Below are 288,358 nucleotides of genomic sequence, written 5' to 3'. Positions count from 1 at the left end.
AGAAAAAAAAAGGAAAGGGAGCTTCCGAGATTGTCTTCGTGCCGATTAGCCTGAGCTTGGTTTGGATGAACTGTAATCTGATTATTGAGATTTATCACAGAAGATAACTGATACGAACTGCACGATTAAAAGGAAATATATATAGATTGCTCCTTCACATAAAAGGTGTGTATTTGAAATTTGAGAATTAATGATATTTATCGATATATTGCGTAGTTGTTAATCAGAAGGGAACTTCCGAAAGACTGGATACGAACCTGTATTTAATAATCCAAGAGCTCCATTGCTTCTTCGGAAGGTTAAACTTCATCAAAGCCAAATATCCGCTTGATATGAGGTTTCCCGACTGATTATACAACGCTCCCAAAATTACGAGGCATTTTATTTGTACAGATTAGCAGACTGCCGCAAAGCACGAGCCTGCAGAGAAGAAGAATCATCGCCTGATTTCATTCTAACAAGTAAAATTTCAGAATCATTTTGAGTGACTGAGCTATGACTGTGTTTCCTATCATTAATGATTGATTGCTCGAACGAATTGAGAGCTACATAATTACGTAGATAGGAGGAAAAATTACAACAAGCAAGGAATCCTAAATCGAAAAAGAGTTTCTCTCTAAAATCTAACTATTCATTAAGCAGAAAGAGAGGATTATGTAGAGCAAAGGGTCCTTCGGGGCATTATGAAGAATCTTTAGATTACTTGAAACAGATTCTACTGAATGACTATTTTGTATGATATGCTGACCAAAGACAGATATGTTGCATGCCACCCATGAAGTATGTTCATGGAATCTAATGTGTAAGCCCTGGCCTGTCTATCCACTATAAATGTTGTCAAATTTCTCACCGGTTAGTTTGTAGACCCTGAAGTTTGCATACTCATTGTAATAGTTATCAGTGGTGAGTATAAGTTTGCAAAGTATTCTTAGTTGTGAGAGCTATAGTTAATTCTGTATTCTTAAATAACATATTTATTTTATCAGATATGCTACCTAAGTACATAGTTTTATTAATTTTGTAGTTTTTGTTAACATTAGCTGGAACCGAATTCTGATATGATATTTGTAACTTACTGAAAAATCAAACAACATCGTCAGCTTTATAACCATTGCCTTCAGCTATCTGCTTAAGAATATTAACCACTTTCTTTATTATTTCATGTTCTAATGGCAATTTCAAAATTCAGTGAATCAAAGTCTCAAAGAATTTTCTCCTATATTTCAGAGGATGGCATGAATTGGCATTAATAGCCGGCCGAAATGGCCGTGCGGTTAAAGGCGCTGCAGTCTGGAACCGCAAGACCGCTACGGTCGCAGGTTCGAATCCTGCCTCGGGCATGGGTGTTTGTGATGTCCTTAGGTTAGTTAGGTTTAACTAGTTCTAAGTTCTAGGGGACTAATGACCTCAGCAGTTGAGTCCCATAGTGCTCAGAGCCATTTGAACCATTTTTTTGGCATTAATAACCACGTCAGTTGTAGTGGGCTTCCTGCAAATTGCAAATTTTTCTTTGGTAATCACAATATCTAGGAAATTCATAAGCCTTTGGATTTCGTATTCAACTGTAGACAAAAGTTTTAATGCATATTCTTTAATATTGTTGTTACGGAATCGATTTCATTTCTAGATACATTATATAATGTATGAGTATCATCGACATACCTTTCCCAATAATTTATATTCCTAGAAATGTCTGGATTATTTTTAAAGAACTGTGTTTTTAGGTAATTTACGAATATGTCTGCAACTGTGCCTGCTAAGGAATTCCCTATTTAAAGCCATATCGCTGAAAATATATTCTTCCATTAGATGAAAATGAATTGAAGGCAGTGAGGTCTCAAGTAGTTCTATAAACTCATAAATTTCTCATTGATTCATCATATTACGCCTAATCAAACTAGTTTTTAAGATACCAATAGCTTTGACAACTCATATATTATTATAAAGATTACTTATGTCAAGCAGTGCAAACCTAGAACCACCTGGAATAGTAAAATTGTATATTTGTTCTACTAATTCAGATGTATTGTTGATGGTATAATTTTTTTCAAAAACATAAAAACTTTATAGATAATCGTTACAGAAACTGATAAGGAGTAAGTGGTCTAATGACCAGAACAGTCATCAAAAGTGGTCACCAGCAAATAAATAAACATTTTTATGTGGTTGCAATTGTTTTATTATAAAACAGTTTCAAAAAATGTAATAATTGCTGACTTTACAATAGAAACAAAGTAAACATGCTTCAAAAAATTTTATGTCTGAGTTCAAACAGGAATAGATATACCTTTTACCCATCAGTAATACCAGTTATTTAGTAATTTAATAATTGTGTAATGTCATTCTTTTTAGATTTCGTTAATTTTAATGGATGTACTTGTCATTTTTCATCAAAGGAATAAATATTATTAAATATACTAATCATAGACTCGATTTTTGAAATATCGTCAATAGAAACAGAAAACGAAATGTTAGGTCTTTTTTCTTCTAGCTATATAAAAGTTTTTATAATTACTTATTGTATCTCGATCTTTTACATAACTGTCTGTCTACTGGATTTAATGCTGAATCTATGAACCACAGAAAACATTGTTGACTGTTATTTTTCATATCAATACAAAATTTTTCTTTAATTTTTTTGGTGATTCAATGCAAGATGAAGCTCTTAATGGAACATACCTACTAATTGAAAACGTTATTCCAATTATTTTATTTAATGCCCATACTGAGCCATGTGTCTGAAAATTAGACATATATGTAAAAATGCTTTTTCCCTTCCTTTAGTATTTTAAATGTGTTTAGTGCCTAGTAATCTAGGGTTTAATGCTCAAAGTCCATAACTTTAATGTTGGTCTACCTGCTGCACTCACAATAAAATAAGACATTTATTTTCAAGCTATTATATATTTTTAAATTTTATTTCACTACCTTCAGAATTTTTGGTTTCAACACATTTAAGAAGTGATTAAGATCAACTGAGTTAATAAAATTTTCGAAATGTATGGTTTATAATCTTTTTTAAATGCTTAATCAACCAAACAGTGATTAGGTGCTTTTCTATTTTTTTGTTTTCTTAAATACATATTAGTAGAAAAAGGATGTTTTGTAATTGTTTAGCTTTATCATTTTTAAAAACTTCATCACTATTTTCAATATTAGAATAACGTAATTACTTCCAGTTTTTTGTTTTGATTCTTCTCTGATTGATGATGTGTGTAATTATAAAATGAATGAGATTAACTTTTCTTAATTTATAATATCACCCCAAATTATTTCTTTTACAATAGTCACAAAGTTAGTGATAATTAGAACATTTAACCACACTGAAATTGTTTAAATGCTCACTCATTTATAAGTAAAAATTAATAAAATTTCAAAATAATAAACAATATAAGATTTAGAAGTTTAAAATAGAAATGAAAAAAATTATATTTAAAAATTATAAAACCAGTTTATATAAGTTGTGAATATTTGAATACTATATATAGGGCAGTAATTTATAAGATAAAATATTTATTAGTTTTTTAAATGAAAAAATAATTTAATTTTTTTTATATAGGTTGTGAATTTTGAATACTAGTTTTGGGAGCCAATTCATATGTTAAAATTTATTAGATTCGTGTATGAGTTCTTATTTTTTTACCAGGTTTATATTTTTAGAGTTCATATTTTGTAAAAATAATTTATTTGGTTTATATTATTAGAGTTTATATTTTTAAAACTTTTTTTGTATGTGAGATAATTCAGTTGAAAATTTATATTTAAATGATTTTCAATCATTTTCATATTTGGTTAACTTGAGAATTCAACTGGTTTTCTTCAGTTACGTTTTTTATGGGATTCGGTAATCTTTTTAGCAGTAGATGACATTTGGAGCTGCCCCATTTATCATTAACTGTTAGGTTTTAACTGATTAATATAATATGTTTCGCAATTACCCCAAATATGATTTACTCTACTAGGTGTAATGTAGCGCTCAGTGTGCAAGGAAGGTAGGCTCGTTTCCACGTGAAAAGAAGACGATAGAGGCTAGATGGATCATAGCACAAAAACGAAACGGAAGAAAATACTATGACCATCTTTGGGTTTCTGTGGTTGCCGCTCATACACTGCCAGAACACGCCCATGAAGTATGGGAGAATAATCTGCAATCCACACTTATTTCAGATGTAAGTGATTAGCGAAACGAGTGTCGCTGGTTATGTGTTGCTCAAGCTATAACAATCGAGTAGGTCAGTCATTTAAACTCAAAAGAAAAATCACTGATGCGAAAATCAGAGATGTATGACAGACATTAAAGTGTAATTGTGGGGATCAGAAGTTGGGGTGGTAGGAAAATATTTGTAGGAAACCTGGCGATGGCCAAAATGAAAGGGTTTTCTTCTGAGTGTTCCTCAAACACATATTTACTGATCATCAGTACGTTGATTCATCCTTCTAAACATTGGTCATCTACTTTGTTGACTGACTGAAAAGTTACTTATAGCACACGGTAAACCAGGTTGAAACTAAGTATGGAATACTGTGGCAAGGGAGGAGCAATACGTCGTTGTTTTTGGATGGAAACGATGACATTGATTCGGTACTGTTGCAGCAACTCAGTCCAGGGTAACCTGGGCTGGCCTCTCCTTGACAGAAGGAGGAAGCACATAATCGAGTTGTTAACATTGCACTAGGGTAAGATATACAAAGGGGCAATCAAAAACAACTGCAGTGACGTGGAGTTATGGGTATCCACTGGGCTTTCACCAGTAGCACAGTAGCATAAGGAACCATATTACTAAGAGTTCTTTGTAGTCTACCCTGTTCAGGAACAAACAAATATTCCCTCGCATGACAACCAGCAAATGCTTTCTCACTAAAACTAGCCATTTTCTCAATATCAAGAGCGGTTTTTACTCAGTGACGTTGTGGTAAGTTGATATGCGCTGAATGATGCCTCTAGTGCAGTGTTGTGATGTTATTAACAGGATCAATCATCAAATACTTTGCTTGTCACAGTTAGCTACTGCCAGTTCTTATGAAAAAACTACTCTACCTCATCCGTGATTAGAATTGTTGCTGTAATTCACATCAGAGGCCAATGTAGCTAATTGCATCAGGGAGCTTGTGTTCCATTTCAAATCCAACAACCAAACAAGATATGCACTTCCCCAAGCGGAAATATTAAATTATTATTTGGAAATAAACAAATAAGAATGATACATTCTACTTCCCTTTATCAACATAAAGTATGTTCGCTAGTATTGAGCAGAATCTGGCTGCATTAAGGCAGTTCCTTTCATTAATTATCAGTTTACACAAAACGCACTTATGTCTGTAGCCAAGCTCAGAGAGAAGGTAAACTCTCACTCTTTACAAAACAAAATTCATAAAATTTCATACACCCAAAAGCAAAAATAGAAAGGTAGAGCTTAGTAGCCTTACGTTAAACACAGTGAGCATTATTAGTACCTAGAGCAACAACGGATGTAGTCATCTCTTTCCATTATTAATTCTGATGTAATTTCTTCCTATCTTTTATTTCTCAAACTCTCAAACTCACGATAATATTGCAGCAGACTATCACTGAAGTACAGTGGAGTAACCTCCTGCCAATCTACAACTGAATAGCTGCTGGAAAAGACATAAGGATTGCTAATAATGTTAGTACAGCGACCCATTGTCCGAGTGCTGTTATAATTCTCTGTCCCCTATATACAAGGACCTGCCGCTACAGTCTGGAACCGCGTGACCGCTACGGTCGCAGATTCGAATCCTGCCTCAGGCATGGATGTGTGTGATGTCCTTAGGTTAGTTTGGTTTAAGTAGTTCTAAGTTCTAGGGGACTGATGACCTCAGCAGTTAAGTCCCATAGTGCTCAGAGCCATTTTTGAACCCTATATACAGGAGTCAAGCAGCAACAACATTAGGGAATTTAACAGATTAATACCTATTTAAGAGTCGCAAGTCACATCCTACCTAACAGAAACGTGGAACATATATCGTACGAAATTTTTTATGAAAGTAGTGAGTGCTATCTGACTTGAAAACCGGATTTTTAGACAAAAAAACTGTATGCACTAGCTTGCAAAGACCACTAGCGCACTACTGCTGTTCACTTCCACGTGTAATTTAGATGCTAGTAGGTCAATGCGCTTGAACATGGGCGTAGAACCAGCAGACAGTGACTGGTGTGCCGTTATGGAGATTGAGAATATGATGAAGGGTGTTAAAAGTGCCGTGTACAGAGTCGGAATGGGATGAGGTACGTCATCCAATGCCATAAATCTATGCTCAAATGAACACCAAGTATAACGCATCTCGGTTCTCCCCCAGACATTTACTATCCTGGTCTGACTCTATTGATCACATCAATTTACAATGATGCAGCACTCAGTATGAAATCTAGAGACATATCCATTTATTTACAACACTCTACTACTATGAACCTATTTGGACTAAGGTTAGTGCTGTCACACATGTCAGAGAGATTAGACCGTTGGCTACCAAGTATTCAAGCTATACACAATGACTTTGTGAACTGTCTTAATGTACATATTATACATTTGAATGATTTAGAACAGCATTTCAGTTCATCTATCGACCCTGTGAAAAAGTCGGCTACTGTTGCTACAATACGTAAGGAATCCATCCTCACTACATTTCCAGATGGAATACCTGAGCTTTTTGACGCACTCATCAGATTGAGGGAAACACGAACAGAATTTAATACATGCAAGAAATAGTTATTCAGGAAATACTTTACTGCTGTGGAAAATGAGCCAGTGAATTTTGCTGTGAAATTATTTAAAAGAACGGAATCACATCATAAAGAACTGAAATGTATCTGTCATTCATACACATCTGTGTCCAACAGAATTGAATAAATGAATTTGTTACCATACATCTTTGTTGTTGTTATTTAAAAAACATCTATCCCTATTGCACTGTGTGTATAAAAGATGTGTTAGACACACACATGGCATTAGTCTTGAACAAGGGAGCAGAGGAGCAGAGCGATACAGTTTAAAATAGAGGATAACAGTGTAGAATACTGGTATACCAGTTGAGACATGATATACTAGGACAGTTCCCATGACATGAGAATCCAAGTTTTGGAATACTGGTCCCATACAGGAAAAAATGCTATAGTAGTTCATGTGACAATATAAAAAAAGAGCAATTAATATATATCTGCCACAGAGTGTCTCCATAGAGATCCATAGTTCAGAGTGCAAGTCCCACAGATTCACAACAATTGCTTGCTTAAAGTTACTTGTCAAAGGCACACATACCTTCTCCCATTGGCCCATATGCAAATGGAATAAAGAAATGGACCAACTAGAAGTGATATAAAATATTCTCCACAATGTGTTGTATGCAGGTATACTATCCATTAACAATATAGTGGAGCAAGAGAGTATCAAAGTCCTTAACATCACATACAATACATGTATGAAACTAACATCACCACTCCGATTTCTGATGAATTGTACTGGTATTTGTACAAGAAAATGTGCTATCGTGCTAAAATAGTTCCTACATATGTGAGTTGCTTTGGCTCAGTTGCTATAGTACCATACTAGCATTTGCAGTAGTAGATTCAATAGATTCAAACACTAGGCGCCATGTTGAACTCAGATGGCAGTAGGTTCCCAGCTATTTGTAGGATTCTCGGTCAGCTGTACCACAGCAACCCACACACCCTTTTTATTGAGGGCAGTATGACCTTTTTTTACTAACATCGGTTTTCGCTGTAGAAATACATTTGATGTGACGGGAATTTGCTATGATGCACATGGGATGTTTAACACTATCCATCCTTCCTATAAACAGAATGTGATCCAATGACCGAGCTGGAACTGTATTTTTAAATGATTACTCTCATAGTTTTTTAAAAGTATTTTACGTTGCACATAGGACATTTAAGATTTCCAGCAGATTTCTATCCACTACTCATGTGCAGTGTCCAGGCTTACTACTCATCACGAACAAAGGCTCTGCTATGAACTTCTAAGAAATGTTGGTCTTATCTGACATTGCGACATAGTAAACCACTAAGCAGGATGACCAGAATTTTCCATGACATCATCCTGCAGCTACAAACCTGCATGGTTCTAAGTTTACAGTCCACAACATATTCGATAATGTCTGAATTCGAGATGGCTGAGCATGGAGAAATATTCCCAGACTTCGAGTTTCCACTATATCAATGACTGGTGCCGCTATGTCAGCATGCAGACACGCTCCCTGATGCAGTGCCCGAAATATCTGAGCAGGACATTGAATTGTTTCCATTCCTCTACTTGCCCATGTATACAACATCTGTGCCACTTGTCGAGCCTCAGCCAAAGTGTTGCAGAATGCTGTTGTTTTAATACTACTTATTAGTTGAGCGCCGATGGATCGAAGCTTGCTAATGTTGGTTTAGCGCCTGACATAGACTTCGAAGTTGTAGGGGAAATAGAGACTGTACAGAGAGGTACAAAAGCGTACTTCATTGACATCTAGTGAGATCAACTATGCAGCAAACTGAAATACATCGAGGGTTGCATGACAACTGAGAAAAGTCGATCCTTCGAGACACAATACCTTTGCCAGTAAAAGTATATCCATCGTTGAGATGTCTGGGGTGTGATATGAAATTAGCATCTCAAAATCCAACCCAAAGTGTATATTTATAGCGTCCAAGTGTCATGAACCTGTGTGGTCTGTACAGTGAGATATTATTCACCACAGAAAGACTCAGTCTATGGTGAATAGCAATTTTTAATGTCAGCCATTTTCATCTTATATGGCTTGATCGTGGGTCCTTAAATGCTTTCCTGCAGTTTTTACCTGTTGTTCCTAGTGCCATCTCTGTCGTCCCCACGTAGGAGACATGGTTTTCAGCCCTGACACATTTTGCCAGATACTTTAGAGCAGAACAAGCAGACATAACGAATCGCAAACATGTATATGTGCCGATCAAGTGAACCACACACACACATCTATTCACCAACTCACCGGAAATCCACATTCCTGGCAGTGACTGTGTCACAGACTCTTCCCACTTCTGTTGGAATGCGATAGGAAGATACTTGATAATGATCATATGTTGGAAATAACCGTGAGAAGCCATGCCAGGAAATAGAACTCATAGGCTTTTCAGGTTTAATGGTATAGGGGTGAATGTACGCCAGAAATAGCATGCTGCGTCTAAATGGTTAGCATGTCACATGTAAATAGCAAGCTAGAAAAAGTTGTAACAGCTGAACTGTTAAATTCCACCTCATGTAAAATGTGATAGCAGGAAAGCATCTAAAGATGTGAAATCAAACCATATAGGTTGGAAATGGCTGACATTAAAAATTGTTGTTCTGATGGAGCAGCTGTCTGTAATATCACTGCAGCTACTAGTTCTTACAATTCTTTTGCCTATAGTTTATGCTTCTTTTCATAGAATTTCAAACATCTGTTCACCAACTCATCAGAATTCTTTCTTCCGGGCAGTGACTAAGTCACAGATTCTTCACGTTTCTGCCATGTGTAAACTCAGCTTGTATGGAATTTCTGTTTATATGAGTAATACCTGCAGCTTAGGTATAGAAGACATACACACATCTATACCAACATCCAGTTCCTTCTATTCATCACGTGCTTCATGTTTCAGTACATGCTTGACACTATCATCGAATAGTGGTTTAGCATACCTTCACTGTAGACGGAGTCTTGCTGTGGTGAGCAATACTGCATTGTACAGACCACACAGGTTCTTGACACTAGGATGCTATAAATACTCACTTTGCGTCGGGTCTTGTGATGTTAATTTCATCATATCACACCCCAGACATGCCAACGATGGATATGCTATTACTGCCGAAAATATTGATGTCTTGAGGGACTGGGTTTTTCTCAGTTGTCATGCAGCCCTCGATGTGTTTCAGCTTGCTGCACAGATGATTCCACTCCATACCACTGAGGTGCGCCTTTATCTCGCGTTGGACAGTCTTTATTTCCCCTACAACTTCGAAGTCTATGTCAGGTACGAGCTAATAAGTAGTCTTAAAACAACAGAACTCTGTAACAGCTTGTTGATGCTTGATGAGTGGTCCAGGCGTTGGACATAGAGAGAACTCAAGGTGTGGAAACAATTCTGTCTCCTGCTCTGCTATAACAGGCGCTGCATCAGACAGCTTGTTTGCATGCTGACTTTGTGGTGAAGGCGATGGATATAGTCTTAACTGAAAGTCCAGATACATTTTTTCCGTGCTGACCTGATTTCTGCTTCTGCTTCTGCTTCTGCTCAAGTATATTTGATTGGCAGCATCATGGAGCATGCCTACAAGCTGGTTTGATATCTCCTGTTTCTGATGCTCCTCAAATGTATCAGTCACTGCACCCTCTACATCAGAGAGCTATTGAATTGAGGAAGAAATAAAAGAAGACTACAAAAAACACATGAATCGTTTATTTATGAAAGGGCTCATGTCAATTTCTTTTTTCAAATACGAGTTTATCATGAAAATTGATTGTGCCAACATCCACGCATCGCTTACTTATGAAAGATCTCTTCTTGCACCAATACTTTTCAGGATACAGGCATTGCAAATCTGCCTCTACTTATGAAACGGCTCATGAGCCCTTTCTTAAGTAAAGCATGGTTGGCAGCAGTGGTCTGGTAACCAGTTGTTTCTGTTCACTAGTCTGTGTAGATTACAGTTCTATTCCTCTCTCTTTATTGTGATTGTTATGGTTGTAGGTTAGTTTCAAGTGATTTCTTTAAACTAAAATTAATTTAAGAATTGTTAAGAAGATTTCGTGTGCCCTAAAAAAATGTCAGGGAGTGATAATGATGACGTGGAATGCAATAAACGTAAAAGAGGAGTTCGCAAGATCAAGAATTACGAAGTAAATCGTATAAAAAAGGCAAGAATCCGTGTTGATGAGTATATTAATTACAAAGGGAATTTTTCTCGAGCACGGAAAACAGGGACACCATACTCGTAAGTTGATTTATTTATTTTGAAATACCTTAGATCTAGACAGTTCTGTAAGTTTGTGTTGTAGGTTATGCTTCAATTTATTGCGTTTTGTTGTTCTATGTGAGCCCTAACTTAGCCTATATCTTCAAGTCTTACATTTTTAACCTGATTTTAAAAGAAATGGGACCAACGTATTCTGCATTTTGTAGATCCAGAATGAAATGTTTCAACAAGTTTTCTGAGCAGGACCAAGTTGACATTCTTAGAAGAGGCGGCGGCTTTGCAAGCAAAGATGAACAAGACTTATTTTATCAATCATTAATAGAAGCCCATCCAGTGAAAAGTAGAAGGTCTAGCTTGAAACCTAACCCCAGAGATGACAAAGAGGAGGAGTTTATTAAGCCTACGTATTCTGTTGAAAATGTGAGCTCGTTTTCATTTCATATTATGGCTGGTGAACAACGAGTGAAATTTTGCAAAAAAGCGTTTCTGTGTTTGTGTGCCATAGGGTATAAATAAGTTAGAAGACTGAAAAAGCTAATTTTAAAAGGTGAGTCGCCAAGAGGTTTGAGAGGACAACAGAAGAACCGTAAGACAACAAGATTATACTGACTAAATCAAAGACCACATTAAGTCATTCCTCCTAAAAACTAGTCACTACTCGTCGAAAGAAATACAATATTTGGATGCAAGGCTTAACATAAAGAAAATGTATAACATGTTTTTAGAAAAATATCATGGTCATGATGTAAAATATAGTTTTTATTATAAGGTATTCAATGAACATTTTAACTACCGGTTTGGAAGGCCCCAAATTGACACTTGCTGTGAGTTTGAGATGCTTAATACGAGAATCAAAAACCTTAAGCTGTTGGACAGTTACTCATGCACAAAAGGCAGAATAACAAATTTTATACTTCATTACGTGAAACAAAACAATACTGCGCAGAACATGCAGCTGTGAGTTTATCTATTTTGTATCCTCAACAGCAGCACAGACACAGCATCCTTGTACGACCAATAGGTTGCAGGAAAGGGCAGCAATGAAGTTTGCTCTTTTATAATGAAGTATATCAATTATATATATATATATATATATATATATATATATATATATATATATATATATATATATATATATATATATATATATATATATAATATATTTTGATGAATTATGCCTGTACAGGTCAAAACAAAAATCACGCAATGATTCAGTTCCTACTTTCTCTTGTACACAGTGGAAGATTCAAAAAGATTGTGTACAGTCTGCCTATAAGGGGCCACTCTTATCTTCCCTGTGACAGAGTCTTTGGCCTTGTCAAAAGAATATTAAGGAAATGTGACCGACATTACACAATAAAAGAAGTATGTGAAATGATATTAACATGTACAGTACAGGGAAAGTTTAGTGTTGATTTGATAGAAACAGAAAATACTTTAGATTTTCAAAAATGGTGGCCTCAGTTCTGTAAAAAATATACTGTTTGTGAAGAAATCATATCTGAAAAGAAGGGAAAAAGAGAATATTTTACTATTTCTAACTACCATGAATTCGCATTCCAGCAATAAAGTAAAGGGAAAGAAACAGTATCAGCTTTTATTAGTGGAATCCTCTACAACACATTCAAACTACCTATCCCAACACAATCATGCATTTCTCTACCCACACACAAAGCATACACTGAAGGCATACCTATTCCTAAAAAGAAAATGGATGATATAAAGAAGTTTGTTCAGTTCGTCCCTGAGGCACATGGTTTCTTTTATGATGAGGTGACTCAGTGGCCTACAGTTGAAAAAGAACTGTTAAATTTAATGATATGAGACTTTAATGTTAATTTGTGTTTGTTAAAAACTCAATCTCATGTATCTGTTGTAGCCAATCTATGTTGTGTATACAATGTTTAGTGTAAAATAATTAGTCTTCATAAAGTCTCAATGAATCATTGAATTTTTTTTTACTTTTGTCTCTATGAATGGGTTTTTGTCAGCCCTTTGTTTATGAAAGGCCTTTTGTCAACAACTTTGATAGGCACTATCATGCAACATAAACAACATAGTTGTTTTAATCATCATTATTAGTGGTTAGTAGAATCAAAATAACTAGAATTAAAAATCTGTTGTACTTAGTAATATTAGGAAAACCAACAGTTTTTTTTAATTTCCCAACAGTTTACTTTTCGTGACAAGAGCCCTTCCACAAATAACCGATTCACATACATACACACATGCATAGACACAAACATAATGAATAATAAACAATGGGAGAGGGGAAAGGCTTAATACTTACAATCCAGTGTGCAGGTCAATTTCTTCTGCCTGGAAATGGTAGACGTCTGATCACACTTCATGACGATGCAGATGATCATCCTTTCACTACTGAGTGCAGAGCACAAGTCACTGATTTACCTGATGATTAGTAATCCTAGGCTGAGGATGAGCGGTAACGGAACATATTAAAGGCTTTACTTTAATGAAGTATGCGATATCCTCCAAATTCAACCAGTTTAACGAGTATTTATGATTATAGAAAAGTTATTGTGTATGTTAACAATGGTTGCACAACATGTCTCCATAAACAGTCAACCCATTAAATTATACTGAGTAACTGATCCACACAAAAGTTAATATCACTGATACAGCAAATGTCATCATGTAAAAACACTAAGTTTATCTTAAGTAATTAATATGAAGTACGAAAAATAGTGGCCAACTTAGGTATTTTGGATCTCCTTAAATAAAAATCACCCAGTGAAACCTATTTGTTCACTAGGAGCGTTTTCACTCAGTATTCACGTAATCAATCCTATTTTAGACGAAAACCAATGTAATTCATAATAATTCATGTTACTTACTTATTTATGCAAATTAGAGAAGTCAATTGACAAACTTCTAAAAAACGGCCTTTTTGTAACAAAGAATTATTCTGTCAAGTCAACAAATCGGTTTGTCATTTTAATAACATGTTAAATTATGTCACTTGATGCAAATTAAAAACTTATCTGCGCAAATTATGATAACAGATGTACATGTGACTTGTAAACTATATCTCTTTTTAGTAGTTCTTTGACAATGTTATAAATACAAGCAGCAAGAAGGGTCGGGGGCGCAGTCGGAACATCACTTTGGTAAAGTATGTTTGTGTGTTATGGTTTGAGGTGGATAAACAATGCAAAGAACATGTAAAGGAAGTACTACTTTGTGTTGTGTCATGGTCTTTGGTGGACAGTGGAATTAAGATGGCCACCAGAGTAATAAATATTTGAAGTTTACATATTTGTTGGTTTCGCTCGTTCTTCATCATCAAAAGCACATAAAAAACACGGGACCTCATGTTTTTAACCCTAGACATCCAGATTTAGAGCCAGCATCAGCATCAAGACACAGCAGCGATCCAGCAAGCAGCAGAGATTACCACAATGCATTTTAATGGTGCCAACCTAACATCAAGTGCTAACAAGCTCCGTAAATTGGAGTGAAATAGTGCGATTATAGTAATTAGGAATATCTACGACTAGGCGACCATTACACACTACAGTGCCATGGGGATTGGAACAACTATTTTGGACTGTATTCTTGACACCAGGCCAGTCATCACTTATTCTGATGTCATCGGAGAATCATGGATCTCCTTGTTAGATTCGAAACTTAGAGACATGTAGGTTAGTAACTGTAAGGTGACGTCCTTGAAACAGTATTATTCTGCCCAGTAGCGTATTCTGTTGAACATCAGACTTATATAATATCTAAGAGATTCCTATCAGAGACTTCATTCTTGTTGAGCAATAAGCCAGGACACTACTGGTAAGGAGTGACTAGAAATTTGCAGGAAACCTTAGATGTCCTACATAAAACGTAAACCATTTATAATTTATGTGCAGGATCACTTAAAAACACAGTGCCAGCCTTGACATTGAATCACATTATGTTTATAGGAAGGATGGTCGGAGCTTAACCTTTCTTCGACATCAATATCAAATTTACATCACACCAAGGCGTGACCATTGCGAAGACCGGTGTTAGTTACAAAGTTATACTGATGCCCATCACAAGAGTGTGTGGGAAACTATGGTACAGTTATCTGAGAATTCTACAGTTAGTTGGGAACCTATTGCAAACTGAATTCACTGTGGGGTCTACTGCTTCAGACTACTACGACTACTACTAATAAAAATGGTAGTATGGCACTATACCAGCTGAGCTCAAGTGATCCACTCGTCTGTATGAAATATTATAGAACATTTTCCTGTACAAGCTCTCTTACAAATCATCAGAAATGAGGGATTCCGTGCAGTGTTAAAGACTTTCATGGTGTCTTGCTCCAATATATTCTTCACGAGTAGTAAGTCTGCATTCAACACATTCTGGAGAATACCTTATGTCACTGGTAGTTGGTCCCTTCTTCTATTCCACTTGCATATGGTGCAGTGGGAGATGAATATGTATCAGTGACAGGTAACTTTAAGCATTCAGTTGTAGTGAACCTGTAGGACTTGCACTATGCAATATGCAATATGGGTCGTTATGGAGAGACTGTCTATTGTGAACTATCTAAAATGATCTTCGATTGTCCTGTCAAGTATTTGTTGGAACAATAAGTTAGCTTTCCTAACTTCTGGTCGATGTTAAATATGTAGTGTACTGTGGTCTGGTGATTGTTTTTCGTGTTGAAATGTTATAGATAAGAAGGGAACAGGCTGTTACTCTCGTGACGCGTCGTTTTTTCGTCACATACACCCACCATGGTTGAAAACCATTTTGTAGGGGATGATGTGAGCATACCACAATTTCCAAAATGTAATCAGACATGAATTTCGTAAACAGTTGCTATTATATACCTTTGGGAACCTGTAAATGGGTTGTGCCAGGTAGAATCAATGTTGCATTTGGTGTCCAAAGTAGTTGTTTCACCCTACTGAAGTTTCCAACCGTAGGGTGTGGAACTTGCTAGCTGGATGTATGTTTAAAGACTATTGGATGACGTTAAACCACCATCAGTATTTTCGCATTGTGTGTTTTCTGCACTCCCACCTTGTGTGCATACGTTCTGACGCAGTGCAATTTTTGAACTGGTAAGCCATTTTTTCCTGCTGTACTGCTCGTCAGATATGTGCACGGATTGTCCAGCATGGAAGTTCTGGTGGTTTCGGGTCTGCAGTAGAAATGCAAATAACTTCACATGATAATTGAATGGGTAGTACTACTATGTATCAGAACTTCTGCGACTTTGAAGTCATAGTAGAAACGTAAAATTTCCTGTGTGAATTATCATAGAGTTGTTTCATGCAGACAAAGGTCTATATCGGTAGCGTTAGTCGGCTGTTCGGTCTTGGAAAATGTCTTATGCCTTTTCTTGAAACAGATTAATAACATTTTTTCCTTCCCTTTCAACTTCTCAAGAGCTTATTTTACCCTAGTATCACAAAAATATGACACTGCAAAGAGGTGGAAAAACACAGTAAAATTCAGTGTTGAGTTCCGTGATGTTATAACATGAGCAAAATATGGAATATTTAACAGGAATAGTTAATGAATTGGTGAGTTCCTATTAAACAGCAAGTTGTTCTTAACGGTGGGGGCTAACTCTGTTGGATAGCGTAACGATTCGTCTACATCGATAGCAAAGACGAGGGGGGATCGAAAAGTTTCTAACATGACAAATTAAGAATGAGAGAAATTTCGTAATACCAATTTATTTTCAATATAATACCCGTGTACACTAATACAATTGCGGACACGCTCAGATAATTTCTGCAGAGCATTCAAATAAACGATCTTTGATTTCGAGTCCAACCAAGCGTTCACAGAATCAGTCACTGCATTATCATTATCAAATCGTCGTCATTTGAGGTATTTTTTTATGTTTGGGAAAGAAAAAAGTCTGATGGAATCAAATCTGGATCTGGAGAATATGGTTGATGACGTAACAATTCGAACCCGCAGCCACGCAGAGTTTCCAGTGTTGCGAGGGCGTTGTATGTCGGTGTGTTATCCTGATGCAAAAGATCTCAGCACGCCAATTTTCCGCGGCTTTTTTTCTTTACCTCTTCTCTCAAACGGCGCAGGAGGGTACAATAGTATGATCCACTGATAGGGAGGGTACAATAGTATGATCCACTGATAGTTACGCCCCTTTGCAAGTAATCCACAATAATTACCCCTTCTACATCCCAGAAGACCGATGCCATCACCTTACCGGATGACTTTTGCACCTGGAATTCTTTTGGGGATGAAGGATGTGTCCATTGTTGTGACAGTAGTTTTGTCTCAGGATCAAAGTGTTGAACCCACGTTTCGTCCACTGTCACATACCTTGCAAGAAAGCCGTCTTCACCCGCTTCAAATTGGTGGTCGATTTCTTCACAACACTGCACATGCTCCCGTCTCTGATCTACATTCAAGCCTTTCGGAACCCACCAAGATGAAACTTTCCTCATTCCCAAAATATCCACAACAATATCATGATCACGCCCATGGGAGTATCCAAATGTGGTTTCAATGTGCTGCAACGTTGTTCGACGATCTCTCAAAATCGTATCATGAATTGCTGTTCATTAGCGGCAACGGTGACAGGCCTTGACAGTGAGATGGGTTTGGGGATGGAGTTAATCCATAACTCATGGATGACGTTATCAGCGACATACTTTGGTGCTTCAATGCCCCTTACATACCTACTAATATTTTCCTAAATAATCTGAACAAACGCAATTATTTTCACATAAAAAAGGAAAACACTCCCTAATGTTCTGCAGTATTATATTTATATGGTCACCAACCCGTTTTCGTCTCCTCAGGCCATATTTATGTGTCAACTGAATGTCACAAACACAAAGAAATATGAAGAGCGACTTACACAGATATTATTTGTGCAAAAGTTTCAAAAATGTTAGTGTTTGCGTACGAAAACATTACAATAAGAAAAAAGAACATTTATAAAACAACACCAGTCCTGTGCAATGGGCAACAACAATCACTCAGTAGTTACAAGACCTGTTGCAGAACTGCATATATTGGAAATATTTCAGACATTATTATTAAAAAGTTAAAGTCTCACAACTGCGGACCAGCACGTTATAATACCAATAACATATCACAATTTTAATTCAGTAGTAAAGACAAATTGCAACCATTTGCACAAAGTGGCGTATGTAAAATCACTTGCAAGCAGTGTACAGAGTTTATATTGGTCAGTCACGCAGAGCTGTGGCAATTAAAGCAATGTGAACTTGAGAGAAGCTGGCGATTGAGAAAGAAACATTCGATCTTTTCTGATTATCTTTTGGCGGAAAACCATTCATCTGATGTAGAATGTGAAGTTTTACATTCTGTCAAGAAAATCAGAAAGATGACCCAGCTGTAAATATTGGAAATCAACAAACGCAAGACACAGAATGCTAGCCTAGTATTAAATGATCAGACTCAATTTCCATTTTCTCCTTTATTAATTAAATTTTCATAACAAATACTAGATTCAGGCTGTAAATTCATGATATTTCTCATTATTTATTAAATGTGCCTCCATATATAAACTTTCTTTAAACATTTTCAGTTAATGTATTTATTGTAATGTTTTCCTATATAAACACTGTCATTTTTGTATCTTTTGTTCAAACGATATCTGTGGAAGTCGCAATTCATGTTTATCTGTGCCTGTAACATACATTTGTCAACTGAAGATGGCCTGAGAAGTTGAAAGCTGGTTCGTGACCAAATAAATATAACTTTGCAGAGCGCCAGGAAATGTTTTATTTCTATTATTATTATTATTATTATTATTATTATTATTATTATTATTATTATTATTATTATGTTCTGAAGGCCTTGGGAGAGCCAGTTCTGACAAAACTCTGCCATCTGGTAAGCAAGATGTATGAGACAGGTGAAATACCCTCAGACTTCAAGAAGAATATAATAATTCCAATCCCAAAGAAAGCAGGTGTTGATCGATGTGAAAATTACCGAACTATCATTTTAATAAGTCACAGCTGCAAAATACTAACGTGAATTCTTTACAGACGAATAAAGAAACTGGTAGAAGCCGACCTCGGGGAATATCAGTTTGGATTCCGTAGAAATGTTGGAACACGTGAGGCAATACTGACCTTACAACTTATCTTAGAAGAAAGAGTAAGGAAAGGCAAACCTACATTTCTAGCATTTGTAGACTTAGAGAAAGCTTTTGACAGTGTTGACTGGAATACTCTCTTGCAAATTCCAAAGGTGGCAGGGGTAAAATACAGGGAGCGAAAGGCTATTTACAATTTGTACAGAAAGCAGATGGCAGTTATAAGAGTCGAGGGGCATGAAAGGGAAGCAGTGGTTGGGAAGGGAGTGAGACAGGGTTGTAGCCTATCCCCAATGTTATTCAATCTGTATATTGAGCAAGCAGTGAAGGAAACAAGAGAAAAATTCGGAGTGGTATTAAAATCCATGGAGAAGAAATAAAAACTTTGAGGTTCGCCGATGACATTGTAATTCTGTCAGAGACAGCAAAGGACCTGGAAGAGCAGTTGAACGGGATGGACAGTGTTGTGAAAGGACGGTATAAGATGAACATCAACAAAAGCAAAACAAGGATAATGGAATGTAGTCGAATTAAATCGGGTGATGCTGAGGGAATTAGATTAGGAAATGAGACACTTAAAATAGTAAAGGAGTTTTGCTATTTGGGGACCAAAATAACTGATGATGGTCGAAGTAGAGAGGATATAAAATGTAGACTGGCAATGGCAAGGAAAGCGTTTCTGAAATAGAGAAATGTGTTAACATCGAGTGTAGATTTGTGTCAGGAAGTCGTTTCTGAAAGTATTTGTATGGAGTGTAGCCACGTATGGAAGTGAAAATGGGCATAATTAGTTTGGACAAGAGGAGAATAGAAGCTTTCGAAATGTGGTGCTACAGAAGAATGCTGAAGATTAGATGGGTAGATCACATAACTAACGAGGAGGTATTGAATAGAAATGGGGAGAAGAGGAGTTTGTGGCACAACTTGACTAGAAGAAGGGATCGGTTGGTACGACATGTTCTGAGGCATCAAGGGATCACCAATTTACTACTCGAGGGCAACGTGGAGGGTAAAAATCGTAGAGGGAGACCAAGAGATGAATACACTAAAAAGATTCAGAAGGTTGTAGGTTGCAGTAGGTACTGGGAGATGAAGAAGCTTGCAGAGGATAGAGTAGCATGGAGAGCTGCATCAAACCAGTCTCAGGACTGAAAACCACAAGAACAACAACAATATGTCCTGCCAAATACCAATGGAAAATTCACACGATATTAGTTGTTTCAGTGCTTGTACTTCAGTTACTTGTAATTATTCTTAAGTGACATTGTTATTTAGGGCGACTGTCTACCTATTCAGTTAATGAAACGTACCAACTTGGCAACGTAATGTAATTTGTCGAAGCCTTAGTGTGTCCAACATGTCATCGCTTAGCTGTGTTGTAGATTGACTGAAAATGAACAATTAACTGTACAGTGATACATAGTGCCAAACTTGCTACACATCAGTGAAATTAATGCGAAAGCTCAGCACACTGTCTTCCTGGATGAGTCGTATTCAACCAGCTCATTATATTAGATTCGCTGAGTGTCACTGAGAGTTGCATGAAAAGATAAAATTGGTGGACATTCTACCAAAAAGTAATTGATATATTTTGCACGTATGCAGGCAACTGAGCGAGGCTCATATAGAATGTAAGAGTTCTTGTGAAATTAACTACTGGCAAGCATTTAAGAGACATTCCATAACATTTGAACGACTAATCTGTTTTACTTATATTCAGCGTATCACAAAATGTTATTCTTTTTCCACGTGCACTGTGTAGCTGTTAAATTCAAAATCATTTAAACTAAGTGGTAAACATGAAGCAAAACTTGCAAAAACCTGTCTTCCTTAGTACAGAGCATTGTTAAATACAAACTACGTCATTCATAACTTTACAGCTGCTATTCTACATGGATATGCAAGTCAAACTTAAGTACCTGGCAGAGGGTTCATCGAAGCACCGTAACAATAATTCTCTATTGTTTCACTTTCGAACAGCGCGCGAAAAAAACGAATTCCTATATTTTTGTGTGAGAACGCTGATTTCCCTTATTTTATTATGATGATAGTTTCTCCCTATGTAGGTCGGCGACAGCAAAATGTTTCCGCATTTGGAGGATAATGTAGGTGATTGAAACTTCATGAGAGGATTCCGCCGCAACGAAAAACGCCGTTGTTTTAATGTTGTCCTCCCAAACCCTGTAGCATGTCCGCGACACTCTCTCCCGTATTTCGCGTTTGACCCAGTAGCTAATGTACCTGTATACCTAATAGTACCTTCACAGTTTTTCCTCGACTACCTGGTACAAATTGACACAGTTGTAACAGCTTCTACTGCTCAGTAGATCGCCACTTCACTCCTTTTCTCCTTTAAAACACGTCTCTGGTTACTAATGTTTAACGTCAAAGCTTATTCCACACCTCGGCGCACTTATATGTGATAAAATAGCGCAAACTGCTTCTTCCGTAATTTAGAGGGGCAGCATGCATCTCTATTGCAATTAAATCAATCCACTTGATATATATTCATATTTACAATACAAAACAAAGAAGACTGGTATTTCAAACTTCCTCATACCTACGCATACATTATTCCTCACACCTCTTTATTCTGTTCTAAATCTGACAGTAGATTGTCTTTTCTGTTTACAGAAAAAACTTGGTCCCTAGACCTTAGGGCATATGGGCACCTGTTTCTTAAGGTGTAGTGAGGACATGCAGACACGGGCTTGTCCTTCTTTTTCTTTGCTTTCTTTGCAGTAACACCTTTGTTTGGATCAGAGCCAGGCAGTACAGCTGGCAATGGTACAGCTGGACTCTGGTATACCTTAAGCTGGTCAAAACGTACTATCACAGTACGATAAGGATCTCCACATTGACAGCGAGGTCACCTGTAGAACAGGGTGTCTTTTCTGTTTACAGAAAAAACTTGGTCCCTAGACCTTAGGGCATATGGGCACCTGTTTCTTAAGGTGTAGTGAGAACACGCAGACAGTGGCTTGTCCTTCTTTTTCTTTGCTTTCTTTGCAATAACACCTGAGGAGTTAATATTTTGGTTCTTTCCTTTTTTACTACTGAGTTTCGGAGCAGCACAAGATCTCTCTGGGTTTATACTGCAGAAGTGTAGCACTTTATCACAATGCTGCAACTGTCTTTCAGTAGTTTTGGCAATATTCAGCTTAACCTGTTTGCAAGTTAGTTAAGAAGGCGGGCCAGTCATTTTACTTCACTCATGTCTACTCAAGGTAGGAGTTTATCAAGTTCAAACGGGGAGTTCATGGGTCTTCTATAGCCTGCCCCATAGTGTGTATACCCGACTGACTCGTGCATTAGTTATTATACTTAGAAATGACATATATATCCCATGCTGCAAGAATTTTCCCCATGTAATAAGATAGCACTAGAACGAATGTCTTATGCACCCATTCGAGGCAGTCGTTAGCCTGCGTATGAAAACGTGTTGTGCACCATTTATTGATTCTTAACAGTTTATATGCTTGTACAAAGAGACACGAAGTTCGATCCTTGGGCATTAGGACTTCCGAATAGAAGAACCAAGTGACTGAGAAAGGCTCAAGCGACTGTTTCAGTGATCATGTACTACTGAGAAAGAGCTTTTAGCCCTTATGTTTGGAGTTAATTATTTTAAATGCTACCTACCTGGCCTCTGGTTTACTGTGGTCACTGACCACTCCGCCCTTAAGTCAGTGTGCATTGAAGTTAGCAGAGTATAATTACATAGTACATCACAAGCCAGCTCATCTCCACGACTGTTTCAGTGGTCATGTCTGTGAGTGGTACTATGGGTAGGGGAAATAAAAGTGGCCCGGACGAGTGGATACAATTGGACGTGAATGTATGCATATAACCACAACTCGTTACTTCCAATAGAATGGAGCAATTGCCCATACAGCCAGCCTAACCTCGGAGGACATTTACACAGTATTTGCGCTGACGGAGTTGTTAGCAGAGGTCTGCTTGGTTGCGGTCCTAGCTGGCCATCCCTGGTCACTTGATCTGTTAAGTGTGCAGTTGCTTTGAGTTGGGAGCCCTCAAGCCTAGGGTTTATTGCAAGTACCCTCCATAGTCCTCAAGAACTGCAGTAGACAATTTCCTATGAGACTGTATCAGTTTCAACAGTACAACTTCGATCCGCCTTCAGCAGCTTGCTGACCAAGGCCTAAAAGTGCCAAGAGATGAATGGTGGTCACTTTCAACATCTGCTATAGTCGGGTTAGTACTGTATTTCCATTCCTCTGTTGTGTTTCTTTGTACCCTGGGACTCTGTTCTCCATGCCACTTTTATTTTAACGACCTTGTAGAATTAAGTACCGAGAGAAGTAATCAAGAATAGACAAGATATAATTATTATTTTTGATACTTTGTGGAAAAGGGCCGACAACATCTAATGTGGTGGTCTGGAATGGTTTTATAGCTTATTGGAGTGTCTGTAAAGGGATTTTTTCCTTAGAAGGGGTGCTCTCTGTGCTCAGCGCAAACAGTTTGGAATATTTGGTTCAGTGGCCATGTTTAAAACTCTGATATTTCTGTCTGCCCAAGTTTGGAATATATTTCCATACACCCATTTATTTGCCTTTCCACGGAAAGCAAGAGGCTATTTTAGCATTTGTGGCATGTCGTCCGTTATGGCAGGCTTGGAGACTTTCATGACATTTTATCATAATGCACTGCTGTAATTCCTTAGGTATTACTACTCTGTTACCAAAGGGAGTCTTGTGATACGCAATACTATCTTCAGTGACAAACCATGGGACGGATGCATACTGGTGACACTCTACATCTCTTTCTTATGCTTCTTTTGGCTCCTCTCTTGAAACATCATCTGTCTGAACAATTTTGACTTTATGGCTTAACATATCTACATTCTGACAGAGATGAGCTGGCTTGTGATGTACTATACAATTGCACTCTGCTAACTTCAATGCCCACCGAGTTAAGAGCAGCGTGGTCAGTGGCTACAGTGAACTCCCGACCATGTAGGTAGCATTTAAAATAATTAACTCCAAACGTATGGACTAAAAGTTCTTTCTCAGTACTACAATAATTCAGCTCAGCCGAATTCCTCTGACTAGAGGTGTAACCTATAGGTCTTTCCTCACCTTTGTATTCCTGAGAAACAATCGTGCCCATGGCGTAATCAGATGCATCCATGGAACGAATAAATGGTTTTTCGAAATTTGGAAGGTTAACAGAGATGAACTCGTTAAAACGTCGTTAATTTTTCTCAGAGCTATCTCACACTCCTCTGTCCAGTCAAATTCAACACCCTTCTCAAACAACTTCGTGGAATCTCTTTAATGGTGCTGGGTGTGTGCAGTTGGACTGATATGGGATCCCTGACACGTCTAATTACGACTCTGACAGGTGACACGTATGTAAGCATCACAAACTTCACAAAATGGGTATAAAAATTTGCTAAACTCATAAACGATTACAACTCTTTAACGTTTGTGAGTACTGGAAAATTGGCTACAGCTTCTGTCAGCCTAGGGTCCGGCTGAACCCTGTCTGCACTAATACACTGAAGAGCCAAACAAACTGGTACACCTGCCTAATATTGTGTTGTGCCCCTGCGAGCACAAAGAAGTGCCACAACATGACGTGGCATGGCCTCGACTAATGTCTGAAGTGGTGCTGGAGAGAACTAACACCATGAATTCTGCAGGGCTGTCCATAAATCAGTGAGAGTACAAGGGGTTGGAGATCTCTTCTGAACAGCACCGTGCAAGGCACGGCATAATGTTCATGTCTGGGGAGTTTCGTGGTCAGTGGTAGTGTTTAAACTCAGAAGACTGTTCCTCGAGCGTCTCTGTAGCAATATTGGATGTGTGGGGTGTCACATTTTCCTGCTGGAGTTGCCCAAGTCCGTCGGAATGCACAATGGACATGAATGGATGCAGGTACTCAATCAGACAGGAGGCTTACATACGTTTCACCTGTCAGAGGCGTATCTAGACGTGTCAGGGATCCCATATCAGTCCAACTGCACACACCCAGCACCATTAAAGAGCCTCCACAAGCTTGAACAGTCCCCTGCTGACATGTAGGGTCCATGGATTCATGATTGGCATGATCAGTGAGCGTGACACAGCAAGCCATTTCAAAATGTCTCAAGGCTATGGGCATGATTCAGAAAGAAGGAACTTGGGTCCCGTGTGAGCTGAAACCAAGAGACGTTGAACGGCGTTTATGTGTTTGTGAACAGTTGCATCAGAGGCAAAATGGAAGGGATTTCTGCAGCGCATTGTGACTCTGGACAAAAAATGGGTTCATTACGATAACCCTAAACACAAAAATTCATGGGGATGTCCCGGCCATGCTTCCACACCGATAGCCGTACACGTCTATCCGCTCGATACAATTTGAAACGAGACTTGTCTGGCCAGGCAACATGTTTCCAGTCACCAACAGTCCAATGTCAGTGTAGCCAGGCCCAGGCGAGGCCTAAAGATTTGTGTCTTCCAGTCATCAAGGGTACACGAGTGGGCCTTCGGCTCCGGAAGCCCATGTCAATGATGTTTTGTTGAATGGTTCACATGCTGATACTTGTTGGTGGCCCAGCATTGAAATCTGCAGCAATTTGCGGAAGGGTTTCACTTCTGTCACATTGAACGAGTCTCTTAAGTCGTCGTTGGTCCCGTTCTTTCAGGATCTGTTTTCCGGACCCAGCGATGTGGGAGATTTGATGTTTTACCGGATTCCTGATATTCACGGTACACTCGTGAAATGGTCGTACGGGAAAATCCACACTTCATCACTTCGTTGGAGATGCTATAACCCATCGCTTGTGCGCCGGCTATAACACCACGTTCAACTTTACTTAAATCTTGATAACCTACCATTGTAGCAGCAGTAACCTATCTAATAACTGCGCCAGACACTTGTTGACTTTAATAGGCGTTAATGAGCCCACCGCCCTATTCTGCCTGTCTTTGGCCAGACACTTGTTGACTTTAATAGGCGTTAATGACCCCACCGCCCTATTCTGCCTGTCTTTGGCGCTTCAGTGTAATATGTCCCATGTACTTGACATGTGACATAGCAAATGAACACTTCTTTATCTTCAAACTTAGATGTGCACTTTTCAACCTGGACAGCACACTCCTTATTCTCTCTGTGTGTCCCCCAGTTGTTCTAGAAAAAATTGTTATATCGTCCAGATACACAAGACACATAGTAGGCTTCAAATCTCTCAATAATACGACAGCGAACCTTTGAAAAGTGGCAGGCGCATTCCTTAGACCAAAAGGTATATGGAGAAACTCATATAATCCAGAAAGAACAACAAAGGCGGTTTTGGACCGATCTTGTGGTGCAATCGGAATTTGGTGTTACAGAGAGTGCCTCTCGAGGGTGGTAAACTACTTACAGTTCCCTAATCTGTCCAATGTTACATCGATATGGGGCAGAGGTTAGTTGTCAGGAGTGGTGATTCTGTTTACCTCTCATACTGACACATAGACGACAAGATTTTTCTCCATTTAATGATTTCTTTGGGATCACAACAATGGGTGACGACCATGGGCTTGCAGAGGGTTGAGTTAACCCTGCAACCCACTGCTCTTGAACAGTTTCTTCAACCACAACTTGTAATTGAAATGGTAGTCTATGTGGTTTCTGAGCGATCCGTCTAGCACATCTCGCGGGGATTTTGTGCTGTACGAGGTCAGTTGCTGACAAATGCTGCTGTTTCTTGAATAGCAATCCATATTCCAAAATATCCTGATCTGATTTAGGCAAATGTGGCAGCTTTTATCATAACTGATTCCTTAACAAAGGCATAATTGCTTGAACCTTTCTCACGCTCTGGCAAGCTCTTTTCCTACTTTGCTTAAACTGTTTTCAGATTGAACTTCTGTTTCTACAACCTCTTCTCCACCTGGCAATATCGTTCCACATGGAATCTCGATATCTTGTTGACCGAAATTGTCAACACAAACTGGTACTCTAAACTTCCTTCCCAAAACTTCTGGTTTACTTATGTTTCTCTTAACATGGATTTGCTACCGGACGAGAACGTCGTTCTGGCCGAGCATATCGACCAGAAAGTCTGATCTCAGCAACATTCGAGTTTTCACATCAATCCAGAAAACTTTTCACATACCTCCGCTGATTCTGACAGAGGTGGTAGTTTTTAACGGCCATATACTTAGTTATATCGGATCTTGTGGAAGAGGTGTCATACCTCAAGTTACTTGTGATTGAGGTGCGTGCTTCTTGCCAAAACAGTGGGTTGTTTCACTGAAATGAACATTTTGTACCTTGTCATCTATTACCAACTAAATATGCTGCAGGAAGTAATTCCCTAAAATGACATCAAAATCTCGTCAGCGTTTCTTCACTACTTGCATCTAAAACTTTTTTTTCCGTCGATTTGCAGAATGACAAAACAAGTTCCCGCAGTATTATATCTGCTCTCCTAAGCCACTTATATTTACCGCTGTGGCATACGTGCACACTTGTCGCGTTGGAACACAAATAAAACACTAATTTGAGCTCCTGTATCTACTAACATACAGTCTTACCCCTAAGCTTACCTTCTAATACTAAATTCTACTACTAATACTAAATTCTACTACTTCCTTCTTAACTGGGTTCATAGTTCTGACTGGGGGCGAGGGTGCGTGGCAGGGCCCGCCTCTCGCTCTTTTCCTCATTGTGTATTGTTCCACTGGAATCTCCATTTCTTCTATCACTTTGTGCAGCAATCCTCTGTGGAAAACTTCGTCTATTGTGCTGTGGACACCTGTCGCTTGAATGCTGTATCAGTCACCAACAGTGCAATGTCAGTGTAGCCAGGCCCAGGCGAGGCCTAAAGATTTGTGTCTTCCAGTCATCAAGGGTACACGAGTGGGCCTTCGGCTCCGGAAGCCCATGTCAATGATGTTTTGTTGAATGGTTCACATGCTGATACTTGTTGGTGGCCCAGCATTGAAATCTGCAGCAATTTGCGGAAGGGTTTCACTTCTGTCACATTGAACGAGTCTCTTAAGTCGTCGTTGGTCCCGTTCTTTCAGGATCTGTTTTCCGGACCCAGCGATGTGGGAGATTTGATGTTTTACCGGATTCCTGATATTCACGGTACACTCGTGAAATGGTCGTACGGGAAAATCCACACTTCATCGCTTCGTTGGAGATGCTATAACCCATCGCTTGTGCGCCGGCTATAACACCACGTTCAAATTTACTTAAATCTTGATAACCTACCATTGTAGCAGCAGTAACTTATCTAATAACTGCGCCAGACACTTGTTGACTTTAATAGGCGTTAATGAGCCCACCGCCCTATTCTGCCTGTCTTTGGCCAGACACTTGTTGACTTTAATAGGCGTTAATGACCCCACCGCCCTATTCTGCCTGTCTTTGGCGCTTCAGTGTAATATGTCCCATGTACTTGACATGTGACATAGCAAATGAACACTTCTTTATCTTCAAACTTAGATGTGCACTTTTCAACCTGGACAGCACACTCCTTATTCTCTCTGTGTGTCCCCCAGTTGTTCTAGAAAAAATTGTTATATCGTCCAGATACACAAGACACATAGTAGGCTTCAAATCTCTCAATAATACGACAGCGAACCTTTGAAAAGTGGCAGGCGCATTCCTTAGACCAAAAGGTATATGGAGAAACTCATATAATCCAGAAAGAACAACAAAGGCGGTTTTGGACCGATCTTGTGGTGCAATCGGAATTTGGTGTTACAGAGAGTGCCTCTCGAGGGTGGTAAACTACTTACAGTTCCCTAATCTGTCCAATGTTACATCGATATGGGGCAGAGGTTAGTTGTCAGGAGTGGTGATTCTGTTTACCTCTCATACTGACACATAGACGACAAGATTTTTCTCCATTTAATGATTTCTTTGGGATCACAACAATGGGTGACGACCATGGGCTTGCAGAGGGTTGAGTTAACCCTGCAACCCACTGCTCTTGAACAGTTTCTTCAACCACAACTTGTAATTGAAATGGTAGTCTATGTGGTTTCTGAGCGATCCGTCTAGCACATCTCGCGGGGATTTTGTGCTGTACGAGGTCAGTTGCTGACAAATGCTGCTGTTTCTTGAATAGCAATCCATATTCCAAAATATCCTGATCTGATTTAGGCAAATGTGGCAGCTTTTATCATAACTGATTCCTTAACAAAGGCATAATTGCATGAACCTTTCTCACGCTCTGGCAAGCTCTTTTCCTACTTTGCTTAAACTGTTTTCAGATTGAACTTCTGTTTCTACAACCTCTTCTCCACCTGGCAATATCGTTCCACATGGAATCTCGATATCTTGTTGACCGAAATTGTCAACACAAACTGGTACTCTAAACTTCCTTCCCAAAACTTCTGGTTTACTTATGTTTCTCTTAACATGGATTTGCTACCGGACGAGAACGTCGTTCTGGCCGAGCATATCGACCAGAAAGTCTGATCTCAGCAACATTCGAGTTTTCACATCAATCCAGAAAACTTTTCACATACCTCCGCTGATTCTGACAGAGGTGGTAGTTTTTAACGGCCATATACTTAGTTATATCGGATCTTGTGGAAGAGGTGTCATACCTCAAGTTACTTGTGATTGAGGTGCGTGCTTCTTGCCAAAACAGTGGGTTGTTTCACTGAAATGAACATTTTGTACCTTGTCATCTATTACCAACTAAAAATGCTGCAGGAAGTAATTCCCTAAAATGACATCAAAATCTCGTCAGCGTTTCTTCACTACTTGCATCTAAAACTTTTTTTTCCGTCGATTTGCAGAATGACAAAACAAGTTCCCGCAGTATTATATCTGCTCTCCTAAGCCACTTATATTTACCGCTGTGGCATACGTGCACACTTGTCGCGTTGGAACACAAATAAAACACTAATTTGAGCTCCTGTATCTACTAACATACAGTCTTACCCCTAAGCTTACCTTCTAATACTAAATTCTACTACTAATACTAAATTCTACTACTTCCTTCTTAACTGGGTTCATAGTTCTGACTGGGGGCGAGGGTGCGTGGCAGGGCCCGCCTCTCGCTCTTTTCCTCATTGTGTATTGTTCCACTGGAATCTCCATTTCTTCTATCACTTTGTGCAGCAATCCTCTGTGGAAAACTTCGTCTATTGTGCTGTGGACACCTGTCGCTTGAATGCTGTATCATGCGGCGTTTTGTGCACCAAGGAGCGCGACAACACTTTGGAGTGTGGTTTGGCTTTTCACACCACTGACAATTGTTATCATTGACAAAAACATGTCTCATTTCATAAGTGTGTGCAGGAGTCGAAACAAACTGTCCTGTTTCTTTGCATATTAACACTAGTCGAACTGCCACATGCAAAGAGATGGGAGAAGCTACTTTTACCTCATTCCAGATTTGTGGGTTAAATTCTTGTTGAATACACCAATAGCTCTGGTTTGTACCTCTTTGGTAAGCACATAATTACGGGTTTGATCCATTCATAAGGCATAAGTGCGGCAAAATACCTTTCTGATGCGATCAGTGAACACTTTGAAATGCTCTCCGTTCGTCTGTCGCTAGTCCGCAGCTCGTGGTTGTGCGGTAGCGTTCGCGCTTTCCACGCCCGGGTTCCCGGGTTCGATTCCCGGCGGGGTCAGGGATTTTCTCTACCTCGTGATGACTGGGTGTTGTGTGCTGTCCTTATGTTAGTTAGATTTAAGTAGTTCTAAGTTCTAGGGGACTGATGACCGTAGATGTTAAGTCCCATAGTGCTCAGAGCCATTTGAACCATTTTTTTCTTCTGTCGATAACCGATCACGGTAATAACTGTCACTTCATTTGTCGGAGTAGCGCTCCACTAACCCCTTCGCCAGGACATCGATAATGACTGCAACACGCAACACATCAACTGACTCCACATACGTGAGTGCATAGCTCGAAAGTTTTAATTTTGTTACGTTCAAGAGGGAGCAGTCAGGCCAAGAAAACGTTCAACCTTCATCACAGGCATTTTGGAGAAACATGATGGCATTTTCACCTGGTTTACCAGAAAATGAATGTACAAAAGTAACTGGTAACATTAGGCATATACATGGTGGATTCACTGCAGGGGTTTTGGAGGAGTTTGCACTTGCTTGTTGATGCCACCGGGTTTCACAGTGGAGCTAACGTAAAGCTTCATCAGCCTGTCTCTCTAACTCTAATTTATCAAGTTCCATTTGATTCAGCTGCACCCCTAGGAGCGTGAGACGATCTACCTCATCATCTGAAATAGCAGCCAGCATTGCTCGCCCTTCTGGCAAAGTACACGAATGCATATTAGGCATGGTAACAGTATTAAGGCCGAGATTTCCGTAAATCAATAACGTTACAAAAGAGGCGTCACGACAATGACCTACGCTCGATTAAGCAGCAACGATTTCCCACAGCAGAAGCTCGCAGCACAGCGCATTCAAGCGCAAACACTCGATACTCTCAGTAACAGTAATGGAGAAACAGTTTCCATCACCTTCTTACAGCTCTGTGCCTGAACGCATTGTACTACAGTCCTCATCAAAGACACCTGAGTCGTCCATATCATCTTCACTACCTAGAGCATCGACAATGTCTCCGAAATTCTTCATTAGATAAACTACAGCGCGCCATTTCTCTTACACAGAGAACCAGTAATGTGCTCTATCCGCAGGCGAAAACAGTGACTCATAACGTACGAAATACCGCAAAAACAAAGCGCATTTTCACGTCATCTATCCGTGCAACTAATAAACAACAGTATAAACATCGTATATCGATAGTCAGATGTGTGAAAAGAACGTGCAGCGCTTATTAATCAACAAACTACGCATAACCGTGGACCCTAGTGCGCTTGGCTCTGAGAGAGTTAAAGAGCTCTGAAAATATAGGTGTCCTGTTATTATCTGAGCACTACATAACAACAGGGTCAGAAAACTTATACAGAAAAGATTACATTCGTGTACCTCAGTCATATAGAACTAATATGAGGAAAGGAGTAGTTGTAACATGTAGTAGAAAGAACAAAAGTTCAAAAACCCTGAAACAAGTATCTTTTGTAGTTATCAGCATACATAAATTTGTGCTTGAGAACTAACAGTGAATCACAGCTCACTTTTAACTCCAAGTATCTGTAGATCACGCAAGGAAATTTTGAAAGTTTACGAGACACATGGATTCCCTTATGTGCTATCTGTCACACAGCAGTAACCAAATAATTCTCTGTTCTACATCTACATCTACATGGTTACTCTGCAATTCACACTTAAGTGCCTGGCAGAGTGTTCATCGAGCAATTTTCATACAACTTCTCTACCATTCCACTCCCGAAAGGCGCGTGGGAAAAAGGAACACCTAAATCTTTCCGTTCGAGCTCTGATTTCTCTTATTTTGTTATGGTGGGCATCAACAAAATATTTTCGCATTCGGAAGAGAAAGTTGGTGATTGAAATATCGTAAATAGATCTCACCGCAAAGAAAGCCGCCTTTGTTTAAGTAACTGCCACCCCAACTCGCGTATCATATCAGTGACACTCTCACCCCTATTGCGCGATAACACGAAACGAGCTGCCCTTTTTTGCACTTTTCCGATGTCCGTCAATCCTACCTCGTAAGGATCCCACACCGCACAGCAATATTCCAGCAGAGGACGGACAAGTGTAATGTAGACTGTCTCTTTAGTGGGTTTATCGCATCTTAGTTTTCTGCCAACAAAGCACAGTCTTTGTTTCGCCTTCTCCACAATATTATCTACGTGGTCTTTCCAGTGTAAGTTTCTCGTAATTGTAATTACTAGGTATTTAGTCGAATTGACAGTTCTTAGATTTTTGCGATTTATCATATACCAAAAATTTATCGGATTTCTTTTAGTACCCATGTGGATGACCTCGCACTTTTCTTTGTTTAGTGCCAATTGCCACTTTTCGCACCTCACAGAAACTCTCTCTAGATCATTTTGTAATTGGAATTGATCGTCTGATGATTTTACTAGACGGTAAATTACAGCCTAAGGGGGCTGCTCAGATTATCATCTAGATCATTTATGTAAATCAGCAACAGCAGAGGGCCTATGACGCTACCTTGCGGAACGCCAGATATCACTTCTGTTCTAGTCGATGATTTACCGTCTGTCACTACGAACTGTGACCTCTCTGAGAGGAAATCACGAATCCAGTTACACAACTGAGACGACACTCCATATGCACGCAATTTGATTAATAGTCGCTTGTGAGGAACGGTATCAAAAGCCTTCTGAAAATCTAGGAATATGGAATCAATCGGAGATCCCTTGTCGACCGCACCCATTACTTCATGGGAATAAAGAGGTAGCTGTGTTGCACAAGAACGACATTTTCTAAATTCGTGTTGCTTATGTATCAATAAGTCATTTGCTTCAAGGTGATTCATAATGTTCAAGTACAGTATATGCTCCAAAATCCTACTGCAAATTGAGGTCAGTGATATAGGTCTGTAATTCAATGGGTTACTCCTATTTCCTTTTTTGAATATTGGTATGATCTGTGCTACTTTCCAGTCTTTAGGAACAGACCTTTCGTCAAGTGAGCAATTGTATATGATTGCTAAGAAAGGCGCTATTGTGTCTGCATACTCTGAAAGGAACCTGATTGGTATACCATCTGGAACAGAAGACTTGCCTTGATTTGAGTTGTTTCGCAACACCGAAGATATCTACTTTTATGTCACTCATGCTAACAGCTGTTCTGGTTTCGAAATCTGGAATATTTACTTCGTCTTCTTTCGTGAAGGAATTACGGAAAAATGTATTTAGTAACTCCGCTTTTGTGGCACCATCATCGGCAACATTTCCATCGATAGCCGGCCGGAGTGGCCGAGCCGTTCTAGGCGCTACAGTCCGGAACCGGGCGACCCCTACGGTCGCAGGTTCGAATACTGCCTCGGGCATGGATTTGTGTGATGTTCTTAGGTTAGTTAGATTTAAGTAGTTCTAAGTTCAAGGGGGCTGATGACCTCAGAAGTTAAGTCCTATAGTGCTCAGAGCCATTTTAACCATTTTTCCATCGATATCGCGCAGTGAGGGTATTGACTGTTTTTTTTTCCACTGGTGTACTTTACATATGACCAGAATCTCTTTGGGGTTTCTACCATATTTTGAGACAATGTTTCATTGTAGAACCTATTAAAAGCATCTCACATTGACGTCCGCACTAAATTTCGAGCTTCCGTGAAACTTAGCCAGTCTTGGGGATTTTGCGTTCTTCTGAATTTGGCATGCTTTTTTCGTTGCCACTGCAACAGTCTTCTGACATGTTTTCTGCACCATGGTGGATCAGTCGCGTCTCTTATTAACTTATGCGGTCTGAATCTATTGCTGTCAGTACTGCACCTTTGGATTTGAGCCATATCTGGTCTACACTTACATAATTAGCTTGGAAGGAATGGAGACTCTCTCTTAGGAAGGCATCAAGCGAATTTTTATCTGCTGTTTTAAATAGATATATTTTGCTTTTATTTTTAGTGGTTTTGGTTGATATGGTTTTGAGCCTCGCTACAATGACCTAGTGTTCACTAATCCCTGTATCCGTCATGACGCTCTCTATTAGATCAGCATTATTTGTGGCTAAGAGGTCAAGTGTGTTTTCACAACCATTTACAATTAGTGTGGGCTCATGAACTAATTGTTCAAAGTAGTTCTCAGAGAAAGCATTTAGTACAATTTCGGAAGATGTTTTCTGTCTACCACCGGCTTTGAGCTTGTATTTTCGCCAACAAATCGAGGGTAGATTGAAGTCTCCACCAATTATAACTGTATGAGTGGGGTACGTATTTGTAATGAGATTCAAGTTTTCTTTGAACCGTTCAGCTATTATATCATCTGAGTCGGGTGCTTGGTAGAAGGAGCCAATTATTATTTTGGTACGGCTGTTGAGTATAACCCCTACCCATAGTAATTTGCAGGAACTATGTATTTCAACTTTACTACAAGATAAACTACTACCAACAGACACAAACACACCACCACCTACTTTATTTAATCTATCATTTCTGAACACGGTTTGCGCCTCTGTGAATATTTCGGCAGAATTTATTTCCGCCTTTAGCCAGCTTGCCGTTCCTATAACGATTTCAGCTTCAGTCCTTTCTATCAGCGCTTGAAGCTCTGGTACTTTCCCAACACAGCTATGACAATTTACAACTACAATACCGACTGTTGCTTGGTCGATTCTCGTCGTTTCTTTGCCCTGCATCCTTTGAGACAGGAGCCCATTCTGATCTTTCCCGAGACTGTATAACCTAAAAAACCGCCTATTCCACGCCACACAGCCCCTGCTACCCGTGTAGCCACCTCCTGTGTGTAGTGGACACCTGACCTACTTAGGGGAACCCAAAACCCCACCACCCTATGGCGCAAGTCTGATTTCAATGTAGATTTTCTAAACGATTCTGATAGTAAAAATGATCTGGAAACTTTATTTGAATCCTTCTGTAATTCAATTTCCAACATGCATAGATAAAGTCAGTAGGGCCCTCAACTGATTAGTTCTGTGCTGCACTGTATAATCAGCAACATATGCTCTGTCTGATGATGATAAACTTTCAGGACAAATAAGGTAACGCCTCACTGAGCACATATATCTCAGTAAGAATAATCAATGACTTCATGACAAACATTTTTAACCGTCTAGTGGGAGCGGGTATGGGGTGCAATTTTTACATGTGTAAACAATAGTTGTCTTTATTTTACCAAGGTAAACATGTGTGAGTAAAATCACAGATCAGTCTTAGTTTAATTAAACAATGATAAAATAAACTTGCATTATATGAGCTAAATCATGGTTTAGTTAAACAAGAATAAAATAAACCTTTAATTATAGCACTCTACTGCCGCATACATGTGTCACCCCACAGTAATGATGCACTCAAAGAATTAAAACGCACAATTGGATTAGATCCCTGCCACCGCATATTTTATTACTAATTATCTCGTAGATAACTGCCTGATTGTGGGATTGTGCAGCTAGCTCGGAATCTTGGCGTTTGCTTGCATAGATCGTAAATTAATCACTAGAGGGATTAAAGTATCTTCAAAAGGAAAAGGAAAATGTATCTGTTGGCAAGAACCAGTAAAGATCCTGACGTAGTTGCTCCCTACAAAAACTACTAAAAATTACTAAGAAAAGTTATTAAAAATCAAGGAACATGGACATTGTATCAGAAATTAATAATTCAGACAATAGACTTAAGTTTACATGGAATGTAGTGAAATGAATGACAGGACAACCAGTCACAGAACAGGGTAACACCACTACTGATTTACATGGAAGAGCTATAAATGATCAGTCACAGATGGCATGTATGTTTCATTATAATTTCATGAATTCTGTAGAAAATATGGGACAAACAGACTGAAAGAAAAATCAAAGCAGTGCTTTGGAAAAGTAAATCAGATGATATTCAGTCATATGAATGTCTCACCTATTTCTCCTTCTGAAATTGAGGAAATTATATATTAGCTCAAAAATCAAAGCCCATCTGGATTTCAAGGTCTTTCCATCACAGCACTAAAGACTAACTCTAGACTTGTCTGAACAGGCCTCGAAGGCCCAACACTACTAAGCCAGTGCTATGTCATCCTCAACGTAAAGGCATCTTTGGATGCAGATATGGAGGTGCATGTGGTCAGCATAATACTCTCCTGGCTGTTGTCATTTTACGAGAGCAGAGCCGCTACTCTTCTGTCAAGTAGCTCCTCTATTTGCTTCACAAAGGCTGGGTGCATCTCGTTTGCCAACAGCGCTCAGCAGACCTGGATGATCATCCATCCAATTGCTAGCCAAGCACAACAGTGCTTAATTTCGGTGATCTGATGGAAACGGATGCTACCTCTGGTGCTAGGGCAGTGGTGCACTAGACTTAGCCCATATAATAAGTGCTGATTTATCTTAAATATGTAATGTATCACTAACTCAGAGCATTTTCCCAGAGAGATTGAAATATGGCATTGTTAAACTTCTCTATGAGAAAGGTGATAGGAGAAATATCAATAACTACTCACACATATTCCAAAATATTTAAAAAGGTGATGTATTCTAGAACGGTTTGCACTTAAGAAACAATAGTATCCCCCATAAACAACAGTCTGGATTTCAAAAAAGGTGTTCAAGTGGGAATGCCATTTAGACATTCAATCGACAAATTTTACTAGTATTAATTAACAAACAAGCAATGACAATGATGATGTTCGATTTGTGGGGCGCTCAACTGTGCGGTCATCAGTGCTCGTACAAAGTCCCAATTTTTACACATTCCAATCTAGCCACTGTCGCGAATGATGATGAATATGATGAAATGATGAGGACAACACAAACACGAAGTCCCTGGGCAGAGAAAATCCCCAACCTGGCCAGCAAAAAAGCAATGATTAATAGTTTCTATGATCTGTCTAAGGCACTTGACTGTGTGAATCACAATACTCTTGTAGACAAACTAAGGTTTTACGATACTGATGGCATAGCCAATCAATGGCTCAAGCCACATCTAATCAAAAGAATACAGAAAGTTGGCTTAATAATTCGCCAGTGTTAGCAGGGGATATTCTTCTAATTGGGGAGAGTTTGCTTATGGAGATCCAGAAAGCTCAATCTTATGACAACTATTGTGTCTTTTATATATAAACGATCTTCTGTCTAATATACAACAAGCAGAATTAGTTATTTTTGCACATGACACTAGTATTGTAATCCATCCAAACCAAAATACAGCAATACAATAAATGGTATATAATGATTTTAACCCCCTCCATGAACCATGGACCTTGCTGTTGGTGGGAAGGCTTGCGTGCCTCAGCGATACAGATAGCCGTACCGTAGGTGCAACCACAACGGAGGGGTATCTGTTGAGAGGCCAGACAAACGTGTGGTTCCTGAAGAGGGGCAGCAGCCTTTTCAGTAGTTGCAAGGGAAACAGTCTGGATGATTGACTGATCTGGCCTTGTAACAATAACCAAAACAGCCTTGCTGTGCTGGTACTGCGAACGGCTGAAAGCAAGGGGAAACTACAGCCGTAATTTTTCCCGAGGGCATGCAGCTTTACTGTATGATTAAATGATGATGGCGTCCTCTTGGGTAAAATATTCTGGAGGTAGAATAGTCCCCCATTCAGATCTCCGGGCAGGGACTACTCAAGAGGATGTCGTTATCAGGAGAAAGAAAACTGGCGTTCTACGGATCGGAACTTGGAATGTCAGATCCCTTAATCGGGCAGGTAGGTTAGAAAATTTAAAAAGGGAAATGGATAGGTTAAAGTTAGATATAGTGGGAATTAGTGAAGTTCGGTGGCAGGAGGAACAAGACTTCTGGTCAGGTGACTACAGGGTTATAAACACAAAATCAAATAAGGGTAATGCAGGAGTAGGTTTAATAATGAATAGGAAAATAGGAATGCGGGTAAGCTACTACAAACAGCATAGTGAACGCATTATTGTGGCCAAGATAGATACGAAGCCCACACCTACTACAGTAGTACAAGTTTATATGCCAACTAGCTCTGCAGATGACGAAGAAATTGAAGAAATGTATGATGAAATAAAAGAAATTATTCAGGTAGTGAAGGGAGGCGAAAATTTAATAATCATGGGTGACTGGAATTCGAGTGTAGGAAAAGGGAGAGAAGGAAACATAGTAGGTGAATATGGATTGGGACTAAGAAATGAAAGAGGAAGCCGCCTGGTAGAATTTTGCACAGAGCATAACTTAATCATAGCTAACACTTGGTTTAAGAATCATGAAAGAAGATTGTATACATGGAAGAACCCTGGAGTTACTAAAAGGTATCAGATAGATTATATAATGGTAAGACAGAGATTTAGGAACCAGGTTTTAAATTGTAAGACATTTCCAGGGGCAGATGTGGACTCTGACCACAATCTATTGGTTATGACCTGTAGATTAAAACTGAAGAAACTGCAAAAAGGTGGGAATTTAATGAGATGGGACCTGGATAAATTGAGAGAACCAGAGGTTGTACAGAGTTTCAGGGAGAGCATAAGGGAACAATTGACAGGAATGGGGGAAATAAATACAGTAGAAGAAGAATGGGTAGCTTTGAGGGATGAAGTAGTGAAGGCAGCAGAGGATCAAGTAGGTAAAAAGACGAGGTCTAGTAGAAATCCTTGGGTAACGGAGGAAATATTGAATTTAATTGATGAAAGGAGAAAATATAAAAATGCAGTAAATGAAGTAGGCAAAAAGGAATACAAACGTCTCAAAAATGACATCGACAGGAAGTGCAAAATGACTAAGCAGGGATGGCTAGAGGACAAATGTAAGGATGTAGAGGCTTATCTCACTAGGGGTAAGATAGATACTGCCTACAGGAAAATTAAAGAGACCTTTGGAGAGAAGAGAACCACTTGTATGAATATCAAGAGCTCAGATGGAAACCCAGTTCTAAGAAAGGAAGGGAAAGCAGAAAGATGGAAGGAGTATATAGAGGGTCTATACAAGGGCGATGTACTTGAGGACAATATTATGGAAATGGAAGAGGATGTAGATGAAGATGAAATGGGAGATACGATACTGCGTGAAGAGTTTGACAGAGCACTGAAAGACCTGAGACGAAACAAGGCCCCCGGAGTAGACAACATTCCATTGGAACTACTGACGGCCTTGGGAGAGCCAGTCCTGACAAAACTCTACCATCTGGTGAGCAAGATGTATGAAACAGGCGAAATACCCTCAGACTTCAAGAAGAATATAATAACTCCAATCCCAAAGAAAGCAGGTGTTGACAGATGTGAAAATTACCGAACTATCAGTTTAATAAGTCACAGCTGCAAAATACTAACACGAATTCTTTACAGACGAATGCAAAAACTAATAGAAGCCAACCTCCGGGAAGATCAATTTGGATTCCGTAGAAACACTGGAACACGTGAGGCAATACTGACCTTACGACTTATCTTAGAAGAAAGATTAAGGAAAGGCAAACCTACGTTTCTAGCATTTGTAGACTTAGAGAAAGCTTTTGACAATGTTGACTGGAATACTCTCTTTCAAATTCTAAAGCTGGCAGGGATAAATTACAGGGAGCGAAAGGCTATTTACAATTTGTACAGAAACCAGATGGCAGTTATAAGAGTCGAGGGACATGAAAGGGAAGCAGTGGTTGGAAAGGGAGTAAGACAGGGTTGTGGCCTCTCCCTGATGTTATTCAATCTGTATATAGAGCAAGCAGTAAAAGAAAAATTCGGAGTAGGTATTAAAATCCATGGAGAAGAAATAAAAACTTTGAGGTTCGCTGATGACATTGTAATTCTGTCAGAGACAGCAAAGGACTTGGAAGAGCAGTTGAATGGAATGGACAGTGTCTTGAAAGGAGGATATAAGATGAACATCAACAAAAGCAAAACGAGGATAATGGAATGTAGTCGAATTAAGTCGGGTGATGCTGAGGGAATTAGACTAGGAAATGAGACACTTAAAGTAGTAAAGGAGTTTTGCTATTTGGGGAGCAAAATAACTGATGATGGTCGAAGTAGAGAGGATATAAAATGTAGACTGGCAATGGCAAGGAAAGCGTTTCTGAAGAAGAGAAATTTGTTAACATCGAGTATAGATTTAAGTGTCAGGAAGTCATTTCTGAAAATATTTGTATGGAGTGTAGCCATGTATGGAAGTGAAACATGGACGATAAATAGTTTGGACAAGAAGAGAATAGAAGCTTTCGAAATGTGGTGCTACAGAAGAATACTGAAGATTAGATGGGTAGATCACATAACTAATGAGGAGGTATTGAATAGAAATGGGGAGAAGAGGAGTTTGTGGCACAACTTGACTAGAAGAAGGGATCGGTTGGTACGACATGTTCTGAGGCATCAAGGGATCACCAATTTACTACTCGAGGGCAACGTGGAGGGTAAAAATCGTAGAGGGAGACCAAGAGATGAATACACTAAGCAGATTCAGAAGGATGTAGGTTGCAGTAGGTACTTGGAGATGAAGAAGCTTGCACAGGATAGAGTAGCATGGAGAGCTGCATCAAACCAGTCTCAGGACTGAAGACCACAACAACAACAACAATGATTTTAAAAGTATTGTTGAGTGGTTTTCTGCGAATGGTCACACCCTTAATTTTAAAAAGACGCAATATATTCAGTTCTTCTCATCTAGACTTATTGCACGAATGATAAATATAGCATGTGGTGAGGAAATAATAACTGGAGTGGTAACTTGAAAAGTTTTAGGAGTTCATATTGATCTGAATTTTAACTGAAAAAACACTTTTGAGAACTCATAAAACATCTTAGTTCAGGCACATTTGCACTTTGAAACATTGCAAATCTTGAGGAGAGTCAAATCAGGAAGTTGACATTCTTTGCATATTCTCATTCAATAATGTTATCTGGAGTAATGTTCTTGGATAAGTAATATTGAAGAATGTCTTAACTGCTCAACAACGCCCTGTCAGAATACTATCTGGTGATCAGTCATGATCATCTTCTACACAACTGTTTAGGAAGTTGGTCATTCTGACTGCTGCATCACAGTGCATTTACACCCTCATGAGGTTTGTTTAAATAATCCACAGCAGCTCAAAAGGAACTATGATGTCCACACTTGCAACAACAGAAGAAAGAATGATGTTCATTATCCAACATTAAAGCTATATTTAGCATGAAAAGGGTTGCACATTGCTACTGCCAAAATATATGATCAAATATATAAAATATCTGACAGATAGGAAAGTTAAATTTCAGAACAAGCTAAAAAGGAACTCACTGACAACACCTTCTGTTCTGTAGAAGAATTTCTGTTCTTGTAATATGTAAAAGATGGTGGGTAAACAGTACTAATTCATCTTTGTATTTTAAAAAAAAACACTTTAAATAGTAGGCATGCAGCCATATTTAATGCGAAGATGTAACTTATAATTACATATCATTACGATTAAAGCCAATTCACACTGGCCATCAAGGCACCGTCACGTCAGGGTATAATCACACTGCCCATCACACCACAACACGTCAGTTCAATTCAGGTCATGAAATCTCAGCTCGTATGATTATCCTCAAATGCTTTTTTGCTGGAATTGCGGTCTTTGCAAGATGATTTTTGATTTTTTTACACATGAAGTGCACATACACAACGTGGTAGCTAATATAAGTGGATGCTGAAGCCCAAATTTGTATGAAAATGACATTCATCAGACTCAGATGGTTTGCAGCTTGCAGGGATAGCTTGTATATTAGAGAAGGAAATCAGAGGCGTGAAAGAAGAAAAAACAGAGTGTTGGTTCGAAAAATGTTATTATGGGGTATAGGAGGGAATTTCCACAGACTGTAGGAGCTCGAGGAAGAGGCCTCTGCATTTTATAAATATTTTAGAAAGTCAAAGTTCCAATTTTTTCATTCGTTATGTCATATTGTACACATAATTGTTAAAAGGAACACAGTGTTACGAGCTGCCATCACATCCCATGATAAATTAGCTTAAGATTAAATTCTGTTTCCAGTCCAGTGCAAATATTTGTGCAGTAGTCATATCTCTCAGTATCTTTTCCTTCAAGATTTGTGGATTTTCTTTAGATCTTTGGTTTTCGATAGTTCAAGTGCCTTATTTGTATTGCTACTGGAACCACATAAATATTGACCACTGATGCTAGCAAAACTGTTTCGCATGCAATCCAGAGAGCTACTTAACAATAAGTAAGCCTACCACAAACACAAATTTAAACAAATATTTCTAATATATTACTTGATGAATACTTCACAAAAAAGCATTTTGCCACTTTCCAGTGTCTGAAGGTTTCAGTCCATTTCTATATCAAACATTACCATTGTGTGACAACATGCAAATATATTTCACTTACTGATCAACCTGATTCTATCCAAGTAGTTTTTTCACTTCAAGTTGCAGCCATGTTTCAGTCAATTTCATTATAAAATATTAATTATAGTACAGGATGTATAAAAATCCACTTTATAAATGTAATAGAGCGCATGTAGTTCACTATGCTCATATTGTACAAATCAGACTGGTGCCTCAGTTAATCTTTTATTATTCAGTATTTAGAAAACGAATAACAAAATGAAACAACTTTCGACATATAACAAAAATAAAGACTAACAAAGACTTAGAATAAGATCTGATGCCAACTATGGTTCAAATGGCTCTGAGCACTATGGGACTTAACTGCTGAGGTCATCAGTCCCCTAGTACTTAGAACTACTTAAACCTAACTAACCTAAGGACATCACACACATCCATGCCCGAGGTAGGATTCGAACCTGTGACTGTAGCAGTCGTGCAGCAGTTTCAAATCTAACATGACAGTCTACTTAAAGAAGACAGTTTTTGATCAGTGTGTCCTACCAGTTTTAACATATGGGTGTGAAACTTGGACTTTAAATGAATTTTTCAAAAGGAAACTTAGAACTGCTCAGAGAGCTATGGAAAGATCAATGTAAGGTCTCACTAAGAAAGATCGACAGAAAAATGAAGACAGGAGTAAAAGATATAGAAGAGGTTAAGACTCTAAAATGGCAGTGGGCAGGACATATTGCATGAACAAAGGATGGAAGATGGACAACATTAATTTTAGAGTGGAGTCCCAGAGAAAAACAAAGACCACCAGGTAAACCACCTGATCGCTGGGATAAGGAACTCAGGAAACTTGCGGGCTTCAACTGGCAGAAGGCAGCAGCGGACAGAAAACTTAAAGAGGCTACATCTTGTGTAGATTGAATTAGCTGAACAATAAATGCCGAGCAGAGAAAATCTTAAGAAAATGGCAATAAAACACCACATTTTGTAATTACTGCCTCAGAAAGAATACCCAAGCTGGTATAAAAACACATAAACTAATAACCATTGATATAGCAGATCCAAACGATCTGTCAATATATCAATCATAATCTTCCTCAGTAATGCGCAAATAATTCATCATTAACTGACATTAACAAGAAACTAGCAGACAGGACACAAAATTAGTCACTCCTCATATCAGTATTAATCTCGTAAGCCTGAGAAAAGGTTTTAATGAAACCTTTGAAATGTAACAATTTTCAACGTGGACAACTCTTAATTAATGTCAATGCATTAGAAAGACTCTGTTAGGAAACTCACTGTATCAAGCATGCAGTGAATCAGTCTTACCCAAATAATCTTCATTACAACAAACACTTTGAAATGTGCCACCTTCAAGAATTCATAACAGGGAAATAACATAGGTGCATTAAAATGATTCTGTCAGATACTCGTCACCTTGAGTACTCCATGAATTGGACTTTGCAGAACAAGCATACACTAAAACAGTACCCTAAGAATTAAAAGACAAAATATATCTTCTCTTACTCTCTGTGTGGAGACAAGATGCCAAGTTTCTCTCACAATCACAACTTGTCCACACCAGATATTTCTCGTGGAAGCTACACTACAACTGACATGTCTTACTTTTCCGCTATAATGTGCACCCACTCGTAAAAGTTTGGAGGGTGATAGAGTGCCCCACCAAATAAGCTACATCAACTCAGCTAGGGCTAATGCATGTCTTCCAGTACAACCATCATATCCAATTCTTGGAGCTGTTCTGCCATACCACCAGGACTGATAAACAGCTTGGGCAAACGATTCCAGAGACCAGCAGTACAGGCACACTTCACAGCCCAGAGTCTGCTCAAGTTCACCATGACATCATTAACTGTCCAGCCCTGTTCAGACTGTCATACCCCACTCCGCCCATCACTGTGCCCTCTAGCACGCACCAGCGCCATGTGACCTCATCACACAATCAAGTGGAACAGACGACAACTCCATCCCTACAGAAGGGGGAAAATAGTAAATAGATGGCACCAGTGCTGACATGGAACACCAGACATGTAAGTTCCTGAATATATGAATTACCTTATTTTTGTTGTTCTTAAATGGTAATACCAAGACATATCCAATTTCCTTGTAAAAGTGGCCTATGAATTAATAAAGCTGCTACCACTACTACTAGTACTACAAATATTACTACTCTAACTAGGTAGAGGTCTTTGTCTCATGACACCTTTGTCAAAGTTATTCGACTGGATTTTCCCAGTAGATATTTACCTAAGCGAAGGAGAATTTAAAAAATTAGAAAGTAGGACTGCATTCTGTGCAGACTATATAAGTTACAACTAACAAGGAGAGGTCACCACTTTTTGAAACCACGTATATGGTTGTGTAGATTATGGTCCCATGTATCACACCATGCAGTCACAGTCATATAAAAATAATTATGGCACTCATTTTTACAGAAATGTAAATAAAACATGTGATGGGACTCATGCCCACTACTATCACCATACTGTCCAAGTAACTTTTAACACTACGTAACAGTGGGATTTCAAGGATCAACCTTGTTATTGCAGGTTTAGTCACCTAGTGGACCACAGGAAATTATGTTGTGTTGATTGTTCGCAAACAAAGACCAAACAGAGTAAATGATTACAGGTTGTGATATAGTACTACCTAGATGTAGAACTCTGAGATCAGAGCATGGGACTTAGTCGTGCCTGCAGATTCTTGTCTCTTACAAGTCCGGCCTGATGTAGTTAGGCAAAAAGAATTTCCACTGGTCTGTACATGAAATAGAATTCCTTTCTTATTTCTGGCTTTGAACTTCATATCAATAAGCGGTGTAATGGGCTCGTGTAAGAGTAGAATCGAAAAGAATTTAATTTTGTTTTCCCGTGACATTTCTTGGCAGCCACGTTGTAGCTACGCAAGAAACGAAATACGAGTAACTTTGGCCGTCATGTTCAGAGAGCTGGAGTTTGACATCCATATAGTATAGAGATCAGTGTGTAATACCTTGGACCGTAACGTACACAACTGTATATGATGTTTGAAAAAGTCAGTCTCACCCTTCGAGGCCAATGATGAGCCAGGGGCCACTTGGTCACTCATTAAGAGTCACCGTACAACAATCACCTCGCGGTGGCTACTACTCAACCACGATATTTTTGCACTTGGCCGTTATCAGAAACACGCGGTGACGTTACAGTAAACAACTACAGTTGTGTCGAAGAGCCGGCCTGGGTGGCCGAGCGGTTCTAGGCGCTACAGTCTGGAACCGCGCCACCGCTACGGACGCTGGTTCGAATCCTGCCTCGGGCATGGATGTGTGTGATGTCCTTAGGTTACTTAGGTTTAAGTAGTTCTACGTTCTAGGGGACTGATGACCTCAGAAGTTAAGTCCCATAGTGCTCAGAGCCATTTGAACCATTTTTTGTGTCGAAGGCAAACGTGTCGCACAGTCAATGCTTACAGGTCAGTATACTACAAACGCCGATTACGCTCTGGCCCACAACAAACAGATCGAAGCACCCACACTCCCACGCGCAATAATATGGTGATCGGCTAATACATTGTGCAGAGTTCTGTATTAGACCACTGATGTTAGTGGTGTCCCGACACAAAACATGTGCAGGCTGATGTAGACCGACTCCTACCGACTTCCGGCGATACAGAAATAAGTAGCCCTTGTTCATCTTTTTATGGACAGAAAACCTTTATAAGTAAGCATGCTTATCAACAGTTCCCGTCTCAATAACGTGTAATTGTCGCAAGAGTTAAGTTTATTAAATGTTGTCATATATTAACCATTGTAAATAAAAACGTTTGCAAATGTCAGCATTTGGTCACATGTTATTCGTATTAATCGAAAAATATTTGCGTTTTACTAAAATCTAACGAAAAGCGTTTCCACTTCGTTCTGTTCCGTACGGTGTACAAATAAATTTTAATTGGAGTTATAGCAGAACTTCGTTCGAAGCTTTTTGCGTTGTATGGTTAAAAAATATTATATAAATTTAGTTTTGAAACTTCTTACTGATACCGCAATTTTAGTCACATATTTCCTGTAAACAGGACACACTTATATTGATACATGTTGAATTCCTACAATAATATGGGACGTTGGATTGTGTCTGAACAACAAAATGTTCGGGAACAGAAGTCTCAAGCAGGGGACTACGTTCATATATTACGGGAATCCATTCTGCGTCTAGAGTGACAAATATTTCTTCATAGTATGTACATAACCCTGTATTTCAACTTGTTTTGGAAACACTCTGTTGTGCAAGACCTTTCCTGACGTCGTTGTGTAACAGTTACAACGCAAATGAACAGAAAACTCGCACTCTACCGCTCATTTCTTATTCATACTTACGTAGTTAAAAATAAAGTATGTTTCCATTTATAAACAGAAAAATGGATGGATGAATATGCTGTAATTGCAGTGTTAAGCGTGGAGATTGCTATCTTCTGGTTGCTGTTTGGGATTAAGTACGATGAAATACATGTCAATTTTGACCATAGACTACTATTCAGCTGTAATAAATATGATGCGTAATGGGTACACTATGGGAATAAAAAACAAGATTCGACTGTAGCAAAGGTGCCAAAAGAAGGCTGCCAACACATAATTTTACGAAATCTTTGTAGCATACGTATCTTTGCCTAAATGCAAGTGAGATTGTGTCATGTGTATGGTGTTACTGGTGCGGTGGAAAACGTATTAGTGGTTGTGGGTGGTTGGGTGTGTGAAATGTGGGAAGTTCGATGAAACATGAGAGACAAAAACGCGTAGAACGGTGTCCGATGATCTAGGAAAGTGGTTTCAAAATGGCCACAAACACAAATGCAACAGCAGAACAAAGCGAAGTTACGATGACAAAGTCGCCGCACAATCGCCAAGAACAGACACCAAATTTTGAGCCACTTGATAAATCATCGAGTAACACTTTGAAGGTACCTGTATTGTGTCTGTAAAAAAGAGTGTATATACGTTTTTCCTTGTGTATTCCTAATTGTAGTGCCACCTCAGGGATCTCAATTGCTGGAATCATGTAAATAAAAATTTAATAACTAACACTTAAATCGGTTAAATATTTTCGTATATCATACTACCTCCTCAGCTGCATTTTTCCAGAAAAGCGGATTTTTGTTTCAGATCTAGACAAAAGTGAACTGTTGATGTGGTCGTGTGTTTAAACGGATTTTTTTTTTTTTTTTTTTTTTTTTTAATCAGTTTGTTCTTGACAAATTATTCTCATGGTCGCCTGTAGGAACGTATATAAAAAGAGAATACTCACAGGGTTAAATATGTGTGAGAAGTACACACAAAGCCACAGTTGTTGACATGTTAATTCTGAACTGTTTGTAATGAGCACATGATAAACATGTTATTAAGTAAGAACTTCCATTATTATTTTATTTACTCATGAGGATGTAGATAGCTTTTAGGCTACATAAGGCGTATTCCTCTGTTGTATAGATACAATAATCCATATCTGTTGAAATACAGTTATTGTTGACCAGTACATAACTGCATATTTACATATTGGTACACGGAAAGACACTTTTCATTCAACATATGGAAGCTACAAGGCAAAATTTACTGTTAAGATTAATGATGGTTACTACTCGTACAAGCATTTACGAGTTACAATCGTTTATAGCTAGATTGAAACATCAGTTCCATTACTATTCAGTTATTCAACAGCAGTGTAGAATGGTTTTTCTTTTCAGTCAGTGTTCTATAACCTTTCGGATTTTTAAAGTTGTCCGCTGCCTCACCTCCCTCTGGTAATTTCTTAATGAGTTAATGCTGACAGTTTTATTAGAATGTGTTCCATATGGATGAACTGTAGTAATGCAGTAAGCATCCATTTTTAATCCCAGAAGTGAAATTAGGCCTTCTAAATTTCATCACAATGTTGATCCAGACTTGGTGTATGCACTTCGAAAATTTTTTATTCATCTGTGTAACAGTTACATTTTGCCCCTCACTCCCTCGGGCTTCTGCAATTTTAGCAGTTGAGGTATACATACATATTATACAAAAAGATTATATTAGATGTTCTTTTCATTCCAATTGATCTATAGTGTGGAGATCATCCAGGATATGGAACATGTCAAAAGAACAAGAATACACAAGAAATATTTACAAACAAATTTCAGCACACTACTATACCTTTCAGAACTCTCAGGTGATGGAAGTGGCATGACAGAAAAAAATATTCATTTATGAGATAATAAACACTTAATAGAAGAATCATTTTACAACATTTATTTACAGTTGATTATTGACCATGAAAAGTGCATTAAATTTGAAGTACATTTTGCTATGGTATTGGTCAATCTGATCCACAACCTTTTTCATCTTCACATCCATTGGCTATGCTAACTTGCAACTAATTTGTCATCATTCCCTTTTGCTCTCTGCCAATTATGTGTTCCTTCTTATCATTATTATTCTTTTCCCCTCAGTGAAATGTTAATGCTATGTTATCCAACATATAACCTTCTGTTTACTGAGAAAGTGCTATATATAAAATGCTGTGCACAACACCTGTTGTATATATGTAGAATCTGTTCATTGTAGTAATCATCATCTCAGTACTTTAACACTAGTTGGTGTCAAAATATTAGTTAATACACTTCCCAACTTTGATCAGATTTTCTTGATTGATACACAAGGACTTGGAAATGTAAGATTATAGAAACAGTTGCATAAAACATTTTTCACACAGATGTGTAGATTCAAAGTAAATATTGTATTTGTTAAAAAAGGAAAAAGGCTTGTTATTAAGACGGCCCAGTTAAAGGTTTTATGTGCAGTGTACTACTTAACATTTAAATTTCCAGTTTAGTTGACGCTGCGAACAATCGAAAAGGATTTGTGTGTAATAAGGAAAATATGGAATCCTTATTCGTAATTTTCTAAATTATTCCAATGTTGTCATTAATTTTTGTCGGTAAACATCTCCGCCTTTCCACTATATAGCTCCATTCACCCATCACAACCAAAGATATAGAAATGTCCACGTAGAATAAAAAAAGTCTCATTATATTTCACCTTATTAAGTCATTGGTTATTTCATTTTTATCCATTAGCCAAACATCATGTGTGTTATTTTGATGAATTGTGTCATATCAAGTGTACATAATCCATCAAGACTCTGCCATTCAGGCAACTTTTGTGTGTCATACTTATGTATCTTATTGATACCAGTGATTCTATTATATAGTTTTGCTTTAAAAATCTTGAGATTAAAGCTCATTTTTACCAGTGTTTGCTTTCAAATATGTTTTCCAGAAATGATTGTGGCTTGAGCAAACACAGTTTTCTTGTTTTTAACCCATATGTGTTTCAATGAAGTATCAGCATCATCAGTGGTTTCATTTTATTTTCCGTCAAATAATGAGTAAAAATGTGTGTGATACAGTTCTAGTATTATGGTTATTATGTTCATAGCTTTTTAACAAAATACATACTTTAATAATACATATTGATGTTCCTGAAGCTATCTATCTGCAGTACAGCAGATAATTTTTTTACAATTTATCATCTGCAGCTAATTTTCATTGTAGGCATAACATACTGTTCAATAGACATAATATGCTGTAAAGATATCCTAATTAATTGCGGATGAAAAATTGTTCAGTCAGTATAGCTTTAAATTGACAGTTCACCTGTGTGCAATATGGGGAAGTGGTTAAATCACTGAACATTAATTTCAAAGGACAAGAATTCAAAGTCCCATCCAGCCAACCATTTTTATTTACGTATTTTTTCTCTCTCCTGTAGTCATTCATTTGCCTTGCCTAAAAGACCTTCAACCTCATGCAAAAAAGGTAATTGCAGTTCTTTTTGCTGATGATGGTGATAACTAAATAAGTGTTACTGCAAAGGCATAGTGAGGGTGGGGGGATGTTTTCTACAATAATTGGGATATTTCAAGAGGCCTGAACATATTGTGAGTAGAATGTTGTGCCCTAAGCAGGGATGGCTAGAGGACAAATGTAAGGATGTAGAGGCTTGTCTCACTAGGGGTAAGATAGATACTGCCTACAGGAAAATTAAAGAGACCTTTGGAGAGAAGAGAACCACTTGTATGAATATCAAGAGCTCAGATGGCAACCCAGTTCTAAGCAAAGAAGGGAAGGCAGAAAGGTGGAAGGAGTATATAGAGGGTTTATACAAGGGCGATGTACTTGAGGACGGTATTATGGAAATGGAAGAGGATGTAGATGAAGATGAAATGGGAGATAAGATACTGTGTGAAGAGTTTGACAGAGCACTGAAAGACCTGAGTCGAAACAAGGCCCCGGGAGTAGACAACATTCCATTAGAACTACTGATGGCCTTGGGAGAGCCAGTCCTGACAAAACTCTACCATCTGGTGAGCAAGATGTATGAGACAGGCGAAATACCCACAGACTTCAAGAAGAATATAATAATTCCAATACCAAAGAAAGCAGGTGTTGACAGATGTGAAAATTACCGAACTATCAGTTTAATAAGTCACAGCTGCAAAATACTAATGCGAATTCTTTACAGACGAATGGAAAAACTGGTAGAAGCGGACCTCGGGGAAGATCAGTTTGGATTCCGTAGAAATGTTGGAACACGTGAGGCAATACTAACCTTACGACTTATCTTAGAAGAAAGATTAAGAAAAGGCAAACCTACTTTTCTAGCATTTGTAGACTTAGAGAAAGCTTTTGACAACGTTAACTGGAATACTCTCTTTCAAATTCTGAAGGTGGCAGGGGTAAAATACAGGGAGCGAAAGGCTATTTACAATTTGTACAGAAACCAGATGGCAGTTATAAGAGTCGAGGGGCATGAAAGGGAAGCAGTGGTTGGGAAAGGAGTGAGACAGGGTTGTAGCCTCTCCCTGATGTTATTCAATCTGTATATTGAGCAAGCAGTAAAGGAAACAAAAGAAAAATTCGGAGTAGGTATTAAAATTCATGGAGAAGAAGTAAAAACTTTGAGGTTCGCCGATGACATTGTAATTCTGTCAGAGACAGCAAAGGACTTGGAAGAGCAGTTGAACGGAATGGACAGTGTCTTGAAAGGAGGATATAAGATGAACATCAACAAAAGCAAAACGAGGATAATGGAATGTAGTCAAATTAAATCGGGTGATGCTGAGGGGATTAGATTAGGAAATGAGACACTTAAAGTAGTAAAGGAGTTTTGCTATTTAGGGAGTAAAATAAATGATGATGGTCGAAGTAGAGAGGATATAAAATGTAGACTGGCAATGGCAAGGAAAGCGTTTCTGAAGAAGAGAAATTTGTTAACATCGAGTATAGATTTAAGTGTCAGGAAGTCGTTTCTGAAAGTATTTGTGTGGAGTGTAGCCATGTATGGAAGTGAAACATGGACTATAACCAGTTTGGACAAGAAGAGAACAGAAGCTTTCGAAATGTGGTGCTACAGAAGAATGCTGAAGATAAGGTGGGTAGATCACGTAACTAATGAGGAGGTATTGAATAGGATTGGGGAGAAGAGAAGTTTGTGGCACAACTTGACTAGAAGAAGGGATCGGTTGGTAGGACATGTTTTGAGGCATCAAGGGATCACAAATTTAGCATTGGAGGGCAGTGTGGAGGGTAAAAATCGTAGAGGGTGACCAGGAGATCAATACACTAAGCAGATTCAGAAGGATGTAGGTTGCAGTAGGTACTGGGAGATGATGAAGCTTGCACAGGATAGAGTAGCATGGAGAGCTGCATCAAACCAGTCTCAGGACTAAAGACAACAACAACAACAACAAGATACAGTGGATAACAACCACTCTGTGCCTGTACAGGGGAAGAAAAAAAGGTTTTCTTAAAAGACTGGTGTTTAGCTGCAGGCTCGGTTATCGTTTCATGTTAGTGTCTAGTTTGGTAAGTGGAAGAGGGGTTGATTACTTGTTTTATTGGAATCTGTGGTGTGGTGAACTGTTGGTGGACTGAAAACTGGTTAATCACAGTGTAAGAAGTAAATGCTGTTGGGATGCTTAAGTGTAATTTTACATTTCTTAGCTGGCTTTGAAACAACTGGAGGTATTCGGAAAAGTTCAGAGCAATGTCACCTATGAGAAACTAGGGATGGTCATTACCTTTTATACTGTCTAGAACACAGCTTAACTGTTGTAAAACTTGTAAACAGCTACACACAGATGCCCATGATGTGTATGATTTTATAGCTTGAACTGTAGTGTCAAAGATATTGGAGGGAGACTTGCTTTGTGCTTGGGCAAACTATGTTGAGCCATATTTTTGTTTTGTAAAAAATCTTGATTGATGTAGAGTCATAAAGCTAACACATTTTCCTCTGGAAAGCGATTTGAATGTGAAACAACACTACTTGGCAGATGGTTCATTGAGCCATATTTTAACTATTTCTCTACCATTCCACTCATGAATAGCACATGGGAAAAAACAAACTTAATTGTATCAGTGAGAGCTCTTATTTCCATTATTTTATTACAACAGAAATTTCTCCTTATGTAAATTGGAGTCGGCAAAATATTATTGCATTTGCAGGAGAAATTTCATGAGTCATTCGTTGTGAAAAGGTCCTGCCACACCGAAAAATGCCCTTCTTTTAATAATTACCACCCCGACTTGTATTTCATATCCACGACACTCTCTTCCTTTTGTTTTTGCTATGATGCAAAACAAGCTGCCCTTTGAACTTTTTTGAGTCCTCTGAGACTCCAGTCTGTTGAGGATGACATACCATGGAGCAGTACTTCAGAAGAGCACCATCTCTAATGACTTTGTTGTTGATGGGATGTTAAACCCTGATCTTCCTTCCTTCCCTACTTCCAGTAGGGGATGAGAATGTGTGATGTAGGCAAGTCTTTAGTTTGCTTTCCCCCACAACATTTTCTGTGTGATCTTTCAAATACAAGTTGTTCGTAATTATCTCTAGGTATTCAGTTCAATTGACAGCCTTTAAATTTGAACGATTTATCATGTGTGATAAATGTAACAGATTCCTTTTAATACTCGTGTGTTTCACCTCACCCTTTTCCTTTCTTTAGAGTCAGCTGCCACCTTTCTTCACCATGCAAATATCTTGTCTAGATCATTTTGCAATTGGGTTTGACCTTCTGATGACCTTACTAGAGGGTAAACAGCATCATCATGTGTGAACAATGTAAGAGTGCTGTTCAGATTGTCTCCAGAATCATTTATTTATTTTAGGAAGAGTAGGAGAGCCTCTAACACTGTCTTGGAAATGCCAGTTATGACTTCTGTTTTACTTGACTTCTCTTGTACTTGATGACATCCTATCAGTTACTGGGAACTGTGATCTGACAGGATGAATTCAGTTGCACAACTGTGGTGATACACCATTAGGCATCCAATTTGATTAGATGCTACTAGCAAAGAGCAGTGTCAAAAGCCTTCTGGAAATCTAAAAACGTGTAATCAATTTGAAGTCCCCTATCAGTAGTGCTCATTACTTTGTATGAATAAAGAGGTAGTTGTGTTTCGCAAGAATGTTGTTTTCGTAATCTGTGCTGACAATGTCAATAGATCATTTTCTTCGGCCTTTTAGATGACTCACTACAGAAGTGCACAATTCAGTGTATAACTAGAGTGGCTATTGAAGTGTAGCTCTTGTTATAAATTCAATTAATTGACTTCATTATAGTGCTTTGGGTGTTTGGTAGTCACTTCTGCAGAGAATGTAGTAGAGCCTTAGGAGGTATTGATATTACTGCAGTACATTAATATTTTTATAGTTTGTAATGGAATGTTTTCATTTTGGTATCGTAAATGAAAGCACAACACCAGTTATGGTAATATCCATCTTAATCTAGTTGAAAACAAATGTTTCATATTGGTTGTATTGGAAACAATATACAGAGTGTGTTCAACTGACAGATGCAGTGGTGGTACTGCACCTTTCTCTACTAGTTTTCTGCTGTTTCTCTTCACCATTGTTTTGTTCTCAGTCTGTAGATTGGTTAGTAGGGGTCTCAATTTTAATTTCTCTCTGTGTGCGTCTTTTATGTTTCTTCACTTTGCAATATGTTATTAATTTAAGTCTTGTATTATGTGCTTTATCTGCTACAGCATTTGCCTTCTTGGGATTGTCTTGCTTTTTTCTATTATCTAACCTTTTAACTGGCAGTCACCATTGTATGTAATTTATTTCAGTCTGTATATTTACACACTTTGTTGAGGTATCATTGTCATTTAAATTCACTGATTTAGCCCCACTTTCTCTGCACAATTTGAAGTATTTTAATTTTGTATCAGCAGTTAATCATGGTAGTTACATTGTGATAGTCTCCATAGTTCTTGTTACTGTTGCTTCGGAGATCATGATTTCGTTTCTTGGTGTCCCCCCCCTTTTTTTTTGTTATAATGGTTAAGTGGAAAGGGAAAGAGATATATTTAAGCCCCAGAAGCTTGCTGCAAAATGGCACAAACAAAATTGTTTCTCATTTTGTCAAATGCAGATGAATAAAAACAGTCAGCTTTCATCCTTTCCGCTCCATCACCACGCGGCATTTGACGTTGCGGATGCTGTTTTGCACTCCAATGTTGAATCTGACTGTACTATGCATCAGTGCTGATAGTACTCCCCTCCAAGGAAGCCTACATTAACTCGGTGTCACTCTCTAGCAGTTGTATTGAGAAAAAAGTTGTAGTTATTAGGTTCGAGTTAGTAGGTGTGAAATGGCTAGTTCCTCATGCACAGTAATGTCTGAGGAAGAGATTTTAGAGAAATTATCTTAGTCAAAACAAGAATGACAATGTCTTTGATGATGGTAATATTCAATGAAACAGTCTGAGTGAAATGACAATGGAAATGGTCTACACTGGAAACTTCCAAAAGTATCGCACAGTGAAAAGTTTTGGAGTGTAGTGCATGTGTAAATATATTTGAATCAAAGTGCACTTTTTGTATTAATGTATACCCTAATTGGTGGCCAGTGGCCTCATTGTTTCCACAAAGAAACTCTCACAATTCTCTGTGGTGCATGCGCCACCAGGGTGGCTGCAATTTAAATAAGAGTGCCCGGAGACACCCTTTGTCTGCATTATGAAGTGCAAAGCAGAGTCTTGAGTCTTCAAATATCTCACAAGGTTATCTGTTGGAAGCTGAAAGGAAGATGTGGTCTTGTTTGTTAGTTAGCTTCCCCACGTAAACTTACTGCTTCCACTCCTAAATTTACGTGACATACCATAGTATCTTGTTTTGGTCGTGCATTAAATATGTTGTCTTTAAAACTCACATGGAAAATTAAGAGGATTTTCTGGCAAGAATGATAACTTGCAATATGCTTATAATGATTCCTGGAGTGACGAGATGTGACAACGTATTTCAGTGATGTAGTTGCAGTGAAACTGCCATGTCATTTTTAGTAACTATTGTAAGCATAATTTTTATTCTTTCAGGCCATATTTATTATGAAATTTTAAAGTTTCACTTTGTGGAATAAGGCATTCGACTGAGCCATTTTTTTGACCATCCTCTATATTTTCTGTCATTTCCTTTTATTTGTTGATTGACAAGAGATATAAAAGCTGGCAGATGCACAAACTTGTAGAAACTGGTACTACTACTTCAGCAAAAGAGGATTCATATTTTGAAAGTGTGGCTTTCCAGTCTCGTTGTGCTATTTGTGTTTTATTTTTATAACTGCATGAATTGAACTAGTGTTTAAGAATTAAAAATGTATGTTACAATCATGGTGTTATAGAATGAGATTTTCACTCTGCAGCGGAGTGTGCACTGATATGAAACTTCCTGGCAGATTAAAACTGTGTGCTGTACCGAGACTCGAACTTGGGACCTTTGCCTTTCGCGGGGAAGTGCTCTACCATCTGAGCTACCCAAGCACGATTCACGCCATGTCCTCACAGCTTTACGTCTGCCAGTTCCTCTTCTTCTACCTTCCAAACTTTACAGAAGCTCTCCTGCGAACCTTGCAAAACTAGCACTCCTGAAAGAAAAGATATTGCGGAAACATGGCTTAGCCTGGGGGATGGTTCCAGAATGAGATTTTCATTGTGCAGCGGAGTGTGCACTGATATGAATCGTATATCAGCACACACTTCGCTGCAGAGTGAAAATCTCATTCTGGAAATATCACCCAGGCTGTGGCTAAGCCATGTTTCCGCAATATCCTTTCTTTCAGGAGTGCTAGTTCTGCAAGGTTCGCAGGAGAGCTTCTGTGAAGTTTGGAAGGTAGGAGACTAGGTAGCCTACTGGCAGAAGTAAAGCTGTGAGGACAAGGCGTGAGTTGTGCTTGGGTAGCTCAGATGGTAGAGCACTTGCCCGCAAAAGGCAAAGGTACTGAGTTCGAGTCTCGGTCCGGCACGCAGTTTTAATCTGCCAGGAAGTTTCATGGTGTTGTATGTAAGGCTCAGTCTGTAGTAAATGGAGGTGATAAACACGCTTAGTCTCCGGAAGCATTGTATTGTAAACTACTGTGGCTGTCTAGAAATGAAATCTTGCCCTTGGGACTTACGTGAAGAGCTTGTGTGAGAGCCTAAATTAACTAAAATACAACTGAAATATAACACATTTGGTGCAGAAGTGAAATAGGGACAAACAGCGATGACAGCTGTCGGCAGATGTAAAGGTAGTGTAGGGCAGAATGCAGTTGATAATACTGCACTTGTGTAGTGCAGTTGCAGATAAAAATCTCTGAGCTAATGAGTAATTAGTTTCATGTGTTAAAATATCACCTATTGAGAACAGCATTGTTACCAGATTATACTGCTAGTCTTTTTTAACACATTTTTTAGGTCGCTCTCTTGCCCTTCTATCTGTTCAGTACAAATTTTGCAATTGCTTTTGAGCTAATTTCCCAATGAGCTAGATACTTGACATTTCAAAGATAGCTCTGAACTGATGACAGTGCAATAATGTGAGGGTGAGAACCACCTACCTTTTATAGGGTGAAAATAGGGTGACAAGGAACCATAACGGAGTTCCTGTAGGATGGCTGTGCTTAGCAGATTGCGCCACAACCCCTACAGACATACTGTGCATAAATTCCCTGCTGCAGAGTCTATGACAGTTCATTCAATCTATTGATGCAGCTGTATATCGCAGTGCAATTTCTAGCAAACTGGGAGCACATATGACTTAGAACCTGGAAAAAATTACTGTGACAGCAAGCCCCCTCCCTGCATCCCCCCCCCCCCCCCCCCCCCCACACACACACACACACAAAACATGCAGCCCTATGAGTTTGTGAGAATGTGAAAACCTGCAACAGTATCAACCAAACTTGGTGTACACCTGACTTATTTTACTACTATTTTTATTAACTCACTCTCATGTCTGTCAGTTGGGTAGAAATTTTGCTATTGGTTTTAAATTAACTTCCCAGTGAGTTGGACACTTGTAACTTTCAACATATTTCAGACTGGGATGACAATGCAATATTAAAGCAATTTTCTTGTGTGGTGTGTGGTGGAGGGTACATTGCATATTGCTGCCATTCTCCCTTTTTCCTGTCCCAGTTGTGAATGGTTTGCAGGATATAAACAGTTGCTGGAAGCCTACAATGTGAACTTGGACCATTCTAATTTTTATCTTCAGTCTTTTCACAAGATAGATATGAGAGGAAGGAGTATATTGGTAAAATAAGGTGAAGAGAAACTGAAATAAACCTGAAATTTACCAAGTCTTTGTTGTAATTTCATCAAGATGTTGGAAATTGATTGAAAAATTTTACATGGAAAAAATGGAAATAATTATTTATTTAAAATGTAATTTTTAATATGTTTTATATTGTATTAAATGGTATAAAATAATTTTCCGTAAAAAATTAACACTCACAAATTGTCAGAACTAACTGTAAGGGTTAGGATTCTGTATGAGACTACGCAAAATTATTTTATACCATTTAATCTGCTATAAAACATGTCATATTAAAAATTAATTTTTATTTAAATAATTATCTATTAGATCTATTTGTTAACTTTAGCCATTGAGATGAAAAGTTTGAACTTCCAGAAGAGGCTATTTTTGTTTCCTTTAAGATTCAGTAATTATTTGCATTTTGGGATCAGGTGAAGTCTGTGACGCCTGCTTGCATTATTTACTCTAGCAGAGTAACTAAAAGTGCATTCTCTCTGTGCTGCCCTTTTTGATGATGATCACTAGGGATCATTGTCTCTGTGATGGATGACATTTCATAGCTTTCGGATACCTGCTACAGTTTTATTGGTAATGCTTCCAGACTTGAAACATGTACATTTTTAAGAAATGAATTTGATAATTTTGGGTGCCATAGCTGATACTTCAAAGGCAAAAGTCATTGGTCTAGTCTTGCTAGTGAATGGGTAGGTTGCAATATTTTGAGACATTAATAGATCCTGAAGTTGTTTGCCCTATGAAAAGCCAAAGATTACAGTCAAGAGTGCACAAACTTAGTTTACCGGTACAAAATTGCTGCCCAGATAATATTTTAAACAGACCTTACGCCGTCAGCAGCACAGTCATTGATGTTTTAAGGAGAGATTGAAAGCAACATACAGAAATCACAGTGGTCATCATAAATGAATCCATCTGGCAGGGGGTAGAACATTTCATTTTAATGGAATAAGAACGAAGCTGAACTGAGGTGTTACACCATGGTGTAAAATGGTGGTGGATGTGATGTGCTGAGAGATTGATGGTGACATTGAGTGTCTTGCAGTGATACCCTTTGTAACTTTGCTGTTTCTGTCTGCCCCACATGACCATCTTCATTGCTGTCTGGAGGTAATGTAGAATAATCAACCTGTTCTACATCTACATCTACATTCATACTCCGCAAGCCACCCAACGGTGTGTGGCGGAGGGCACTTAACGTGCCACTGGCATTACCTCCCTTTCCTGTTCCAGTCGCGTATGGTTCGCGGGAAGAACGACTGTCTGAAAGCCTCCGTGCGCGCTCTAATCTCTCTAATTTTACATTCGTGATCTCCTCGGGAGGTATAAGTAGGGGGAAGCAATATACTCGATACCTCATCCAGAAACGCACCCTCTCGAAACCTGGCGAGCAAGCTACACCGCGATGCAGAGCGCCTCTCTTGCAGAGTCTGCCACTTGAGTTTATTAAACATCTCCGTAACGCTATCACGGTTACCAAATAACCCTGTGACGAAACGCGCCGCTCTTCTTTGGATCTTCTCTATCTCCTCCGTCAACCCGATCTGGTACGGATCCCACACTGATGAGCAATACTCAAGTATAGGTCGAACGAGTGTTTTGTAAGCCACCTCCTTTGTTGCTGGACTACATTTTCTAAGCACTCTCCCAATGAATCTCAACCTGGTACCCGCCTTACCAACAATTAATTTTATATGATCATTCCACTTCAAATCGTTCCGCACGCATACTCCCAGATATTTTACAGAAGTAACTGCTACCAGTGTTTGTTCCGCTATCATATAATCATACAATAAAGGATCCTTCTTTCTATGTATTCGCAATACATTACATTTGTCTATGTTAAGGGACAGTTGCCACTCCCTGCACCAAGTGCCTATCCGCTGCAGATCTTCCTGCATTTCGCTACAATTTTCTAATGCTGCAACTTCTCTGTATACTACAGCATCATCCGCGAAAAGCCGCATGGAACTTCCGACACTATCTACTAGGTCATTTATATATATTGTGAAAAGCAATGGTCCCATAACACTCCCCTGTGGCACGCCAGAGGTTACCTTAACGTCTGTAGACGTCTCTCCATTGATAACAACATGCTGTGTTCTGTTTGCTAAAAAATCTTCAATCCAGCCACACAGCTGGTCTGATATTCCGTAGGCTCTTACTTTGTTTATCAGGCGACAGTGCGGAACTGTATCGAACGCCTTCCGGAAGTCAAGAAAAATAGCATCTACCTGGGAGCCTGTATCTAATATTTTCTGGGTCTCATGAACAAATAACGCGAGTTGGGTCTCACACGATCGCTGTTTCCGGAATCCATGTTGATTCCTACATAGTAGATTGTGGGTTTCCAAAAACGACATGATACTCGAGCAAAAAACATGTTCTAAAATTCTACAACAGATCGACGTCAGAGATATAGGTCTATAGTTTTGCGCATCTGCTCGACGACCCTTCTTGAAGACTGGGACTACCTGTGCTCTTTTCCAATCATTTGGAACCCTCCGTTCCTCTAGAGACTTGCGGTACACGGCTGTTAGAAGGGGGGGAAAGTTCTTTCGCGTACTCTGTGTAGAATCGAATTGGTATCCCGTCAGGTCCAGTGGACTTTCCTCTGTTGAGTGATTCCAGTTGCTTTTATATTCCTTGGACACTTATTTCGATGTCAGCCATTTTTTCGTTTGTGCGAGGATTTAGAGAAGGAACTGCAGTGCGGTCTTCCTCTGTGAAACAGCTTTGGAAAAAGGTGTTTAGTATTTCAGCTTTACGCGTGTCATCCTCTGTTTCAATGCCATCATCATCCCGGAGTGTCTGGATATGCTGTTTCGAGCCACTTACTGATTTAACGTAAGACCAGAACTTCCTAGGATTTTCTGTCAAGTCTGTACATAGAATTTTACTTTCGAATTCACTGAACGCTTCTCGCATAGCCCTCCTTACGCTAACTTTGACATCGCTTAGCTTCTGTTTGTCTGAGAGGTTTTGGCTGCGTTTAAACTTGGAGTGAAGCTCTCTTTGCTTTCGCAGTAGTTTCCTAACTTTGTTGTTGTACCACGGTGGGTTTTTCCCGTCCCTCACAGTTTTACTCGGCACGTACCTGTCTAAAACGCATTTTACGATTGCCTTGAACTTTTTCCATAAACACTCAACATTGTCAGTGTCGGAACAGAAATTTTCGTTTTGATCTGTTAGGTGGTCTGAAATCTGCCTTCTATTACTAGAGATAACCAAAAAATTGTTCAAATGACTCTGAGCACTATGCCACTTAACTTCTCAGGTCATCAGTCACCTAGAACTTAGAACTAATTAAACCTAACTAACCTAAGGACATCACACACATCCATGCGCAAGGCAGGATTCGAACCTGCAACCGTAGCAGTCGCTCGGCTCCAGACTGTAGTGCCTAGAATCGCACGACCACTCCGGCCAGCCAAGATAACAAATCTCCTTGTTAACTAGTGCTGTGCCAATGCTGTATTGAGCATTTGTCTTTCCCATCAAGTGTAATAATTCCTATTGATTCATTGAAGAGAAAGTCTGTCTGTTGCCGTCTTGGGTTGAATTTTTTCTTTCAGTATCATATTGTAATTATATAGATTGCTTGTAGAGTTGTTGTCCTAACCATAATTTGTTGCTTTTCCTTTTTGCGAAGAAAATAATTTAGTCATTTAGTATTCTGCTGTGCAATAGACAGTTGGGGTAGGGACATGGGTACAATTACCTATTCTAAAAATGGTCTGCAAATAGTAATTTAAAATTCATCTAATTAGAAATAGATGTCTGTCCTTTTTATGACAAACAAGGAACAGGTGCAAAAAATTTATGTGAGGGGCCATTCCATACCAAGAAGTCCAGGAAAAAAAAATTGCTTTTTTGTCCTTCCTCGAAAAATTTTGTATTTACTGGGTGAATTCCCTAATGTTTAGTGAACACACAAAAATTTTTAAATTATTTTTTGTTTGTCATTTAGAAATGGTGGCCAGTTTTGTTTCAAGCCTAAAGCAATTTTTTGCATTTGCAAGCAGCTGCAGTTTTTTGAGTTATTCAGTAATTGGTTTGCCGTAGGCTTTTCAAATAAAAAGAATTTAATTGAACACACTCTGGCCTACAAATTAAAACCATTATCACCTAACTGAATGTATTTCTTATATTTTTAATAGCTCAAGTCCATCTAATCTAATCATTGTCTGGAAATTTAAAAAAAAAATCATTTTTTTTTTACCACCAGTTTTCAAAGGAATAGTAAATTGTGAGCCTCAGTATTTTTTGTGCTTTTATGCTGTATAGTATAGTTCCTTTTTATAGAGTACCAATGATGATAAGCTTATACTTAAAAAATACACATTTTAAAAAACAGATTTTTGAAGTTGTCATTTTTTTCTGCAGTATCTTTGTTAGAGGACCTAATAAAAACCTGAGAATTGCAGACGTAATAAACATTTATGATATCAAACATCAGTATAAATTTCAACTCTCAAATACAACTAGAAGTTATGAAAAAAAAATTTCAAATGTGAGTCAGAAATACATTTAACATTCGTGATATTAAGGCTGATGGAAAAAGTCAATTACATAATTTAAACACATTAAATTAAAGGAAGAAATGATTATTTGCCGAAAGTTTCAGCAGGCTAGGACACAGCATCTGCAAGTTTGTACTGTAATGGTGATCTAGATAAAGAATTTTGTGTCTCACCAGGAACTATATAAGAAAAGTTAGTCATTGTGCCATATCCTAGGTGTGTTGCTTGCTATTAAATTAAAGAAAAAACCAAAGTGAAGAAAAAAAAAGCTTATGCCATGAATGCAATAATTGAGAAAGTGGCAACTCTTGTGAGAATGAATTTGGAAGTTTCATTTCAAAAGGAAATTTGCACTAAACTAGATAAGAGTTCTACAAATGCACCACCTGAACGTGATGATTTGCTATGTGGCAGAAACTAAATGCCGTATTTCAAATAAAGAGGACAAAATGAAGATTATCTATTGCTAAGTTCTTGAAGTCAAGCAAAAGTTAATGATGAATTTAATGTGTCAGAATGTTTGGTTAAACTAACAAGACAGTCAGTAAAAGAATGACTCATTTTACCGGCATTACAAAGAAAAGTTCATCTAATTTGATAGCCGAAAACACAGTTGTAAAAGTTATTAGGTTTTATGAAGATGACAACAGCCGTTTGATGCCGTGCAGAAAAGATTTGTGAAAGGAAAGAGTAGTAAATTTCAAAGAAAAAAGTTTAATATTGTGTTAATTAAATTAAATGTTCACTGAATTTGAGAGGGAAATCCTGGACATTAAAATTGGAAGGTCAGTATTTTGTGGGTTGAGACCAAAATAGTGTACTATTGCAGGGGCATCTGGCACCCATAACACATGCGTTTGTTTGTATCACCTGAGTGCAAAGTTAATGATAAATGAGGCCAATCTGAGACTTGACCATAAAGATCTTAAGCTTTACTTGACATGTTTGAAGAATTGGAAGAAGATGAGTAGATGCCTGACAATATAGAATACAGTGGGTGACCCAAGACAGAACAGAAATGGTGACAGTCATAAAACCATGAGAAGAGTTTTTTTGAAGTGTTGGTAGCTAACCTTGAAAATCTGTAAATTCATCAAGTTATTGCCAGAGCTCAAAGTAAATTTATGAAAGATCTTGGCAATTGATGGATGCTTAGTTCCAGTCGACTTCTGTGAAAAGTATTCCTTTGTTGTTCAAGACATAGTTCAGGGTTACCACTGGGTAAACAAATAGGCCACAGTTCATCCATCTGTGTTCTGCTATAAAGATCGAGATAAACCAGAGTCACAGTTTTTGTGTCATAAGTGGCCACTTTGAACAGAACACAACACTACACTACAGCAGAACACACTTTTCAACTGCAGTTAACAAACTACATAAAACTGCACCCCCCTTTCATGAAAAAACTGACCTACTGCTCTGATGGTGCTGCAAACCAGTGAAATAAAATAAACCATACCATCTCCTTTCACAAAAAAACATTTTGGACTTGGTGTAGAATGGCACTTTTTCACATCATGGCATGGGAAGGTGGTGTGTGATGGCGTCGGGGGCACAACAAAGCGAGCTGTCGCAAGTAGTTGTCTGCGATAGACCTATGGAAACAGGTAAAAGGTATTACCTATGTTTTTCTAAAATGTGAGAAAATACAAGAACTCTACAGCAATGTCTTGGAGGGAAGGCTCAACACTCGTCACAAGAGTAAAGGCACTTCATCTTTTCATTGTTGTATACCCCAGTCTCACAACTTGCTCAAATTGTAATTTCATATCAACATGCCAATAGTGTGTCTCCTCAGTGTGGAAAACTAGTACCACTGACACCTTTGTCTTTACATTGTGGCTTGTGTTTATAAAGAACAGTTTTGGATTGCCGAATTTGATAGAGTTGGTTGTGAAAACCATGATGTGCATGTTACATTTTACCACCCACCAGGACCAAAGATATTGCTTAAAAATTTGAGAAGGATCAACTTTGGGTTGAAGCTCTCTCTCTCTCTCTCTCTCTCTCTCTCTCTCTCTCTCTCTCTCTCTTTCTCCCCCTCCCCCCTGGAATTAACAACTGTGACTGGGCTAAATTTTAACCTAACGTCCAAATTAAGTGAAGAAATTTCTCAGATGTTCAATGAACAACATAGTAAATACAAATAAGATGAGAACAATATAATGTAATTAGTTGGCTCATTTTCAGTATAAAAATAACAAATAATCATAGATATGTTTAAATTAGGTAATTGATATACTTTATACCATTAGCCTATATATTGTGGATGCTAAAAAACTTTTTTTAATCATATCAGTAATTTTTCATAACTTCCAAGTGAATCTCAAAATTGAAATTTGTACTGAAGTTTGCTATTGTAAAGGTTTTTTAAGTGTGTAATTTCCATATTTTTGTCTGGACCCCTGACAAAGATATTGCAGACCAAAAAAGGAAAAAATTAAAACATCCATTTTTTAAAATTGCGTATTTTCAAAGTGTAAGCTTCTCAGCATTGATATTTTATAGAAAGTAACTGTGCTATATAGTATAATAGCACAAAAATATTGAGGCTGAGAAATTTTTCTTTATTTGGAAAACTAGTATCAAAAATTGAATTTTTTTCATTTGTGACCATTAACTTTGAGCTACTAAAAATGTTAAGAAATGCATTCAGCTAGGTGGTTTTAATTTGTAGGCCACAGTTGCTGAACTAAATGCTTTTTATTTGAAAGTCCCAGGGCAACCCATTACTGAATAATTGAAGGAAAAAGAAAAAGAAACCCTCAAGTGGTATGATGTGACCCTCAGTTGTAATACTCTCTTTAATATGACACAGATTACAGCACATACTATCCCATTCTTTTATGTTCTTTATTGTTCCCTATGCCTTGTAATCTCCCTTGTTTTCTGTTCCTTTCATTCTGTACTTACTGCATTCCCATGATGATACTGTTTACATTGCCATGTTCTGACAATTACTTGCCCCTTTTATTTCTTTATTTTCTGTGCTTGATTCCCAATCTCACCACTCACCCAGCTCTTTACTCATATTAATCTAAACTTTATCATTATTATCTACAATTTTATACAGTAGAAACTTGTCATCATGCCATTGAAATATGCTTCATTCTACGTACGTGAGGTTTATGGACAGTTTTATACTGTTATAACGTTCAAGATTTGTAACTACTCAAGATTGTCCTGATCTATTACTGCCATCTGTGCTTCTAAGTCTTGTTAATAAAGTGCATAAAATATGTGAAATTTGATCTGAGCTTGGTGCTTACAGGTTTTTCCCCTTCCCTCGGGCTATCAGGGAGTGGAATGGAAGGGATGAGATGTAGTAAAAGTACCAGACTCTTTCTTCCACACATTTCACTGTGAGTTGTGGAGTATTACTGTAGTTGTAGTGTGACCTAAGTTTCTCATGATCTTATTGTGGGAAAAATTCAATTGTACCTTGACAGAATTCAGGTCTTAGCACTATAAGCAAAGGGTGTGTTAGTTATAATTCTTATTACCAGAAGATTTCTTCACTTAAGAGGTTGTGCGCTCAAGTTAAAATATTTGGACATAACTTATCAACCTGAGAGACACATCATGTAGAATTACTGATAACAAAGATGGACACTAGGTAATGGACATATGATTGTAATGATAATACATTTGTAAATATAAAAAACTTTAGGAAAATAATTATTGTACTTACAACAGTCCAGTTTAACGTAGGTTAAATGCTGAAGTCTGTATGTAAACAAGGTACAGTAGAGTCCCGTTAATCCAAACTAATTGGGACCGGACCTTGTTCGGATTACCGATTTGTTCATATTAGCCGGAATTATGGTAACGAGTATCTAGAATGAAGTATACCAAGCATATAAGTAGGTACATCATTGTAACAAATGGGAACAAGTGTGGGAACAATGGCTCACTCTCACTCCCTGCCCTTGTTGTTGTGCATTGTTGAGATCTTTGTAGTACCTGAGGTCAGTGCACTGCCAGTTGACTCGCAAAGCACTTGGTTATGTTAATTATCGATCGCTGGCACTCATAGTTGTATTGTATTCGTTCAGGTGTAGTGGTGTACGTATTTTCGTCATGAGTAAGCAGAAACATACAACGTTTACTCTCAAAGAAAAACTTAATGCTTTGAAGTGGATAGACAATGGTGAGAATGTATCTAAACTGTCAACGGAACTGGGTGTTGTTAAAGCAACCATTTGTGATTGGAAGAAGAACCGAGTGAAACAGTTCCAGTACGATAAAGTGGATGAAGCTCTTTTCCTTTGGTTTATGCAGGATAGAGAAAGGGGAAATGGTGATGAGTCTTTTAGTGAAAGTACGGGTTGGTTGTACAGATTCAAAAAACGTCATGGAATCAGTCAGCTAACAATTACTGGAGAGAAGCTTTCTTCTGACCATGATGCAATGAAGGAATACTTGAGTGAGTGTGAAAAAATGATAAGAGAGGGAAATTATTCTGCCCAACAAATTTATAATGCTGACGAGACTCGCCTTAATTTTAGGGCATTGCCCAAAAAATAGCCTGGCATCAAAAGCAAAAAACTATGCTCCTAGTTTCAAAATGTACAAGGATCGTGTGGCTTTATTAGCGTGCAGCAACACTGCTGGTAATCACAAGCTGCCTTTAATGCTGATCGGCAAATCTGCTAGGTCCAGAGCTTTTAAAAACTGCAACATGAAGTCCTTGCAGGTATATTATCGCAACCAGAAAAAAGCATGGATGGATGGTACGCTGTTCAAAGAATGGTTCCATGGCCAGTTTGTTCCCTTTGTTGGACAGTTTTCTAAGGAAAATCATTTGTCTCCCCGTGAAATCCTTTTGATTGATAACGCATCATCTCACACCAGCACTGAGGAATTATGTGATGGAGAAAATATGGCAAAATTTTTGCCACCGAATGTTACACCACTTCTACAGCTGATGGACCAGGGTGTATTGCAAACATTAAAACTGATTTACAGAAAAAAATTTTTAAGACTGCTGATCCAAGATGATAGCATTCCTTTAGTGGACATAATAAAAAAGACCAATGTGAAGGATGTTGTTTATTGGGCCATTGAGGCATGGCAGAATATTTCAGAAAATACTCTGAGAAAATTGCGGAGAAAACTGTGGATATCTGTTGAATTTCAGGACATCCTAGTTGAAAATGAAGAGGAAAATCTACTACAAATGATACAAACAATCCCTGGATGTGAAGAAGCTAGTGAAGGAGACATAAATGAGTGGATGGCAGTGGATGGGGTATGTGTGGAGAACATTACTGACACTGATTTAGTAGCTGCTGTGATTCAAGACCCGGAGGAAGTGGACTGCTATGACGGAAGTGACACTGAGTGTGAAAGCTACACACAGTGACGCAACAGAAGCCCTTGACCTCATGCTACATTATTTGGAGCAACAGCCTACTGCTACACCTGCTGATTTGATGTTTGAGACGATGGTGCAACTATGCGTCATATAACAGACTGTCTTCATTATGCCAAAAAACAATGACTGAGTTTTTGTCATCTAAAAAGTAGGGATAAAATGTCCGCTGTATTTTAGTAAGTTTGACAGCTTTTCTTGCATTGTTATGCATTGTTTAAACCTAATGTTTTCTTGCCAATTTTTATAATATTGGTTTACTGCATTGTGTAAATTAAAATAGTGTGTATATACAGCAGTTTACTGCACAGTTTTCCATTCTTAGATTAACATTTTTCATGTTCGGATTAACCAAACGTTCGCATTAGTGGGACTCTGCTGTATTTGTCTTCTACCATTCAATTAGTTTGGAATGGCTATCAAATTTTATTGACCTTTACATAACCCATGTGAAGATACAAATACACTGTGCAATACAATTAAAGGGTCACATTTTTGAAACCCTGTAATTCTCTCCCATTGTGACAGAGAAGTTTGAATTTTACCTCATAGGTGCTAGGTGCTTACAACCTTCCTCAGTAATGGTGCAGAAGTGGGTGGTGCCTTGCGACATCACCTTTCATCGATGCTTCAGACAGCATGTTGTCAACATGTGGGAAGAAAGAAAAGTTCAGAGCTCAGAAGTTAAAGTGATGTGTACTGTGGGTGTGTCACCCAGTGGGAAATTAGTCACACCTCCTCTTACCCACATTTCACCCCCTTCTTTTAAATGCCTCTGTGATGGTGATCAGAACCATGATGCCCAGCATAGAAATCACATGATTTTCTAATGGGTGGTTGCGGAAAACTTTTCAGGCGCACCACTGCTCAGAATCAACACGAAGAGACCCCAGGAGTTGGCATAAGCGGTGTGAGTGAAACCACCACTACCCTTAGGGCAGTGATTCTCATACATTTCTTGGCTGAAAACATCAGTCCACAGTGTGGTGAGCGACAGGACGATGTTTTTGACAACTTTTGACACTGCTCACATCCCCTGGACAATTCACACCTCTCTAACAAGGTGAATTGCTCAGAGGGTGCCAACAGTGTTGAACTTTGTCAAGATCATTGTCCTGTTGCTCATCACACTTTGAACTGTAGTTTCTGACTGTGAACTGTATGGGAATCAACACCTCTGCGGAAGTGGTGGTTTCTTTGACACCCTATATGCTTCGTCTTGAGGCTTTTCTTTTTGTTTCTGAGTGTCCACCTCTGCGGAAGTGGTGGTTTCTTTGACACCCTATATGCTTCGTCTTGAGGCTTTTCTTTTTGTTTCTGAGTGTCAGTGTGTTTATAAGAAATCTGTGTGATTTCAATGCTGGGTGTCGCTGTTCTGACCTCTATTGCAGAGGCTTCGAAAGAAGGCATGAAATATGGGTAAGGGGGTGTGATGACCTTACCATGTGTGTGACATCCTCAGTGACATTGGACAGAAGCGTGGTGAAATTTGGTGCCAACGTGACATCATTCAGCCACCTTGCTCATCATATGCACTTCTGAGCTGTGGCCTTTTTTTTTTTTTTTTTTTTTTTTTTTCGCGTGTGTTGACACCTTCACTGAGTGCAAAAGTTATGTTGCAGAGCCTTATAGAGAGAGATTTTAGGCACCTTTGAGCTATATTTCAAAACTTCTTTGTCATGATTTGGAGACAATTACAAGAGTTCAAAAAAGTGACCCTTTAAACGTGTTGCAAGGTGTAAATTGAAGAAAGCAAATGTTGTGCTTCGAAAACAATGCAATAAGATGAACCAATGAGGGGGTTCCAGGGGTGTTGTATGTATGTCAGATGTTAAATCTTATTGAACAAATATCAAGAACAAAATGGTGATAGCCGGGATGAATTATTAATTTGATGACACTTTACCTTCAGCCAAAGGATCATGATGTAAGGAAATTTAAAGTCTTGAATAGCACAAGAATAAGAAACCGGAGGAGGAGAACAGCAAATTTCATTTTACTTTCTTTTTTGTGCTACAGGACATTATGAAATACTTTTAATTTAGCAGTTATGAGAATGACTCTTACAAAGATGTTTTGTAGTCTGCTAGATAATCAGCATCTCACTTCAGAGAATATTTAATGACAAAACTTGAACACATTGGAATAAAGTATTTCACCTGTGTTAACTCTGTGATAGCAACCTGTGGTTGCATTTCATTTAAGAGAACAGAATTTGACGACACTGACATGCATTAGCTGAGAATTTAGTGCAAAGTTTGAAAGAAAGTGGCAGATGGTGCATGCAGTTGTACAAACGGCTATCCATAATCTCTTTATTTCCACAAGAGTTGTATAATAGTAACTTCAAAAATTCCTGAAAAAGGCATTGGCTACTGCTCGGATCTAAGACGACATAAAACCAGTTGATTCCAGTTGCACTGTCTGTGATGGAATTGGGTAACCTGCATATGTGAATCTGTAACAATAATGAGTGCTGTGGGATGATTCACTTCCTTGTGAGAACAAAGGATCTTTGCAAGTTAGAGAACATAAAAAAGTGCAATTTGAAGTTAAGAAATATGTCCAACTGTCCTTTACTTAGCAAATGAAAAGGCACTAAAAAGACTCTTATTCCCAGGCAATCTGTATCTTCCAAAGACTCATTTTGGAGTCATCCACTCCAGTTGAAGTGTGATCATATGCTGGAGAGATTAGGTGAGGTTACAGATACACAGCCAGAGCACTTAATATATGTTGGTACAGGTTTACTGTGTTAAGCACTGATCATTTGTATTCACTGACATGACATTTTATTAGCCGCTCAACTTCATTGAAAAGACCAGCCTGGAGGGAAGTGACACTGGAGGGAAGTGCACTTCTTTCTTGAGGTTCTACTTGTGGGTAGCATATGGAAGGTGTTCAAAGTGTTCAGCCTGAGTCCAGTTACATTCATTACATAATTTGAGGAGTGATAAACAGAATCTTTCAAACATTTCAGGTTTATGTTTAATTTCTTGATATGTAGTTAATTCCCCTTTTCTATTAGTTGAATTTCCCTTTGTGTTAACATTGACATAGATCAACACAAAGAAAATTTGTACAGACTTTCACAGCACTGAACCACTATTTCGAATTGTGGAGGTAGATGCTGTGAGAAACAGCTGGCCTCAGTTTTCATCCTGCCTGTGTCGGTTAACACTTCCCAGACTGCATCCCCAAGGAAGTGGACAAATATGTCCCAGAATGTACTAAATTCAGTTTCAAAAATTCTTACAATCATTGATATACAATTTACCCTGATTTGCCTGTCACTTTAAGTGAATGTTAGTGTAGTTCCTCTAACAAAGTCATGTCCAAATAAGCCCCTTGTTGTCAGCTATATTTTTGTTCTTATGCGTACTAAACAAATAAGAGTATGTGTTATGAATTCATAGGCCTTTTTAGCAAAATAATTAGTGATACTCTTCTCGAGTTTGGAGCCAGATTTTCAAGTCAAGGTGACACAATATTTTGACAATCGAACTACCTGTCACCTACAGGTGAGACGCTACATTGTCAACTTGGCATAAAGACCTGGCTGCAGATCCGAGAAGAGTATCATGAAAGTATGTATATTTTGGGAACAGCATTGCTGTTAACGTTGACATAATATTTTATATAAAATATTCGTTTGCAAGTATTTTATTTCTTGTTGCACATAGATTATTATTCATGGTACTTCAAGTTTTGTGACATTGTTTCATAAAGATCTTAATTTTTGTTGCTGTTCACACACTTCGAACAATATGGAGAATTTTCTTGTAGAATCATAATTTCCAACCAATATAAATTTTCTTTCCTAAAATTCACATAGTGTTAATGTGTTCAGCTATGGCTGTATTAGAGATCCATACTATTTGCTCAATAGATAAAATACAGTGCATTTTAGTTACAACGGAGGTAAATTTTGAAGTTTGGGACTGGAATAGTTTGTGTGGAAAATGAATGTAATGTGGTTAATAATCATTTTGAACAAACTAGTATATCAAATTAAGTTTATATGTTTCTGTACCCAACACAGACCTATTAAGAAGTAGTGAATTCCCTGTGCTGCCAGTATTCTTCACTACTTCATGTACATCTGCATCTATATCTATACTCCACAAGCCACCTTATGGTGCATCGTGGAGGGCGCCTTCTACCAGTACCATTCATTTACTTTACTGTTCCCCTCGCAAATAGAGGTAAGAAAAAAAAGACACTTTATATGCCTCTGTACGAGTCGTAATTTCTCTTATCTTACCTTCATATGCCTTAAGTGAAATGTACGTTACTGGCAGTAGAATCCTTCTGCAGACAGCTTCAAATACCGGTTCTCTAAACTTTCTCAATAGAGAACCTTGCCTTTCTTCCAGGGATTTCTATTTGAGTTCCTGAAGCATGTTCGTGAACCTACTGGTAACAAATCTAGCCATCTGCCTGTGAATTGCTTCAATGTCTTCCTTCAGTCTGACTTTGTGTGGATCCCGAACACTTCAGCAGTACTCAAGAATGAATCGATTAGTGTTCTATAGTCAACCTCCTTTACAGATGAACCCCACTTTCCTAAAATTCTCCCTGGAAACTGAAGTTGAGCCTCGCCTTCACTCCCTACAGTCCTTAACATGATCTTTCCATTTCATATCGCATTGCAACATAATGCCTAGATATTTAACTGATGTGACTGTGTCAAGCAGCACACTACTAGTGTTGTATTTGAACATAATGGCTTTGTTTTTCCTACTCATCTACATTAACTTACATTTTTCTATATTTAGAGCTAGCTGCCAATTATCTCACCAACTAGAAATTTTGTGTATGTCTTCTCGTATCTTCCCACAGTCACTCAATGGTGACATCTTCCCATGCACCACAGCATCATCAACAAATAGCTGCAGTTTGCTGCTCACCCTATTCGCAAGATCATTCATGTATGTAGAAAATAACAACTGTCTTGTTACACTTCGCTGGGGCATTCCTGATGATACACTTGTCTCTGACGAACACTCACTATCAAGAGCAATGTGCTGGACTCTGTTATTTAAGAAGTTTGAACGCCACTTACATATCTGGGAACCTATTCTGATTGCCCATACCTTCAGTAACAGTCTGCGGTGGGAGGACCATGACAAATGCTTTTCAGAAATCTAGCATTATGAAATATCTGCAAAGCTCAAAAGTGTAGTACAGGGACCAGCTAGTAGTTGAAATGTATATATGAAACCTTGGATACAAGTTGTACAGAAACAATTAGTATTTCTTGTACTGATAATTGTAAAAAGTAGTAGTGTGTTTTCTATTCCTGATTTAAGATGGAATGTGTTTTGTTCCTGATTTACATTATGAAGTTTGACAGTAACTGTATCACAGGCGGTAAATAGGTAAACTCTGTATTTAATTTCATTGCTTATTGTTCATCATTTCACAGTAATGAGAAATTAATGCAATTCTTAATTTTGATGTGCTATGGTGCATTTTATTTCATTTCTGTAAGCATGCCAGTTAATATCATAGATCTGTTGGAATAATTAGTTGCAGGAAGTGTTATTTATTCTCTCTTTCCTTTGGTAATGCTTGTTATTCTCATTTGGTTAGGGAAATATTTGCAGCTAACATTGATTTGTCCATGTTAATGGTGGTTTGGTAGAGTGGCTGTAGATTAAATTACTTCTCACAGCACAACAGCCGGACTCTAAGCATAAATAATGCTGTATAAAAAGTGGCTGGCTGCTGTATTTCTTGAAGTAATTTGTGGTTATTGTTGGCCCAGTTTTCTAACACTTCAAACAGTTACATAAATAATTTCACTGGGTGCCTATGCTTGTAGGAACATTGTGAACAACAAAAATTCAGATATAATTTGTAACACTGCAGGGAAATCTGAATGTAGTAATGGAAGATTTATATCCACACGAGTTTCAAGCAATAAGGGAAAGTGAACTGTAGCCACCTTCAAAGTTTTGTACAGAACATGGAATCAAGTTTTCATCTTCATTTACGAAGCAGTGTCCTGGTGTGTTCCTCATTCACAAAATGACTGCCAGATTGATAGTCTTTATTCACATCATTCACAGTTATGCTTTTCTGATCTATATAGCTTACCTCAATCACTTTGAATAAGGTTTTCTATGATTTCATTAAATTACTTCAGAAAAATTCAAAAACAGTTTCTTCTATGGTAGTGAAGGTTATTTCTGCCATTTTCCCCCCTCAGTTTGTCTCTTACTGTGTAAGTATTAGTTGGTTGTTAAAACATGTGAAAACAAGTCACTGTGATGCCAATTAGATCTTCTCAGCGTAATGTAAATTATATATTATATTTTGTAAATTTTGTTACTGAAAATTAAAGTACATTGCTTTTCCAAAGTTAGATGTAGTATGTGTGCTACGAATAATGTTGTGCATTGCATAGTTCAGCTTGCACCAGTTTGCCTCTGATGAGCTGGCTAAATATGCCTGTGTCAGAGTTCAGTGAGCTGAATAATGAACTCACTACTGCTCTTGTTTACCAGCTGACTAGTTGAGCAGAGCATGGGTTCAGTGAGCAGTTAAGTGTCTCCAGCAAGCAAGATACACATCGAGGGTTGTGCATTTACTAGTTCCTCTGACATTAGCTAACTTCCATTTAGTACTGAGATTGGTAGTTGTCCATTTTCCTTATAAATCTGCCAAGAACTTGTGCATCCCCACATCAGCAGTTTTAATGTACGACTATATCTTTTCTCAGACTTATTCTCTATTAGATTTCCTGCTGAGAACCTAACATACTTGTAGGATGTCAGTTATGGCTTTTCTCACTTTGTTCCTTTTATTTTACACCATATATTTCAGTTATCAGTCTCCACATCTGGGTTTGACATCCACCTTTCCAAAATTCTTTTACAGAATGTGCAGTCCCTGATGGAAAGCTCACCCAGTACACTTGTGGCAGTAAGTTACATGTTCCATAGAAAATTGAATAATAATTAATTACGTGTTCCATAGATCATTTGAATGATTCTTTTATCGAAATGATGCGGAACAAATTAGTTTATGGAATATGTATACATGAGTAGTGTTAACATTAATGAACATACAATTTTTTAGTTCTCCTTGTGCCATTACACTTAGTCCATGTGAGGGTCATCAGGTACCCATACAGTGGTTGCCCCTGACAATGTAGGGATCGTACTGTGGGTGCCCAAGCTGTCACTTCCCCAGGAATGTTGAGGAGTGGATGCCTGTCTTCTTGGGGGCACCATGCCACTGGGCACTGGCCATCACACCAAGTGCCCTTTGCTCTGGCTAAATGGCACTTTGTTTGGAGTAGGCAGCATCATAGCAAGTATTTGAAATCATAGAATAACCAAAGCTATCAGGTGATGGCCATCAGGCTCTGATAATCTCTTCAGACTGACTGGAATTCAGTGTAGGGTAGATCATTGCAACCCTAGAAACCTACTCTCCTTGGCCATGCCATAAAACAAAACCATATGACTTGCAGACACTACTCCTGTCAGTTCCTGGTGTGTACGTGAACAGTGTCCTTTTCTATGTCAATTTTCTTTGTAGATAACATTGCAGATCGACTTGGTAATGTACCTGTTACCATAACATTCCAAAGAACCTAAACATGGTATAGTGATTAATTATTCACCGGGATCTAATGCTGTACATGGAAGAAGAGCTGTGAAAACACGTGGAGAGGCAATGGATCCATTTTGTATGTCATGTACATCGAGGACTGCTTCGCTGCAAAGTAGACACTGGCATATTTATCCTCGCTTTTGAGCAGAATTAACTTCCAGAGGAAGTCAAAATATGATTTACTGCTGTCATCCGAAGTCATATTTCGCACTTTAAATGCTAGTGCTTGTGTGTATGTCTTCCCAGTGTACACATGACCTTATTTGTGAAGACTGTGGCCAGTCACTTCACAAAAATGTCACATGTGGTACCACCTGTCCGTGTCAGTTGCGGCAGTGACCATCCTTCCTGTTCCCTGAAGAGTGCTGCAGTAATCAAGAAATGCTAGATCCAGAATTACCTCCCATAATTTGGAATTCAAAAAAATATTATCATTTCTATGCAGTCTCAGCTTCAGCCACTACTGTGACAAGGTCATTGGTAGTACCTGCCAACGTATTTACTCCCTACTTCTTGACCTCTATTAGTCACCAAAATAAACTTGACTGTGGGGGCAATCAGTTGCCCTCTCTAGTGGCACCTGCAGCACCATCTTTGGTAACCACTCCCAGCATCTGGCTGGAAAAGCAGCATACTCCTCCAGTGTTAATTGCGACTTGGCTCCTTCTGAAATCCCTCTCCCCGGACATCCGCAGACCAGCAACCCGACACCAACCAGTGGCTGAGGGAGCCATGTGCTGTGTGTCCCAGGGCTGCCCAGTGTTCTTCTGTTCCTACACCCAAAGTGCATAAGTCCTCACAAGATTCTCGACTGGCAAAAGTTGTGAAGAGGAAAAAGAAGAAATCTTGGGAGAAGTCTACTCTGGTTGACCTCCAGCGGCGGCAGATCCTCTTTGTACATCATCACACTCCAAACTAATGTTCGTTGTTGTTGTTCACCCACACCAGTGACACAGTGTTCCTGGGGCTTGACCTGTTCTTCTGTCCCCTTTACACCTAAGTGTTACACCCACAATGCAGTGATCTAATATACTTGCAGTACATACTACTGTTACCTACCAGAACAACTACTAATTTCTTCTTGTTCTGTGATCTATGTTGCTCTCCAACAAACACTTCACTGATGATGATTCTTCAACCCTTCGAGGTTACCGAGCATTCCCAAGGTAGCATCTGGAGGGTTTTGCACATTTGTTCACACAGATGCTGTCAGTGAGTGGATTCCCCTCCATACCACATTGAAAGCAAGAGCAGTGTGATGCAAACAACACAAGTTATGACCGTTTGTAATGTTTATTTACCTCAAGGCAGGGCAGTTTCTTACTTTGAGATTACCACCTTAATCGAACAACTCTCCCTCCCTTTCACCTACATGGGGATTACAGTGCACTGTGGGGAAGGGCCACCTCATCTGGTAGGGACCTTCTGGCTGACCAGCTTCTTTCCAATCCTGATCTGTCTCTCCACAATGACTGTACTCATACCCACTTTAGTACCACTTGTGGCACCTTTTCGACTATCGATCTCACAGTTTCTTCTCTCAATGCCGTGGCTTCGCTACAGTGTTCACTGTATGTCGATCTCCGTGACTGTGGCCACTTTCCGGTGATCCTGTCACTTCCTTGTCACTGCGTAATGGTCCACCTAATATGTTGGGCTCTTCAAAGAACCTCTGAAGTCACCTTCACCTCCTCTGTCAGATAGTATTGATGAGGTTGTGGGAGACTACTCCAATCTCCAGTGTGATCGCTTGCACTGCTAGAACTCCTGTCTCCCTTTCTGCAGGTCCGCTCTGCTATCTGCTCGTGTCATGATGGGCCAGGGACATTGCAACAGCTATTCATGATTGTCAAAGGGCCCTGCAATGTCCCATGTGACATCCTTCACAGCCGCACATCATCACTTTTAGGCAGCTCCATGCTAAAGCTTACCATCTAATTAACTGCAGTAAGAAGAAATGTTGGGAGTGTTAAATCTCCTTCTTAGGAACATATGCCTCTCCGTACCAAGTATGGGCCAAGCACCATAGTCTACTGGGCTGCCAGAGATGAATTGTCCCAGACCTCCTCCTTCATGTTGGTATATCTACAGATGGGTCAGTTCTTGCCAAATGCCTTGTGAACAACTTTGTGAATTCATTGGTGTCCTGTTCTTACCAGGCAACCTTTGAAATGCATAAAGACAAGTTGAAGACATCCTCCCATCCTTTACCTCTGTCAATCCAAATTATAAAGGGTGATTCTTATTAATGCCTAAAAACCCCCAAAGTGATGTAAAGGATACTGAAATAATTTAATATAAGGCACATGGGAATGTGCCTTATATTTCCCAACAAATGTTGGGAAATATCTCAAAAGTGCATGACAAATGTTGAATGTGTGATGTCACCAGATGACGTACCTTGCCACAAGTGCAGCAAGTGGGGAGTGGGGGTGTCAATCCTATCCTCATTGGTAGGGTCTGCACTACACATTGCTCTGCTAGGGTACTCTATTTTCGTAAATGTAAACTGATTCATTACAATGTTGTATTACCACTGCCATGAGCTCCACTGTATCACATTGGGTAATGCAAGAATGCAAACAGAATACACTAGCGGATTGATGTGTAGCATTGTCCCCAACCAGAAAGGGTAGGATCGCCAAGACCAACCACTGCACAAATGGTGAGGTACGTCATCTGGTGAAAGCACGTGTTCAAAATTTTCCATCCGCTTTTGGGGTATTTCCTGACATTTATGGCTGCATATGTTTTATATAAAATTACTTGTCTCAGCATCATCTACAGCTTGTCAGGAGTTTTTAAACATTAATGAGAATCATCCTGTATAATCAGCCATTCATTGACAGAGAAACTGCTTCAGTCTCTTGACTCGTCACACAATATGGTTCCAGGCCCTGATTCAATTCATAATCAGATGAGCTAACATCTGAATTTTACTCAAAGTCACTATCTTCTCTGAGTCCTGAACTATATTTGACTAGAAACTATTTTGCTTCTGTAGTGGTTAGATAGTATCATCTTTTCAATCCGTAAACCAGACACAAAACCAAACGTCCATTGACGTCTACTGACTGCAACATGCTCTGCAAACTGCTTGAGATGATGGTAACCCAATGATTTATTTTGAGTTCTAAAACCATGGGGCCTTCTGTCCCCCTATCATTGTGATATCTGGAAGGTATGAGCTACAGGGGTCCATCTTGTTAGGTGGGAAACAGCATTCCAGCAGACTTTTTCTAAATGCCAACACCTCATTGTAGTCTTCTCAGTCTACATAAGGCATATGACACCATTTGGCACCATGACGTTTTACTCAACCTCCGTGACTTGGGCTTTCAAGACTATCTCCAGATTTTTATTTTGCAGTTTTTATCTCACTGGTTGTTTTGGGTTAGAGTTGGTCAATCACCCAGCTCACGGTCAATCACCCAGCTCACCATTTCTCCAAGAAAACGGTGGCCCAGAGGGCTCCATGCTGAGTGTTACTCTTCCTCCTTGCCATCTATAAGTTAGTGACCTGTCAGAGCACTGGTCACCCACATGCTGTATGTCAACTTCTGCCTTTGGTATAGCTCCCAGTCTGTAGTTGTGGCTGAAAGCCAGCTTCAAGGTGCCATCTGAAGGGTATTTGCTTGAACCCTTTCCCATGGCTTCCGGTTCTATTGTGCAGAAACAATACCATGCATTTCTGTTGTTGTATCACTGTCCAGTCTGACCTTGGTGAAACGATCACAAATTATTATGCAAATGAACAGAAAAAAAGAGATTTTTTTTCCTTTGTAACTCTAATATATACACAAATCAATTTGGACAGGACTCCAATTAATGTCAAGATGTTTTTACAGTTACCTATGTGTATCTGGTGTGATGCCCATGAAAGATTAATGTAATAGTATTCACAACACCTAAAGTTTACAATGAAAATGAAGAAATACAGCTCCACTAATAAACTTAAAGCTCATCCTCTCCTTGCATAAAAATCCAACTCGTCTGGCCCTTTATATGCTTACCCTCATCTGAAACCACTGTTATGAGGACTATATTTCCTTTTTAGGCATCCATAATGAATTCAGTATTTCTTGAGTCCACCTAAACACAACATAAAATGAAAAGCACCTAGTCCATGTGGAGTACAGCAAGTGAAATAGTTCATCATTAGAGCATCAATTAAAGGAACTTTATGTATTTGCAGCTACATTGTCCTGAGTCTGCTGTAATTAAGTATTTAATACTGTCCGAGGAGAACTGGACAAAAAGCATCAAGCTATTTAGAACCCTACACATCTGGAACAAAACAATGATTTATTCAAATGAAAACGATGTCATGTTTTAGTTCTTAATAATGCTTGAAATGTAGAATGTTTGTGCCACATCAGTTTCAGGATTATATTTCCACAACACTTTTAATGTATGCTGCTGTTAATCATCTAAGGAAATTCCCACAGTAACCTACAGAACAGTTTAGGGTTTTGATACCACTGCTTTCAATAAGGGGTAACAGTTCATCTACGCTTGCTTTCCACAAGTCATCATACAGAATGTGGCTGACAACTTCTGCAGTGCTGTCAGCCCCCTGCTCCTCCTTTTTTCCCCCATCAGCAAATGATGCAAAACCAGTATGAAACTAAGTGTAGGCATTCTACATGGAAAGTGCACTACTTCATTCTGGAGCCTAAAGAAAGTGTGTGTTTGCTTCTGTTATTTAATTTGCTTGAGACAATAATCACTGGCACAATACTAGAAAGCAGCACTTCAGCAAGTTTCATTTCTGTATTATAATTTTTCTTTTTTTACGAAGTCTAAACAAACTGCTGTTTCCTGTGTGTTAAGTGCTATCCATAGTCCAGTTACATATAGTGGGATTTTTCGCTTCTACTGACAGTACTTCATAACAAATCTCACTCTGCCTTGTTTTGGAATGCATTTATTCCAGTACTTCAAAAATTATTTAAATAGGCCTATATCAATCAATTATTACTGATGTAATTTCAATTAAAAATAATATAATTAACACACACAGAGTTGCTGAGATGCTAGAGATAGGAGCCAAAATTGTGGTTTGCAGACTACAAGCCATCAGTGTGGGAGAGTGATGTTGTAGATTGGAAAACTATTTTGATTCACCTTCTGCACAAAAAAAGATAAGTCAAATCCAAAAAATTATGGACACTTGTCTCATCTGCACATTGCTTACAAAGTAGTTTTTTGTGCCCTCATTCCGAGTTAGAACGACAGACACAATAGAAGATAGTTGAACACTGGGCAGGTTTTCCACGGGGTTTGGCCTTGTGTAGAACATGTGTGAAACCTAAAGATGATACTACAGGACTGCAGTCAGTTAGGGATGTTGTCACGTATGTCATTTTTTAAAAAGCCCTGACCTGAGTGACTGTACTATACTGTTTAATATACTGCATGAAAGTGGTGTTGGTAAAAAAAAAAACCTAACTAACTTAATGCAACAGGCTTTAACAAACACAATCTTTTAAACTAAAATTAACGTGCAAGATCTCTGAAACACTTGAAATAAAAACAGGCATAAGATGCAAAGTCAGCACACAAAATATTTTGGTGAAATTATCGAGAACATTTTCAGAGACAAAATAAGCAATATAACTCATCCAAAAAATTGTGTGAAGTTTACACAACCATCTGGAATAGTTAAAACAAGAAATCTCATCCCACCAATGCCAAAGTACATCACTACTAAACAATTTGTCTCCCAGAAGCACTGTATGCAGTGGACATAATGATCAGCTGTGAATGTAAATGTCACTGAGAAGATGGAATAACAGATATTGTGAAAAACATTCAGACGCATCATACATGATGGTATCTGGATGCACAAAAGTACAGCAGAATTGTATTCCCTGATGGAACTCTTTCAAGTGCACTTGTAAGCAGCCGTTCTCCATGTCACTAGCCAACAGACCAGTCATACAAAACCCTGAAACTACTAACAAACCAGAAACTATGTTGCAACAAAGCAGCAAAAGATCCCGTAAGCAGTGCATTAAAATAGTTCTGTGCCGTTATAGTCATGGGAAAGAAAACTTCAAACTATTATAAACCTGAAAGTGTGGGTAGAAAACCACCAGACTTTTCCACACTTGTGTTGTCAGACATGTCTGAAGTGTAGAAGTAATGGAGTATGAAGTCGGGTAGAGGGAAGCTGCGAGTACCTCCTTTAAAGAGATTGAGAAAAGTTTGTGGTGAGTGTTCCAGAACCATGTCAACTGCTCCACTAGCTAATATGGGAAACTATCAGGAGTATTTCCAAGATACACGGTAGACCCCCTATACCACCATACTAAACTGGTGTCTTCTAACATGAATGGAAATATTGCCTAGACAATAGCAGAGCATTCTGCTAAGATCTGCCACCTTATTGCCAGCATTGAGTCGTTGTGAGGACTGTCTTTGGTGCTGAATCAAATAATTTTGAGTCCTATATTAGTTGTTTTCCTTTTAAGAGCTGGATTAGCACTGTGTGAAGTTCATCAGTCTGTACCTGGTCACAGCCAAATCAAGTAAAGCTTGATGTGAATGTGACACATTGGAGACAAAGGAAAAGAAATTGTTCTGCTGGAACTTTACAGTACAACTTAGCAGACAAGTGAATTTCCTAAGTTGTGAAGGCTGGCAATTCTGGTCCACTTTTCCCAGTAGTTACCTATGTGTCATCATGAACCCCTGTGTGTGAAAGATCTTGGAATTAATTGTAAACTGTCACATTGTCTAATAGTTTTTGATAAGTTGTTAGACACTACATGTAGGCACAATATTTGTGGATGGCTCTGTCAGTGTCTCTACAGAGACTGTTCATGTATCCAAATTAATTGTGAAGCATTATCTTTCTCGGATGAGCAAGAAAATGGGTCCACAGTAAGGATTTAAATTACATTACTATTTATTTGCAGAAGATTTGGCACCTGCTTGACGTATGGATTAGTGAAACATAAACACCTCAAGGTCATCGACACTTTCACCATGAAGATATTAGTTAGGCTACAGGCACTCAGAGGACCAGTCTCATACCTAACCTCTTCTGTGCTGAGGCTGGGAAGTTGCCACTTGCCTCCCGGCAGCAGCAGCAGCAGCAGCAGCAGCTTCATGGTGTGTTTGGTGTATAGGATCCTTTTCATTCCAGACTCACAATTAATTGTCCAGTCATTTAACAGGCTTTCAAAAAATGTCTTTAAGGGATGAGGCTAAATAGGATCTGCTCAAAATATTACCTCGTGGCACTTGAAGTGGAACAAATATCAGCCTTAACTCAAGGTTTGAGCCATTTGCTACGCTGGTTACTGAAGAAGCCCAGAATTATTTTTAGCTTTGTAGTGGTACATACTATTGTTTTACAGACCTTCCTCTCTTCACAATATTCTAGATGCAAAGTTAGTAAGGTCTTGTCAATCACTTTGAATAAGTGAACTGTGTCCCCCAAGACAGCATTGAAAGGCTAATTTGCACTAGTTATGGACAGTATCATGCCCATCACAAGGAGCTGCATTCAGTCTGTTTTGTTTGTGAAAAATTAATTTGCCCATCAGACTGCAACAAGTGATCTTGAATGCAGTGTAGCCATTGTGACATGATAGAGGAATAAATCTTTCATCTGCTCAAATTCTCTTAGTGCTCCTCAGATCCTTCGGCATATGTACCCTACAGAAAAAAGTGCAGAATGTATGGGAATCCTTTCTCACACACAACAACAGGTACAGGAGGCTGCATTTGAATGCATATCGGCATATCAGGACACATGAGAATAAGGGATAGATAGTAAGCTGATAGACCAGACAGTGAGACCCTGTTAGGATGATGAAATTGAACATAATGCAGGTCCTGCCAGCTAAAATTCTTTTATTCAGTTTATTCGCTCACAGTGGGAAGACATGTGGCTGTAGGTGAGAGACAGCAAGAGCTGTGAATGGTGATACATATGATTTGATATGGCATTTCTCCTACTGCTGAGTCGGGATGTCCATATAAAGTCACAATAAATGTTTTCAATATAGAAAATAATTTCCTTTAAATGATGGAAAGGTCTTCTTGTTATGGTGTCTATGGTGACCAAATTTCAATTTCTCATGTTTGAATGGAACACATTTAGTGGACAGTAGTGGTATTGGATCATTATCAACTCAGCTCGATAGAATAGATAGAGAAGATGAAAAGGAGACCTGTACAGTTTTCCATAGGTTTGTTTGTTCAGCATGAGTGTGTCACAGATATATGCAATGAACTGTAAGATAGTCACTGTAAGAATGTGGTTGTTCATCTTTAAGAGCTGTACTTTGAATATCCCATGTGACTATGTTCCAGTAATTAAGAAACTTATTACTTTCTACAACATGTGTCTTGTATTATGACTAAGAGCTTAAAATACTTGGGCATTTAGAGAGGGATACTGACAGTCATTCTGCCCATGTGTCATCTGTGAATTGAACAGGAAGAAAATTAAATAATATTGCCACAATGTATACTCTCTGACACACACCATATGGTAGTTTGAAGAGTGAAATAAAAGTACAGATCTGTTGAGGGCCTTCAACTAACACACCAACTCTACTTCTTGTTGAGGTAGCTTCCAACTGACAAAGGTAAAAAAAACTGACAGTGTTGGGGACTGAACCATGTGTCAGTTGGATGACACCTCAGCTAAAGAGGGGATCCATTGGCTCATGGTCATATTTAGTGTTTATTGAAGAAAAGCTTTGTATCAGCATACTCTTAATAGTATGTTATGGTTGTCAGCCATGTTATCCTCGGCAAATACTATTAGATTTTTTTCTGTATACGAGGCCTAAGTCAATTGAAGCTATTAATGTTTTTCAATTTTGTTTTAATAGACTGGATGATGGGAGAAAACCAGAACCAATTAATACTATAAATTATACACCAAAGTGTGATTAAAATGGACAATTATTAAAGAAGTCCCAAATATGACCAGTGACTTGTGTGTAGACTTTATGTATCTTCAGTTAATAATGGTATACTTTTCTTTCCTTTTCATAAGAAGACTAAACCTCAGTGACATCCACCTATTAAAGAAAATAGAGTGCATCCCAAAACATCTGATTAATCTTCCATACAAATTTCTTCATCCTGGTGGTTCATTGATATAAATAATGGTGAATTCCAAACTTTGAGACCTTATGACTGATGATGTTCTAGAAGCTGTGTGAATAGAAGTAACAGGTGAAAATGGTGCAGGTTAAACCTAAACAACTTCTGGGGAATCCTAGAATGGTCCCTTTGGCATTTCTCATGAGAACTCAAGTTGAAAAAGTGGGATATGTTTCCTGATTTGCTTTCTTTCAAAGTTGGGAGAGAAAATTCAGATAAATCTTGAATCAAGTGGTGGGATTCAGAGAGTGGATTCAATCTTTCACCTTTACCCTTTTATAAAAGTTTTATCCAATACAGACATTTGCACCAAACTTAGGAAACACTTTTCTCTCTTATAAATGGAACGTGACAATTTTCACCTGTTATCATTGTTACATTAGGAAATTAAACTTCTGTCTGATCACTTACTTGGAAAACAAGGGGAACAATCACACTTCTTTTTTTTTTATTGCAATACGCAACATAAATTGTAGTTTATCCTGAGGAAATGTTCGCATTCTTTAGAAATTTCACAGTTGATTTAGTATCTATGTCATCTTCAACTGAATAGTATCATGGAATCAAAGTAAAAAGTGAAAGGAATTAGAAGTGAAGAAACTAAATCCCAATGAACTATGTGATACAAATAGAGGATAACTTAGTAAAGCTGTTATTTCCTGTGTAGTAGTGAATTGTGTACTGTTTTTCTGTTTCTTAAATTTTTTTTGTTCTTGATTTCCAATTTGTTTTGTCATTTTAAAGTTTTTCTTTGGAAGATATTTTGCATAGTTTGAGATTTGATTTTGTTTGAATAGCTTAACATTCTTTGTTGACTACACATATTTGTGTCATTGAAATATGAGGAAATTAGAGATAAAGTAGATGATCTGTTAGTAGATCTAAACTCGGGTGCCAACACATTTCACAGCATCGTCTACTAAGCCTTCCTTTAAAAAGGTATCTTACCTGATTTGTGTGTGAAGAGTTCTTTGCTATGAAAGGAGTTGTCATGTATACCAAATGTGGTTTCATGCAAAGGGTCTAACATGTCAAAACATTGTACGTGACCAATATTGGAAGGTTGTTGAGGAATGTTTTAATTTTATAGTGGAAAAACTTTTCAGGCATGTCAAAGTCCACTACAGTTCTCCCAGTTCAGACTGCATGATTTTCCTCTCCAGATTTGACACGGTGTTAAGTCCAGTCCATAAAAAGACAGCTAGTTAAATTTGTTTGGGACTTTCAATATTGGCTTAACTGATTCTCTCTTCTGTAAAGAAAAATTTAAAAAATAAAAAAAAAAGTTGCTGGCCCTACTTGGGTCATACAACCTTATGCAAACACTGTCTTTTCAAACTACAGTACATATAAACTTTAATACAATTATAGATAATATTTCCATAGATTCTGTCGGAGTGAGGACCACACTAAAATAGCAATGTGTAGTCAGATTATGATGCACATATAGTAATGCTGAAAGGAATCAAGGAAGTGTCATATACCAAGACAGTAAACAAAAAATTTAGAGATTGGCTCTCCTTGCAGTGCACTCAGTTTAAGCCAATCTTGAAGGACACATTTAGCAAGAAGTTTACAGTACAAGCATCTTCAATAAGAAATATGACATGTTTCTAAGAACTTTCATTACTTTCTTTGACAGTTCTTTTCCATCAAAAATCGCAGAGAGAAATGCTGTCTTAGAAGTAACCAGTTCAGATAACTAATGGTATTAGGGTATCACATAGGAGAAAGGATGAGTTGTATCATAATATGAGGGACAGTTACAGATAAACTAGAGAATTTCACTACAGATGATACAACAAAATGCTCGTCCATATCTCCAGACAAGCTAAAACAATGCATTACATCAAAGGAATAGAGAGATCTTAGAACAAAATTAAAACTATATGGTCAATTTTAAAGAAATATATGAGCTGAAGTTGCGTGGTCAGTGTCACGCACCTTCTGTGGCGGAATGATTTTGTAAGTGATCCTCCAGAGTTGTGTAAAACATTTAAGTACCCATTTCTTGTCAATAGTTTGAAGAAGATAATTTATATGAGAGTAGTGGTCTCTGTACACACACTTTCTGAATTTTAACATGTGTTGAATTTGTTAACATGTGTTGAATTTGTTAACATGTGTTGAATTTGTTAACATGTGTTGAATTTGTTAACATGTGTTGAATTTGTTAACATGTGTTGAATTTGTTAACATGTGTTGAATTTGTTAACATGTGACTCTATCAAGATAAGATTTTTTCTGTGCTTACCTGGTTTGATGTGTACTACGCCTTTTCCATTTACTTCGCTAGTTTGCAGTTTCTGTATATGATAAATATAAGATGTTAAATTGGTCTGATGCGTTGTACAGTCCTTATTACACTTAACATTACAAGCATGGGTGTGTATGGCTTTTTGTCAAGAACTAATTGCTAAATGCCAAGCAGTCTTCAACCCAGATGCATACTTCTGCAAGTGTTCTGATATAATAATTTGTTTTTAAGTGGTAGCCTGCGGCTGTTTTAATCGTTTCTTGGAAGTCCAGAAAATAACATTTGCATCTGCATCTTAAGACCTGAACCAAATGGAGAGAATGCAAATTCTGAAAGGAAAACAAAGAAAAAATGTTAAGGGTAATGATGTTACATGGACACAAGATTGTGGTATCAGACTTGCCAGAGGCTGATGGATTCATTCTGCAAATAAAAATTCATCATGTGCCATTCTATGTAAGATTGTAGTCTGTAAAATAAATGTGGAATAATGCCCTGGGCAAATTTTAATTCTCCACACTCCATATATGTTAACATTCTTAGTTACCATCTAAATTGGTACTGAATCTCCATGTTAGCTCATTGTGCGACAACTGTATACAGTTTTGACAAAAGGAAATTAACTGTCAGAATTTTTCTTTATGTTGGTATCTTTGTCTCTGACATTTCAGCATTGTTAATCATATTTCATGGTTTTGATGCTTATTTTATTTTTGGCCATTGAAAGGGTTGCACATACATTGATATGTTCAGCTACTTTAAACTTCCAGGAAAAAATGCTTTGAGGAATTGGCATTAAATTTTGCATAAAGAATGGAGTAAAATGGACATCACATTGGAAAAGTTGAATATTGTTTTTGATGAATCTTCCAAAAATGAAACAAGTGTTGCAATTCTTTCCTAGAGGGCAATGAAGATATTGAAGGTGACTGGACTTGTTTCTGCCAAATACTCTTGAAGTCAGACATAAATGTGGCAGGAACAGGATGGCCTGCAACTGAAGTAATTGCTCTTATTGAAGTGGCTTGCTTGCACTCAGCCACTATGCAGCCTTGTAACATTGTCAAATAGGTTTAGGCAAACTATGACAAAACTGAAGAAAGCACAGACATGCAACACTTTGAGTGAAGATGATGCGTGGCAGTGCTGTTAAAAGTTCACTTGCAGTGGTCAATCTTCATACAGTGGTTCACTTATGAAGTATTAGATGGAAGCATAACATAAGGCTGGCCTTGTCATGTGGCACCGTCTCTGTGTATGTCTGTATCTAGTTTCTTGTGTTAGTCAACACCTCTCCTGGTGGTTGGGGGTGGAGGGAGGGGGGGGGGGGGCAGAAGCGAAGCTGATGAAGCTTGCATCATTAGCTTGATGCTTTTCCATGCTTGCTGATTTGTGAATAATTGTGGGTGCACACTTGTTACTGCCCCTGGCATTTGCTTGTGGCATCCAAGGAAAAATCGTACCCAAAACATGGATGATGTAAAGTTGTTTGAACTAATCCTCCATGTCAGCGTGCATATCTTTGTCTGGGCAGTGAGGTATGCTGTCTACACTGGAATGTTGACAGTTTGCTGCAGCGGGGTCTCGCTGTTGATGGAAGAACCAAATGTGACTGTTGGCTGCAGCTGTTTGATCCCCAAGACAGCTGGCAGCATTGGATTCAAATGAGCCTTTTAATGAAAACGGTGTAGGAGTTATGTCTGTAAATCCATGCAGGCAGTCTGAGTTCATATGGTTTCTGTGTCTTGATGTGACATCATTACTAGTTTGGACTCTGTGCATTATGTTTCTGAGTGTTTGTATCACTTGGACCAGCATGTAAAATGAGTGACCTGTTGCTCCTGTTGTCAACCTTTCTGGGTCTGTGGATGCACGTTGCTTTAGGACTGACATTAGAGTATGCTGGTATCTTTTATTCAATTTTTCTTCTGGTTGTTGTGTTTCATATGGAGTGGTTCTGTACTGGGAAAGGAAAATTAATAAAGGATTACACTTACTGTTCTTCTGTTTTAGCTTTGTCATGTGAGATTTCAGTGTTCTTGCAAATCTCTCAGTGAGTCTGTTTGCTTTAGGGTAAAAGGGTGCAATTTTGAAATATAATATACCATTTGGATTGTTTCCATAGAAGTTATATGTGACATTTTATCACTTTTTTTTGTCATCAGTCTACTGACTGGTTTGATGTGGCCTGCCACAAATTCCTTTCCTGTGCTAACCTCTTCATCTCAGAGTAGCACTTGCAACCTACGTCCTCAATTATTTGCTTGACGTATTCCAATCTCTGTCTCCTCTACAGTTTTTGCCCTTTACAGCTCTCGCTAGTACCATGGGGAAGTCATTCCCCCATGTCTTAGCAGATGTCCTATCATTCTGTCCCTTCTCCTTATCAGTGTTTTCCACATATTCCTTTCCTCTCCGATTCTGCGTAGAACCTCCTCATTCCTTACCTTATCAGTCCACCTAATTTTCAACATTCGTCTATAGCACCACATCTCAAATGCTTCGATTCTCTTCTGTTCCGGTTTTCCCACAGTCCATGTTTCACTACCATACAATGCTGTACTCCAGACGTACATCCTCAGAAATTTCTTCCTCAAATTAAGGCCGGTATTTGATATTAGTAGACTTCTCTTGGCCAGAAATGCCTTTTTTGCCATAGCGAGTCTGCTTTTGATGTCCTCCTTGCTCCGTCTGTCATTGGTTATTTTACTGCCTAGGTAGCAGAATTCTTTAACTTCATTGACTTCGTGACCATCAATCCTGATGTTAAGTTTCTCGCTGTTCTCATTTCTACTACTTCTCATTACCTTCGCCTTTCTCCGATTTACTCTCAAACCATACTGTGTACTCATTAGACTGTTCATTCCGTTCAGCAGATCATTTAATTCTTCTTCACTTTCACTCAGGATAGCAATGTCATCAGCGAATCGTATCATTGATATCCTTTCACCTTGTATTTTAATTCCACTCCTGAACCTTTCTTTTATTTCCATCATTGCTTCCTCGATGTACCGATAGAAGAGTAGGGGCGAAAGGCTACAGCCTTGTCTTACACCCTTCTTAATACGAGCACTTCGTTCTTGATCGTCCACTCTTATTATTCCCTCTTGGTTGTTGTACATATTGTATATGACCTGTCTCTCCCTATAGCTTACCCCTACTTTTTTCAGAATCTCGAACAGCTTGCACCATTTTATATTGTCTAACGCTTTTTCCAGGTCGACAAATCCTATGAAAGTGTCTTGATTTTTCTTTAGCCTTGCTTCCATTATTAGCCGTAACGTCAGAATTGCCTCTCTCGTCCCTTTACTTTTCCTAAAGCCAAACTGATCGTCACCTAGCGCATTCTCAATTTTATTTTCCATTCTTCTGTATATTATTCTTGTAAGCAGCTTCGATGCATGAGCTGTTAAGCTGATTGTGCGATAATTCTTGCACTTGTCAGCTCTTGCCGTCTTCGGAATTGTGTGGATGATGCTTTTCCAAAAGTCAGATGGTATGTCGCCAGACTCATATATTCTACATATCAACGTGAATAGTCGTTTTGTTGCCACTCCCCCAATGATTTTAGAAATTCTGATGGAATGTTATCTATCCCTTCTGCCTTATTTGACCGTAAGTCCTCCAAAGCTCTTTAAATTCCGATTCTAATACTGGATCCCCTATCTCTTCTAAATTGACTCCTGTTTCTTCTTCTATCACATCAGACAAATCTTCACCCTCATAGAGGCTTTCAATGTATCACATAGGGAGATTTAAAAAATGCATCGGTTGACAACCAGACAGTAGCTTCCTAAAAATGGCCCAGCATAACCTGTATAAATATGACTACGGTTCTGATGACATGGCACAGAAAATATTGCTGCGGGGAAGCTGATTGTTATTTTTTATTATTTAGTATTATTTAGCCAGCGTCACATTTATGTCTTTACTTAAGTTTTTCCAATATCAGTGCCCACTGGCAGTGCATTTGGTATATACTATGCCCAAGTGGCATTGCTGTAGCATTGGAAGTGCTTTTTGTTTTAGCCCTTCTGGAATCACGACTCATGTGTACTCCAATATGATTTAATTTCTCGTTGATTGCTTAACTTTTTATCTAAAGACCACACAGATTGAATGTGTTGTTTTATTTTGGGTAGTAATTGATCTTTTCACTCTAGTTTTGCTATCAAGTTAGCCATTCAGTGGAAAATTTTCAACTGTATCTTGACTGACAATATCCAAAGCAAAACATGCATCAGCAGAAGAATTGAAATTCTTATCCTCCTCTGTTGGCAGCCATGATAGCAAATATGTGTTCATGTGTTTCGGTAGGTACCTATAAACTATTTCATAATTGTAGAATGAGATTGTCACCTGCAGCGGAGTGTGCGCCGATATGAAACTTCCTTGCAGATTAAAACTGTGCGCCGGACCAAGACTCGAACTCGGGATGAGTCTTGGTCCGGCACACAGTTTTAATCTGCCAGGAAGTTTCATATTGCCGCACACTCCGCTGCAGAGTGAAAATATCATTCTGGAAACATCCCCCAGAATGTGGCTAAGCCATGTCTCCGCAGTGTCCTTTTTTCCAGGAGTGCTAGTTCTGCAAGGTTCACAGAAGAGCTTCTGTGAAGTTTGTAAGGAAGGAGTTGAGGTACTGGCAGAAATGAAGCTGTGAGGACGGGTTGTCAGTCATGCTTGGGTAGCTCATTCGGAAGAGCACTTGCCCGCGAAAAGCAAAGATCCTAAGTTCGAGTCTCAGTCTGGCACACAGGTTTAATCTACCAGGAAGTTTTATTTCATAATTGTAGTTTGATAAAAGCAGTGTGCATTGCTGTAAGCATTGTGTTGTCCTAGAAGGACCCATATTATTGGGTACTGTTATAGCCATCAGTGGCTTATGATCCATTAGTAGAATGAGTCTTTGACTGTAGATGTATTCATGGGACTTTTTGTCCACAGCAAGAGGTTCCTTTTTGATTTGACTATAATTCCTCTGAGCAATAGTTAGCATTTTGAACACAAACACAATCAGTGTTTCTAAACCAAGTTAAGTCTTACGTGATAAGACTGCGCTATTCCCTATTCAGAAGCATCTGCTGCTTTGGCTACTGTTTTAGTTGGATCATATGTGTTGAGACACTTGGTATCTACTAACTTTAATTTTAATTTGTGAAATGTATGTTAGTATTCATTGTTCCATATTCATTTTGTTCCCTTATGCAACAGTTTGTGAAGCAGTTCATAGGGATGCTGCATGTGTAATGAATTTTCTGGAATAAGTAATTTGTCCTAGAACAGGACATAACTGCTCAAGATCTTTGGGAGCTGGAAGATTCTTAATTGTTCTAATGTGTTGTGGTGTTGACCAGATGTCATGTTGTGACAGAATGCATCCTAAGTATTGATGTACTTTCCTTTTGTATATTTTAAACTGGCTTCTCGTAAAATCTTAAATATACATTCCAAACTGCTCAGTAACTCTTCAGGAGTTTCTCCTGAGACAGTGGTATCCATCAGGTAGTTCATAGTGTTAGGTGCTTTCCTAATTAATTGTTCAAAGTATTGCTGGAACAAACTTAATGACACACGAATTTCTCTGTTTCATCATCCACAGGTATTTGTAAGTAACCCTCCATCAAATCTAGTTTTGCAAAATATAATGTGCCAGGTAAATGAGACATTAATTCTTCCAGTGTTTGAATTGGATAAGAATCAATATTTGGTTGTTCATTGATCATCACCTTAAAATCACCGGAAATCCATAATTTACCTTGAGATTTTTGTTCAACAACAGTTGATGTTGCTCATTGACGTCTAGTAAATGGTCCTGTAATGCTATTCTGTTCGATATTATATAGTTCCCATTTCATTTTGTCCTTGAATGCAAATAGAATAGTGCATGCTTTACAGAATTTTGGCACAGTGCTTGGCTTCAGTGTGATGTGCACTTAGTAATTTTTAATGCTAGTTGTTGCTTCAGAAGAATGGTGTCATACATTTCTAACTTTTTGTTAGAAACATCAGCATGGATCTGATTTGCCCACTCATTTATTATGAAGCCTAGTGTATTGAATAAATTAAGATACAGTAAATTTGTTGCTTAGTGCAAATTTACTGCTATGGTTCTGGTCTGTCCTGTAAATAGCTTTTTTGCAAGATCAGTTATGAACTGGCCATTGACTGATCTTTGCTGGTCACTGTAGCTAAATAGCGAACTTAGAAATTAAATTAATTTCTGTGAACCCGTTTTTTTTCCCCCGTGCCACATATAGATAAGAGAAATGGACAATCCCATGTTAGATTGAAAATTCAGTGGCACTTCATTAATTCCGTGTCACAGTTGAAACCTTACTGTTAGCAGTGGTTAGTACACTGGACTAACATTTGCGAGGACAATGGTTCAAACCCACGTCCAGCTATCCAGATTTAGGTTTTCTGTGATTTTAGTAAATCAGGCAAATGGTGGGATGGTTCCTTTGAAAGGGCATGGTTGATTTCCTTCTCCATCCTGGATACAATCTGAGCTTGTGCTCCATCTATAATGACCTCGATGTTGACGGGATGTTAAACTCAATCTTCCTCCCTCCGTCCCTCCCTCCCTTACTTGTTAGCTGAAAAGATAGTATTCATTTTATTCTTTGCACATAAACAAAAATTTATCTGTTTGTGTTCATCTTGGACATCATTTGTAGTGCAAGTATTTCTTTGCTAATATATGTGCTTTGATGTCTTGTTATGTTGTCTGATGTGCTTTGTGTTACACAATTCATATTTATGATCTTTCTCTTTACAGTATGTGTATTGTTCATCTACGAACAAACAGTCTTAATGCTGTTGAGTAATATTACAGCATGCACATGACCATAATTTCCCTCTGTTGAATATGTTTACAAACAGATGTTCCCTTTTCGTGCCTTGTTGCTGTGACACGTTTGTTTTTGTGACCTGACCATGTGGGCTGTTGTTGACGTATTGTGAACACACTAGTGGCTTTGAACTGGAGCTCAACAGATGGAAGCAAATGTCTGTTCGTGTGCCCACATTAAAGGCAAACATTCCAGCAATTATGGACTAGTCAAAATAAGAGGTGTCTTTCTTTAACTTGGTATCAGGCGAGTGCATAGTAACCATGTTACAGTTTAGTCAGCGTAAGACTTTTTGCATTTCTCATTTTCATATAGAATTGTCATTTCTAGTGAGCTGCTGTAATTATGGTGCCCACTTTTCGTAACCTTGAGTGTGTGTGTGTGTGTGTGTGTGTGTGTGTTTTAAAACACCTGAAAAATTTATGCCTGGATGTTACTATGGGTGCTTGAGCTTCAAAACAAAATTGTACATTATCTTTAATTTCTATATATTATAGTGTCACCAGATCTACTTTAGGATAAAGCTTGTGAGTTCACTTGAAAATTTTCACATCGGTGTTGAGAAGAAGAAAAGCTGTTCACTAAACATTACCTGATAATTTGTGGATGATGAAATGGTGCTTAAGTAGTGATGCATAGATCATCCAGGATACTATCTTCCAATTGAAAGCTAGAAAGGGCAGTGGTGTCATTATGAAATTTTGTTGAACCTCTTGTTTCTGTTCTAATTTTGATAGCCATTTCTCGAAGTTCTTGTGTTGTAGAGATTTTTGAAGAAGAAGAAGAAGAAGAAGAAGAAGAATGGGCTGTATGGTTGAGCCCTTTCTGAAAAATAAAATTCTGAACAGTATATGAAATTTTGAAATATCTTCGTGAAAAGGAATTAAGTTAAGCCAAAATAGATAATATTCAGACTGCCACACTAGTTTAAAGGTAGAATTTCTGTCATGTTGTTAGGGAAGGTTCATGTTCACTCATCAGGTTTTTACTCTTTTGTCCTCAAAGCCAAATGTTTGTCATCACTGTTTTTCATAATCAGCAGTTTTTTTTATATCATATCTGTTGCCAGGTTTTTGTATTTTATTCACCAATACTTTTGGTGTCAAACATAAATGTGGCAAGAGGAACAACAAAGTAGTGCTGTTATTGATGTGGTTTGCGTTTATGCACAAGCTATACAGCCTTATCACAGGGCCAAATATATTTAAGCAAAGTATTATAAAACTGAAGGCAACACAAATTAGCAACAATTGACAGTAATTTGGTAAATGAAATTATAAATTATGTAACTTGAGTTAAAGATGATGCCTAACTTTGTGCACTTGTACTGATTAATCTTTGAACACTGGTCTAGTCCTGAATATAGTGAATGTGACTAACATTACTACTAGAACATCCAGATGGGTCTTCAGGGTGGCAACTGTAGTTAATCCTGATGCTGTCTTGAGGCACAGTGTTGATACATCAAACTAACAATTGATAAACATTCAGAGTGGAGATGTACATCCACTTATATCCGCATCTGGCATATGGATGTTAACTTTTGAAGTATTTGTATGCCTTTAGGTGGAACCATGACATACTTTGGCATCTGACCGTAACTATGTTACGCCTCTTCGGAGGCTGGTTTTCTCATGTGGCACTCTCTTTGTGTATGATCATGTGTCATATCTTCTGGCAGACTTGGCGACTTGTACTCTTGATGTCTAAGATCAATAACTGATAACACTATCAAAAAAGTAAAGAAAGTAGTCATTAAGTCGTTGAATCACTGTTCGTGTGGATGCTCATGATGTGAGTCTGTCATTTGGCTCATTCTAAGCAATTTTTCACATGTTTTGACCATGAGATGTGAGACAGAAAAATTAATTTAAAATTGTTGGATTTTGACCCAAACCATTCAAACAACAGTGCTGAAGATCTGCTGAATGTAGTTCATGACAATTCAGATAGGTCATGTGGGTTATATCTGATGATGAAACACTTTCTGAGGAATTAAGGTGCAAAAACTCTCATGAAGTTCAATGTAATGTGTAGGTTCTACTCTCAGTGTTCTTGGATTTCATTAGTATTGTGCACCGAAAGTTTTTACCGCCAGGTTGTATGGTCAGTAAAGGCTGCTGTGTGTAAATCCTATGCCATTTGTGTGAAGTACTTGGAAGATTCAAGGAAATTTTTGTATGATAATATTCTTGCTTCTTGCTCACACTTAACTTCTTGTCCATGCATTTTGCACCAGAAACTATATTGTGGTGATGTATCGGCTCCTGTACTCACTGCACATTGACCTCAAGCTGAAAAGAACTGTAAAAGATGATGTCTTATCACTGAAGATGTAGAAACAGTATCACTGAAAGAGCTAAATGCGATACACAGAACTGTGTTGCAGAAGTGCTTTGAAGACTGGAAAAACAGTGACACAAATGCATTACATCTCAAGGGGTGTACTTTGAAGTGGTTGAAATTACATTGAAGATCCAAAGAGACTAGTACACCTGCCTAATATAGTGTAGCCCCCCCCCTTCCTTGCAAGCACGCAAAAGTGCTGCAACATGACATGGCATGGAGTTGACTAACGTCTGAAGTAGTGCTGGAGGGAACCGAAATGATGAATTCTGCAGGGCTGTCCATAAATCTGTAGGTGTTAGAGGAGGTGGAGATCTCTTCTGAACAGCACCTTGAAAGGCATCTCAGATATGCTCAATAATGTTCATGTCTGGGGATTTTGTTGGACAGTGGAAGTGTTTAAACTCAGAAGAGCATTCCTGAAGCCACTCTGTAGCAATTCTGGATGTGTAGGGTGTCACATTGTCCAGAAGGAATTGCCCAAGTCCGTCGGAATGCACAATAGACATAAATAGATGCAGGTGATAAAGACAGGATGCTTATGTATGTGTCACCTGCCAGTCGTATCTAGACATATCGGGTCCATTATCACTCCACCTGCACACGCCCCACGCTATTACAGAGCTTGAATAGTACCCTGCTGACATGGAGGGTGCATAGATTCATCAGGTTGTCTCCATATCCATACATGTCCATCCACTTGATACAATTTGTAACTTGACTTGTTTGACCAGGCAATATGTTTCCAGTCATAAACAGTCCAGTGTTGGTGTTGACAGGCCCAGGTGAGGCATAAAGCTTTGTGTCGTGCAGTCATGAAGGGTACTCAAGTGGGCCTTTGGCTCTGAAAGCCTACATCGATGATGTTTTGTGGAATGGCTCGCATGCTGACACTCGATGGCCTAGCATTGAAATCTGCAGCAATTTGCAGAAGGGTTGCACTTCTGTCATGTTGAAAGAGTCTCTTCAGTTGTCGTTGGTCCTGTTCTTGCAGGATCTTTTTCCAACCACAGCGATGTCGGAAATTCGATGTTTTGCCGGATTCCTGATATTCATGGTACACTCATGAAAGGGTCGTACGGGAAAATCCCCACTTCATCGCTAGCTCGGAGATGCTGTGTCCCATTGCTTGTGCGCCGACTATAACACCACATTCAAATGCACTTAAATCTTTATAACCTGCCATTTTAGCAGCAGTAACCGATCTAACAACTGCGCCAAACACTTGTTGTCTTATATAGGTGTTGCTGACCACAGTGCCGTCTTCTGCATGTTGTATTTGAATATGCATGCCGATGCCAGTTTCTTTGGCACTTCAGTGTAGTATTTATGAGTTAATAAAGGTAGGTTTTCTAAAATAAAAATTCCGCCATTTTTATAACACTACGTAAGTGTTGTCATTTAATTACAAAGGACATTCAAAAAGTTTTGTGCAGCCGTCTCTCTCTCTCTCTCTCTCTCTCTCTCTCTCTTTTTCCAGGAGGAGAATGAAATTTTTTGTGAACATACTTGGAACATTTAGCTATACATTGGGCCTACGCAATGTAGCCACCATCAGCTCTGGCATATCTGGCCCAGTATTCTTTCCATGATGTAAATGCACTTTGGTAAAATTCGGGGTATTGACTTATACACCATTGCTTGACACAGGCAATAAGGCCTTTCTCACTACCAAATGTTTTACTGCGCAGGTGGGCCTTCAGACAACCAAAGAGGTAAAAATCAGACGGAATCAAGTCCGGACTGTAGGGAGGATGAGGAACAATTTTCCAACCCATTTTCCTGATTTTTCTCCTGTGTCTTAAGGGCTCTATGGGGTTTGGCATTGTCATGGTGTAGTCCAGTTAGCTGACCTTAAAGCTGTTGTCCATGGGTCTTGATGGCACGTCGCAGCTTGTCCAATGACAAACAGTAATGGTCTCGGTTAATTGTGGGGCCAGGTTCCAAAAGTCAATGAAAATGATACCACACTGATTCCAGAAGGAGGACGCCATCACCTTTCGACCTGCTGTTCGTGAGAGTCTTGGTTTCTTCTTCAGAGGGGAACCCGGATGATGCCACTCCATGGATTTGGTTTTGCTCTCAGATTTGGACAAAAACAACCGTGTTTCATCATGGGTAATGACACCGTGAAAACACTGTTTCCACTTTTCAGTAAAGGTCTTCTTCAGACCCTCGCACACATTCTTCCTCATCGTTTTCATTTCTCTTGTCAATAATCTAGGCACCCAACGTGTACAGATTTTTCTGTACCCTAGTTACTGTACCGCATCATGGATTGTCCAGTAGAGAGAAATCACCTACTTTAAACCTCTGCAACCACCGCTGGATACTGCTGCGATCGACTGTGTCCTCCCCATAAATAGGGAGCAACTTTCTGTGAATCGATGGGGCAGAGTCATCGCTGGTCTTGAAGAGGAAGTCCAGCACCGACCGTTGTTGCAACCTGCCATCTACTTAACGGTCCATTATGGCTCACCTGTAAATAAAAGGAAATTCTTTTATATACCAACTTATAGATAAATGTTCCAAGTATGTTCACAAAAAAATTCATTCTCCTCCTGCAAAAAATAAAATATTAGAGACTACCGTGCAAAACTTTTTGAATGCCCTATGTATTAATAAAATTCACACAAGCACATTGTGGTGGAACGGTTTCTGGCTCTTATTTATTTAACCTGATCTAGTAAGGGCCATCCGGTCTTCTCGACATTGGGCCAGGGTTTCACACATACAGTATCATTTTTAAACCATAGTTACCAAAGAAACAACAATTTTAATGTGACAAACAGTATTAAAATGATTTGACTGTCTATAGAGACAGTGTGAGTAAATAATACTGACTATGAACTAATAATGTTAATACTGACATTAGTTCTATTAGTACTGCTGCTGCTGCTATCAATAATAGTAACAATAATAATAATAATAATAATAATAATAATAATAATAATAAAGGAAGGAGGAAGGGGATTTATCGATATAAAAAACCTACATTATGGACAGGTAGACAATTTAAGAAAATTCTTTATAGAACGAGCAGAAACTAGCAAAATTCACAAAGCAATCACTCATATAAATACATCGGCTACACCACTACAATTTCATAACCACCTCTACAACCCTTTAGACCACATAACATCAACAGATACGAAGAAAGTAAATTGGAAAAAGAAAACACTTCATGGCAAGCACCCGTATCATCTAACACAGCCACACATCGATCAAGACGCATCCAACACATGGCTAAGAAAAGGCAATATATACAGTGAGACAGAAGGATTCATGATTGCAATACAGGATCAAACAATAAACACCAGGTATTACAGCAAGCATATTATTAAAGATCCCAATACCACAACAGATAAATGCAGGCTTTGTAAACAACAAATAGAAACAGTAGATCACATCACAAGCGGATGTACAATACTAGCAAATACAGAATACCCCAGAAGACATGACAATGTCGCAAAAATAATACATCAACAGCTTGCCTTACAACATAAACTTTTAAAACAACAAGTTCCTACATACAAGTATGCACCACAAAATGTACTGGAGAATGATGAATACAAATTATACTGGAACAGAACCATTATAACAGATAAAACAACGCCACATAACAAACCTGACATCATACTCACCAATAAAAAGAAGAAATTAACACAACTAATCGAAATATCCATACCCAATACAACAAATATACAAAAGAAAACAGGAGAAAAAATTGAAAAATACATCCAACTGGCTGAGGAAGTCAAAGACATGTGGCATCAGGATAAAGTTGACATCATACCAATTATAGTATCAACTACAGGAGTCATACCACACAATATCCACCAGTACATCAATGCAATACAGCTACATCCAAACACATATATACAACTACAGAAATCCGTAATTATTGATACATGTTCAATTACCCGAAAGTTCCTAAATGCAATATAACACATACCGTACAGTTAATAGGAAGTGACGCTTGATCAAGGTCCGCGTCACTTTCCATTCTCAACCAGACTTAACGTTTGAGAAAGTAAAGAAATAATAATAATAAGAAGAAGAAGAACAAACCACTAATAGGGCTAACCCCCCCTTTTAGTGTGATGAGTTGGTTCAGGACAGAACTAAAGAAGCCTCGGACAAGCGCCGTCATGGTCGGGGACGACGCTTGAACCCTATGCCCGCCCACAATGGTAACGACACTGCTAGCCAACTGGAAACTGATTTAAATCCAAATAGAGGTGTTTTGCAGGATATGCTTCCTGCAACCACCCTAGAAGGAAAACAAAGACAGAGGATGAGATGGTCAGATGAAGTTAATAGACACCTTATGATTTGTTATTACCAAGCAACAAACCTAGGAACCAACACAACGTGATACAGATCACAAGTATACACAACATTTATTACCAGATACCCAGAATTAAAATTTTTAACAGATCAACGACTAGCTGATCAGATCCGTGTAACAATAAAAAATAATAGGATACCCCAGTCAGAATTAGAAAACATCAAACAACAAGTACAACAAATACTGGAACAACATAATGTGCAAACAGAAGAAGAAGAAAATAGAGTAATGGACTCAAACATCCCAGAGCAAACAAACAAAGAACAACACGCATCAATTAAACAATCAGAGGAAAATGAAATCTTGCGACAGCCACCAGAACAAGCACAAATAGAACACGAAGTGACACACATGTTAGATATAGAAGAAAAATTTCAGCTGACATATATAGAATACAAAGACAGAAATACAGACATTAGACCATTCTTGCATAGACTGCCAAGTAACCCACAAGTCGAAACAACAATAAAAACTATCAACACAATCATACAAAACAAAATAAATGAAAACACAACTATGGAAGAGTTACAACTACTGGTTTATATAGGAGCACTCGCTACACTAAACATACACACTAGGCAGAGATCAGAACCGACCAACATACAGAAGAAACCCACAAAACCAGCATGGCAACACAGGCTACAGATCAGAATAGAAAAACTGAGAAAAGACATCGGACAGGTAACACAATTTATAAGAAACGAAATGTCAGAAAAAAAAAAAAAACGGTTCGGTAAAATCTTACAACAAGAAGCGATAGAGCAATTAGATGAAAAGAAGCAGAAATTACAAGCATTGGCCAAACGACTTAGGAGATACAAAAAAAGTGAAAGTAGAAGGAAAGAAAACCAAACATTCAACACAAACCAAAAGAAATTTTACCAGACAATAGATAACACACACATTAAAATAGACAATCCACTAAACATAACAGTCATGGAACACTTCTGGAGCAACATATGGTCAAACCCGGTACAACATAACAGGCATGCACGGTGGATACAAGCAGAAACAGTCACATACAAGATGATACCACAAATGCCTGAGTGATAATTTTGCAACATGAATTCACCCAAGCAATTAATTCTACTCACAATTGGAAAGCCCCTGGAAAAGATAAAATAGCAAATTTCTGGCTAAAGAAGTTCACCTCAACACATTCACATCTAACTAAATTATTTAAAAGTTACATAGCAGACCCATACACATTCCCTGATACACTTACACATGGAATAACTTATCTGAAACCTAAAGATCAAGCAGACACACCAAACCCAGCTAAATATCACCCCATAACATGCCTACCAACAATATACAAAATATTAACTTCAGTCATTACACAGAAATTATTGACACATACAACACAGAACAAAATTATAAATGAAGAACAAAAAGGCTGTTGCAAAGGAGCACGAGGATGTAAAGAGCAACTGATAATAGATGCAGAGGTGACATATCAAGCTAAAACTAAACAAAGGTCGCTACACTACGCATACATTGATTACGAAAAAGCTTTTGATAGTGTACCCCACTCATGGTTACTACAAATATTGGAAATATACAAAGTAGATCCTAAATTGATACAGTTCCTAAACATAGTAATGAAAAATTGGAAAACCACACTTAATATCCAAATAAATTCAAATATCATCACATCACAGCCAATACAGATTAAGCGTGGAATATACCAAGGAGATTCATTAAGTCCTTTCTGGTTCTGCCTTGCTCTGAACCCACTATCCAACATGCTAAATAATACAAATTATGGATACAATATTACTGGAACATACCCACACAAAATCACTCATTTGCTGTACATGGATGATCTAAAACTACTGGCAGCAACAAATCAACAACTCAACCAATTACTAAAGATAACAGAAGTATTCAGCAATGATATAAATATGGCTTTTGGAACAGACAAATGTAAGAAAAATAGCATAGTCAAGGGAAAACACACTAAACAAGAAGATTACATATTGGATAACCACAGTGACTGCATAGAAGGGATGGAAAAAACAGATGCCTATAAATATCTAGGATACAGACAAAAAATAGGAATAGATAATACAAATATTAAAGAAGAACTAAAAGAAAAATATAGACAAAGACTAACAAAAATACTGAAAACAGAATTGACAGCAAGAAACAAGACAAAAGCTATAAATACTTATGCTATACCAATATTGACCTACTCATTTGGAGTAGTGAAATGGAGTAACACAGACCTAGAAGTACTCAATACACTTACACGATCACAATGCCACAAATATAGAATACATCACATACATTCAGCAACAGAAAGATTCACATTAAGCAGAAAGTAAGGAGGAAGGGGATTTATCGATATAAAAAACCTACATTTTGGACAGGTAGACAATTTAAGAAAATTCTTTCTAGAACGAGCAGAAATCAGCAAAATACACAAAGCAATCACTCATATAAATACATCTGCTACACCACTGCAATTTCATAACCACTTCTACAACCCTTTAGATCACATAACATCAACAGATACGAAGAAAGTAAATTGGAAGGGGAAGGCACTACATGGCAAGCACCCGTATCATCTAACACAGCCACACATCGATCAAGACGCATCCAACACATGGCTATACAGTGAGACGGAAGGATTCATGATTGCAATACAGGATCAAACAATAAACTCCAGATGTTACAGCAAGCATATTATTAAAGATCCCAATACCACAACAGATAAATGTAGACTTTGCAAACAACAAATAGAAACAGTAGATCACATCACAAGCGGATGTACAATACTAGCAAATACAGAATACCCCAGAAGACATGACAATGTAGCAAAAATAATAGATCAACAACTTGCCATACAACATAAACTTATAAAACAACATGTTCCCACATACAAGTATGCACCACAAAATGTACTGGAGAATGATGAATACAAATTATACTTGAACAGAACCATTATAACAGATAAAACAACACCACATAACAAACCTGACCTCATACTCACCAATAAAAAGAAGAAATTAACACAACTAATCGAAATATCCATACCCAATACAACAAATATACAAAAGAAAACAGGAGAAAAAATTGAAAAATACATCCAACTGGCTGAGGAAGTCGAGGACATGTGGCATCAGGATAAAGTTGACATTATACCAATTATACTATCAACTACAGGAGTCATACCACACAATATCCACCAGTACATCAATGCAATACAGCTACATCCAAACTTATATATACAACTACAGAAATCCGTAATTATTGATACATGTTCAATTACCCGAAAGTTCCTAAATGCAATATAACACATACCGTACAGTTAAAAGAAAGTGACGCTTGATCAAGGTACGCGTCACTTTCCATTTTTAACCAGACTTAACGTCTGAGAAAGTAACGAAATAATAATAATAATAATAATAATAATAATAATAATAATAGTAATAATAATAATTTCATTACTATGTTTAGGAACTGTATCAAAGTAGATCCTAAATTGATACAGTTCCTAAACATAGTAATGAAAAATTGGAAAACCACACTTAATATCCAAACAAATTCAAATAATATCACATCACAGCCAATACAGATTAAGCGTGGAATATACCAAGGAGACTCATTAAGTCCTTTCTGGTTCTGCCTTGCTCTGAACCCACTATCCAACATGCTAAATAATACAAATTATGGATACAATATTACTGGAACATACCCACACAAAATCACACATTTGCTATACATGGATGATCTAAAACTACTGGCAGCAACAAATCAACAACTCAACCAATTACTAAAGATAACAGAAGTATTCAGCAATGATATAAGTATGGCTTTTGGAACAGACAAATGTAAGAAAAATAGCATAGTCAAGGGAAAACACACTAAACAAGAAGATTACATATTGGATAACCACAGCGACTGCATAGAAGCGATGGAAAAAACGGATGCCTATAAATATCTAGGATACAGACAAAAAATAGGAATAGATAATACAAATATTAAAGAAGAACTAAAAGAAAAATATAGACAAAGACTAACAAAAATACTGAAAACAGAATTGACAGCAAGAAACAAGACCAAAGCTATAAATACCTATGCCATGCCAATATTGACCTACTCATTTGGAGTAGTGAAATGGAGTAACACAGACCTAGAAGCACTCAGTACACTTACACGATCACAATGCCATAAATATAGAATACATCACATACATTCAGCAACAGAAAGATTCACATTAAGCAGAAAGGAAGGAGGAAGGGGATTTATCGATATAAAAAACCTACATTATGGACAGGTAGACAATTTAAGAAAATTCTTTATAGAACGAGCAGAAACTAGCAAAATACACAAAGCAATCACTCATATAAATACATCGGCTACACCACTACAATTTCATAACCACCTCTACAACCCTTTAGACCACATAACATCAACAGATACGAAGAAAGTAAATTGGAAAAAGAAAACACTTCATGGCAAGCACCCGTATCATCTAACACAGCCACACATCGATCAAGACGCATCCAACACATGGCTAAGAAAAGGCAATATATACAGTGAGACGGAAGGATTCATGATTGCAATACAGGATCAAACAATAAACACCAGGTATTACAGCAAGCATATTATTAAAGATCCCAATACCACAACAGATAAATGCAGGCTTTGTAAACAACAAATAGAAACAGTAGATCACATCACAAGCGGATGTACAATACTAGCAAATACAGAATACCCCAGAAGACATGACAATGTTGCAAAAATAATTCATCAACAGCTTGCCTTACAACATAAACTTATAAAACAACAAGTTCCTACATACAAGTATGCACCACAAAATGTACTGGAGAATGATGAATACAAAGTATACTGGAACAGAACCATCATAACAGATAAAACAACGCCACATAACAAACCTGACATCATACTCACCAATAAAAAGAAGAAATTAACACAACTAATCGAAATATCCATACCCAATACAACAAATATACAAAAGAAAACAGGAGAAAAAATTGAAAAATACATCCAACTGGCTGAGGAAGTCAAAGACATGTGGCATCAGGATAAAGTTGACATCATACCAATTATAGTATCAACTACAGGAGTCATACCACACAATATCCACCAGTACATCAATGCAATACAGCTACATCCAAACACATATATACAACTACAGAAATCCGTAATTATTGATACATGTTCAATTACCCGAAAGTTCCTAAATGCAATATAACACATACCGTACAGTTAATAGGAAGTGACGCTTGATCAAGGTCCGCGTCAATTTCCATTCTCAACCAGACTTAACGTCTGAGAAAGTAAAGAAATAATAATAGTAATAATAATAATATAATGGAAAAATATCAATGATGACATGACAGTGGCAGGTCTAAAAAGAATGTTTGCAAAATGGATATTTTCTGATATAGTGAGTCCTGGGGAAAGGAAATTTAAGGAGATTGCAGAAGCTAAAAATACTGGGAAATGGGGGTGACAAGTGCATACAGGGCCTATGGTAGTCATTATTGTTGTTTCAGTAGATATGTCATTAACTGTCTTTTTAAACTGGAGATGTTATTCAGTTCTTTAATACGATGAGGGAGGTTATTCCAGAGTTGGGTTCTGCTACTGAGATGGACTTCAAGAAAGTGGCTAATGATTCAGAGGCACAGAAAGGATTTTGCTCTGATGGGAACAGATGTTTCTGCCATGTTGTTCAAAGGAGAGCCTTAAGGTCAAGGAGAGATATGAGTGACAGTGTACATTGATAAGACTGTAGAAAAGACAGAGGGTATGGCAATCTGTGCACTTGTCTGCATGCAACCAGGATAGCTGTGAAATGTGACTAAAGAGTTAAACATCACAGATGTAATGAACACAGGCATTCATATTTAGTTTCATCCACCATGAGCTCTCATGAGAAAGACCTTGCAGGATAAAATCACTGTAATCAGTGATTGGAAGTATAAATGCTTGTAAAAGTTTCTTTTGCAGGTGAAGAGGGAAGAACTTTTTTATATTTTTGTTGGACATGGAGAGATGCTGATGCCTTCTTGCACATTGCAGTTATGTGCCGAGTCCAATTTAGATTTTCGTCTAGTGCTACTCCCAGACTATTTGCTGAGGGAGACAAGTTGATACTTGCCCCGTTTAGGATTAAAGATGGTAAGGATTCCCAACATTTCATACTAATGAGCATAGAATGACTGACCAGTACCACGTGGATTTTGGAGGGGATGAGCTTCAACAGTCTATACTCTGCCCATTTTGATAAAGCGCGCAGGTTGGTATTGAGGTTCTCGATAGCAGTCTTCATCTTTGTCAGTATTGCACTTAGACACAATTGGAAGTCGTTTGGCTGTACACAAACTGATGACACATCATTGACAGACAATCAAAAGAAAAAAATCAAAGAATGGAAACTCCAGGTTGGAATATTATAGGACCTAATACTGAACCCTGGGGAACATGTGATACTATCTGCCTCCATTGTGACTTCATGGTGCTGGACATGACACAGCGTGGTGAGACATTAGGTATGAACAAAATCAGTGCACTGCACTTGCCAAGAAATTCAGACTGTTAAGTTTAGCAAGTAAGTCTGAGAAGCATGTGATAGTTGCCTCTTGTGCATTCATGGCAAGCTTGAGGCCATCTCATACCTTTATTAAGGCAGATAATGTGCTGCAATGTTTGCAGAAACCTGATTAGCATTCTTCTAGTAGACTGTTCGTAGTTAAATAGTTTATTAGCTGGTCATGGACTTGTGGACTAAATATTCTAAGGCCTTGACAGCACAGAAAGAATGCAAATAGGTCGTTAATGAGAGGGTGCTGTGGAATGTCTTTTTTAGGCGGTGGCTTAACTAGGCCCAGTTTCCAGATCTCAGGGAAAATACTTGTGGTTAAGTAGTGGTTGAAGATACCTGTTACAGTGGGCAAGTAGCGGGTCATAATAACGTTCATTATTTGGATTGTGGTGCCATCATGTCAAGTAGATGCTTATCTGATAGGTATGATGGCTTTTTTGATGGTATTGCAAGTAACTTGCTTTAGGTGGAATTTTTTGTGGCCACAGTCATTTACCTTCATAAAGTAATCAATGAGTCTCTGTTCTGTTTGTGGTTCAACTGTAGTTGTAGGTGACACGAAGTACTGGTTCAGTTCTTCAGCTGGGACAGTGGGATCATCGGCAGCTTTTACCTTTACCAAGACCATGCAGGTTTTTCCATAGGACACGTGGCCTATTTCTGTTGTTGCTTAATGTATGGACATGCCTGAGTGTAGCATTTCTTGTGGCTTGACTGACTCTGTTCTGCTTCTGCTTGTAAGCAGTATGATTTTCAAGCATAGGGCATAGTTTGTATGCCCAATGTGCAGCATCTCTGAGGTGTTTGAGCCATTTTAGTTCTTCAGTTAGCCAAGGTGCAGGTGTCCTCCTTACTTTTCCAGTGTTTAGGGGAGCATATTTGTCATATAGTTAAGTAAGCTTGTTAGTAAATCCATAAAGTTTTTCATTAATGTCCAAGGAGGGAACAGGACACATCCCCCAAATTATTGGCAATAATTTTGCCAAAAAAACAGAAGTGTATCACCTGCTACAAATGGCTGTAAACCATGGGCCAATGTCATTTTTGTCAGTTCTCAAATATATTTAAAATGAAAAAATACTCATGAGATATACAAGCCGTTGGTGATTATAGAAGTATAGGGAAGATTCACAGCTGATACTTGTTATGATTTTGCTTCAGAAATCACAAGAGCACTTAATGCTACATTGGAAAATGTAATGACACGACTTCTGTAATGTTGTCTGTCTCTCAAATGTTCCAGATTGAACACATATGTACTCTTTGCCTTATGGCTTTGTCAGAAACTAAAAGACAGATTGATTATGTTTGGAATTTACATTTTCAGACACTATTGTAGTCCAATAAAAGCCATAACATCATTAGTCTCCATGTTGGTCTATTGAATTGTGGAATATCTGTCTCTGTGCAATGGCTGTTTCATTACAAACGGCACCTATGACTCCATGGAGGAACAATTATAGCTTACTTGCATGACAAATTTAAATGTTCATTGACTCTGTACTTATGTTTCAATTTAATACACCAGTGAGCCAAAACATTGTGACCACTGCCCACCACGAGTTTGAATGCCCCCTGGTGATATTGCGAGCACATGCTACAGTAAGGAAAGGATGTAAGCAGAAGAGAGAGAAATTGGTACTAATGATAGTGAAGATATGAGCAGCAAATGCAGAAACCTGTCGTTGTAAGCGGTTTTGACAAAGGGCCCATTGTTATTGCCCTACGGCTGGAAATGAGAATCTCTAAAATGGTGAAGCTGGTTGCTTGGCATACTGCTGTCATGAGCACCTATGGAAAGTGATTGAAGTATGGTGAAACAACAAGTAGGCCATCTGCTATTGAACGACATGTGTCTTCACCAAATGTAGAGGTCAAAGGATCACCCATTGTGTAATCCAGGAGAGGCAGCAATCTGTGGCAGATCTGATGACAGAGTACAATGATGGTGCAGACACAAGTGTTTCAGAGCACACTGTTCAAATGTCATTGTTAAACACGGAACACCACATCACACAGCCCCTACGTTATACTGTATAGATCCAATGACATAATCAGTTATGATTGCAGTGGGCATAGCATCACTGAGGTTTTACCGTGGATCAATAAAAACGTATCGCCTGTTGAATGAATCGCACTTCTTGTTACACCAGGTCAATTGTTGGGTCCTTAACACGGCGTTATCCAGGCGAATGGCTGCATGAAACTTGCACCACACCACAGATGCAGGTCGTTAAGGGCAGAATTATGCTATGGAGTGCAGTGAGTTGGGTGTCCATGGGATCTGTGGCGGTAATCAGAGACAGCATGACAGTGTTGAACTATGTGAACATTATTGCAGACTATCTGCATGCTTGAAGTCTCCTACGCCAATAAAATCTTCCAGCAGGATAAATTTCCATGTTGCAAGATCAGAATTGTGCTAGAGTCGTTTGAGGGGCATTATAGTGAACTCAAATTGATGTTTTGGCCAGCAGGTGGGCCTGATCTGTACCCAAAGGAACATACGTCAGGTGCCAGCTGTGTGCTTATAAACCACCATCCCATAATTTGTAGGAATTTTTTGACTTGTGCATAGACATCTGGTGCCACATACTTCTGGAATCCTGTCGAGGACTTGGTAGAATCCATGCCAAGCAGAATCTCTGTTTTACTGTGTTTGAAAAGTGGAGCAACATGCTATTAAACACATGGTCATAATTTTTTGGCTCATCAGTGTAGGTGCTTAAAGCAATTTGGAAAACATAGTTATGTTTATCTTGTTAACAACAGCAATATGTGGTAATATCTTATGAATCTCATGTAGATCTCAGTTCAAGACACTTTGGATGACTAGATGACTAGTGAAATGCCACACATTTTGCATGAAGTATTACATTACACTGTGTTTGGCCAGCAGTAATATTTGATATTGCCACACTTATATTTGTGAAACCAAGTCACTGTTTTGTGAAATTGCAGGGATAGGATCTATGTGTTGTGATTTTAAATCAAAGAGGTACTTGAATATGTTATTCAGATCTAGATTCCAAGCAGCTTCTCTTAGTCAGAGGCACTTGACACTGGTGGCTGTAAAATTCTGCTGAACCAGTTATGTGGCATTATCTCATACATGGTTCAGTCTGTAGCATGTCTGATAAATGAACAGGCTATGGGAAAATTGGTTATCTGATGTAGGCCCTACTGTGTAAAAGGCATGGTGTTTGTGGCAGATAATTATTACTGGTCATTGTCTAGCTGCATTATAGTGCCAGAATTATTTATTTCACTGGTCTTCTGGGAAGTAATATACACTCCTGGAAATTGAAATAAGAACACCGTGAATTCATTGTCCCAGGAAGGGGAAACTTTATTGACACATTCCTGGGGTCAGATACATCACATGATCACACTGACAGAACCACAGGCACATAGACACAGGCAACAGAGCATGCACAATGTCGGCACTAGTACAGTGTATATCCACCTTTCGCAGCAATGCAGGCTGCTATTCTCCCATGGAGACGATCGTAGAGATGCTGGATGTAGTCCTGTGGAACGGCTTGCCATGCCATTTCCACCTGGCGCCTCAGTTGGACCAGCGTTCGTGCTGGACGTGCAGACCGCGTGAGACGACGCTTCATCCAGTCCCAAACATGCTCAATGGGGGACAGATCCGGAGATCTTGCTGGCCAGGGTAGTTGACTTACACCTTCTAGAGCACGTTGGGTGGCACGGGATACATGCGGACGTGCATTGTCCTGTTGGAACAGCAAGTTCCCTTGCTGGTCTAGGAATGGTAGAACGATGGGTTCGATGACGGTTTGGATGTACCGTGCACTATTCAGTGTCCCCTCGACGATCACCAGTGGTGTACGGCCAGTGTAGGAGATTGCTCCCCACACCATGATGCCGGGTGTTGGCCCTGTGTGCCTCGGTCGTATGCAGTCCTGATTGTGGCGCTCACCTGCACGGCGCCAAACACGCATACGACCATCATTGGCACCAAGGCAGAAGCGACTCTCATCGCTGAAGACGACACGTCTCCATTCGTCCCTCCATTCACGCCTGTCGCGACACCACTGGAGTCGGGCTGCACGATGTTGGGGCGTGAGCGGAAGACGGCCTAACGGTGTGCGGGACCGTAGCCCAGCTTCATGGAGACGGTTGCGAATGGTCCTCGCCGATACCCCAGGAGCAACAGTGTCCCTAATTTGCTGGGAAGTGGCGGTGCGGTCCCCTACGGCACTGCGTAGGATCCTACGGTCTTGGCGTGCATCCGTGCGTCGCTGCGGTCCGGTCCCAGGTCGACGGGCACGTGCACCTTCCGCCGACCACTGGTGACAACATCGATGTACTGTGGAGACCTCACGCCCCACGCGTTGAGCAATTTGGCGGTACGTCCACCCGGCCTCCCGCATGCCCACTATACGCCCTCGCTCAAAGTCCGTCAACTGCACATACGGTTCACGTCCACGCTGTCGCGGCATGCTACCAGTGTTAAAGACTGCGATGGAGCTCCGTATGCCACGGCAAACTGGCTGACACTGACGGCGGCGGTGCACAAATGCTGCGCAGCTAGCGCCATTCGACGGCCAACACCGCGGTTCCTGGTGTGTCCGCTGTGCCGTGCGTGTGATCATTGCTTGTACAGCCCTCTTGCTGTGTCCAGAGCAAGTATGGTGGGTCTGACACACCGGTGTCAATGTGTTCTTTTTTCCATTTCCAGGAGTGTAGTAAGAGAGAGTCACAGGCTGCCCAAAATGTTCAAGGATTTTTCCCATGTCAGCAGAGGTCTCATTCTGTATGTACTTTCTGTTCAAAAGACACCTATTAAATATACAGGGTGTCCATAAAGTCCTTTTACAACTTCAAAATTTTATTACAACGGCAGTTGTTGAAATATTTTAACAACATTTCTTTTATTGTAATCAGTGTTTATAAAAATTTTTTTGACAGTGTTTAATAGACCTCTATATGGATGCCTTTAGTTGCATGAAGCACATCAAAACGGTACTCAATTTCTTGCCATGTTCACTGTAGCATAGCGTCATTAATGGGGTCAATGGCATTATGAATCCTTTGCTTCAAGTCAGCAATGTCCCGTATCTGTGTTTGATACATGATATCTTCTACATACCCCCCCGTAAAAAAAAGTCAAAGGGTGTGATATCTGGTGAACAAGGAATTGCCCATCCCTCTCAATCCATCTGCTTGGAAATGTTTCATTGAGGAACCGATAAACATGCAGTCCCCAATGTGGTGGTGCACCATCTTGCTGGAATTTTCCAGTGGTGCTACATATTTGGTCAGAAGGTTGAGGTAAACATCTACAGTAATTGTTGACCCGTTGAAGAAAAATGGACCAATTATTCGGTTTCACACGATTCCACACCACACATTCACTTTTGGACTATCCTGGTGAAGCTCCCTAGTCACATGGGGGGTGTTCAGATCCCCCGACTCGCACATTGCGTCTGTTTAATTTCACAGAAACATGAAAAGTTGCCTTGTCACTGAAACAAACTCTTGAGGAATGCTTTATCCTCCGAAAGGTGTTCCAGCGTGTTGAGTGCAATCTCTGTCTTTTTTGGCTTGTCATTTGGCTCAATTATCTGTAATAGTTGCACTTTGTAAGCATACAACTGTAAGTTCTTCTGGAGGACCTTATGCACAGTTGAACGTGGTAGTTGCAACTGTCTGGCAGCAGTGGGGATTGACTTCGTAGGTGAACGAGTGAAGACGTTTAAAACACAATCTATGTTTTCCTCAGATGTTCTTGGTCACCCACTCCACCCTTTATCCAACACTGTCCCTATCTCCATAAATTTTTTGTCATGTGCGGATTGAAGGGTTCAATGGTGGATCTCTTCCATACTTCGTTCTGAAGTTTCGTTGAGTCTGAACATCCGATTTTGTCTCAATAAACCAGGACTCACATTGTGCCTTCTCTTGAGGAGTTGCAATTTCATAGAGGTTGAGTTCCTTCCATTAACAGAGTATCTGAAACACGAAATTTTAGTATATATAAAAACTTTAGTAAACAGTGATTACAATAAAAGAAATTTTGTTAAAATATTTCAACAACTGCCGTTGTAATAAAATTTTGAAGTTGTAAAGGGACTTTATGGACACCCTGTTTATGAGGGTTGCCACTTAATGAATTATCCTGTGAATGCTATACAGCAATTGGAAACCAGTGCTTAACAGCACCTGGACACCAATACTTTACAGGCTTGTATTGGGGCAGTTTGGCAAGTAATATACAAATATATGCCACGCGTGCTTTGATTCCATACCATGATGTATATAGGGGATGTGATTGTATTACTCTAAATGTCAATTTTTTTATTTGTATCACAGTGCTCATTCTTAAATTCATTACTTTTATGAATGTGTTTACAGATTATCATTTTTTGTATCATACACTGTTTTTCACTGTCCAGTTTGTTTATAATGCATACTTTTATGAGAGAAAATTGTGTGGCTATTCTATAAACACAATATGGAGGATTGGCTTGCCTACAGAATATGTACGAGGGCAGTTCAATAAGTAATGCAACACATTTTTTTTCTGAAACAGGGGTTGTTTTATTCAGCATTGAAATACACCAGGTTATTCCCCAATCTTTTAGCTACACAACACTATTTTTCAACGTAATCTCCATTCAATGCTACGGCCTTACGCCACCTTGAAATGAGGGCCTGTATGCCTGCACGGTACCATTCCACTGGTCGATGTCAGAGCCAACGTCGTACTGCATCAATAACTTCTTCATCATCCGCGTAGTGCCTCCCACGGATTGCGTCCTTCATTGGGCCAAATATATTGAAATCCGACGGTGCGAGATCGGGGCTGTAGGGTGCATGAGGAAGAACAGTCCACTGAAGTTTTGTGAGCTCCTCTCGGGTGCGAAGACTTGTGTGAGGTCTTGCGTTGTCATGAAGAAGGAGAAGTTCGTTCAGATTTTTGTGCCTACGAACACGCTGAAGTCGTTTCTTCAATTTCTGAAGAGTAGCACAATACACTTCAGAGTTGATCGTTTGACCATGGGGAAGGACATCGAACAGAATAACCCCTTCAGCGTCCCAGAAGACTGTAACCATGACTTTACCAGCTGAGGGTATGGCTTTAAACTTTTTCTTGGTAGGGGAGTGGGTGTGGCGCCACTCCATTGATTGCCGTTTTGTTTCAGGTTCGAAGTGATGAACCCATGTTTCATCGCCTGTAACAATCTGTGACAAGAAATTGTCACCCTCAGCCACATGACGAGCAAGCAATTCCTCACAGATGGTTCTCCTTTGCTCTTTATGGTGTTCGGTTAGACAACGAGGGACCCAGCGGGAACAAACCTTTGAATATCCCAACTGGTGAACAATTGTGACAGCACTACCAACAGAGATGTCAAGTTGAGCACTGAGTTGTTTGATGGTGATCCGTCGATCATGTCGAACGAGTGTGTTCGCACGCTCCACCATTGCAGGAGTCACAGCTGTGCACGGCCGGCCCGCACGCGTGAGATCATTCAGTCTTGCTTGACCTTGCGGCGATGATGACACACGCTTTGCCCAACGACTCACCGTGCTTTTGTCCACTGCCAGATCACCGTAGACATTCTGCAAGCACCTATGAATATCTGAGATGCCCTGGTTTTCCGCCAAAAGAAACTCGATCACTGCCCGTTGTTTGCAACGCACGTCCGTTACAGACGCCATTTTAACAGCTCCGTACAGCGCTGCCGCCTGTCGGAAGTCAATGAAACTATATGAGACGAAGCGGGAATGTTTGAAAATATTCCGCTAGAAATTTCCGGTTTTTTCAACCAAAATTGGCCGAGAAAAAAAATGTGTTGCATTACTTATTGAACTGCCCTCGTATTTGACTTTGATGAGAAAATTATGCAGTGCAGTGAAATATTTCATGTAGTCTGAAGGAGGATTAAAATTTTGAGGTTAATTGTTCGCTGCCTTTAGGTTTGTATTATCTAAAGTAACATTTCAGATCAGTTTAGTTTTTGCTTAGTGTGTAATTCAGTTAATAAGAGAGGCATAAGTGAAACAATCCTTTTATAAATAAGAGGACAAGATTTAATTTCATGTGTATAGCAAACTGTTCATGAACCATAAAGTTTGCAAAATAGGTTTACATTATTGCTGTGCCAGCTGTCAGCAGTGTTCATCTCCTTGTGATGATGTGTGGAAATTGGTTTTGGGGGGTGGAATGCTAAGAGTAATTAATTCAGTTTGTCACATTATCAGCTTCTAGCACTTTAATGTCTTTCAGGCAGTTCTGTGTTTGTTGTTGTTATATCGTGAGCAAAGGGCTCACAACAGCAAGTTAAAAATTAGGGTCCAGGTCAACCATTTAAATCAATGGAATTTTGTTTTAGGTATGTTGCTTAATGATGCACAATAAGAAGTTAAATGTTGACTTAAACTGTATTTTAGGTTTGTTTGTGCAGCTTTTTAAAGTAATTACATTGTGTCTGTTTCTATTAAATGGACAAAGTAGCAGTCATGTTACCGGTGATGAATAAATGAAGTTCAGCATAAAGCAGTTTTTCAGAATGTGTCCCCCCCCCCCCCCCCTTTTGTTTACCAGTTTCGAAATGGCTCCTTTATTTCCAACAGTTAAGAAATGAACTGCTGAATTCAATGTGGTTGTACTTTTATTGAAGATAATCCATGTGAAAGTGTCTCAAAATTGCAACCACAGATGAAAAAATTGGGCATGTGCAAGGTTGGTTGATCAGCAGGGAACAGACATGAAACAGCCCATGCCATAGGCATTTCAGATGCCAGAGTGCTGCACATTTTATGAAATAATTAATGATGAGATAGCTTTGTTTAAAATGAGTGCTGTATTTGTTGAATGCTGACTGAAAACAAACTTGAGGAGGAATGCTTTGACATTTTAAGAAAGAACACAACTGATTTTATGCTCAAATGTGTTACTATGGAGAAAATGTGGATTCATGACTGTCAGATATAGGACGTTGGATGGAAACTGATGGAGAAATCTCTTTCATGTACTGGAACATGTCAAGAGTTTTGCGGGATACAAAAGGTCTTATTGATTACTTTGCAAAGGGTAAAACAATAAGTGGTGGATTTTGCCACCTCTTATCTCATCTATTCCCAGTTCTAAAGAAATTTGTGGTTGGAAAAGTTTTGATGTCAATGAAAAGCCGATAGCAACTGCAAATGTGTATTTTGCAAACTTTTTCGGAATCACAATTCAGGTGTGGAATCTACTCACTGGAAAAGAATTTGTGCAAAGTTCACGTACTGAAATGGGCATATATTGAAAGTGAGTAAGTGAGTACTTTTTTCATGATAGTTATTTTGATTCACAATTTGTGCCTTAAATCAGTTTTGTTGAATTGTAGAACCATGCAAGAATATATTTTTCATAAAATTTTTTTTAAAGATATAGTCTGAGAAGTTTTCACAGCTCTCTTGTAAAGAAAGAGTTGTTTGGGGGAAGTCCTGGATTTTTATATATCTGTTACTTTTTTGTTGTTGTGCATTGTTCATTATAAACATGGGCAACCCCTTTTTTTTGTTTCAGAGAAATCCAAAGATGGAACTCAGCAAGACTGATCTTCTCAAACTTCTTAGTTATTTAGAAGGCGAACTTCAAGCACGAGATATTGTCATCGCTACCTTGAAGGTACTAATTTACAGTGTCATAGCTATGTGAAATATTGCATGCAGTTTAATACTATGTATTGCAAAACATACTGTTTTGAAATTATCTCTCTAACATTAATATGGGATGTGGTTTTTAAAAAAAATTGTTGTTGGCCTATATATGTTGAAATAAACAATTTTACATTTCAAGTTCTACATATCTAATAGTTTAACATGTTATTGCTTGAAATTTGCTTTATAAGTGTCAAATTGATGTGGTGGACTTGGAACTGGTAATGCTATACACACTCATACATATGTAAGTTTTTGCATTCACTCTAATAGTTTGAGGAACACACAATATTGAATTTTTTGTTTCCTTCAGATAGCTTAATTTTTTTCAGGAAATGGCGAGTTTGAACAGTACATGGGGATGAGGATATCTACTATGTACATTCAAATTCCTTAACACTATAAAAGCACTAATCATCTAAAAATTTGTGAAGGTGCTTCTTGTGAATATCATTAGATAAGTCTCTTATTGATGGTGCTAGCTTGTTATGTAGCTACACTCCTGTGAGTTGAAAACTAATTTGAATGGTGCAGTCTTGTAAATTCTATATTTAGATCATTTCTATTTCTAGTTTCATGCGAATGAATGGCTGGTCCACAAGGTAATGTATTTACATATTTTTGTGGAAATAAGATCTGTTTCAGTATAAAAGGGAAGGTACAGTCAAGATGTTTAGCTCTTGAATGTGCTCTTGACGTGATTCTCAGCTTGTGATTCCTGTAATTGCTCTTCTAGCTTACTTCTGCTGCATGAATATTGAGCACCAGGAGAATTACCCCACAGTTTTATTGTATATTGTAGATTTGACTAAAAAAAGTAATAGTTGTTGTTTACTAACAAACATTTTTAATTTGCTTAACAGAAAGACTACTCTGGGTAGATTGTTACATAACTGTTCTGTGTGGCTGTTCAAAGTCAGTTTGGGATCCAGGTGGATTCTGAGAAGTGTAACAGAGTTGGAATCATTTACTTTTTCATTTAGCTTGTGCAGGAAGAAATACATAGTTTGTCTTCCTGTTGTTTAGGAGAAGCTTGTTATTGTGGAGCCATACGGCAAACTTTTCAAGCATTGCTTTTGTTTTGTTTTTTTTCCTCACCTCCTCCAAGTTGTTATCCACAGTAATTACAGTAGTGTCATCACCATATGTTACAGCCTTATGAGGCAAGAAAGCAGACAGGTCATTCATGTTCACCAGGAAAAGGAAGGGTCTAAGTACTAAACATTGTGGTTCACCTCTAACAAATGGTAGGGCATTTGATTGACAGTTATTTACCGTAATCACATTAGTTCTGCTATTCAAGTATGATTTAATTAAGCCAGTTCATTATTATTGATACCGTAGCACTCAAGCTAATTTATAAATATTCCATGCAGCACAGTATCAAATGCTTTACTTAGATCTAGTAGTAAGGCACAAGTTGAGCAAGTTTCCTCAAAATCGTCAAGAATATCAGTGAAAAGTGTTTCTACTGCATTTACTGTTCATGAACCAGGCCTAAAACCAAAGAGTAAAGAGGAAGACAAGATTGTGAGCCTCAAAATAACTGTGTAGTTGCAATTTAATACGACATTCTATTACTTTGGATATTATAGGTATGAGCAATATTGGATGATAACTATAACTTTCAGTCCTGTTTTTGTCCCATTTCTTATAAATTGGGATAACAGTAGTAACCTTCAGGATCTCGGAAAATTTCCATGTCTGAAAAGTATTATTAACCAGAAAGGTAAGAGGGGCAACAATAATATCAATTGTTTGTTTAAAGATGGTGTGTGAGAAGCTGTAGAGATTTTCACTATAGGTTTGTGATAACTTTGAATACTTTTTGGCAGGTATCCAGTTTCCATTTAAAAGACAAGTTATTTAGGTCAGGTATGTTATTTAGATTACTTCCAGAAGGTCCATCATCTGGTGTAGAGGTAGCAGGAGCTTAGCATTTAGTGCTGTTAACAAAGAATTTATTTAATAATTCTGGCAACATAGGAGTTTTTTGTCTGTTTTTGTGTTTCCATGCTATTTTATTATATTCCAGGCAGTTTTACTTTGTTTCTGGAATTTTCAATGAAAGCACCATTGGCTCTCTGTTTTGCTGTCTGTATTTCTTTGTACCTCTCCTTCAATTCTAGGTTACCAGTTTTAGCCATTTTTAGCCATTTTATGTAGGGCAGTGACAGCGTTTCTCAAGTTACGTAATTCAGTTGTAAACCAGTTGTTCTGCCTTTTTTGTTTTATGCACCATTTGTTTCCACCTTTGTAATTACTTGTGGGCAATAGCTTTGAACTAAGCTTGTTAGTATATTAATAAATAAATAAATTAAAAGTGGTGTTCTTGTCACAAGTATATACTCAATCCCACATAATAATTTTTGCTGTATCTATGGAACAACTTTATAACAATTTCATCTTCTTAATGTGAGTGGGTTGTTTAAGAGGATAGTTTTCACAGTTGACCATCAGCCATAGACTGTGGTGGTCAGATAATAATATATTCCATACTGATATTCAACTTTCATCAAATTGGAGATTGTTATCCAGACGTGCATCTAATCAGGCTGGCTTGTCATTCACGCAGTAAAAGTTGTTGTATCTTAGCAGATTTTGAAAATGGGTGACAGTTGGTGTTTTATTTGTGATGCCAGTATTTACATCACCAATGTATGTTATCTTGTGGTGCCTGTATTTTACTAGCATTATAGTCTCAATTTGATCAGTAAACAGATTCATATTGGAGGTCGGGATGTGATAAATAGAGATAAGCACTAACTTTGGTTTATAAAATAATAATGCAACAGTTTCAAAAAGTTATTCCGTGCAAAAATTGATCAACTTTTTGTGTTACAAAGTCAGTGTTAAAGTTTTTGTTTACAAAAATAGCAACTCCTCCATGTTTACTTTTGCTTCTACAGTACACACCAGTTAATTGAAATCCTTCTGCAATATACAGAGCAGTCTCAGCATGTGTTTGTTTACACAAAAAATCATGGCATGGGTTTGAGTTTAGGAATACATTTATATTGATTGCACATTTAGATGCATAATTAAAGCTCTGTTGTCAGCAATGATAGGTAGAGAGTGTAATGCTTCGGTATTTACAGTTTTGGTTGCACTGGGGTATGATAGTCCATAAAAAAATCTTCACTACAGTTACTCACATACGTGCTTTTGGTGCAGATGAACAAGTGGCTGTTGATGTGACTGTATCTGCAGTGGCTGGTCCACTGCTGTTGTTTTCTGTTGAAATGGCTGCTGCTGATGATTCAGTAATGGGTTTTACACATTGTTCGTACCACTCCAGTTCCCTGACTGTTTGTAGGAGCTTACTTTCAGTTGCTTCACTTATCAACTTTCCAAACATGCATTTTCCTTTAGTATTCAAGTGAAGTCCATGTCTGATAAAACATGCTGTACGCTGACATGTATTGATTTGACATTACTGGACACTTTATATGTTGTGCAGCTTATTAACATATAAAATCATTTTCAATGAGTATCCACTGCAAAATGTTACGTGTCGCTTCTCTCTAAACCATACATTGCAGTTATTTGCTGTTTTGAAGTGTTTAAGAAGCTTTGGGTATTTGATCAATGCACAACATAACTATTAATTTTGTTATATAACTTTAAATAATAAATAGTAAGGTTTCATGTTCGGTCTGTTGACCTAAACATTCACTGTCAATGTGCATACCAAAAGATTTTGGCCGGTAAAAATTTATTGCTTTTTTTCTGTTTTCTTGTAAACCATATTCCATACAGTCAACAGGATTACAGACACTCAATGTACCATTCTTTGTTTAAAAGTTAAGAAATATGAACAATTTGTGCCATTGTGTATGTGACTTAATTTTTAAGTTGTAGTTAATGTTTGTGCAGTCTCTAGCATAACTGTGTAGATACGAAATAATCGGTCAGTATATTCATCATACTATGCTTAGTTACAAAGAGAGGAAGCAAATTTTATGACCCATTTCTGAGTATTGCGTGAGTGTTTGGGATCCCCACCAGGTCAGATTCAAGGAACATGCTGAAACAAATCTGAAGCATGCTACTAGATGTGTTACTGTGTTACCAGTAGATTAGCTCTACACACGAGGGTTTTGGAGATACTTCGTGAATTCAAGTGGGAATCCCTGGAGCGGAGAGAACATTCTTTCTGTAAAACACTATTAAGAAAATTTAGAGGACAAGTAATTGCAGCTGACTGCAGAATGAGTCTACATACTTTTCGTGTAATGCCTGTGAAGACAAGAAAGAGAAATGAGGGCTTTTACTGAGGCAAGATAGTTGTTTTTTCCTCGCTCCATTTTTGATTTTATTAGGAAAGTGGAATAGTAGTGGTACATGGTACCCTCTGCTATACACCATATGGTGGCTTGTGAAATATGCATGTAGGTGTAGATGAGTGTAGTTCACAGGTTAACAATGGGTTTGTAATTTGTATAAGTTGTATTCTTGTTGTAGCTACACTTTTAAAAATAATGTACCAGTGTCCTGTTTGGTTACTCTCCCATACAATTCAACACCCATTAACGTCATCATCTTCTTGTGAAGTAAATATGACAAAATATTGTTTTGGAATGATTATTTCTGATAAAATGTGTGCATTGTAAAGGTATGATTCATAATTTTCAGTATAATACACATTTTACTTAGCTTCTTGGGCTTCTAAAAACAAATTTCTGTATTTCGAAACTATACGTGTGTACAACAGGCAGTTGCCATTTCTCATTGATCTGTGTTGACATTCTACATTTTATGTGAATTTATGTTTTCCGCATTATCTGAGTAATTTTCAGTCCTTTTAAGATTTCCATTTTTTTGGTGCCACCAATTTCTCCAAATTCATTCTTGTGTTCTGATGCACTGGAGGAGTGATTTGTGTTTTAGCTTCTTAAAATGAAATACAAAGCAAGGTGGAGCAGTCGTAAGACACTGGACTGGATTCTCGTGCAGGAGGACAACAGTTCTAATTGCCATCCAGTCGTATCTTCATTACATGTGCCTCATTGATCAGCCAATAATATGCATTGACAGGGATATATGGTAAATGGGAGGTACAGTTTAGTAGTTTAAAGCAACTGATTCTTTGCTTACAAGGGTGGTATCTATTTACTGTGAATACTGGTCAGTGTTGTTATCCAGTTAGTATATCACTTATTGTTAAATAAAACAAATAAATAGAAAAACTTCTTAAAATTTTTACTTTTTAGTCAGCAGCATACTTAAACAACGACAAAGAGTTAATGTTAACACATTGGAACTGCACTGTGCACGTTTCGGATAAGATTACTCTCATGTGTTCAGATTCATTAACTCCATTTATAGCTATTAGTTGCTATTCAGGAATTTGCACCTGTCTTTACTTACAGTAAGTCAGCTGAATATAGTAGTTTCTTGAAGATGGGGTGATAGGTTTTTTTTTTAATGCGTGTTTGTAATTTTGTTTCAGTCTGAGAAATTGAAGCAGCTCTTAAATCAGGGGCGATACAGAGTGATGCCTGCTAATGATCCAATAGCAGCTCTACAGCGAGATAGCTTTGCAGCAGCAGAACCTAGAGTTGATGAGGCAGAAATTCGGGCCATTGCAAACCAGCAAATGGCAACATTGGACAACTTGATTTTACAACATCGTCGAGCTCAGATAAAACTTGGTCGTATTTTGAAAGAAGCAGAGGAGAGGCATCGCAAGGTGAATGATTCTCTCTTCACCTTCTGCTTAGTATTTCATACAATTAAAATCTCTCAGTCCATATAGGCCTAATGAAACATTTGGCTATAAATTTAATTTAAATATTGTTAAATTTTTTGTTATAAGATGGAATACTATCTGCACAATTTTGCAGCTTTTGTGTTAGAAGATTATAGCATCGACTGCATTGATGTATGATGGACAAATATAACACAAGGGAGCAGAAATGTCAGAACTGTAACACAAAGTGCCCCAGCCATGGCTTGACTATTATTTTTACTATTTATTGGAGTTAAGATGTGCTGATAGATGTATAATGTAAGCTGACCTGCCAGAATTAAGAGATTGTGTAAATATCTCAGTATTTTCATTGTAACTTGAGTTTTATTTCATACACCACAGAATTAGACTGACTATAATTCAGAACACCTTGTGAACTTAAGGAATATGGGTGCTGTTTTTCAAATACATTGCACGTTCTGTGTCTGTAATCTTACTTGCCAATTGGCTGCATGCGAACGGCTGTTGACATACGCGATAGAGCCCTGCAGTCCCATCACACGTCATGGTGTAAGCACTACAAACATTGCTGGATGTACCCTCATATGGTAAGAGTTGAAAACATGTAATGGACCCAGAAACATTGTAGAGCAGGATCGTTTTGGCAGTGCAGATGTTACGGTGTGGGGAAGCATAATGCTGCATCGGGATATGGACCTCCAAATCTTTGAACATGGCATGCTCACTGCTCAGTGTTATTGTGGCACTGGATTCCTTCCTCATGTGCACCTTCCCTGGGGTGCAATCAGCCCTGACTTCATTTTTTTGGATTACAATGTGTGGGCACATCGAACAGTGCAGGTGGAACAGCTCTCGGAATGAGGGGATCTTAGACAAGTGAACCAGCTCGTGTGTTCCCTCGACTGAAACCCCACCGCCAATGTGTGGGATGTGTTAGAGAGACATATTGTAGCATGCCTACATGCACCAATGACCATCCAACAGTTTTAAACCATGCCTTGTGGCCAGCATGGGAGATTGTTGCAAAGAATGCAATGTCATCTGTGGTGATCACACACCCTATTAAAGACCATTTTCTCACTGTGTGCATTTCGTGTGCAGGAGACCACCATAAATCACAGTGACTTTTGTGTAATTATTGTGTGTGAATAGAAGTGTAATTATTGTTCATCTCACTGAATATTTGTTTCAGTTCCCTTCCGTACTATACTCAAACAGTTCTGTCTATGTACGGCCCAAGTTCCATCAAGCTATGTTACCTGACAGTGACACATCATGTGAAAGCTCTATTCCTCCTTAATTTTGCAGGCCCAGGCCCAAGCTTACGATATTTACAAAAACTTTAATTTTTGAATATGAAAAAAATTAAGGAAAAGTAATGTTATATGAAAAATACATACGTGTATTTCTTGTTTTCGTTATTTGGGGTGTAGTGTCTGTTACAGCTGTTCATGGATTAAAGGTTAGAACCAAATAGTCCAAACTATCTGTGGAACAGTTTGCCATAACTTGAAGGGAAAAAAATAAAAGCTGAACCAAATTTTTTTAATGTGAAGGAAAACATTTGTTTGCAGAGTCTGAACATGAGTAAGGACCAAGAAGAATGTGAGCCATATAGGACAGCCGAGATAAAAAAAAAATCTGTTCACACAGATAGAGATAAGATATGAAACGAAACACTGAAGATGACATTAACTGTTATACATTGATGAACAGATTTGACACCAGAAAAAATGGGTAGGGCTTCTGAATAGCAAGGAAGACAACGGGATTGAGAAAATTGATTATCAGTTGAAACCTGCGCTAAATGAAGTTATGTTTTAATGTTTGTTTGGTGGAACAGACCAGCAGACAGCTTAGATTTCTTGAAAGAATAGTAATTTATAATAATAATAATAATAATAATAATAATAATAATAATATATGCTGATAAATTGTGTGGTGTTTGTATCTAAATATGTTTCGGTCTACTGCATGCTAGAAGACCCATAATATTATCTCTGTGTTCTAGATTGTAATACTTCTCATTTTAATTTTCTTTCATAAGTAGTTTTTGTAGATTTCTACACAATGCAATGAATATATAAGAAATAAGTTATCAAGACTTGGGAAAGAAGAGTATGCGGAATGAAAGTAACTGTATAATATGAAACACCAGCTAAATTTTCTACTGGTACATAATAAAATTATTCAAAAAATCACCAGCCATGGTGGCTGTTTAAAAGTAAATGCTGGATTTTACATTACTGCATAAGCTAAATCAATTTTATTTAAACATTTTGAATAAAGCTTCTATTTATGTTTTATGTAATGATGTTACAGGTAGTTCAAGAACTAGATGAAGAAAAGAGAAAACATGAACATGATACAGCTCAGGGTGATGATATTACATATGGGTTGGAAAAGGAACGTATGAGACTGAAACAGGTATGTACTGAGACAGTTTCTACATGTATAATGGACCATTATTTTAATAGTATTGTAATGCACAGGTTGTAAGAATCACAGTTACAACATTGAAATAACGAAATGGGTAACAATTTCCTTAGATAAAAAATAGCAGCAGTTTATGGAAGTTTATGAAAGTAATAACTGTTGTAAACTTGAAACGATAGTGTACGTTACATAGAGCAAAAATCCAGCGTTTTGAGTTTGTAACAAGACCGGGCACAAGATTCTATCAGTAACATCAAATGTTTCCTGAGAGTTACATTATGTCCTCATTTCAGCTCTAAAAATGACGTATAATGGAATACATGGTACAAACACAGAGTTGTATCAGTGTACTCATCGTAAATATATTTGTCCATTACATGATATTTTGAGGCAAAATATAGCAAAGTATTTTTAGTATTAGGTTTTTACACATTTTCTCTGTTCTTACCTCTGCTCTGGCACTTCTGATGCAGGACAAATCCTGCCTCCTACTATATTGCCCCCTCTCTCCTCCCCCTCCACACCACCTATGTCACGTCTTTCCTATGTCTTGCAGTAGCTTCCTGTCACCTGAAAATGAAGATAAGGCAGATGTGGGAGATGGTAAATTGCTCTCTTTCAGTTTTTATCAAACAAATTTGTATGTGTGGAAATTTTGATCCATTCACATTTTAACCTAAATATACTGCAAATGACATACTGTCCTCTGTTTCCAATATGGAGTGAGTTTCAGGGTTACTTCAATCAATGTGATGTTATTTTGGCAGCTACACTTAAAGATTTTGTAGGTCAGAAGCCTAAAAGCACTGAGAATTGTGAATTTTTGTGGGAATTGTCCATTTGGATGAAGCCAACTACATTTGCTCCATTTCTGCATGTCTCACTCAGCCAGGCAACCCAACTAAAAATCACAGATGTTGTTTACTAAAAGGGAAGTAGACTGGCCACAGAGGCATATATTACGAGCCTCCACTGAAGCTGGTAAACAGCCACATGATGGCAAGTCTTGAAGTTGAGTCACGATACTGCCATTTGATACCACTGCTTGTTCTCCACTGGAGTGAAACTACATAGATAAATTATGGGACAGAAGCCATTTGGGATACGTGCTAAGCAGATCACTGGGTGCAAGCGATACCATTGTTTTTCTTGGCACTGATTTGTCAGAAGGTCCAGAAATAATTTAGATTTCTTGGGATGTGGAATTAACTGTGTGCTGCACTACAGTGTTAACTGTGTTTCATAACATTTTAGCTGAGCTCTGCAACTTTGTTAAAATTTATATAGTGAATTTAAGAAAAAGTCTTCCTTGTATAATAAGATACTGCAATGTGTGTATTGTTGAGAAGTATGATGCAGTGTTCCTTCGGACATGCATGAATATCCCAAGGAATAGGCAGTGCAGTGACTACAGCCATTATGAAAGACATGAAATGCGTTCACAGCTGCAAATATGGACAACCACCAGCTGTATAATGGAATGATGGCAATGAAGATTTGTGCTGGACCAGTACTCAGACCAGGATTTCCCATAAGGCTATCCAAGCATGACTCACAGCCAGGCCCAACTTTTGTATATCAACAACAATGAGTCTACAACCTATACTTGTACATCCATTATGTATATTTCTGTATAGGGATACATTGTAATAGTCACCTGCCCGGTGTTGGCTGTTCGGAAAATTGCATCATACAAGACAAGTACTGCAATATTGTATTTATCCGCCAACACTGGCAAGTGACTTTGTATTAAAATTTCTCCTCTTTATGGAAATATATATAATAGCTGTATGACTGTAGGTTGTAGAAGACAATTTCTCCTCTTTATGGAAATATATATAATAGCTGTATGACTGTAGGTTGTAGAAGACACACAGATGAAGACATGTGGAAGTTTGGGTCTGGCCGTGAGTCATGCTCAGGTAGCCTAATGGTAAGGTGACCACTCACGATAAGTGGGAAATCCAGGTTTGAGTCCTGGTTTTACACAAACTTTCATTGTCATCATTCCATTATATAGCTGAGGGTTGTCCACATTCACAACATTTCATCCTTGTGTGATGTTCCAAGCTATAATTATTCTAAAGTGCTTTATTCATGGTAAAGGGTTTCCATAAATAATGAGGCCAGTGTTCAACAAACTTTGCTGTTTTTTTTTGGATTTATTCAGTAATAAGCACATTGGTGTATGAAAACTAACAGTTATAGATTACACAAACACAGTTCTTATAGAGAATTCAGACTGCAAATATCACAGGCTTTCACCAGCCCTTAACAAATTAAAGTTAACTACAAGCACTACTATATCGCAACTTCATCCCACTAAACACCTTCGTCTTGTTTTGTAGCTCTACATGGTGTCTAAATTGGATAATATTTATACAAATACTACAACAATTATTTAAATAGGTTTCTTTCACGCAGTTTATGTTAATGTAATTTTAGTTAATAACACAATTAAATACCTTTCCTTAAGCCTCTTAGTAATTCATATGCCTTTTTAAAAATGTTAGTGGTCCTACTTTTTATGGAACAGTAGCCAAAACATTGGTAGTTTTATTACACTTCGCAGCCACACATGCGGAAGGATTTTATTGGAATGGACTTGAGCTGTGAATGCAATGCTCTTATATTAAATAATAATCATTATTTATATAAACAATGAAATCTTTAAATCAAATCAAATTTCAAATTATTTCATGTTGGGTGAAATGAAATGCATTTGTCTAACCACTGTAGCTCACTATTCCAGAAAAATTTATTAGCTGTGTCAACATTTTTAGAGGAAATTTTAAATGTCAAGCTTTTATGTAAAACAGAATTTCCTTAGCAAAATTTTCTACACCATAGGAACCGGTAAAACATAAATTACTCTCTGTATACTAAGAAACTGGAAAACATCCAGTGAAATAATTGTGACATTTACTTTCTATTTGTCTGAAAGTAAACTGCAGCAATGGGGAAGAATTATTTTAGGAGTGATACTACAGCAAATGGAGATACACTTTGGTAAATTTCACTTTGTTTGCTCTGTAGTGGTCTCTGAATGTGTTTAAAGAGTTCCTTATCTAAGAAATGCAAAGTATTTGAGCAAAATAAGTGTTGTGCCATGAAATTCCTCATATGCTCAAATTGTGTAGTTTTCTTTCAAGATATCTGCTGCAGGCATTTAGCCAATAAACAGTTCATGTCAATTCACTTTTACTGAGAGTGTGATAAAGAGAGTAGCAAAAAATTGCAGTCCAGTAGATGGACAACATTAAATTAAATTAAATTAGATTGGATTAGATTCAGTTTTCGTTCCATAGACCCAAAAATGAGAGGATTCTCGCAGGTGTGGAACGTGTCAGAAAGTATAACATAAAAAATGTAGAACATTCGAATATACTGCTCACTTCCCTGATCATTTGTCAGAAGATAATCAAAATATGTGAATACATCACAGTGAACTGAAATTGCTAATATTAACAGAATTAATATACTTTCAGAATGAAACATAGTTATGCACTTTTAATAAATGTATCAGACTCAAAATATTTAATCTTGACTGTTGTTACCAAGTGCTGTCAAAAACGAAATCTGACATTTTTAGTTAAGCTGGTCTAACACTCCCTGTTAAGTTATTTAATCTATAGAGTAGGAGTTGCATATCAAAAAATCTTTCCTACTCCGTTTAAACTGTGCTTTATCTGAAATCAAGTTTTTAATGTTTGCTAGCAATTTATTGAAAATGTGTTGGAGCAAGGTAAGTGATTTTAGGTCTTAATGTTAATTGTTCGTATTCCTAATATTGATACTATGTATTGAGCTATTGGTTGGAAATACACACAAATTACTTACAACTACTTTCATTAAGGAATAAATATACTGAGAAACAATGGTTAGAATACCTAGTTCTTTGAACAGGTTTCTACAGGATGTTCTTGAATTTACACTACAATTGAATGTTACCCTAGAAAATGATCCCATATGACACAGTAGAATGAAAGTAAGCAAAGTGTGCACTTTTTTTAATGTCTCCTACATCTGACATCATTCGTATTGCAAATACTGACTTGTTTAGGCGCTACAGCAATTCTGTGGTATGCCCTTCCCAAATGAGTTAATAATTAAGTTGTAACTCCAGAAATTTAACACTGTCAACCTCTTCGATCTGCATGTCTTCATTTGTTATACACATGCTGGAAGGAAATCACTTACAGTTTCTGAACTGTGTGTAGTGTGTCTTTTCAAAGTTTAATGACAGTGAATTAGCTTTAAACTATTTATTAATGTCAGTGGAAATTTGATTAGGTACCATTTCTAAACCTATACTGGACTTCCTATTTATGGCAATATTTGTATTGTCTATGTACAAAATAAACTAAGCATCTGACAATGTAATACACAAGAGGTCATTAATATACACAATGAAAAAGCCATGTACCCAGGGTGGAACCTTGAGGAACACCACATGTAATTAATTCCAAATCAGATAGAAGTCAATTTGTTATCTAATGAATTAATTACTTTCTCACTTTACATGCAAATAGCTGTCTCTATATTGGAACCCTGAAGGCACCCAAATTTTGTCTTGGACAATACATGATTTGCAGATAGATGCTAAAGAGGGCACTTGAACACAACTTTTTCAAATATTTTTGAAAAAGCTGGCAAAAATGAAATTGGTCAATAGTTTGACGGTATCTCTTTATCCCTGTTTTTGTAAAGAGGCTCAACTTCAGCACATTTTAACCAGTCTGGAAATGTTTCAATGATAAAAATTGATTACACAAATAACTTAAGATAGAACTCAGCTCATATGAGCACTCTTTGATTCACTTTGTTGATATGTTATCATAACCGCTAGACTACTTTGATTTTCAGGATTTTAGGATGGATGTGTGGGAGACGTGAGCGTCATTTCCATTTAACTGAAGTTATTTGTAAAGACTGGTCTCAGATACTTCATTGTACTGTTTACCGAACCTGATAACCCCAAGCTGTCAGTATCACAAACAATGTACTTGTTTAAGAGATTTGCAACACTACATGCACTTGTTACCACTGTCTCGTTTATTTTTAGAGCTAGCTGTTACTCTTCCTTTTTGGCTCCACTTCTCTCTCTCTCTTTACTATATCTCATATAGTTTTTATTTTGTTGCCCAACGTAATTACCTTTTTCTCATAATAAAGCTGCTTAGATTTCTGGATTACTTGCTTCACTGTTTTTGCAGTATTCTTTGTAATGCTTTACAATGCTAATATCAGAGCTGTTCCTGGATAGTAGATGCAGTGTCCTTTTTTCCCACATGATATCTTTATTCCTTGTGTAATCCGTGGTTTATTTTGAGATTTCTGTTTGAATTGAGTTACCTTTGAGGGAAAACAATTTTCAGGTGATGAAATAACTTTATTAATGAATGCTTTGTGTTTTCAGTTTGGGTCAGATATATTGTAAACATCTATCCAGTTCATGTCTTTGAGCAATCTCCTAAAATTCTCAATCTTCAACCGATTTATTAACCTCCTGCACTCAGATTTCGTAGTTAGTATATCTTTTAATGATTCAGCATTTAACATAAGATGATACATGCCATCGGATAGTCCTTTTACTATTGGTTAAAACCAATATTACTTTTTTCCCTAGATTTGTCTGCAGAGGTATTATCAATAGCAGTCTCAGAGCATTTACTTATCCTAGTTTAAAAGTTCACAGTAGGAAGTAAATTGAATGACAGTATCACTGATTGATTGCAATAATTGTTCACTGACAGAGCTTTTCAATAAATGCGCATTAAAATGACCACCAACCACTCTTTCCTTGTTTTTTCCTGTGAGATGGGACAAAAGATCTTCCAAATTTTTTATGAAGAGGTTAAGGTTCCCTGAAGGTGCTCTGCATATACTTCCTATTATACAGGACTTATATGAAATAATTTGTCTGTTGTACAAGCTTCTAACTCGTGCTCTGAACAAAATTTATAATATCAGTATTGTGGAAATTAAAACAGCGTCTGACAAATGTGGCAACTCCTCCTTTCTCCATATTTTCTCTATAGAAGTAAGAGGCCAACTTGACTCCTGTAAGATTTAACATATCTATGTCAGTAGTCACACGATGTTCAGAGAGACAGATTATATAAACTAGTTTGCTCAACTCTAATTCTTCAACACAAATAAGCAACTCATTAAGGTTACCCATCAATCCTTGGCTATTCTGATGCAATAAGGATAACTGATTTTGTACACTGGCTGAATTATAAATGGATGAACCTAATTTTTCTGTTGATTTTTTGAATATCCCCGTTTCAATCTGGGACTGTTTGCATGGATTGTACATTAAAATTTGCTTTCTGGCTGCCTCTTTTGTCAATGTGAATGTTATTTTCAACCTGTCTCCGAACATCTTTTGTTTCTGCCCTCTCTACCGTAAAAAAAGTGCTTTTCTGTCACATGTAACCACTGGTACTTTACCTCATGTGATACTGCCCCCCCCCTCCCCCCAACCTCCTCAAGTCATTTGTTGTTAGACCAGGCAGTTTTTGCTTCACTTTCTTGTAGAGGTGAAAGCGATGCCTAGTATGGTCCCCCCTTATTGAGAAGTCAACAGGTACCACACCAATATGAGACCCTGATTTAAACAGCTGTTTCACCTCAAAATTAACTTTCCTAACAGTAGAGTTTAAATGAGACAAGCCATGGCATCTCGGAACAGATAAAAGTCCAACACCAGTATGTCTCACTGCTGAAGCTGTCTTTACCAGGTTACCCTCACTTGAAGAATTAGGTTTCTTATCTATGCTGTTGCCTGCCCTACCAACTATTATCACAGTATCCTTCTTTGTGAAGTCTTTGTAGAGTGAACCTACATCCTCTTATCACCTGACCCAGACTTGCACTAGGTTTAAATAAATCTGGTAACCTGACCCTTGGCCATCATGCAACTCGGGTTACCCACCATTCAGAGGCTGTTGCATGCAGTGATGGTTACATTGACTTGTAAATAATAGATTTCAGCTATCAGTCGTCCTTTGGAATTTTTATTGGCAGATCTAGATTTCAGCTAGAAACTAGCCACTCTCAATGCACTATCATTTTTGATCAATGCATTTAATGCCTGTTGGTCGGGCTTTTTGAAAGTTTGTTGTGTCGTGTCTACTTCTATGTCCACATGTGGCTCATCGGTTTCCAGTTGTGACAGCAGTTCAAACGTGTTTTCCACATTAACAACTAAACTCTCTGAGAAAGTCCTATTCCTATTTCTTCTGTAACCTGTTGTTACTTCCCACATTTCTTTCCCCTTCTCCCCCCGTAACCTTTCCAGATCTTGTCAAAATACTTCATGGCTGAACTGCCAGATATTAGTGTTCAACAGGCATGATATTTCGGCAAACAACCACATAGCCATCGTCAGGTAGACTGATGAACCAACTGATTTGTGAGGAGAGGGGGGATGGGGGGGGGGGGGGGGCTGGCTGGCACCGTGCTTTTATCTCCTGCCCGTTTCCCTCTGATCAGTCACCCCATCGGCTGTTGGCACCCAGCATCCCTAGCCCCACAGCACCTACTGATCCAGTGTTCTGTCCCAGATGCGCATACTGCCGACACTTCAGCCATTCCTCTGCCTGCCTCCAAAGTCAGTTTTTTGTATAATGTTTATTTATTTTATTTATTTACACATCAAGTTCCATAGGACCAAATTGAGGAGCAAATTTCAAAGGCCATAGAAAGTGTCAGTAACTGAAATTACAACATAAAAGTAATAATAAAAAAAATAAAATGTTCATGAACCCAAAAAAAGTCAATACATAAGTTTAACAATCAACAATACTACAAGAATCAGCTTCATTTTCAAGGAATTCCTTGACAGAATAGGAGTGATCCATGAGGAAACTCTTCAGTTTCGATTTGAAGGTGTGTGGATCACTGTTAAGATTTTTGAATTTGAGTGGTAGCTTATTGAAAATGGATGCAGCAGTATACTACACACCTTTCTGCACAAGAGTTAAGAAAATCCAATCCAAATGCTAGTGTGATTTCTGCCAAGTATTAACTGAGTTGAAGCTGCTTATTCTTGGGAATAAGCTAATACTGTTAACAAGAAATGACAGTAAGGAATGTATATATATTGAGAGGCCAATGTCAAAATACTGAGACTCGTGAACAGGGGTCGACAAGAGGTTTGTGAATTTACACCACTTCTTGCCCAAACTGCCCATTTCCGATTCCTCTTCTTGACCGTTCTGACAGCAGGGTCCCACGCCTTGCTAAGTATGTACCCGCTATCACGATTTATCTGTGGTTCCCTTACTCGAATCTCAAGAGATTCCTTGATGACACAGTTCCAGAATTTGGAGGTCTGTGACAGAACCTTGGTGTGGCTGTAGTTTGTTCCATGCAGTTCAATCAGGCAACGTTCTGTGACTGCCGATTTGTTAGGCTGCTGAAATATGGTATGGCATTGTTGTTCTTGGCAATGATATTGTACAGTACGCACAGTCTGACCTATGTAAATCTTACCACAATTGCAGGTTATGTGATGGACCATGGATATCTGCAGTCCAAGGTCATCTTTCACACAACCAAGTTGTGCCTGTGTTTTGGCTGGTGGGCGGAAGACCATCCTTACGTGGTGTTTCCGAAGAATTCACCCTGTCTTGCTGGATAACGTGCCACAAAAAGAAATGAATGCAACGCCGGAGTCATCCTGAGACTCCTCTTCCGGTTCCGCTGGTCGTATGGAGGGTGTAGGACATAAGGCTCTCTGAATTTTGCCACTCCTTGTAGTCATTCTTCTGGAAAACTGCCCTCAGATGTTAAAGTTCTTCGTTGATACTTCAGTTATCATAGTGCGAGCCCTATGTATCAGTGGTTTGAACACGCCATTCCTCTGAGGCAGATGACGGCAGCTGTCAGCATGTAAATATAGGTCAGTATGTGTCTTCTTCCGATAAGCGTGGTGGCCCAAAGTGCCGTCTACTCTTCTTCTGACCAGAACATACAGAAAGGGGAGCACTTCCTCCTGTTCCGCTATCTTCCTATGTCCACAGCCAATCCTGTACAACCATTGAGCCTTATTTATTTCCGCAATTCCCATGCTACTACAATCATACACATGAAAGAAACTGCAACGACCCTCACACCACACCCTGGATCTAACAATCCAATTGCAACTCATACACTTCTCTCTCATGGCACTCAAATTTTGGCTTTGGCCTAAATTAAACAAGAATAACTTCCTTGACTATTTATGTGTATATGTTAAACAAGAATAACTTCCTAGACTACTCAGTCAATATATTAAATTTCTTAAAAAGATTATGCCTAAAGTTTGGACACTAATTCAAAAATTCTGGAGAAGTAGAACGTACATACTGTAATGGATCACTCTGTTCATGCTAATGTGCTTTGATTTACATGCATGGCATTCATACTTAATTTGAAGTATGCAAGATTGATATATTCCATACAGGTAAAAAAACTAAAAACAACCACTGTGGTTTTAACTTCTTTATACACTCTTGCAGTACAGTCTTTGATCTAAAACTTTGTCATTGGCTGGCTGTTTCAGAGAATAAGTCTGTGTAATTTCCTAAAGTTGGCAATAAAACTGTCTGCACTGTAGAATGTGGAAGTTTCCGAAGGAAGTGTCATTCTCTGCTTAAGCTGTTGTAGCCTGCTCATTGTTTAATGGTAAAATGTGTGGTTTAGTAAAGTCGCAAGTTCAGATTTAGCGCCTTTCTTTAATTTTTAAACTGCAGTTTGGGTGTCTGCTAAAAATATCAGTCTGATACCCCTAAGATAATTTGCTTCGCTTTCTAATTCACCAGTAATAGGAAAACCATCCAGAAACATTTCCACAAAAGAGCTTGTTGCTGCATTAAAATAAAAAGTTCATGCTTGAGAGTTTGCTCACTGTACTGTGGCAACATGCCACTGGTCAGCCGACATCAACCACCTGGCACTGTTTGGCGTCCACCAAATTGATCATGATTTGGCTCTCTTTGGACACATTTCTACTCTCACCTTGGCCAGTGTAGAATAATTTATTATTGTAGTTAAATTTTCCAAACAAAATAACGTTGATAAACCAAGTTAACAAAGAGCAATAATACAACACGTGTGGGTTGCAACACGTGTCTGTTTTAATTGCCTTTTTTTTTTTTTTTTTTTTTTTTTTTATATTTGGAGTTCCACTACTTACCTTGCAGTTACTTGTTAGTTGAAGCTAATGAATGTTGTTTTTAAGAGTTATAAAAAATAAGTATTGCAAGTGTAAAAAGTCTCTCATTTGTGGTATGACACTAACAAACTAATGGAAAAACGCTACTAAAATATGCATTCTACTACCACAAGCAGTACTGCACACATTCAGTTTTTTTCATTTTCTTCGTGAGCTTTTGAGCCTGCTTTTTTGGTCATTTTGTGTGATTCCCATGCACTGTAGACTTACTTGATTTGGAACTTTTGTTATTAATAACTTGCGAAATGTCAATGTGGATGCTCACATTTTCAAATTGATGCTGTGTTGTCTTCTCATTTGTGTTTCTCTTGTTTTGAGGGTAGTACAAATGATAGTGTTCTTAAGGAAAACCTTTTTTAAGCTTGCAATGATCAAAAGATGTGTTGCATACGCATAATATTATCAGCATAACCACAGGCGATGCACCAAAAAAGTGAATCACATTTGGTGAACGAGATTTTCAGTTTTCAGTGTGCTTGAGACAGAAAAACAATTATGGCAGTTATTGGTATATGATGATTAGTTTGTAATCAGGTCATCTGAGTGTTACTAGAAACTACACATTAGTCCCTAAACCTACTTACAGAAATGAGAATAAAACTCATTGTCATATAGTTTCCGTATTACAGCCTTCAGCATCTGCGTCTTTGAGACCCAGGCTATACTCACTTCTGAGACCACTTGACAAACATTTCAGCTGTGGAAACACATTTTTCCTACCAGTAGGACAACTGGAACTTTGCAGCAGTGCTTCATATGTTTGGCAACTCTGTAATTGTCAAATTATTTTGTAGATGGCACGGAATTATAATGCTGAATTACATGAGATTTTCTTGTCATTTCCATTAAATAATCAAAGTGATTTTCACTTAACGATTTTGAGTTCAGAAAGGTCATTCCATGCAGAAAATACAACTGATCCAGCCTTTTATGTTTATCTGTGCTAGCCACCAATGGGGCAGTAAGGGAGAGTTGAATGCTGCAGCTGTTATCTAGAGCTAAAGTAACTGAGTTGCACTGTAAAGTGAAGGCTGCATTGATGATGCCTCTTTCTGCATCTGCTTGACATAATTTTTGGGTTTTGTGAGTACACAATTTTATTTATGAAACTGTGGTGCTGAGTAATTCATCAACTGGGTTTCTTTGTGTCTACTCCCAGCAGCCATGTTTCATACTTATGGAGTATGACACAGAACAACACACAAACAAAGACTGTTTTGAAGACCAAAGTGTGTAATATCTTAGTAATTCATATCAATTTATGCACATTAATGTTATAGATTACACAATAGTTAACATAAGAGATAAATTGAGCATGAACAACGAATTCTATCACAGTATTTAAAACAGTCTGACAGTGCTTGGATATTTTACCAATTCAGTGTGTGTAAAAACGTACTGAGCTGCAGTTAAAGATGTAAAGAAGCAAGGTTTGAAGTTCATTTCCGTCCAGAAAGGAATTTTTGTGATGGTTGTTCAGTAAGGAGCAGGAAGTGTAAACATTTGAGGGCTCAAGTTCGAAAGAATACATGTGTGAGGGATGACTTCTCTAACTCTTAGACAGGTTTCTTGTATTACCATATTTTACAGACTATAGAATCCTATGGGCTATAAGACACACCTTAATTTTCAAGCACTTTTTAAAAAATAACATTTTCACCATTTTTATTATTAGATTGCAAAGCCAGACTAAAAAAATCTTAGTTTTTAAAACCGAACTGACCTTTAAAATCTCTGAAAATCGTAATCTGAGATTTCTTCTTCTTCTTCTTCTTCATAATCGTTATCCTCTTCACATATAAGATAATCTTTAGTGCCATTGAGAGCATTACTTAGACTGCATTCCGAGGAAGCTTTAACACTAATAATGTTTTCTCTCATTCTAGACCATGACTGTTTCATCCATTGACACACTCGTTTGATTGTAGGTCATTTTAAAGCTCCCTTCGACATGAATTCATGTTGAGTTTCATCCAGTGTCCATTTGTTCCATTCCTCTCTCATATACTTTTTACATGGTTTATTTATCAAGACATCAAGAGGTTGCAGTTGTGAAGTGAGTACTCCCGGATTGACAGCAAGCACTGTATTTCTCTGTCTCAATTTCTCTTTCACAGAATTTTTCAAGTGACTGCTGAACTGATCTAGCACAAGAGGGGGAACTGTTCATTTCCTTGTCTCCTACACTCTGTTAAACCATAATTTCATACCAGCCTCCTCCTGTCCAACCCTTGTCATGTACACTAACACCACCATCTCGTGGTATTTCAGAAGGTTTTGGCATTGTTTTGTGCTTGAAAATGGTCATTTTATTAAATTTAGTACTGTCAGTACAAAATGAAGGGACAACAGGGTAGCCCATTTTTTCATGTCCACTTGTTTTTATAGTTACAGTTATAGTTATAGTATAGTTATAGTTACAGTTTTTGCTGTCAGGTGACTCCAACATTGCCAGGTGGAGATAGGTTTTCCAGGCAGAGATAGGTTTTTTAAGAGTGGGGGAATTTTAAATCAAACACTGGACATTTTTATATATTAATTTAGAGTATAAGACCCACCTGACTTGTGGAGGCAATTTTTCGAAGAAAAAAGTGCGTCTTATAGTCTGCAAAATACAGTGTTATTAACATACGGTATTATTAAAATACGATATTATTATTATTATTATTATTATTATTATTATTACGAGGTGCATTCAAGTTCTAAGGCCTCAGATTTTTTTTTCTTTGGACTGGAAACAGATAGAAACATGCACATTGTTTTAAAATGAGGCCGTGTTCATTGTCAATACGTCCCAGAGATGGCAGCACCGTACGGCAGATGGAATTTTAGCGCCAGCGGCGAGAATGAGAACTGTTTTAAATACTTAAAATGGCGACGTTTTCCTTACTTGAACAGCGTGCAATCATTCGTTTTCTGAATTTGCGTGGTGTGAAACCAATTGAAATTCATCGACCGTTGAAGGAGACATGTGGTGATTGAGTTATGGATATGTCGAAAGTGCGTTCGTGGGTGCGACAGTTTAATGAAGGCAGAACATCATGTGACAACAAACTGAAATAACCTCGGGCTCGCACAAGCCAGTCTGACGACATGATCGAGAAAGTGGAGAGAATTGTTTTGGGGGATCGCCGAATGACTGTTGAACAGATCGCCTCCAGAGTTGGCATTTCTGTGGGTTCTGTGCACACAATCCTGCATGACGACCTGAAAATGCGAAAGTGTCATCCATGTGGGTGCCACGAATGCTGACGGACGACCACATGGCTGCCCGTGTGGCATGTTGCCAAGCAATATTGACGCGCAACGACAGCATGAATGGGACTTTATTTTCGTCGGTTGTGACAATGGATGAGACGTGGATGCCATTTTTCAATCCAGAAACAAAGTGCCAGTCAGCTCAATGGAAGCACACAGATTCACCGCGACCAAAAAAATTTCGGGTAACCGCCAGTGCTGAAAAAATGATGGTGTCCATGTTCTGGGACAGCGAGGGCGTAATCCTTACCCATTGCATTCCAAAGGGCACTACGGTAACAGGTGCACCCTATGAAAATGTTTTGAAGAACAAATTCCTTCCTGCACTGCAACAAAAACGTCCGGGAAGGGCTGCGCGTGTGCTGTTTCACCTAGACAACGCACCTGCACATCGAGCTAACGTTACGCAACAGTTTCTTCGTGATAACAAGTTTGAATTGATTCCTCATGCTCCCTACTCACCTGACCTGGCTCCTAGTGACTTTTGGCTTTTTCCAACAATGAAAGACACTCTCCGTGGCCGCACATTCACCAGCCGTGCTGCTATTGCCTCAGCGATTTTCCAGTGGTCAAAACAGACTCCTAAAGAAGCCTTCGCCGCTGCCATGGAATCATGGCGTCAGCATTGTGAAAAATGTGTACGTCTGCAGGGCGATTACGTCGAGAAGTAACGCCAGTTTCATCGATTTCGGGTGAGTAGTTAATTAGAAAAAAAATCGGATGCCTTAGAACTTGAATGCACCTCGTATTATTATTATTATTATTATTATTATTATTTTAAAAGTCACAAGTGTGTGTTGTCATGCAGTAGCAACACTGTATGTGGTTCTGTTGGTTGTTTTTTCTTACGCTGCGACCAAAAGATGTCTCTGTTGTTGCCGGCGCCTTTGATGGACACACCCATGGCAAGGAGTTCATAGTGCACAACACCCTGTTTATGCCACCAGATGCAAAATATTATCAGTCAGTTTGCCTTTTGCCCAAAGAGATGTCCTTTGTCATGACTCAGCCATTAATTTCTTTTTAAGAAGTTAACATAACTCATTACCAGTAAGAATGCTCAGTGAGCAAACTGATGGCTTACAAGTGAAACTGCAGTACTCTTACACCCAACTTGTGAACCTTGACTATTGAATCCAAGTGTTGCACTTGGGTTAAATGATCGCAGTTCATCATACGTGTCATTTATTAAGACTTTCTGAATGTGGAGAATGACTCATGCCAGAATGATTTCCATGAAGCAAGAACATTATTTCCTGATGTGATTTGCCCCCGTTTCAAGCTGCCTCCTGTTGTCTATGAAACTCAAAGTGAACAATTTGTAACAAATGAACATTTTTCCTCGTGACTTTATTTTGTAATGCTTAAACCACATTTGTAAGATTTGAGTATGCTAGTCAAACCTGTGACTTTAAGTTAAATACTGGAACTCCAAATAAAAAATAAATAAATATGATAAATACATTCTTGGTGTCCTATGTCTGATGTGTCACTGCACTTCATTCACTCAGTTTAATGGAGTTATTTTGTGTGGAAAATCAAACTACAGTAATTAACAATTTTACGCTAGCCAGTGTGAGAGCAGAAAAAGTTATCAAAGGCACACTGTCATGATCACTTTTGTTGATACCAGCTGACATCTGGCTGCCACTGACAATGGCCGGTTGCCACAGTATGGTGAGGAAACTCCTGAGCATAAATTGTTCTTATTTTGATGTAGCCACGAGCTCTTTCGTGCAGATGTTCCTGGAAGGTTTTGCTTTAGCAGACACCTGAAACGTGGTTTAAAAATGAAAGGAAGAAGTGGACTCGAATTCACAAATTTGTGTCTACATTGGGTAACTTTCACTAGTAGATCATGAGTGGACTGCAATAGCCCATGAGGAAGACAACACTTCCTCCAGAAAATTCCCCATCTACATTGTTGGCAGATTTTGCATATGGCTGGACGTAGAATTCTTGTGGGTGGCAAGTTTTATTGGTACCTTAAGTAAATGACTCGGATTAGTATGTGTGGGAACTAGCCGTTGGTGAGGTTTTATGTCAAAGCTTGTCCTTATACCAATAAATTAATAGCTTTCTTTGTTTCTGGATCACTTCTAAAGCTAAACTGAATTATGCTCTTCTGTAAACCATCCTGTAAAAGAATTCGTATGAAATTTGCAACATTAATACTGTCGTATGGTCATAACCATTTAATTCTCTTCATCTTCTTGGTAAGTGGCTTAATTTACCAATGTCTAGCAGCTTGTGATTCACAAAATAAATGTGTGTGTAGTCTGACTACTATGGGCTCCTTTAGATTATATTTCCTTACTATGAAATACTAACAGAGAATTTGCAGTAGTAGTGCCTATCTCTTATGTTAGTTATTCTTTGAAACTGTTTGAATTATTATGCTTTAGGAATTGGAGTTAGAAAAGCAAATGAAAAAGAAACTCGAGAAAGACCTAAAGAAATCAAATGATACATTGGAAGAAGAAAGATCTCGACAAAAACAAATAGTACTTTTATTGCTTGCAGAAAGAAAAAGATTAATCATGAAGTACATAGAAGAAAGAAAACGGTCGGAAGATCTAGCTCAGGTGAGTCTTAACATTTTATTTCTTTTTAATATAAACAATTTTATAGAGCAGCAATGTGTGTGTGTGTGTGTGTGTGTGTGTGTGTGTGTGTGTGTGTGTGTGTGTGTGTGTGTCTATATATATATGAATGATAGTTGAAAAGTTTTGGTTTGTTGTTCCTAGGTGCGGTCACGTCAGAGATATGAAGATCAACTTGGTTTTTTTGAATGGGATGCTATAGTTTGGTACTTATTTTCTGATGGTGGCTCTCGAGACTAATCCAATGATGTGTAACAGTAAGGTCTTTGAAGTTCAATTAAGGTCAAAAAGGTGGCATGTACATTCATTTACAGAAGGTGTTTGAAGTGATGATCATTGGCATCAATGTAGTGCTGCAATCTTCTTATCATGGCTTGAGTGCTATTCCTTAACACTTCGGCATTTATCGAAGCACATGTTCTGATAATTCTCTCTCGTATATTGTGCAAATAGTAAATATTCCCCAAATACGGCGTATCCATCTAACGTGCCATGCAATGCAACACTAATAGGAACAGTAAGACTAGTATCGTCGAATAAGCGAAAGTGAATGGTGTATTCCTTCGAAGAACAAGTCAATATGCTTCTCATTTATGGAGAATGCCAACGAAATTCAGTGAGAGCTAAAGACTTACACTCTGAAATGTGTCCTCAATGTACTCACACTACACATCATACATTTAAATATGTGCATGATAAATTAAGAACAACTGGATCTTTAACACATATCGAAACATATCCGGCAAAGGGAAGTTACTAACGAGGATACGGAAATTGGTTCTCTAGCCACTGTGGTTTGAGATCCTTGTGTTAGTTCGTGTCAGATCAGAAGGGAATCTGGCATGAGCCAGAGTAGTGTTGTTCATGTTCTGCATCACCATAAATATCATCCTTGCCATATCAGTCTCCACCAAGAATCAACTGGTGTGGATTGTATGCGTTGCATTGAATTTTGCTGATGCGCTCAACTTCAGATTCAGAGGGATGACACATTCATTAATTTGATTTTATTTAGTGACAGTGTTACATTCACAAACCATGGAAATGTTAATTTGCATAACATGCATTATTGGGCAACTAAAAATCCATGTTGGCTGCGGCAAGTTGCACACCAAAAACCGTGGTCGGTGAATGTGTGGTATGAGGTTCTGGAAGACAGAATTACAGGCCCCTATTTCATCGAAGGAAATCTTAATGGTAGGAAGTACACCACATTCCTGCAAGAAACATTAGGTCTATTATTGGAAGAAATACCTTTAGTAACAAGGAACAGAATGTGGTATTGCGAACCATGGATGAAGAGTATCAGACGGATGCCATATTCCTTGACTTCCGGAAAGCGTTTGACTCGGTGCCCCAACGCAGACTCCTAACTAACGTACGAGCATATGGGATTGGTTCTCAAGTATGTGAGTGGCCTGAAGACTTCTTAAGTAATAGAACCCAGTACATTGTCCTCGATGATGAGTGTTCATCGGAGTGCCCCAGGGAAGTGTGGTATGTCCGCTGTTGTTTTCTATCTACATGAATGATTTTTTGGATAGGGTGGATAGCAATGTGTGGCTGTTTGCTGTGGTGCACGGGAAGGTGTTGTCGTTGAGTGACTGTAGGAGGATACAAGATGACTTGGACAGGATTTGTGATTGGTGTAAAGAATGGCAGCTAACTCTAAATATAGATAAATGTAAATTAATGCAGATGAATAGGAAAAAGAATCCTATAATGTTTGAATACTCCATTAGTAGTGTAGCGCTTGACACAGTCATGTCGATTAAATATTTGGGTGTAACATTGCAGAGCGATGAAGTGGGACAAGCATATAATGGCAGTTGTGGGGAAGGTGGATAGTCGTCTTCGGTTCACTGGTAGAATTTTGGGAAGATGTGGTTCATCTGTAAAGGAGACCGCTTATAAAACACTAATACAACCTATTCTTGAGTACTGCTCGAGTGTTTGGGATCCCTATCAGGTCGGATTGAGGCAGGACATAGAAGCAATTCAGAGGCGGGCTGCTAGATTTGTTACTGGTAGGTTTGATCATCACGCGAGTGTTACGGAAATGCTTCAGGAACTCAGGTGGGAGTCTCAAGGAAAGGAGGCGTTCTTTTCGTGAATCGCTACTGAGGAAATTTAGAGAACCAGCATTTGAGGCTGACTGCAGTACAATTTTACTGCCGCCAACTTACATTTCGCAGAAAGACCACAAAGATAAGATAAGAGAGATTAGGGCTCGTACAGAGGCATATAGGCAGTAATTTTTCCCTCGTAGATGTAGATGGTATCAACACGATGGTTGTCAGCCACATTTTTCGCTGATGACTAGAAATTAGTTGCAGAGACAGTTCGCATGTTGTTCGATTGGACATGGAAGAGATGTGTCGTGCTCGGTTCGTTCGCCAGATTTAACGCCTCTGGATTTTTTCTTATTGAGATTTGTAAAAGACATTGTTTATAAAGATGTTCCCACTACACCTGAAGATACGCGAGAGAGAATTGTCGGAGCATGTGCTTCGATAAGTGCTGATGTGATAAGGAATACCACTCAATCCCTGATGATAAGATTGCAACACTGCATTGATACCAGTGGTCATCACTTCGAACACCTTCTGTAAATGGACGTTCATGTCACCTTTTTGACCTTAATTGACCTTCAAAGACCTTACTGTTACACATCATTGGATTCATCTCGATGGCTGCTATCAGAAAATAAGTACCAAACTATAGCATCCCATTTAAAAAATAAAGTTGACCTTCATATCTCTGAAGCGACCCCACCTAGCAACAAAAAACTGTCAAATTATGGCCCCCCGTAGTCCCATGCAACTTTTGTCTCACAGACGTTTGTCCCTGTCCGTACTATTGGAGTTATTCTTGCTGGCAATAGTTAGTGAAAAACACACACACACACACACACACACACATACACACACACACACACACACACACATACCATTATTGACCTACAGTATTTGAAATCATTTGGCATGTATAGCCTTAAGCACAAAATCAACATGCTGTTTTCTAGGAATGGAACTGTTTCAGAAACAGACATTTATTTATTTTATCTTCGTACGTGTGGCATGCTACTGATGTTAATAGTTCTTTAAAACTGCATAATAAATAATGGTACTTATAATAATAATAATAATAATAATAATAATAATAATAATAATAAAGAATAGGCCTCCGGTATGTTCTGCCAGTCGTAAAAGGCGACGAAAAGAACAAACCACTAATAGGGCTAACCCCCCCTTTTAGTGTGATTAGTTGGTTCAGGACAGAACTAAAGAAGCCTCGGACAAGCGCCGTCATGGTCGGGGACGACGCTTGAACCCTATGCCCGCCCACAATGGTAACGAGACTGCTAGCCAACTGGAAAATGATTTAAATCCAAATAGAGGTGTTTTGCAGGATATGCTTCCTGCAACCACCCTAGAAGGAAAACAAAGACAGAGGATGAGATGGTCAGATGAAGTTAATCGACACCTCATGTTCTGTTATTACCAAGCAACAAACCTAGGAACCAACACAACTGGATACAGATCACAAGTATACACAACATTTATTACCAGATACCCAGAATTAAAATTTTTAACAGAACAACGACTAGCTGATCAGATCCGTGTAATAATCAAAAATAACAGGATACCCCAGTCAGAATTAGAAAACATCAAACAAGAAGTACAACAAATACTGGAACAAAATAATGTGCAATCAGAAGAAGAAGAAAATACAGTAATGGACTCAAACATCCCAGAGCAAACAAACAAAGAACAACACGCATCAATTAAACAATCAGAGGAAAACGAAATCTTAAGACAGCCACCAGAACAAGCACAAGTAGAACACGAAGTGACACAGATGCTAGATATAGAAGAAAAATTTCAGCTAACATATATAGAATACAAAGACACAAATACAGACATAAGACCATTCTTGCATAGACCACCAAATAACCCACAAGTCGAAACAACAATAAAAACTATGAACACAATCATACACAACAAAATAAATGAAAACACAACTATGGAAGAGTTACAACTACTGGTTTATATAGGAGCACTCACTACACTAAATATACACACTAGACAGAGATCAGAACCAACCAACACACAGAAGAAACCCACAAAACCAGCATGGCAACACAGGCTACAGATCAGAATAGAAAAACTGAGAAAAGACATCGGAGAGCTAACACAATTTATAAGAAATGAAATCTCGGAAAAAAAACGAAAAAGGTTAGGTAAAATCTCACAACAAGAAGCGACAGAGCAATTAGACGAAAAGAAGCAGAAATTACAAGCATTAGCCAAACGACTCAGAAGATACAAAAAAAGTGAAAATAGAAGGAAACAAAACCAAACATTCAACACAAACCAAAAGAAATTTTACCAGACAATAGATAACACACACATTAAAATAGACAATCCACCAAACATAACAGACATGGAACACTTCTGGAGCAACATATGGTCAAACCCAGTACAACATAACAGGCATGCACGGTGGATACAAGCAGAAACAGACACATACAAGATGATACCACAAATGCCTGAAGTGATAATTTTGCAACATGAAGTCACCCAAGCTATTAATTCTACTCACAATTGGAAAGCCCCCGGAAAAGATAAAATAGCAAATTTCTGGCTAAAGAAGTTCACCTCAACACATTCACATCTAACTAAATTATTTAAAAGTTACATTGCAGACCCATACACATTCCCTGATACACTTACACATGGAATAACTTATCTGAAACCTAAAGATCAAGCAGACACACCAAACCCAGCTAAATATCGCCCCATAACATGCCTACCAACAATATACAAAATATTAACTTCAGTCATTACACAGAAATTATTGACACATACAACACAGAACAAAATTATAAATGAAGAACAAAAAGACTGTTGCAAAGGAGCACGAGGATGTAAAGAGCAACTGATAATAGATGCAGAGGTGACATATCAAGCTAAAACTAAACAAAGGTCGCTACACTACGCATACATTGATTACGAAAAAGCTTTTGATAGTGTACCCCACTCATGGTTACTACAAATATTGGAAATATACAAAGTAGATCCTAAATTGATACAGTTCCTAAACATAGTAATGAAAAATTGGAAAACCACACTTAATATCCAAATAAATTCAAATATCATCACATCACAGCCAATACAGATTAAGCGTGGAATATACCAAGGAGATTCATTAAGTCCTTTCTGGTTCTGCCTTGCTCTGAACCCACTATCCAACATGCTAAATAATACAAATTATGGATACAATATTACTGGAACATACCCACACAAAATCACTCATTTGCTGTACATGGATGATCTAAAACTACTGGCAGCAACAAATCAACAACTCAACCAATTACTAAAGATAACAGAAGTATTCAGCAATGATATAAATATGGCTTTTGGAACAGACAAATGTAAGAAAAATAGCATAGTCAAGGGAAAACACACTAAACAAGAAGATTACATATTGGATAACCACAGTGACTGCATAGAAGGGATGGAAAAAACAGATGCCTATAAATATCTAGGATACAGACAAAAAATAGGAATAGATAATACAAATATTAAAGAAGAACTAAAAGAAAAATATAGACAAAGACTAACAAAAATACTGAAAACAGAATTGACAGCAAGAAACAAGACAAAAGCTATAAATACTTATGCTATACCAATATTGACCTACTCATTTGGAGTAGTGAAATGGAGTAACACAGACCTAGAAGCACTCAATACACTTACACGATCACAATGCCACAAATATAGAATACATCACATACATTCAGCAACAGAAAGATTCACATTAAGCAGAAAGTAAGGAGGAAGGGAATTTATCGATATAAAAAACCTACATTATGGACAGGTAGACAATTTAAGAAAATTCTTTCTAGAACGAGCAGAAATCAGCAAAATACACAAAGCAATCACTCATATAAATACATCTGCTACACCACTGCAATTTCATAACCACTTCTACAACCCTTTAGATCACATAACATCAACAGATACGAAGAAAGTAAATTGGAAGGGGAAGGCACTACATGGCAAGCACCCGTATCATCTAACACAGCCACACATCGATCAAGACGCATCCAACACATGGCTATACAGTGAGACGGAAGGATTCATGATTGCAATACAGGATCAAACAATAAACACCAGATATTACAGCAAGCATATTATTAAAGATCCCAATACCACAACAGATAAATGCAGACTTTGCAAACAACAAATAGAAACAGTAGATCACATCACAAGCGGATGTACAATACTAGCAAATACAGAATACCCCAGAAGACATGACAATGTAGCAAAAATAATAGATCAACAACTTGCCATACAACATAAACTTATAAAACAACAAGTTCCTACATACAAGTATGCACCACAAAATGTACTGGAGAATGATGAATACAAATTATACTTGAACAGAACCATTATAACAGATAAAACAACACCACATAACAAACCTGACCTCATACTCACCAATAAAAAGAAGAAATTAACACAACTAATCGAAATATCCATACCCAATACAACAAATATACAAAAGAAAACAGGAGAAAAAATTGAAAAATACATCCAACTGGCTGAGGAAGTCGAGGACATGTGGCATCAGGATAAAGTTGACATTATACCAATTATACTATCAACTACAGGAGTCATACCACACAATATCCACCAGTACATCAATGCAATACAGCTACATCCAAACTTATATATACAACTACAGAAATCCGTAATTATTGATACATGTTCAATTACCCGAAAGTTCCTAAATGCAATATAACATATACCGTACAGTTAAAAGAAAGTGACGCTTGATCAAGGTCCGCGCCACTTTCCATTTTTGACCAGACATAACGCCTGAGAAAAGAAAGAAATAATAAAAATAGTAGTAGTAGTAGTAGTAGTAGTAGTGGTAGTAGTAAAGCAAACAGGTAAAACATGTAGATTGTGTAACAATCATATAATGAGTATAAGTTACAATTTAATTTCTTTTTTGCACAGCAGAAAAATCCTCTATGGTATAGAAAGCCTTCTTTTTAAGCTAACTTTATAATACATTACTAAAGGTTTTTAATGAGGTAGTGTGTGCATTTTGTGGGAGTGCATTGAACAGTTTTGTGTACCTGTTGTGAGTCTTACTTAGTCTTGTAATGGGTTGGTTAATCTTCCCTTTATGGTGCATGAAAGGATTGCCTTAATGTGTAGTCCTCTCAGTTTTCTTTCTTCTAGACTAGACAGTTAACTGTAAATAATGATGAGACTGCCATTATACCCAGTTTTTTCAAAAGTGACATACAGGATGTGTTTTTAAAACGCTGTCTACACATCTGTTAGCTTTTCCTGCCGTGTAGAAACTCTTTTTGCCCCAGTGGAGGTGCCCCAAAGCAGTACGCAGTATGTTACGTGACTATGAAAAAAATACATAACAGGAGCTAAGAATCGTGTTTCTACTCACACATACTCTAAGTTTATGCAGTAGGTATATGATTCTTGACAATTTAGTGCATATAGAATCTGTTTCCAGGTTCCAAGGTTGGAATCTACGTGTCATAAAATGGTTGTTGGTATTGTGTAAACTATAAATTCCATTTTCAGTTTTATTCTGGTGTAGAGTTTATACATTGTCTTTAACCAAGGTATTAGAAGTTCTTAGGTAGGTCTTGCTTTGTTCCTTTAGGTCCTCTTACGTCATTTACGATTGCAATGGACATGGTATCATGTGCATACAGAACAGATTTAGACGGCTTGATACTAGGTTGGTCATTAATGTAGATTAAAAACCATACGGATCCCAGCATGGAACCTTGAGGCATGCCTGTTGTCTCATCTAGGAGCCAGAGCTCATATCGTTGAAGTGTACCCTCTGCTTCTTATTGCCAAGATACAATTCTATAAGAGCAAGTACTGTATCTCAAATGCCGTAGCACTTCAGTTCATCTGTTAAAATCCGATGACTTGCATAGTTAAATGTCTTGCTCAGATCAATGAGTTGAGCATCAGCAGATGGTTTTGCTTCAAAGGCACTGAGTATCATCGAAGCATTTCGGACTGCTTTCGGTGTAATGAATTTTCCTTGAGGACATACGGAGTGTTTGTCAGTGTTCTATTGCAGATGAAATCTTTTTCAGTTTTCTGATGCATGCTGTGTCCTACTATTTTTGAAAGTATTGATACAAGAGAAATAAGACAGTAATTATCAGTGCCTGGCTAGTCTCCATTTTTGTGTAGGGAGAACAAATCACAAAAATCCAGTTTATCAGTACACAAAGTGGTTGTAGTGTACTGTCTGTTGTCTTTTTAATAACAAAATTTGACAGACCGTACAAGTCTTCTAATTTTGCTATGGCTACTGCAATGTCAGTGACAGCAATACACTGTATTTACATGATTATAAACCAGGGTTTTTTTCCCCAAATTTCTCATTCAAAAAATACAGGGTCATCATATATTCAACGATTAAACTTTTGCTGCTGAGGTCAACATTTTTACATTGTTTGGGAGGTTGATATAGAGATCCTCATACACTTACAGATGAAGTTTTGGCTATTGAGATTTGTGCAATATAGTTCGAACAATTCCGAAGGGTAGGGCTTAGCAAACAATGCTTTCATTTGAATAGGCTTGAGATTTCCCAATATGGCGAAGCATTGGATACAGTATTGACCTTGCTTGAACAATCACGTGACATTTCACTTGCAGCACTAATGCTCTGTGCAAGGGATACATGAGAAACTATGAACTAGCCACAATGACAATCTAATGCTCTGTTTTTAAAAAATTGACAATTTTGTGAAACACAGGAGGAAATATCATTAAATTCTGTCAACTTACAAACTTACTTATGGATACTGAATACGTATTTTACATTTATGCTGCTTTTTAAATAAAGATGTAAATCTTGTCGTTCAGAAAACTATTACTTCACTATTCAGTATTCTACTGGTTATGAGAAATTTTAATGATTTACCTAGTGGGCTGCAAATGAGAAATTCGATCACTGTTCACATATTAGAACACCAGGGAAAAAGGTCACCAGCTTTTAGTCAGCTTTAGAACATGATGGTATGATTAAGATGAAATGAGAAAGAAAATTAATCCAGAATCAAAAGTCTAACAAATGAAATAAATCACATTAAACTGACTGTGACTGTTATCACAAGAATAAATTACGGCAGAAAGAGCCTTTGTGGAGATCGTGCCAACAGACATCACTAGATTGTGGGACGAGCGAAAGTGCAGGAATTGCAATGAATTGTGAGTCCAATCTTTTATTTATGTATTACTTGTTGTTGTTACATGTCACCTATACCCAAGAAGTACTACCGTCCGTGTTTCAGTATTGCTCAAGTACAACACTACAGAAGGGTTGGAGGGGAAACAGTGACTAGAGTTTGGTGGAGAACTGCAATGAGTGCAGGGTGGGGAGAGGTGGTGAGTGGGCTGCCAATTTTGTTGTGCTGCTAACACAGGGAATCTGTACTGTATACTTTTGCTTTTTATGAGCATCAACCATGTCGAAACTGCAGATTCAGAATAGAATTGAGTTTAAAATTGGGCTGTTACTCAACAATAGCATACATTTATGCAGGAGATGCTAAAAGTCTACATGGAGGCCAGTGGCATACATACGTATTTTTTGCAGCGATGTTGTCGATGCTCACCATGAAGTATGACGGGAACAATAGGGGGTGTGTCAGCTGCTGGTTCTACACAGCCAGTGAGAGCGCGGCGCACAGACGATATGTTTGTTAGCAAGAGACATTATAGCATTCTTGGATCAGTATAGAAGTAAAAGCTGTTACGTATTTTTTGAAAAAAAGTAAAAAAAGCTGTGTTCTCAGGTCCCACCATAACCACAACCTCACAAACCACAACACATGTGGAAGAAGTAGCCAAAAATTTGTGACAACATAGATATAAGTTTCGTAGCTGTTCTGTTAGGATGATGACAGTGATGATGGTTAAAAATAGTGATATCATAGACGATAGGCAAAGTAAACAAAAAGGGCAGTAAAGATAAAAAATTAATATAAACAATTTATTTCTGTTTCTGTTACTCCTTGTATTATCAAAATGTAGACAATGAATAAATGGCGTAAGTTTAAAATAGTTGTCATGTTAACTTTTTAGGCATATATCTTACATCAGTAAAAATTTGTAATTTTGATTAGACATAATACATTAAAAAATAAATTTTCTCAAGGAACCTGTCAAAAAAAGGGGGGGGGGTCTTATATTTAGGGTCGTTTTTGTGGTAGATGTTTCAGGTATGTTGTGCAATATGAATAGCCTTTTTTTTCTAGATATTCATTGATGCCTCATTTATAGTTGACTTGTATGACCTTTGTTACCAGAATTAGTAAAAAAGTTATTAATTTCTTCAGTGTGATATTGGTACTATTACAAATGGTTCTGTTAGTATCGTCCAGTTCTAATTTGATAACTCTCTGAGCAGCCTTGCATTTGTTTGAATATAGTTACCATTTGCCACTCATTTCTGTTTTATAATTCTGATCTGTATCTCTTTTTAGTTGAAAGTACTGAAGTCTATCCTTTTTCACTTTTCTTTGATCTGCTGTAGAGGTTGATGACCTATGTTCTTGATTTTTTTGAGGTCGGGTGTGAACCATTGATGTAAACTTTTATGATTACTTTTACTTGGTTTCCCCTGCTGACTTTTTAATACTTTAGAACAGCACTTACTGAAGATATTAGAAATAAGAATGACCAAGTTGTCAAAAGCTTCACCATCATTTGTAAATTGAGACTGGAAGTTGGTCCATTCTACTGTACACTGCTCTGATCTGAAAGCATTGATATGATTATCGTTAATAATATATTTTGTTGTTCACATTGTTCTGTGGAATTTTTTATCAGCAATTTTAACCATTTCTCTTCATGATCTGGTAGATACATAGTATTAAAAAGCCCTAGTCATACGTATTTCTTTCTACATTTGTTATAACGTTCTCCAGATATGGTAATAGTCTTGTTATCTGCCCAAAACATATAGTGTGACTGAGGACATTGAGCAAGTATAACAACTTCGTTGTTGTAATCCTAATATCAGTTTTAATATCACTAAAGATTAAAATTTTATGTTGATTGTATTTTTGCAAGTGGGAGATTGTTCTATCTAGTATGTCTGTAAAGACATCACTGTTGCTGTCATGGGTACAGTATACAGACAATTAGTTTGGGGTCTGGCAATAATACAGCAGCTGTGTCAGATACACTTTCAGTGCAGAAGATAGTGAGGTATGTGTGACCTAATTAAAAGTATTGGCAGTCTCCTGTGAGAAAACCCAGCAATAAATTGAGCTCTCTCTCTCTCTCTCTCTCTCTCTCTCTCTCTCTCTCTCTCTCTCTCTCTCTCTCTGTGTGTGTGTGTGTGTGTGTGTGTGTGTGTGTGTGTGTGTGTGGGTGTGTGTGTGTGTGTAAGAGAGAGAGAGAGAGAACATAAAGAATTAAATGGTAAATTTTTTACTTTGTGCTTTACTAGATCCTTGCTGAGGAGAAGGGACGCATCGATTCAATGGCTGAAGGACTTGAGGAAGAAAGTAAGAAATCATTACAGATGGAGGCAGAACTGGAGAAGCAGCTTGCGCAGTTTGATACAGAGCGACAACAGTTGAAAGCTGCGGTAGCCAAAGAAGAGAAGAAGTGAGTTTGATATTTGATTTCATACGTTTCAGTTTTTGTGAAAAAGTGTGGCAATGAATTTCAGAAATTGCATCTAACCATGAAATGTTTTTAATAATATCACATTCATTCTCTGCTGCAAGCAACTCCGTTTTGTTAAGTTGTGTTTTGAGTGCTGAATATCAAGACAGAAATAGTTACTGTAAAAATGAATGCATTGGGTTTGTTCTGCAGATATTCCGAGTAAGCTCAAGGGACACAGTTGTGATGAGCTACAGAGAACTACTTTGTTAGGGACAACAGATTCAATGTCTTGAGTATTGTGAAGTGACGTACACTTTGTCAGGATCTAATAAAAATAAAGGAGCAGAGGGTGCAAGGTACAATATTTGGAACTCAGTCACCCGGGGTACATTTACTTCTGAGAGAGAACTTAGAAGAGGGTTCAAAAACTGAGACAAGCAAGCAATAAGAGGGGAGTGATTACAGCTGAAAGTGAGCGGTGAACGGGTAGAATGTTTAGAGTGGGATCATCAGGTGGTTGATGCTAGGAAATGTTCAGCTGGACCTTTCAGTCTGTATTTCCAAGGCACTCTTTCCCTTAAAAAACTGTTTTGTGCCATAAGATTGAGAAATGCATACAATATGTGACGAGACATGATTGCCAAGTTGCAGAGATAAATGTGTAATGAAAAACAAATGTAATGAATTGTTGAGGCTGTTGAGTAGGTTACGTCTGGGTATCCACATGGCAGAAGAAAAGTGTAACTACACTGGATCAGATATGATATAGACCTGCATTGCATTGGGGGGTTAATTACCTTTCTTTCAAACTGAAGTGGTCACAGAAAATTGGGTGTAATCGGGTACTCCAACTTTTTCTTGGTCAAAAGGCTGGTAGGGTTTTGGCAAATAGTGTGAAGGTATCAATGAGCAAGTTGACAATGGTTTTACCAAACGTTGCTTATTTGAATGTATTCATTCAGTAATTCATTCTATTGATTCACTTGTTTACCATGACCAGGTTAGGACCAAATACCTTACCTTTTACAGTGTAGACATTCATTGATACATGAAATTACACAAACTGTTTGTACTGTAACTGTCTTTCTTATATTATGATAACTATTACACAAAATGAAAACTTACAGAGATAAGAAAAGAAGAAAAGAGAATAGGAGAAAAGGGGAGGGGGATGATGAAACGAGTTAAAAGGGGTGTAAGAATACTGAGACTGCAGTGTTTGTGTGAGTAGGCTTTAGGAGAAGTAAAGTGAGAGCTATCCATTCCCTGAATGTCTTGGCTGTATTGGAGAAAAAGTTTGGTAGTTAACAAATTACAACCGGCAATAAAACCAGATAACCCTCCATTTTGGTGGATTTGAGGTCTATTTTGAGGTTAGTATCAAGAAAAGTGTGACTATGATTAGATGAACAAAAAGTGACAAGAATAGTTAGGCAGCAGGATGAGGTCTAGGTCTTTGGACATAGAGTTTTTAGCAGCTCTTGAATATGTGATTACTGTGGCCCACAGACTGCCTTTCCTGTGACATGAGGACATAAAAGAAATTTTTAAGACACAATGTATTTCTACTAGTTACCAGTTATCTGTGCTGTTTTCATGTTTTGTAGCTTCTATTGTATCTCAGTCCAGTGTTATATCAGTATTAATTTCAAACTTTAATAAAAATATTGTTTAAAATCTTGTACAGTTGTAGCACACTATCAGCAGCAGCAACTATCAAAGTTTTTGATGTTCTATCAATATTTCACATCTTATGCTTATTAAGGGGCTGTGAGACATTTTGCAGATCAGCACGCGAGTCCTATTTTATGATTACAGTGCAGTGTTGTGTATGGTTCAGTTAAAGGTCACCACAAAAACTAACAGTCATGCGGAGACTGGATGTTTGTAAAAGACAATGTTATTTCTGCTGAGATTCTACAGTTAGTTCTGTGTTTCCTGGATCATTTTGTATGATAGATTGTAATGAAGTGGACTGTGAGTCATTTTACAATCAGATCACAAATTGATTTGTTTGTATGGTTACATTCTGAACATCTCTCATTTTTAAAGAAAAAAGGTATACAGATGTGTAAAGCTGGTGAGTACGGATTAGTAACTTACATTACAGTAACAGAAATTTTTCTACAGGCTAGAAGGATATGTCAAGGAGGAACGTTGTCAATTGGTTTTCAAATTTTAGTTTCCTGTCAGTCGGACATTTTATATCACTGTATAAGTGATCAAAAATTGTTGTTGCAGCATAGTGCAACTCTCTTTGTACAAAAAACAACCTTAATGTGGAGTAATGAATGCCATTTTTGCTTCTGGTATTGTAATTATGTACATGACTGTTTCTTTTGAACTGTAGTGGCTTATTTACAACAAATTTCATGAGGGAATAAATATTCTGCGAAGTAGTAGTCAGAATACCCAACTCCTTAAACAGATGCCAACAAGATGACATCATCCATTGGTTGGCTATACCATCAGTCCCATAAAACTTTTATTTATCTAGGAGAATTCTGGTATTCACACAGGCAAATGCCTTAGATAGGTCACAGAAAATACTGACTTGCACTATTTTAGTATGTAATGCTTGCAAAATCTGGTGAGTGAACATGTAAACAGCATTTTCAGTGGTGCAACCATTCTGAGACCCAAAACGTGATTTGCTAAGGATATTATTGTTGCTCAGGTGAGATACTATTCTCGAATGCATCATCTTCTCAAATATTTTGGAGAATGTTGTCAGTAGTGAAACAAGTCAGTAGTTATTGACATCTTTCTCATCACCTTCTTTAAAGAGGGGTTTAATAATGGCATATTTCAGTCTCCTTGGAAAAATGCTACGAGTTGGTGATGCATAACATATTTCAAATAAGGCGGGACTTATTACATGGGAACACATTTTTAGTACTCTGTTGAAAATACAACCAAAATAAAATGAGCTTTATTTTTTAGAGACTGCATAATTTTCTTAATTTCGGAAGGAGAAGTTGGTAGTACGTTCATATGATTGAATTTTGTGAGTGTTACTTCAACATACTGCTGTGATCTTTCTATTGAACTTTTTGTCCCTATGTTTCCTGCTATACAGGGTGTTACAAAAAGGTACGGCCAAACTTTCAGGAAACATTCGTCACACAAAAAGAAAGAAAATATGTTATGTGGACATGTGTCCAGAAATGCTTACTTTCCATGTTAGAGCTCATTTTATTACTTCTCTTCAAATCACATTAATCATGGAATGGAAACACACAGCAACAGAACGTACCAGCGTGACTTCAAACACTTTGTTACAGGAAGTGTTCAAAATGTCAAGAGGGTTGAGGTCAGGAGAGCGTGGAGGCCATGGAATTGGTCCGCCTCTACCAATCCATCGGTCACCGAATCTGTTGTTGAGAAGCGTACAAACACTTCGACTGAAATGTGCAGGAGCTCCATCGTGCATGAACCACATGTTGTGTCGTACTTGTAAAGGCACATGTTCTAGCAGCACAGGTAGAGTATCCCGTATGAAATCATGATAACGTGCTCCATTGAGTGTAGGTGGAAGAACATGGGGCCCAATCAAGACATCACCAACAATGCCTGCCCAAACGTTCACAGAAAATCTGTGTTGATGACGTGATTGGACAATTGCATCAGCACACACAAGTTGATGGTGAAAATTTACAATTTGATCACGTTGGAATGAAGCCTCATCCGTAAAGAGAACATTTGCACTGAAATGAGGATTGACACATTGTTGGATGAACCATTCACAGAAGTGTACCCGTGGAGGCCAATCAGCTGCTGATAGTGCCTGCGCACACTGTACATGGTACGGAAACAACTGGTTCTCCCGTAGCACTCCCCATACAGTGGCGTGGTCAACGTTACCTTGTACAGCAGCAACTTCTCTGACGCTGACAGTAGGGTTATCGTCAACTGCACGAAGAATTGCCTGGTCCATTGCAGGTGTCCTCGTCGTTCTAGGTCTTCCCCAGTCGCTCCCTAAGACGCCGATAAATTGCTTCGAACGTCTTCCTGTCGGGACACCTTAGTTCTGGAAATCTGTCTTGATACAAATGTACCGCGCCACGGCTATTGCCCCATGCTAATCCATACATCAAATGGGTATCTGCCAACTCCGCATTTGTAAACATTGCACTGACTGCAAAACCACGTTCGTGGTGAACACTAACCTGTTGATGCTACGTACTGATGTACTTGATGCTAGTACTGTAGAGCAATGAGTCGCATGTCAACACAAGCACCGAAGTCAACATTACCTTCCTTCAATTGGGCCAACTGGCGGTGAATTGAGGAAGTAATTCTGACGAAACTAAAATGAGCTCTAACATGGAAATTAAGCATTTCCGGACACCTGGCCACATAACATCTTTTCTTTATTTGTGTGTGAGGAATGTTTCCTGAAAGTTTGGCCGTACCTTTTTGTAACACCCTGTATTTAAGAAATGATTATTAAATACATTTCCCACCTGTGAATCAACATTTATAGCTCTTCCATTCAGTTCAATTGTGATGCTGTCTTGTTCTGTGGCTGGTTGTCCTCCCTAGCCTTACGTTTGTTATTGTAATTACTGATTTCTGACATTATGTACATGTTCTTTGATTTTTAAATAATCTTTCATAGTAATTTTAAGTAGTTTTTGTAGTGTGCAACTACAGCAGGATCCCTACATTTCCATTTTCCTTTCACAAGATGCTTCAATCCCTTTAATAATCAATGGTTATTTACATGGCTATTTGGTGTCCTTTATGATCGGCTTATGCGGAAAGTTATTTTCAAATAATGATAGGAATTTATTATGGAATAGATTAAGGTTTTTTTGTTAGCATTTGGTTCATTGTAAATTTCATCCCTGGTTATCTACTGTAAACTGTTCTTAAAAGTATTTGTGCTAGAGTCATTAATTATTCTGATTTCCACTGAGCAGTATCCATACTGTAGGCACTGTGTTATTTACCCTAACTAACTGTGCATCATGATCAGCATTTGTTACTGGGTAAACAGTTATTTTCGTGCTTTGAGCTTCACCGTAGAAAACATTATCAGTTTGGGACCTGCTGTCTTTATCCACCTCTGTTGGAAAGTTAATTGCTGAGATCAAATTGTAGGATCCAAATAAGGTCTCCAGATCATTTTTCCTATCAAAATCTTTTTGAAAATCTATGTTGAAGTCACGACAGACTAGTAACTGTGTGCTGCAGTCTGGCAGGTAGCACAGTAAGGATTCCAGATTCATCATAAACGGTTCAAAATTTCCTGTTTGGGATCTGAATACAGTTACATTTGAAAGTGAACTATTTTTCAGCATAAACTCACAAGCCCACACACTCCTATGTGCTGATCACAACAGAATCTACTTGTCTCATTGTTTTTGAACTTGTGTTCTGTTTTAATGTATTAATAGCTCCACCTTTTCCCATATCGGTTCTGCATGAGGCCGCTTTGATAGTGTAATCTTTCATATGTAATTTATCTAATCCTAGGGTTATGTGATGCTCAGACACACACAGGATATCTATCTTTTCAGAGCTCTCTAAATATTTCAAACAGAAAAGCAGCTCTTCTCCATTATTACTCAGTCCTCTAATATTTTGATGAAATAGGCTAACCTTACTTTACTGTGCATTCTTAAGCATTCAGTGGGCCCCTTCTGTTATTTTTACTTCTTTCAAAACTGGATGCCTGAAGCCTGATTCTAACCTAAAAGATGTGCCTTTCCGACATCATTATCCACAGAGATCTTACTATGTGTGATGGTGCACTGCCCCCCCCCCCCCCCCCCCTCCACCTTCTGCAGTATATTATCTGCAAGATGATCAGATAGCCTATTTTCCCTCTCCTATTCAGGTGTGGGCATGTCTAGTATATCCACATCTCCCAATTTTACCAACAGACACTGTACTCTTATGAGAGTTCATTTCAGTCAGCAGCAGCCTGCTGAACTCGGTGTTAACAAAGCTTACAGCTGTGTTAACCCAGGGTTGATAATGGCACTGCAAGACCTACACAAAATGCACACTTTGTGTGTGTGTGTGTGTGTGTGTGTGTGTGTGTGTGTGTGTAGTTGCTTCTCCTATTTCATCCAGGTCACCCTAATGCTGTAATTAATGCTCTGTAGTGTCTATTCAAGTCAAATTTAGCAAGCTCTGCTACAAAGCCATTTTATAGTGGATACACCAATGAGTGTACGTAATTTTATATTAAAAGAAAAAAGTTACACTGAGAAACAATACAATTATGAGAGAGAATTGCTGGCCAGTGAAATGACGTGAAATGACGTGAAATATTTAGTACTGCCAGTAGACGCATAAGAAGGAGCAAAGCACTGGTCTAACTTTTGGAACTATTAGGTGTTTCCTTGGGTTGGAGAAATGGGTATGTTGGGGAAGGTTAAAAAAGAATAGCATGTCACCCAAACCTCAAGATAAGAGCAACCCACTTAACTGTGGGGTATAAGTGACCTAGTCTTTCTTTATAACCTTCTCCAACCTATCCCACCTGTTGTAGGTTACTCTCATTCTGAGGTTTGAGTGACTTGCCCTTCTATTAAGGAAAGACAAACCTACGTTTCTAGCATTTGTAGACTTAGAGAACGCTTTTGATAATGTTGACTGGAATACTCTCTTTAAAATTCTAAAGGTGGTAAGGGTAAAATACAGGGGGCGAAAGGCTATTTACAACTTGTACAGAAACCAGATGGCAGTTGTAACAGTCGAGGGGCATGAAAGAGAAGCAGTGGTTGGGAAGGGAGTGAGACAGGGTTGTAGCCTCTCCCCAATGTTATTCAATTTGTATATTAAGCAAGCGGCGGGGTCAGGGATTTTCTCTGCCTCGTGATGGCTGGGTGTTGTGTGCTGTCCTTAGGTTAGTTAGGTTTAAGTAGTTCTAGGGGACTGATGACCATAGATGTTAAGTCCCATAGTGCTCAGAGCCATTTGAACCATTATTAAGCAAGCAGTAAAGGAAACGAAAAAAAAAAAAAATTCCGAGTAGGTATTAAAATCCATGGAGAAGAAATAAAAACTTGGAGGTTCGCCAATGACATTGTAATTCTGTCAGAGACAGCAAAGGACTTGGAAGAGCAGTTGAACGGAATGGACAGTGTCTTGAAAGGAGGGTATAAGATGAAAATCAACAAAAGCAAAACTAGGATAATGGAATGTAGTCAAATTAAGTCCGGTGATGCTGAGGGAATTAGATTAGGAAATGACACACTTAAAGTAGTAAAGGAGTTTTGCTATTTGGGGAGCAAAATAACTGATGATGGTCGAAGTAGAGAGGATATAAAATGTAGACTGGCAATGGTAAGGAAAGCGTTTCTGAGGAAGAGAAATTTGTTAACATCGAGTATAGATTTAAGTGTCAGGAAGTCGTTTCTGAAAGTATTCGTATGGAGTGTAGCCATGTATGGAAGTGAAACATGGACGATAAATAGTTTGGACAGGAAGAGAATAGAAGCTTTCGAAATTTGGTGCTGCAGAAGAATGCTGAAGATTAGATGGGTAGATCTCATAACTAATGAGGAAGTGTTGAATAGAATTGGGGAAAAGAGGAGTTTGTGGCACAATTTGACGAGAAGAAGGGACCAGTTGATATGACACGTTCTGAGGCATCAAGGGATCACAAATTTAGCATTGGAGGGCAGCGTGGAGGGTAAAAATCATAGAGGGAGACCAAGAGACGAATACACTAAGCAGATTCAGAAGGATGTAGGTTGCAGTACGTACTGGGAGATGAAGCAGCTTGCACAGGATAGAGTAGCATGGAGAGCTGCATCAAACCAGCTTCAGGACTGAAGACCACAACCACAACAACAACAACAACAACAACAACAACAGCCCTTCTATTTAGCTTTCCCCAACCTATTGCTCCCCAGAGGTCTTGAAAAAGGAAAATTAATTTTTAGTTCAGTGTTCCATTAAATACTGGATGGTGTATCATCTGTAAGCAGCTGCCACAAAGGATTTATTTCCGAATATTAGGAAACTAACTGTTACTTAAATTAAATAGCAGTAATATCGAGTACACTGTACCATTTGAATGACCATTAGAAAGGAAGGCACAAGAACCTTCTTTATTGCATTCTGTCTCGGTGCTGGACCATGTCTGCTACAAAAAAGGATGAATAGAGTTCTACTTTGGACCACCACCTTGTTTACTGAATATTAGCAATCATTTCTTTCTTTGGGTATTTGTTAAGGCTGCTATGTAGTAATTAAGGCTGTTACTGGATGTATGTTGCATGACACAGGGAATGAGTTGAGTATTGTGTGGATGGTTTTAGGATGATCTAATGAGCACATGTTGAATGATTGTAAGTTTGAATGATTGTAAGTTTGTGACCTACTCATAAGAAGCTTGGACAGTGGCTGCTGCTGAAAGCATATGAAGTAACAATGTAAAGAGGCAAAAAAAACATTTTATGGACTTCTAATACAATAGCATTTTTCTGTGTATGTTGTTTGACATTTGTGAAAAACTTTCTACCTGTCACCATGTTTCTGAATATTTTTCCCATGTTACAAGGAGCAAAGAACTGCAAGCAGAACTGGAGAGAGCTCAAGGAGAACTAGACAGTCTGCGAAAGCAGCTAGCGGAAGCTCATCAAGTTGCCATGTTTCAAGCTGGTGCAAGCCCCCCACGAATGGTTCTACCAGCTCGTCCTGTGCTGACTACATCACCACCACAACCACCAGCAAAACCTGTGGTTATACTACCACAGACTGCACCAAGACCTCAGCCTCCATGTGAGTGTCTCTCTCTCTCTCTCTCTCTCTCTCTCTGTCTCTCTGTCTGTCTGTCTGTCTGTCTGTCTGTGTGTGTGGGGGGGGGGGGGGGGGCGCAATTGTTCAATATATGAACTGATATCAGTTTCAAGAAACCCAAGAATTTTTCAACAGCAATAACAGTGTCACCTCCATGGTTGAAAGCACACACTGTGCCATAACTAGGGACATGAAAAATCGCATTTGCAATGAATGTGAATATAGGTGGGAATTCTACTTCAAAATGCGAAATTATTTAATAAATGTGATCTCAGAGCAAATTGTATCCAGGTGAACTATTTGATCAATGATAGTTTTAAACAGCTTTATTTTCTAAGTACTGAAAAAGTAACCAGAATTTTGGTTAATGGTATTGCACAACATTTGGCGAAGCCTAATTTGGAAAGGGAATATGCATAAGAATGTGTTTTTTCAAAATAAAGAGCACACTTGTGCGCAATATCAGTGTACTTGTAGGTTTGTGCTCTGGTGCCCCTCAACTATAGGTTGTTGAATGGTCTCTCTAGCACACTGTTTATGGAAACATAGGATTAAGCTATGGGGCCTAGCATCTTAGAACAAAGAAATGCGTATGTTTGTCTGCTAGTGAAAGTTGGTTCTATGTTGACACTTCAGCATAGCAGTTACAGGTGGTGACTGTCTCCAGCTACGGTTTTGTAATGTACTGGTAGGGATTTGGCTTGAACTACTTTATCTACAATGTTGCCAATCTCAGCATGTAACTGCACGTAGCCATTACCAAATGCTTCGTGCATTCTGCTGTACTTTGGGTTGTGCGTTGCTCGTTGTTTTCTTGTCTTATTTTGAAATTAGTGATGAGATTAACCCTAGTCCATAATGAGGCTTGAGTATGGATCTCACAGTAGAAGAAGGGATTGGCAATCCCTGTGACCATGTGTCAGTTGTGCTTTCACAGGAATACAGAACACAGTATAGACTGGCTGCCTTGCAAGAGGGAAGCAGGGTTTGCCCTCCCACACTGCTTCTCTTCCCATGGGTGGTTCAAGTTCCTGTTTAACACTTGCAGTGAACTGATATGTTACGGGCATACAGAATGCCCTATGTTTACAATGTTCAATTTTTCACAGAATACAGACATATGCTCCGCCTTTCTAGTGAAATAATCATTTTTGGAAAAAGAAGTTTAGTTTATGAGATACTATATTTTTTCTGGATGATAAAAAGGTTATACACTTCAACAAGTATTTTAAGATTAAAGGAGACCACTCACTGAAAAGCAGAAGCATTGAGTTGCTCCGTAGCTATGGAGTTAGTGTTCCATAGCTAGGATGAACGAATTGTCCAACAGCTTCCTCTGGATGGCTCTACTATGCTATCCAGCCATTTTTGAATAGATTTTTACTGCATTATCTGAAGACCTAAGCTGTTCCTTGTCCAAACAGAGCACAGCTGCAGCAGTTTGCAATCCTATGCAGAGCCCCCTCTTCTATGAAACTTTGCACTCTGTTATATTGCCCTGTTTGAATGATGAAACAGCATTAGAAACACCATAGTGGGGAGAGTTTATACCCGTAAACACAGTTATAGGTAGTCTGTTCCATATCACATTGTTCACGCACTGATTTGGATTTGGAGTCTGACCATGAAGAGATTTCTGTAGTAGACTAATACCTGCAAGGTCTCAGATTATTGGTTTTATGCCGTCCCATTATGGCAGGTTGCAAATGATGAGGGTAGTGTATTGCTGTTCTATTACTTTGCCTCTGTTGTACTTGCACCAACTATCTCCCCCTTTGGATGTAGTCCATATGGGGAATTCTCTTTGCTTGAAGCTGTGTCAAACAGAGCCCAGACAGCTCTTCTCATTAATTCTGCATCTGCTGTAATCTGTCATATTGCTAGACCATAGCACTTCCAAATATGGTCTGTAGCAGCATCTGTCAGCCTGTTTTTCCCATCTACAGTTTTTCATACGTCTATTTCTTGCATTTAATGCTAGCCTTAAGCTGTTGAATTATTGATCCCATCCTTTCCTGAATGTGGCCAACAGACTTACAGTTTGCAAATGTTCCCATAGGGGATTAGTTCCTCAATTTCTTTGAATGCCTCTGAGTCACCACCTCCAATATAACTTGTGTATCTAACATTTATCACATTACTGAGCGTTGATAAATACTTGTTACTCCAGCAACTTCCGTACCACCACTTGAACAATAATGATTTGCTATGCACTCTTCTTAATATTTATTTTTCATTTTATCCTTTCATCTGCAATTGTTGTAAAGTATTGCCACATCATCTGCCTTGCAAGTGTCCATACTTGTAGCTGTTAAAACACCACTCGGAGATGTGTGGCCTCTCTTCTGCCAGCTCCCATCAAAAACTATGTGGACAAGTCCCAGTTATTATTTTCAACAACAGCTTTCTCAACAGCATCTTTCATATTTTCCTGTGCTACATCTTCAACAGCAGAGCCTATTTGCAATGTTGTGTGTGTCAAATTTTGAGGGTGGAGCAGGGAGGTCCATCACACAACATAATGTGACACCTGCAGCCCTGCCCTTACCTATAGACCATAATTCATAAACCCGTCTAATATTTATATCATATAGTTTACCTGTATCTGCAGTAATATCTGAGGAATAGGGGGAAAAAAAATCACTGTTTTTGCAATGATTGCACGTCAACTCTAATTCACAAACAGGTCCTACATGTATGTTTGTTTTCAGTGAAGCACCACACTTTCCGCATTATTTGCAGCATATATTGTTTACCAAAATGTCTGATAATAAAGCCACATTAATTATCTCATGTTTTGTAGTCCCATCATTTAATCTCTTGTATTGCTCGTTAGTTCCAGATAGTTTTCTTTTTGAAGCACTTTCAGTTGTAGTGACGGCATCATCACCCAATGTATCGCTACTAGTTTAGAGGTTAGACACTATTGGGACATCAAATACTGATGTAGACAATGAATCAGATGAATTCTTAATACTCTTTTCTTTCTTGCGCCAATTACATGCTTTTTAAATACCTTCACTCTAGGTCTTGGCTTTTTGAAGGGAAGAAAACTCGGTGACTTTCACAACAAGCACATATATTTAGTCACAAACGAAGCAATACAGATGGTGCAGAATCAATTGTCAACTGTCTTGCAGTGTATCCAGTAGAAAAGATAGCTCTCTTGTGCTCAGCTATACATCTAGCAAGGCAGGCTATATCAACCATGTTTCGTATCTCATAAAATGTCGTGAAACATTAAAAAAAAAAATATTTGAAATACTTCTGTGCATGTTATCTAGAAATTCTCTCGTAAAAAACCCTCATTCCATATGACTATAGAGACGTGAAAACAAAATCAGATAACATGTTTTGACCCTGTTGAAGGTCTTCCTGTTGAGCTCGAATAGTTATTTTCTATTCTACTTCTACTCTTAAGGATGGGTCACATTGCTATGAATGCTCATTCAAGTGCTTTGCAATGTGCTAATCAGCGTTTATATGCTACAGGCTCAAAATAAGTTTTCTGCAGATTTAGTGATTTATGAATTGGGTAGGAAAATGAAGATAATGATTTTTCCTTTGTGGGGGACCACAGTCATGTAGAACTTTTTAAAAGAAATTTCCACCATGTGGCTGTAGATTTGTAGTCATTTATTTCACACAATCATGATTTTGGCATTTTAGCCATTCTCAAGCGCAATTTGAAATCACAAGAAAGACCAGATATATGCCATTTCCACGATGACATGTAATTAAGGCTAATCGATCAAATCACACTTAAAAACGGCTATAAAGACAAACTCACAGTTTTTTGAAATGAATGAATGCAAATCTACAGTCAAATGGTGGAAATTTCTTTCAAAATTAAAATGGAGACAATGTTGAGAAATGCTTTCAATCACAGAAGCCCTCTGTTCACAGGTAAGAAAATGCTTCTGCTTCTCAACTGAACCAATCATTTATTACATCTTAAAAAAAACCAAAAGAATAAAACAATCGAAGACAACTTCAGAACCAAGAAATATTGATGTTTTTCCAAAAGCAAACATTTCAGTCAATAGGCTGTTATTATACTGAATAAAAACTATGAGGTTGGTGCATTAGTTTTTAGCATTTATGTTGATATTCTGGTTGCTGTGGGTTTATTTAGCAACTGCCTTTTTTATTTGTATTCCACTGTTGTTATTTGAGTTTACATATTGTCATTTTGAGATAGTGAGTGGAGCTGTGGTCACTAGAAAATGGAGTGTCAAATGGAGAAATCAGAATATTTCTGACATTCTCCTATTTGAGTCTAGTAGAAGGGTGACAGCAGCTGAGGTAGCCAGAAACATTTCCGCTGTGTAATGGTATAATACCATTGGACAGAGCATGACAATAAAATTGTTTTTTCATTTTGAGGAGCATTGTTTTGATGTTAATGTCCCTCCACATTCGGGAAGACCTTTGGAGTTTGAAGAAGCATGTTTAAATGCTTTAATCCACAATGATTCACATCAGTATACTTGGAAACTGGCAAATGTGATGAACTGTAATCATTCCACCATGTGACATTTGCATGCAAAGAGGAAGGTTCAAAAATCATATGTATTGGTACGGCATGCTCTAAGCCAAAATAAAAGAAAATCTGTGGGTGGCCATGGGTACATCTCCGCTTGATCTTGTGGCCTCAGATTTTCACCTTCTCTGCTCTCTATCGAACTGTTTTCGATGAACTTCCTTTCTAAATGAAAATACGCTTTGAACTGTGCTTGACCAGTTCTTCCCCTCAAAACAACACGATTTCTACAGTTGTGGAATGAAAACGTTACCCCACTGTTGTAAACACTGAAGGAGAGTGTATTAGTGATGACTAAAGTATGTGTTACATGTATGTATCTGCTGTGTTTATTAAACTTTCAGAAAAACACTACGAAATTATGCACCAACCTAATATTTATTCTCTTTTATTATTATTATTATTATTATTATTATTATTTTACATCTTTCCTCCTCTCTCTCCCCCATTTTCAAAGCACCAGTAATTCATCTTCTGGCACATAGTGTGTAACTGTTTGAATTTGAACTTATAATCATTTACAGACAAAGAAAAAGTAGATTCTGTTTTCACCAAAAATAGATGCTACATTTTCAGGTCCCTAGCTGTACGTCCTTACCGCCAGCCCAATGGCATTATACTATTAGATGAAATGTGCTTGTGCTTTCTGAACATGGTTCATTGTTTGCTATTGATCTCTCATTATGTCCTCAAGTACTTTGTTCAGTGGGAACTGGCCGGACAGTGTGCATCTGGAGCTTAGCAATGCCCTAAGGGAAGCTGGCAAAGTGAGCGCTCGGTAAGGTTAACTAGATGACTCACAGCCAACTTTCTGTGTTCAAATTTAGAGATAGCATGTAGGAATGGGGAGATCTAACGATAAATGTGATGCAACAAGCTATTGATGCACGTTTTCCAAAATACTTCTTGTCACTTGGTGCAATGAGCAGTGCCCCTTCGCTATCATGGGCAGGGAAGATGCTCTGTGTATGTTCAAAAGCTGATCAGTTGAAGAGAACCTAACAAATTTGTGGGTCGCTAGAGGCCAAATACCACCAAATTACTAAGATGAAGATGATGATGAAGAAGAAGAAGAAGAAGAAGAGTGTGTGGCAAAAGTTCCCACAAATCATTACACCAACATTAAATTGTTAGGGAGACCGTCAGGTGGATTTCAGTCAGTCATGCTATGATGAGGATTTTTCTCCAGAACATGGTGAAGCTTTTTACTTGAACTACTGTCACCACTGGTTAGAGTCCAGATATACATCTCCACATCTTTCCATTTCATATACATATTTCACATCAATATTTGAGTGAAAGGTTGTGTTGAGTTCTTTCAAGCCTGAGAGTAGTTTCAGATATATTTTAAAAGTAAATGCTCTAAACATGTAGTTCAACTATTAATTTACAATAATATAGATAAAAATCAAATTTTATCGTCGTACAGACCAATTGGTCCAAGTAGGGAGGAGAGAACTGTGTCCTTGGCTGAGTTTGCCCTGCCCATCTGCTGAAGATTTGGCTAGGAAAAACATACACTATATAAAAGTAGCATTATAAGCAAACTTGAAGGCATGGGAATAGCTGAGAAGAAATTGGATGCATATTTCTAACAGAGAGAAAATGATTTGGATAATTAAAGACTTTCCCTCCTCCTGCAAAACCAGAGAAAATTGTAGCATTGGGAGTCAGGGAAATGAGCAAGCAGCAACCCTTCAAAGAACCATAATGAGGGTGTGCTGTCCCTCCATGAAATGCAATATCCTATTGAGTCGGGAGGTCTTGTATATCACAACATACAAAGTTATTTTTCTCAGTTGAACAGTCAGCGTACACCCAGTCCTAGCTTAACTGCAGAAATTGTCAGTTCAACCAGGGGCTCCAGCTCATAGTCTCAGATTTGACTGAAATTCAGTACACTAATTCTCCCATGTGTGGAACACTCGTGTACAAAGTATTAGTTTCCCCTGCCTATTAGTTGCAGCATTATGGTTTGTGAAAGAAGGTGGCGTGACCCTGAAATTGCAACCTGCATCTGGCAATCTATCTTCAGACCCAACTTCAGGTCTTGATAACTTTGGAACTATTCCACACAGTCCAGTGAAATTTTTACAACCCAGTAACATCCATTTAGGGAACACTCTCCATGAATCAAAACACCAACAACATATTTTTAAGGGAAAATTCCAAAATGTGATTTAAAAAATGTAACATGTTAAAAGGTAGATATTGTAGGTGCCCTCTATGCCAAATATAATTCACTCAAAAAGGGTATAAATTTTTTTGTGGTAGGCTTAATGTGGCGTAAACACACACAGAACTCATCTTGCCCATATCAGTCACAAAAACTGAATTACATGCACACGAAAATGCAAAAAATTGAAAAATTACCTGAAAAACATGGATTTTCGAAGTGTGGTAGCACAAAAGGGACAAGTGGTATCCAAGCTAAATTTCACACACTGCATAAGTAGACCATAATGATATATATCTCAAACTTTCAGCATGTTATTGCAAGACATTTGTGTACAATGGAAGTTGACATATGTATTTGGTGATGTGGCCATTGTTCCACAACACAATTTTGTAAAAAATATCGTAAACTGTTCTGCCTCTTCTTATCCTCTCCCACAACTGTTTAATCACTAAGCAACAACATATAGACAGATTAACACAACCTATCATTAATGTTTACTGCACCTTAATTGCTAAAAACCAATCGATTGTGCTGCGAACAGAAGTTCTCCCACACTTTAGCTACTGTACTCTGTACATTAAGTGGCAAATTGTACTGTCTTCCTGACACTGTGGTAGGAACTGGAACTGTCATAAGAATATGTTCAAAAGGAATCCAACACCTGTCTGCCAAATATGGCCAATGAAATGATCTTGCTGGTCCTGCTGGTGCCATGAAGTTCACAAATACATCACCTTCTGCTTCACAGCACTCTGCAACACAGCCTAAGCATCATTTGTCATCATAAACAGCAATAACATAGCAACCTGGTTATATGTTGTTGCTTTTGCTTCTGAATCCTGGGTCAGACACACTGTGAAGACACATGTTGTGCATGAACCTATAGTTATAACTGAACAGTCTGCTCATCTGCACATTGTCAGAATCCGCTGGAGAGAAGTGATGATGGCTCCTTGTGCCTGCAACAGTTTTAACGTGTTCTAGTCTGCTTTTTAGCAACTCTTCGACTGATTTCACCCCATCTTTCAAAACATAGAATGATTGTATGCCAGAGATATTTTTCTGTACCCAGGCAAATAATTGAAGAGGTATTAGAATGTGACCTTCTGTAGGGTGCTGCAGACCAGCTCATGATGCCATGCATGTAATGGCAACACCAATACCATCACATACATTTTTACCATGACTTACGAAAAAATTCCATTCTGCGTGAATCTGAAAATCATGGTAATGCATGCATAAATTTTTGACATTTTTACGGCTTTTGTACTGACTAGGTGCCCCATCGCTGAAGTATTACGCTAAATGTATGTGAGGCAGCTTGTTTTTCACATATGCCATGACAGTGTGAAAAGTGGGCATGAACTGCAATGGCATCATGAATTAAACAGTCACTAAAAACGCACATGTTCACGAAAAACACATCACCTGATTCACCTCTATAGTAAATCGCAAATGGCTTGAGAGTTGCTCGACTGTTGTCCCAATGATATCCTTGGATGGCATCTTGAACTATAAATGCATAATTTTCAGAAAAGTATAGTATTACTATAATTTCATTCGTGGAGGATTTCCACATTTTTCTAACTCTGTGTGGGAATAGACATATAAATATTTGGGAACACTGCAAGTACCAGAAAAGTTAATACAAACATGGTCCCAAGGTTGTTGAGGCTTCAGCCATGGAGAACATGATTGCTGCTCTAAGAGCAAGTCAGACTTGCATGTCTAATCTTTATGTATCTTGGCAAGTGTATATGATGTTGAGTCTTCATTTGTGAAAACCGATTAGGCCATTTGTGATAGTTCTAATATGTGTAGTCTTAGAAAGTGTGATATGACTATTCTCTATACATTATTTGGTAATGTAGGGCAAAAAATTTTCAAAAGGTGTAAAATTTTCACTCTCTGTGGTTACAAGAAATATTTTCTATTTGTGAGTAATTTGTTTGTGCTGCCATTAGTTTCTGAAGCAAACATGATGACCTGCTGGTGCTGTTGGCATCTTTGTGTGGAAGTATACCCTGTGATGCGTGTATCGTCTGTCTTTAAAGAAGCTAGATGGACACACAGTCTATTTTGGAAGTAATGTCAACATCTGGATTGCCTTTTCTTACACTCACTGATCCATTCATATTTAATGCTCTTCCACAATAATTTTTTTAAACGAAAGTTAAAGTTTAGCAAATTTTGAAATGAATTTTTCATCAAAGAATTGCAACAGTAGTGTTATTTAGACAGTTAATACATTTGCAGTCTCATTTAGTAAGTTGCTGGAGGTGACTGTGAAATGTAGCTGCACCCCCCCCCCCCCCCCAAAGAAAAAAAAACCTCCTTCAGTTCATTTATTAACAGTGGTTTCACAATCAATGAATACATGTTATTGATTTAATGACCCTTTGATTTTTGAGTCATCCAGATCTGCATTCAGTGTGTTGCAGAGGGTAAGTGGTCAGGCATGGGAAAGCCTGGTGTGGTTTTTTTAAGAGAGTGTTATGCGGTCTGCGTTTTCTACTGCAAACATAAGATTTGGCTTAAATAGCGATGTTTAGTCTTCACATAAATCATCTAGATTGTTGAAAGAAATTACTTGTGAGGTTATGTTGATTGGATCCAGAATTTTAGATCCAAAAGCATGGAGGAAATGTTTCTCAGCTAAAAATACATTCTGTTTTAGAGGATGTTGCAACAAACAGATGTAATATGCTACTGAATTTTTTGTATGTTGTTGTTACTGTGACTTGTCTATTTAATTAAATTTCATCTTGCATTTGATGCAAACCTACGTGCACATAAGTCCCATTATTAATGAGTGAAACATCTGCACCTGGATATATCTGGGAATTCACTGGAGTATCTAGCATCACAAGTGAATGCATTAGCTTCTGTGAGACGAATATAACCTAGTTATCCCATCACAGCTGCAATGTGGTGACACTGGAGACCTTTGATACTGACACATGCATGTTGTTGCATTACATCTCACTTGCGGCAGAAAGTATGCTATGTCCCAGTGATGACCATTGAGACCATTTTCATTGCAGTATGATTGGAAACATTCTGGGCAAGCCAAAGAGGTTGAAATTCATTGTCTAGCTCCAAATGTTACTAATGATCTCTTTAAAAGCTATCAGAATTGTATTGGCCAGTGGATATAGACAGGCTTTGAAGATTAGGATTAGGGTGGTGGTGGTGGTGGTGGTGGTGGTGGTGGTCGTGGTCGTGGTGGTCGTGGTCGTGGCTAACATTCTCTTTACTTTGTTTCCACGGTAACTCCTGTAGTTCTGCAACATCCATTTCATTCAGAAATGCATTTTGAGCTGCCTGAACTATTTCAAGTATTAACACAAAAGTCACTTATTACGGACTTTACATCTGAATATTTACGGGCTGGATTTTCACTGTAGAATTCACAGTGTGTGAGTGATTGAGGTGCCCTTTCTTGACACAATAACAACTTAATCATGTCACTTATAAACTCATTTGTTCAGACCAAAATCTGAATGACACACTACTCATCTCTGTAAATGGCAAACTACAGGGGAATGATACAGGGTTAAGTGTACAATGAAGTTCAAAGCTTGGAGTTTGAAAAGGAAACAAAAGTGTGTTGCAATGCTGGATAGTTACTTTACTTGTTTGAAAGTGGATATGGAGGGGGCTGTGATATGCATCTCAGTCTTCTGGTTCTTTATGGAGTGCTTCGAATGCAGGAGCCAGTGCCAGATGTACCATCAAGTGCTGACTTAAGAGTTGCATAAGTTCTTGCTGTAACAACTGAAATTGTTCCTGATGTTCTCGTCACTCTTTTGTGTTTGCTGTTCCATACAGACCTCTGCTCTTGGTGTTCTATTGCTGCATTTTCCATAATATTTAATAATTCTGGGCACATAGCACATTGTAATTTACTGCATATAGTGAAATGCATGTGAAAAAAATTTTGCCATTGCCAGTGTATTGTGCAGACAGTATCTCCAGTGGGGTGTGACATGCACACCCATTCATATGTCAGTTCAGCATTAGCATCTGAACAGTTCATCATCATCGTAATAGTAAACATAATCCACTTCCCATGGTGTATCTTATTTGGCAGTATGAACTCTCTCCCTGGGACAGACAACAGAACAACTTAGAATGAGAATAAGGGGAAGTGTGAATAACCTGAAAGGGAAGAGGAAAGCCCATATTACGCCACAAACTTGAGGTGTGCACGTCTCTCCAGCAGCAGCCCAAGTGTACATATTTGAGACTGCAGCCTGGTTAACATCAGCCAATTAGACAATACATGTGGGATATTCGTGGCATGAATTTGTGCATGCACGTCAGTCAGCAACAATGTGCAAAACTCAAAGGGGAATGTCTGATTACTTACAAAGTCATTCATTTCAATTAAAATTTTGAGAGAGATTAAGGTTCCTATTTATTATTAAGTAACTGTTATTCTCTTATATAGCTATCACGAAATTGTTATTACTGTTCTGACTTTTTGGCTCAACTGTTCGTCTTACATTTATTTATTTATTTATTTATTTATTTGTGTGCTATTTCTTTTAGTCTCTTATCTACATACAAGAAAAATACACGAATTGCCAATAAATATAGATCATATTGTTTTAACATAATTGCAAACTAGTATAACCAAGCATTATGTTGTTTTGGGGGAGGGGGGTTACATTAAATATCTAAATTAAAAAGATGTTTTAAAAAATACTTGTTCAGACAAGCATATGTTTATCTAAAGTCATGTTTATACATCATTTTACACATGGAGGATGCATTTATTTTTGGAACTGTTTCCCTATTGATGTCTGTAACCCATAGGATTAGGGCAGAATGACAGTGAGCAAAAGCCAGATGTTGCCAGACTGAATCCAGCTGGGAAGAAGGAACAGAAACAAAATCATATTGTTGTGTCCTGCCTACTCGTAAAATAAGGGGTACCTAGGAAACCTGCTTTCTCGGATTGATAGACAACAATTCAAGCAAATTTTATTTATGTATTTTATGCACAGAAAATAAATGATAGTACTTAACTTTAGGAGTTTACAGTGGTGTGTCGCAAGCAATTGGCGACAGTCATATAAGAAGTTTCTTCAGTATATACAATTCCTAATACAAGTGAAACAATACAGTTCATAAGTCGCTGCTGTAGCATTTGTAGAATGGCTAGTTCTCCACTTGGCTGCAGCCCAGTGGAATGAGACTTACGTTCTCTATGCCTAGAGGCCACTACTGCCTTAGTGTTGTCGTAGGGGGGGGGGGGTGTCGGTCAGTGTGCTATTGGCTGATGATGTCGTCTCACAGCCCTCTCTGCTCTACCGTTCTTGACCGTCATGCCGCCACTTGACATTATGCTGGAACATTCCTGCCCCCCAAAGTGACGGACCGTCGTCATATGGGGAGTGCAACAACGGCGGGGGAGGCAGGAGTCTGGATGCTGTGCTGGACTGGAAGCTGTGGCTGCAGGGGATGCCAGGCTTCCAGTCATATCACACCATTCGGCCTTCACGCTGACAGAAAATGACCAGAATGGTATGCGTCCACCTCCTGAGGCCCATAACCAGATGTCAAAGGCGTCGGCTGCTATGACGTGGCCGGGTCCAGTTCCATTGGTAGGATGAGAGGAGATGGAGGAGGTTAAAAATAATGTGGCTATTTTGGATACTAACCAGGTTGCTGAACATTTTGGTTTGCAATTTATTTAGGGTAATACAAGCATATAGAAACTGAAAAAAATTAATTTTCTCTTATACAAAAAATTAAGAAATTTTAATGTTTATAGACACTTTATTTGAGTAATTAAATAATTTTTTTTTCAGCTGTTGGGCCGCTGACACCACCAAAAGTAGGCACGTGGACTGTAAGTGATGGAAGTGTATCACCACCACCCCCTTCACAGTCTGCACAACCTCCTGCTGCAGGGACTCCAATGATGAGTAGTGTTGCCAAAGTTGTACAACCTACTGCCACTGTGTCCAGTGTACCTGTGTGTGGGCCAAGTGAGTGACTTTTTATACTTTATTATTCATCTCCACATCCTTCATATCTCTCATCCCCCCCCCCCTCCCCCTCTCTCTCTCTCTCTCTCTCTCTCTCTATATATATATATATATATATATATATATATATATATATATATATATATATACACGTTTAAACAGTCATATGAGTTTATATTATTGTTTCAAGTTATTTGTGGTATAATTAATATTTAACCTTTGTAAGTATGAATGTGCATTTTGAAGAGAAGCAAAAATAAGTGGGTGTTCAATGGAGCACCCAAAAGTAAAGAGAATTTTTTTCTGGCAGGTGCTAGAACATTAGTTCTGAATTCTACTGCTAGATGTCTTCACTAGACACCATTTTGTATCAGTTGTCTTAGCAACGTTGGTATGGGAACTTTATTGTGGTCAATGTGATTGTTTTTGTAAGTGATTTTTCAATGTCTGTCAGTAAAATACCAGTGTGCTATCCATCTGGTTCTGTTCACTGTTACGGAAATCAGCAGCATAAACCATTGCAATGCTTCAGATGGCTTATGGAAAGGAACATTTGAGCCAGGTGAGGATTTACAAGAGGTTTTCTTGTTTTAAAAGTGGTCAAACATCAATTAAAAATGAAGCACGAGAAAGTTGTATCTAAACTTCAAGACTGGACAAAAAACCATGTTGCGATCAGGTTTGATCATTATAGAATTATTGATCAACTGGTGGAAATGGCGGGAATATCCAGGAGTTCATGCCAACAGATTTTAACTGAAGATCTGAAGTTGAAACGTATTGCAGTGAAAATCGTTCTCATTGTGCTATCTGACGACCACAGAGGCAGTCATTTATGCATATGCAGGGCATTGAAAGAACAGCCAGAAATTGATATGCATTTTGACGCAAAAGTCATCATAGGCAATGAATTGTGGTGTTATGGGTGTGACCCAGCAGTCTACCACTAGAATAATAATAATAATAATAATAATAATAATAATAATATATTTTTCCCTTTGTAACTGTTCTTCACAACATTGATTGGTTTCTTCTTCATTTAAAGTTGGAAGACTAGAAAATATGATCTGCATTCACACTATTTCACGTTCATCAGCTATCTATTTCTTTGGCTCTGGTTAACATTGAGGAAATGCCTTTTCTCATCAATAATCATTGTTGCAGTTCCATAGAATCCTAGTAAGAAATCCAAAGAGGACTGTTAATCTTAGAAGTCTGTTACTTCTGAAGAAAAATTATTAATTGCTTAATTAAGTAATTATTCAGTACTGTGTATTATTCCGGGTGGGAAGGAACGCCTGGTCCCCACCACGAATCCGCCTGGCGGATTTGTGTCGAGGTCCGGGAAAAGTTAAAGACAGTTAGTAGTGACAAAATAAATGCTGGCAGTTGCATCTGCAAAAATTGTCCTGCACAAATAATGAAGTTTGACTTTTTGTTTTATCATAGCATGATCTTATTGTTGAGTTGAACAGTAAAAGGAAGGCCAGTAAGAGAGAGAGGAGAGGGAAGAAGATACAATAACTTCAGTTCTAATGTTGTTAGTTCCTTTCTTATTCACCCTGCAACATGAATTAATTTATACCGTTTTGGTACATCTATAGATTCTTAATCCACAACCATCATCTTGTTCACTAAATACGGAATATCAGTGCAACTGTGACTTGCTTTCTTCCAACGACGACAAGCTGAAGAAGTAGCACTTGCAAGGTTAAGGTTGGGACATTGGCCACATGACTTTCTCTTACAATGCATGGAGCTACCAATGTGTCAAAGATGTGGAACACAGCTGTTGAAACAAGACATTTGAGTTGAATGTGCTTTATGTGATGACCTTAGGGCACACCTGGGTCTATTACAGGACATGCCCTCTATTTTAACTGATAATGAGGCAGGTGTGGTTTGTTATCTTAGGTTTTGTGTGATTTCAGTGCTCATTCCTAAAATATTGGGTGTGAAATTTTTAGTGTAGAACGAAGTGACTTCGCCACCCTTTACTTCTGAGTAGTCACCTAGTGACAATAATCTGGTTCCCTTTTAAACAGGTATTTTGTACTTGATTTTATCTGGTTGATAAGCTTTCTACCATGGTTTTAATTTTGGTGTAGTTATCAAATTTGTACCTACTGAAAGCACCCATGGTTTTTTCATATGGGTCATGGTTCGAAAGTAAATGTGATATTTCATAGTCATGTGATTTCGTTTCCACTTTCCCTATTCCATTTGCAAATGGTGTGTGGGAAGAACAACTTTGGTAAGGCACCATTAAAGCGCAAAGACAACTTCTTCTCATTACTGTGTTGGGAATGCTCAGCTCTTTGGCCATATTAAGCACTTGCAATGGTGAAACATCAAAAATGTTGTTGAAATCAATAATACAACCCTTTGCCCCATTGCATGCATGCCCTCCCCTTCTACACCCCTCTGCACCCCCCTCTAGCCCCTCTCCACCATTAACTTAAAGTACAGGAGACTTATCAAAACACATAAACTGGTTTACAATTTTCCTTATAATCCAGAATGAGATTTTCACTCTGCCAGGAAGTTCCTTATAATACCAGTAATATAATATACAGTATTGTATTGTATTGTATTGAATGTTAACCAGGGACCTAGAAACGATGGAGAGGTTCTGTACCATAACCCCACGACAACTACTGCAGTCCACTTCACCCCTCCGCCGCCCCAGCGTTATTGTGCGGTTCGGCCCCCGGTGCCCCCCCCCCTCCCCCCCCCCCCCCCCCCCCAAGGGAATGTCTCACACCAGACGAGTGTAACCACTATGTTTGCGTGGTAGAGTAATGGTGTACGCGTACGTGGAGAATTTGTTTGCGCAGCAATCGCCGACATAGTGTAGCTGAGGCGGAATAAGGGGAACCAGCCCACATTCGCCGAGGCAGATAGAAAACCACCTAAAAACCATCCACAGACTGGCCGGTTCACCGGACCTTGACACAAATCCGCCGGGCGGATTCGTGCCGGGGACCAGGCGCTCCTTCCTGTCTGGAATAATACACAGTACTGAATAATTACTTAATTAAGCAATTAATAATTTTTCTTCAGAAGTAACAGACTTCTAAGATTAACAGTCCTAAGTACTTGCTCTCTCTCCTGTTCAAATTTTCAGGTTGTCATTTATGAATTCTTCTAGTGAATAGTAACATTTCTGCACTAGTTTCTTGTATAAGGATTTTTTCAGTGTTTCTAAATTTATGCTGAGCAATTCTTCTCCTTTCACTTTGTTGTAAATTTTCATATCCATATAATGTGGAGTTTGAGCATAAAGTTTCAAACGGTGTTAAAAAATACAATTTCAGTCTATTTTTCCGTGAAACTTCCTGGCAGATTAAAACTGTGTGCCATACCGAGACTCGAACTCGGGACCTTTGCCTTTCGCGGACAAGTGCTCTTTCAACTGAGCTACCCAAGCACGACTCACGCCCCGTCCTCACCGCTTTACTTCCGCCAGTATTTTTCCATGCCTCTCTGTCTTCTGCAGTCCTCTGCTAATTGTAGCCTGCAACTTTCTTCAGTTCTTTATCCCAATGATTGGTTGGTGTGCCATGTGGTCTTGTGTTTATGTGGTCTTGTGTTTCTCTGGGACTTTGATATTGCATTTGTCCATCCTCTGTCATTTCTTTGTGCAATGTGTTCTGCGCATTTCCATTTTAGAGCCTGTACCTATTCCACAACATCCCTAACTCCTGTTATTGCTCTGAAGATATCTTCACTTCTTTCCCTATTTTTCATGAGACCGAGGAGTGACCTATCCATAGCTCTGTGAGCTGTTCGAATTTTTCTTTTGAAAAACTTATTTAGAATCTAAGTTCCACAGTTGTGTTAGTATGGGAAGAACACACTGTTCAAAGACAACCTTTTTAAAGTTAAAAATGGTTGTTTCTTCCATAAGCCCACCAATCTAACTTGATTCAGCAAAAAATTTCAGGTTCTAAGCCTCCTTGGGCATTAATTAATTATCCCAGATAAACATTTTTCAGGTAGTTATTGTTAAATATTATTTGTCTTGCAGTTGCCCACGTGTTGCATGTGGTATTTGTTTTGGACAGATTTATATTAAGCTCCACTTTATTGAAACTCTTTGATAAATCCTTTACAGGGGATTGCAGTTGTATCATGTTCTTGTGTAGGACTGCCATATTGTCTGCATGTTTTAAGTTGGTGAGTCGTCTTCCATTTATTGTAGCTCTCCTTTGTTTCCTATTAATTTTAGACAAGGACTGCTATAAATAGTTTTGAGAGTAGGTCACCCTGCTTTACCCCTCTTCCAATGGAAAATTCTCTCATGCGTTTTCCTATACTGAAAGAAGCCATTGAGGTATCACATATGTTATGTAATATGTTTATGTACATTATTCCCACACCTTGTTCGGTCAGTGCTTGTATAACAGCAGTGTGGCTGGCAGAATAAAAAGTCTTTTCAAACTCCATAAAAGCCATGCATAGACGCATTTCATATTCATTGGCTTTACTAATAATTACTTTATGCAATGTGTGTATGTGGTCACTTATGCCATTACCACTGCAGACTTCTGCTTGTTCTATGGGCTGTGCATTTTCCACATTAGTATTGATGTGATTTGTCAAGACTTTAGTAAAGACGACGTAGATAACAGGGAGTAAACTGATGGGATGGTAATTCTTCAAATTGTGAATACTTCCTTTTTTGTGTAAAAGGATTATCTTTGCTTCATGGCACGGGCAGGTATACTGTAGTTTGTATACAAACAATAAAGATTTTAGCCAGATATTTTTATGTTTCATCACTAGTAAGCTTAAGTGTTTCAGTTGTTGGACCATCATGACTCCCTGCTTTGCCATACTGCATTTCATTTATAGCTTTTCTTATTTCTTTGGGAGAATTTCTGGGACTTCATCATTTTCATTTGCATAAGCTAGTGTTAATGGTTCATGCGTTGTTGTTGTTGTTGTTGTTGTGTGGTTTTTTTTTCCTGTTGAAACTTCTTGTATACTCCAGAATTTCTTCCTTATCTGTTGTGTGAACTTCATCACTGTCAATTGCTAGTATTTATTTTTTACCGATCGTACACCTCACATCTCCATTTATTCTCTAGTGCTAATTTTGTGGCTTTTTGTTGTATCGTGTTGTATTTGCTTTTATTTTCTTCCTTGTACACTGACTTAGTTCTTCATATTCTTTCTTGTCAAAAGTAATTTTAATTTTTTATCTCTTATCTCTTATCTCTCATCTCTCTGACAATAAGGCCCTAGTTTGAGCTTTTAACTTCCTTGCATTTTTAGTAACTTTCATTGAGGCCCCTACTTCCTTTACATATTTCGTTATTGTATCTACTAGTTTTTCCTCGACTTTTCTAATTCTTCCAAAGAGTCCTCCAGAATTCTTTCTTTTCACACTTAATTTATTTGTGTTGATAGTTTCTTTTTTCATTGATATTAGTTTCCTTCTTTCTTGCTGGATGTTTATGTCTACCTTTATTACTGTCAGTCTGTGGCCCCTTTCAGTATTAAATTGGTTTGGAATTGAAACAGCTTTATTATTTTTTTAATTAGCAATAATAAAATTTATTTCATTCAGAGTCTTGTTATGTGGAATTATCCATGTCCATTTTCTGTTACAGTGTTTCTTAGGAAAGGTGTTCATGATAAATAAATTATTCTTTTCAGCAAACTGAAGAAGCCTTTCAGCTTTTTCATTTCTTTCATCGATTCCATGGCAACCTACTGAAACATTTCCTTGTTGTTTAACATCAACTTTGCATTTAATATCCCAATCCTCCGTTTAAAGTGAGAGAGTTGTGTCCTTTATTGTGTACGTATTTTACCTCCCTGAAAAATGTTTCTAATTCATCATCATCAGAATGGCTGGAAGTAGGAGCATTTAGTTGCATGACTTGGAACTTTTATCTCTGTGATATTTTTACAATAATCAGTGTGATTCTACTTGATGTTCCTTCTATTACTGATACTTAACCAATTATGTTCTTATTTATTAGGGACCTCATTCAGTTTATTGTTAATTCTGGTTCTCCTGAATGTCATGCAATGTATTCTGAGTTCAGTGTCGCACATTGTTCCCCTTTACACCATACTGCTCTCAGACCAACAACAGATCATTTGATTTCCTCCAATTCCTCCTCAGTTTCACTCAGTGCATACACAAATGATAGCCAGTTGTATGTGTGGATGTGCAGAGGTCTGACATTTCCAGCATTAGTAGGTTTCTGTAAGGGTAACATTAAAGCAGTCACATCCCAAAGATCCAGATTAATCCAGAATTTTCTACATTAGGATTACTCTTCGTATACCCGTCCACGGTGGTGGGAATAGAATAGACCCACGGTCATTCCTTGCTGTTGTAAGAGGCAACTAAAAGAAGTCTTATGTGAAGTGAAGCTTTTACGTTAACGTCTTGGCCATATTAGGACACTTGTCAGTTTCAGCTCACTTCACATTCTTTCACCCAACCTTTTTGGCTTAATAAACTATGGTTTGGCCTCCACTTTTCTAAATTCCAGAGAACTGTGGGCTGTTTGGGGAAGGGCGCCTTATGTGGTGCATCACAGTGCCATGTGATGTGACCTTCTGCACCTACTATTAGAGTGAGTTTATGTTCTCACCCAAAATCCAGTGCAGTACCCAACACATCGTTGGGGAGGGTCATCATGTACCTTCATGGTTGTAGCTCCCTGACAATGCAGGGATTGTGCTATTGATGCCCGAGTTGTAACCTTACCATGTATGCTGAAGAGCAAGTACCTACCTAGTCTGGGGCACTGGGACTCCAGGCAGTGGTTACTATGCCAGCTAGCCTTTGTCATGGCTAAGGTGGTGCACGTGGAGGGTGACGTAACAGTGGATAGAAAGCAAGCTTTTATACAGAGGCTTACAACATCATGACGTTTCTGTCTTTGGCCACGCCATGACTTTAGTCAGGTGAAAAGAAATGGAGGTGGACAGTTGACCCAGTCCTTGGTATGCTCTAGAACTGACAGAGAATCTTTTTGAGTCATTCCATGTCAACTCACCAAGGCCTCATTGCTCGACCACCACAGATATCATTGAAATTTTATGTGAACATTCACTCATGTCCCCAATGAACATTGGTGAAGTTAAACCCCTTTATGCCGAGTGTCACGAATCCACGTAGTACCAGTGCTGTGCTAATAACTATTTTTGAGCACCAGTGCCAGTAGTTGCTGATTCTGCATGAAGCTACTAACACCTCTGACAAGTGCTGCATTGTCATGAGTGTTTCAGGTACCTCTAAAACACCACAGAGTAAGTGTAAATTTCTGGCGACTTTCAGTTGTATCTTGGGCAGTATTTTTGTTGAAAGAAGTGAAATTTTGTTATCTTGTAAAACTTCTTGCTTTCTGTTAAGAATAATAATGAAAAGAATTTTACAAACGATTTCAGCCAGAAAATTTTAGGCAAAAACTCCAGAAAAAATCAGTGCAAAAAAAAAAAATAGTGTTTTGCTTCTTACGTCTGAGCAACCAGAGGTATGATCAATGCGGAACTTCACTTGCAGTAACCTTACAACCCAAATATAAAATTTCATTTATGTGCCACTTTCCAATACTGAATAAGATTAAGTATAAATTTGAAGATTTTCGTAAAAAGTAAAAAAGTCCAGTATTTTTGACCTGATTTTGTAGAACACTATACTCTTTTTGAAACTGGGCTCATTTGGAAGACCAGTTTTTTAAACTAATGGGCTTAAGTGCAAAAAAAAAAAAAAGAAGAAAAGGCATAATTGATTATCCTGTTCATGCTAACAATGCTAGATAATGTGAATCAAAGTTGGGTGCGAAAATCACGACACAAAAAAAAAAGTAAGTTTCAGATTGCAGAGTAAATGCATGCTGAAGGTGCAGTGGTTAGTATCGTGATACAAGGATGTGGAATACAAAATTTCATTCACCTACTATTTGCCAGCAATGTAAAACATCTTCGAAAAAATGACAACTTTTTATGAAAAGGTGAATATAGTATATATTCGACACTTCTTTTATAAATACCATTTTCTGTTGAAGCTTCAGAACCAGAGTCATTCGAAACAACATATTTTAGCCCCCTCCCCTTACCCTTCCCAGAACAGTGGGTTCCATTTCCAGAGTGACAAGGTTTTCCAGCATAAAATATTCATGTACTGCTTTCTAAATTTCCACAAAATCAGTTCGCACTTTCTTTCCATAAAAATTACAAAAATAGATCATTCAGTTCACTTCTAGAAAATATGTTTTCCATAACTGGGTTCAAACTAATCACAATTGGAAATAACATTTTCAAGCATTCAGAAAATCACATTAGATTTTCCAATGTACACTAACAATACCCGAAAGTGACTGACGGAATGTGCCATGGCAACAGGCTACATTGCAGCAGCCTGTTGCCTGTGTTTCATTGCATGTGCCATCTCAATGTACTGGGTTGGTCCATGGTGACATTGTCACTACTGGTTCAAGATTATGAACTGGCAACCCCATCATCATAGAAGTCACACCTGATAGCTACACAGTACCAGCCAGTGGTAAGTTTCTTCTTCCAGTTTCCAAGACTCTAATTTGGTTTCTTAATTTGGTTTCCAGTGCCTTGTGGTGTTACTTGTCTGCTTACAAAGCCATTTACTGAGGACTGTATATCAGATTCTTAAGACAATACAAATATCTCACACAAGCTGTTGTTGCAGCATTTACACTTTAATATCTTTGCCAACTTTAATGTCCTTTGTGTATGAATGCAAACAATTGATGATACCCAGGTGGTAGTATTTAAGTTCACTTTTACTGGCACAACACACAAAAGCAAAGTTCAGTATAAGGCATAGAGAGTAACACACTTGAAATATTGTCCTGATTTGATATTAGCATGACAAACTCAAAGTCCATGGTTATGTTGGTCACAATGGTCCCTACTAGGCACAAGTACATGGTTTGTTTCACAGAAGCAATATCAGTTCAATGGCACTGAGTCCCAGGAAGGCCAGTGCAGGAAGAGGTGAAGGCTCTGAGAGGGATGGCTAGTGGCTCGCTGTGACTGATGCGAAGTGTCATCCCTGGTGGCTGCTGGAGTGACGTCGTGGTGCAGTGTAGATGTGGTCCTTGGGGCTGGACTTGACAAGAGCTCTGACTGTGGACTGCAGAACAAGGCCAACGTTAGACCTGGAGAGTGAGAATATGCTTCTTGCTTGCAATTGAGCCACAGGCAGAAGGATATCGCAGATTGGTCAGCGAACATGTGATTTGTGGATACAACATAGGCTATGCTATTACAGTGTTGTCACCAATGTGCCTGCTGCTTGTGTGCAAGGCTGGTGCCTCTGGTGCACGTGCTTGAGATTAGTGTGTCAACATGCATGTTATTGTGAGTCTACAGTAATGTTCCCAAAACACGCAGAGTACTTGCGATGCTCTGCATGTGACTCACTCCGGAGGATTGCCTGCAGCACTGCAGCAGACTAGCTGCTGGTTGTGGGCATCATACCGCAAGCAGAAGTGGCTGGTGAAAGGCCAGGTATAATAGAAACCTCATAGGGACAAGAAGGATAAATCAAAAATTAAACCAAATTCTACTTTTCCAGGCAATCTCCCCCCCCCCCCCCCCCCCCCAAATCCTCTGAGTTCAAGTCTATGAATACCAATGAAGAACTGCACATTCAGGTGGAGCACAACTTGTCAGCAAAGTAATTTGTACTTCCGTTTTCCTTCACTGCTTTATCAGAGACCAATCTCATGTTTCTTCAATGTAACTGTAACAGCTCCGATCACCATCAGGCCAAACTCGATCAAAAAGTGACTATTTACATTGCAGTTTGCATGGCGTTTCAGCGGACATGGTTCTCAGAAACTCGATTCCCCATTATTAAAAATTACAAATACTACTGTACAAATAGTAATAATGTTGATAAGACATCAGACCTGCACGCTCATTTCATCTTACACAGTTAGCAGGTGCCACCAACCACTGCATTATAAGCCATGATTGTTCATGTCTACATGTCAGTTAGGGTAATAGTATGTAATATCTGTGTACCCCCTCCCCAGACAAATCTATACCATATCATGCGAGCTGGTGGAACAACTGCCTCCACCCTTCCTCCTACTGGGGGACTTCAGTGCTGACAATCCTCTGCAGCAGCCAAACCATACCTAGCAGCGGCCAAGTAATAGAGCAGTTAATTTCAGAATTGGAAGTCTGCCTCCTTAACACCGGCATAGCGTCACATTTCAACATGGACCATGGAACATACTCACCCATACATATTACAATCTGCAAACTGACACGTCACCCTTAACCCTGTGGTCTGTCCATGATAACCTCTGTGGCAGTGATCACTGGCTTATCGCTCTTTCTTTCTCCACCCGTCAACCAGTGGAACATGCACCATGTTGGTGTCTTCAGAAAGCCAACTGGCTAGCTTTTGCCTCTAAAGCAATTTTTGAAACCAGTCAAGAGAAGGATATTCGAGTGGTGCAAAATGCTATGAAAGGAAATCCAGAAATACAGAATCAATCTGAAACCCCTTGTCAATAGCACTCAACACTTCATGCGAATAAAGGGCTAGTTGTGTTTCACAAGAACAATGTTTTCGAAACCCTTGTTGACTGTGTGTCAATAGACCGTTTTCTTCGAGGTAATTCATAATATTCGAACACAATATATATTCCAGAATCCTGCTGCATATCGACATTAATGATATGGGCCTGTAATTAAGTGGATTACTCCTTCTACCTTTCTTGAATATTGGTGTGACCTGTGCAACTTTCCAGTCTTTCGGTATGGATCTTTCATCAATCAAACTGTTGTATATTATTTTAAGTATGGAGCTAATGCATCAGCATACTCTGAAAGGAACCTAATTAGTATACAGTCTGAACCAGAAGACTTGCTTTTGTTAAGTGATTTAAGTTGCTTCACTACTCCAAGGATATTTACTTCTATGTTACTCATGTTGGCAGCTGTTCTTGATTTGAATTCTGGAATATTTATCCTTTCGGAACACCATTAGGTTCTTAGCAAAAATTTTGGCTGAACTTACCTCCGGCTTGAGCCAGCTCTCAGAGCCTATAACGATTTGAGCATCAGTGCTTTCTATTAGCGTTTTGAGTTCTGGTACTTTCCCAACACAGATACGACAATTTACAACTGTTATACCAGTGGTTCCTGTATCTATGTTCTTCCTGTGTTTGGCCTACACCCCTTGTCACTGAAGCCCTTCTTGTGTTTTCCCGAAACCATCTAGCCTCCAAAATCGCCCAGTCCGTGCTACACAGCCCCTGCTACCTGTGTAGCCACCTTCTGAGTATAGTGGACACCTGACTCCGCAATCGGTCCTGTTGACTATGCTGCAAAGGGTCAGCTCTGCTTTCGTCTTGCAAGCAAGACTGGCAGCCTTTACCACTTGTGTTAGCCACTCAAAACCAGAGAGAATCTCTTCTGGTCCAAAGTGACACACATCATTGGTACCGACGTGAGCAACCACCTGCAGTTAGCTGCACCCTGTGCTCTTCATGGCATCTGGGAGGACCCGTTCCACATCGGGAATGACTCCACCCAGTATGCACACGGAGTGCACATTGGTTTTCTTTCCATTCTTGGCAGCCATGTCCCTAAGGGGCCCCATAACGCACCTAATATTGAAGCTCCCAACTATCAATAATTCCACCCTCTGTGATTGTCTGGATCTTGCAGGTTGAGAAGTTTCCTCTGAAACAGGACAGATGACATCATCTGGCTCACTGTGACAATGTCAGCCACAGAGGGCACCTGGAACCTCTTTGTCAGACAAACCAGGGAGGCCTTATGTGCAGCTGCCTGGGAAGTCTTTCGCCACCTGCTACGCCCCATGGCAACATCAGACTTGACCACAGGTGAGGGGTCAATATCATTGTGAGCAGTAACTGAGCTGGCCAACGGTGAGGGCTGATCAGAGGACTCAGGCATGCTGGACATCCATTGGATCTCCACGGCCGGCCCTCAACAGTGGTGCCATCCACTGCAGCCTCAAGCTTGTAACTGAAGCCATCACAGCCTGACGCTGGGAGCGAAGTGTCACTAACTCAGCTCGCATCTGCACACAACAATTGCAGTCTGTGTCCATACTAAAGACCGCGGAAAACTAAACTGTGCAGATAAATGGACTATTGGCACGTGCTGCGCAACTCTACTGTAGACCCTGATGAAAAATCAGGAACTGTGCTTAATAAATTAGATTCATACGCAGAGATTGTAGAACCTAACTACCGAAGCACTCAGGTGAAACTAATAATTCGCCTTGATTAGGAACTGGTAATATGTCACAAAATCAGTTTACTTTCTGTTGCAAACAAAACTGCGAGAACTGTGGCTATTAGATATTAAATTAACATGCAGAAACACAAGAAACTAAACTATTAAAGCACACAGACGATATTATTAAATTCGCTCCTGGTTAGGAACTCAGTAAAAATCATAAAATCATTTACTTCCCTGTTGCTGCTTGGTTCTTGGCCGGCTGCTGCTGTGTTTTTGGAATCAAACCTGGTTGACATGGAGGAGGTCATTCAGTTCAAGATCCTTAAATTTGTTTGTGCTTGGAATATGTTCTAAGATACTACAACAGATATATGTCAAAGATATTGGATGGTAGTTTTGTGGATAATTTCTACTACTCTTCTTGTAGACGGGTGTTACCTGTGCTCTCTTCCATATATTGGGCACAGTTTTTAGTTTGAGGGATCTATGATAGACTGCAGGTAGAAGAGGAGCTAACTCGGCTGCAAATTCAAAATATAATCTGATAGGGATTCTATTGGTCCCTGGAGCTTTGTTCAAATTTAACAATTTCAGTTAACTGACACTTATTTCACTCGTCTTTCAGTGGTATGAGGATTAAATTGGGACAGTTCTCGTGGGTTTTCCTGTGTAAAGGAACATTTGAAAACAGAGTTAAGCAGTTAAACTTTTGCTTTGCTACCCTCAGTTTCAGTTCATGTCTCATTCACTAGGGACTGCGCACTAACTTTGGTGCCACTAATAGCCTTTACATAAAACTAGAATTTCTTTAGGTGTTGTGAAAGATCATTTTACAATCTTCTGCCACAGTAGTCACTGAAGGCTACACGTGTTGCCCTTTTGGCAGCCAGTTGCATTTTATTCAGAATCTCTCTCTGTCTACAGTCCTACGTTTTTCTGTATCTATTACACAGTAGTATCTGTTCCTTTAAAAGTTTATTTACTGTGACTGTATACCATGGAGGGTTCTTCCCATTATTAACTGTTCTTTTGGGTACATATCTGTCTAGTTCACAGTCAACTATTCTTTTAAACTTGAGCCATAGTTCCTGTACACGCTTCTGCCCTGTGTTGAAAGTTTCAGATTTGTTGTTGAGATATGACACTACGGATTTTTTATCTAATATATATATAATGAGGAAGCATCTAGTAAATGTTCCACAGGATGTCTCTATCACACCCACCACTAACAAAACTGTAATTTTACCAATTGATTGTTGAATGATTAATGTCTCCACCAATGATTACAGTATATTTGGAGAACTTACATACAAGCCAACTGATATTTTCCTTAGTTTTCAATTGCATCAGGATTTGAGTCTGGTGGATGACTGGAGGACCCAGTTTCCATTTTATGCCCACCCCCGATGCTGAGTCATGCCCAAACAATCTCGCATGCTGCTTCAATTTCTATCTTTGTGAAATCCTTTTGATGTTGTTGTTGTGGTCTTCAGTCCTGAGATTGGTTTGATGCAGCTTTCCATGCTACTCTATCCTGTGCAAGCTTCATCATCTCCCAGTACCTACTGCAGCCTACATCCTTCTGAATCTGCTTAGTGTATTCATCTCTTGGTCTCCCTCTATGATTTTTACCCTCCACGCTGCCCTCCGGTACCAAATTGGTGATCCCTTGATGCCTCATAACATGTCCAACCAACCGATCCCTTCTTCTAGTCAAGTTGTGCCACAAACTCCTCTTCTGCCCAATTATATTCAATACCTCCTCATTAGTTATGTGATCTACCCATCTAATCTTCAGCATTCTTCTGTAGCACCACATTTCAAAAGCTTCTATTCTCTTCTTGTCTAAACTATTTATTGTCCATGTTTCACTTCCATACATGGCTACACTCCATACAAATACTTTCAGAAACGACTTCCTGACACTTAAATCTATACTCGATGTAACAAATTTCTCTTCTTCAGAAACGCTTTCCTTACCATTGCCAGTCTACATTTTATATCCTCTCTACTTCGACCATCATCAGTTATTTTACTCCCTAAATAGCAAAACTCCTTTACTACTTTAAGTGTGTCATTTCCTAATCTAATTCCCTCAGCATCACCCGACTTAATTCGACTACATTCCATTATCCTAGTTTTGCTTTTGTTGATGTTCATCTTATACCCTCCTTTCAAGACACTGTCCATTCCGTTCAATTGCTCTTCCAAGTCCTTTGCTGTCTCTGACAGAATTACAATGCCATTGGTGAACCTCAAAGTTTATTTCTTCTCCATGGATTTTAACACCTACTCTGAACTTTTCTTTTGTTTTCTTTACTGCTTGCTCAATATACAGATTGAATAGCATTGGGGAGAGGCTACAACCCTGTCTCACTTCCTTCCCAACCACTGCTTCCCTTTCATGTCCCTCGAGTCTTATAACTGCCATCTGGTTGCTGTACAAATTATAAATAGCCTTTCGCTCCCTGTATTTTACCCCTGCCACCTTCAGAATTTGAAAGAGAGTATTCCAGTCAACATTGTCAAAAGCTTTCTCTAAGTCTACAAATGCTAGAAACGTAGGTTTGTCTTTCCTTAATCTTTCTTCTAAGATAAGTCGTAGGGTCAGTATTGCCTCACGTGTTCCAACATTTCTACGGAATCCAAACTGATCTTCACCGATTTCGGCTTCTACCAGTTTTTCCATTCATCTGTAAAGAATTCGCCTTAGTATTTTGCAACTGTGACTTATTGAACTGATAGTTCGGTAATTTTCACATCTGTCAACACCTGCTTTGTTTGGGATTGGAATTATTATATTCTTCTTGAAGTCTGAGGGAATTTCACCTGTCTCATACATCTTGCTCACCAGATGGTAGAGTTTTGTCAGGACTGGCTCTCCCAAGGCCGTCAGTAGTTCTAATGGAATGTTGTCTACTCCCGGGGCCTTGTTTTGACTTTCAGTGCTCTGTCAAACTCTTCACGCAGTATCCTTTTGATATACACTTAAATATTCCCCCAAAATCTAACTGCTATCAATTTCAGGTTTCAAATTGCTGATATGCCTTTTTGTACCAGACATTTGCAACCCTTTGATGGAAGGACTCAAGGAATTCATTAAAATTATTTGAAATAAACAATCAAATGGTTATGTTAATATTTTATTGTGGTGAACAAGAACAGTAATGGAATTACAAATGTCTTAAATGTGTTGCATCTACAAGCAGAGTTGTGGTATATGTAAAGTAATAAGTACAAAGATAATTATTATTATTACTATCATCACCATCATCATCATAAAAAGGTAGGTAGTTTACAAGTTTCAAAAAGGTGTAGAAGTCTTGAGGATTTATGTAGAATAAAATTGTGGCTCACTGCTCCAGCTTTACTATGATGGTAGCATTGAGAATGACTTACTTCAAAGTTCGCTCTTTCTATATATTACTTTTTGTGTGCCATAGCTCGGGTTGTAGGCGTAGCCTCGTTTTAGGAATTTATGGTTGTCTCATTTACCTACTTGTACAGTTCTCTAGACAACAAATGGAATGCATCTACATAGACCACTGCAGTGCTGTCAGCTTGAGAAAAAGGAAGCAAGGCTGAGAATGAGAAGGAAGCATTTACAGACAAGGACAGAGATACATATTACACTGCAATACAAAATATTCTCCACCCTTGGTGGATGACACCAACAGCACCTTGGCAATTTCATGCAACAGCCTGATCCATCACAATACTGCCTGACCAGCCATGCGATATTACTGCCTATTGTAACAATGTTGATAGCAAGATTACCATGGCTGCACATTCCTATAAAATAAGGCCCATGTAAATCCACCTTTTGGTTATCTGGTCTGTACACAGCACATGTTGCAACAGTAGAAGCACAGGGTGACATAGTTAAAAGTAGCCCACCTCCCCTTTGAACTCAAATGCAGTAATTTTTTGATCTCTGAAATAGAGTAAACAACGACAACAGTGGGCAGTTTAATGCAATAATCAATTGCTGGCATTCTTCTGTCAGCATTTAACTTAATTTCATCAGTGAAGTTGGACGTTTCTCTTTGCAGTCTGCAAAATGACATTCTCAATAGAAGAAAGAGTTGAAATTGTGGAAACATGTGAGAACAGGTTCAATTAAGGGAACTTGCAAAATTTTTGGCATCAAGTATCCAGATAGAGGACTACCAGCAGAGAGAGCTGTGTCTGTATAAAAATTGGTGCATCAACAGATCTGTGCAAAACGGAAAATGACAAATAATTCCTTTAGTTCACGCACCAGAAGATGTTGCAGACATTCACTGAAGAATTATTCAAAGCCCAAAGAAGTATACACATAAACTGGCCCAACAGGTGCATGTAAGTAGGACGACTAGGAAGTTGCCAGTGGATATTGAAAATTCTTAATTTGAAGCCATATTTTGTGATGGTTGTGTAGCGATCGTGGGAGGATAACAGTCAAATTACTGTGTGTAGCTTTTGAATGACATCAGCGATGTTTTGTTAGACTCATTCCATGACATCATGAGTGATAAGGTATGGTTTCATCTTTCCAGTCATGTGAATTCACAGAATGTGAGGTACTGGACAACAGAGAACCATAACATTGTGTTGTCAGCAACCACTCCATGATGAAAAAAATCAGCATTTGATGCGATGTAACAGGAATGGGCATCATTGGACCGATATTTTTTTTTCACTAACCTCAAGATGGTTGCATAAATGGAAATTTTTGGTACATGTTGTGCTCAGCTCACACAGAATATGAAAGATAATACTGCTTCTTCCAGCAAGATGGGGCAACAAGCCACATAAGTAAGATATCCCTGGTATGAGTCCATGATGGCTTCACTGAGAAACGAACTGTCGGCAAACATTTATGGCCACCAAGTTTACCAGATCTAACAACATGTGACATTTTCTTGTGTGGACACTTGAAGAGCAAGGTCTGTGAAACAAATCCACACACAATACGTAAACTGGAAGACAACATCAGCCATAAAATTGCTGCCATCGATATCCGAACATTACGACAGGTATATCTGAATATGCCTAAGCGTGCACAGCTGTGTATTGATGTTGCAGGGGGTCACTATATTTTTCATTGTAAATAAATGGTAAGTTCATGTCACTGCTTTGTTTCTGTAATTTCACTGCATTTTTTTAAACTTACATAGACTACTTCTATCTGTGCCACTCTGTGGTGTTACATACAGCATTTCCTGCAGCCTTCCATACACAATTCATTTCTCAATAACAGCTTAAGCATTTTATGTTGAAATATTGTCTGAAACTTGGAAGGTGTGAAATAGAACAGACAATTCCAGTATTTATGTCGTTCCACAATTTCTGATGTAAAAAAGCACTAACATTGTGCAGAGACTAGTAGGAGCATTCCTATTTTCCCCCCTTCTCTAGTCAGTCAAATTTTGTTTACTTGTACTATCAGCTAATAATTAAACTTTTCAACTGTTGCAGCAACAGGCATTGCTCGCTCTGTTTCACCAGGACAAGGTTTAAGGACAGCCCCTTTTTCTGCAACTGCAACATCTGATGCAAGATCTGCACCACCATCAGGAAACTGGATGGCCACGACTGCTGAACAACTTGTGACACAGGCAAGTTTTATTTATGTTTCATATGTCTTATCTACATTAATTTGGTTAAGTTTTACCAATTTTCTAAAAATGGTATATTTCTTTCAGTACACACTCTAAGCATGGCAGATTTAAGTAATAATGATTGGCTTCTCTGAAAATTACTCAGAGATCCGTTCCTGAAGGACAATATAATAATTATATGTGCTACAGGACAAGATCATTTTAATGATAGTTGAGGTGACAGGTAGTTAATCATTGTAGGAGTATATGATAACAAATTCAGACCAAATGAAGCACACGTCACAGTAAAGAAAGCATGCTCGGTCACATCAATACACAGTGTACCCTTTCTGACAAAAACGCAGGCATGCATGATCATAGGGTGCGAAATAGCATCCTGTGGTAGATTTTCCCAAGGACCTTGTGTCTTCAGTTGCAATTCAGTAGCGATTCTTGCAACCCTGGAGAATGAGAGTAGGTTCTTGCTTCGTGATGTGTTCAATTGGCGAAAGGTCTGGTGATTTTGCAAGCCCAGACAGTTGTTGTATGCCACGAAGAACTCATTGTGTAGCAGCAGCCTTAAGTGGACATGTGTTGTGCTGCTGGAAAAGCACACCATCTTCTTGCCACAGAAATGACAGTAGCATGGGGATATTGGCCTGTGCAATGTAGAAGTCTTAAATGTGATCACGAATTGTAACAGATGGTCTCAAACACCATGAAGCCTGGGATGGGACCTGTGTGTCTTGGGTGAATGTGCTTTGTAATAGGCTGCTCAACAGGTCTACGCCACATACGTATACTTCCATCACTCCCATACAAACAGAACCTACTCTCATCACTGAAGACAACAGAGTGCCATTCCACTTTCCAGTCAACTCTTTCATGACACCATAGCTGCTATATTTGATGTTGTTGTGGTATCAACCTCGCCAGAAGCGCACGTGATCTTAATCCCTCTGCTAACAGACCGTTCCCAGTTGCCTCTGATGACATAGAAGGTGCAACATGTGCCCAGATTTTGTCCCGGGGTAGTGATTGGACAGCCACTGCCACTCACACAATGTGTAATCTTGACTTGTGTATGTAGTACATAGACATCGAGAACCTGGTCAACAAGTGTGGGAATGTTCCACAGGCCACTGTTGAAAGCAGCATCACACAACCGATACAATGTGCCCAGCATGTGCAGCAATCCATCAGTAAAAGGGTCCGTGTTCAAATGACCGAAGCTGTTCCGTAGGCGTACGTACTCCTCTGTGAGACACGGTTGTACCCTAGAATGAATGTTGTAAACACTGTCTGCCTCTAAACTCAACACAGTTACTGCCAGCAGAGTCAAAACAGAAGATGCACAGGCAGGCCTGCCGAGTGCCATCTGATCGCCGGTGGCAGTGACAAATGTCACACTACAACCTCTCAGTACGTACATATCATACTCTGGTGCCACTGAACACAGCCCTTGAGTGTGTTGCATTTTTTTCTCTCTCTGTGTATAAAAAAGCTGCAAACTGAAATGGCTATTGAATTGAAGATGTTTTGGGGAATCATTTGAATCAGGGATTACCATCAGCTGCATACAACACTAAAATGAGGTGTAAATTTGCTGTGCTTGCTTTGTTTGCTGTTGCCATTTGTCTTTTAAAAAGGCTGGAGAGTGTGCTAGTTATTTGTCTGTTCACATTACAATCACATCTATGTCCTATAGGAAGAATGAGTAGGTTGACAAAAGTTCATTAGGTAAGTAAATTGCTTGTCCATATTTTCAATGTGTCGTTGATGTATTGTCATGTGCTGCAGCCTTTTGCGTCTAATTGCTGGTTTGGCATTTCCCAATATGTTGTACTTATTTCCTGCAATTAGTCATTGGAGGTCACACTATCAGTCGGTCTAATATTTTACAAGATACATCCAAAGCTTTGAAGAAGTATTCACAATTTTCATAGGGAAAGTTTTGTATTGGTGGAGAGGCTCAACATAACACACTGAAGCAACCATTGAAATCAAACCTGTTGTGCTCAGTAGTATGTTACGCCATAACTGGTAGGTATTCATGGCCCCATAGAATGTTGTGCAGAAATTGTAGCAGAGCTGGTATGTGATTTAGCTGCTCCCACAGGTAGCTCTGCCTCTGATAGATTAGGACAAGCCTGTGATAAGGCTTTAGTAGGATGTGCTGGTTGGGTGAACTGGGCAAGTCTTGAGCCTGTGATTTACACTGGGATATGACCCATGTGGTAAAGGACTGAGAGAAGTTGTGCCATAGAATGTGGTCCCGAGGACAAGACACAGAGTCGTCATACCTCCATAGCCTCAATACCTTCTCTCTCATTTGCTTCACCTGGTGCTCCTGAGCCCAATATGCCTCCCTCCTGGACGTTGACCTCAATCTTTCTGAGGGCTCCATCCATAATTCTGTCCATATGAAGATGACTTGCCATCAACAGTACCTGCCTTTGGACAGCTGTCATCGCTACCACACCAAAAAATCACTGCTGTATATTCTGGCCACCTGAGGTTGGCATATCTGCAGTGACAAGAAATCCCTTGCTCAGTATTCTGAAGGTCTCACAGAGGCATCTACAGACAGGCACTGTACCTAAAACATGCTCTGCAGACCCTTACACCCCCCCCCCCCCCCTCCTCCTCTGCAACACCCACCAACCCCGAGAATCAGTTGCAAATAGGCACCAGTATCACCCTGGACTGGGACAACTTGACCATATCCTTTGCCAGGGTTTTGACTCACTGTCCTCATGCTAAAAAATAGGAATATCCTACTTGTAGACCTTCCCAACCCTCCTACGATGGTATTCTCCCATTCACCCAGTGTATGCAACACAGTGGTCCATTCCTATGCCACAGTTGCTCCCAACTCCTTGCCACGCAGGTCATATTCCAGTAGTGGAACACACTGCTGAGAGCAGCATGCTCAATTTAAATGGTTGCTTCAGAATCTGTGCCATCTCTATCCTTGCCCCAACACCATCTTCCCTGAACTAAGTAGATAAGAGTTGTCTTCGCCACACATCCTTCATTCCATTAATCCTCCTGGCCTCAATCTCCACTAACCCCTTACCTCACACCCATCTCCACCCTGCCCCAGGACCCTAACTTCACCTACACCTGCACCCACACCTTATCCCATTCCATCAGCTCTTCCCAATCTGTTCCTCACAGATGCAGGTGACCATGAGTCACTTTCCTGTGCTGTACACACCTGTTGCGTCTCCTTCATGCTTTACTGTCCTGTACACCTGTTGCCTTTATTGGAGCTATCAGGCACCCTTTCACAGTCCTCCCTCCTACTTCCCACTTACTCTCTCCCGTCTCCCACTCCACTGCCTCCCATTTCCCAGTTACTTTCTGCCCTCTCCCACTGCATCTGAAATAACACATCATCCCAGCCAACCTGCAGAGCTGCAGTACCAACAGTTTGTTTTCAGCTGGCATAATGTATCGATCACACGCCTGCCTGCCTGCCTGCCTCTGTGTGTGTGTGTGTGTGTGTGTGTGTGTGTGTGTGTGTGTGTGTGTGTGTCCATATTCTAAATCGAGAAAAGATTCATCCAAGAACTGGTAGGTTTTCAGCCTTTTTTATGTGCCTGTTACTGACCCAACACCTCTACTATTGGTTACTCCTTACCTTTTCTCCTAAATTATATATATTCTGCCAGCACTTTCCATTGCCAGATAAAAAGTGATTTCTTTGGTTGCAGTTTACGTTCAAAAGACTTGAGGATTTGGCGAAGAAAACAAAGTTGAGTCTCTTATGTGAGGAAAAATCAGTTTTAAAAATTGTCATTGTGTTTCTAAATTGCCAAAAAAGCAACTAGCGGACACCAAGTGATGCCACACTACAATCCAATCTGACAGCTATTCCATGGTAACACCAAAGTAGATAACCAACAGAGCATTGTAGTAGGTTCAACAGTTTGATTAATGAACCACCAATTTGTTTCTGATATCTGGCAGTGCACTCTCATCTGCATTTTTCTGTTTATGTATTCCTTTGGTAGGTAATGCTCACTGGACCTGCAATACCTGTAATCAATACTGTATAATGCTGTAGTGTGGGTCATATATTGAATGCTTATTTAGATACTAGTGGATTTTTTTTTTCCGTTAAACAGTGAACTTTTATAAAATTTTCTCCACACAGTAACGAAATGTACAGATAGAATTGTAAACAGTCTTTAGGTACATTTCCATAAAAATGAGTGTGACTACTAACAATTATTACTCTTTATGTTTTATGCCTAGTGTTCAGTTCATAGTGATATATGTTGCAGTCAAGTTAGTTCACATATCAGATGATGGTCACAAACTGTCAGCTTAGGTTAATGTTCACAAAGATGGGGCTTGGTTGTGGTAATTAGGTTGTTGCTGATAGTAATTGGATGCATTTCAACAGTATTCTTTTTAAATTGTTGCATTGAGAAACAATTAGTTAGTCTAGAAAATTCCCAAATACATCTTCATGTAGTAGGTACTTTATTATGAAGTTATTAACAATCGAAGATCATACATAGTCTTCATACAGCAACCTCGAAGACTACGCTTCAGGTCTGATAGTGTGCAGCCTGTTCTTTTCAGTGTGGGAAATTACCACCAGCCTTGCAACCCAAGGCGGTCTAACGGGAGTTACGATCTATAAAAATGTAATAAGGTAAATTTCCCAAATTGGAGATATTCCAACCAAAAGATGAAACAGTTTAAAAACAAGGAAAATTTGAACCTTCAGTACTGATCAGTGGACATCATGAAGATACAAGAATATTTAATAATTACAGAAGACCTGAAAATTCATCCTAATAATACTTTCAGCATTTGAGTTTGTTCTGATTTAATTTAATCACCATTAGATAATTTATTTTTAAGCTGGTGTAACAAATAACTTTTGACCATTCAGTTTTTTTTATCACTGACACTTACAGCCCACAGCTGTCCAATTTTTCATTTACAACACTAAATCTCAAAAATGGGATGAATGAAAAATTGTTGTGATGCCAACCAGCTGACGTTCTCAGGATGGCTGCATGTTTAGGACCAATTTCAGGGTTGTTTGGCGGTGTCGGTCATAAATCAACTCGATTTTTCTCTCTCCATCAGTCAAGGATTATAGATATAAAAATATATTCTGTAATGAAAAGGTGCTTATTGACAGAAAAGAAGAGGAACTGGATTGTTGTCATTGCAGACTATTAACAGAGCAATGAAAAACGGATTCAGCTTTCAAAATGAAAGTTCGCTTCTTACAACAGAAAAAATAAAACTTCTTAGCTACCCCTGCCCTCCTCCCCCTGCTGCCACTGGGGTGTCCTCAGTCATCCTTCTTCTCATACAAACTAAAGATGGCATTTTATAGACAACTCACAGGTTTCTGCATGCTGCAGTTACTGGGCATATTTTCTGTGTCTGTATGTGGTTTGTGATGACAATATTCTGTAACCAGTGTTGTTTGTTTGGTAGTAAGACTCCTGCCATATCAGAAGAAGTTACACAAAATTTCTACTGAGTGTACATCCATTTTGTAGCATGATGTCTTTATTCTTATTGTAATTACACAGTTCCTTTATTCCCTATTTCAGGACAAACGTGCACAGGTAGTGCAAGTAACACCACGTGTCAGTCTGACGACATCACCAAGCTCCAAGGTGTTTGCATCTCAGGGTAACAAAGTAATGTTTCATGTGACATCTAGTACTGCTGTTCAGCCGGAGACTCAAACTCCTCCCAAAAAAGTAGCTGCCCCCAGCAGGGGTGTTCCCCCTCCTGTACCTCCAAATAAACCTATAGTGCCACCAAAGAAAGAAGCTGTTGTAAGACGATCTGAGCCCTCATCCAACACTTCTGAAGCTGTGGACGGAAAGAAGAAATATGCAGTTGCCAAAGAAAAAGTGCAGGAAGGTGAAGTGCATGAGAATAGGAGAGAACCACAGGTGGGTTCTCAAGAGGAAACAGGCAGTGCACGTCTGCATGAAAATCTTTCTGGTCAAAGCTTAGAAATTTTAGGGCAGGAGTTAGCAGATTTTCAAAAAATTCTTTGTTCCATGGGAGCAGGTAAAAAAGCTTAAATTTCCTATAATCATTTATCATGTTTGCACTGGGTACCAATTACTGGTGAAATATGGCAGGTTGGTGAATTGCTGCTTTCTTCAGTCCACTTTAATTTTCCTCCTACCTCCTTTCCTCAACATTTTGTTTGAGCTACTGATGTGACATGAACTTTTTTGTTACTTTTTCCACAAAAAGAAATTAGGTTACCTGTCTCCCTCTTACCTGTGAGAAATTATGTTTAGACAAAACACACACAAGTAAATACCCTCTTTTCTTAATGTCTTGTGTTGATAGTTTTTGTTTTGTGCTTATAATGCAATGTAAACTGTTTAATGGCTGTTAATGTGATGTAATATCTTGTCCTATACATTTATTTAACTCATAATAGCCAATTTAGACTGGTATTGTTACACGGATGACAGAATTGTCATTCATTTAGCATTGGAAAATTGTTAATATTGCCACATCGTAAAAAGTTTTTCTGTAGTATAACTGCGTTTATAGGATACAGTGTTTCAATGGAGTGCATGTTCTTAGTTTATTTATCATTTACTGTTTTAATATTTGTGGTGATAATATATTGCATTTAGTTACGTGTGTGCTCATCATTGTTTTAAGCTCAATATAGCAAGAGAAGACTGGGAAGATTGGAATTAAGTGCTTGATGAGTTGTGTAGTCTTTATACTTAAAACAGTCGCTTAAACTCACAGTCCTGCAATGCTCCTTCTGTTAAGATGTGTGATATGTGCTTGTTTTAATTTTTATTCAGTAGTTGCCAGTCATGGCTTACAGGTGTGTTTATTTGGGGCATGCCAAATTAGGTTTGATGGTTTAATGAGTATAGACTAATTCCTAGATTTCTGTTATTAAAAGCGTGGTCTTCACTCCTAAGAGACCACATTTTTAATTACAGTGTTATTTCTGGGATGTAAAAGATACAAAATGTCTTTATGTCATATGTATTGATACCAGCATTGATACTGCGTAAATTACCGTATGTAGTTAGCAAAAAAAAAAAAAAAAAAAAAAAAAAAAAAAACCTGTTACATGGTCTACATTATTGAATTGGGGCTTTGACTTGCAAGATTTATTCCAAAGCATATAAAGAATATGCCAAATGCATGGTAATGCAAAGAGTTTACCATGTGCAAGTTACTGAAGTCTTATTTCCTAGAGGAGATCAGACTCATTTTAAAATTTGTGAAACAACTGAATTGAAGCTAATTTTTATCTAGTGTTGAGTGCTTTGTGGAATTCAGAAACAGAAATTTTCCAGAAGCTGCAGTGGTATTTTTGGCGCAGTTAAATTGATACAGATCTTGGAATTTGACCTGTTTACTTACGGTAGCAGAAATACATATGAAAACCTTCTAGTAACTACTTGATACAAGAAATTAAAAAGTGCTGAGTAGCTTTCAAAAAAATATGGTTACCAGTATCACTTATTCATGTAGGTAGGCAAATAATAGGTGACAGTGGAACCTGTTTTCTTAAACTTTCACTTCATTATTTGTTTGATGTGGCTCTCTTCAAAACATTCATATTATTTTAAGACAAAGGCGGCTGTTAGAGAATTAATGGGACTTTGAATATGTATCAGCCTTGAAGGGAATCAAGTATTCTCTTTTGAAGTTTAGTGATCCTCCTTATTCTGTTGTATAATTGTCATTTTTATAATATTCAGGGCCATTAGACGACTTACTAAGGAGACTCTATGGACTGGCTTTCTTCAATTTTCTTCATAATTAAAGGATCTGAATATCAATATCTGGACATCAATTTCCTAAAACGGTACAAATGCACTTCTAAAAAACACTTGAGAAAATTAACTTTGAGACTATTAAGGTCATATCACTGTTAAATAAAAATAATATCGATCTGTATCAAACAGTCAGAGCCACCTTGAGCTGTGTGTGTGTTGTGTGCTAACTTTGTAATCGCGAGGTTGTTGTTTAGTTTCTCACTAGTTGCATCTTTTTACTTCTATTTGAATTCTGTGTTTATTATAAAATTTAAATGTTAATTAATAAACATTGAATAATAATAATAATTTTCTAAAAAAAAATACATATTCTATTGTTAATTTCTAGTCACACGAAAATGCGAGTATTCATAATCAATTAAAATTTGGTACAAAAATTGAGAAACTTGAAATAGAGAATAAAATATTTGGCCTGGCCAAATACATATCATGAGCCATTCTCCTCCGGCAAGTGCTTTCCCCTCCAACTCGTCTCGGGCATTGCTGTCACGGTCCTGAAACAGCCATTCCGGCCAATTACAGGGATGACTGTAAGTCGTCATGAATGGTGAGCCTATTCCCAATATGCGAATTCAAATTATATAAGTGATTTGTGTGTTAGAAATTATAATACTGATAAAAAGTGAATCCTGAAGTTTATTTTCAAATTCCATAGTATCTGATTATACCTCTTAATTAAGAGACTTGAAAAGTTATTTTAAAAGCGCAAAAACAAAAGAAAATAAAAAAAACCAAACTGTTTCCTGCACTCAAAAATGAATTTCAAATGAAGAAATATAATATTCAGCATCAGCATTTACCAAAAGTTGCTTAAATTTTCGATGATATGGTGATGGACTTTGTGAGTGGATTATATACTTGATTTTTATTTCTAATGGCATTCTAATACTGTTCCCACGTAATGCTTCTTAATGAATAATACAATGAAAAGTTAAACAATTTATTCTCTTTTTTTTTTCATAAATGGTCAACAAAACCGTTTTTGCCACTGACTAAAGCTTGTGTACCAGTGGTACAAATTGCAGAGCATTTTTGGGAACCACCAGTTTTGTTGCGTGATGTTATCACCATTAAAAATATCCAAAACTGGTGTTCAAAGACATGCAGATGTGAGTTAGTAATTCCTACCCACCACCTTTTACACATTACAGTAATACAATAAAATTAGTAGTTGACTGAGGTCCATTCAATCAGTACCCTTCATTGGCAGTTTGCAATGAGATTGTCTAGTTCCTTTTATCTATGACCCGTATCAGGACAGTGTCTTTCACAGTGTTAGGTTGCAAACCAGCAAGTTTTATGTTAACTCTGAAGAGTTATAGCTATTGTTTGCTGTATGATCAGTGTTAAAAACCAAAATAAGTAAATAAGAAGGCAGCTGTTTTTAAATGTTCATCATCATCATAGCCAGATATTTTTGCAATATCTGTTGCACATTCTACCGCAGGTGTGCCATTACAGGAGCATTTCCGATGTTTTGCCAATTTTAAACATACCACATACAGTCCAGTTGAACACTTTTCTGTAAGACTTGATGGTTCAGGCAACTGTTTTCTTTTTTAACTTATCCAGTAAAGGGAATCATTCGCCAGGACAGTAACGTGCATGAATTGCTTCATTGAGTGAAAAGAAATGTTGAGCAAGATTACTACATTTGCTTTCACGTAAATGTTTTGAGGTTTTAATTGGAATTGTGCACAAAAAATACTCAATACACCACTCCTCATTGAAAGCATGGTTTTCAGTGTTTTTTTTTTTTTCATTTCAACATTCTCAAGAACCATAACAAAAAAAAAAATAGCCACAATATTAACCAGAATAATAGCCACAGTAACAACCAAAATGACCAGAGTCATAGTGCAATATTAAAGAGAGCAAATCTTAACAAATTGCTAAGAGCAACCGATGTCTGTCAGGTAGGGAGTGAAGGTGTGATAAGCTATGCTTTGAGGAAACAGTTGAAGAGATGTTGCCCTCTGGACTGCTGATAAACAAGAGGATTGTATGCTGCAGCATGGCCCTAGCAGCACATACAAGTAAAGTTGGAGGGAGAGCACTCGTTGGAGTACAGTGACTTGCAAGCCATGCTTTGTCAGCCCTAATATATATTATAATTATGGTTCAATATTTGTCAACTAACTTTCCAGTTTGATAAATATATAATTCAAGTAAAAGAAAAAGTTTTGGCAAGTGAGCATCAGACCATTGTACTCAAGATTACGGGGGTGCAGTGCTATGGATGCAGTTACAGTTGTCTGCATTCCAGCAATGTTAAAAATAGTTTATACTTAACAGTGCTTGGATCTTCAGAGTTTTTTCTTTTTCGAAGAGTGCCATACTGCTTTAGGAAACTGGTGTCCAGGCACTGATCCTCAAATCCTGTAAGTGTGAAGGAAATCGAAAGCGGCTAATCTGCAAGTTCCCCTTGTTTGCTTTGCAACCGCATTGGCCTCATGCACTGCATGTTACAGGCTTGAAACTAGTAGTTCAAATTTCAGGATATACTTTTGTGTTATTGATCACTATAACCATATCAGATATGATATTTTGAAGTGGCAACATCTTTATTATATACTTATCATTAATGAGCCGTGTTTTGAGTAACATCAGTCAGTAAAGCAACAGTTGAACATACGTTAAAAGTACACCATGTAATGCATAGATTTTTCCATTAGTTATGCAATGTTGGAAGGTAATCTGAATTTATTTCATGCCCCGATTAATTTCATATTATAGTTGACAAGGCATATTTCAAGTATTAGTACTTTATTTCTTGTAAGGGAATGGCTGCTGTTAATTTTTAGTTACTTGGATAATACTGTCTGTGATTACGTATACTGATAGATGTACTGTAGGATATCTAGTACACATGATGCTCATTTAGTCCTCTCAGTGGGATTTTGGTGGGGCTGTAACTAGATATCTTTATCTCCAGGCTCAGAAGTACTTGATTTCATTAACAAATTTTCAGGATGTTTTTAACATATAATTACTGAACATTCACAAACAAGTTTGGAAGTTTTTTGACACTTACATTAATAAATTTGTAAGATTAGTGAACAGCAGTAAAGAGTAATGTTTGTGAAACATCATTTTGGCCTAGAAACTAATGGTTGTTGTTACATAAACTGTTTAAAAGGAAAAGAAATGATTGTTGGAAGCTACCTGTTGAAAGTGGTGGTGGTGGTGGTGGTGGTGGTGGTGGTGGTGGTGGTGGTGGTGGTGGTGCAACACTGTATGAAGACATAGTGTACACATAACAACTCATATTTATTTTGTGTAATTTTATTTGCTGTGACTCACATACTATTTCTGAAGCTCTTGCAGTATACACTAATAAATGTTAAAGTGACACAACATTCTTGGCAATTCCGCGTATGTAATTATGAGGCCTTTCATGATCAGTATGTGCTTATATAGGCAGAATATGTTTCTTATATATAGCTTGTTGCTAATAGGGCGGCACGAAGGGGCTATAAAGTGATGTTTCTTTTTGGAAAAATTAGTGTAATAAATTGCGAAGTGAGAAACGTGTAAAAGACAGTCTATATAGGTCTTTATTCATATTTTCAAGTCCAGGGAAGGTTCCATAATTGCTTATCTAATAGCAACTGTTACTTACTCGAAGTTCTTCCTAGCTGGTAGTTCTGCCCTTTTTTCTTGTTCTTACAGTAATGTGAGCATAGTGTTGGTCATTTATGAAATTCACTTTCTTTCTTTGTTTCATTGCAATTGAGCTTTAATTATTTCAGTTTTTTCTCTTTTGGCAGTCGTGATGCTGACTGGGACGTGTAGAAGTGGAGGATATTGAGCATTTTTAAATGTGTGTATTAAAAAGTTGAGTTTCTTTTCCATTTGTGGCTTGATATGTGATGTTCTGGTAATTCATATTAACAGAATGTTAAGAGAACACATACTTTAAAATGACCATTTGTATTTGGAACATTAGAGTTAAATTTTTGAGAGAAATTTATGATACCTGTACTGACTGGGAAGCTTAGGTACTTTTAAGTGAGTTGTGTATCATATTTTGTTGTATGAGAGCTGAAACATTGGAGTTGCATGTTATTGTGATTCGTTATTGATCATAATTACCCCTTTCATTCACCTGCATTTACTTTTCCACAAGGAAAGTTAACCTTATGTTGACAACAACAGTCCTAGTACTATAGAAACATTTTGTATGTCCTATTTTATTTATGAATGAATGAGAGAATGAATGTTCCGTCCTCTCTTACCCATCTCTATCTTGCTATAAGATGCTAGACAATAGCATTTTAAAGCTGTACTTCAAATACTGTTACCTGCATTACTTTTAATAATCATCATGGATGGGTTAGATCATATGTAGCAGAATGCTGTCTTTCTGTGTTACAGATTTCCAGTTTTTACACTTACTGAGGTGTTGTCTTTGTTATTAATGTTTGGTGTAATTTTCTAGGCATGATGTCTGTGGGCATCCCTCACCTTCCTCTCTCTCCATGTCACCTCAAGGTGCCCCCTTTTAGGCAGGAAAGCAGTCGGTTGCTAGTTTAGATGCTAATATCCTTTTGCAGTGTTCTTTTTGTTCTGTTCAGAAATTCTTGACATTAAGATTCTTCGAGGATAATGGTGTATAGTATGGTCAGAAACTGTTCACTACCACCTCTTGTGGTCCAATTTGAATGATGGAAATTCATATTATGTGAACTCAAATCAGTTAACCTTCAGTCACCATCAGTACCACCACATCACTATGATTTAAGTGTCCCATATAGGAAGACATGCATGTATAAATATTAGTAAAATTCATGACAACACGATTGTAGCCATTGTGTTAGATAATACACCACTTTCAATGATTTCTACGTTTGGGTGACTTTCCACACATGAACTGTACCATGAGATCACAGTCAGAAAATTGCCCCTGTCCATTGTTGTCATATGTAAGTGACATGGTGCAATGGTTAAAATACTGAATTTGCATTCAGAAGTGGGGTTAAAATCCCTGTCCGTTCATCCTGATTTACATTTTCCATGGTTTCATTAAACTTTTTAAGACAAATGCTGTCATAATTTCTTTAGAAACGACCCATGCAATCTCCTTCCCATCAGTTGTGCAACCCAAGTTTGTACTCTGTTTCTAATGGCCTCGTTGTTGAGAGAACTTTGAATATCAACCTACCGTCCTTCACTCCTACCTTCTTGTTTTTTGGAATGGATCCATGGTATTAGAATGGTTACATTTGCAATTGTTTATTTATGATGTGAATATGTAAAACAGCTAATTTAGGTAGAAAATTAAGTGTCTTTCCTCTCCCTAGTTTATTGAATTAGGTTGTACAGTGATAAAATGATAGATGTGCATCCAGGAGAACCCAGTTTCAAGTTATGGTCCAGTCTTCATGTAAGGTTCGCAGCTGCTGTTCCAAATCGTGCATCATTGGTGATTAGATGGTAGCTTCAGCATGGTTACAGCCAGATATTTGCTGAAGTTCCTTTTGAAATTTGGTCTATTCATTGCTCATGCCAGACATATTAAGGTCCACAAAACATTAACTTTCTTGTTGTTGACATGTTTGCAATAATTAAATTTTGCTATGGGCAAGTGTTTGCCAGGTTGCTTCCTCCAGTCCATGTTTTCCTGCTACTTTTCCTTCTTTTCTTGTTCCTACTATCCCCATCACAACTGAGTCTTTGTTTCCTGAAGGATTCTGAATAATTTCTTTTGTATTAACCTTTTTTTTCCCCAACCTTATCACCTATAAATCTAGTAGCTATGTATATTTGTGCTACTGTGGGGGTCACATATTTGTTATGATAATTCATTGACTACAATGTATGTTTTATGGTGTTTTGCCAATATTCTTGTTTTCCTTTTCATTATTATACCTACTCCTGCACTATGCATATTTGATTTTCTGCTGCTAACCCTTTACTCATTTGAGCAGAAATCCTTCTCTTTCTGTCACTGCACTTTACTGACAGTTTACTTCACTTCAATATATCCATTTGTTTTTCCAAGTTACTTAACCTGTCTACACAATTAAGGGCTCATAACAGTCTACACTATGTCTCCAAGAACACTAGATTTGGTTTTTCCTAATGACAACATCCTCCTGAGAAGTCCCCAACCAAGATTAGAATTGGGTACTATTTTACATTGAAATATTTTATGCAAAAGAATTCCACCATTATTAAACCGTGCAATAGAGTTGCACGTCATCAGAAAATATAATAGTCGTAATGTCCCCTTGCTTTCAATAAGGCCATTGTGCCTTATGTTATAGGGCCAGATCAGTCAGTAATCCCAACTGTTGTCCCTCTTCAGGAGCTGTATATTGATCTAAACTCTCCACATATAACCTTCCAGCTGGTTTGTACCTGTGAATTGGCAGTTTGTATTGTTGAGGCATACAAACCATCTCACTTAGCCAAGATCCATGATTCATGGAACTAGTGGTAGAATTTGAAACACTATGACAGTGTACATATTTAACACTGCAGTTGGAAGAGCTATTAGCAGTAGATAAAGAATGTACACATGCTGTAGAATTTTGTTAATTCCAGTATACTTTTGCTTCACTGTAAATTTATTTGCTTTGCTCATAATATAAATAAGCATCTGTATAACCGGTTTCATTATTAAATACCAATCTTCATATCTGCAAAAAGTAACTTTAGTTTTCTTAGATATTTGATGGTTATTAAAAAAGTGAAACCAAATATCTGACTGCTTCTTTATATTGAGATTAAGATAAATAAATTTACTGAGAACTGTTACTGAATGCATTTCTCCTTAACTGCCTAGGTCAGTGATTACAAATACTTTTGTTTGTTTAGGTATCTTGTTACAGAATAGTAACTGTCATTTGCCTATTGAGTTCCTGAATATTGATTTGACATACATTATGATGATATCTGCATAAAGTAGTATTTGTAGTTTTCCACAACAGACTTACTCCTTGATATAGTCTTAGGCCATGTGTGAGGATATAATATTATGCAGTGGTATATCATATTTGAAAGTTACTTTGACTGGGTAGTAAAAGCATCACACCAAATTTTCTAAATGTGTTTCTTAATATGTGAGTGGTCAATTTAGCTGCATTGGAAAGAGATTATTTTACTTCTCTGTGTTTTTGAAGAGAACCTAAACATAATTTTCTCTAACTCTTTTTCAAGATATGGGAAGGGGAAAGTAGAATCATCTTGTATACTGTCAGTCTCAGAATAATTCACATTAGATATGAATCTCAGAATAAACATGTTAATTAAATATTGCAGCTATTCATTAATGTAGTGATTATATATTATTATACTTAGACAGAACAGTGCCAGTTGTTTCCAGGGAGTCAAACCATCTACTCAGAGTCTACCATGTTTATTTTCATTCTTCGTACAATAGAATTTATATATGTTCATTATCAAAAGTAGTTTTTATGAGCAGGTTCAAAATGTCAGTTTTAATTTTATTATTGTTGTTCCATTTCTTTTTTGTCCCATTGTTACGTTAAACATATGAAATGATGCCGAGAATGAAAATATGTTATTTGGCATCTCATTTCATATAATGTTGCTGGATGAAGTCAGGTTTTACATATATATTGTTCAACAGTCTTAATGAATATGGGCAGTCTCAGTCTGCAAATATATATCACCAGCTAAACCTTTCTTGCCTATTTAATTATCATCAAGATGGGATACTTTTTCTAATACTTTTTATCATCAACTAATGACATGAATTGCTTAGATGACCCATTTACCACCAATGTATGTCTTTTGACATTATTTGCATATTCTTTTACTATGTTAGCTACTGTTGTTTTTATTTCAGCCTGTTTAAAACCAGAAATGACCTGTTATTGCTATGGCAGGTTCAGCATATTATTATTATTATTATTATTATTATTATTATTATTCTCATTCTCATTCTCTCTCTCTCTCTCTCTCTCTCTCTCTCTCTCTCTCACCAAGTGAGGTGGTACAGTGGTAAGATACTGAACTCACATTTGAGAGGATGGTGATTCAAATCCCTGTCCTGACATCCAGATGTTTGTCTTCCATGATTTATCTAACTTGCATAAGGTGAATGCTAGAATGGTTTCTTTCAAAGCGCATGAACAATTTCCTCCCCTTTTTGAGCTTGTGCTCTGTGTCTTAACAACCTCATTGTTGATGCAACCTTAAACCCTGATCTTCCTGTTTCTTTTCTTATCCATCCCCCCTCTCACCTCCCTCTCCTCTTTCAAATAATGCCGTAATGGTTTTAGCTAACTGTCAAGTGAAGGCCACGTCTAAAGAGTCTGATTTGGTGAGTTGTAGCATGGATCTGATGTATGTATCTTTGTCCTTGCTTGACTTTTGCACTTCAGAATGCATGTTAAATATTTCAGTTGTAATGCACATAATGTTTCTGTGATATTCCATCAGCTTATTAAGATGGTAAGTAAATTCTCTTGCCGTTACTACCTTCTTGTAATTGTCTGTTTTTAACAGCATTTCCTTGCATTCCTTGCCATTAATATCCTTGTACAAAGACTGCCTTATTACTTAGCGCTAGAAAACTGCATGTTATAATTCTTCACTTCCCTTCACTGTTGCAGCTACTAATGAGTGAGAATAATGTGGTGTCATTGTTACTTACTTGGCATGAAATGCATGCTTACCTTCCAACAGGTATGGAGACTTCCATCCAGAATGCTTGGGAGTTAGGAAGAATGTGAAAGAAAGTTCAGCACCTAACCGCTGTATGCTAAAAGTCAATTTCATTTGAACTGATATATTGGTTTTCAAACAACTTGCAGAAAGGGAAATAGATGAACAGATACTTACAGAAAACTTATTGAAATGCTGATAATAGAGATTCATTGGTTTGGCATAATGTTAAAAATTAATAGTTCTTATAAGAACATTTGTGAACATTCTGTGTTTGATTTGAGACTTAAAAGTTTTTATTATGCTTTAAAAATGTATGTGTTTGCTTTGCAAACTCATTTTTTATCATTGTCACTGTGTCAGTTATAAATATTCAGTGAAATATACATTGTAGTTACCATTGCCACTAGCTTATGATTGTCTAAATCAGTTACATTGTTGAATGCATTATTAAGGTAGTTAATAAGTATTCACTTTTCTGTTGATGTTGATTATTTAAAAATAACAATTCTATATGCTTGAGTTTTATATTTGTGAAGAAGTCAGAGAGCATTTGCTTCACTCCTAAGAGTTTTAGGATTGTAACGTAACAAATACATCATAATTAAGAGAACACATAATATAAAAAATAATATGGAGAGTAATAATGTGATAAAAAGTCATAATGATGAATGTGCAGTTTACTTTTTTATTGTTCTTTCGTCTAAGAGAATCATAATTTAATAACTTTTCAGTAAATTCAGAGGTAATCTCTCTGACTTACGGACCTAGTGATATTTGCAGCAAAAAATAAGTATGTACAAAAACTAAACTAAATTTACACATATGTGGGAAGTTCAACAGCTCTTCATATGGTTTCTTTACATGTCAAGTATTTTATGATATTAAATTGTTCTATACACTTTACTTTAATTTTTTGAAAGTATCGAAAATCAGTTTAATATTTGATTAATTTTGCTGCCACTCATTTATGCTGAGTGATTATAATCAGATGTTTATTTTACATGTAAGTCCATAACTATTGTACAGAAGTTTTTATAATTTTACAGTGCTGCAGTACTTAACCTAATGGCATTTTTCCTTCATTATTATTCAAGGATTACGGTTTTATATGAATGTAAACAATTTTCTATGTTCTAACATCAATAGAAATAAGATATTTTTAACATATACAAATTGCAGTGATTGTTTTATAGTGTGATTGGTGGTCAGTGATTCTGTCTTCTCATTTGTGCTTGTCTTCCATCTACTTTGAACTTAATTAGGACAATTTTTTTAGACATTCCTTACTCTATATTTGTATAGTCTTCTGTGCATGATTTTCTATGAAAATGTATGAATACGATAGTTTTTTTATACCATCTCAATTAAAATGAGGTGATTTTGGAACTAGTCATTTTGTAGTGCATTTTATTCGATATAGGGCAATATAATGGAAAGTCTCTCATGGTCTGAGTAGAATTTTAGTTTTTTTGTACATAATTGCTAGCTTGCCCTTGTAAAAAAAAAAAACATATTTTGTATGTGAAAGAATTGTATGTTGTTGCTAGTGCTTTTTGTGCATTGTTAATTTCAATAAAAGCTTTTGCAGTGAATGAAAATAAAACATTTTGTTAAACACAAAACCAGTTCTTCAGTGGGCTTTGACTGCTAACTTTCCAACTACTCATTTGCATTCTTTGTTTTTACTTTAGAAATGACATTATATATCACCATAAGCTGCTATTTAAATTCTTATTTGATTTTGTGGATGTTAAAAGTGCACAGTGAGCAATAAATCTGTATGACACATTATCACAATTTCATAATTACACTTGAACATTTGTGCGGTGTTATGTAACAGGTGTGTAAGACAGTGAAATGTGGGTACAAATATTACCTTTCTGTGTAATAACAGAAATATTACCATTTAAACTTCTCTCTGAGGTTCAAATTTCTTGAGGCTTCATATATTATAGTGCTGTTTGAGCCAGCCAAAGCATTTTGACCTTTGTTAAAGTTTATATTTTTAGATTTCCTCCACTTTCTAAAATTGCTTGGAATTTTCATTATTGCTGTAGGGTTTATTTTGCAAGTCTTGCATTTATTTTTATGTGCAAAGTCACCTGAAGTGCTGGTTTTCTGCATTCACATATTTGGTTATTATTCTTCTGTTGCAGTTTTAAAGTAATGGTTGTGAATGATTTGAAACCTTGCTTGTAACTGTGCTTTATTAAAAAAGTAGAAAGGCATGTTGCACTTCATCTCTGGTTGAAGTGAACCTTGGAAAAACAGAATGTACGTAAAAAAAAAAAAAAAAAAAAAAAAAAAGTAAGCACTGCGCATGGAAATATAAGAACACATGTGTAATTACAATTAGTTAATTCCAAGTTAATTGGGTATATTTAAGATCATTCAACTTAAGGGCATAAACATTGTTTTCTTGTAACTCGAGCAGTTTTCATCACAAAAATTTAATAAGAATGGTTACCATTATTACTTCTGGTGACAGCATGTGTGCTCATGAAACTTACACTGTTCACAGCATTCTGTTCACATTGCAAGTCATTTTACAGTGAGATCCTGGTATTCAAACATATCCTGTTGTCTTTGTGCACATTCATCTATGATGCATGGGGTGTAGTATGCTTTTGTGCCACAAATGCATTTTGCATTTGCCTTTCCTCATGCAGTCTAAAACGCTTTCTCTTTTTTTTCCCAGTTGATATTACAGGGGCACTTCTGTGTGTCACTCTCAGACTGTTTAAGATGCAGACCACCTGAAGTGTTGTTTACTTTTTGTGGAACCTTTAAATGAATTTGAGTTCACACAACATATTCATAAACTATTGTAGTTCTTTTGACTTTTGCAATGTACAGGTTCTTTTAGGAAAAAGGTTCAGATTTCAATTCCACCATACTGGTTTAGGTTTTAGATGGTTCCTCAGAATCAGTTCACGCGAATGCTTACATTTTTTCTTCAAAATGTAGATCAGAGTGTTTTCTTGTTAACAACTCCTACACTATAAAGAAATTCATGAAAAGAAATAATCAGTGAGTTACTAATCTTGAAATGGCCACCATGTAGCTATATAAATATTCTAATTGTCTCTGCGATCTTTTGTTAAAATAGCACGTTCCTCTTCGTAATGTTTTTTGTAAGTAAGATCTATGTGAGACTGAACAGACTAACTAATTGAAAAGTCACAGCTAACCCTCGCCCCCCCCCCCCCCCCCCACACACACACCTGTATCCCCGTCACATTGTCCAACTAAATTAGTTGCATAACCACTAATAACCTAGCTGAGCCATTAATCTCTAATCTGCCTTCTGCAGTATGCAAGTTGCCCTCTAACTGATCTTACTCAGAAAAGAAAGTAGAATGACATGGAATTCAGTGATTGTAAAGGCCAACTATTTGATTCAGGTAAGGCACCTGATACATTTTATAATGGTAAATCCTCAGTAGTAGACCAAATGATTTAAGTGTTCAGTTTTATGATACTGTAAAAGGCCCTACACACTCACAAGGAATTTTTTTATAGTTTCAAAAGAGATTTGGGAATATGAGGATAACTGCTAACATATTTTTCATTTATGCTGTGAAACCAAGAGAATAGTGCACATCTTTCTGTAAGATGATCAAGAAAAATTAGAAGTGCAAAATAGGTTTATTTTATTTATTATATGAGAAAATAATGCAGTTCTTCTAGAACACCCAATACTCTATTAATGGATATGTGCTTTAGAATTAATATGTTGTTCGTTAATGTTGAAACTGCATCTTGCATGAAGTATGTGAACTGACACTTAAAAGCATTCTTATAGTCCTATTGTGGGGTAAGAATACCATGTGCAGTTGCAGTGGAAAGGAAACATCACCAACTCAATCTCATACTTCAAGGAGCAAAAAGCACATGTGCAAAATATCAGGTTCTGCACAAAAAGTTTTGCCATAATTTTGACTTTACGCAGTTATGACCTTCTGAAAGTACAGATTTTCAACCTCTATGTAAACCGTTTGTTTGTCATTGCTCCACCCCACTGCAGCCACCTATTGCCCAAGTGTGATGTGCTCTTCAGTGATGTGACAACCAGAGCCTGCATATTTGCAGGGTTTTGAAGGCAAGGGAGGAGGAGGGGGAAGGTGCACACGTGTGGCGAACGCGTAATGAAATCTGGTTTGAGAATGTGTTTTTCAACGTGAAAGATAGGTGAGTAATTTTAATATGGTATACTATGTGTCAACCTCGCAAACATATACATACAATATTGTTTAACAATATTCTCATATTGATATTCAGCAGCTATATATACTCCTCAAAAGTAAAATGGGTAAATCAAAGCAACTGAAGAATTATTATGAAATGGATTTATAATTATTTTCAGTTTACAATTTAATGTTGCCAATCACATTGAAGAATAGTGTGTTTCCTGCATATGTTCTTCACTTTAACATTGTCAGCTTTAAAATCCAAAGAAAAATAACACACAACACTGGTGTTAATAGTGCTTTGCTACTTTTTTAATAACACCATTTATTTATTTAATTTACACTTTGTTTCTGAATCATAACATAAAAACATTAAAAGCAAAGAGTTAACTGCAGGTTAGAATTTGTATACTTTGACACAATGTTACTGACATCAAAACAGTTTTCACAAACCTCTTACTCACTCCGATGTGCCATATTTCACAGTCTGGCATTAAGCGGCTGCAGCAGTGTGGAGTGTGTGAGAAACACCCGGTGTGTGCTGTACATTCAGGAGGTCATAAGTGCGTACTGTCAGAATTATGGCCCAAATTATTGTGCAGGATTAATTGATGGAGCTGATATCTCGCGTGTCTTTTCCTCTTTAAAATCCAAGGTTGACTTGGTTATGTTTCCTTGTGAGTTACTTTACAATATGATACTACAAAACATGATACAGTAAAAATAAGCAAATTAAACAAACTACCTCTGGAAGTTGAGAGTATTCTTATAGTGAAGACAAAAGCAGCCATATTCTACAGTAGAACCTGAATGTGAAACATCCAAGGAAACGTGTTTGCCTTCATTTCCAGGAATTTAACATATTTGACAATGCTCATTATTTGATCATCTTGTGACTATAAATTGTTGGCTGTATGAGGTATCTGGGTCCAGCAATTATATGTACTATGTTTTGTTACGGTTACATGATGTGTTTTTGTGTATTTGAGCCACATATTGATGTTGCACACTATGATGTTCATTGAATCATTTACATTAAATTTTATGTCTTTTGCAGCCATACTTGCATCCTCTGCTCATATAATTCTTTCAATAATCATCTGTCATGAGCAACAGTTCATATATCTATTATCTAATGCTTAAGACAGCCAAAATGGTAAATATAACTTATTTAGTGATTAAGACATTAAAACCCGTCTTGGTTTTATGTTAATCAAACAACTTGTGGAACATGGTAGTTATGTCATGGCATTGCCATCTACTACGATGGCTTTCGTGGCAGCATCCACCAATGATATGTGTGCAATAAATGAAATGTTCCCATTGGTGTCCATAACCATAAGAAGCAATGTTCTCTTTACATGCATATTGTGTGGAGTGGTTAGATATATCCCACTTGAAAACAGACTTAATCAGTCTTTTTCAGGTTGTCAAGTAGTTCTGTTCCACATCTACCAACAGCTGACATCACAGTTATTACTGAGGAAGAATTTGTAAGAGTCAGTCAGTAGTATTAATGTTATATAATGAATTACTTATGAATTTTTGGTGTATTCACACCCATCCAGGCGCAGTGGTAGCACACTGGACTCGTATTCGGGAGGACGACGGTTCAATCCCGTCTCCAACCATCCTGATTTAGGTTTTCCGTGATTTCCCTAAATCGTTTCAGGCAAATGCCGGGATGGTTCCTTTGAAAGGGCACGGCCGATTTCCTTCCCAATCCTTCCCTAACCCGAGCTTGCGCTCTGTCTCTAATGACCTCGTTGTCGACGGGACGTTAAACACTAACCTAACCTAACACCCATCCACGAAAAGTTTGAAAATACCCAAAACTAGTAAAGGATAATACAATGTTGTTTTCTTCAGTCCAAAGATTAGTGTTATGGAGTTCCCCATGCTACTCTATCGTGTGCGAGCCTCTTCGTCTCCAAATAACTATTACAACCTTACATCCTTCTGAATCTGCTTACTGTATTCACCTCTTTGTTTTCCTCTATGATTTTTACCCTCCAAACTTCCGACCAATACTAAATTGGTGATCTCTTGTTGTCTCAGAATGTGTCCCATTAACCGATCCCTTCTTTGAGTCATGTTGTGCCACACATTTCTTGTCTCCCCAATTATATTCACTACCACCTCATTAGTGATGCATTCTTCTGTAGCACCACATTTTGAAAGCTTGTATTCTCTTTTTATCTAAACTGTTTGTCATCCATGTTTCACTAAAATACACAGCAACACTCCATACAAATACTTTCAGAAAGGATTTCCTGACACTTAAATCTATATTCTATGTTAACAAATTCTTCTTCAGAAATGCTTTCTTACCATTGCCAGTCAACATTGTGTGTCCCCTCTACTTCACTGGTCAGCAGTGATTTGCTGACCAGATAGCAAAGCTCATCCACTACTTTAATTGTCATTTCATAATTTAATTCCCTTAGCATCCCCTGATTTTATTAGACTGCATTCCAACAACCTTGTTTTGGTTTTGTTAATGTTCATCTTACATTTTCCTTTCAAAACACTGTCCATTGTGTTAAACTGTTCTTCAAAGTCCTTTGCTGTCACTGACAGAATTACAATGTCATCCACAAACCTCAAAGTTTTTATTTCTTGTCCCTGGACTTTGATTCCTACTCCAAATTTTTCTTTTGTTTCCTTTACTGCTTTCTCAATTTACAGATTAAATAATGTTGGGGGTAGGTTACAATCTTGTCTCATTCCCTTCCATGCCCCATGACTCTTAAAACTGCCATCTGGTATCTGTACAAATTGTAAATAGCCTTTTGCTCCCTGTATTTTACCCCTGCCACATTTAGAATTTGAAAGAGATTATTCCAGTCAACATTGTCAAAGGCTTTTTCTAAGTCTAAAAAAGCTGTGAATGTACGTCTGCCTTTCCTTAACTCATCTTCCATGAGAAGTCGTCGGGTCAGTATTGCCTTGTATGTTCATACATGGTGTTTCGCCTGTCTCATAAACCTTGCACACCAGATCGAAGAGTTTTGTCATTGCTGGCTCTTCAAGGCAATCAGTATTTTTAAACATTCGTATTTCCTTGCACCTGCTTCATTTGCTGCATTTTTAAATTTTCTCCACTCGTCAGTTAAATTCAGTTTTTCTTGTGTTATCCAAGGATTTGTACTAGACCTTGACTTTTTCACTTATTTGACCCTCTGCTGCCTTAACTATTTTGTCACGTAAAGCTATCCATTCATCGTCTTCTGTATTCCTTCCCCCTTCCACATTCTGAAACTCTCAACAACCTCTGGTTCTTTCAGCTTATCCAGGTACCATCTCCCTAATTTCCTATTTTTTCCAATTTCTTCAGTTTTCCTCTACATTTAATAACCAACAAATTGTGGTCAGAGTCCACATTTGTCCCTGGAAATGCTTTACAGTTTAAAATCTGGTTTCTGAATCTGTCTAACCATTATATAATCAGTCTGAAACCATCCAGTGCCTCGAGGTCTCTTCCACAAATACAACTTTCTTTTATAATTCTTAAACCAAGTGTTAGTGATGAATCAATTCTGTCAGTTGGCTTCCTCTTTCATTCCTTTCCCCTAGTCCATATTCACCTAATATTTTTCCTTCTCCTGCTATAGAATTCTAGTCCCCCATCACAATTAAATTTGGATCTCCTTTAACTACCTTAATAATTTCTTTTATCTCATCATACACTACTTCAATTTCTTCATCTGCAGAGCTCATTGGCATATAAATATGTACCACTGTGCTAGGTGTGGGATTTGTGTCTGTCTTGGGTAAGATAATGTGTTCACTATGCTGTTCATAGTAGCTTACCTGCTTTCGTATTTTCTTATTCATTATTAAACCTACATCTGCATTACCCCTACACAACTTTGAATTTATAATCTTGTATTCACATGACCGGAAGTCGTGTTCCTTCTACCACCAAACACCCCCCCCCCCCCCTCTCTCTCTCTCTCTCTCTCTCTCTCTCTCTCTCTCTCTCTCTCCCCCCCCCCCCTCCCCCCTCTCTCTCTCACTATATCTAACTTCAACCATCCGTTTCCCTTTTAAATTTTCTAACCCATCTGGCCGATCAAGAGATCTAACATTTCACATTCTGATCCATAGAACGCCAGTTTTGGTTCTCCTGATGACGGCATCCTCCTGAGTAGTCCCAGCCCAGAGATCCAAATGGGGGACTATTTTACCTCCGGAATATTCTACCCAAGAGCACACCATCATCATTTAACCCTAAAGTAGAGCTGCATGTGCTCGGGAAAAAACACTGCTCTAGTTTCCCCTTGCTTTCAGCCGTTTGCTGTACCAGCACAGCAAGGCCATTTCAGTGGGTATTACAAGGCCAGATCAGTCAGGCATCGAGACTGTTGCCCCTGTAACCACACATTTGTCTGGCCTCTCAACAGATACCCCTCCATTGTGGTTGCACCTACAGTACAGCTATCTGTAGCGCTGAGGCACGCAAGCCATCAAATCAATGGCAAGGTCCATTGTTCATGGGGTGGGGGATAATACAATAAATTTGATAATATTAACCAAAATGGTTGCTGCAAATCTCTCCTCAGTTGTGCGTAATATAACTATAAAATATACCAAAAATACCAGCTTCCTTTCACTATAAAGTTTTTCGCATTACTGTATCAAAAATGTTGTGAAAGAATAGTATGGCACACAATGAATTGCTTTTATCCATAAACATTGTGAATAATAGGTTTTCAAAGTTATTGCACCAGAATATAATAGCATAGTTACTGTTCTACCTTCGTGAATCTCACACGTCATAACTAAAGATTTATGTCTTCTTATTACGTCATATCTAAAAGGCTTGGTTATGGAAACACTTCTTTTTTTATATTGGAATTACCGTATATTCTGTTTACTCTTTTGTTGAATCATGTGAGTAAAGTTTTATCATTTATTAAGATTCATGCAAAAGGCATTTTAACTCAAACTCCACTCACATTCTATGTCCACGAAAAGATAGTGAATCAAATGGTTGTCATTGCAGACAAGTTTTTCACTTTTTATATGTTTCTGAAGGTGAAGAATATTATGTTCTGATAGTAAAGTAAATTTTGGGAACTTAGTTTCTCACTTTCTTCTTTTCTTTTTGTCAGACGTGTGGCCACTGCACCGACTGACCCGTCTTTCAGTCAGCCAGTATGCGTTTGTTTCAAACGTGAAAAAAAAAAAAAAAAAATAGAAAAGATATGTGGAGCAGTGCTTGAGCATTTTCCTCATTTTGGAAGTATTCCCATATGTGCAGTCCAATTTTTGGAATGATAGTAATGTGGCATTGAATGCAATAACCCGGGTGGATATGGACAAGAATATTGTCTTGTATTTCAAAGGACCATTATTCAAACTCCCATCTAGCCATCATGATGACTAATTCTGCATTCCTTCTATCACCTTCGTAAGTTGGAATACTGGCAGTGTATTCAAAAAACAGAATGTAAATGCCTTTATGTATTATGACTGGCTAAACATGTAAAACTGGTCTAGTATCAACAGTAACAATCTTGTTGAAGCAAAACATAATGTGAGGTCTGTTTCACATCGTATGTCCTACAAAGTTACTTGCACAGAAATCCAGATTCAACTTACATTTTTAAATACTTGATGTAAATGATGAAGTACTTGAAAGTTTGCTAGAGATTACAGTCTGCACTATTGTATTAGGCTTTAACCATCTGAAAAGTTCTAGGTCTCAAGTACATGTGCAGTTCTGGGTAAAAGCAGTAGTTAAAACTTGTCAATCTTCATAACGAATTTGTGTGCAAAGGAGCATTTGTGGAAATTCATCCAAATTTTGCTGAAAAAAAGATTTCATCATAAGCATCCAGAGTCATTTCTAAGTGATAACCTTATTTCAAAACTTCATTATAGACATTATTTAATTAATTAAGGAACTTCCGTGCAGATGATTGAAATCATCAACCCATCTGCAAATATAGAAGAAGTAGTGCATACCTGTTGACAGAACCTCAGAAACCACACAAAAGTATTTAAAACTTAGAGAAACAGGAAGTCTATCTGATGTTGAAAAAGCAGTAAATATTATTTGGAAATAATTGTGACAGTTCTTGGGATATGAATAGTGGGAGGAGTAAAGATAATAACTCACTGTCTAATTAAGGCATTTAGTCATCAATAAGCACATCAACTAGCGTGAGAGCAATGCTAGCTTTCAGATGAATCCTTTGTCAGAACTAATAGAATGTGCATGGTGGGGGAGGGGGCAGGGCATAGTATTAGCTCTGAAGAACATTTCACCTCAAAGTTACATTCTGAATCTTGTCTATGTTCCTACTGATGACCCCATGCCTCAACTATGTGGTGAGTTGTTCCTTTACCCATTTCATTATTTATCTTGAAATAAGGTTTTAATCTAAAGCAGCAGCTAACTTTCCACCTATGTGGTTGTATGCCCTGAAATCTGAAAACAGAAAACATAATATTTGAGATGATATGTTACATTTGTAGTTCCTGTTTTTGGCAAACGTGAGATATAAAATAGTTACTCCTTTAATTCATAGTGAACTGTTCATTCCGGTGTGTAAATTGGTATCTGTTTGTGACTCTGAAAAATACTAAGTTTAGCTGGGAGAAGCAGATGACCATAGTCAGTTGGAGTTGATATTTTTGCACAGAGTGTTAAATATTTAGATATTTTCAATTATAGAAGTTCATTTTGCCAGTGTTTTCTCTAGAACGATGTTAGAAACGCTTAATTTCAGCTACCAGGAATTGTTAGCTTGACATGTATCTTCATTAAGGGAGCTTTGATGGTACATACATGCTAAAATGTTGTGGAACTATTTTATGTGATGCGACATTATGTAGAGATATCCATCTACATACATACTACAGAAGACACCATGTGGTGCATAGTGGAGAGTACCCTGTACCATTGCTGGCCATTTCCTTTCCTGTTCACTCTTAAATAGAGGGAAAGGAAAAGAAACTGTCAGTATGCCTCTGTATGAGCCATAGTTTCTCTTATCTATGTGGTCCTTGTGCGAAATGTACATTGACAACAGAAGAATCATTCTGCAGTCAGCGTGAAATGCCAGTTCTCTAATTTTTTTTCAGTACAAGTTCTCTAAATTTTCTTGGTAGTGTTCCTTTAAAAGAACGTCACCTCCCCTCGAGGAATTCCCATTTGAGATTCTGAAGCATCTTCGTACTAGTTGTAGCAGAAAACAAAGAACCAACAAGTCTTGTTTATGCTGCCAGCATTATTCACACAAGTAACATATCATCGTCAGAGACTTCAGTGTACAACTCTCACCCTTGTTCTCTATTGCACAGATACCAACTGAGTATAAGACTTGTATTGAAACTTTGATCCATTCCTCCCTCTGCCCCAAACATATTAGACAAATGCTCTTTGAATATCACAGTTTAAAACTGCATTGGAAGTGAGATGGTACTTAATTTTATCCAGTATGTAGATGAACCTCAGTACATTAAGAGTGGAAGTATGTGTAGTTGTTCCATATACTTGTGAAAGAAGTAGTCACAGTAGCATACAAAAATAATTCTGTAATTTACAATAACTGTGTCCATTATTTCTTAGTCAGCGAACATATTGTTTGCTGTTGCAGAGGTTTCTTAACTCACTACGTAAGCGGAGCCTGCAGAAATCATTTTTATGTGATAATGTGTGTGTCATCAATTATGCTATACATGGGTCTGGTGGATATTTCATTTGTATGTGGGTGGTCTCCATATCTACATCAGTTAATTTGAATCATATGTATATTGAATCAAGTGTCCTTCAACAGACTGCTATGTTATCAACAAGTCTCCTTTGCAGTAAAACCAATGTTGTTAACTGTCTTCTAACTGTAGACTGTTTTATCCATATGTGATGAATAGTAACAGTTAAATAAAGATTTGTTAATTGTGTCCATGCAAGGTACTGAAGTTTGCAGTTGATTTTTTCCCTCATTTCTCCTTTTTTTGTCCCATTTATTTATTTATTTATTTTCTGCCCATATAACAAAAAGTTTTCGGACATTGTCAGGAAAATTTAGCTTACATTACGCATATACAATAAAATATTTACATTCTTTCATAACATCATATGGATCAGACAACATGTCTGTACACACAGTTTTTCAAAAGGGCACTACAAGTAGATTCCTCTATAGTGTAACACAATTTAGCTTATATTTATAATAGTACAGTACACATAATACAGTGTATAATTACATTCTTTCATACCACTGATAGATCGGAGACATTGTCTATATACACTGTTTTCCAAGATGGCCCTACATCTTAAAGTCCTCTATAGAGTAACAACACTTCTCTATTAATAATTGCTTCAGTCTACTCTTTAGCATATTTAGATTTGCTTTCTTGAGTTCACAGGGTAGTGCATTGTAGAAAATTGCTCCCATTCTCTGTGGGCTGTGGTCTGTTGCCTTTTTATTGGTCACAATTCTATGAAAATTTTCCCTTCCCTGTGTCTCATAGTTGTGTACATTACTGTTTGTCATATTAAATTCAGGATTTTGTTTCACGACCATGACTGTCTGCAGTATATACATGGAGTACACTGTAAGAATTTTATATTTTCTAAAGATGTCTCTACATGGCTCTCTCTTCTTTACCTTGGGTACCATTCTTACTGCCTTTTTTGTAATTTAAAAAGTCTATCTATATGAACTGCTGATGCCCCACCGCATATCTCAATACAATTCTGAAGGTGCGGATGAATCAACTCAAAATATATTTGCCTTAAAGTATCATGGTTCAAGAAGGCTGATACCAGTTTCAGTAGATACACATTTGTACTGATTTTCTTGCAAATTTTATCTACATGTTCTTTCCATGATAAGTGTTCATCAACAATGATGCCCAAAAATTTATTTGAATTTGCTTATGCAAAACCCAGTGGGGATTTTAATACGGTATCAGTTATGGCAGCATTATAACTGAGGATGAACTTCATTATTACCGTTTTGTCTTTATTTACAAGAATCTTGTTTGCTGTAAGGTATGCGGACAGAATATTGAAACTGATCTCGGTACTGTTAGCTGCAGACTGCATAGCACTGCCACAGCTCATGAAGGATATGTCATCGGCATAGCTTACAACCATGCAATTTTGGGGCTCAAATAAGTTATTTACATATACAAGGAACAGAAAAGGCCCTAGTATGCTTCCTTGAGGCACGCCACATTGAAGTGTCCTGAAGGTTGATTTGGTTGTTAGGAGCTGCTCATTATTTTTATAAGTTAGCTTTACACAGTGTTTCCTGTCTTTCAAATAGGAGGTAAGTAGTTTCAAGGCTAGTCCTCACAACCCGTACTCTTCCAGCTTACACAGAAGAATGGTATGATTCACAGTATCAAAGACTTTACTCGTATCTAGGAGAGTACCTATTACCTTGTCACTTTTGTCCAGCTTATTTAATATTTCATGTATAAAAGGTGCTACTGCTGTTCTAGTAGATCTCCCTTTTTAAATCCATGTTGCAGGTTGTTTAACAGATTGTGCTTGGTGAAATATGATTCAACTTTATTTAGTATTACTCTCTCAAACAATTTGCCTAGTTCAGAGGTTAATGATATTGGCCTGTAGTTTTTAGTGTTAGTTTTTTAATCCCTTTTTATGCACTGGTGTAATTTCAGTAATTTTCAAAAGGTCAGGGAATACACCATTACTGAGGGAGGTATTTATCAAGTGAGTCAGGGGTTTCACTAATTCATCCCTGCATTCCTTTAGCAGTTTAGGTTAAGTGTCATCCCAACCACAAGACATTTTTGGTCGAAGTGCTGATATGATTGCTAGGACATCCCTCTCAGTAATGTTGTGGATATAAAAAGACTGGCTAGATTTTTCAAGACTAAAATTTTGTGGCTTGACATGAACTTCATTTGTACAAACTGTACTGAACTTTTGTATAAATTTCTCACACGCTTCTTTTGGGTCATTTATTTCTTCACCATTTTCTTTTAATGTTATGTTGCTGTGTTCACAAGAATTCTGTTTCCCACTTTATGCATTATTTTTCCAGGCATTTTTACTAATACAGCTAGAGTTCCTTATTTCAGAGGTACATTTCTGTGCTTTTAGGTTAGTCAAGGACACACTGTACGTTTTTCTGAGCAGTTTATATTTTGTTGAGAAATATTGTAGTTTAGTATCTCTAAAAAGTATATAGCAATCTTTCATTTTCTCCCTCAGTTCAGTAATTTCAGAAGGGAGATTCTCGGCTTTATGGTTTACAGCTTTATAATACTTTTTTAACTAAAGGACGGTTTCATTTAAAGTTTACTGAATAACTTACAGAAATATTCCCATTTTAATTCACTTCAGTTGCACTGTACACTAGTTCCCATTTTTCATTCCCTAATGCCATCTTAAGTTTAGAATAATTAAATTTTCTTTTATATATAACTGTATCACTTTCAGTTACATCTATGTTCCCTACATCAATTTCCATAGTAAGGCCTCTGTGATCACAAATGTAGTTTTCTAAGGTGTTTACATTTACTTTCTCTTTTCCTACATTTGTGAGAACATGATCAATACATGTCTTTGTATTTGCAGTGACTCTTGTACGCTCTGAGTTCATTTGTTTAAATTTATAACACTGTAATACATCAGTATAATGCAAATAATTAACACTATCATTGAATGAGTCTATGTTGATGTCTCCAACAAGCAACAAGTGTTTTTTTATACACTGCTGCCCCCTCCAGCAAGTCCTCTAGGCAATTTAGAAACTCTTCTGTGTTACTTCCAGGTGACCTACACAGTGCTGCTATAATAAGGCTGTTGTTTCCATAATTTAGGTTTACTGCTGCAACCTCAAATACCATTTCAGTACTCAGATCATCTATCCATTTCACTTTTCACATTTTACATCATTTCTACTATAAATGCCTACCCCACCACTTTTGTGTGTCTTTCTGCAGTACAAGTTTATAAGTTTGTAATTTTTTAGCCTGTAGCCATATGTTTTCTCTTTCTTGCATCCCAATTCACTCACTAGGAAGTGGTGTGGCTTAGTTTCATTTAGGTAAACACTCAGCTGCTCTGTTTTATTAGTTATATACTGGACATTCTGATATGCAAGGATTAATTTATTATGCTTCCTCTAAAAAAACATCATTATTTACTTTGTGACTGAGAAATTGTTTAATTCGTCTTTTTCTTTGATAATTTCCCATATTTTGTCACACAAGAATTTTTTGCCTTCAAAATTTAGGTGCATACCATGTCTGGTATGTAGGCTTCTGTTCAGTTTGCCTATATCTAATATTTTACATTTGCCAAAACGAGCACACATTTGTTTCATTTTAATGTTTGTCTTTCGAATCAATTGTACATGAGATCATACCTGTGAGGCAGCATTGTAATAATGGTGTTTCGTGATTTATTTGCTTCTAGGAAGTTTTCCAGGCTTGCTACGCAATTTCGTTCTTCATTTCTTGCGATGTCATTGGCACCAGCTATACACACTACATATTCATTCTCTACTTTCTTGTTTCCCTGCAGGTCGACATCAGTAACAGATTTCGTACTTGCACCTGGTTTCACTATTCATATTGCTTGGATATCTTTGTAATTGTCCTGTAAAACACTCGCCAAATTTCTGCCGTGGCTGTCTGTTAATAAGAGAACGTTGTACCTTTTTTTCGGTGGTTTGAAAATCGTATTTTTTACCGTTTTTTTGTTTGTTTCTCCACTCCATAGTTCACAAAATTCGTTTTCGCCACATTTCACACGTTCATATTTATCACTGTTGGTTTCTGGTAAGAGCTGAGGCACAGGTAGTGCAAATCTAACTGTTTTTTGAGAGTTTTCACTTCTTTTGCTATGAAGATTACTTTTTGTAACATTTTCCATAGACACACTCAAATTTACCTCATATTTTGATCCAGTCACTTGACTACAGTTTTCAGAATAAAGGATATTAAAATTGTTTTCGCACTCGGAACTTGGTTTACTCACTGTCGGTGACATTTTTTGGCCTTGTGCTTTACATTTGCCGTTCGCTGTCTTCCATTCCATCGACTTATAGGTGCTAACTTTTGGCAGTACACCCATGTTTTATTTGGATCTAAGCTCCATTCAAAGTGTACCATTTTATTGAGCTGTTTTGGAGAGTTTCTGTTTTAATTTAATATTAAAACATTTGGATGTAATGCTGTTGTGCTGCATACAATGATTAAAAAGTTGCTTCTAATCATATTGTGCCAGTCCTTTCTCTCAAACGTTGTTCAACTTTTTTTAATGACAATACATTGTAGATATGTCTTTAAAGATGAATTGATTGGTGAAATTTATTTTACATGAAATCTGTTGGAAATTAATTCGGAGTATCAAATGGGATGATGTGACAAAATTAGTATTGTAATAAATCTCTCAAAATGTAATATTTTTATGGGAAGTTTTTTGTGTATGTTGCAACAACACCTGGCTTTTCATAAGGAAAGAAACAGAAATTGTATGTCATAATTCATGCACTTAAAACAGATTTTTAATGTAATCAGAATGAAGCTTTTTCTCAGACTTCTAATTTTAAGTAAATGTGTTTTGGGAGATTTTGGCACTAAAAATATCATGATCATTAAATTTTGAATTGAAACTTCCTGGCAGATTAAAACTGTGTGCCGGACCGAGACTCGAACTCGGGACCTTTGCCTTTCGCGGGCAAGTGCTCTACCAACTGGGCTACCCAAGCACGACTCACGCCCTGTCCTCACAGCTTTACTTCTGCCAGTACCTCGTCTCCTACCTTCCAAACTTGAGTCATGCTTGGGTAGCTCAGTTAGTAGAGCACTTGCCCGAAAAGGCAAAGGTCCCGAGTTCAAGTCTCAGTCCGGCACACAGTTTTAATCTTCCAGGAAGTTTCATATCAGTGCACACTCCACTGCAGAGTGAAAATCTCATTCTGAAATTTTGAATTATGTAGCAGTATTGTCAGTAGATGACAAATGTGAAGGGTGCTGCAGTTGTTTGCTAAGAAAAATTGAAGACATGTTTAAACAATTTTATTGTTCCTTGCTATTACCATTTATGGGCATAATATTCATCTGCACATGAACTTACAGTGAAATCTTACTTTTTAATGTAAGGTACTATGACACTCAAATGTATGCAGCAGCTTATCAATAATTCGTTGTACTGTGACCATTGAATGAATATTTTGTTTGAAATGGCAATGACAAAGAATAATAAAATTATTTCAATAGATCATTAATTTTATTGCAGGCAGATTTCTCACTACTTATGAGGTGTGATCAAAAAGTAATGGGAATTTTTTAATTTCATTGACTTTATACATCTGACTTTAATTTTTTTATCTTTTTGGTATACATCTTCATGATGTATGTTTGCATTTTCAGCTGTTTTCAATATTTAGTTTATTGTTGGCAGTCGAAAAGGCTATATGTGTTTTCGAGTGCCCCATGAATTTATACTTTTGAAAAAGATGGATCAAAGAATTTGCATTAAATTTTGCAGCACTGCATTTGAAATGTTGACTGTGGCTTTTGACGAAAGTACTAGGAGTAAGATAACAGTTTATGAATGGTATAAATGTTCAAAGAGGGTCAAGATTATGCTGGAAATGACGACTGTCCTGTGTGCCCTAGCACATTAATTACTGATGACGGTGTGGAAGAGATAAAGAAAATGGTTCCTCAAAATCACCATCAGAGAGATTGCTGATGATGTCAACATTTCCTTTAGCTAATACCAAGCAATTTTTTGGATGTGAAACATGTAGCACCAAAAGTTCATTCTGAAATTGTTGAATGTCAACCAAAAATGACATCATGTAGACATCACTCAGGAATTGCTGAATGAAGTCAACAGTGATCCAGAACTTCTAAAGAAGGTTATAACAGGTGACGAAACATGGGTACATTTGACATTGAAATTTGATTACAACAGGATAGTACATCATGAGTTTCTGCCTTATGGTCATACAGTCAATAAGGAATACTACCGGGAACTTATGTGCCATGTACATGAAGCAATCCAAAGAAAACTACCAGAACTGTGGCAAAACCACTTTTGGAAATTGCATAATGGTAATGCTCTCACTCACGCCTCAATGCTTGTTTGTGATTTTTGAGAAAAACAAAACTGTTATGTTGCCTCAGCCACCATATTTGCCGGACATGGCCTCCTGCGACTTCTTATTATTCCCGAGATCTAAGAGAACAATGAAAGGATGCCATTTTGCCACCCTTGTTGTATCTTAGGGCGATTACCTTGAATGGGGGAAGTTGATTTTGATGCATAAGTAAAGATCCTTTAAGAAAAACAAAAATTCCTATGTCTTTTTGGTCACATCTTTTATCATCAAAGTTAAGTGACAGAGGGGATTTAAAATTTGTCAACCGCAGTGACAAATCCTCCAGTCCATCCCTCTCAATCCATCAACTGAGAAAAATTTGATTTATAGTGTGTACTTGTCCTTCCAGGAAAGTAGAACCAGATATTTATCATGACCCCCCCCCCCCCCCCGCCCACACACACACATATACATTGTATTCTATAAATACCAACGTGAAGAAGAGCCTTGAGGGATATAGAACGAATCAAGTTATATATTACTTGTACATTACTGGCAGAAGAGCCACTACCAGCTACTTCTCTAAAGTTTACTAATGAATAATATTAATCTACATAGGTTGTTAGTTATGGTAATTACTTCTATTACTTTTTATTTTGTATTTATATTAGTGGAAAAGTAGCTGCTGTGTTTGACAGTCATATTGCTACTGCAGTATTTATACCAACTCCATTAAGATTACTGGCTAATTGTATCCAGCCATTTGCCAGGTGAGATTTCGCAGTGGATGCGTCAGTGAACTTTCATTCAAAGGGAGTAAGATTCCCTGTACTACTATCCAGATTTAGGTTTTCTGTAGCTTCCTGAAGCCAAGTAAAATTAAGCCCATGATAGTTACCTTGAAAAGGAACCGCCAACTTACCCCATTATTTTTGCCCAATTTGTGCCTGTGCTCTGTCTTTAATTATCTCATCATTGGGGGGTGGGGGGGGGGGTGTTGGGGGGGGGGTTGTTGAACCCTAATCTCTTTTCCTGCTACCTAGCCTCTTTTTCTAGTGAGTGCCTCCATTTGCTGTAATAGAAAGTGAAGTGACAAAGAACCTCTGTTTGTTGCTAATCTGAGCAATATTCTCAGAGCATCATAATCATTTCAAAGTCCCCCCCCCCCCCAAATGTCTCTTAATTAGCTTACACCATTAATCTGTGAATAACTGAAGGAATTAAAAATCATGCTAGAAAACTTTGGTTTACCAACCAGCACAACACTTATAGTTAGACATGATGAATAGAGAGAGGAAATGCAATTAATCCTCTCTAGCATCAATTATTCCCAGTTACTTGTTTTGAACAAGTAAGACTTTGCACACTGAAACATAGCTAACAATTCTTTAAAAGTAAGAGCTCCAATTTTATGTAGCATTACGTCCGTTCAGTTTAATGTGTACATGAATAATATTGTTTGATGGTACAGTCTTTGTACTATGGCAGGTCTACTAATAAATCCTTTTTTTCTCTAGTATGAAGTCATAAGAAAAACTTATTCCTATGTGAACCATCTTCAGAAATCTTGCCAATTTATTCCATATTTTCTATATTCCATATCAAAATAAAGACATGTGGGATATAGTGAAGGAGGAGACTGATACAACCAGACATGAAGAGAGGCAGATAGCAGTAAGAGTAAAAGATGCATTGGTACCAGGTGTGCGCAGTGTTGCAAAACTTGTTAAAATGCATTTCATACTGTTACTGAAAACAAGGGGTTGTCACATTCAGTAGCTGCTTCCATGGACTATCTTAGACCAGTCACTAATGTGAATATGACCATCACTACACCAGAAGAAGTAATGTCTTCCATAAAACCATTAAAATCAAAAAATTGTAGTGGTTATGATAAAATATCAACAAAGTTAATTAAAGGGTATGCTTCTGACTGTAACACACTTCTTCAGAAAAAGAAACATGCACCCATTCATTCACGCAAGCAAGGAAACTTTATGCACACATGACCGCTATTTCTGGCAGCCCAGACAGCAAATAATATGCTGTCATTTTCCCTGCTCTAATTTCTAAAGGGTCTTGATACTGAGAAGGCTATCTACACATACACTGAAAACACACTTAATTCATTAGACAGCAAATTACTAGCTACTGGTATATTTTGTGATCTATCAAAGGCATTAGACGGTGTAAGTTTCAGTATTCTTTTAACTAAATAAGAATATTATAGTGTAACAGAAAATGATTCAAATCCTGTATCTCAGACAGGAAACAATGGATGTCATTAGGAAAGAGACATGAATTAAGCTGTCAGGCATCATCCAACGGGGAGCTAATTACATGTGCGATCCATCTGAGGACCCTTACTTTTACTTGTGTATGTCGGTGACCTTTCATCTGTAACATTACTGGATGCAGTGTTTGTTTTGTTTGCAGATGATGCAAACAATGTGATACATAGCAAATCAAATGTATATAGTCTTAGGAAGATCAGTGAATAAAATTTTCGTGCACATTATAAAATGGTTCCTCACCCTTTTTTTTTTTTTTTTTTTTTTTTTTTTTTTTTTTTTTTAAACTTAGGAAAAAAGTATATGCAGTTCAGAACTTGTAAGAGATTTCTTAGCAGTATATGACTAAAATATGATGACAAAACAGATAGCAGAAGTTGACAGTGTTAAATTCTTTGGATTATAGCTTGATAATAAATTGAAGTAGGAGAAGCACACCACAGAATTGCTGAAGTGCCTAAACAAATCTTAATTTGCAATGCGAATATTGTCAGACATAGGTGATGTAAAAATAAAAAAAGGAGGTGGAATACAATGCTTGGTTTCATTCCATAATGTCATAAGGGATTGTTTTTTGGGGCAACTCATCAACCCAAGCCAAAATTTTCAGGATCCAAAAACACATAATAAGAATTATTTGTGGGGTGAACTCAAGAACTTCATGCAGAGACCTGTTTGGGGAACTAGGGATATTAACTACTGCTTCCCAATATATTTATTCCTTAATAAAATTTGTCATTAAAAATATATATCTTTCAAACCAACAGCTCAGTTCATGGACACAATACTAGGAATAAGGATAATCTTCACAAGAATTTTAAGTACCTTACTGTGGTCCTAGAAGGTGTCCATTATTCAGAAACACACATTTTCAGTAACTTACGAGCAGTCATAAGTTTAACCAGTAATAAAGTTGAATTTAAGAGGAGCCTGAATGACTTATTGGTGGTGAACTACTCCTACTCCATTGGAGAATTACTTAGTCAAAGTAACTACTGTGTATATGTCAGTAATAATATCAAATATTGTGAATGTTAGTACAATCTGACTTGGGTGTGCAGTAATGTGATCATTGTAAATAAGTGTTATTAAGTGATTTTTCTATTTGATGATGCATGATGCATCATATGCACCTGAGTGTGCTGAACATTTACATGTTTTAAGTTATTTTTCATTTTAAATGCAAATATGGATAAGACTTTTTTTACTCCATATCCATGATGACCATTTCACTTGCGATCTGTGGAAGGTACATTAGCATATTTGTTTTTCTTTAAAGATATTTGTTATGTATTGTTGTTTTTCTGACATGTTCTACATCATGGAGGATCTCCTCACTATGGATCTGTTGGAATAAAAATTACATCTAATCTAAACACCATTGCTTTTGTATAAACTGTTACGTGTTTATGCCACTAATATGCTGCTCTGCCCATGGCATGTTAACTAAGTGAGTTATTTGACAGTCAAGTATTTTGTCAGTTTATTGGTTTGATGCTTAGTTAGTTAGTTACTTCTTCTGTAGATAAAATTCACAATAAATGATACGATGTGGATCGTGCCAACAGAACAAACGTGGAACATTTATATACAAGTAAATAAAAAATAACATTTACATGGCTGCATGGTGCTCATTTGTAGGTTTTTCAATGCCTAATTATCTCTACTCAAGAAATCCTTTGTGGTATAGAAGGAGTTGTTAAGGAGAAAGATTTTTAATTTGGAATGGAATTTTCACTCTGCAATGGTGTGTGTACTGATACGAAACTTCCTTGCAGATTAAAACTGTGTGTGGGACCGAGACTGAAACTCAGAACCTTTGCCGTTCGCAGGCAAGTGTTCTATCGATTGAGCTTTCCTAACATTACTCATGACTTGTCCTCACAGCTTTACTACCCCTAGTACCTCATCTCCTACCTTCCAAACTTTGCAGAAGATCACCCGCGAAAGTTGCAAGACCAGAACTGACGGAAAAAAGGATATTTTGGAGAAATGGCTTAGCCATAGCCTGGGGAATGCTTGAAGGTAGGAAATGGAAGGTAGGAGATGAAGTATGGGTGGAAGTAAGACTGTGAGGATGGGTTGTGAGCTGTGCTTGGGTAGCTCAGTTGGTCGAGAAGTTGCCTGTTAAAGGCAAAGGCCCCGAGTTCGAATCTCTGTCCAGCACACAGTTTTAATCTGCCAGGAAGTTTCATATCAGTGCACACTTCACTGCAGAGTGAAAATTTCACCCTGGAAACATCCCCTTGGCTGTGGCTAAGTCGTGCCTCCTCAAAGGTTGGCGAAGAGTTTAATAGCTGCGTATTTCACCCCTTTCTTTGCCAAAATTAGATTCATAAAACTGCAGTGCAGATCATGTTTTCTTCTACTGCTGTACTTATGAATACATCAGTTACTCTCAAACTTAGATGGATTGTTGACAACAAATTTTATAAGTGAATAAGTGTACTGGAGGCTGTGGCTAATGTTCCCAGCTGTTTAAACAGATACTTGTAAAATGTACATGTACAAACTCCACTCATGTACAACAGAATAAAATACTCAAATTTTTGAAATGCTCTAATTGCCACCCATTGTGAGGCTCTGTAATGCTGCAAAAGTGGGACATCCTGTGTTGTCACACTCGGGCTCTATGACCCTTCAAACAGCAAGGTGTCGGCACATAAAAAAAAGGGGGCCACAACTCAGAAGTTCATCTGATGTATAACATGGATTAATGAAGCCACATTGGCACCAAACTTCACCACAATTCTGCCCAATGCCACCATGCATGTGTAACATGATTGGAATGTTGTCACACCCATTCTTACCCACATTTAACCCCTTCTTTTGAAGCCTCTGTAATGGAGCTCAGAACTGCAACACCCAGTGTTGAAATCATTATTATGGGTGGCCAAGGAAAACATTCCAGACACATCACTGCTCAGTATTGGCAGAAAAAGGCCACAGGGGATGGCATAAAGAGTGTCAATGAAACTACCCCTTTGTCTGAGGCGCTGATTCCCACACATTTCACTGTTGAAAACGACAGTTTGCAGTGTGATGAGCAACAGGAAGATGTTCTTGACAACCTTTGACACTGCTGACACCCACAGTCATTTCAACCTATCTCTAAGGACATTGTGGGGCTGCATCCCTATCAACTATGGTTGCACCCATTTGGAGCACAGCACAACCACAATTTTTCTCTCATGTTCATACTGGAACCACTAGGGACTGTTCAACACCATTCAACAACATTTGAACGTGATCCGAAGCAGCAAAGTCTGTGTATGATTTTTCATCCCTCCTATTTCATGCCCTCATGTGGCATGGTGCACACCTAAGAACTTACAACATTCTACCCTGTTTTTTATGTCTTGTTGATATGCTATGTTGATAGGAGATGGGATACTTTTGACAGTAGAAAACTGACTGAAGTACATTTTTTCAAAGATTAAAGCTAGCCCATTTCTGCAAAACCATTCAGTAACTATTACAAAAACAATAGTTACTATTTTCTCGAGTTATGCTTCTGAGCTCAGCTTCACAACAATGCTTGGATCATCGGTGAACATGACTAATTTTGCCTTCTGATTCAAAGAAAATGGCAGATCATTAACATAAAGCAAGAACAGTAGTGGGCCAATGATTGAATCCTGTGGGACCGCCGTCATAATTTCTCCCCATCAGATGATTTAGCATCTCTCGCTGTATTACTGGAACAACCTAAGGTAACTTCCTGCAGTCTATTTGTTAAATAAGAACTAAACCAGGCATTTGCCGAACTGCATATTCCATAAAAATCTAACTTCTCTATTAGAATAGTATGACTGACAAAATCAAATGCCTGTCACAGAAGATCCCTGCTGGTAATATTTTAGTATTCAAAGATTTTATTACGTGATTAGTAAATGTATAAATAGCTGACTCAGTAGAAAAGCCCTTTTGAAATCCAAGCTGTGGTCTGCTAAGTATCCCATTAATACACAAGTGTGTGACATTAAGGAGTCATGCTTTGTATAGAGCATTAATGATGCATTGCATAAGTGACTAATAATATTAAATATTGTAGGGCCAGAACTTTTTAGCATCTTATTGGAGATATCAACCACCACAAATGACCTTTTACTTTTTAGAGTCATGATGATATTCCTTCTTTCAGATGGGGATGTGAGATTAATTTTTAATTCACACAATGCCCTATGTATTGTTTCTTCACTGAACTGTTTTGGTTTCTCTTCTGAACTATTTGCACCAATTTTCTCATCTATTGTTAAAAAAATAATTATGAAAAAAATCTTCTATGCCTGAACTTTCTGTTACAGTGCTCTAATTCTGTTTAACAGAAATAATATTATCTTCTATGGGTTCTTTCCTTGTCTTTTTTAACAGTATTTCATATTAATTTTATTTTATTATATGAACAGCCAATCTCTGACAAGATGTGCTATTTTTTTCTTCTTTTTTAAATACTGTAAGGGACAATTAAAAAGTTCCAACTGAAGGTGATGCTGCAATGTATATACAACACAGCATGACTCCAATGTGAACATACAAGCACTTACATGTAGGCAAGGGATTAGTGAGGAATTTGTGTCTTCCAACAAGCAAGTGGTAAATGTGGACTGTTGTTGTTGTTGTTGTTGTTGTTGTTGTGGTCTTCAGTCCTGAGACTTGTTTGATGCAGCTCTCCATGCTACTCTATCCTCTGCAAGCTTCTTCATGTCCGAGTACCTACTGCAACCTACATCCTTCTGAATCATCTCTTGGTCTCGCTCTATGATTTTTACCCTCCACACTGCCCTCCAATACTAAATTGGTGATCCCTTGATGCCTCAGAACTTGTCCTACCAACCGATCCCTTCTTCTAGTCAAGATGTGCCACAAACTCCTCTTCTGCCCAGTCCTATTCAATACCTCCTCATGAGTTATATGATCTACCCATCTAATCTTCAGCATTCTTCTGTAGCACCACATTTCAAAAGCTTCTATTCTCTTTTTGTCCAAACTAGTTATCGTCCATGTTTCACTTTCATACATGGCTACACTCCATACAAATACTTTCAGAAATGACTTCCTGACACTTAAATCTATACTCAATGTTAACAAATTTCTCTTCTTCAGAAATGCTTTCCTTGCCATTGCCAATCTACATTTTATATCCTCTCTACTTCAACCATCATCAGTTATTTTGCTCCCCAAATAGCAAAACTCCTTTACTACTTTAAGTGTGTCATTTCCTAATCTAATTCCCTCAGCATCACCCGACTTAATTCGACTACATTCCATTATCCTCGTTTTGCTTTTGTTGATGTTCATCTTATATCCTCCTTTCAAGACATTATCCATTCCGTTCAACTGCTCTTCTAAGTCCTTTGCTGTCTCTGACAGAATTACAATGTCATTGGCGAACCTCAAAGTTTTTATTTCTTCTCCATGGATTTTAATACCTACTCTGAATTTTTCTTTCGTTTCCTCCACTGCTTGCTCAATATACAGATTGAATAACATCAGGGAGAGGCTACAACCCTGCCTCACTCTCTTCCCAACCACTGCTTCCTTTCCATGTCCCTCGAGTATTATAACTGCCATCTGGTTTCTGTACAAATTGTAAATAGCATTTCGCTCCCTGTATTTTACCCCTGCCACCTTCAGAATTTGAAAGATAGTATTCCAGTCAACATTGTCAAAAGCTTTCTCTAAGTCTACAAATGCTAGAAACGTAGGTTTGCCTTTCCTTAATCTAGCTTCTAAGATAAGTCATAGGGTCAGTATTGCCTCACGTGTTCCAATATTTCTACGGAATCCAAACTGATCTGCCCCGAGGTCAGCTTCTACCAGTTTTTCCACTCGTCTGTAAAGAATTTGCGTTAGTATTTTGCATCCGTGACTTATTAAACTGATAGTTCAGTAATTTTCACATCTGTCAGCACCTGCTTTCTTTGGGATTGGAATTATTATATTCTTCTTGAAGTCTGAGGGCATTTTTGCCCATCTCATACATCTTGCTCACCACATGGTAGAGTTTTGTCAGGACTGGCTCTCCCAAGGCCGTCAGTAGTTCTAATGGAATGTTGTCTACTCCCGGGGCCTTGTTTTGACTCAGGTCTTTCAGTGCTCTGTCAAACTCTTCATGCAGTATCGTATCTCCCATTTCATCTTCATCTACATCCATTTCCATAATATTGTCCTCAAGCACATCGTCCTTGTATAGACTCTCTATATACTCCTTCCACCTTTCTGCTTTCCCTTTTTTGCTTAGAACTGGGTTTCCATCTGAGCTCTTGATATTCATACAAGTGGCTCTCTTTTCTCCAAAGGTCTCTTTAATTTCCCTGTAGGTAGATCTATTTTACCCCTAGTGAGGTAAGCCTTAGCCATTTTGCACTTCCTGTCGATCTCATTTTTGAGACGTTTGTATTCCTTTTTGCCTACTTCATTTACTGCATTTTTATATTTTCTCCTTTCATCAATTAAATTCAATATTCCTCCTGCTACCCAAGGATTTCTACTAGCCCTCGTCTTTTTACCTACTAGATCCTCTGCTGCCTTCATTACTTCATCTCTCAAAGCTACCCATTCTTCGTCTACTGTATTTCTTTCGCCCATTCCTGTCAGTTCTTCCCTTATGCTCTCCCTGAAACTCTGTACAACCTCTGGTTTATTCAGTTTATCCAGGTCCCATCTCCTTAAATTCCCACCTTTTTGCAGTTTCTTCAGTTTTAATCTACAGTTCATAACCAATAGATTGTGGTCAGAGTCCACATCTGCCCCTGGAAATGTCTTACAATTTAAAACCTGGTTCCTAAATCTCTGTCTTACCATTATATAATCTATCTGAAACCTGTCAGTATCTCCAGGCTTCTTCCATGTATACAACCTTCTTTCATGATTCTTGAACCAAGTGTTAGCTATGATTAAGTTGTGCTCTGTGCAAAATTCTACCAGGCAGCTTCCTCTTTCATTTCTTACCCCCAATCCGTATTCACCTACTATGTTTCCTTCTCTCTCTTTTCCTACTACCAAATTCCAGTCACCCATGACTATTAAATTTTCGTCTCCCTTCACTATCTGAATAATTTCTTTTATTTCATCATACATTTCTTCAATTTCTTTGTCATCTGCTGAGCTAGTTGACGTATAAACTTGTACTACTGTAGTAGGTGTGGGATTCGTGTCTATCTTGGCCACAATAATGCGTTCACTATGCTGTTTGTAGTAGCTTTCCCACACACCTATTTTCCTATTCATTATTAAACCTACTCCTGCATTACCCCTATTTGATTTTGTATTTATAACCCTGTATTTGCCTGACCAAAAGTCTTGTTCCTCCTGCCAGCGAACTTCACTAATTCCTACTATATCTAACTTTAACCTATCCATTTCCCTTTTTAAATTTTCTAACCTACCTGCTCGATTAAGGGATCTGACATTCCACGCTCCAATGTGTAGAACACCAGTTTTCTTTTTCCTGATAACGCTGTCCTCCTGAGTAGTCCCTGCCCGGAGATCTGAATGGGGGACTATTCTACCTCTGGAATATTTTACCCAAGAGGACGCCATCATCATTTAACCATACAATAAAGCTGCATGCCCTCGGGAAAAATTACGGCTGTAGTTTCCCCTTGCTTTCAGCCGTTCGCAGTACCAGCACAGCAAGACCGTTTTGGTTAGTGTTACAAGGCCAGATCAGTCAATCATCCAGACTGTTGCCCCTGCAACTACTGAAAAGGCTGCTGCCCCTCTTCAGAAACCACACGTTTGTCTGGCCTCTCAACAGATACCCCTCCTTTGTGGTTGCACCTATGGCACGGCTATCTGTATCGCTGAGGCACGCAAGTCTCCCCACCAACGGCAAGGTCCATTGTTCTTGGGGGGGGGGGGGGAGGGGGGGTGGAAATGGCAATGTTATTACCACATGTGTCTAAACAAGACAATGCACTGTTATCCATCAGATAATGAAGAATGGGTATGGGACAGCACGTCTTTTGATAGCCTCTTTGTATAATGATGTTCCAAGTTCCATAAAGGGGTGCTACTGCTTCATGATAATGCATGTCCCCATGTCACAGATATCGTAATGCAGAAGTTATGCCAACGCAAGTGGGAGACACTTGAGCAGCCGGCTTGTAGTCCTGATCTCTCATCATGTGATTATTATCCCTCTGGTCCCTTAAAAAAGGCCTTGAAGGCTCAATGATTCCTGTCAGACAAGGATGAGCAGCAGGCAGTTACAGACTTCATCATGCAGTAGGACACAGTGTTTTACCAAACAGGTATCTTCAGCCTGGGGCATCAGTTGGATGATTGCCTCTTTCAAGGAAAATGATTTTCAGAAATAGGCATGAACTGATTTTTAAAAATGTAAATTTAGAGTTAGCTTTAGACTCATTATAAACTTCACTCCAGTCAACATTTTTTAAGCTTTTTCTTAAAAAAAATTTCACAGTAGTTTTGGCAATAATCAGCTTCACTGTTTTCTTACAGTGTTTCCGAACCATACTTGCAGCTAAGTTGTATAAAGTGAGTAACTGTGGCTTGTGATCTTACAATCTGGTAACACTGGACAGGCATGTTTCTCTTTAACATCTGATTGTTGAATGTATACCTTATCTGTAAGGGTGCTACTGTCGTGAGCAACTTGGGTAGGGAAATTTATGACTGATACCAACTTATAAATGGCTAAAAGCACCTCTAGATCATTTGTTCTTTCAGATTATTTCAAGATTTTTACATTAAAACCACCACAAATTAAGAACACCTTCCTTCTGTCAAACATAGAGCACAATAATTCATCAAACATTTTAATGAAAATATCTCAATTATCCAGTGGAGAAATATACTGTAACAATCACAAATATTACATTTCCCAATGTTAATTCACAAGCACATGCTTCTATATCCTAATCTATACAGAATTCACTTGTTTCTACACTTTTGTATTTATGTCCCTTTTTTATTTATGTGACAATGCCTCCTTTATCCATATTGGATCTACATGAATAAGCATTTAACTTGTAACCAATGACATAAAGATTTTATGTCCCTATGGTTATACACTGTTCAGACAGACAGATGACATCAGTTTCTTTCCAACTACAAACAGATGACATCAGTTTCTTTCCAACTACTAAGATCTTGCAAACCAGTTAACAGCTCATTTACTTTATTTTTTACCTCCATTATATTCTGATGAAACAAGTTTATTTCACTTTTTCCTCTATTATTATAAGATGAATTGGGAGTCTCTGTCACTCTAATTTCCTTTAATCCTATCTTCTTGAATTCTAACTTAATGTCAGTGTCTCATCTGACCCCAGTAACCACAGGGATTTGTTTTTGCATGTTGTTGGCCCCCTTATGATTCCTGCTAACAGACCTTCTGACTTGGCCTTTCCCTTTCTACTGAGGTGTAGACCATGATAAGTATATCCATCTGAAGGAACTCTCTCAACTGCATGTTTACTCGGTTTACAGCAGAGTTAACTCAGCACATAGTGCCACAAAACCCACATTTGTGTGCACAGTAGCTGCATCTATTTTGTCCTGGTCACCCCTAATACTGTACTTTATGTTTTTATCCAGGCTGTTACCAGCTCCCCCAACTATCCACACTTAATCCTCTTTGTCAAAATTCTTACACATTTGATCTAAGTTTGTGGTTGCCAGAGTAACACCAGCACTTGGTTTCACAAAACTTGTGATCTGGTACTCTGCTCCAAATTTTTGCTGTAGTTGCCTACACCCATCTGTGACTGCTACCTAGCAGCAGAACTCTTCTTTTCCTGTTCTGCTTTTCTCCTGACTTACCTGTAAGTTTCTTAGCAGTGTTCTGCTGCACCCTACATTTCTCTACATCTGTATGAGGATCTTCCTTCTGTAATTTTGACAGCAAGTGAAAACTGTTGCTTAACAGAATTTAAAATTTACTAACAAGATTTCCCTCTGGCGCCCTTTGCTTGCCACCTTTTCCCCGCACCCCTTGTCTTCTCCCTGCTCTATTGAATGGCATGTAAAATTCCGATTTAAAAACAATTTTGTTTGTAATGAGAAACAGGCCGACACTTTTTGTTGACACTGGGCATCATATGAAAGATGTGAAAAGCAGGATCTGGTTTGGCTGACTCCAGCTACACATAGCAAAAACTAAATTGCAAATATCTGCTGAAACGCCACAGAAAATGTGCCTAATGGCCCATAGGGGGGACGTGTGTGTGTGTGTGTGTGTGTGTGTGTGTGTGTGTGTGTGTAAGAGTATGAGTATTCATATGCAAATATCATCAGTATATCCTACTCTGTTGTTTTGCATATGTTTTGAATATTTTGTATGCCTTTTTTTTTATATATGTAAATTATTTCCTGCTCAAGATCAGCTTCTGGGAGTCACTTGCAGTTAGTAATCTAATATTAGGGAGAATGTCATTGGATTTTTCCATGGTTCCTATGTTTTAGGAAGGCAAAGGCATAGGCATTGTGCCTAAAGGAAACTGTACAGCTCCTTCTATATGACTGTGTAGTGTTTTAATTAAATTTATGGTTTTTCAGTCCAGAATTGGATTTCCTGTGATAATCTGCTTTAAACAACAATTTATATCCTTTACTTTTTTATAAATTCAACCAGTGAAAGCATGTATGTACAAAAACTGCAATGTCCTGGTTTATTAACAAGCAGCAAAGACAACTTGAAACTTTAGAAATTAAGACTGTAGGTGGCTTTGACTGCAAAAAAGATAGTGACAAATGGTATGAATTGAGATGAACAACCAGAAACAAAACACTACATCCTCTGGACAGAGGAATGGAAGAAGAAAACTGTTCACAATGAATATAAGAATTGGGGCATGGAAGAAATCTAAGCTCCCTGCCAAATTTAACAAGGCTTAGAATGGTGTAAGTTAGCCTCAATGAAAAAAAAAAATTGTTCTTAGTTGTTTGTCTCATTTTATCCCATTTGTCACTATCTTTTTACAGAATAGGTTCCTGTCAAAGGCTTTGATATATAATGTTTGGAGATTATCTTTGGTGTTTGTGAACCAGGGTATTGAGAGTTTTGGCACAGTGTTGAGAAAACCAAAAGTCTTTTTGGTTAGCTTGTTTCTGAACATTTGTCTGAGGTGACCATAGAGTTTTGGCTCTCTTATGTAGATAACTTTTGTGCTTTGTTTAACTTGATTGTTAACTTCTTTGTTGGACTTTTTTGTGAATGTTGTTCTCGTAATTGAATACCAGTGATCCATATAAAGATTTTGTACTTTTTGTTCTCCGTCTCTTGAAAGAGTCCTTTACCACTGCTCCGGTACAGGGTTTTGATTACATACAAAACTACCGGTTTTGGAAATGTTCTGTAATGACATATGCTGCTGTTCTCAGAAAACATTATTTACTGTAGATGGTCTTATGTTAGCTCCACTCACCAGGTTCAGATGAACTCAATTGAAAGGCAACAGAGCCGACCATAACTTATTTGGAATCCTATTTTCATGTTAAAAAAATGTGAGGTACATCCGAGGAACTTTACCTTGGATTTCTTGACTGTCAGGATGGCTCTAATTATGGCCAGCAGTTTTGTTAATTCATTAAGCATGTTTAACAAGACCTCATGGTCTTTCAAGTCATATGCTACTCATAGTCTGAAAAGACTGACACAATTTTTTTAGATGTAAGCATACAGTATGTGACAATTATCTGGGTCTGTTTGGCTGTTGAGTTCTCTCGGTATTCACCTGTTTGATTCTCAGCATACACTTCTAATTGTTCCAAGAGTGTAAGTGATAGAGTTTTGTAGGTCACAGGTGGATGGAATTTTCCAGTCTTCGGTTAGGGTTTTCATATTCCAAATTTCTGCTATTTACTTTGTGCTGGATTTCAGTTGATTCTTGGATAATGTTTCCAGAGTTCTGTGACAGCTGATTCATCTTGTGCCTTGCTTTATTTACATCTTGTAGTGTGATGATTAATTTATTCGTTGTCTGACAGTCTGGATTCTGGGAACCTGAACAGGGCACATGGTCTCAATAGAACTTGCAGGGAAGAATATATACCAGCATATATTTTAAATCTATTTTTTTTTCAATAGCTCAAGTGAGATGCATTATTGTAAAGTGGTTTTTTGCTGATAGACCTAACAGGAGACTGTTGTTTTCTCATTGTTTTCTGTAGTTGTTCCAACTCCACTTAGAATTCGCAATAACTGGTGACAATATTATGAAAAGGAAAGTTGCTACTCACTATACAACGGAGATGCTGCAACTTCCTTTTCATAATATTGTTATTTTCATCATATTGTTACAGTCCATCCTGGATTTTCCATTGCTTGATTCAATAACTGGTGAAGCATTGTTTTGGTTCTGGTGCTGATCTCAGTGAGGACACACGTTTCCTATCCCACGCCTGTCCAGTCTAAGCTTGTGCTCTGTTTGGAATGACCCTGTCATTGATGGGATGTTAAACCCTTCTATCGTATTTAATCCATATCATACTGTACAGTTTATTTTGTTTGCTTCAGAGTTCATTTACATCTTTATCGTCTGCCTTGTGTTAATACTATGTTATTTGGTTTGTGGGTGTTAAAGGGACCAGACTGCGACAATCATCGGTCCATACTATGTTATTCATTTTTGGACAAAAAGACACTCTCCAATTTATTGTTAGGCATGTACCTTGTTTTACATGAAATCAATGTAAGTAAAATCTATATTGTAAAAGTTTCTTTGGTATTGCAGTATTACCTAAATTAGAAAAGGAACTGAGAATAATCCCTATTGCTTACATTATTTATGAGAGCATCTTTCAAGTATTGTACATATTGAACAGAATATTACAAGCCATGTATCACGTTTTAACATGTTTTAGGGAGAAGCAGTTTGTGCCATGTCTGTGACAAACCTGAAAGATTCTACCTGCATATAAATACTACAAGTTCACATGGACATGCACACACTCTCTCTCTCTCTCTCTCTCTCTCTCTCTCTCACACACACACACACACACACACACACACACACACACACGGGGTGAGAGAGAGAAAGAGAGAAGAGAAGAGGAAGGAGAGGGGGGAACTGTAAAATATTAATCCTGGAATAACAGTTACCAGAGCTCACTGTTGTGACAAATTTCATGAGAGACAAACCCTGTACATACAGATATTAGCCCACTGCTCCAATCACAAACAGATTATAGCCCCAATTTATTCTGTAAGGCTTGAGGAACAATTTAGGAGCCCTTGTTTACTTTCTTGGAATAAATACTGTGAATGCAGTTTGCTTTTATTTACCTTGACCTACATATTTTTAGTCAGTTGTGTAGATGTGTGACATAAATGACTGTCATGATTTGTTGGTAAATGTAATGTTCTGTTTTGAGTTTGCAAATGAAGGGAAAAGAAGCATTTCGAAAGAACCCTGTTCATTACTTGCATGACCATGAATGTGCATAGGATAAATAATACTGAGGATGTAGAACCATTAGACAAGAAGCTCAATATAGTAGCTTTAATTACAGTAACAGAACTAAGTGATAAAATGATACAATATTGAAACCATGTGTGATCAAGATAACTAAATTTGAAACTCCTGTCTCTAGCTTTCTTGATTTAAGTCTTCTGTGCATTTTCTGTGCTATTCTATATGGATGAGTTTTTTTACTAAAAAAGTGGAAAGGTACTAAATTTGTATAGCATGTTAGAAAAGACGTGCTGTCATTAACACTTCTTCATTTTTCCTTGTATGCCTCCATATACTCCTCCTCCTACTCCTCCATCACCTTCTTCTTCTTCTTCTTCTTCTTGTCCTTCTAGCAGCATAGTAATTGGCTTGATGTGGCCCATTACAATTTTCTCTCCTATGCCAATATCTTCACCTCAGAGTATCACATACACACAACATCTTCAATTATTTGTTGTACATATTCTAGTGTGTCCTTTCCTACAAATTTGGCCATCTGTAGCTCCCCCTAGTACAAGGTTTAACACCTCACTGATTTTGAGTGTGAACATTTGTGCCTGCTCAGGCTGTTTCTCGCAGGCAGGGCAGTTGTGGCATGGTGGGAAGAGAGGGAAATGCTTGCACATCATGTGGTCATGACAGTACATGAGAAGCACCTACTGTGAAGTAGGGAAGGATCAGTTTTGACAGCGGTGCCATGTGATAGCAGCAGTGGTGAGACAATGTCTTTGCACTTCAGTCTGCAATGTGAGGAATCGTACCATTTTACACAAAAAGATGGATTTGCAAAATGCTTAGTATATTGTAAGATGCTGAATACTTTCAGGAAGTTGAATTTAAAAGCACACTACATGTCTCACCACATTAGGAAATATGGGAACAGAAAATGTGAATGATCTGAAGGTGTACAAGAGGTTTTAAAAACTTAAAAGGAAGCTCTTGAAGTGGAGGAAGAATAGAGAGAAAAATCAAATGAGTCTGCCATTTTGATGAGCTACAAAATTGCACTACCTTTAGTAAAGATTTTATGCCCTTTCACAGTTGGTTATTTAATAAAAGAGTACTTGGTAATTGCAGCTGAGCATCCATGTCCACTTCAGGTGAAGTTTCACATTGTGCCATTATCAAAATGTGAGAATCCTGCATCCCAAATAGTATGCAGGACAGACAATGTTCAGAGTCACCTTGCAAAATTTTTGTAAAGATTTTGTTGCATATCCTTTAGTGCTATGTGACTGTGTAGATATCACAGGCAAGTAGCTGGATGTGACATTTTACCAGTGTAAAAGAAAAGTGTAGAAAATATGAGTTTGTCAAGGACTTTATTAGTTTATATGTCTACAGATGGACAGTCAGTCATGTTAGGAAACAAATCAGGATTCATAGCACAACTGAATCAGAAAATAAATCTTCAAGAACCAAATTTGTGGTGATATGCAACTTGAAGTATCTGCAGTTTGATGAGCAACATACAGCCACTCTAGATTCTCCAGGCATTTGCCTCACAATTGATTTGTTTGTTTACATAAGTCACCATCCTATTCCCTGTGGTCATGGATGGGGTACAGTGCACACTGCTCACAGACTTGCACTCACCATCTGCTCGCTGAGCATGTTTGCTGTGAAGCCGTGAAATCTCTTCCCTGATGTCTTAATGTATCTTATCCATTCTTCTAGTTTGTATTTTCCATCTATTCCTTTCCTCATCGAATTTTCAAAATCCTACTTATTTCTTATCTTTACAGTCCTCTAAATTTTCAGCCTTCTTCTGTAACACCAAAGCTCAAATGCTTTAAATTATTTTCCTTTCTGGTTTTTACACAACCAATGATTCATATGCATACAGTGTTCTACTTCAAACATACATTCTCAGAAATTTATTTCTTAAATTTGATACTAGTAGATTTAGTTGAAAGGAATGCTCTCATTTCCTGTGCAACTCTACTTCTTTCATCTTCCTTCCTCACTTCATCCATCATGCACTACTTTCCTGGCCCGAAGGTTTGTTATCAATCCATATTCTGTACTCAAAGAAATGTTCTTTCCATTAAACATGTCTTTTAATTCTTCTCCACTTTCCCAGATGATAGTAGTATCAACAGTGAATCTTATTATTGACATTTCCTCCTCTTAATTTTAATCACACTTCATAACCTTCCACGTATGTAGTTCACACTTCTTCTATATATGCTTTGAACTGTAGGCTCTTCCATTCTCATTGTTTCCTGTTTGTTCTTATACATATTGTGTATTACACACATTGTTCTGCAATTTATAACTATTGTTCTGAGGATTTTGAACATTGTGTGTTCCTTTTCCATAGTCAATCTGTTTTTCTAGGTCAACAAATCATATAAAAGTACCTTGATTTTTCTTTAAGTTTTCTTCCATTACATGTAACATCATAACTGCCTTTCTAGTGCATTTATCAAGTTTAAGGCCAAACTGTTTGACATTTAACAGATCCTCAATTGTATTTTCCATTCTTTTGTGTATTGTCCTCATCAGCAACTTAGATACATGAACCATCCAGCTGACTGTGCAATAATTACCACATTTATCTGCCTATTGTATATCTGGGATTGTGTGGATGATATTCTTCTAAAACTCTGATGGTCTGTATCTACCACCACTTTGATTAATTGTTTGGTTTCCACTTCCCCCAATGATTTTATAAATTCCATAGGAATGTAGCTCACTATGCAATAACTGCCACATTTATCTGCCTGTCGTATATCTAGAATTGTGTGGATGATATTCTTCCAAAACTCTGATGGTCTATATCTGCCACCAACTTGGTTAACTGTTTGGTTTCCATAAGAATGTTAACTACTGCTTTTGCATTGTTCACTCACATGTATTCCAAAAGGTCAGTCAGACTCTGACTCTAATACTAAAACCCCTATGTCCTCCAAATTGTAACCCATTTCATCTACTACCATGCTGTCAGTGAGTCCTTGGCCCCTAGTAGAGGTCCTCTATCTGTCCTTTTTATCTATCCCCTCTCCCCTTTGTATTTAACAGTGGAATTCCTCTTGTACTCATAATGTCAACACATTTGCTTTTACATTCAATGGCAGTTGTTTTGACTTTTCTTCATAATGAATTTGTCCAAATGACATATTTCCTGTTACCATTTCATGTTAGCTTCCTTCCAATTCCTCATGATTTCATTTCTAAATGAGATGTATTTATGTATTCCATTCTTTTTGTGGAGTTTTTGTATTTCCTTCATCGATCAATTGAAACATGTCTTCTGGCATGTCCAATTTCTTCACAGTTACTTTTTTATATCTATATTTATCTGTCCAACTTCAGTGATAACCCTTTTCAGAGATTTCCACAACTTCTTCCCTTAATCACCTACTGTGTTGTTCATTACCACAGCCTAAGGAAACATTGAAAACATATTATCAGTCCACATTTCCTTAGTATTCCACTTTCTTGTGTGTTGATCATCTTGGTGTTTCTCTTAAACTTCAGCCCACTCCTCATTATTATTAAATTACAAACTGAACCTATATCTGATCCTGTGTACTCCTTAAAATACAGTTATGATTTTGTAAGCTCAGTCGAACCATGAAGGAATGCAGTTGATGTTTCTCTGCATCTACTGGCCTTTTCAATATATGCTGCCTCCTCTTGCAATTTTTGAACTGTGTATTTTTCTCTACTAGTCTGAATGTTGTGACTGATTTGACTGTATGGTAACATCAATAAATTTTACAGTATGATTTTACTATATGAAAACTTGAGTAAGTTGTCTAGTAGAAAAAATTTAAGCAATATTTCAGGATAGGAAAAAGAGGAAAATTGTATAGTTTGGTCAGAAAAAGCCAAAGTAAAATTAGTATCCAGCATCTTTAAAATATTTATGAAATTCTTGTTCTTAGTAAAATTAATTCATAAAACAGAACAGACAGCAAAACAAAGAAGTTAGTGGATTCTCGATTTTCGAAAACCAGAGCCCCATGAAAGTTCACTGACTATAGTGCATCACATTTTATTAGCTTTACTTGCACATTTTTGTGGATACATTAGAGTCATATAATTTATACTTTATTTCATTGGATATTCATTAGGTGAAGTCCACCCTCTTACCAGAGTGGTTATTCCGTGTGACTACCATGTAGCAGGCCCAGGTTAAATTCCCAACAAGGTCAAAGATTTTCACAAGTCAGGAAATTCAGGAACTGGGTGTTTTGTTGTTATCTTCATTTCATCATTACTGACACGCAAGTCACCCAGTATGGTGTCAACTGAACAGACTTGCAAATCGGTGGCCGAACATTCCTTGGTGGGGACTCCTGGCAATCAGTGCCATACAATCATTTTGTTTCATTAGGTGAAAATATCTACCAAAATTATTTCTTGCTGAATGTGATAAATCTGTGTGATAATGTCATGATGCTGAAAAACTACATCTTCCTTTAGACACATTTTGACAGTGCTGTTGCTCAAACAAATAAGATTACTATTGAAAAGTGTGGAAATTAATACTGGAAATTGGATTTTGCATTTGTAATTGAAGAAGATAAAGAAGTACTGTGATGCAAGTGTGATTATTTGGAGAAATAATTTGTTAGCATAGGTTGTGAAAATTTGAAAAAGAATATACAGGGTGAGGCAGCCAAGTCGTAACACCCCTTGTATCTCCCCAACCGTAATAGATAAAAAGATGCCATTTGGACAGTGAATTGCAGGGACAACCGTAATAGATACAAATATGCCATTTGGACAGTGAATTGCAGGGACAGGGGCTACTTGAATACATCACATTTGATGTTTGTGCTATTTTTTATTACAGAGGTATGAGCCCATCTTTGTTTTTTTTTTTAAATGGAACCCTATGTTAAATTTTAGCATACCATGATGGGCTTAAAAAGACGGTTTCAAATATGTGTATATCATAATATTCAGGTGAATAGTTTTTGAGACACAAATATGTTCGCGGATTGTATTCATCCTTCTTAGCGGCATAGTCCTATTCGACCTTTCCTGTTGACCACTGAGGATCTTAACAGGAAGGCCATTGTTTTCCTGCTTCTCGATAATGCCGCAAGGTGACACACGAGGTAGCTGGCATCACAGTTTCTTGCAGCAAACATGTACACCAATGAAGAAAAGTTAGATATGATTCTAGTGTATGGTGAAAGCAGAAGAAATGCTGTTAGAGCACTAAAGTGATATGGAGAGCTGTATCTTGATCGTGAGTGTCCTACGTGCCAGCTTCTTGCACGTATTTGCAAGAAACTACTTGAATTGGGATCATGGAATGCCATGCTGAGGACAAGGCAGAAAACTACAACTGGCGAGGTACATGAAGAGGGCATTCTAGCAATGGTGCATAATGACCGTTGCGATGTATCGCCTAGGAATGAGGTTTAAGTCAGAAAAGTAATCTACGCATATTACACCGGCATAGATTTCACCTGTTTCACCTCTCATTACATCAAGCACTCTGTAGTGTGGATTTCGAACGGCGCAAGGAATTTTGCCGGTTTGTTCGGCAGCGCTTACAAGATGATCCAACATTTTTTCAATGGGTGCTTTAGCGATTTTCACCAACCACAGTAATGTGAATTTGCATAATATGCATTACTGGTCAATAGAGAACCCTCATCGGCTCCAACAGGTGCAGCATCAGCAACCATGAAGTGTTAACATGTGGTGCGGCATTGTCGGAAATGCCATTGTGGGGTCGTATATCATTCTGGGTATACTAAATGGCAATAAGTATGCACAGCTTTTGTGAAACATTCTGTCCATTTTGCTGGAAGAGGTACCACTAACTACGTGTCAGTGCATGTGGTTCCAACATGACGGCTGTCCTGCTCACTCTTCCTGTGTGGCTACAGAGCTGTTAAATGAAAAGTTGCTGGATTGTTGGATAGGAAGACGTGCTGAAGTGAAGTGGCCATTCTCGTCTCCTGATTTGACCCCTCTCAATTTTTTTCTGTGGGGAGCAATCAAACACAAAGTATATGCTCAAATACCAACTACACCAGACGATATGAAGCAACGTATCATCGAAATGTGGGCTGATATCACATGTGACACCCTTCACAGATCATTCAAATGGCGACTACAAATGTGCATTGCATCAGAGGGGAAGTATTATGAGCACATGCTTCAGTAAATGTTTTTGTATCATGTACAGTATGTATTTTGCATCTTTGTGTGTTTTAGCTTTTTATTGTGATTAATAGTAAATATTTTCAAATAGAAAACAAATATGTATGAAATAATTGTGACCAATAAGGGCCTCCTCATTTACATTTGTATTTCTGTTACTTAAAAAGCATTAACATCTTGTAGTATTTTAATACTGTATGTTGTCTACTATTTTGGTATCACAGTTGTCAAATAACTGAATAATATTTGCGCGACATCATCAGTTAATTTTTGTGCAAAATATCACAGTATGTATTACTATTGCTGGGTAAATGGACATGTAAATGGATGGACTTGCAACGTTTACCATGTACTCTACGCAACAGGAAAGGTCACATTGGACAATGCCACTGCGAATGACAAACATGATACAAGAATATATCTGTGTCTCAAAAACTATTTGCCTAAATATTATGGTATACACATATTTGAAACCGTCTTTTTAAGCCCATCATGTTATGCTAAAATTTAACATAGGGTTCCCAAAAAAAAAAAAAAGATGGCCTCATATCTCTGTAATAAAAAAAATGTGATGTATTCAAGTAGCCTCTGTCCCTGCAATTCACTGTCCAAATGGCATCTTTGTATCTATATCTATTACAATTGGGGAGATACAAGGGGTGTTATGACTTAGCTACCTCACCACGTATGCATGTGTTCATACAGAATCAGAAGATAAACCAGGAAGCGGACCATTTCTTTGTGGGATGTCATTTACTTTCAAGCAAGTGAAACCTTTTTTGTTATTTAATCAATGCAAAAGTAATATGGTGGGCTGGTGGGTAGAGCATTAGACTCCTACCCTATAGATCCCAAGTTCAGTTCCAGATAAGGGTAGGGATGAAACTTCCTGGCAGATTAAAACTGTGCGCCGGACTGAGACTCGAACTCAGGAACTTTACCTTACATGGGCAAGTGCTCTACCAACTGAGCTACCCAAGTATGACTCCCGCCCCGTCCTCACAGCTTTACTTCTGCCAGTACCTCGTCTCCTACCTTCCAAACTTTAGAGAAGCTCTCCAGCGAACCTTGCAGAACTAGCACTCTTGAAAGAAAGGATATGCGGAGACATGGCTTAGCCACAGTATGGGGGATGTTTCCAGAATGAGATTTTCACTCTGCAGTGGTGTGTGTGCTGATATGAAACTTCCTGGCAGATTAAAACTGTGTGCCGGACCAAGACTCAAACTCCGCCCTATCCTCACAGCTTTACTTCTGCCAGTACCTCATCTCCTACCTTCCAAACCTTACAGAAGCTCTCCTGTGAACCTTGCAGAACTAGCACTCCCAGTACATTGTCCTCCATGGTGAGTGTTCATCAGAGACAAGGTATAGTCTGGAGTGCAACAGGGAAGTGTCATAGGACAACTTTTATTCTCTATATAGATAAATGACCTGACAGGCAACGTGTGCAGAAATTTACAGCTGTCTGCTGATGACACTGTGGTGTATGGGAGGTTGTCATAGATGAGTGACTGTAGGAGTATACACAATGACTTAGACAAAATTTCTACTTGGTCTGATGAACAGTAGCTTGCTCTGAATGTAGAAAAATATAAGTTAATGCAGCTGAGTGAGAAAAACAATCTTGTACCCTTTGAATATAGAATTATTAAGGTGCAGCCTGACAAAGTCACAATGATTAAATATCTAAGTGTAATGTCACAAAGTGATATGAAATGGAATTAGAATATCAAGTTGGCAGTAGGGAAGGTGAATGCTTGACTTTGTTTAATTTTGAGAATTTAGCAGGGGCTAACAGGACAGGAAGAGGTAACTTGGGTGGAGGGTGTGGGGACGCAGATTATTGGAGACTGAGGCCAAGACAAATATGGAAGCATGGATTTATTGCAAGAATAACTCCCATCTGTGCAGTTCAGAGAAGCATTTGGTGGAGGGTAAGATCCAGACAGCTCAGGTTGTGAAGCACTCGTTGAAATTGAGCATCTTATGCTCACTTTCATGTTGTGCCACCAGCTGGTCAACTTTTTCCTTGGACTAGTTTGGCAGTAGCCATTCATCCTGGTGAACAGCTAATTGGTAGTCATACCAACATAAAAAGCTGTGCAGTGTTTGCCACAGAGTTGTTATATGAGATATTTGTTTTCACAAATGGTGTGGCCTCTGATGGGGTAGGAAAAGCTTGTGACAGGAGAGTGGTGGAGGAAGTGCTGAGTGTGTGGCTTGGGCAGGTCCCGCAGCATCGTCTTCCACAGATATATGATGGGTGGCTGATGGAACACCAATTTAGAAGGTGTTGGAAGGATCTTGGGTAGGATGTCCCTCATTTGAGAGCACGATGAGAGATAATCAAAGCCCTGACCAAGAATGTATGAGGACACAGTACTAGATGATTCTTGGGGGTGGTGAGAGGTTTGGGGAGTGTGAGGATATGGAATGGGAAATTTATTTGTGGACTAGGTTTGTGGGGTAGAGCTTGCCTGTGAAGGAATTCAGGAGACCTTCAGTATATGGGGTAAGGGAGTTCTCGATACTGCAGATATGTCACCTACAGGTGGTCAAGCTGTATGGGTGTGATTTTTTTGTTGTGGAAGGAATGGCAGCTTTCAAAATGTGAGTACTGTTAGTGATTGGTGGGTTTGATGTGGACAGATGTGTGGATGGAGCCATCAGGGAGGTGGCAGTCAACATTTGTGAAAGTGAAGCAGATGGGAGACAAGGTGTTGAGGTTGTGAAAGAATGAGAGCAAGATGTCATGGCTCTGAGTTCAGATGATTAAAATACCATCAGTGAACCTGAGCTATACTATGGTTAGGAAGTTCTGTGAGGCTAGAAAGGTATCCTGTAGATGGCCCATAAATAGGTTGGCATAGGAGGGTGCTGTGCCATGGATTTGTTTGTATACCTTCCATTTGAATTAAAAGTAGTCATGTGTGAAGTTACACTCCTGGAAATGGAAAAAAGAACACATTGACACCGGTGTGTCAGACCCACCATACTTGCTCCGGACACTGCGAGAGGGCTGTACAAGCAATGATCACACGCACGGCACAGCGGACACACCAGGAACCGCGGTGTTGGCCGTCGAATGGCGCTAGCTGCGCAGCATTTGTGCACCGCCGCCGCCAGTGTCAGCCAGTTTGCCGTGGCATACAGAGCTCCATCGCAGTCTTTAACACTGGTAGCATTCCGCGACAGCGTGGACGTGAACCGTATGTGCAGTTGACGGACTTTGAGCGAGGGCGTATAGTGGGCATGCGGGAGGCCGGGTGGACGTACCGCCGAATTGCTCAACACGTGGGGCGTGAGGTCTCCACAGTACATCGATGTTGTCGCCAGCGGTCGGCGGAAGGTGCACGTGCCCGTCGACCTGGGACCGGACCGCAGCGACGCACGGATGCACGCCAAGACCGTAGGATCCTACGCAGTGCCGTAGGGGACCGCACTGCCACTTCCCAGCAAATTAGGGACACTGTTGCTCCTGGGGTATCGGCGAGGACCATTCGCAACCGTCTCCATGAAGCTGGGCTACGGTCCCGCACACCGTTAGGCCGTCTTCCGCTCACGCCCCAACATCGTGCAGCCCGCCTCCAGTGGTGTCGCGACAGGCGTGAATGGAGGGACGAATGGAGACGTGTCGTCTTCAGCGATGAGAGTCGCTTCTGCCTTGGTGCCAATGATGGTCGTATGTGTGTTTGGCGCCGTGCAGGTGAGCGCCACAATCAGGACTGCATACGACCGAGGCACACAGGGCCAACACCCGGCCTCATGGTGTGGGGAGCGATCTCCTACACTGGCCGTACACCACTGGTGATCGTCGAGGGGACACTGAATAGTGCACGGTACATCCAAACCGTCATCGAACCCATCGTTCTACCATTCCTAGACCGGCAAGGGAACTTGCTGTTCCTACAGGACAATGCACGTCCGCATGTATCCTGTGCCACCCAACGTGCTCTAGAAGGTGTAAGTCAACTACCCTGGCCAGCAAGATCTCCGGATCTGTCCCCCATTGAGCATGTTTGGGACTGGATGAAGCGTCGTCTCACGCGGTCTGCGCATCCAGCACGAACGCTGGTCCAACTGAGGCGCCAGGTGGAAATGGCATGGCAAGCCATTCCACAGGACTACATCCAGCAACTCTACGATCGTCTCCATGGGAGAATAGCAGCCTGCATTGCTGCGAAAGGTGGATATACACTGTACTAGTGCCGACATTGTGCATGCTCTGTTGCCTGTGTCTATGTGCCTGTGGTTCTGTCAGTGTGATCATGTGATGTATCTGACCCCAGGAATGTGTCAATAAAGTTTCCCCTTCCTGGAACAATGAATTCACGGTGTTCTTATTTCAATTTCCAGGAGTGTATAATTGGTGAGATGTATAAGGAATGAGATGGTGGGTTTGGAGTCTGAGGGACACTGGACGAGGTAGTGTTTGATAGTGGCAAGGCCATGGGCATGAGGGATGTTGGTGTATAGGGAAATGGCATCAATGATGACGAGTAGAGATCTATAAAGTAAAGGGATGGGTTTAGTGGATAGTTGGTGAAGGAAGTGGTTAGTATCTTTGATGCGAGACGCTACATTTTGGGTAATTGGAAGGAGTTGTTGGTCAACAAGAGCAGAAACTCTCTTAGTAGCAGCACAATAGCCAGCAACAATGGGGCATCCTAGATTGTTTGTTTTTTGGACTTTGGAGAGTATATAGTAGCTGGTCATGTGGGTAGTTTTTCAGGTGAAGAGGAGGGGTGAGGTGGACTCAGGTAAGAACTTCTGGGAAGGGACTATGGTTTTAGAAGGGATTGGAGGTTATGTAGGACTTATGGTATGGGATCACTATGGAAGAGCTAGTAGGTGGAAGAGTCAGACAATTGGTGAAGGCCTTCTGGCAGGTAGTCATTGCAACTCATTGTAACACTGGTGGAGCCTTTGTCTGCAGGTGGGATGATTAGGTAGCAATTTGTTTTAAGTTTGTATATGGCTTTCCTTTTTTCTGCAGAAAGGTCAGTGTTCTTAGGAAGAGATGTGGGACAGGATAGTGAAACCAAGTTCAAGGTAGGAATTCCTGGAGGGTGACCAGGGAGTGGTTAGGTGGGAGGGAGCAGGGACATGATTGGATGGTGGTATGAACTGCAACACTTGCTACTCCAATCCTATCATAAGCTTTCCTGCCCCATCAGAGGCTGGGCCATCTGTGAAAACAGCCATGTCATATACAAACTCTACTACAAACACTGCACGGCTTTTTATGTCAGTATAACTACCAACCAACTATCCACCAAGATAATTGGCCACTGCCACTGCCAAAGTGTGGCCAAGAACAGAGTTGGCCATCCAATGGCACAACATGCAGCTGACCATAACATACTCAGTTTCAGTGGCTGCTTCACAGCCTGGGTCATCTGGATCCTTTCTTCCACCAGCAGCTTCTGTGAACTACGCAGATGGTAATTATTCTTGCAACACATTCTTTGCTCCCGTAATCATCGTGGCCTCGATCACCAGTAAACCACTGTCCCCACACCCTCTCCAACATTTTCCCCTTCTCCCCTCCTGTCACCCCTCCCAGATTCAAATCCTGACATCACCTTCAGTGTGTGCTGCTTCCCCACCAGCTCCAACAACCACGTGTCACATGCCTAGCTTGTGCACCAGCCACACTTCCCTCTCGCATTCCTAGCTAGCAAACTAGCTGCCTATCCCATAGCCACTAGCCACCCACTTCCAATCCCTCTTCTTGCCTCCCATCTCTCTCTCCCTTTACCCCCCTGACCTGACACTAGCCCCACCACAACCTAATCCACCTGATGAAATGCAGCACTGGCATTGTAAGCCTAGCCTACTTTTCGGGCTGTGGGCTCTTTTAATCCAAAAGTATTTACATGTTACCATAAATTTCCTACAAAATTTGAGCATCATGTGTGCTCACAGATGTCTTGCTTAGCACTCAGCATATGAGGCAAACTGGTTAAGTCTGAGTTGTGAAAGGGAATAATTTTGTAGTTCTTCCAGAGATATTTGCATGAGTTCAAAGGGAGGATTTATGCTGTGAATTACAAAGGTTTTGAGAAAACAGAATGTTAATATCTAACTCACTACAGTAGGTTTCTATGCAATCAACATTTTCTAATAGAATGTGCTTCTTATCATGATGTTGTTTTGGTATGTGTACTTGATTAAGCAAAAGCCATAAAACTTAAATGCCTATTTTGTGTAAAAACCAAATGTTGTGGACAGAAATAGATGTCATATAAAAATAAAACATTTTACTTACACTGTTGAGGATGTGTCAGAGAACTAAATGGTTCCTGCAAAATTGATATTTGTTTTACATTGCTGTTAAAGCAGTGAACTAAGTGACTCCCAATGTAGCAAAAACAGGATTTCACTCAAGAACTAATTCTCCCTCCCCTCCTTCCTGTCTGGTGCCCTTTATCCATACAGTTCCAGATTGGGATTGCTATTGTATTGCTATTCTGTGGAGAACCAAACATACACATCTCTAGGCTATTGTTAAAGTCAGATCATCACTCTCAAAGACATTTAAAGCTTCTGCTAGCTCTCTTCAGGAAGGAATCCATGTACCTCTTCTGTGTGTGTCTAGTGTAATCGCATGGTCAAATGTGACATTGTGTTGCCAAGTGTTTGCTCATTGTTTACCTGAGGTGGGAACCAGCTCAGTATATACCTAGTTTCATGTCGGAAACTGCCTAGAAACTACATCCAGACTGGCCGGTATACCTGCCCCCTTTGTTAATCTGCGAGATGGATTTGATCCAGGGCCAGTGTGCCTCCTCATGTCCCGGAAGCAGGTGCTTAAATGTCCTCAAGTATCTGGGCCAGTCACTGAAGAACTAATTCTGTCATTTGTAGAAAGAAGGAACTGCAGATACAATGTGTCAGACTGTTTGTTATGCTTTACCTGGATCAATGTAAAAACTGTAACCATCACATCAATATTTGCAATTTCTTAGAAATCAGGTTAACTGTGCTACCACATGTCTAATAGTAACCCAAAAAGCAGCTCAACTGTTAAAATCAAGCTTGATTTCAGCTATAAATGGGAGAAACTGTTTGTTCAACTTTGCATAGGGTATAATGACAGTACCTTCACTTTTTGCCTTCCATCAGGGGACACAGATGTTGGTCTCAGTTGTTAACACAGCAGAGATAGAGGCGTACATGGTCTGTTAGTACCTATGATCTTAGTTTTTGTGGAATTCTAATTTTGAGACACACTGACAACAGTCTTGCAATCAAGATTTTTTTTATATCTTTGTATTCCCATTTTTGTTTACTCTTCATAAAGATTGTAAGACTCAGTATTTTTTGCATCCTCATTTAAAATCTTATTTCCTGAAGAAACTGTCTCACCTCCACTGGACATATCCAAAGCCTAATAGTGGTTATATTTCATAAAAATTGTGGAAGATGGCTTTTCAGACAACTCTCTTCAAATTTATATTCAAATTAGGCCATATTTTCTATGATCTATGAATGGAAATGTGTGTGTGTTTTCTTTTAACTCTTCTTTGCAATTATTGTGCCACCAAAGACTGATATAAATACTAGGCACACCACTCTTGCAAAGAACCATTGTCATAGTGTAGAAATGTGGCTGAGTTAGTTACTCATCTCCAAAAGACAAACTAAAATACAGAATAGTAGTTAAACTAACAAAAATTTAACTTTTTTAAATTGTTATCAGGGGACAAAACTTTCGGAGAAACAATCAGTAAGCTGCTTTTTTGAGGGTCAACATGAGAATTTTGCCATAAATACAATTAATGTTTATTATTAAAGTATGTTGTCATACTTGTTCCTGGACATGAATGACATTGCGTAGTAATGATTCTCTTGCCAAATTAGTAACTGAAGAATGATGTTCTTATAATGCACCATGATATTACATTGACTTTTCAAGCTAACTGCAAGTAGCCTTTATTTTTACCACAGTCTCTCAATTTGAGAAAACAAGAAAATTTTCTCTACTGCAACAGGAATTGGAAAAACTGTGGCAAGGTAGGCATCAATGCTAAACTGCTGGAGATGCATCTTGAGCTTTTTGAAATAAAGGTTCATTGAAAGTTGAGTGATAAATAGTCTAGAGGGAGAAGTGTAAAAATTTGACATAAGTTACAGAGGATTCAAGTTTCAGATTAAGGTACTAGTTGCAAATAGGCAGTAAGATTCAAGCAGTTATATCTGGGTCTGTTATTCTATGTGTTATCTATTGTTCTGCATTGTTTCTACATTTCCTTCAGTTCCTTGATCCTTTAGTTACTCAAAAAGTCATTCAGATACTCAAGATTTGTCTTGAAGCATTTAGTATTACTGCAAACTCAAGTTTCAGTTCTCCCAATTTCTGCTGTTGGTAAGTACACAGCTTTAGGTTATGAGCATAGGTTATCACTCTCATTTTTTACTTTTACTTGTTGAATTAAAGATATACTTTCTGTTACAGGTCCCGATGACATAGCTGCAAGAATTGTTCATTATTCTGGCTACTAATCTGTGTGAGAGAACAGCACTGCTGTTTTTATGTGCAGTGAAATGCTAAAATAAAACAGTATGCGTTTCACTTTTCTTGGACTGAGACACATCAGAACAACGTGTGATTGGAATATCCCCAGCTACTTTATATGTGCATGTAACATCCACTATATTCCAGCCCAAAAAACAAAGAAAAGAAAAAAAAAAGAGAATATAACCATGTATTTATGCACAGTTGGGTAGGCTTATAGCTATGTCCATCTTCATGAAACATTAGAACTTAATCAAGACTCCTCAGAAAGAAACACAGTGCCCGTTATTGAGTGCATGTACTTTAACTCTTACATAATGCCATCTCTTAGTGTGCAGTTTCCAAGTAGTGAAGGGTGTTGATGGACAAAAATAGTTCAACTGCAGTAAAAGTCTATTCACAATAATAATTTATATTGGAAATGAAATAGCCACCAAATCTGACTGTGGTATAAAGCCTTCAGTACTAGTGGGTCACACACTGGTCTTGTGTGAAGGTTCTGTAATAATACAATATGTAAATATGAATAGCTTTACTGTATGTTGGGCTTGAAACTGAAGTATTCTTCCTTAAAATTTGTTTGGTATTAGTGGCTACATGAAATAGTCAAAAGTGTAATGCATCCACTGCGAGGTTTATGAACTGTGTAGAACTAAACAGCCTCCTTCCCAATGTCATTCCAAGGTACAAAGGCAGACATTTTATTATTTTTAGAAAAGTTAGGCAGAAGATTACAGTAATAAATGATATTCCTCATAGGCAATGATCATTTATGTGCATTGTATGTCACTAATTATGAACAAATATCATGATACTCTTAACTCTTTATGGATGTATACGTGTGTCTGCAAGGAGGTGTTTCGTGGCTTTTTTTTCTTTTTTTGTGTTAATATTAGCATTCATCTGAGTTATCTTGCATCCTTTGGTATCATAAAAATACATTTTGTGTACATTATTATCCATATTCTAACCCTGTGCTCTATAAGCAACTCACAGTATATTACATCCTTTGGTATTATAGAAATAAATTTTGTATATTTTATCATCCATATTTTAACCTCTTGCTGGACAAGCAAGCCATAGCATAACTGATAACTGTCTGGTTAAACAACAATGCTTTGAAGGTCCATATAGTGGCAAACTCACAGTATACACAAAGAGACTTGATCTGTTACAAACATTCCTGAAATTGTTTTTCTTATGTATTTTGCCACTTTGAATATTCTTTCTACAGTTGAAGCTGTACATGTGAAAAAACACATGAAGAAAAAGAATAAACAGTAGTATAAAATGTATACTGTTTTGATTAATTGATCTCAAAATTATTTTTAACCATAGTGAAATAAAGTACAAACATGAATACTGGGAGAACATTTCATGTCATCTCACTTTATAAAGAATAGAATGGTTACAATGACTGGTGAAATATTCTCATACTTCTAAATCTGCTAATTATTTCTCTGTGAAATAGCAATAAACAACACAGGTGCATTGTAATGTCCTTAAGCTTTGTAATATATGCCTGTACAATGTAGTGATAAGGTTTTAAGTCCAAGGCTAAGACTAATATAGTCATCTGCTGATCCAACTGTTTAGCATACAAGACTAGTGAAATTTTCACCTTATACATTATAGTACTTGTGTGTATATAGAATGAGACAATGGAAAAGGGAAACCAGTCATTGTGCAATGTTGACTCTTTGGAGAATGGTTTTTGGAATATCTGTGTACATGACCACTGTGTAGTGGTTGAGGTACGTGTTTGTTTGATCCTTCAACCTTTTTTGCCAGATAATGTAGAAACATTGAAAATACATAACTTTTGTCAGTTTTGTGTGTTGTTTTCACTTTCTTACGTGCAGTGTAAATGCTGCATAGATTCGAAAAGTAACAATAGTAAGAGTAATAGCACTGAGGTAACTGAAATTTCATAACTGACTGGACGACAAAGTGGTGTAGCTTATGCTATCATAAGTGTGTATGGATCAACTTAAATATTTTTGAAGAAAAAGTATTTGTACTAGGGAGAGTCAAAAATGTAACCAGAAACTAGAAAGTAAGAAAGAAAATAAGAATGAGAAGCATTTGCTGGATTTTTTTGTATGAGGTGATTTAAAGGAAGTGAAACTGCCATTAGAGATACTTTTGGGAAAATACAGAAAATAAAAAGTAACATCAAGCTCTGTTTTTACTGAGAACAATTTTTATAATTTTTATGATTTGTAGACAAATTATTTTGAACTTCTTTTTAAGAGTTCTAGCTATTATTTTCTGTATTTGCATACTTGTATGGTATACATGAACTGTTCTCCACTGTAGATAAAAAAAGTACTGAAATTTTGGCCAAGTTCTCACTGTAAAAAAAAAGAAAAATATTCAACAGTAATCGGAAAAACACTTTTCCTCCAAACAAAATTACAAACATGTAACCATCATTTTAAAAATATCTTACTTCTGTGTTTAGGGGGGGGGGGGACTTTCATGTGTTTGATAACATATATTCTTTTTCATGTCTACTACATGTATGCTAATTAGAATAATGTTTTAACCCTTCGTTACAACGGAATAATGAAAAGCTCTGTTGTTCGCAGCTGGGTTAAACTGCCATCCAGCTGGAAAACTGAGTGCTTTTCATCAGTACTATATGTTGGGTGAGTCTACATTCAGACAATGGAAAGAGTTGTGTGCATATTTATATAATTCCAGTACTAGCACAAAGGACATTCAGTTTGTGAGTTTTCTGATGCAGTTTGCTTTTGTGATCATGGGGTACTGTTGTTGTGAATGCTAGAGAAACACAAGAGTAAGAAATGATTAGAAAGTTTTGGACAACCTGAAGGATGCTACATGTATATTTGCAGCTTATTTTGATTTAGACTTCTTATTTACGTGTTCCATGAACCATTTAAATGTGACAACATAATGACAAAGAATGAGTCATTTTCAGGCATATTTAACATCTGCATCTGGCATCTACATCTACATCGATACTTTACAATCCACCTTAAGGCATGTGGCGGAGGGTACCCCATACCTCTACTAGTCATTTCCTTCCTGTTTTACTCAGAAATAGAGTGAGGGAAAAGTGATTGTCTATACGCCTCTGTATTAGCCCTAATTTCTTATATCTTGTGTCTTTGTAGTCCTTACGCACAATATATGTTGGAGGCTACAGTGAGCTTTAAATGCCAGTTCTCCAAATTTTCTCAATATTGTTCCTGGAAAAGAACATGGACTTCCCTCCAGGGATTCCCATTTGAGTTGCTGAAGCATCTCTGTAACACTTACATGTTGTTCAAACCTACCAGTAAAAAATCTAGCAGCCCGCCTCTGAATTACCTCGATGTAATCCTTTAATTTGACCTGGTATGGATCCCAAACATTCAAGCATTACCCAAGAATAGGTTGTACTAGCATCCTATGTGTGGCCTCCTTTACAGATGAACCACACTTCCCTATAATTCTCCCAATAAACCGAAGTTGATCGTTCACCTTTCCTACCACAATCCTCGCATGCTTGTTCCATTTTATATCATTTTGCAACGTTATGCCCAGATATTTAAACAACATAACTATGTCAAGCAGAACACTACTGATGCTGTATCCAAACATTATGGGTTTGTTTTTCCTACTCATCTGCATTAGCTTACTTTTTTTACATTAGAGTTAGTTGCCATTCATCACACTAACTAGAAATTTTGTCTAAGTCATCTTGTATTCTCCTACAGTCACTCGACTTCAACACCTTACAATACACAACAGCATCATCAGCAAACAACCACAAATTGCTGCCCACCCTGTATGCCAAATCATTTATTTATAAAGAGAACACGAGTTGTCCTATCAAACTTCTCTGGGACACTCCTGATGATACCCTTGTCTCTTATGAACACTTGTCACCTAGGACAACATTCTGGAAGTCTTTGAGCCACTCACATACCTGTGAAACTATTCCATATATTCGTACCTTCTTTAACAGCCTGCAATGAGGCACCATGTCAAATGCTTTCTGGAAATCTAGAAATATGGTATCTGCCTGTTGCCCTTCATCCATAGCTCACAATATATCATCTGAGGAAAGTGCAAGATGAGTTTTGCACAAGCAATGCTTTCTAAAACCATGCTGATTTGTGGGCCTAAGCTTCTTGGTCTCAAGAAAATTTATTGTATTCAGACTGAGAATGTGTTCAAGGATTCTGCAGCAAACTGATGTTAGGGATATTTGTCTGTAAATTTGCAAGTCCATTCTTTTACCCCTCTTATATGCAGAAGTCACCTGCACTTTGTTTCCAATCTCTTGGGACTTTACACCATGTGAGAGATTCATGACAAATGCAAACTTAGTAAGGGGCCAATGCTATAGTGTGCTTTTTAAAAACTGGATTGGGATTACATCCAGACCTGGTGATTTATTTGTTTTTAACTTCTTCAGTTGTTTCTCTATGCCAGGGATGCTTATTATTATGTCATCCATTCAGGAGTCCGTTTCATAAAACAATGGTATATTTGTATGATTCTCCTGCATGAATGATTTCTTGAATGTAAAATTTAAATCTTCAGTTTTCGTTTTGCTATCTTCAACTGCCACACCACATAGGCCAACAAGTCACAAAGCTGTAGATCTACTTAGTGACTACTTTACATAAGACCAGAATTTTCTTGGTTTCTCTGCCAGATCTTTTACTAAGGTATGAGGATGGTAGTAGTTGTATGCTTCGTGCTTAGATCTTTTCACAGATGTACGAATCTCTACTAACCTTTACTTGTCATCATTTGCGCATTCTCTTTTGAACTCAGTGTGCAGCAGCCTCTGTTTCCTCAGTATTTTCTGAGTCTTGTTATCAAACCATTGTGGGTCTTTCCCATCCTTAATCCACTTACTAGGCACAGAATTCTCCAGACCATGATTTACAATCTGCCTGTAATTCCTCCACATCCATTTTAATGGAACTAAGTGATGTCAATTCACTGTATAAGTGAGATGCTAACAACAGCTTATCTGCTCTTTCTAGCAGAAACTCTTCCCTAACCTTCTTAACTGATTTATTGACTTTTGTAACCATGGTTGCTATAATGATATCATGATCGCTAATCCCCGTTTTTATACTGACATTGTCATAAGGTCCAGCCTATTTGTACCTACGAGGTGTGAGAAATTTACGTTGCATATGGGCTGCTAAGCTAGCTGCTCAAGACAGTTTTCAGAAAATGTTTTTAAAAGTACTTCACATGACAGACTGTCTGTAACCCCTGCAATAAATCCCTAGACATCCCAGTCTACACTCAGTAGGCTAAAGCCTTCTCCAACTAGTAATGCGTGATACGGGTATTTACATGCTACTGACCATAGATGTTCTTTGAATGACTCCTGGAACTATTCATATTTATGTATGGTTGCATACTGGCAATTTGTCAACAAATTTATGTAACAGTAGAAAATACACTAATGGAAATACTACTAAAATGAAACTCCAATATTTCCATAACCATGAATATTTTGATTAAAATTCAATGCTATGTGAGATTATTGTCAGTATATAAAAAGGTCACTCCTACAGATGAAAAATGGTGCATGTCTACAATTGCTGTTGTGTGTTTGCAACAGTAATGAAGCTTTTCAGGTGAAGATCACAACATAGCAAGGCAAGAGAACATGCACATGTAGCTTATCACTATCTTTCTAACTTTGAGAAACACTGTATCATTGACATGAGAGACATTGGAAAATCATACCAACATGTCGTAATGACTCCAGAACAAGTAGTAACAAGATGGACTCAGGACAACAGTATGCAAGAGGAGTGGGCGTGAGTCCTTCCCGAAGGACTACACCATGAGTAGAACATACGACTATTTGACTTGCTGTGACGAATAGATGGACAACAAATGGAATATGAGCTGAGCTGAGGCAGAGGTAGAATGTCACCACTTACTGTTGTGAACAGGTTGCTGGAAGCTGGGTTGAGATTCTGTCACCATAAACTGTTTACTAGTTCCACAATACCACAGATGGCAGAGAATTGCTTGGTGCAGTGCTGTACTGACACATGTAGTGGCATTCTGTAGTGTTCAGAAATGAGTCTTGCATCTGTTTGTGTCAGTCAGATTGGTGCCAGTGCATTCATAGATGACATGGTGAAAGACTGCAGGAAGCAGTGATTCTTTGATTTGTCATCCAAAGATCATGTGTGGGGTGTGATGATAAGAGATATAACTTCATACCAGCCTCCAGCCAGCAATATTCATCAACTGACACAGCATGTCTTTCAGGCATGGCAAGAAATTCCTCAAGGTAACATTCAGAGGTTGTTTGTTTTCATTCCAAAGTGAAAACGAGAGTGCGTTAGTGCCTCATACCAGTGGTTATGACGGACTTCTGAATGAAATGGGAGTTTAATCATTATATAGCCACTATATGATGATCATCTCCACAGTGTTTGATAGATATTAGACTGGTGCTTCATGATATAAAAATCTCTTTATTTTACAGGTCCATCTTGATCAAGATGGATCTGTAACATAAAGTGCCAAAAATATGATCACAGACTCATTTTCAGACTTTATGTCTCTATTTCTATTAGTGTATTTAGTTTAGTAATGAAAGAAAATGTGTAATGACTTTACATCACATAAGCTATGCTGCTATACCCTTCATTCTTTTTTTGCTATGATGGTTTGCTCAGCACAAACTTTTTCAGCTTGCTTTTGAATTTAGCTATGCTACCCTTAAAGCATTTTTGATAAAAAAAAGCTGATACCAGCATATTTCACTGTTTCCTAAACATCAATCAAATTTACTGAAAAGCAATGAGGATCATTTCAGTTTCTAGTTTTGTAGTTGCAGATACCATTATCCATCTAAAGTATAATGGCTTGTTTACAGTCAAATTCATGAGAGAATATCTACATTATACATATGATGCTGAAATCTTTAAATAGTTGTGTGCATCATATTTTAACTGAACACTGCATATTATTCTTGTTGTTGTTTTTGTTATTGTTGTTGCTGTGGTCTTAAGTCCAAAGACTGGTTTGATGCAGCTCTCCATGCTACTCTACCCTGTGCAAGCCTCTTCATCTCTGAATAACTACTGCAACCTACATCCTACTGAATCTGCTTGCTGGATTCATCTTTTGGTCTCCCTCAATGATTTTTACCTCCCCACTTTCCTCCAATATTAACTGCGGATCCCTTGATGTCTCAGAATGTGTCCTGCCAGTTGATCCCTTCTTTTAGTTAAGTTGTGCCACAAATTTTTCCCCCAAATTCTACTCAGTAGTTATGTGATCTATCCATCTAATCTTCAACATTTTCTCTAACACCACATTTCAAAAGCTTCTATTTACTTCTTGTCTAAACTGTTTAGTGCCCATGTTTCATTTTCATAAATGGCTCCTTTTCAGAAAAGATTTCCTAAAGCACTTAAATCTACATTTGATGTTAACAAATCTATCTTTTTCAGAAGCCCTTTTCTTGCCATTGCCAGTCTACATTTTATATCCTCCTTACTTCAGTCATCATCTGTTGTTTTACTGGCCAATAGCAAAAGTCATCTATTACTTTAAGTGTCTTATTTCCTAATCTAATACCCTCAGCATCACCTGATGTAATCTGACTTTATTCCGTTATCCTTGTTTTGCTTTTTTTGATGTTCATCTCATGTTCTTTCAGTACTCTGTCAATTCTGTTCATCTGCCCTTCTATGTCCTTTGCAGTCTCTGACAGAATTACATGTTGTTGACAAATCTCGAATTTTATTTCTTCTCCATGAACTTCAAGGCCTCCTCCATATTTTTTTTTAGTGTCTTTTATGCCTGCTCAGTCAACAGATTGAATAACATTTGAGATAGGCTACAACCCTGTTCTCACTCTCTTCTCAACCACTGCTTATCTTTTATGCCTCTAGACTTTTATAAATGCCATCTGGCTTCTGTACAAATTGTAGATAGCGTTGCACTCCCTGTATTTTAACCCTGCTACCTTCAGAGTTTCAAAGGGAGTATTCTGGTCAACCTTGTCAAAAGCTTTCTCTACGTCTAGAAATGCTATAAACATAGGTTTGCCTTTCCTTAACTTATCTCCTAAGATAAGTTGTGGTTTCAGTATTGCCTCATGTGTCCTTACATTTCCCCAAAATCCAAAGTGTTAATCCCCAAGGTTGGCTTCCACCAGATTTTCCATTCTTCTGTAAAGAATTTATGGTAGTATTTTGCAACCATGAGTTATTAGACTAGATTAAGTTAGGTTAATAATTGTTCCATATGTCATGAATATGACATTTTGTAATGATGTGGAATGTGTCAGTTTAACAAAAGGTTTCTTTAAATGCTGTAATTCAAAGTTTTTGTATTTTACTTGTAAGATTACATATTTATATCTGAAAATTCATCTATGGAGGTGAAGAGGTTGTCATTCAAAAATTCTTTTAATTTGTTTTTAAATGTTCATTGGCTAACTGTCAGACTTTTGATACTATTTGGTAAGTAAACAAAGATTTTTGTGGCAGCATAGTTCACCACTTCCTGTGCCAAAGTTATACTTAACCCAAAGTAGTGAAGATCAGCTTATCTCATAGTGTTGTAGCTATGCAAATGACTATTGCTTTTGAACTGGGATGGGTTATTAATAACAAATTTTGTAAGTGAATATATATGTTGCAAAGCTACCTTGAATGTTCCTAGTTCTTTAAATAAATGTCTGCAAGGTGATCTTGGGTGGGCTGCAGCTTTTATACTGATTACACACTTTTGTGCACTGAATACTTTTTCCAATAATGATGAATTACCCCAAAATATAATGCAATATGAAATCAATGAATGAAAATAGGCATTGCAAGCTAATTTACTTATATGTTTATTGGCAAAGTTTGCAGTAACCCTAAGAGCATAAGTAGCTGAGCTCGAAAGTTTCACTAGATCATCAATGTGTTTCTTCCAATTCAATCTTTCATCAGTGAATGCACCCAAAAATTTCGAATATTCAGCCTCAGCTAAAGACTTTTGTTCAAATTCAATATTTATTAACAGTGTTGTGCCATTTACTGCACAGAACTGTGTATACCATGTCTTATCAGAATTTAATGAGTCAATTTGCAGAGAACCACTTAATAATTTTCCGAAAGACATTATTTATAATTTCCTCAACTAATTTGTGTTCAGTAGGTGTGATTGCTATACTTGTATCATCAGCAAAAAGAACTAGTTTTGCATCCTCATGAATATAATGTGCCAAGTCATTAACATATATTAGGAACAGTGAGGTCCCAAGATTGAACCTTGCATAACCCCATTCTTGATACGTCCCCAGTTTGAGGAATCTGCTGATTTTTGCACATTACATCACCTGTTTACTTCAGCCTTCTGTACCCTTACAGTTAAATATGAATTAAAACATTTATGCACCGTCCCACTCATACCACTATAATTAATCTTATCTACAAGAATTCCATGATTACACAATCAAAAGCCTATGAGAGATCACAGAAAATCCCAATTGGTGATGTTCAGTTATTCAGAGCATTTAATATTTGATTAGTGAAAGCATATATAGCATTTTCTGTTGCAAAGCCATTCTAAAAACCAAATTGGCATTTTGTTAGTACTTTATTTTTACAAAAATGTGAGGCTACTCATGAATACATTACTTTTTCAAGAATTTTGGACAAAGATGTCAGAAGTGAGATTGGACAGTAGTTGTTGGCACCAGACCTATTCCCCTCTTAACAATAGCGTATTTCAGTCTGTCAGAAATAATGCTCAGTTTCAGTGAGCCCTTACATATGTGGCTGAGAATTTATCTGTTGGGAACAAGCTGATAGTACTTTGGTGGAGATACCATCTAGCTTTTACATTTGAGTGAATTTATTATTTTCCTAACTCCAGAAGGAAAAGGTGGGTAGAATTTTAACTTTATTTCCTTTTCTATACATAGTTTACCTTTTCTAATGAACATCTGGATTTTATTTTCTCCACAACATTTAAAAAATGCTTATTAAAATATTTTCAACCTCTGACTTTTTGTTCATAAACTGTTCATTCGATTTGATGGTAACCCAGTCTTTCTGTGCACCTGGCTGCTCTGTTTGCCTTTCAACAGCATTCCAAATTGTTTTAATTTTATTATCAGAATTACTAATCTCCGACATAATACACATCCTTCTGGAATTAGTAATAACTTTCCTTAATATAATACAGTAGTTTTTCTGATGTTTGACTGTTTCTTGGTCATTAGTCTTTCTTATTATTAGATAAATTTCCTTTTTCTGGTTACAAGATTTTTTATCCCATTACTAAGCCATGGTTTTCTACGTAGTTTCTTAGAATTGTATTTCACAGTTTCCTTAGGGAAACTGTTTTCAAAACTACTCACAAACATAATCATGAAATATGTTATATTTTAAATTAGCATCAGGTTCCTGGTACATCTCATCACAGTCAAACTGCTGCAAGTTGTTCTTAAAATTTGCAGTCATTAAATCATTAATTGATTATATCATTTTTGAGAACTGTTTTGCATTACTGCATGGAGCTATGTCATATACTGTAATTAGCTGTGCATCATGATCAGAATGTTTATGTGATTAAATTTATGTTGGTCTATGTAACTATTACCTATCAGCATACTATCCGAGTAGGAAAATCAGTAACTGACATGACGCTTTAACATACGTTTCTTCTACACAATTTTTTTCTGTTACTACTTTATATCTAAAAATTCATGTATTCAGTAGAAGGAGTTGTCATTCAGAAATTCTTTTAATTTGTTTTTAAGTGTTGGTTGGCTATCTGTCAGACTTTTAATGCTATTTGGCAAATGACCGAAGATTTCTGTGGCAGCACAATTCACCTCTTTCTGTGCCAAAGCCAGATTTAACCCAGAATAGTGAACATCATCTTTTCTTCTAATGTTGTAGCTATGCACTTTGCTGTTATTTTTGATTTGGAATGGGTTATTAATAACAAATTTCATAAGTGAATATATGTATTCCGAATGCACTGTGAATATCCTGAGTTCCTTAAATAAATGTCTGCAAGGTGATCTTGGAGGGGGTCCAGCTATTACTCTGATTACACACTTTTGTGCAATGAATACTTTTTCTCTTAATGAGGAATTACCCCAAAATATGATGCCATATGAAAGCAGTGAATGAAAATAGGCATAGTAGGCTAATTTACTGTATATTTGTCACCAAAATTTGCAATAATCCTAATAGCATAAGTAGCTGAACCTGACCATTTCAGCAGATCATCAATGTGTTTCTTCCAATTCAATTTCTCATCAATGCACACACCCAGAAATTTTGAATATTCTGTCTTAGCAACAGACTTCTGTTCACAGTCTATATTTATCAATGGTGTTATGCCATTTACTGTACAGAGTTGTAGGTAATGTGCTTTCTCAAAATTTTTGGAAAGACGTTATTTACACTTTCCTCAGCTGATTCTTGTTTATTGACTGTGATTACTATACCTGTATCATTAGCAAAAAGAACTAGCTTTGCATCTTCATGAATATAGAGTGGCAAGTCATAAATATATATTAAGAACAATAAGGGACCTAAGACTTAACCCTGTGGGACACCTTCCTTGCTACCTCTCCTGTTAGAGGTCTCTGCTGATTTTTGCAGACTATCTGTATTTTTAGAATGAAATTTTCACTCTACAGTGGAGTGTGCGATGATATGAAACTTCCTGGCGGATTAAAACTGTGTGCTGGACCGAGACTCGAACTCGGGACCTTTGCCTTTCGCGGGCAAGTGCTCTACCAACTGAGCTACCCAAGCACGACTCACGTCCCGTCCTCACAGCTTTAATTCCGCCAGTATCTAGTCTCCTAGCTTCCAAACTTCACAGAAGCTCTTCTGCGATCCTTGCAGAACTAGCACTCCTGGAAGAGATCCTTTCTTCCATTTCAGAGATTCTCATTTCCAGTCACAGCACCACAACAATGTGTCCTTTGTCAAAACTGGGTATATCAGTGGATTTCCCTGTTTGCAGCTGTTATCTTTGTTGTGACTGCCCATTTGTCTTTCTTCTGCTTACATTCTTTCCTTACTGCATCACATGCTCGCAACAACACCAGGAGACATTAAACCTCGTGGCGGGCCGTGGTCACAATGTTAGGGCTCTAGTGTATCATCACAAGCCCTTAAAATGAATGGGAGTGACAGGAGAGAAGGATAAGAATTCTCAATACCACACAATAGATGTACAGTTGCATAATCAATGGGTTGTGCAAATTTGCTATGGAACAATTTAAAGATATAGTTGACGATGAAAGAGCAAAAAATTACAAAGATTGACAGACAGAGTTAATTGTTCTGTACATCAAGTGGCACCTTCTGCTAAATTTGCAGGCTTGGAATACATGATAAAATCGATGGTATGAATAATAAATTTTCTGAAGCCACACACATTATTCCACGGTCAGTTGAAACAGTTTTCGATGGAAATGAACTGCGAGTAATGGAAAAATTATATACTACTGCAAACTATGTTGTTTAAGTCAAGGGGCATACCTGGAATGATTTTTTGACTTGAAACTTGCTATTGTTGAATTTATGGAGGAAGAAGGAGTGCAGGAACGAAAATTAGAACATAGAGAGTGAATTGCAGACCTTGTACTTTAAGTGGAGTGAACAGCACACTGCCCACATTTGACATTGCAAGATGAGAAACAACTAATTTATGATTTGATGGGGATGCATTTAAAAAGAAAATCACCTTTTTGAAGAGACAAATTCTGATAAGAAACACCGTCCATTGCCCTAAGCACACTGGTGTTAAAACAAGCACAAGGTTTGACGAATTCATTGTGGTCTTGAAAGAAATACAAGGATAGTTTTCCAAAGATTTTGAGGACAATGTTGATCTTACATTGTTTTTATAGCTATTTTCATGACCATTTGCTGTTTCAGCTGGAGGCACCCCTGTGCATGAGCAGAGGACATTGATTAACCTCCAATGTAATTGCCATTTAAGAGACAAATTCTTATAGGTTAAAACTGTCCAGCAGGTCTGAGCTATGTTTTTGGCCTCAGGAAGAGTTTCCACATCTCCATAATGTGGTTGCAAAGATGATAAAATGTTTCGATAAACAAGGCTTTGAAATAAGTCACAATGACATTTCAATCTGAGTGTGAAAGTTTGTGAAACTTCATGATGTCAGTATACCAACAGTATGTACCAGATAAATATTACATTACATCCTCAACATGCCAAAAGTAATTAAATAATATTCAAAATTTGTTTTGTTTTTGACCTGTGTTGTTGAGAAACATGGAATATAGAACTAAGTCATATGCAGTGTGACTGTATTGCCATTTATATGCAGTGCACCTTTGTTAATTTCCCCCTGCTCATGCTTTGATAGCAAGGTGTGGTGATGGGGGAAGTGTGCAGCCAAGCTGAACACTACGGCACTCATGCCAGAGGATGACTCGCATGCCGAAATCTTGGCCATCGCTGATTTAGGTGTTCATTTTCCTGCCTGCTGTCTGAGAGTGGAATGATCAAGAATATAACCCGTCTATCAATCACTTAATATATGTGGATGTAGATCGACACTACAATAGTATATGTTAAAATGTCTACTGGCTCTGCAGATGAAGAGACTGAAAAAAGTGTATGATGAGTTAAGAAAATTTATTCATATTAAAGACAAATACTTATAGTATCTATGTTGCTCTGTAATATTTATTTTACAGTTAGTTATGAACAAGGTTACAGCTTTCTTGACCATCCTTCATAACAAACAATAAAATTTATATTACCTTACTATGGAATGCCGATACTTGTATTTAAGTTTTTAATATGTCTGTGTTCGTCCATGTTATGACAGACTATACCAAAAAAATTACTCACATTATTACAGGAGACAAAAATGTAATTGTGATGGGGACTGGAAGTCAATCAAAGAAAAAGTAAGAAAGGAAAAATAGTAGGACAACAGGGACTGAGGTAAAGAAATGAAAGAAAGCAACAAGTAGAATTTTGGATACAGAAGCATTGAAACATTGCTAACACTTAGTTTAAGAAACATGAGGTAAAGTTGTCTATATGGAAGAAGTGTGGAGATAATGGACAGTTTCAGATCACTTATATGCTGTTCAAAAGACTTAGTGGTACATGTGTATCAATATCTGATATGTTAAATCTACTTTCATACAGGAGGCACCAGTGGTCTTATTGCATGCAATGAGATCTTTGCTTTCATTGTAGGCATCAGTTAAAATCAGTCACCATCTATTGGCTGTGTTATGCATTTCAGTACCGGTTAACCCCCCCTCACCCCTCAGAAGGAAGTGAGTACTGGGGTGTCATAGTTTTCTAGTGAGGTACACAGATGGCAGCTGTCATTTGTAGAAATTGTGTTCAATGAAGCACACACAATAACACATTTTAATGCAGTACAAGTTGCAAGGGCAGTCTTTTTGATCCCAAAAGGATGGACTTTCTATAATGTTGCTGCAAATGGCAATGCCTCTCCATGTGTCTTCAATAGGTTGTGGACCTGCTGCAGGGAGACAGGTCAGTACACAAGGCAGGTTGTACAAGGTTGCCAACACATGACAGCCCGACCTGAAGACCAATATGGGCCCATTTCTGCATTGTGGTATTGTGGTATTGTACGTATATCGCCAGACTACTGCAAGATGATCTCAGAAGAGCCACTGGAGCCACTGTGTCTGATCACACTGTAATGAACAGATTATGAGAAAGGACCTTATGGCCTAGACACCCTGTCTGAGTATCCCACTTAACATGACAACATCTTGCAGCTTGCCTTCAGTTCTGGCATCCCTATGTCAAATGTCAACTTTGTCACTGGCAAAATGTGTTATTTGCAGATAAATCCATCGACACAAGGTGATGGCTGTGTGCATGTGTGGCGGTCCATGGTGAGCAGTGCATGGCAAATGTTGTCAAGGAAATCAACAGATTTCTATGGTTCTGTGATGTGGGGATGCTTCAGTGATGATAGCCATACTGATTTTGTGGTTTTTCATGGTTGCCTATCACCAGGCAATACATCAAAAATTGCAGTTAGACCTTGTGGTGTCTGTTGTACACGGTTGGGCCCTTCTAATGCTCAGGCCAATGTGGTCGGTATCATCAGAAATGTTATGTGAAGCCAGGACATTGAAGTAGTGGAATGGTTGGCAGTCAGTCCCAACCTAAGACTCATCTTGGACACATGGAACATCCTTGTCAGATGTGTTCATGGTTGTCTTGATCCACAATACTCTCCAAGAACTCTCATGGGCTCTCACTGAAGAATTGGAATTGATATGACAGTGTGACCTTCACAGACTTATACAGAGCATGCCACATAGGTGGCAGGCAGTGATAAATGCACAAGGACAGAATGCACCATACTTAAGCTCTCAAAGTCCAATGAAAAGCACCCACAGTGATTGTTTTCCCTTTGTTTTCAGCACCTGTTGGATATTTCAGTTCTTTTTATATAAATGATCGAGAATGTAATGATGTTTTGTTGTGTACTGTACTAAATTTGTGAAAGATGAAGGAATAATCTGGTCACATACCCAGTTGTCAATTATTGCTCAATGTAGTATGGCAGTCGTCCAATGTCATTTTCTCCTAATTCATTTGAGCAGTGTATAATGAGTACACACAGATTTTTGAAAGCATATTTTAAACTGCAAAACATTTCCACTGGTCCACTGGCAAATGTTGACTCTGACAGTTATTAACTGTGTAGTAAGACAAAAGAAATTGCAGAAAAGTAGGAATTTATAGAGATGGGACCTGGATAATTTGATAAACTCACCGGTTCTGGAGAGATTCAAATGGAGTATTAGGCAACGATTGACTGGAATTGGGGAAAGGAAAACAGCAGAACCTGAATGAGGAACTTTGAGAAATGAAATAATGAAGGCAGCAGAACATCGAGTTGGGGGGGGGGGGGGGGGGGGGGGGGAAAGACCTACTGTGTTATGTCATGTCTACATCTCATCTAAATCTACATCATACTCTGCAAGCCACATGACAGTTTGTGGTGGGGGGTACTTCTGGTAGCATTAACTGATGCCCCCTTCCATGTCCCACTCACAAATGATGCATGGTAAGAATGATTTTTGGTAATATGTGGTTTCACTTGAGTGACTTATTCTATAAAAGTGGTAGTCTTGCACTTTACTTTTGCACAAGTATTATATGAGTGGGTTTGAGGCTGTTGCATCATGTGTGGAACTGTTTTATTTATGATTCACACTGCCTCTACCTCGTTATTCACTTGTGACTGCAATATCTATAGCTCAAATTAATTCTCACATCTTCCAATGGTTTTTTTGGCAGAGTGGGCTTGATTCTTTGTATCTTACAATCTGGATAACTGGCCAAGTCTTGCTCGAACATAATTGGCATTTAACTTCTAAGCAAATACATTGGCACACATGCAGGGAAGCAGTGGAAGACAAGGTGGAAACAAATCTAAAAAGAAAGCTATCTTAAAGCAACTACAATAAAGTCAATTTGGCATGTTTTTTGCTCAAAGAAAAATCTCACTATGTTGGCAGAAGACAAGGATGGTGAATTATTTTGTATGCTTTCAGTTCCCCATGTCTTATGGAATTATTTCAATAGGGAAATTTTACTACAGTAAATAAAATATTTATCCAACAAATTATAAAGATATTGGGTGAAGCAGATAACCATGTGTCCTCCAAATGTCTCTTTAAATGTCTTTGAATCCTGAAGAGGCATATATGCAGATACAGCATGTTATTATTTTACAAATATCCATGTTGTCACTTATAATATTAAACTAGGAAGAGGAGATAAACAACAGCTATTGCAAATAATTGAGAAATGTACAGTTTGTTTCAAACTAGCAGCTTTCCTATGAACTTTACTTTAAGCTAGGAATAGGAGGTAAACAATAGCTATTGCAAATAATTGAAAAAGGTGCACCTTGTTTCAAATTAGCAGATTTCCTATTAATTTTATTTTGTTAAATTTAACTTGTGTAAGTACCAAACATAATACAGAATAGCTTAGTGATAATTTATTGTCATACAGAGTACGGAATTGCTTTCTAACCAGCTGCCTCTTTTTTTAATGTATACATATTGTACTGGTCAGATGAGGGAGTGGGTGTTCAAGATGAACATTTGAAATGAGATCATATGAACTAGGGAAATACATGGTCTCCTACTTTTCTTGAGAGGTATACAAAAACGCACATCTAGGGAAGGTGAGCAGGTCTTTTGTGACTAGGGAGACCCATCATGGTTAAGCTATGATGGACAGGTATGATTAGGAGGAGACATCACAGCCAGGTTACAACCAACAGAAGTCAGGTGTGGATGATGGATGTGTATTGTCAGGTCAGAGGCTGCAGGCAGAGAGTATGATCCTATCTGTGGCCAAGACTCTGCTGTCACCCCCTGCAATCTAACGTGACTATCTTCCCCTACTCTGGGTTGGTGCCTGTAGGTGATACTTGTAGAGCATCTCTAGCTGGCAGTTTTTATCCAGGTTGAATCACCTGAAGCCTGTAACATTACCCAATTCTTTCGTGCAAGTCGTGGGAACAGTCCCGTGAGTGTATGCCTACTTTGAATGTAAGAGAAACAAAATTTAATAATTTAAAAATCCGTTAAAACACTCCCATAATCCTCCAGACAGGTGGACAGCTGCGCAATCCTTCCCCTTTTGCATGTAGCAGATAGAATAATATTTTTCTTTTACTGGAATGAGAAGCATGACAGAACACTAAAATATTAGTTTCAGTATGAAAATGGCAATGTACTGCTGAAGGCAGTACACTGTAAGGTTTTATTCTATGACAGAGCCAGCAGGCATTATGATTCCAACAAACTAATTCCTGTTAAGAAAGTTAGATTTGTTTAGTACATAATATCAAAACTATACGTTGCCTACATACAGTGAGAAAGCTTTATATCAACTGTGTTGTATGTACTGTGTTATACAGGGTGAGTCAGTCCATGATGGTGTTACAGACTTTAAAGGATGATGGAGAAGGGTAAAATGTACAATATCTGATCAAAAGTATCCAGATACTTGATTGAAAATGACTTACAAGTTTGTGACACCCTCCATCGGTAATGCTGGAATTCAATATGGCGTTGGCCCACCCTTATCCTTGATTACAGCTTCCAGTCTCACAGGCATATGTTCAATCAGATGCTGGAAGGTTTCTTGGGGACTGGTAGCCCATTCTTCACAGACAACTGCACTGAGGAGAGGTATCGATGTCGGTCGGTGAGGCCTGGTACGAAGCCAGCGTTCCAAAACATTCTAAAGGTGTTCTATAGGATTCAGGTCATGACTCTGTGCAGTTGGCCGCAGTAGCCAAGCGGTTCTAGGTGCTTCAGTCTGGAACCGTGCAACTGCTACGGTCGCAGGTCCGAATCCTGCCTCGGGCATGGATGTGTGTGGTGTCCATAGGTTTGTTAGGTTTAAGTAGTTCTAAGTTATAGGGGACTTATGACCTCAGATGTTAAGTCCCATAGTGCTCAGAGCCATTTGAACCATTTGATTCTGTGCAGGCCAGTCCATTACATGGATGTTATTGTCATGTAACCACTGCACCACAGGCCGTGAATTATGAGCAGGTGCTTGATTGTGTTGAAAGATACCTTCACCATCCCCGAATTGCTCTTCAAAAGTGGGAAGCAAGAAGGTGTTTAAAACATCAATGTAGGCCTGTGCTGTGATAGTGCCACACAAAACAACAAGGGGTGCAAGCTCCTCCATGAGAAACATGACCACACCATACACTGCTACCTCCGAATTTTACTGTTGCCACAATACAAGTTGGCAGATGAATTTCACTGGGCATTTTCCATACCCACACCCTGCCATTGGATCGCCACATTGTTTACCATGATTCATCACTGCACACAACGTTTTTCCACTGTTCAATTGTCCAATGTTTATGCTCCTTACACCAAGTGAGGCATCATTTGCAATTTTCCTGATGAACCCAGTCTGAGGAAAGGAATTCTTATTACTCTTTCCACCCCCTACAAGTCCGCTGCTGCCCTGGATAGTTTATCTCACTTACATTATAGATTTTGCTATACTTACACCTAAGAAACACAAAAACATAAATCTCTTAGCTCCCAGGCCTTAATGCATACAGAATTCCTCTCATTGGTTAGTCCATAAACTCCTGCTCACTCCTCTGCCCCTTCTTTTTTTCGTTTTTCTTTTTTCCAGTCCCATGACTCCTGGAATAACCTCCAGACTCCCCCAAAATACTTTCAAATATCCCACATATACATTCATCATCCTTGTTGACAACTGCATCTTGATGTTCAGAAGTTTCTTCCCCTTCCCCTTCGGAATATAGGAAGTCAGCAACATTACCCATACCCTATTTCAAATGTCCCTAATCGCTCTTTCAAACTCTTTAACAGCTTCTCTGTCTTATCCTTCTTGGCTTATAACAACATGTCGAACAGTGACAGCATATTACAACCACATACCACCTCATATGGTGACAATCCTGCATTCGTGTGCTGCTTCAGGTTGTACACTGAGGCCACATACCTTAAACAGGTATCCCAACCGCTATGCTGTGCGTCCACATAGTCTCCTAAAGTCTTCCCTATAGGTCTATGAACCCATTCCATTCTTCTATTAGCTTGAGAACGTAGAAGACTAGTTCTCAATTTCTTCACATATGACCGGTGACACAATTCTTTGAACAAATCTGATGTAAAGTTGGTTCCCTGATCTGTCACTATCATCTCATGTACCCTGAATTTCTGTATACAATTGTTTACTAGTGCTTCTGCCACTATTCCTACCTGTTGGTTGGGTGTCGCGACTCTTACCATATATCTTATACAATGGTCTATAATCGTGAGTATATATTTGTTTGCAGCAGTGTTTCGTAGAAAAGACTTAAGACATCAGTCCCAAGCAACTGAAATAATGCTAATGCTTCAGGTAAGCTCAGCAGTGGTAGGTCTGCTCTTCTTTGGCACAAATCCACTCTCTGTGCACACTGTATGCAGTTCTGCACACATTGGTCTATGTCTGCCTTCCTATTCCTCGACACCAGTACCCCTCTGCTACTCTCCCTTGGTAGACCTACATCTCCCATGACTCCCTAACATGTGATCATGCATCTCCTTCAATAGTATCTTTCTGAAAATCGCTGGTACCAACATTCATAGTGCCCACTCAGTTTCTCTGCACAGCAGCCCATCCTGCACACAAAACTGCGACTGTGTATGAAGCTGTTTACGTTCACTATACATCTTCTGTGCTCTCTACCATTCCTTAAGCTCATTACCTCGTATTTCTGGTACTGCTACTTTCCTGCTCAATCCATCTGCGTGCTTGTGTTTTCTTTCTGGGCTTATGTATGACCTCAACATCAAATTCATTCAACTGTACTCCCCATCATGTCAACGTGATAGACAGAGTCTTCACCCCCGAAACCATTTCAATGCTGCATGATCCATTATCACCCAAAACTTCTCTCCATAGAGAGTAAACTTGAAGTAAGGCCATAAATAAGGCTCAACATTTACTTTATCATCACAGAGCAATTCTTCTCCACTGAGTTCATCTGCCTTCAAGCACACTCTCAACTGCTGCTCTGCACGCAATTAAGTGCATGGTAGGACACGTCACACGACAGAATGAATTCCTTGTTGAAGTTTGAAAAAAGTAAGACTGGGCTCACTATCAAAGCTTCCTTCAGTTTACCAAAAGCACGCTGACAGTTCTCCAGCCATACAAACTATGAAACTTCCTTCAGCAATTGTGTTAATGGTCTGCCAGTATCCACAAATCCTTCTACAAACCTTCTATAGCAAATCACGACACCAAGGAATGATTTCAATTCCTTCACCGATTCAGGTACAAGAAATTCATACACAGCTTTAAGTATCTTAGGTCCATATTAAGCGGCCTTAGGTCCATAGTACTCCCATCCTTAATAATTATGTGACCAAAGTATGCCAGCTCTTCCAACATAAAATTACACTGCTCTGTACTCAATGTTAAACCTGCAGCCATTAATCTCAGGAACACATCTGTTAATTGTTGTATGTGCTGCTCCATGTCACTTACAAATATGGTTATATCATCAAGACACACCATGCACTGATGTGATTTTAAACTTCTGAGAGCCCTCTCCAACAACCACTGAAATGGCGCAGGTGTGGACATCCTCCTGAGTTGATCATGTTCTTTCAGAGAGGAAAATGTTGTTTCTGGTTGGTCATCTGGAGACACTTCTAGCAAATGGTAGCCACTTCTTAAGCCCATCATTGGAAAATACTTGCTCTGGCCTACATAGTCTATGGTTGTCATAATACTCAGCAAAGAATAGGCATCTGTCACAGTCTTGGAATTTAGGTGTCGATAATTGCAACAAAACCTGTATTTTCGTGCCTTATTTGTACACAGATTTTTTGGCCATGACTAAAATTCTGCCCCCACCTCCCACCCCAGAGGTTATTACTTTCCTCAATAACCCCATCCTTCAGCAGCTGCTGATCGATGAATTTCTTCAGAATTGGCTGCAAGTACCTCAATACCCTATATGGTTTGCAGTAAGCCAGTGATGCATACATGATGTTTGGTGATCGTCTATTGGTGATACTCCTTGTGTATCACTCATTCATATCAAGTCTGTCCACATTAGCAGTTAACAGGCCCTTTGTTAACCTTAAACCCTCAGTGCTGAAATTACCCACAAGCACAGGTAACATTCTCCGTCCCCCCTCCCCCTTTACCTCTTGTACATGTACAATGCCTCTTTTCGCTAAGCAATATGCCTGAGCAAGTACTTAATTTACTTCCAACAGTTCCACCACACACAACACCCCTACAGATAAGTTAGACTTAACATTAACCCAAAGAAATTTCTGGTTTCCTTAAGCACACAATGATGTGAACAGAACTTTAGTGCAACTGCTCATGGTTTAAGTGGTTTTCTGTACTTGACAGACTCCCCTTGCAACATCATTACACTGGCAACAATTTCACCAAACTCAAATAATTTTTATGCCAAGCTCCACCATGCATTGCCAAAGGTTGATTTTGGCACAATGCTGATGCAAGATTTCCAACCCAAGAATTATGTCATAGACCTCAGTTATGTGTGGAACAATTTCCACATATTGTCTGAACCAAAATATACCCAGGGAAAAAATCTATGTCCACTAATCCAAATGGTGTGACATATTTATCCACTACTCCACGCAATCTATACAGTGGTGTGTTCCATGCTTATGTTACATCGGTTATCCACTGATACCTTTCAAGTAACCCCCTTTTAAATTCTTCAAATGTTTCAGTTTCTTTGAGAGCCTCCATAAATCCAGCATAAGCTTTTGCTTCTCCAGTTAATCTTAATTTTGTTACCCTCAGACCATCTTTCAATCTCTGTAAAACTCCAAAAATCTTCCACAAACACTTGTACATCCTCAGTTGATGTAACAGAGAAAGGAGCATCTAAACTCACAGCTCACAAATCTATACTTCACCATGGCAATCACACTTCTAATAGACCATGTAACTCCCTGTTCACTGCTGTTAATTGTACTACACATTCCAATAATGTATGAACTGACTTTGGCTCTGAAACTCCTTGTGTCCCTGACTCTGCCAAAGTCTGCCCTTCACGGTACTCATTTTGGAACAGCCAACAATTACAAAACATAAAAAATAAAACACATTAACTCAATTCTTACATCTGATCATCAGCCATTTTGATTCCCAGCACTGTCTGGCCTTATACTTGTAACACTTAAACATGAAACACACTACATAGTAAAGCTTCTTTTCCATGACAAAGACACTTTGAAAACAACACTTAAATTTCTTGACTCACCAAACTCTGTGCTGTAGGTTGTGATATCGCACTCAAACTGTGATGCCAGTACTCTGGCATCAGCCATAAATGAGTTGATGGAGATAGATTGGGGGAACTAAAGAACCTGTAATTCCAAATGCTTTATTTTGGCCCCCCACGGTTGCTCGATACTGGAAGTGGCAGCTTGGCAGCAGCATTCAGTGTGGCCTCCTGTGTGTTTTCAACCAGCAATATTGACAAGAGTGCAATGTCAGTGGGACAGTGGCCTGCGACGCAACTGGTTCCGTAACTGACAACTCCATCTTCAGGCAGCCTCACCTAGCAGTGACCACATGCACTGTCATGTGGCTCACACAACCCACACTGTCTAGAAGGCAGTAGGCCAGTGGCGTCAAGGCAGTGACCCACTGTCCTTGAGTCAAATGCTGGTGAGCTGCTTTCCTGGGCTGGTGTTGGCCCATTGTGACAGCGTCTCCAGGTCCCATGGTCTCAGGGCAGACTACCATGACAAAGAGTCGAATTATGGTTCATGAATAGCATTACAGATGGCAGCTAAGTGACACAGCTCCATGCTGATAGAGGTACTAGCAGAAGTAACTTAAGTGTAAATGGCTAGGTATTTGTACCCTTCCAAACTGCACTTGTTTGGTCATTGTTATACCTTGTGGCACATATACTAAATGTTTTTGTGGCCACTGATGTGGCCGCTCCATATTTAGCAATTATGTACAACCGCTCACTCACAGAAAGATCCGTACCTAAGACTGGAGAATAGCTCTAGTCACACCAATACCCAAAAAGGGAACTATGAGTGATCAGTTGAATTACAGGCCCATATCACTAACGTCAATTTGCAGTAGGGTTTTGGAACACATACTGTATTCGAACATTATGAAGTACCTCGAAGGAAACGATTTATTGACATGTAGTCAGCATGGATTCAGAAAATATCTTTCTTGTGAAACACAACTAGCTCTTTATACTCATGAAGTAATGAGTGCTATCGACAGGGGATGTCAAATTGATTCCATATTTTTAGGCTTCCAGAAGGCTTTTGACACAATTCCTCACGAGTGTCTTCTAACCAAACTGAGTGCCTATCGAATATCGCCTCAGTTGTGCGTCTAGATTCGTGATTTCCTGTCAGAAAGGTCACACAGTTCATAGTAATACACGGAAAGTCATCGAGTAAAACATAAATAACATCTGGCGTTCCCCAAGTAAGTGTTATAGGCCCTCTGTTGTTCCTGATCTATGTTAACGACACAGGAGACAATCTTAGTAGCCATTTTAGATTGTTTGCAGGTGATGCTGTCATTTACGGTCTTGTAAAGTCATCAGATGACAGATAAGATATCTGTCTAGTGCGAAAAGTGGCAATTGATCCTGAATAAATAAAAGTGTGAAGTTATTCATATGAGTACTAAAAGAAATCCGTTAAATTTCGATTACGTGATAAGTCACACAAATCTGAAGGCTGTAAATTCAAATAAATAATAGTAGTAGAGCTACCTTCGTACAGACTCACTCTCCATTGTTGCCAGATGTATCCAAGATCGCGGCTGTGACGTCATCCAAGATGGCGGATTTGATGGGAAAATAGGTCAATTGGGCTACCTCCACTAACCTAACCGTCCTCCCCTCCCCTTCCCCAGAAAAATGGCGGGAAGTTCAAATTCCAACAGGGTAATGCATCACACTACGGTTATTTCTACTAACCTAAGAAAATCACGGGAAGATAGGTCACTTAGGCTACCTCCACTAACCTAAGTTATCTGACCGCCACCTCTTCCTAGGAATTGGTGGGAAGTTTGAATTTTGGAGGGAAGTTAGGTCAATTGGGCTATCTCTAGTAACCTAAGAAAATGACGGGAATGAAAGGGCAATCCTGCTAACCTAAGTCACCCAACTCCACCTAGTCATAGGAACTGGCAGGGAGTTGACTCAACCTGTGCTGGACATAAGTCTTTATTATTTTGCATGCACTATTTATTTAAACAATTTGATGCAGTACAGCCATCCAGTGTGTTCTCCACAGGGTCCAGACTCCAACTGACCTAGTACACAGTACCACCACCAGAGGGCTCTGTCGTCCATTCTCTGACATAATCCAAGATGATCGCTGCGACATCAGACGATGACGCGAGTACAGTTACCCAAGATGGCGGGAAACAGAGTGTTCACCATGAGGTCTGAGCCTAGTACACAGTACTGCCACCAGAGGGCACTGTCATCTGTTCTGTTACGTAATCAAAGATGGCGGCGATGACGTCAGCTGATGACATACCTACCGTTATCCAAGATGGTGGCAAACAGTGTGTTCACCATGAGGTCCGGGTCTAGTACACAGTACCATCAACAGAGTGCACTGATGTCCATTCCGTGACATAATCCAAGATGGCCACAGCGACGTCAGCTGATGACGTGAGTACCGTTACCAATATGGCGGCAGTCAGTGTATTCACCATGAGGTCTGGACCTAGTACACAGTACTGTCTCCAGAGAGCGATGTCGTCCATTCCGTGATGTAATCCAAGATACTGGGGTAAATGGCAGGAAACAGTGTGGTTGCCATGGGGTCTGGAGTCCAACTAACCTAGTACACAGTACTACGACCAGTGGGTGCTGTCATCCATTCTGTGATGTAACCCAAGATCGCGGTCTGGGGTGGGGGAAAATGGCGGGAAAATGACTCTGCCTGCACTGGATACGAGTCCTTATTTTGCAGGCAATGTCTCCACCATGAGATCTAGACTCCAACTGACCTAGTACACAGTACAACCAGCAGAAGATGCTGTCACCCCTCCTGTGATGTAATCCAAGAGGGTGGTCTGGAGGGAGAAAATTTAGCGAAAATGACTCAGCCTGCAGCCAGTTGCTGGAGATAGTAAGGAAGGAGTGTACTTTATTTATTTTGAAACAATTTGTTTAGGGATGGCGTATATCTATCACACTGATACAAGACATATGCTTGGGGTCACGCCACACAGCCCACAGACCTATAAACTACTCCTAAATAACGCTCTGCGGACAATTAACAACTCCTAATTTACCGAAATAATTTCAGTACAGAGATGCAGACTCCTCCTAAATAATGTAGTACACTGATGTGTAGACACACTCAGTACTCGTAAACTCTCCAAATAATGTATAGCACAGCCTACAGACATGCTTGCAAAATAATGCAACAGACACGCAAACGATATATGCAGACACCGCCCGCCGCCCCCTGTCCATTTGACCGCACAGGAGGCTACCATAGACGCTCCCGGAAGCCGGGATGCACTGACACCCCCCGGGAAGTGACACACAGATGCCTGTTCAGGTCCCACTCACATGAGGTAGCGACATCCCTTTCATACTTGCACCCTGAGAAATTCCTCTGGAAATATGTGTTCACCTAGGCACCATTGCTGACACGACTGGATGGGAGCAAACACCTATTTACAGACAGCAGATGCTCCAAGCTGCGATGCGTGCGCATGTGTTTGCCACAGCTGGCGTGACCCCTCCCTCTACCTGCAGTCCCGCGAAGAGGTAATTGCCAAGTGACGCTGCAGATATCCGTTCCAGAATACCACAAGCTGCTTTCTACCTTGTGATTTTAAGAAACCATGCGTGACATGTGGCTGATGAATTTCTTTACGTAGCTGCATACCATCGCAAGCGCATCTAGCAATGTTCTCAATGTTATACTGAAGCCACATGGCTATCTAAAATAATAACCAAGTCCAACTCTAGTGAACTGCATAGTGTCCCAGAAATACTTAACGTGCACTTTTGTAGGAGTTTTCATGATGTCTCAGCTTGTATGCACGGAAATTCTTGCCCCAACAGAACCTGTTTACGAAACTAGTGCAGAATAACATCGAATACAGTCTTCTTAGTGGTCCTAACGTGGCATCCCGTTCATCATGTGTTACCCCTCCTGCTTTCAACATACACAAACGTTCACACTGCTTGGTAGAGACTCCTATATCCCAGCACAAAGGATGTCTTGTGAAAGAATGGAGTATTATGATTGGCTCTTATCGAATTTACCAGCCAAATTACTGATGCAGTTGGTGTGGAAGCACCATCTGCCTTTTCTCTTTCTTTCTGCAGATGAGACTTTGAGACGAAAAAAATATTTTACACTGATCGCCATACTGCACCGACAACAAACCCTCACAATGTGCCTTACATATTGTCAAATACAGAAAGACTCTTACTCAATTACACTGCACTCCCACTGAGGACAGGAGCTCGAATATTAAAGTGTGAAACCGATCTAAAATCCAGCAATATGTCACCACGTATCATGTCGATGTAGTAAACATACAATTCGTATCCTACATCATACAAAAATAGCCCCTTTTACATCATTTGTACATATACTGCGAAGACAGACAGCACCATAGATATACTCGTGGCACTAGATAGTTCTCTGCGAGGTTGGCAGTCATCCACTCCCGACGTCTGACAAGAGCGCCCTCAATGGGCCAAAATCACTCTCAGAACTGTTCTGTAAATTCAGGCACGTGCTCCCTCAACACAAACGCGTTATTGGTTCTGGTCCGGACCTGATTCCCTGCTTGCTTTTTTCGACACCCCTCTCCAGACTTGGGGATTACAAGAACAAATATATTTTCATATGGTTCGCACACAGCAGTATCCTCCCGATCGCTCAAGCAACGTAATTCCGAGGATGCAGACTGGGAATTATTTCTCAACAAACCCGAAATTTTAGCTAGGTGGAGTGTGCTCTAGACCACTGAGTAACTAGAAACTTATCCCATCTGTAAAGACCTTTTACAGGAGAACTCAAAGCAAATAGAGGATATAGATATTTCCACTCTCGAATACCAATGTCAGTGATGTAACACATTCCAAATCATCCTTATAATTTACAAGGTCAACTAAGGTGGTTTTCATCTCTAGAGAGCCGGCAAACGTGTCTTCCACATTTTAGACACACACGCCACAATTGATATTCTCTCAGCTAAATAAAGACAGGAAATGTGAAGGAACAGTCAACCAAACAATTTACGTGGGAGGGAATAACAGTCCAGTGCAAATGCATCTTTATATTCAATCTTCTCAAATTTCCACTTGATCAAGATAGCCATCCAACACATACTAAGTATTAGTTCGCTATTCGATGGTCTAGAACCACACGGTTAATTCAGCTACATTCCTACACTCCAACAGGCCTCTCCATTCTGACAGCTCCTACCGTTAATGGGAAACGTGAATTATTCCCACCACAGGCCACATAGACATGGAATCATCCTTCGAATGCTAACTTGGGTCTACCACTGGTCCTGGAAGCTATTCACGACACATGCATATACACAGACATACAGAAAACAGAGCAAATGCTCTCCAAATGTGGACGTGACTGGACACAATCGAGTTTAGTGCTACACTACAACTCCCGATCTGCGCATGTGGGCTAGGTATTGGCAGCTGTGCTATATTTATAAGCAATTTTAGAACACAGAACGAGAGGTTATGTCATGATCGCATGGATAGAACTGATATAGAAAAATCGATAGAATTGCGATAAATGACCGGCAAATAGCTATAAATTGACCGAGTATACACCAAAATGTGGGGAACTTGAAGTACTTGCATATCTTTTGGTTTGCGCAGAACAATAAGTACGTGCTGCGGCAGCAAGAGGAATCCAAGAAAACGCTGACATGGAAGCGAAGGGAATTCGGGAAGTAGTCGGTATTTTCTCCTTTGAGGCAGTATTATACTGTATGTCTGTTGAGGTATCAGTGATACATGCGAGTTGACTATTGCATTTGATACGTTTCAGGAAGGCTTGGAACCATCCGCCTCTTAACTTACATGCATCTGCGTTAAAAGATAATGGAGAGTGGATGGGATGGAGCTGTAAAAAAGTACGATTTAATGGTAGACTGATGATGCATTCTAGAGAAGTGTGAAGTTCCTACAGGTCAATTTTTTCTCTGTTCTGGCAGGATGCATCAGTCACGTGACATAGCATTCTTTCGACTCGTATACAGCCGCATGTTCTGTATGTGGTTTAAAGCATTGTCTATTTACAATCGTTAATGGTAAACCTGTCGGTTATCAGAGGTCTTACATCTCATGTGTGATGAAATGTGGCACATTCCTCTAAACGACCTATGATTTATGTGATGTACTCCATCCCCCTGTCGCATCTTGGGTGTAAAGTAAAGACTTCAGCTTCATAACTAACTTGGCGGTAGGTGCTTGTGAGGTGCTGCTAACCCCGTGTATAAATTTGCCTGACAGATGTGCTGTTTACATAGTTAGTAATAGAGTTATTTGTAAATTTCACTTGTCGGGCACTGCTGCTATGCGTTTAACTGTTTTCTTGTAAGGGTTACTAACAATCATTTTATGTAGGGCTGATGCAGGCATAGTATAATTTCCGAACCGTGATCGGATGTGAACGGTGGGTGCTATACATATCCAGAAAGTTATATTGTACTTGTTTCACACAGAGCCAATGTTTTAAGGAAGTAGTTTTTTCGTTTTACAGTTCGATAACATAGTTTATTGTAGAGGAACTGGGAAGAAGGATGTATGTCATCTGCTTGAAATATATTTCTTACATTGGAATATTAACTAGCATTATAGCCCGTTTTAAGTGCGGGACGTTGTATCCTTAGGAGTGTGTGTGTTAATGTTCTCTCTAACCAATACCTTCCAGGTACCGAGCCTAGACTCTAGAACAGTATTTTATAGTTGATAGCTTGGTTAATTTACACAAAATTTCCTCAAACTCCACCCATCTGGAGCTCCATCGCGCATAAAAATAATTCTTTTCTTGTTTTTCTTAACCGTCTGCTATTACATCATGACAATTTCAAATCTGTTACTGTACATAGATGAGGAATGGTAAACTCCTCGATGTGGGTGTATCTCGATAAATCTTGTGCACTTGGATGGGTGAGGACTCAGAAAGCTCCATTCATTAACCAAACGTGGAGTGTAGTGCTCTACTTCTGGTCGGTTGCAGATTAATTCGGTAATGGTGCTGCAGGGCGGGTTGCTCAATGACAGTGTGATGAGGGTCTTTCACTCTCTAATTTTACCCTAAGACAGCGAGAATGCTCTCTGACTCTCATAAGCAGAGCAATAGTACGATCTATTGCTCTGCTTATGAGAGTCAGAGAGCACTATGCTCGAGGTGTTAGAAATATGTAGAGCACTGTCTGAAATACCGGGTGATCAAAAAGCCAGTATAAATTTGAAAATTGAATAAATCATGGAATAATATAGATAGAGAGGTACAAATTGACACACATTCTTGGAATGACATGGGGGTTTTATTAGAACCAAAAAAATACAAAAATTCAAAAAATGTCCGACAGATGGCGCTTCATCTGATCAGAATAGCAATAATTAGCATAACAAAGTAAGACAAAGCAAAGATGATGTTCTTTACAGGAAATGCTCAATATGTCCACCATCATTCCTCAACAATAGCTGTAGTCGAGGAATAATGTTGTGAACAGCACTGTAAAGCATGTTCGGAGTTATGGTGAGGCATTGGCGTCAGATGTTGTCTTTCAGCATCCCTAGAGATGTCAGTCGATCACGATACACTTGCGACTTCAGGTAACCCCTAAAGCCAATAATCGCATGGATTGAGGTCTGGGGACCTGGGAGGCCAAGCATGACAAAAGTGGCGGCTGAGCATACGATCATCACCAAACGACGCGCGCAAGAGATCTTTCACGTATCTAACAATATGGGGTGGAGCGCCATCCTGCATAGACATCGTACGTTCCAGCAGGTGTTTATCAGCCAGGCTCGGGATGATGCGATTCTGTAACATATCAGCGTACCTCTCACCCGTCATTGTAGCAGTTACAAAACCAGAATCACGCATTTCCTCGAAGAAAATGCCCCGATATCGGTAGATGTGGTAAAGCCAGCCCATACCGTGACTTTCTCGTCGTGCAGTGGAGTTTCCACGACAGTTCTAGGATTTTCAGTAGCCCAAATTCAGCGCTTGTGGGCGTTGACAGACCCTCGGAGCATGAAATGAGCTTCGTCGGTCCACAACACGTTCCTCAACCAATCGTCATCTTCCGCCATCTTTTGAAACTCC

At 38.3% G+C, this 288,358-nt stretch overlaps 1 protein-coding gene across 12 annotated transcripts; it reads left to right on the top strand.

Annotated features, from left to right (window-relative positions):
- Window positions 1-47,354: 47,354 nt before the first annotated feature.
- On the top strand, window positions 47,355-259,264 carry LOC126248961 (CTTNBP2 N-terminal-like protein). Of its 12 annotated transcripts, none has more exons than XM_049950504.1 (13): window positions 47,356-47,721; window positions 75,176-75,220; window positions 116,987-117,088; window positions 122,573-122,812; window positions 125,156-125,260; window positions 141,158-141,337; window positions 152,888-153,048; window positions 161,576-161,796; window positions 174,356-174,535; window positions 192,233-192,372; window positions 197,946-198,035; window positions 203,948-204,000; window positions 257,373-259,264. In XM_049950504.1, exons 1-12 carry the CDS (start codon window positions 47,596-47,598, stop codon window positions 203,951-203,953), a joined length of 1,596 nt encoding a protein of 531 aa, XP_049806461.1. In that variant the 5' UTR covers window positions 47,356-47,595; the 3' UTR covers window positions 203,954-204,000; window positions 257,373-259,264. The 12 variants fall into 12 exon arrangements, with proteins under 12 accessions (XP_049806453.1, XP_049806461.1, XP_049806455.1 ...); XM_049950498.1 differs by having other exon boundaries at window positions 197,946-198,296; XM_049950503.1 differs by lacking the exon at window positions 257,373-259,264 and adding an exon at window positions 208,836-210,423.
- Window positions 259,265-288,358: the final 29,094 nt, after the last annotated feature.

This window comes from Schistocerca nitens, chromosome 3 (assembly GCF_023898315.1).
Source record: "Schistocerca nitens isolate TAMUIC-IGC-003100 chromosome 3, iqSchNite1.1, whole genome shotgun sequence".
In the NCBI taxonomy this organism is placed as follows: Eukaryota; Metazoa; Arthropoda; class Insecta; order Orthoptera; family Acrididae; genus Schistocerca; species Schistocerca nitens.
The sequence above is the reverse complement of the archived record's forward strand: the minus strand, read 5'-3'. Positions and strand labels throughout refer to the sequence as shown.

Bases quoted from the DNA above. Each gene is read 5' to 3' on its own strand.
- LOC126248961 (XM_049950496.1), top strand. From the start codon at position 47,596: ATGGCCACAAACACAAATGCAACAGCAGAACAAAGCGAAGTTACGATG. The intron at 122,813-125,155 runs GTGAATGATTCT...ATGATGTTACAG, and splicing joins CAGAGGAGAGGCATCGCAAG to GTAGTTCAAGAACTAGATGA. The intron at 125,261-141,157 runs GTATGTACTGAG...ATTATGCTTTAG, and splicing joins AACGTATGAGACTGAAACAG to GAATTGGAGTTAGAAAAGCA.